Source organism: Tinamus guttatus, unplaced genomic scaffold, assembly GCF_059628265.1.
Source record: "Tinamus guttatus ecotype Peru unplaced genomic scaffold, ASM5962826v1 Tinamus_guttatus_pri_ptg000098l, whole genome shotgun sequence".
Taxonomy (NCBI): domain Eukaryota; kingdom Metazoa; phylum Chordata; class Aves; order Tinamiformes; family Tinamidae; genus Tinamus; species Tinamus guttatus.
This window is the reverse complement of record NW_028288632.1, coordinates 72,886-316,678: the sequence shown is the minus strand read 5'-3', so window position 1 is coordinate 316,678 and position 243,793 is coordinate 72,886. Positions and strand designations below refer to the sequence as shown.

The window sequence follows — 243,793 nt, the reverse complement described above, 5'->3', positions numbered from 1 at the left end:
CCCGCTCAGCTGAGCACATGGGGATTCCCTTTCTAAAGAACTTGGGGATAGATTTTTGAGAGAGAGAGGTGATCTCACTCCTTTTACTTGTGAGAATAATTGCCAGGAAACTCTGTGGGACTCATTTTGAGACTGGCCTATGATTTCTGTATCTTGTCCCCCCAAATTCAATGTATAATAAGTGCAAAGTGAAGAGTAAATTTCTGAGGGAACACAAGAGTTTTGTATCTGGTATTTTTACCAGTTTAATTAGCTCTATTTTACTTGTCACTTCTTGGATATATAGTAATAGTTCCTTGAGAGACAGTGTGTCAGGTGTGTACTCTTAAACTCCTAATTTCTTTCAGTGTTCTTTTTCTTTCAAAACACACTCCTTAAGGGTGTCTAGGAACATGTACTTAGTTTATTTTTGTATCAGATACTTGTCTTCTATCACCCATCTTTCACCATGAACTCAAATCAAAACTATCCACTAAACTAGTAATCCTCTCTTCTGAATTTTCTAGAGTAGGGTATTTTCTAAAATTTCCACACTAGCTATCACTGATTAGCTTCACTAGTCATATTGGGAGTCTCCTGGAGAGAGGATAGTTATGGTTAAGACCCTGCTACCAGTGCATCGTGAAAAGTATTCCAGAGCTTTCTAAACAACTTTATGCTAAAAATGTGTTCCTCAGACTTTAAACACTCAGCATCACTCATCCTGTAAACACTTGTTGAGTTGAACAGGTGTTATCAAAGGAGAGAACATCTTAAGGAAAATCCCTAACATAGCATGGCCAGAGTTAAGATACTCTCCAACCAAACACTCAACCATGCATTCACATAAACATCCAACAAGCAGTATATTTTAAAACATACCATTATCCAAGCAACTGCTTTTTCCCCATGTGTTTCTCCAGTTAGAAAATGCCATTGTCCTAATCATTTGCTAAACTCTTTCTAACACTCATTCTCCTTCAAAAAAATTCAAATTCAGGTTACATTTTAAAATTCTGTTGGCTGATTAATTATGCTGTTGCATTAAAAAAAATCTCTTTCCCTGATGCTCTCTTTTCCCTCTCCCTGTCCCTTCTTTCGGTACCATCATTTTGTTATATCCAAGAATTTTCAGATATCCAGTCTTAAGAGAACTTATCACTTTCTTTTTGATTCTGCGATTGTTTTCCTCTAATATCTAGAATCTGCTCTTTTAGTAACAATTAAGCAAAATCAATTATTTAAATAATACCTTTGTTCCGAAGATCATGGAGCATTCCCACTGCCTCTGCAAGCTTTGTCCAAAACTAAAGGGCGAATACCTCTGAAAGTGAGCACAGCAAGTGCCTAGTAATGCAGTCTCACAACACAAATCATAGGATGTGAACTATGTTATTCCACATAACTTAAACTGTGGGGGAAATCTGGAGGGGAGGAATGTCAACCAGAGCGAGACACTCATTAGAATTAGCCATGGTGTTCTGAGTTCCACCTACAGGACAGGTCAGCTTGACATATTTTTTCACATCCTAGGCTATATCCCAGGCTATCCCCAGCCACAGAATTGACAGGTCATTTGAATCACTTTTTTCTGCATCATCAGGCACTGCTTGTTTTTTTCTCCCATGTATTGCACTTGCCTTGAGGTTAGGCAGTCAAGCATACTTCTTGGTTGGGAAGAAGGAAGTGCCAGCAGATCTTCATCGGTTCACGCTAACCTGATTGACTTTACAACAGAACAGAGAAGGACCACACTCTTGTGCTCACACAGGCACAATTTAGAGAGGGCAGCTGAGGAATAGAGCACTCAACTGCTGGAGTTACCTTAAGAGGCAGTGTACAGAGGAGGGAATTCACGTACATGTTCCCCAGCTTTGTGTCTTCTTAACCTTCCACTTCTACAGGGGACAATTTGCCTGAACACAACAGGTTAAGGGACTGGTGTTAGAGTTAAAGTTTTCAGCTCAAGAGAAGGCTACACAGTGCAGCACAATCACAGCCCCAAATAGCTGTTTGAAAAGGGACCTCTAATGGCAGACATGTACTTTACACAAAAGGAAGAATTCATAATTCATTTCCAATATGTGCCCAATTGCATATAACAAGAATTAGCAGCCATACAACATACCATATGTCTAGTCCTTAGATACAACATTCTTAATTTTCAAGAAGAGTCATAACCAGCTGGGTATGTGGTATCAACTCACAGGACTTCTTAAACAGGAACACTATTGAACAGGAGCCACTTCTTTCTTCTTGCGATAAATTAATCTCAATTACTAAATGAAGATGTGAGAAATCAGAAGTGCAGTTATATGCAAGCCTGGCTACTCTCAATTCTAGTGCAGAAATCACTCTGGGGACATATACTTATTTTCTCACAGTACTACTTCTGCCATATTAGCTGATTTTCAAAGGCAAAGCAAAAGGCTTCACCTTTTGGTCTTGCATTTTTGCCCACAACCCCTAACACCAGTAAGGCAGTAGTTGGGAAGAAAGGACCTGAATCACCTTCACACTGGTGCAAACTAAGATTTCCATGTTTATGATGTGTGCGATCAGAATATGCCTTGCAGATCCACCTAGGTATTTCTGCAGTTTTTCATTGGAATTCAGCAGGTAATTCAACTACTGCCACTGCAGAACAGACTTGGTGTCGTTTTTTCATAGATTGGTCAGCTCTACAGCAAAGGGAGTACAAATATGGGTATTTATACTATCAGCAACTGTGACTCAGGGTAGCAGCTGTGGAATCACTTTACTAATAGCAGTTACATTTTCACAAATGTATTTCCTATCTGTTCATAGGAGCATTATAAAGGTTTGCCTGATTAACAGCAGAAATGGTCTCTATAATGGGCAGAAGGATTCAAATTCAAATCTGTCAGATTTGGAAATCAGTAGATTTTCTCTTTTGTTCAGAGACTCTTAGACTCTATGGCCAGAAGAGACCTCCATTTTCACCTAGGTTGACCTTTTTGTGAAGAGCCTGGATAACTTTTTTCAGAACTGGATCAAAGAATGTCCTTTAAAAAGAGATCTAATCTTGTCGTTAGGATTCAAAGTGATGGTGACCTAACCTTTTTCCACAAAAGGCTGGTAAGATGCCAGTTCTATAACATAAAAGCCAGACAACATGAGCTAAATATTTTGGCCTTTATTACAAGGAATAAGGATGAAAGTCGCTGTACTGGAAGTCGCTGGTTGCCTAGAGACTAGTGTTCATGACCTAACTATATTTAGCAGGGGCAAGCACAAGAAAGTCCCAAACATGCAAAGCTTCAAAAGCATTAGTTTATTAAATCCCAGGAAAGTGATAATCTGGATCAACTGGGGAAATATATCTGGGTAGAAAAAAATGAATGGAAATTGTGAGCACTTGAAGAGAGTTAATCAGTTGACAAAAAGCCACCATCAAGGAAAAGAACATCGGCCCATGCTGGTTTCAGTTGCTAAGAAAAAAACGTGAATAAAAACAAACAAGCAATTCATAACAAATGGAAGATTTGGAAACAGATCATAAAAAAGAGACCTATTGCTGGAAGGTTTGAGGACAATGTCAAGCTTTTTTAGATCACTAAGAATATTGGCATTAAAATAAAAAAGTAGGTCTAGAAATGTTGGGCCACACTTAGATGCACCTGATCAGATTGCTTATAATGGTATAGAAAAGACAGAATAAACATTTCCTTACTATATTTGGAAGAAAGCAAGGTGAAACCTGTACACCAAGTGGGACCGATGAACTATTTTCTAACCCAATAATTATTGAGATGTTATACAATAGCTGCAAGATTCTTTCAGTCTTCTTTGTATCTAAATTTTATAAAAAGAATTGGCTCAGGTGACTCCTGCATCCCTATTAATTTTTAATAAATCTTGGGATTTAAGCACTGGAAAATCAAGTGAGTGAAAATATTGTGATATTCACTATTCAATAAGAATGAGGAGAATGGCACAGATAATTGTAAGTTAGTTAGCCTGATTCAGTCTTGGTAAGATAATGAAAAGGTTGCTATAGGATTTAGCTGAAAAAGACTTGAAGGGTAAGATTATAATAAGTGTCAGTCAGCATATTTTTAGAGAAATTAGTCAGACCAAAGAAATCTATTGAGAAGACTGCAAGTTAAATTGATGAAGACAATATTGATATAATATATATGGAATTTTATAAGGTAGTTGACTTAGTACCGCATGACACTAATCTCAAAAAAATAGTGCAGTGCAGTAAGAGCAGAACACTCATTAAATGGATCAAAAACTAGCTAAATGACAGTTATCAATATCTGTTTGCCGAATAGAAGCTGTCACTGGGTGATACAGCTTCTTGACTCAGAAAAGTATCAGCTGGCAATGGGATTTTCCATGGCATACAATGTTGTATTGGAGATGGAAATTTCTATGATATGTAGAGCCATAAATAAGCATTGTGTAAAACAAAATCCAGAGCTTGGAGGGAAAACACTGAATCTTGATAATGCTTAGCAGAGGCCACTAACAAAGGAACGTTTTAATACTCGGATCCCTGAAGAAGAACGAAAAGCAACATGTTATCTAAACCAACAAAGTTAGTTCAGAAGCAGCAAGAACTGCTGCTCAGGCTGGTTTGCAGCCAGCCTGACTACAAACTGCTGTCTAAGGAAGTTTGAAGGCCAAAGGCATTGTGAGAACAAGAAGGATAAGGGAAGTGAGACCACCAAATTGAGGGATGAGACTCCCTTCTGGAATTTGCGCAGGCGCAGTCCTAGAAGGATGATATAACAGAAAGGCGGAGATTTACCCGCCCCGGGTGGCCTCCTGGCACGTGCTGGCCCTACGTGGCCCCAGGGGATAAAATACGAAGGGCAGTTTTGGGGGACGGAGACTCCCAATATCGAGGCCAATGTTGTCTCCCACGGGGGCGCCCGCTATGATTGAGAGCCTGCCGGCCCCTCCAGCCCACTACCTTGGAGAGATGCGTGGTCTCGTAATTCTGCTGGCAAGTATTATTCAGTAAGTAACTTTTTTGTGTTCACACGTACTAACCAATTCGTTTTCGTTTGTACTTGTATCTATTTTGTGTTAATTAAAGGCATCATTGTTATTAAGTCTATTTCTTGTCCATCGATTGCCGAATCCTGAGCCCATCTGGCACAGATGTGGTCTTCTTTGAATCCACTTTGTGGGCAGCAAATGTGTGGGTATGTATTCAAAATGAACCATGTTCTGCTGTTGCTCCATGTGCAATGGGAGGAACCATAGAGCACTCAAGGATTATACATCTGATAACTCTAGGTCAAAATTGGTGGTAGAATAGACCACAACTTCAGTTAGACTTTTTTTAAAGAAAATACCAGCTTTCTTGGCAAAAGAATGGAAGCTTTTGACTAACAGTCCATGCTCACATACCAGCAGTTCTACACAGCTCAGAGCAAATCAGGACAGAAGGGCTGAGAAATACGGGCTGGCATGTCATGGATCTGAAACCCATATTGCGTCTTCCCCGAGTGGCACAACCATGTTGACTCCACAAATGTAACAAGATATTTTCAAAGTATGATCACTTAATTAAATCAAATCCTTTTTTTCTTGAGATCATTCCTCAAGTTTGACCTATTTTGGAGATATGGGTGTGATAAAATCGAGTTAGATATTAGGAAAAATTTCTGCACAGAAAGAGTGATGAAGCATTGGAACAGGCTGCCTAGGGAAGCAATGTAGTCATCGGCCCTGGCAGTGTTCAAAAAAATGTGTAGATGAGGCACTTAGGACATGGACCAGCAGGCATGGTGGTGATGCAGTCGGATTTGGTGATCATAGAATCATAGAATCATAGAATGCTTAGGGTTGGAAGGGACCTCTAGAGATCATCTAGTCCAACCCCCCTGCATACGCAGGGACACCTAAAGCACGTGGCACAGGACTGCATCCAAGCGGGTTTTGAAGATCTCCAGAGAAGGAGACTCCACAACCTCTCTGGGCAGCCTGTTCCAGTGCTCTGTCACCCTCACTGTTAAGAAATTTTTCCTTAAGTTCCTATGGAATTTTTGATGTTTCAGTTTCCGGCCATTTCCTCTAGTCCTATCAGTGGCCACCACTGAAAAGAGACCATGACCGTCCTCTGCACTCCCTCCCTTGAGGTACTTATATACACTGATTAGATCCCCTCTCAGCCTTCTCTTCTCCAGGCTGAACAGGCCCAGCTCCCTCAGCCTCTCCTCATAGGGCAGATGTTCCAGGCCCCTGATCATCCTTGTGGCCCTGCGCTGGACTCTCTCCAGCAGCTCCACATCCCTCTTGTACTGTGGAGCCCAGAACTGGACACAGTACTCCAGATGCGGCCTCACCAGGGCTGAGTAGAGGGGCAGGATGATTTTGAAGGTCTTTTCCAACTGTAATTATTCTATGACAATGGAAAATCTCTTCTGGTTTCCTGATGAAAGAGTCACTAAATATTTTCACTTAAAATGAAGAAATGAAAATCTGCCTTCTTGGTAAACCAGGTATGGGAGATTTTTCCAAGAGAAGATTTAATTAAATTATCGGTAATTGAAAACAAAGGATTAGGATTTAAAGCCTTATGCAGTCTATACAAATAACCAGAATTGATTGTACTTAAAATATTGGATTAAATTATTGCATCTCTTTTTGATCTCAATTTTTCAATCTCCATTTTTTCTCAGTTAGTAACAGAAGGGTTTCACATAGTCATATATTTCCTCTGCTTCCTACAGCCCATATCCTGGAGCACTGAGCAAAGGCAGAATAAAAGGTAATTCTGAAGGATTTTTCAGAATGAATTTTAGGCGCTTTATTTGTAGGTGCATTTCTCTTTTAGTAATGATAAGGTAGTCCAGCACTGGGACATTCATTCCACAGTGTTATCTGGAAATGTGTTGTGATTTGTTTCTTGCTTGAAGACAGATGAAGCTACTATCATGTGAAATGCTAGTCACTGGCCCTGCTGACAGAAAGCGATTTGCCATTTTTAAAAACTGCCATTAATCTTACCTTGAGTCAGAGGGTGAAGAGTTCAGCAGCACCAACACAGTTCTAAGAAAAGAAAGTGACAAAAAAGGAAATTGGTCTAAAGGATCCTCTGCGTCTGACTAACTATGTGGTGCTGTGCTCTTGAGAGTAGCCTGGTGAGACAGGTAAGGGGATCCTCCACACAACTAAAGATGAAAAGCTCACCTGCACAGGCCAAGGTGAAGAATCACTCTTGCAATGTATGTGCCTTTGGGAGAGGCGCAGGTAGTGTGGCTTGGCCTAAATTTTCATTCTTTGCTTTCCAGGATCCATATCAAGACCATTATGAGATATCCCTGAACAATGGATTGTTGAACTGATATGGAGAAAATTTCAGTCATAGCTAATTTCAAACTCTTCCTAAAAACAAATTCAGAAAAATGAAATGATAATGCTGGTACTTTAAGGATAATATCAGAGCAAGAATGAGTGGCTATAAATTAGTCATTAGAGATATAAACAAGAAATTATGTTTTAGCCACTGAAGTTTCTGGGACATCCTTCCAAACTAAAACGTAAGTATAGCTCAGAATGAGTCAGATGCACACACAGAAGTCTGAAAATGTGAGTATGGGATACAATAAAGTAATAAAAATTGAATTCATTAGTTAGGAAGTTGACAGAACTAAGTGAAATGAGAAGGAAGGGTTTGAGGATAATGTCAGCTTGGCCAAAACTCCCAAAACTGCTACTCCACACAAGAGTAGATCGAGCAAGTATCAAGAGAAAACAAGACCTGTAGATAGCTACCTGGGACTTGTATCTGGATAAAATGTGAGGACTATAGCGCATATTCAGAAAGACGGTTTCTTGAGACAATGTACACCAAACAAACTGAAAGAACAAGTCTTTCGTACTGTAAAAAAATCTCCAAGTTATCATGGTCTCTATTCTTTTGTCACTGAAAAACATCCCTTTCCTGTGAGTACAGCTTTATATTTTACATCTTTTTCAAATCTGGGTCAGGTTTGTTACAGGAAGATGATTTTCTGTACTTTACTTTAGGCCAAGCATGTAGACGCCCCATGAGATTACGACCAAAACTAGCTTCTTGCCCAGGTAAATTCCCACTCCCACATTTCACTGTTTTGCCTTTTCACCTAACTGACGCTGCTCAGTTACTCAGGCCTGGAATTTCTCCCTCGGGATGGGATTTTCCTCTTGAAATTTTAAGTATTTTTCTTATGTGAATTATTTTATTTCAGTTATTTCTATTTCTGCTTTCACTTTTCCTCATGGTGTTGTGTCTGTTTTATATCAATCATATCAATCAAACTATCAATCATTTGTGCCTGTTTTTATTAGCTGTTCTTAGAAATTGCACCTTATTCCTTTATCCTGTCTAGGAAGTGTTTTTTCCTCTTTATTCTGTCTTTAAACCAAATACTTTCCTGGTTTGTATGCATATCTTTGTGAACTCATTGGGCTCATTTCAATTGCTGGGCTATTGCTTTGTGTTTGGACATTTTCTATTGCACGTTCCAGCTGCTGTTTCTATGACATTGTAACTTTTTTTTTCAGTTTCTTTAGCTGTCACTGAAAGAATTTTAAATGGGCTGCTTAGTATCATATAATCTGCGTAATCCTTTGGGATTTTGATTCAATGGTCTTTCAGGCATCCATTTCTATGAATTTCCAATTTCTTGGTATTTCACAGAGTCCTTATTAAAAAAAGAGTGGAACTTTAAGGTGGGAACCCCCCTCCCTGCTTCTTTTTCTTTTCTGAATTCTTACTGAGAAAATGCAAAGCATTTCTTCTTTCTCAGCATTTTGAAGCATTTTTTTAATTCATCTTTGCATACAAACTGCAGCCAGTACTCTCAGAAATAGTGCCTTTTAAAAATCATTTTCCATTTTGCTAGACATCATGGTTTTCATTTACAACAGAAAATGCTAGTTGAAGCTGAATCTTCTCCAGATTTCTTCAGCAGATCTCATAATTTTTAAAACTGCTGGGTTTTACACATGGTGCAGTCACAGAGATTTTAGATCTTTATTTTTCTTGTAACTTTTTCTGTAGTGAGGCTAGTAATTTTCATCAATCATCTTCAAGTGACTTTTTTTTTTCTAGATTTCCTGTTACTTGCAATTACTATATTAAGGCCTCAGTAGTATTTCAGCCCCATTAGGGGCCAGTTTTAGGTAACAAAAACATACACAGTGTACACAGCACTCATTCTGCTGTCATTCAGCTTGGTTTTAGTCTCTGTCTCTATCCATGAAGGAGTATATGAAAATCTAATTATGGTGCAACACAGCAACCTGCCATTACTCTAAACTATCAGATAGAACATAAACTCCCATAGCACCATTTGTGGGGAGGTTGAACAGTCTCTCTGAGGCATAAAAGGACTAACTTTAGTAGAGCACTAAGATCAGCAGAGTTTTTATATATGCTAGTGATATAGAGACGAAGCTGGCTTCATTCTTCCTGAAGAGTGATGGCCCATTTTTTTTTTTTATTTGTCAGTATGGGTGCACGTGTATTTGTGTGTTTGTGTGTTCTGGAAGGAGAAGGACAATGCATAATCACAAGGGTATGTAATCATAGATACATTAGAGGAGAAATTTCCAGGCTAATTTGTGCAGGTATCTCCGTCAGCAGTGACAATGGCAGTCCCACAATTAGTAAAGGCAGCAGCAGAAGCAGCAGAAAGCAGCTTTTTTCCTGCCATGTTATTGTATGCCTAGATTTCTCTGGAGAAGTCTTGATTTGGCACCTAGAATTTCAGTTTTGTTGGAACTGGAGAATTTCAAGTGCATCTAGTAGTTTCAGGTAGTTGTAATCTGGCAATGAATCCTGCACAGTTTTTCACTCTAGGCTGCTACATGGCTAGAAGTCCTGGTGGTTTTGAACACACAAGTGGCACAGTTGCTGTGTTCTTGTCAAGTAAAGTTGATACCGTGAGGATACACTGGGCTCAATTACAATGTGTCTACTATTCATCTGTTTGCACCTGGCCAACAATTCCTGGCTTCACTGTATATGCACAGCACTGATTTGTACCTACATAAATGCAGTGTGAGCCACATGTAAGCGCATCTGGGAAATTCCAGAGCAGCAGTGAGAGCCTACTCAGTCTCACATGTCACAGCTGGAAGGCAGGCAACGGGTGAGATCTCTGCCCCCAAAACCAGTGCAAGACTGATGAAGTTTGTGCCCACAAGCCTCACTTACTTGGAATGGAGAGGCTGTTAGAGGTGCATAAAGCCTGTCCTAGCTGCTGCAGGGTGGTACTTGGGAGGCAAATTTCCATTGAAGCTCCCTGGTGGAAGCCCTGCAATGCTATCCTGATTTCAGGGTATGTGTCATTACATCCCCAATGTAAGGTCAGCTCAGAAACTGCGGGAAGGAAGAATGGGAAGCACCTGAAAGACATGTGGTTTTAGGAAACTTGGAGAGACTGACGACACAGAGGGGGAAGGTGTTAGATGAGTGATGAGCAGTATCATGGGAAAGTGTAAGGGACAGTGTCGTGTTTGAGGAATATGATCTTCCATGAGAAGCAGCTCCTACAGCTTGTCTTTTAATCTGTGCACATGCAGATGGGAAATTCATGTCTCACTGTCTCCAGTCCTGATAAGCTCCCTGCTAATCTCAAAAGGTGGCAAGGATGAGCACGGTGCTTGTGCTACTAACATACAGCTTTCTCTGCAGCACATGCCAGCTTGCAGTTAGCTAGACAAATGCAGGCTAGGCCTCAGTATGACAAGAATTTGCTGCTTGAGCACAGCATCATGCATTTGTCCAATGTTCATGATAATAATAATAACAGATGATAGTGCCAATGATCTGGCTTCTTCAGTTCATTTAGGTCTTTAGAAGAAGGAATCATTGGTACATGAAACCTGTATTCTCCACAGAATATCATGTAAAATTACAGTGGCACGGATATGCCGGGGATGGCTGAAAGAAGGGACAGAAAGACTATGCCTAGTAGTGAAGGACCTGGAGGTGGAAGTCTGTGTGATTTGGGCCCAAAAGGCAACAGTAACCTCCTTCGGCACAGGGAGGAGGCCTGAAGGCGTATGCTATTCCTCCAAGTTTGATCCCAGTAGCTCCTGCTCGAGGACACCAAACATAGCATTTTGCTGCACCCAGTGCTGGCTGCCCCAGGTCTTGAGGATAATCCAGACACAGTAGCAGGTTTTGAACTTATCCACAAAGGTTGCTCCACTGAGATGCCATAACCTCTGCAAATCTGCAAACAACAACCCAGCCAAGATGCCTGCATCTGTTCATGATAGCAGAGTAAGTCTGGGAATTGCTGGTCCCCAGCACAGGGACCTTTAGCTTGGCCTTCTGTTCCTCGTCATGATTATAGTCTGATTTCATGTCATCCACAGCTGCAATCACCATGCTTGTACAGTAAGTTTAGTGTGGATGCTGAGGAGACATGGCAAGCAGGGCCACAGATACAGTACATGCCAGGAGAGTAGTTAGGAGGTGAATATAATGTCAGACAAATTGATGGCAGGTTTAAGGTACTTATCAGAACACAGAGGTGTTGACAAGGTGATGCTATATACATATGCATGCATATATATATGCATAGGAATATATTTGCCAAGTCCGAATGCTCTCTTAAAGTGCAGAGGGACAAAACTGACATGAGCTTGACATAAGCTTGACTATGGCTTGCAGTGTGGATGTTACTGTCAGAGCCCTGAGGACACTAGTAGGCCTCAGTTGCCCTGACCAGCTATCCCTGGGGTCTCCTGCTCATGGGCTCAGGAACCCATTTCAGCTCAGGCCTGCACCTTGGGCCCCAGTTCTAGGTCTGTTCTTAAGAGTTCTGGTCATGTGCTCAGTCACAGCTATGCCCCTGGCTGGCTATGGACCTTGTTAATCTGGATCCTGACCTGCAGACTGAGTGCCTATTTAGACCTCAGGTCTGCTTCATCACTATGGAGCTGCCTGTCAGTCACCAGGCTGTGTCTGACTCTGGCTACCATCACCGGACCTCACCCTGGACTGCAGGCTGACTTCTTGTCTTGACCTCAGACATGCCTCATCACCAAGAACTTGCCAGATTATCTAGACTCTTGTGACCCTGACTGCCATTCCTCATTGGGGCACTGTGGGATGAGGCCCTTGCTGGTGAGACTCCTGCCTGCTGACCCTATGAAAACACTTGACTTCCCATTTTTTAGGGAGCTGCTACTGTGTCTGTTCAATTGGCTTGATACCTTCAAATCCAACCTCAGGCTTGGCATAGCCTAGGAGATCCAAGGCATAAAAGTAGAATCATAGAATCACAGAATCATAGAATGCTTAAGGTTGGAAGGGACCACTAGAGGTCATGTAGTCCAACTCCCCTGCACACCCAACATCACCAAGAGGTCGTATTTGTCCAGGATCCTGCACAAGAGACCTTCTTCTCTCCAGACTTGTGGCTGAGGTAAGAAAGGGAGAGAGAGAATAAGAGTTCTCTAATGAGAGAACTGATCCTATCATTTTTACATCAAATGCTAGGTCCTCCTTTGGCAGCAGAGGCAGAATTTCTCATTGTCTGTCCACAGATGGAGTCTAATTTAGTTGCACTAGTTCAATAAGAACATTTTATCTGACTATCTGATTTTCAGAAAATTGATTTTTAAGGTTGTTGCAGTTCTAAGACCATCCATTTTTTAAATGTATAGATACAGAATAAAACCACTTGAAAGCAAAGAGTGGGTGAAATTGGATTCTATTAAAATGTGGAATTAGTGGAATGGTGACAAACAGGCCCTGCCGGGCAGGAGATCATTGCACAAGACTGGGCCATGGTAGTGAGTTTACAATTGTAAACCATGTGGCTTTTGTAATTTCTAACCCCTAGTTCTTCAAAGTAATCTGTACAGTTGGGCCCATCTGTCTGTAGGGTGGCTTATTGAGACAGGCATGATCAGTGTAGAGGATTAGGGACATGCAGATATTCCAGAAAAGCAGATGTAAGGACAAGAATCTCTCTCTTTCCTAGCCAAATTTTAATCTGCCTTCTCCAGAATGGAAGAAAGATTCACTACAAAATATGAAGCTGATTTTCATGATCCCTACAGTTGTTACCATATCCATGTGACAAATGTGAGCCTTTTGAACATTGTGTGATTGATCTGACACTGTATGTGTTTTCCATTTAAGTATGCCTGTGGCAGTGGGAGAGAGATTTTTAATTATCATCTTAAGAGGAACCTGAGTTATTTCTTATACTGCTGAAAATCTTAATCTTGATTCATTTATGTAATAAACCTTTGGGAAGAGGAAATTAAAACTTACTTAAATTCCTCATCTTCATTAACATAATGATGTCTTAGCAGTTCTATTTTTAGGATTGCAAAAATGGGGCACAAATCATGTTTTTTTTTCAAGATCTGTGTCCCTCTCAATGATCAGCATAGGTCTTACTTTCAAGAACAACCTCTGTAATTAAGCCCCATCATCTGTAACCGCAGATGTCAGGGAGTAAAATGCACCTCCCTTCTAGGGGTACTAAGCTTGAGTTTAGCTGGCTAAGTCCAAGGTCAGCTCCTTTACTGAGAAGAACTGTTGTAAAGACAGCTAGAAACGAGGACCTGCTCCTCCTTCCCTAGGGAATTGCTTTTAAGCTGAGACTTTACCACTAGCCCCTACATGTGCTATATCATAGCTGTGCAGCAGCTACTTCTGAACTTGGTCTTCTACCTCTGTGAACCTGACCCTGAGCTGGACTGCTGGCTTGGCTTCCTGGCTTTATCTCTGACCTACCTTGTCACTACAGACTTGATGGGTGATCACTGAGCTGCATCTGACCTTAAAAACTGTGTCTGACCCTGATCCAGACCCAGACTTCCACTTCACATCACAGCTTCTTGTTCACTGCTCTTGATCACCGCTCACACCTGCCTTATTACTGTGCTCCGCTTCTCCTCCTTGCAGAGTAGTGAGCCCTTCTTTCTCCCTCACCAAACCACCATGCAGTGGTTACATTTAACTCATTATACAACCTCTGCCATATGTTTAACAAGCTCTAGTCATTTAGGAATAGTTCTCCCAATGGAAACTACAGGGAGTCACTTGGTCTCAAGGTCTTGGAGCCATGCAGCTTCCAAACCTTGTTTCTAAGCAATCACAGAGAGTTTGTTTTCACTTCATCAGCTATCACAATGCTGCTGTTGATCCTAACACTAGACTTTGCATTTTCTATTACAGTCTGATATTTATGCCTATTCTGTATCATGGTACAAAGGTTTTTTTAAGTGAGTTCAGTTTTCATAGTTGCAAATATATTCGCTTAGTCCTGTAAACCACTCCTTAGTGGTTCCAAAATTCCTTTTTGACGTGCAAGTCTCACTGTGCCCTAGGGAAGCACAGGGAAGAGCATGAAAGTAGCTGCTGGAGACTCATGTCATAGGTCAGCTATAGCTATAGGTAAGCTGATTGATGGGAAAGGCCCTATCTTTGATATGTTACATAGAAGAAAACCGAACAAAGCATGATTCAGGAGTTTGGAGGTGAGCAGCATGGAGAATTCAGAGCAGAAGACTGGCATGGGTTATGGATCTGAGCTAGGAAGAGACTATGTTCTCTACCTTGATAAAGAGAAAAGATAGGAGAATATGATTGGAGCATTATTAGTCATTATAACCATGTTGAGAATGAGCAAAGGCAACTCTTCCTTGTGAAGAACTGAGGGTGAGGGTTGTTTGGAACAAAATGGAATCTGGACTGCAAAAGTTAATTTGTGAGGTGTCCCATAATAAAATGTATGTTTCCATAAGAGACAAGACAGGGAGGAGAAGTAGAGGAAGATGAAAAATAGGTCAAATACAGAATCTTATGGCGTAGCTAGGTTGTAGCTGAGAAGTATCTTGCAAAGATGTGATGATTGAAGGGATAAGATGATAAACATGACAGCTGCAGGAGCCATGAAGGACTAGATTTCAGAGAACGCTCAGCAGTACCCAGTCGCTGTCCTGTCAGAGAAAATGCGCATGTTGTGAAGTTGTGCGAGTTGTATTATAGAGACTTTCCACAGAGTTTGGAGATCAGAAAAAAAAAAAAAAAGACCGAACAGTGCTTAGGATAAAACTGAAGAAGACACTTCCAAATAACGACTACAGACTGTATACTCAGGATTGTTTCAGAGATTGTGATGCTAGAAGGGATGATTATGATCATTTCAAGAAGAAATAAAGAATAGGCAGGTATGGTACTAACCATCTTTATTTCCACAGGAAAATCATACATAATTTTGTCCGGCTTTTAAAAATGTGAAACACAGTAATAACTTCCCAGAAATGCTGTCTTTTTTTTTTCCAGTACTGATGACTTTTGCACCTCAGTTTCATGGTTACATAGAGACATATGACTATTCCTTGTTCTTGTGAAAAGCTTCTGGTTTGGGGACAAGACATTTCTGAGAATGTTCTGAGCATCTCTGAGAAAATGCTAAGAGATGCAGAATCTACACATTGTAGCACATGCTCAAAGTCCAAGTAATTCAAGAGAAGTTCTGTATATGATATTATTCAGCTACAGGACGACGCTACTGCAGCATGGAAAATCACTAGCAGACTAACAGAGATAAATGTATTACCCAGTATGACAGAAGGATGAAAAACGACTTTAAAATTTCAGTAAGATTAGGGGAGACAAAACAGCCACAACATTACTGAAGTACAAGGCTTTATGAGGGTTTAAAAACAGATGCTTTAGAATTTGGAAAGGTCATCATAAGCTACAAAACCTAAAGAAAAGGCTCTTCTTTCTGATGAGCTAAAAATGGAGATATATTAAATAAGGAAAGTCTAAGTTTCTTCTCAGTCTTTCAAAGAACACAAAGCTAAAAGAAAACAGCTTTGTGTTCTTTGCAGAGAAGAAGAAAGCAAACAATAACAAAAGTCTTCCGGACTGACCTTTTTTTCAGGATCCATGAGAACAATTTAGCAAGTGAAGACACAAACATACTTGAAAATACCTTAACTTACTTTACAGATGAAAACTGGAAGATTGTTGAAATGGCATAAAGACTAGTCAAAATCTGGTGATTATGAACTAGCAATGTGAATAAAAGTTCTAATAACTGTACTGTTTGGAATCCATATTATCACTGGTAACACAGCTCTATACATTACCATCTTTCTTTGGTCTCTCTAGCCCACGCTGCCTTTCTGGTTTCTATCACTTCATGGAATTGTTCACATTTCCTTCCTTTTTTGACTAATGCAAGACTAGTGACCAGTGTCCACCTGTGTAGCTCATAGCACTACTGCAGGTCTGGCTTAAAAAAAAAAAAAAAAAAAAGAGAGAATAAAAAGCATAAATAAATAAATAAATAAAGCAGCTGAAAAAAATCAGGTATTGGGAAGTACCCTCAGTCTGATACGCTAAACAGAGAGATCCAGCAAGGTGTCACTCAGAACTTGGATGTAAAGATGGATAAGAAGTATTCAGAGCACCAAATTAGTTTTAGTTAGAAGATTTCCTCCTTCCTCATGATCAAGAAGGTGAGGCAAGTCACTGGGCTCTGAGTGCACTGATTACCCTTAATGGCTCTGACCTGCCTCACCTACAGTCGCACACTCTGCCCGTGGCCCCCAGGAGAGGCTGGTCAGGGCCATTAAAGTCTATTAGTGCAGTCAGCCTCTGAGAGTAGTAGGATCAGAACCACCTACCTGACTTTCAGGTATTTAGCCTTCTGTGCTTCAGTTTCTTTATAAGTGGTGATAGTGATAGTTTCCTTACAAAGGAAGAAATGAGGAAAGCCTTAGGGTTATCATATCTGAGAATAACTGTCAGTATAGGAAGTTAACTTCAGATACACTGATTAATGCTAAATATTTAACAGTCTGGTTAAAAAAAAAAAAAGAGTCCATGATGATTCATAAGAGTTTTTGGCTTTGCTGAGGTGCTTTCTGGAGTCCTCCCAAGTCTGTGGGGGTTAATTTCCATAAGATATCCACACTTGAAGCACCGACTTTCTTCACTTCACTGTGTCCATCTGGGATATTTTTTCACAGTCCATGATAACTCCACACAGATTTAAAGCATTCAGAGCAAAGCGTAAGAATAGGAAAAAAAAACCTCAGTGCTCTCAGACTTGCTTTGCTTGGACACCTGCAGCTGCTATGACTGTGACCAAGAGTGCCACAGAGGGGTATTGGCAACACTAGTTGCCGGGGAAGCCGCTCTTGGCTCTATGCCTGGTCTGTCCCTGTGCAGGATGCCTTTCTCCAGGCCTCTCTCTCCTGCTTTCCTAACATGTTGCTCTCACACTTGCAAACTAGACTCTTGTGGAGCTCAGCTACACAAAAGGAGCTCAGCTCCTACAAAGAGCTGCTGCCCATGGTTGCAGTTCACTTCTCCTACTGCCAGTTCTCCTGCAGTTTGGGAGCTCTGCCTTACACTCCAGAAGCCCTCTCCAGCTACACTATCTGCATTTTGGCAGACCGAACCAACCTACCCTCACCCTTGCATTTGTGTTTCCTTGGCTGTGATTCAGCCTAGTCTGCCAGTTCCATCAAAGACACTCTGCTCCCTACAACCTTTGAGTGTTCAAGGCTCCAGTGATCTTGTTAAATCTTGGAAAAGTTTAGAAGTTTTTTTTTTTTTTTTTTTCACTTTAAAGGGCTTTTTCCAAGCCCTTTTTTAACTTGTCATTTTATATGAAACTATTTACAGACCAAAACCTTTGACTTGTTATGGGCACAGGCAGGCAACAAGGCATAACCGAGCAGGGAGAAAGGGTCACAGAAAATATTCACAAAAGATAATTCCAGGATGTTCTCTGATGATCCCTGCATTCCCTCTCATAGTCCTTCTGGCTGAACATTCCCACCTGTTGGGCACTGAATGGGGGGTCTTGGTAGAGCCAATGAAGTGGCTAAATTTGGTAGTGTCTCTTGCAGGTCCTTAATGCTCAGCCACCAGCACATCCATCACCTGTCCTTATGCTCTGCTACCCAGGTTGATCGCCAGCATAAATTAAAATAACCACCTCTGAGCACAGGCACACTGACGACTTACAGGCACACAGGGCACCTGTAGGCATCTGGTGAGCACATTTATGGTAGATCTTTGGGTGGCTCTTTGGGGATGCGGAATGCCACGTCTCTGGCTGACTGCTGTCCAACGTTACTACTCCTCCACCAGACGATCCTATCTTCAAGGTTCCCAGGATGATTATTTCTGCTGCCTTGTTGTGATTATTAAGTGGTTTCAGCCGCTTCCTGCCCAAACAAGGCCTACGCTCCATTTTCCAAAACTACTCCCGGTTCTTTTTTTATTATTGTTTTCCTTTTTTCACGCGCACCCCCACTGGCGCCGCAGGCCATTCCGGAACGCAGGAGCGCCGCGGCCAGCGCTGCGCAAGGACACGCCGCGGCCAATGGGCCAGGATCGTGCGCCGCACTCGGCCCGCCCGCCGCGGGGCGGGGCTCTCTGGGCAGCGGCTTCCTACAGACCTCGCTTTGCACAGCGCGCCTGCGTTGCCTGCCATCGCGCAGGCGCAGAGGGGCCGCGGAGAGGGTCCGGAGTGCAATTGCGGTGGCCGCTGCCCGCTCCGCGCGCCGTTGCCCGCGGCGCGGCGGGGATGCGCTTCGGCGCGGCCCCTACCCGCGTATACGGCTGGGGAGGCGCCGCGCGCCGCGCCGCGGCCCCGGGAGCCCGCTCGCCGCTGCCCTCGGCACCCCGCAGGCGGGACGCCGCGGGGCTCGCTGAGCGCCGCTGAGCGCCCCGGGACCGCCCGCTTGGGCCCTGCGCGCGGCGGGGCGCGCGAGGAGGCGGGCGGCGCCGCCGGGCCGGAGCCCTCTGGGGGGGGCGGGGGTCCTTTGGGGCGGCCTGGCCTGCCCCCCCACCCCTCCGTGCGCGCGTCGCGACGGTTGGGCGCGCGCCAGGGAACGCGGCCCGGCGCCTGCGGGGAGGATGGTGAAGCCGCCCCGGGTTCCCGCGCCGCGCCGGGAGGCGGCCGAGGCGAGCGGAGAAGGCGCTGGGAGCGCCAGGCTCCGCACGGGCTGAGGGGCGGCGCGCCGGGCGATGCGCCGAGCCCCAGCGAGTGGTCGCTAGAGGAAGGATGACCACTCCCGCCCTGCTGCCGCTGTCCGGGCGGAGACTGCCCGCCCTCAACCTGGGTACCTCCTCCTTCCCGCACCATAGGGCTACCTTGAGACTCTCCGAGAAATTTATCCTCCTCCTTATTCTTAGTGCCTTCATCACGCTGTGCTTCGGGGCGTTCTTCTTTCTGCCTGATTCGTCGAAGCACAAACGCTTTGACCTGGGTTTGGAGGATGTGCTGATTCCTCACGTGGATACCAGCAAAGGGGGCAAAAGCCTTGGAAGCTTCCTGATCCATGGGCAAGGGCACGACGAGCACCGGCACAGGTAAGTGCTTTGGTTTTCAGTAAGGATGTGGTGTGTCACTTTTGCTGCTGTGTGGCAGCATGAGCAGCATCCCGGGGTGGGGTGGGACTGGGCTTGAGAGAGACCCTTCAAAAGGGCTTCTAGCTGGCATAGGCAATGTAGTTTTCAGGTGTTTTATCCCCCTTTCCTCCCCTTGTCCTTTGCAGCCTATCTGTTTCTAAAGGTAATTTTATGGTGTTTTTTTTTTTTAAAAAAAAAAAACCTCTCTGGCAAGCATAAAAATTATGAAGTTATGTTATCATCTCTGTAAAGAGGGTCCTGTATAGAAGTGTTTCAGTGTTTGGACAGGCCCATGAAAAGTGATAGTCCATCACATCCTGCTGCTGCTACTCTCTGCAGCAGCATTATGGCTTCCCAATGCATTCCAGCTTCTGAGTTGTGCATGTCCAAGCATCCTTCAGCTGCTGTGGTAGCTGTGTCCCCTTGTCTTCTTTTCAAAGAGGAATTGAATTTTGGCCTTCTTAAGTAGCCAGGACTGTAAGGTTAAGGCTGAGCTCTCATCTAGTGCGTAGATGATTGTTTTCTGTGCTAGGCAATACCCTTACAGTTACGGGGCGGGGGGAGGGGGGGGGGGAGGAAAGGCTATCAGAACATCTATGGGAATACTATAAGTAGTTGAGAAACTGCTAAATCCTTTTTCTGGGTTTTGCCTCCTGACTCAAAGCACTTCTTTGAAGGAGAATAGTATACACAGAACAGTTATCTGATATAGATTTCTTGCAGTGTCCCAGACACTATTAGCCCGTGATGTGCAGGAGACAAAATTAGTGTAGATGGCATAATTGCTATTTCTGGCTCTTAAAATCTGTTCTTTTAATGTTGTTCCAGAGAATTGGAGGTGTCAGTGATTAGGCTTATTTCATTGTGTATGCCAGTATAAAAACAAACCTGAAGTTTAATGGTGTAAATATCATGCTGCTGAAAGTTTGTTGAGGCCACATAATGCTTTGTGCAACACAAGCTCTAAGTGTTCAAGACTGGGTCAGGTGAAATTAAATCTCAAACTGTGATTCAGAAACTTATATGAGGGTTTTGCAGTATATTTGCTTCTAATATGATTAATTACTTAAATCACACGCTAGTGCCAAGACCATAGATAAGTGAAGCTGACTAATCTCCCTCCAGTGTCAAAGATATGGAAAATGGAATGATGGTGAATGATAAATGTAATGTGCTCTTCAGTACTCATGTAATGAAACTTAAAGAAATCTTACTTATGCTGATAAGTGTTCCTTCAGTAATAATCTGAAATATATCTTTTGGACATACTGTAAGATTCATTTAAAGGTTATTTATGTTAGATTAAAAGGGGGAGATAATTGCCTCTCTCTACTGCTGTTGTGAGTTATAAAGACTGCCTGAACAGTGTGGTATTTTTTTTTAAGGCATCTTTGCTGTTTGTCTTGAAACACCTATCAGGAGCATTCTCTCCTGTCTCCCTAACTGAAAGGGATGGATGCTTAATATTTAACACAGACTTACCTGTCAATAATGTTAATTTGCTGGTGCAGTTATATGTTGCACAAATTTAAGTTTAGACATGCTGACTAGTATGCGTTTGGAGTTCTCATATTCAACTTCTTGTTGTTTCTTTCTCGTCTTGTTATGTGTGAATTTAACCAGTAACTGTGGTCTCATGCGGTCAAAATCAGATTCTAAAATAAGAGGCAAATGAAACAAACGCAGAAAATTTCAGACCTTCAGCTCTGGATGTATTTTGTGTTGCTGACTAGATGGGACATTATAAAAAGAACAAACAAACAAACAAAAAAAAAACATTTGTCAATACTGAGAGCTCTGAGCAGATGTTCTTGTTTCTTATAACTTACCTACTTGTTTCCTTGTCAGGTTTCCTGTAGTTCCTGAGGCTACAGCTTCAGGAATGTTATTAAGAAGTATGTATGGCTTTTATCCTTCATTTGTAGATGAAGAGTTACTTATTAACTCTTGAAGCTAAATGTGTTTTTTTTTTTTTTTTTGGGCTCTGCCCTTGAAAGAAGTGGTTATCACTTAACTCTTTTATTGTTCCTATGAAACCAGTAAAATATATGCCCATGCCATGCACATACTCCAAATAGATCCTGTCATGTTGAAATTTTATGACTGTCTTTTGGTTTGTAGTTGAAGAAGACTAAATATTATTACTATTGCTTGAGTCCTGTAGATTGGTGGATTATCCCAAGCTTGTTTTAGCTAAAAAGGCCTACCTGCTTGGAAGACCTCTCTGTGATTGCACCAGGATTCACTGTGAGGATTCTGTTTTACTTTTGGAGGAACTTTCTTGACTTGTCACCAAATAGTCTTATCATTAGGCTAATTGCTGTTTTGAAAATGATGTGGTCAATATGCAGGAAGAAGAGGCTCTCCCTTGTCGGGGTGGGTACTCGGTTATTGTTACTGGTTACAGAAGTATTGACTGAGCTAAACCTGGTCTTCAGTAGAGAATTCGAGATCACTTGTGATCTCAGCTTGGGATGAAAAACTTGTTCAATTTGCCATCAAGGAGCAAAATCAAGTGGCAGCTAGCCTACTGGTTGTATTATTTATTTATTTATTTATTTTGAATAAAATTGATGAGCTATGAAAAAACATCAAGAGAAAATAAGCTACTCTTATCCAGAAGAGAATGTGGTCTTGAATGTGAAGCAGACTAACAAATTTGCAAGATATTCTCCCAAGCACTGCAGGACTTCAGAAGATGATGGAGGCAAGGTCATTCCTATGAGGAATACACTTAATGATGAAATAAGTATGTTGATTTAGTGACCAAGGGAAATTGTGTCTTCTGTGAATTATAGTATTGACTTTTCTAAATAGACTTAGAAACTGCCTATCTTTGTTATGCTGGTTTCTATGTATCTAGGATATACCATTTTAATCCTCACTTTCCCCTGTCCCTTAAATCTTGAGCTTGATAGGCTAGTAGAGGATATGCATATTTCTGTCTTCTAGCAAAATACAGCAAGGATGTAGGTAGAGGGCTATCATGTAAGTGGCTTGCTTTTGCATTGAGTATGCAACCAATGATTCTTGGTAGAAATTCTATTTTCTGACACTGCTTTCTTATATATCCTCTGGACCCCATTGACGCTCTTGAGCATTTTTATTAAGCTATTTATAGTGGTTATCTCTTGGAGACTTTATCCTTACTTTTTCCATTAACTTATTTTTTCTTCTCTTTCTGCCTTTCCTCCCTTCTGCCCTGCCTTGCAGAAAAAGAGGGGGAATCCCCACCCCTTTGCTAAGAGTCTTAAGAATTTGCTCAGGAGTTAGTGTCCTTGCCTGTCATCCAAAGAGAAACAACTTTCTTACAAGGAAATATTTGAAATCTGAAACAAGGCTGTGATTGATATTTTGGGGAGCAAATAAGCTGTTGTGTGAGCTGATATTTATTTTTTGCTTTTCATTTTGGGGTAATTCCTCCATATATACTTCAAGGATAGTCTATCAAGAATGGATTGGTAATTTGAAAGCTCAAATCTTCCTTCCAGGAGGAAGGAGAGTGGAAGAGACTAGTCTGGGAACTTCTGAAGAAATATGCATGCATACCCTTCTTAAAAATCCACTTCACTTTTCAAATATGAATTTCTGTGTTTCAAATAGGGCATCGCAGGGACTTTGGAATAAGAGAAGCAAAGCTCGAGACAGACCTTGACCTACAAACTTGTCTCAAGTCTTGGAAAACTTGAAGATAGTTGCCCCAAATCCTCCAACAAATTTCTATTTCTTTCCTGCTATACTAGACCACTTAACCTGTTTATCTCTCACCATTTTCTTTAAGCTATATTAGGTACTTTATTCTTCTGTACTCGTTCCGAAAGATAGATTCGGAGCCAAAAAAAAATGTTCATGTGGTTTTTAGCCACCTAGTGTGTGAAAATGCAGATGCCATGTAGTCGCCTTGATTTATCAGATTTCTTTAAATCTGATTATTATGAAAATTGAACAGATGTGTTTCCTTAATGATGTGTTAAGTAACTGCTGTTTTTATTACTTTACAAAAATTGAAGTCACTTCTTTGGTAAAAGTGTATTAATCACAGAAGCAATAAATGTTATTAGCTCAAACTTTGCAAATCTCCTTCCTGATAGCACTTGGACTATTTTTGTGTCAACAATCCAGTTCTTAAAAAATTGCAGGACTCCATCTTCAGCTGCTTATTGTGCATTACCTCAAATTGTAAGTCCTCTGTATGCTTAAAAAGAGACAAAAAACTCTTGCCAGCAGATTCACTGCAGATGCTCCCAATACAACTAACCACCTCAACTGCCTACTCACTGTGCGAGTAGGTATAGATCAGTGCAGATTCTGCCTTTGAGTTTGCTCCTTTGGCTTCTGTATTATGCTGAAATGGCAAGCCTAGCAGTTTGTTAGTATGTTAGTAACTGCATGGCAATAATCTGAGCGCACTCTTCTGTGGCTCCTTATAATTATCTTTGACAGTAGCAGGTAAGTGTCTCTATTCTTAAAAATAAAAGTGATAAACTGAGTTCTTCAGAATTATATTTTCCTTTACCTGCTTTAATTTTCGAAAGCAATGTGAAGGGCTTAATATATTTCTTCTGAATCCTTTTATCTTCTGTAGCCTATATAGTTTAATCAGCCATAGCAGAAGCGAGCAGAGGAAAATAACTTCAACTGCTGTTACTCAGTTGAATCGGGGTCTTCTATTTCCTCTGGCCAAACTGTCAAGAATAAAATTACATAAGGCCATTCTCTACACCCTAATTCTTTTTCCCCGTCTCCCCATTTACTTTAGTCATACTTCATTGAGTGCAATGTTGAGTATTTGCTATTGTGATATAGTTAAAATTGAGATCTCACCTTTTCCATCGAAAACCCAGTAGCCACTGTGGCATTTGGTGCTGAACTCAGTACTTGTTCAAATTTTTGCTGTATGAAATTGAGTCTGTCTTCAGATCTGTGTTCAGATCTTACAATCTCTATGGTAATGGAGGCAGCAAATACAAGCTGAGGTGCTTGGCTTAGAAGTTAAGGGGCTTCTATCGCATGCAGGAGATGTAGGTCTTCACAGGGACATCCATGGAGCTGAAGAGAGCAGGACTAATACATTTCAGGTTAGGGTTCAAAACAACTGGTGTGTCTACCAAAGAGAATCAACTGTCTGGTCTCAGTCTCCAGCTATCCACGCCATTACAAGAGCACTCTCCTTTATCTTTCCTAATTGGGAGACACTTTTTCAGTTGGAGTTTTCAAAAAACCTTTGCCATTCTTTGCTTGGAGCTTCATTTGGAGAGAGGACTGAAAAATAATGCTGGTACTTAAAGATTTATGGAAGCTTGAAAGTTTGTCCTTCTGCAGCCCCAAAACCACACTTCATTAAAACTTCATCTGAGCTTCTCCTGAAATTATATTGGACTATGGGAGAGGTTCCCCTGTGTATTATTTCACAAAGTTCTGTTGAAAATAGTGCCTTATGGAAAAGGCTGAGAAATGCTTTTGTCCTTGGTTTACAAAATACAAATTTGAGACCATTTGTCTAAATGCTCTCCATGCTTTCTCTGCCGGTCTGCTACTTAATACTATATGCATCACATGTAGAGTGTTGCTTTCTTCTGCTGTATACCATTTTAATAAAGTATTTAATGTGGATTTCCTGTAGTATGAAAGTGAGGGAGACTAGAGTTGGTGTTCTTCAGGCTTGAGTCTTTTTGGTTTAAGGAAAAATTGAACATAATTTTCTGCCTGATCTACAGTTTGGGTGTGGGAAAACAGCAGAATGTCTGCTTGTTGGATTGAGGCCAGGGAGAGGGTGGGCAGCTGTAGTATTTTGGTTCATTTTGAGTATTGTAGATTAGGATCTCAAAAGAACTTCAGCATAAATGTGGTTTATTTGATGATGTTAACAGCGTAAGTAACATGGGTAACTATGGGCATGCTGTAGTATGAGTTCTTCAGCCTTCTGATGTTACCAATGTATTTTAGTAGACAAAAACATCTTGGCCCTCTTCAGTTTGGAGTTTCAGGTCTTTGTGTTTCCTTATAGCAAATGTATGCAAAACTAATAAAGTTTGGCAATATGATATGTTTTTTGTGTATCTTTCCATAGGAATTGAACTGAAAGTAACCATGGGCAAAAGGAACAAAAGTCTGTAGAGATTTGTTGTTCCCTTAAGTTAGCAGTTTCCATCCCCTTGCCTAAGGGAAACTTTGATACTAATTTGCAAATGATATTTTTGAGTGTTATAGCATTGTATTCTCAGATTAGGTTTGGTTGTGAGAAGTATTATGGCATTGAATCTTTTACCTATATTTTCTTATAATAGCACATGTTTTCCACCAGGGATATTTTGAAAAAAAACATTAATTTGCCTCACATGTCCTTCCCCTCCCTTAAGAAACCTGTGAAATCCAAACCATGATCAGTGCAACAATGAAAGTTGAGGATGATGAAATAAAGGCAATTCTGAATGTTCAGAAATGTTTGGTCTAATGGTAGACAGTTATTTACCAGTGCAGTTATTATATGCAGTGGAACTTTAGTGTGTTTTGATGCAGCTTGTGGGGTTTATTCTTTTGCTTTCATTTCCAGTTGTGGACTCAAGTGCTGTAATCTGTCTTAATTTGATAACTAGAATGTCATTTTATTACTCAGATACCTAGAGTTCTGTTGCAGGTTAATTGCTTGTGGCGAGGGGGAAGCAGTGTTCAACAAGGTAAAAATAATGAGGCCAAAGCAAGGAGAGTGAAATTAAGGAAAAATCTTCTATAAAGCCCTAAGGGGGAAAACTGATTGGCTGTAAATGTCCTCTCTGATTATAATTTCTCCAAGTAGAATTTTTCAATATACATATTTACCTCTATTTAATAGTTTCTGTTGTTATTCTGTGATTTTAAGAATTCAACAAAAGTATTCAAGCAATAAAAGGGTCTTTTTCTAATTTTCTTCTGTTTTCTTCTTTTTTCGTAATAATGAAAATATAATGTTTATGTATTTTTATTTTTACATTTTACTATCTAGCTCTATTGAGAGTGAATGCACCGATCCATAGCTGGAAAATAGGGTTGCAAATTAAGACTTCAGCAGGAGGGACAGGAGTTTTAAGAGATATAAGTAGGAATAGGATGCATTACTAAGGTTATAGCAAACATTGGGACAGAAAAAGCTCAGGGGCACTAGTGTATCTGGGCTTCATTAACTCTGCTGCTCATAGGATAGATTTGCCCAGACCTTAAATCGTTTTTGTGGTTCCTTCTCGTTGTCTCTCTATTTATTTATTTATTTTGGATGTTTAAGATGCAAACCAATGAACTCGATTATGTGCTTTCTTGTTAAAGCACATCTTTGCATCTTAAAATTTAGGAAGATTTTGTAAAAGCTAGCCCAACTCTTTGCTGTAGTGTCCTTGTTGAGACTCACAGTGGACAAATAGGCATTTAAGGATTTATGCTTTTCTTTTGTTTTAAAAACTACATAATTTGATCAATGTTATATGAGCAAAATTATTTACAGAATTAAGGGAACGTGTGTGATAAAAGTAGTTGCTCTGTAGTGTCTAAAGAGCTCTTAAATGAGATTGAATGTAAACACTGACATTGGTATTTACTGCATGAACATGTGTGCCTCTTGCATTTTAGAAGATGTGTGTAAGATGACATTCATCTCCATTGAGGTTAAGCACTGCTTACTAGGCCTGTGAGGCATTTGAAGTTTGTACAGACAGGTACCTCAAGTTTCTCCTCTTCAGTAATTTGTCATCACTTTTCTCCTGGAGCTGCTGACATGTTTTAGCTGTGCAAGTGTACAGTTAAGCCACTTCATGGGCAGATGGCTCTTGGTGGTAAATCAAACTAATCCATTTTACTTTTTATTGAATCAGTCTTAATGTGCTCGCAAATGTCAAGAAAAAAATCTCTGTAGGATTGGCATCTTCCTTACAGCCTGCGGGTGGAAGTGGACCATCTTTTCCATGATCTTGCTCTGTGTGCACCTTGAGATCTGAACTTATGCTGAGTCTGCTTGTTTCAGCTGCAGTTGATGCAGTTTTATTTTGTCAGCTGGGAAAAATAACTAAAGTTACCATGCAAGATACCTTGCTTTCTCTTGTGCTTTGATATCTATGAACTGCTCTGTGAAGTGGAAAGCAGTTATTTGTCATTTTAACATGTGTGTGAGACTTTTTATGTGAAACTTTAAAACAAATGGCTAATGAAGTCACTAGAATTTGTACTGAATTTTTTTTTGCAAATAAATGCCTTTATTATATTGTTGCGGCTCTTTCCTGTAGTTGTGTTGCAAAACCATGATGGAGAATAATTCAGAATCGTAACCAAGAGAAGTCTTAATAAAACAGAACCCACCTGCAGGTTTGGCATTACTTGACACAAACAAAGTGATGGAAGACAACCATTGGATCCTTCTGACCGTCTTTTACTCAGTCGTATGTTGGTACAGCAACATTTGGTAGCTGTTGGTTGGCAAGAGGAGGCTGTGGGAACAGTTAATCTGATCATTCAGTAAAATACCTAAACTAACAGAATGTTGTGATTGTGCTACTAACAGTACACGTGAACTCTAGGTCCTTGGTTTGGTCTGTTTTTTATAGTTTTCTGATTATTCTGGTTTCTATAAATCTCTTGGGAGCACTAATTTGATTCAGATGGATATGCTATTTCAGTTATGCAGAGTGGCTTGCTTGACTTCTCCCCCCTCCGCTATGTAGACATTATTTACTCAGAATAGTATCTTGCAGTGGGACTGGTGCATGCAATCTGCTGCTATTACAAAGGAAAATGGGGCTTGACATATTGATGTCAATTTAGTGAGGTGCCCAAATCATTATGGTCAATGAAATAGGTGATGTTTCAAGGAGTAAAGTAACCTGCAGGAATACTTGCAGGAGGAACTCTAAGGCACTGCAAAGAAACTTCTACATTTATTCATTCTTGAAGGTTCAGGTATCCACACAACTCATCTGATCAGCTGATGAAGTCATCAGCAGTTTTTTTAGTCCATGAGGTATATAATTTTATTCAAAATTTTCATACTCTGGGATTTGCTGGTGATGGTCTTGAGAATTTAAAATGGTATTGGATTTAAAAGACCCCTCTTACCCTCTCCTTCCATAAATGCCTGTGGAGCTTCCTTTCATATGATAACAAGCAAGCAAACCAGCAGTCTCCAAAACCCCCAACTCCAAATGGTGGGTATAAATTTCGAAAAACTCATAATCATCTGCTATTCTTAGGTTCCTTAGCATTTTTTAAGCTATGTTATGCTCTTACTCCACTAACTAGGAAAATACATAGAAACATAACATTTAAGGAATATTTTGTTTTTTTTTATGTTTAGCCAAAAATCATTTTTCCATCTGTTTTGTTTGCGTTTTCACTGCAACGTATGAAGCAAACCATCTTAAAGTGCTTCAGCCCTAACCTTCCTGCTTACCAATTTTCAGATGTGTTCCATAACACCTAAACCTTTTGGGTTTAGAAAGCTGTATACTTCCATGGAGCTATTCAACAACAACAAAGTGGCAGCAAGATTTTTTTTTTTTTTTTTTTCAATATGCTCTATCTCCTTATGCCCAATGTTTGAAATAAGGCAGAGGTAAGGATGTGCTAAGTATTATTCAATGGCTGAGTAAAGGGAGACATCTAAAGCTAAAACATACATTTACGGCATGACTGCTGCCTCTGCCACTTTTAGCTGAGACATTGGTGGGGGGTGGGTAGGAGGAGTTGGATGGAAGTGTGCCTCTCAGAAGTTTTTCTTGGTGCTTTATACCATATTGTGTTTGAGATCAGATATCCTTTGCCCAAACCTGTCTCAACTTTTTTTTTCACCTCCTGCAAAGGCTTTTGCTGTGTGTTGACAGGTGGCTTGTACTGTCTCATCTTTTAAAACGTGAAGAATAAGCTTTAACCCCTGAGAAGCAAAGGAAGTAAAAAGCTTCCATAAACTTCAGAAGCTCTAAAGGATAAAAGCTAAATTGGATGTCAAAGCCCATCTCCAATATTATGTTTTGTGTACTTTATCTTTTTCTTCTTTCCCTTCTCTGTGGAATCCAAAATTATAATGACTGAAAGCGGGAGGCAGGGAGCAGGAGGAGATTAAATAATCTCCTCCTTAATTATGCACTATTATGAATAGTAATTTGTTAGGGAAATAACTAACAATTTCATGAAAAAGGTAGGGCAGTTACTATAATCAGCTGAAATAATAAAAACTAATTTATTTATTTTTGGAGAAATAAAATACTTGACTATACCTGTCTTTACATTTCATGACTTGGTGCTGGAAATTTAGAAAATAGATTTTGGAGGAGAAAATAAAGTCTGACTATACACTGGATCTATATGTGCTTGTATTTGGCATCATTAGCAAAGATAGTTTCAAAAACAATTCTCAGTGTGTACTATAATGATGAAAACAAGTGAACAATAAATTGTGCAATTTTATGTCCCTGACTCTTCTTTCATTTTAGGCGTGTGTTCTGAACTACAGTACTTAAGTGTGTTTTCTGTCTTGGTAGTGTCAAGTATATTTTGTGTCAATCTCATCTGCTGTTGCGTACATCATAAAGTCTGCAGTCCATTAAATGTTTTAATATGGTGTATTTCACAATTGTGTATATTCCTAGTTGTACTGATAGCTGTTAAATCAGTGCCTTAGTGCATTAATTTATTACAACTCTCATGTGTATCTGGAAAAACATATTTGTGATATTATATGTGTACTGCTGATACACTGCTGTTACGTCGTAGTTTGCTGTATGCTGACATATTCTATAATAGAGATATAAGAATGAAGATCTATCTAGCAATTCCCAACAAATACCAAGTTGTCTTCAGGTGATGACTTCATTGTAATATGTAGGGTAGTTCACACATCACAATTTCCTCTTGCATGCTTTTTCTTGCACGCACTCGGCTGTGCTTGTGACTCACTGTCAGTCTATGCTGGACTTTGCTAACCTAGGTACCTTTGTCAACAACATTGTTTACCTGATAGGGAACACGTTGTGATGGAAAAGTGTCTTTTTCAGGGTGCGGCTTATCGCACTTCTTGCAGTTTGCCCATATATGGGAAACCTTGTTGCTGAATATGGAGTGATGGTAGGGACTGTTTGTGTTCTCTCACAACAAAAAAATTAATGGCTTCTGATATTCATACTGCGCAGTATGGGCCTTACATTGTCATATTTGGGGCTGGGGAAGGAATTGCACCATCATTTTTTTTCTGGACTTGTTTTAAAGAAAAAAAATCTGATAATCTTTTCTTCAGTCATAAAGTAACCAAGTTTCTATATTTTAAAAAAATGCACCTCACTAATAAAGTGCTTTAAAGGTTAAATAATTGGTCACATAGTTGTCGTGCATCTTCTGCTTTATGGACAAGGTTGAAGAACTCTGGGAATAATGAGATACAATTTGCTTTGTGGAATGATGGGGATTAGATTGTAGATTATGGTTTCCAGGTGTTTTGTTTATCTTGTTGTTTTTGACTAATTTACCAAGTAAAGTTATAAAACTTTACTATTCTTTTAACTACTCTTAGCAGCACTCTATGAGAGAATTTTGTAAAATATTTCCATTTTATTATTATTGCAGTGTATCTGTACACTGGGTCTGTATCTGTGCCTGGGTCTTTTTACACTTATAGTTTGTCCTTAGAATACTTTTATTTTCCTTTAAAATCACAATGTATAATCAACATTAAACATGCATATATAAACATTTTTTCCTTAATAAAAAAAAAAAGGACTGTCTTTATAGTCTTCAATAATCATGTCATCCCCATTGCCACGCCCACCTCCACATCACACCCATTATGTATAATATTGTATTATTATCCCTATTTGAAGATATTCAAGACCTGCCTGGATGTGATGCTGTGCCACATGAACTAGGTGTCCCTGTGCGGAGGGGTTGGGGCGAGATGATCTCTAGACGTCCCTTCCAACCTTAACCCTTCTGTGATTCTGTGTGAACGGAGCATTACCTGCAGCTTCTGTCCTCAGGATCTTCGTGTGTTACGTAATGAGTATCTTCTGAGAGCTATTGAAATTCTGAGACTGAGATCAAGTTAAACATGTTTTACTGTGGTCCTGTGTGTGTGTTTTTTGTTAGTTTGTATTTTTTCCTCTCCGGTTTCTGTAGAGGGCTACTTTCTGAACTGCTGCCACACAGGGCCAAGGGATTGCTGGCGACAGTTGTGATTCTACCAGTCCTACAGGGAGCTGATCTGTGGTGTTCAGGCCGATTAAATGTTGCTGCCAAGCCAGAGGATTAATTGACCAGTAATGAATCTGTCTTGGCCAAGAGGTTTGTGTATAACAGATTCCTGTGGCGAGAGGAAGCAGGTGAACAGAAGTTGCTGAGACGGGTCTTTTGTTCCACTTTGGACAGAGCCACACACATAATAATCTTGTGCCCAATTAATGAAGAGCTATTATCCATCATGTCTGTGGTTAACTTCTGGGAATTCGTTCTCCTCCTTGTGCTCTTTGCTATGTAAAATTTTAAGTGCGTGGCTTGTGAGGCCGGGAATGTTTGCTGCTGTTCTAATTCTAAGGATTGATATACATGAAACTGGATGGTGGTGCTAAAAGGAGGGGGATAAATCTGAGCACTATTTATGAACTGTCACTAGAGTACTTAAACGTCACAGACTAACAGTGTTTTAAAGCAGCTCTGGGCAAGTGAAACAGCATCATACATACAGATGTTACATCTGTATGTGAGTGGTAACTTCTTGAGGGCTGTGCAGAACCTGCCAGAGGAAGTTCTGTGCAAAGAAACTTAGTGCCACCTGCTTACCTGGACCCTTGCCACCTCTGAGCCTACGTCATACAATATTTGCTGCACTCCCTTTGGAATAGCTTTTCTCTTTTATGTATCTACTTGCTAGCTGCCAAATTATTTCATATTTGAACACCTGAGAATTTAGAGCTAGGACCATCTATATCTTGTGGCTATTGCTCTGAATTACTAACTTTCTCTGGCTGTTTTTGCTTCAGTTAAGTTTCTTAAGTTTAGGGTCTTAAGTTTACTTCTGAAATTCAGATTCACAAGAGGACTCATGATACAGAATGAGGGAGGTGTCATATATTGTGGTACCCCCTATGAAAACATACATAGGGATAAGTGCATTATTTCTGCTGTATAGGGAGGGAAAATGGGAATAAGTAACTGGTTAAGAGCAGGAATGTAAAGGAAGAACATGATTCAGAGCTAGCAGAGGGCCCTGGTGTGTACTGGAGCCTGAGAAGGAGTAAATAATTAATTAGTTAGTAGTAATTATTCTCTGGAAGCTGGAGATGGAAACTGCACACTGACCAAGATAAAAGAAGCTGTGAAATAGGGAGGAAGGGGAAAAAAGCAAAAGGCACCAAGTAGAAGATGAACAGAGTGTGAGGCATAGGAAGTGGCTGGTGCTGATATTGACTGAGTATGATATGCAAGAATGATGTGCAAGAACAGTGGAGAGAGGTAATATTAAAGCAAGCTGCTGCTCAATAATGCAAAGACTAAAATTTAGGATGATGAGGAATGACCCTAGCTGATGGAGGAAGCAATATCTTTGGGAGAAACTGCAGGAGTGGAAGCTGCTCGGCTGAGTGAGGAGACGGATTGTAGGAGGGAATGACTGGCAGTAATGACGATGAGAATTTGTATGCAGAAGACATCCTCCCTATAGTTTGGGCTCTAATTTAAAATTCCTGAGCATACAGTTCCATAACACTTGAACTTCATGTCCTGCTTTGTGTTCAGTCTTGCTCAAACCTTTGCCTCAACAGCAGTGCTTGGGCAATCAGCCAGATGGGAAGGCTGATTTGGCCAGAAATGGTCAGAGATTCTCAGCTGGCTCCTCATCCCTCGCTGGCTTGCTGCCTGCTCTCCTGAGTACCAGAGGGCAGAGTAAGAGAGCTGGTTTTCATAGGGCAGCTAAAGCTCTGAAGCTATAAGAATTCTTTGCACAGGGCTGATGGCAAAATAAGGAATATGGAGTTATAGTAACTTTTTTTGCCAAGAGCAATATTCGCACTATTATTGTTGATCTTATTACTGATGCTTCAGTTATACACATACAATATAAAACCTAACAAACCAGCATTGCCTTTGGTCATACAAAATTCATGCTGCCTTATTCATATTGACTTGTTGTAGAGCCACTACCCTTCTAGCTATTTTAACTTACTGCACCAACAAAAGGGAAGTTGTCTTCCTGCTCATTGGCTAGCAACTGGGAGAGGATGCTCATGGTGATGGTAAGCAACTTTCACCAATCCAAGGATACTCATATGAATCCAAGTCCAGTGTTACCATGTAGTTTCTCTGCCTTAGGCATGCTGTGAAGGCAGCGTCCTCCTCCCATTTGGAAATTGAATCTGCAGAGTTTTCTCCTGAGTCGTCAGAATAAGTTTCCAAAACTTAACCTGCTGTAGTTAATGTCATGGTCATTGATGATCAGTAGTCCACGCTGTTGTGTGGGTTGTCCAGTCACATAGTTCATTTACTTTGCCATGATTTTACCCAGTAGTCCTCTGTTTCCAGCAGACACATGTCTTTTTATGGTTGGTTTTTGCTATTCATCGCAAAGGTCAACAGTTAGTTCCTGTTTTGATATATGAGTCACGTTAAAGCTACATTTATAATTTTCTCTGGCAGACTATTAGAAGAGAAGGCTGTATGGACTTGCCCACAGCTGTAAGGTTGCTCCTACTGTTCCTTTCCCAATGTCAGCTTTGGCAGTCAGTCGTTCATACCATCAGCTAGCTCAGGCAGTTGAACCCGTGCGAAAAACCTCTGATCCAGGCAATAGCCAGGAGAGCCCTACCAAGCCCCCAGTGGTCTGCTGCCTTGAGATCCTCAATTTGTTCAGCAGGCACTGGCGTTCAGTGTGACCTTCCACTTGGCAGTAGCCAGGTATTAAATCAGCTTAAATACGATGTTAAATGGTAGCCTGAGTCTCTGTTTTTCTACTCCCACACTGATACATGTGAAACCCTGTCAAGGTATTTTTTCTTCCACTGTCCTACATAGTAACTGATAGCAGGAGGTTGTCATCCTTTATTTGCTCAAATCATAGGGCTTGTCATGGATTTAAAGCTTCAGCCTTCCTCTTGTGGATCACAGGGATGTTAAGGTAATTGTCATCCTTTTTAGCATTTGTTGCTGCTTCCTTTGCTTAGGAAATACAGTTTTATGGACAGTAAATGTCTTTTGGTGCCTTCTTTCTCCTTTCTTGTGCTTTTTCTTTCTTTAACCTCTCTACAAAAGGTTAATTATTTTGCACTTCCAATGTTATTTTACGCTATCTCTTATTGGCTGTAAGGAGTAACAGCATTTTTTTTTCTGGTTGTCTTTGCATATTTGAAACTCAATACATACTCAATACTTTCAAAATCTATACTTCTGTCCATGTAATTTTGTTAATGGATGTTCCCTTTTTAATTGTGTTGCTTGGAAAATTCTCGAGTTCTGTTTTTTTTTTCTATTTTTTCATTCTTTTTCATTCTTTTTCATTCTTTTTTTTTCTTTTTTTTCTTTTTTCTCCAAACAGGAGTAGAGCAGTAATGGTTTATCCGCTTTCTATTATTGTTCTTCTTGAACTCGTGTATTTAGTGGCATTTCTGGACAAGTTCTTTGAAATATCCCCCTGTCTGTTGATAAAGAAGTTTTGCTTATGGAAAGCTTGTAATGTCCATGCAATGTGTTACATGGAATCATAGAATCATTATGGTTGGAAAAGACCTTCGAGATCATTGAGTCCAACTGTAAGCCCCTCAATACCATACCTGCTAAGCCTTGACCTCATGTACCCTATCATGTGTAGATAATGAGGATATCCTTAGATATTATGTATTTAATATCTTGATATCAAGTGCTTCCCATTGTATGGAATTTGTGAAACTTTCTTTGTGGTATTTGTATCCATCGCTTTCAGTCAGCCTCTGATACTTCCTGGTGGATTGTTTTCAAGCTAAATCCTGTGAAGGTAAACAGGTAAAATCATGTTCCTCTTTTACTTAAATAATATAGATTATACGGTGCTGTCTCTATATGCTCACACTTGATGCAAGTGGTAGTATATTAATTAAACTAATATCAAGCGTTCAGCTACTGGGCTAAACTATAATCCATAGACATGCTAAGAGATTTCCCTTTTCCTATCTGGGAGTACAGAACGGAAGGAGATGCCTCAGCTGAGTGAGGCCACTGCGTACAGATTTAATTAATTTCTGGGGGCTGTTTGGGTCCTTTCCATCATTCCTGAAGATTGTCTCCAGAATTTTTTTTCCTGGAGCTCCTTTTGGGAACATCATGTGAGAAATGGGGAATTTGTAACACTTGGAGCGAAGGAGATCAGGAAAGAAAGATCAAGGACTCTGATACATATGTGCGTGGAGCTCTTTGTTGTTGCTTTGTTATTGTTTCTGTCCCCATCTCTTCCCAAAACTCCCCCACAGAACTAGGCTATGAACCTAGCACCCTATTTTGGCACAACTCTCAGACAACGCAGCTGGTACACAGAGTGAAGGAGTAGCAGTCAGTGCTATAGTGCTGAAGCTGTAGTACAAGCCTTCATAGGACCTATACTGAAACAGTTATTGGTGCTGTTCAAAAACTTTTTAAATATATATATATATATTTAAAATATATACATAAAAATATGTTTTAAAAATGTTATCTAAATAAAAATCCATTTCACTCCAAACATAAATGGGTTTGGAAGTGCTAGTTATGCACTTGCATATGGAACTTCAGTGTGCCTCTTTATGTGTGGTCTTGAATTCATGATTAGCTAAACTTGTTTCATTCATTGTGCGCGATGATTCAAAAGGGTGGAAATTGAGGCGTAATGGACATCTGTAAGCTGATAGCTTCTTGTTTTTCAGGTGTTTGAACTAGTCATCTAAGTTTGACTAATCTGGTGTCAAGTTGCTTAAATAGGACTGTGCTTTTGCTGAGGAAAAGCTGTCTTCAAAGCAGGTTTGTTTTTATTGTGAAAAATGAGAATAATTTGCAGTTCATACTGTGCAGAGTGAAGAAAAATAAACATCTTTAGAAAGACTGTAGCTTATTGACTTCTGAAAAAGATCAGCTTTCTGTGATACAGAAAATACAGTAATGCATCAGTCTTTTCAGCAACTTATATGTGCCAAATTATAGTAGTAAGTACTGCTTTTATTTTTCTTCTTGGCTTTGGGAAGTTGGCTTTGTTGCTTTACTTTTTCCCCTGTGTATATCCCCCCTGGATATAAAATAATGTTTGAGAGTTTGGTTCTGCCTTTTGGGAGAGCTTTGCTTTCCTTTATTTGTACTTACTTGTACCAAGAACATTCAGAGGGAATGTTTTGTCCCACACAGATGTTCTTCCTTATTTCTAAAGATGCCTCCTTTAAAAGGAGGCAGAAATGATGCTCTGCCTCTGTGTGAGGACATAGTTCTATGTAATTGCTTCCTCCGTATTAGAGGACCAGCTATCTTATTCCACCCTGATCAAACTCTAGGTTTTTTAGTTCAAGAAAGAGTATCACATGTAAGGATGTTTGCCCATAGCATTTGAACTGACATGGATGATTAGAGTCAAACACCCTGACATGGCTATATATGTATCTAAACTCATACAATAGCAGCTTCTAACTAGAATGGTTAAGAGTAGAAACTGTCTTACAAATTTTAAGAGGCTTCTGCAGTTTTGAAAACCAAATTAAGAGTGACCTGCTAGTATTTTGCTGGTATCGGAATGTCAGTCAAAATAAATCCTTGATTTCCAAGTCTAGTTTGTTCTTACTCTTGAGAGCTTGTTTCCTTTTATTTCTCATTCCTATAACCTATGACTTCTTCACACTTGCTTCTTGTGAACCTCTGCATCTTTTTAATTTTTTTTCTATATTTTAATTTCTGTCTCATAGAAGTTTCAGTAGAAAGACTTCTAAGTCCATTTTTCAGAGTAAGATTGTTGGTTTTTAAAGAAGTACAGTAAAAGTTTTCTCTATACTTGCATTGAAAGTGGTTCGACAATGCATATAAGACCTCACTCTACGTAGACCTAATGTTCTGCACATTAGCTGCAACCATTAAATGGAGTTTCTTTAATCAGCAAAAGATTCTGAAATAACATCTGTTTTTAATTATATGGTTGTGCCTTGGGACAGGTCTAATTGTTTTCTTTTGTATTTTACAAGCAAAAAGGATGTAAAAAAGAAGCATTTGTTAGAGTTGCAGTGATTGAAAGCTCTAAATTCTTGTTTTACTTTGGGGATTCTTTGCTTTTCCTAGTGAAATATTTTATAACTGAGTGACACTAAGACACTGTACGCTTGAAAGTAAATGAGTTCGTTTTTATATATTGATAATCTCTATAAAACACTCTGTAATTTCTATTATTTGTTCACCATTGAAGTTTTTTTAATTATTTGCTGTTAAAGTTGAGGGAAAAAAAAGCATCATATTTCTCCCTGAAATAGCTGGTTCTTTTGAAAATCTATGCAAGAACTGATGCTGTAATTACAAAGTTGCAAAAAGTTCTTGTAAGCTTAAAGTACTTCTATGGTCTCTAATGACCCTTCTCAACACTGATAAATGCTTGACTGCTAGTATGAATGCAGCTGTTGCAATGTTTGTAGAAACCTCTGCCTGTCTTTATGAAGCAGAACTAAGCCAAGACTGCAGGCTGTGATGAGGCTTTTGGGTCCTAAGAAAGCCATTGACTGGTGTGATGTCCTCTTCTTTTTTGAACTGATGCTTGGAGTTATACGAATAGCTGCTGTAGGGGAAAGTGGGAAACAAATGCCCTTGGAAAGGATGACTGCACTGGACAGAATCTTCAGATGATTTTCCTAATTATTCTCTTCATTATAACATTTACAATATGGAGCAAAGGTTGCCTCCATGCTGCTTTTTTCTTAGAATAGTTTCATCTGTGGAGTCCGTACTTTCTTACTCTTAACTGGAAGGTATGTTTTGCTATTTTTGAATATTCATTGTACAATAAAATACAAGAGCATTTATTAATGTACTTATACCATAAATGTACCATTTATTAATATACTTATTCATAAAATATTTGAATATATTGCACTATCATGATTTATGAAGATTCTGGTTATGTTCCACAATGCTTTTTTAAAAAAAGGTATCTAGCAGCACTAATGAGTTTCTTAGCTTTTAGCCTTGCAGTAGGTTTTCCTATTCATGCATAAAGGATGTGCTTCAACTCTTTGTCCCTCTGTGCAAGCTCTCTCTGTGCCCATTCAATCTGTGTTTTCAGAGTTCTCTCTGCTTGTGTTCCTCAAGGGTTTTGTTTGTCCTCATTCCAAGGCTTTTTTTTCAGGAGCTCTAGCTGAGTAATGTCCTGTTATACCAGGTAATAATACAAAACGAAAAGATTGCCCAGGAGTAGTGTCCCTGCCTAAATTACAAAACAAAAGAAAACGACTGGGTACAGATAGATATGGGAGCAGAAATAGTGTTCTTTACAGATCAACATGAAAATTAGTAAATTTAACATATTCATAACCTGAAAGTGGCCACACTTTATTTCCACTGTGCATACAGATATGTATAATGACTTACAGTTTTGCAGAACAGTCAGAAAGGGAATGTAGCGAAGCAACTGATTGTCTTCTCAGTAGCATTGCTGAGTGGGTATGAACAGAGCAAGATTGTAAAAACATAATGTAGTCAAATTCTGGTAATAAGACAGTGTGGGAGAGAACACTTGGGCAGCAGGCAATCTAGGCAATGTCTTTTATTGGACAAGAGATGGGGGGAAGACTAAAAGTCAATTTTTACAGTCCATTTGACTTGAAGAAGAATTTAAGCAGGGGAATTGAGGATTAAGAGACTCCCTGTGTCAGTGACTTCTGTGGTCTCTCCTTCCAAAGAGATTTAATGCTAAAAGTGAGAAGGATTGCTGTTTGGAGTGCAGCTGTGTCATTTTAGAACACCATGAAAGCAAGTTAGCAGAGCATAAGTTGGTAAGAAGAACAATGAAAGAAGAAAAGAGACTGAAGCATAAGAAAGATCAAAAGAAAGTGAAATGGCAAGAAGAGGAGAAAATTCTAAACCTGGAGGGAGAAAGAGAAGAGAGCACTTGAGTTAAGAGTCGGTCTCTAGTGGTCCCTATTTCTGTAGAAGAAGCAGCATTCATGTCCTTTGCAAATAATATCACCCACTAGAAATACCCTGCTAGCAAGTTCTAAAAGAAAGCACTGAAGGAATTTGTAGTTCTGGTTAATTTTATGGGCAATAAAGGGGCAGCAGATATTTTCCAGTGTGCTTACATTGTATGAACACATTTCCGTCTATGGGGTTGTTTCTGGATGATGGACTTGTCAAAATATTTATGTGTTTTAACAGTTCTTGCCTAACCATCTGCAGAAAATCATATAGTAATAAACTAGTTGTTGCCTTGCTTGACCTAGTGCTACATTTTAAGTGTGGGAGAACACGCTAGGCTAGATTTCTTTTCTTAGCTCAGTTTTTATACTTGTTTCCACTTTTCATCATGTTCTATCTAATGAACAAGTTCTATGGAAAGTGTTATTTTTATATTTATTTTTATTTTTTTGGCAGTTCTGTTTCACCAGAGACTAATGCTAAAAATCATTGCCCTGGCAAGAGAAGCTTTAGTAACTCTTCTTAAATTTTGAAGAGTCTTTACCTCATGCATAATTGTAGCATGTTAGATTTCAGTTAGTGATTCTGCTAACAAGCCTTACAATTTGTTCTCTTTTTCTGAACTACATCCGGACTGCTTGGAGAGATTTTGAGTGCCAAATGTTCTTGCGCAGGTAGCTGCAATAGTTAATTTCAGTGGCTTAGAAAACTGTTTCTAGTTTGCATTTGTCTAGTTTCAAATACTAATTATTGCATCTTTTTATGCTTCTTGCTGACAAAAACAGTCTAATCACAGATTCTTTTAATAATACTGCTTGTTTTAAAATAGCTAGTGTTGTTAACTCTTGGTACCTGCATCTCAGTTTTCTCTTGAGACTGTAGAATAAGGTGCTGGGGTGGTATGAATGGAGCAGCAGTTTTGCTTTAGTTGAGGTTTTTGAAGATTTGCTCAAACTGCTCTATAATGTGTCTGATTGTATTACCTATAAAGTAGGGACAGTTGAATAGAAAAACAGCATATCTGGCATGTTTTGATGTATGTGTTTATGTTGGGATTGTTACCAGTATCTGGTCTTAGATTTCTCTTTTCTGTGGTCCCTTTTCTTTCATTCTATCTATGGATATCCAAATGTAGTCATAACATATGAGGTTTAATCCATATGGAGATTGCCTACATGCTGTTCCTGACCCTACTTCTGAAAGATGTAGAATTTAATTCGGTATTCCAATGTGGACTTGAGTGGAATTTTTTTGGTCTCAGTTGGTCACAAATTAGTCTTTTTATTTGCTTAAAAAGTATGCTTATGTGGTAGTACTTGAGTGTGGGTGCTTAGGAACTCATCTGACTCATCTGAGAAATGTGTGGTATTGATATCATTCCTTTAGGAGTATAGATTTTTTTCTTTTTTTTTTTTTTTTTAAACCATCTAGTCAGGCGGTAGAGGCTTGGCTTCTCTGGAAATTGAGTTTTGAAATGAGAGGCATAATACCAGAATCTGATATCCCAAAACTGAAGTGTTTTTTACATATTCCATAATGCATCCTATTTTCCATTCTCTATAAACTATCTCTTTGGCTTTTGTACAGCGTATCTGTTTTGGTGAGAACATGACTGAGAAACGATGTCTAATTCTGGGTACCTTGTTCTCATTCTGTCTAGCAATCTATTCTGCAAAGCTCTGTACAAGCTTTGGAAAAAGTCTCCAGACTACTGATCTGTGGTTTCAGATTTTTCTGAAAAAAAAATTCATCTACCTTTCTTACTGAAACCAGTGCATTGTTGCTGCCTTACAATGTAAACAACTTTTACAGGAATACAACACATTTAACCTCTCCTCAGTAGGTCATGGTAGCAACAGAAAATTTCTTAAGTAGTGTTACTTCATTTCTTTTTATAATACTATTTTCATGATTAAAAAAGGTTTCATTGCTTTACCCTTGAGGGAAAGGAGGACTGCTGCTATTCTGCAGTCCTAATGAGCTTGTATTTCATATATTATATACTTGTTTTGGAGAAATGTGAATCTGAAGAAAGTCCGTTTGAAAGCCTTTAGTCAGTACACCATAAAAAACTTTGCATTGTATTTCTGGTGCTGAAATATCAATGGGTAGTGGCATTACTCTAATTTTTGAAGTCAAGTGTGCAGTCCCAGCATCATGATCTCATTGGAACCGCAGAGACGTGGTAGAAGGCTGTGTGCTCTTTAGGAAGGACAGACTGGGAAGGTGAGGTGGTGGAGTTGCTCTTTATGTGAGAGAGCAGCTGGAATGCATGGAGCTCAACCTGGGGGTAGATGATTGAGTTGAGAGCTTGTGGGTAAGGGTTAAAGGGCAGGCTAATGTGAGAGACACTGTGGTAGGTGTCTGCTACAGCCACCTGACCAGCATGAGGAAGTCGATGAGGCCTTCTATAGTCAGCTGGATGTTGCCTCACGATCAGAGGCCCTGCTTCCCTTGGGGGACGTCAACTACCCTGACATCAACTGGAAGGACAACACAGCCAGACACAAACAGTCCTGGAGGTTCCTGCAGTGCGTTGATGATAACTTTTTGACGCAGGTTGTGGAGGAGCCGACGAGGAGAGGTGGGCTACTGGACCTTGTGCTAACAAATAGAGAGGGACTTGTAGGAGATGTGAAGGTGGATGGTAGCCTTGGCTGCAGTGACCATGAGTTGGTGGAGTTCAGGATCCAACGAGGAGGAGGCAAGGGCTGCAAGTAGCCTTGCAACAATGGACTTCAGGAGGGCCAACATTAGCCTCTTCAGAGACCTCCTCGGTAGAATTCCATGGGCTAGTGCTCTAGAAGGAAGAGGGGCCCAAGAGAGCTGGTTAGTCTTCAAGCAGCACTTCCTCCACACCCAGCAACAGAGCATCCCTGTGTGTAAGAAGTCAGGCAGAGGGGGCAGGAGACCTGTGTGGATGAGCCGGGAGCTTGTGGCAATGCTCAAGCGGGAGGCGATATACAGAATGTGGAAAAAAGGACAGGCCCCCTGGGGAAAATACAGGAACGTTGTCAGGGAATGCAGAGATGCGACAAGGAAAGCGAAGGCATGTTTGGAACTCAATCTGGCAAGGGATGTTAAAAATAACAAGAAAAACTTCTTCAAATATATTAACAGCAAAAGGAAGATCAGGGAAAACGTAGGTCTGCTGGTGAATGGGGTGGGTACCCTGGTTACAAATAACACAGAAAAAGCAGAACTGCCGAATGCCTTCTTTGCTTCGGTGTTTACCAAGGGCTGAGATATAATCTAAAATAAACTTTAAACAATTTTTCTTGCTATACCGTTGCTTACGTGTACACGGTTCTTCTGCTGGGACTCGTGGAAAAAAGTAGTATTGTGTATATGTGTACTAGCATGTTTCCATAAACTTGTTTGAATCATTACAATTACTTAGAATAAACCAAATCAGAATGGACCTTCTGTTTTCAAGCTTGTGTTTGTTGTGTTATAATCAATGCATTTTAAGAAATGAGACTCTGACTAGTGTTTGTTTCTTTAGAGAAGAGGAGGAGCGCCTGAGAAATAAGATCCGAGCAGATCATGAAAAAGCCCTGGAAGAGGCTAAAGAGAAGTTGAAGAAATCCCGTGATGAGATTCAAGCTGAGATTCAGACAGAAAAGAGCAAAGTAGTCCAAGAGTTGAAAAAGAAAGACAGCAGACCACTGCCCCCAGTTCCTTTACCAAATCTAATAGGGATAAACAGTGGAGAACCAGCAGACCCAGACATCCGAGAAAAAAGGAATAAAATTAAAGAGGTAAGTTGAGGATGTGGTTCTGTCCCCTTCTGTGTCTGATAGCATTTACCTGTATGCCCCCTAGTTGCAAGTCTGATTAGCATTTAATAAAAGATTAAAAGAAATGCAGATATCTTTAGTAAATGTTAAGGTGAAGTTTGCATATCATATTAATGAACATCAACATCATGCTGCATGTTTTTCCTTGTGTTGTGATGTTAATATTTCCTAAGCATTGTTTTTTTTTTTTTAAACAGATTCTTTTAATGGTAGTGTGAAGGCCAAATCGTGATTGGCATTTACACACGAAAGAGCAAAAGCACATCTTTAAAACAGAGCCTTATCTTTGTCAGATTCTATTCAAAGAATGGGATATATTGGTGTATCACAGTTTTATTATTATTATTATTATTATTTTAAGTGGAGTGAAAAGACAGAGGAAAAAAGATTGGTCTGCTTTTTTTTTTTTTTTTTTTTTTTAAATAGCCTAATTAGCCTCATGGCCAATAATCAGTTTAGTAAACAGACATGATTCAGGCCAGAAACAGATAAGCAAAGGCTCTGTCATTAAAAGCAGCCAGAACTGCAGCAGATAGTGGTTATATCAGCTGAATCTGCTTTGAATTTGCAATTAGAGTTTAGTAAGCTTGAAGAAAAATAATAAAGTTAGTCACCCATCTGTGCTAGTAATAGCGAATTGCAACAGCTGCAGTATGTGTTATGATGTGGATAAATAATTCAAGTTGAAATATTACTTTGAATATTATTGATGAAGAGAGCAAATCGACTTGTATCAAGTAGTAAACAAATAGTTTATGCCTGTAAACATGGCAATAAATCATAGTTTGGACCAGGCACTTCCCTGAAGGTGCATGTCTTACCTTACTGACTGCTGTATAAACACTTTTGACTGCGAAGTTGTGTGTGGATTATCAGACCCCCTTGATCCTGCTTTGTTAGGGCTGTTTCCCAGAGGACAGCCTTGAATTGTGGACTTCAAAGGACCGTACTGCTTTCCAAAACTGAGGAATGTTTGAACGCTTTTAGCAAGAACACACAGAGCAACCTGCTTCGCAAAATGTCTTCTGTGCAATGAACATGAGTGGTGAAGAGTGTGGTCGGGGAGCTGTCAATACTTTTTAGTTGAACTACACATTACTATATTTAAGTACCTTTGAGTTTGCCACTGTTGAATTTAATGAGTGAGTTAGTTGACCAAGTGACATGAAGGTGCTTAGCAAAGGTAGCAGTGATAAATAGCTGAAGAAAGCATCAGCTAAATATCATATAGCTCAACCATGAGTTGAAATGAAAATCAGTACTTGCATTTCTAAGATTAGTTTGTTGTCATGTAAACCTGAGAAGAGATGAGAAACTATAGGTTAACACAAATGGCTATTTTGCTTAAATAAATAGTGAAGCTTGGACAGTTCACATAGGTGCACACCTGAAGGTATACAAATTTGTGTATAGTTAGTGTAATTAAATACCCAGGCATTGTTTAAGTAATACTGCTGGCAATCCCCGCAGTTGCCACAAATCTTGTGCTGTAGAAGAATTACCTTGTATTCATTTTTATATTTTTTGAACACAACCTAAATGGGAACCACTTCAGAAAAAATTAAAAGTTATGTAGTAAAAGACAGCTTGCTGCAGTGTGTATCTGATCAAAGCCAGGCCAAAAACTTTATGGGATTATTTTTTTGCTGAGTAAAAGATTCAGTGAGAATATCATACCTTTGTACTGTGCAGCCTTCAAGAGTGTGGCTTTAACAGTCTGGGATCATTTTAGCATGACTGAAGTATCCTGCACTGTGTCAATTGCACTCACTGAGTCTTATTAATACTGTGGCTATCAGATGATTTCTAGAATTAAGTTCTTAAATGCAGGGTAGCAGCAGATAATTACTACTTTGACTAGATGAATAAAAGGCTAGAATATGGCAGTGGAAGACATGCTAATGAGAACTGTAAAACTGTAATGCTGGAGACCACATTGCTGCTACAGTGACATTCTCGTGCAGCCTCTGATCTACTGACTTTCGGCATCTGTTACATTGCAAAGCAGTTAGCACAGGTGCGAGAAAACATATTTCAGTCATGTCCGATAAGTAATACTTTGTTTGAAACCTGCTTTTAAGATGTCAGCTGTATGTATCAGACTACAGCAGAGGTTCTGGAAATGCAATGTGTGTTTTGAAATACCTTAGTAAATGGTAAAACTCTAGCTTTGCTTCTTGTTTCTCTAGGAGTTTGTGGATTGCATAAGAGGTCACTTTGAAAATGCTATGGTTACAAAGCATATAATACCTAATGCACTCCAATAACTAACTGCTTAATGGAAACTTGAATGCAGTTGCCTGCAACAATGAGCTGAGCAATCAAAGCTGTTTTTTCTCTCTAGGTACTGGTATAGAGCAGTTATTACTGCTTGCACCATCTGAATCTACAGAATTGCCCTCGTATCTTGATGCTAAATAATCAGATAGATAATTTTGATAATTGATAATTTGTCTTGGGTTCTTTACAGCTATGAATGAGTCTCTGGACAGACAAGATGGTTCACATCTTCCAGTGTTACTGCTTTTTTTTTTTTTTCTTCCTCTGAGTTTTAACACCAAAATCCACAAGTATAGGGGGACATTACCAAAGCCTCCCATCAATCTTGAGCATCCCCTTCCCCCTTCAGCTGCAAGGGTAAGAGGGAAAGGGAAGTAAAGTCTACTGCATGCTGCTAGAGGGAGTGTGTCTTATGGAAAGGATATAATATTGGCTGCTCTTGATTCTTTGCGGGGAGTATCTTCATCTTTTTCTTAAGAACTCAGCTGGTTTAGGCTATGATATAAAAGATAGCCTTGGTCTTATGCACCTTCTGATAATCAGCAGTAACTTCAAATCTCTGTGTATAACAAGTAAAACAAGAATTGGGAAAAGACAGCATGCAATCTCTGTGGCAGCATTACTGTTAAGGAGAAACTTATCACTGTGTTCTTTTCTTGCCATTCTTAGCCAGTATAGATCAGTACAAATAGTAAATGAGATACAAACTTACCAAAGAGAGTAATTTCCAGGAGACAATATCGCTAATACAGGTCTGCAACCAGAATACACAGCATTTCTGACATGCAATGCCTTTTGGTTGTTTGGAACAAAATCAAAAAATGTTCAGGGAAGTTCCTGGCTCTCTGGAGGCTGCACATCTGATTTTAAAATTCCAAAAGGTCCTGAGAAGGCAATTGGCCTTGTTTGCTTAGATGCCTCGAGATGCAAATTATAGAAATTCCGCTCTTGTAGAGCAGCTTCAAATTTTGTAAATTTACAAAATGAACAAATAAATACAGCCTATTTCACTTTGCATCAACTGTTTCAAAACTGATCCATTGGGGCAATTTAGGGGCAGTATTAGACATGAATTGGAACATGCACATAGCTCTCCACACTCAGGAGAAGGGTAGAAAAGTTCCATATAGGGACCCAGTTACTGTCATTTTTACAGAGATTCATTATTTCTTTCCAAAGAAAACTTCAGTTAAATTATTCTAAGAGTTTCTATAACAAGTGGCTTAAAGGGGTAGTACTTAAGTGTTTTAAATATATTTTTATTTAAAACATAAAAGTATTTTAAACTTGTGTAATGCTTTTACTTTTGAAAAACATTCTTGTCCACCAGGATTCCTTCTCTGCAGTACTGCAATCCAGCAGGTCAGCTTCAACCTGTACTGGTGCCTGGGGTTATTCCTCCCTAGGTGCAGGACCCTGCACTTGCCGTTATTGAACCTTCATGAGGTTCCTCTCTGCCCATCTCTCCAGCCTGTCCAGGTCTCTCTGAATGGCAGTGCAGCCCTCTAGTGTGTCGGTGACTCCGCGCAGTTTGGTATCATCGACAAACCTGCTAAGTGTGTAGTCTGTCCCTTCATCCAAGTCACCGATGAATAAATTGAACAATATTGGCCTCAATATTGACCCCAAGTCACCAGTAGCTACAGGCCTCCAATTAGACTGTGTGCTGCTGATCACAATCCTCTGAGCTCTGCTGTTCAGCCAGTTCTCAATCCACCTCAGTTGTCTGTCATCTATCCCGTGCTTACCGAGCTTTCCTATGAGGAGGTTATGGGAGACAGTGTCAAAAGCCTTCCTGAAGTCAGGGCAGACAACGTCCACGGCTCCCCTCATCTACTCAGGCAGCTATCCTAGTACAGAAGGATGTTAGGTTGTGTAAGCATGTTTTTACCCTTTGTGAATCCATGCTCACTGCTCCTCATTACCACTTCATGCTTCATATGCAGGGACATCCAGGATGAGCTGCTCCATCGCTTTTCCAGGAGCAGAAGGGAGGCTGACTGGCCCTAGGTACTCCTTGCACTTTTTGTTCTTTGGCAAGATGTGCATTAAATAATGATGTTAATTTTGATTGTCATCTCTTGTAATTGTTGATTTTTGTAGTGTCATTTTTAGGCAATGTAAATGAGTCGTTTCCTAAAATATGTTCCATTTAGACAGGGGCTTATATGGGTAGGTACATTTCCAGCTGTAATACTGCAATATCTGTGATTTGCAATGTTGCAATGGTTAGTTGTTACTCACTTCGTGCTGAGATTTGAGTTTTTTGTTTGCGTTGCTGACATCTGTCCTTATTCTCTGCTTTGTTACCAGAGAATGAGAAGGTGGATAATGAAATAAATTTTTGAAAAGATTCAAGAGGAGATGAAAGAACTTCAGACTGATGTGCTGAATGAATGAGCTGGACAAAGTAATAGAAACTAGAATCAAGACTAGTATTAGTGTATGCACAGATAAAAACAATATGTAAAATCTTGAATTATATGTGTATATATATGTGTGTATATATATTTTAAACAAAATGCACAAATTTACACACAGACATGTGGACAAGCAATATTTGGTGGTTGTATACAAGAATTTTCCAAAAAGTTTGGCAGTGTTAATTGCTAACAGCTGTTGAGCTAGGCAACCTTGGGATGTGGTCCTATATCCCCATCTTTTCCTGGAAAAACACGAGCAAAACCTTTATGCTACTATACACAGTTAAGGTACTCCTGCACCTTGCATACCGCATGTAGTTCTAACCTCTCAGTTTCTGAAAGGATTTGGCAAAATGCTATAAAGAGAGAATAGGATGATAAAGCTGATCAGACTGACGCTCGTAATGTCAAGAGGTGGATAGTGAAGGGAGAAGCAGTTCTGTTGATATTTGAAGATGGCCTGGGAAGTCCCTGCTTCTCTGAGCACAGGACAAGTCAAACTTGTGACTCTGTTAATTTCTCTGCAAATAGTAAAACGCACAAGGTTGATTCACCACACTTTAAAAAAATAGTGTGTGGGAGCTTTCTTATATAACTTTAAGTAGTCAGTTTGCTGCTGTAAGGTCTCCAGGTTCAGACCGTTTACTTCCACTTCAGTTTTCATAAAGGGGAAATATTTATAAGAAATATATGAAATATTTCTTAGTTCCATCAGACCTCTTTGTCTTTTGTGCATACCAAAAAAGGTTTTCCATTTGTATTAACCTGATATACATTTTACTTTTTAGCAATGGATTTGTTAATAAATTCATTAAGAAAACTTAGCTTCCTAGGTCTATTTGGAACATATCTCCAACAAACTTTGGAAATAGAAAATTTAGGAAAAACTGTCAGAGGAAAAGATGTAAAGCTATGTGAAATAATTTCTGTTTAGGTAGAAATCTGTAGCTCCTAGAGGAATAAAATAATATCTAAGAGTTTTCTAAGTTTCTGTAAAAGGCTATATAAGGAAAAGATCATTCCTTAGTCTCCAAAAAGCATTATCTGCAGGCGATAGGAAAGCACTTATACATTTTTTTAATCTGCCAATTAAGCAGTAATCTTGTCTAGCAAGTCCTAGGTTAATTTAAAAACAGAAATTGAAGGAAGTTTACATGATCTCTTAGTCAGAATAGTTTCCTGTGAAAACAGAAGCTATTTGCAATCTTGCTGTCTGTTATACACATTTGAAATGAATAGCAAGAAAGGAATACTCCTAGGTTGCAGCCATGTTTTGGCTGTTTGGCTAGAAATTTACTTTGCTGACTGTGCAGGACCCTGATTTTCTGTTTACTTGCTGATGGTTTTCTGGATGGTATTCCTACAAAAGCAATTTCTTTATAAGGACATACCCTGCATTCTAGCTCTATCACAGCAGACTTCAGATTTGTTTTTTCTAGGGTTATTACACTGCCCATGCATCTTGCTGCCTTGTATTTTTGGGCACATCCCATAATAAACATTCTCCAGAGTGATGCTTAGTGAAACTATTTCACCTAAACCATTTTCCTGTCAAAAGCAAGATTTACCATCTGGAATTAACAGAAAGCAAAAGAAGTCTGTTGGTAAAAAGGAGCATGCTGTGGTGGGCAAACAAAGTTCTTCATATGATGCTGTCAAACTCCCAGGCAGCCAAGTGGCAAATTGCTTTAAGGCAGGCAGTTCAGCCAGGGAAATCTCTGCCCTGCCCTTTTCAGATTTACTGATTTCTGTTTCGACCAAATTATTATTTTCACATTATTAGGCTTTAATTGGCTCTATGGTGGCTGCATTAAGTGTGTGACTGGTTTGTTTGTTGTTTTCCTTTTGTGGCTATTCTCACCTTCCTCCTGTTGCTCTCAGCGCTGGGATTGCAGTCAGAGCCTGAGACTTAACTTGCCTTTTAAAATTTGTAACTTTTTTTCCTACAACTGCAACTGTATCTAGACTAGAGGACTTGCTTTTCAATTCAGGAGTTCATGTTATTGATGCTTCCTGAACCAAAGTGATATCCTCTGATAGATTTTTATCTGGCAGAGTATTTTCTTCTTTTAAGTGTGTACAACTGTTCACAATAGTATAGCTATTGTATCTATGGCATGTCCTGCTACCGCTTCCAGCACTAACCTTCCAGTCTCCTGTTGTTACAAGAGCTTTTGGCATATCACCCTCACACAGTATAATACTGTATATGAGCGTGGTTGGCTTTCTCACTTGCATGTAATGGGCAGTTATCTGCTAACATAATATCTTGAAGTCTTTGTTCCCCTAGTGTAGCTGCGTGCTAGAATTGAAATTTAACATTCATCTAAAAAAGAGAGTCATTATTATAATAAACGCACCCTGTTTTTCTTTGAAGTTAGGGGAAAAGGAGAAAGTTAATGTTCCTCCTCCTACTATGAAAGTAGCTTAATACCCTTAAAGTATAAATTCCTATCTAAAAACCTTAGGAGATGGAGGCAACTGTTTCCTGCTTTTGTCAGTTTCTGGTTTTGGTAGCATTTTTTTTTTGAAGTTACTTCTACATTAATTAATGAATCTGGTAAAATCAATTCTTTTTTTTTTTTTCCCCTATAATCTCCAGATTTCATCTTGGGATTTTATATCTATAAGAACTCTTGGGGCAATGGTTTATGCTATTTCAGCCCTTCTGTAAATTTCAACATTTTCTTGGATTTTCTGTGCTAAATATTATGTAATTAAATCTGCACCTACTTCACTCCCCACTCTGCCACGGTACAGCAAACTGAACATTGAAATAGTCTATGGTTAACATTCTGCCATAAGAGCAATAATTATTGCTCTTAAATCTTTTGGGCTGTCATAAACATCATTATAGATCAGAAATTGTGTACACTTTGAGACTTATAAGAAGCCAAAATGTCTATTGTCATTTGATTCTTCTCATGAAATATTGTATTGATGCATTCCAAAAAAAAACCTTAGAGGCTCCGTTTCCTGTGCAGAAGCAGATTGATTAGATTTGCTCTGTCATGGTCATCTTGCTATTTAGGTCTCCATCTGTTTATTACACTAAGATATAGTGAGCAACTTTTTAGGTTCATTTTCATGTGCCTTTTAAAAGTACAGGTCTGTTTTTCCGGGATAGAATTTGTAGACTTTTGTGAACGTAAAGGTGGACCTGCATGCTGGGGTTTGGAGGGGACTGCCCCAGGAAGCCCTTGACTGCCCTCATGGTGAGTGAATGGAGCTGATGACTCTCCCTGCTTTGAGCAAGCAATTGGCTAGAGACCCCCTGAGGTCCTTTCTGGCAGAAGGGTGCTTTGGTTCTTGATTCTATGATTTCAAATTATAATAAACAGTTTTATATAAACTACAGAAGAGCTTGGTTATTTGTGGGTTGAGTCTGGGTGGCTTTAGTAAGAGCTCTCCAAGGAAGTGCTGTACTAATTGTGATCAGGATTCTACTGCTTTTGCCAGGCTGCATTTTTTATCTGTCAAGAGAGGATCGCTGTGCTTCACTGTTGTCTTGTCCTCTTACTTAAGATTCTCATGGTGATTAGGTGGTCCACTGATGTATGCTTGACAAGCAGTAAGGAAGTTACAACTGCTAATGAAATGGTTCTTCTCTATTCTTTTAGTAGAATACACGCGTGTGTTTCTCTTACATTTTAGGTTCATGATACTAAAGAAAGTTTTACAGTATTATTGCCTAATGAGATGTGCAATTTTTTGGCATAGCTCCCAAAAGCAGCATGTGGGCTGCCTCTGGGAGGCACATGGTATGAGTGGGAAACAGCATCTCAGAGGGACACCTGGGGCTAGGCTGATGTAAGTTTAACACAGGACCACTTCCAGCTTTCGGGTCTGCATGCGTAGGTTGATTGTGTGTAAAGTTGTCATCTAGCCACGAGTTCTAACTTCCTCCAAACTTGCCATGCCTCAGCTAACGTTTGAAGGAATTACAGCTGTGCAGGATGCACAAGGAGTTCTTGTTTGTGTTGCATGCCTCAGTAGGCAGCTTGTGTGCGGCTTGAAAGATTTGAAGATGTGGGGTGACATACTCCTGGCTTCTACTAAATCCTGAGCTGAGTAAGAGAAGAGAGCTTCTGTTTCACTCTTATGCTAGGCCTTGCTAGGAAGGTAATAGGCTGCCTTAGGCTTTGTAGCCGGCATCTGCTTGTTTCCTCATGGTTTCTGGGAGTACAATGACACACTGACTAAAGTAAGAAAACTACAAGCCTGCAAACTGTCAGGAAGCATTTGCTTGCTCTGATGTAATCAAGTTTCTTAAAGGGTTAATCTAGGTCTCTGAAATTTCATTTGCATATCTTGCTCATGATTTGAGTTCCATGTGCCTTCTGGAGTTTTTTTTTTTTTTTTTTGATATTAACAATATTTTAATACCATTTTCTAATATGAAATGGGAAAATAAAATATGCATAATATTATGGATGCAGCTACATGTCTGTTGTTTTAGAATTCTTGTTTGAAATATGCTTTTTCCTAGCTTTTCCTTATGCTTGGAGCAGTGCTTTCTAGAATCAAATTTCTTTCTGTTACTAACTTTGATCTCTTTAGGTAACTAACCTTGCTTGACTTTTAAAGGGGAATTGTGTACTTACAGCATGGCACACCCTGCAATTTGAGCACTGCTGAATTTCAACCACATGCAAACAATCAAGGAACTTAAAAAGCTTTAACAAATGCGTAAAAGGTTAGCCTAAAGGCTGACATGTACAAGTCATCCTAGTGAGACAACAGGACCTTTTGTTTTTCAGAAGTACTACATTTACTATGCGGTAGAAACATCTATTAGATTAGATGAGTGTTTTGTGGAACAAATAGTACATTTATACTAGACTGTGAATGAGCTTTCTAGAGCTTTGTGACACTTTTCAAAGAAGAAAACTTTCAAGATTTTTGCTGGTAGGGACTGTTCCACAGTGCAGTTTTGTCAGGTAGTTGTTGCTCATAAAAACTTGTTATGCCTTTCACAAGTTTCTTTGTCATATTTTAATATATCAGTGTATAAAAAAACTTTTATATTTAAGAGTGGTAGATTTTCTTTTGGGTAGCACCTCAGGCTTTAGCCAGTGATTCCTGTGCCTAAATGTCTGTGTACCTGTTGAAGTTAAAACAAACCAACTCGCTTGTCTAAATTTGAGAAATGCGGAGCATGCTACAACACAAGTCAAATAGACTCGATGTTATTGATTTAATTCATACTAAATCTTACTCCTATACTGTATGGAAATAGTGGGAAAGCAATTAATGGTTTGCTGGGATGAACATGAGAAACAAAGTCTCAAAAAAGGAATAAAATGTTTTATTTGTACAATGCAATTTGTAAGATAATTAAATATTACTTTTTCCGTCTCTTAGATGATGAAGCATGCCTGGGACAATTATAGGCAATATGGATGGGGACATAATGAGCTCAAACCAATTGCCAGGAAAGGACATTCCACCAACATATTTGGTAGGTTGTATGTTCTATTTCAAGTATTTCTGCCTGTACCCTCTGCACAAGCTTCATAGTAAACTTTGCTTCACATTTCAAAATAATTACATTAGAACAAAAAAATGTATCAGTTGTTTGGTGATAATTTAATAAATTGCTGAACTGTTCTTTGTGGAAAGTATGTTCTTAAAGTTGTGAAGCTTAAACTGAGTCTGTGCTACACACACTACATTTTGATACACAGGTAAATATTGCCACCGTATTCCATTAGGGATGCTATAAACTTTTAAAAAAAGACTTCTCTATATTTTCCTGTTTAATCTCTTGAAAATATGATACAAGGCAAAAAGGATGTGCAAGATACCAAAAAGCAGCAAGGAACAAGATCAATTTTGATGTAAGTTGCTTTAGAAAAATCGGGTATGATAAAGTGATGTTGTTACTTATTGTGTGAATTAAGGATCCTAAATATATAGATTGGAGTGAAAGAAAGAGATGCAAAACTCAAAATGTAGAGTTTTGTGAATGGTGAAGGTTCCAAAGAAATTCGATAAGTGAGAATGTTTGAGCAATGGAATGTGAATATGATCGTTGTAAATGACTTTGAATAGAAAGGAGGTAAATCAAGGAGTAAATAGCCTGTGTTTGTATACATATGATCAGATTAGATAATTGAATAGGCTTTTCTTCCTTAAAATGAGGGTGATCTGGAGCTGTACTGCTTTTGTTAGTTGGCAAGGTAGATGCACTGGAGTAGAACAAATAGAGTTGCAGCTGGTGCATGGCCTTGCACTGTATGTGCTCCTTGAGCTAGAAAAGAATCCATGATTTTTTTTTTTCCCCCACTTCTGTAAGACTGACAGTCTGAAAAAACTGGTTGTAGCTGTTGGAAGACTAAGCCCTGAAGGTTCCTTATGCTCATCCTCTTACATTAAAAAAAAAAAAAAGCCTCAATTACTAACATCAAAGTTTAGCCTGGATTGATCCTAAGTGCCCAGCACCTCAGAAAACTTAGCCATAGAGTTCATGAGGGTGTTTTTTGAAATGTACATAGCACAACTGTTCTGTGACTCTTTTTTTTTTATATATGTGTGGGGAACAGGAGGCATTTTTATTTCTCTTCAGGTTTTCATACTGTATTCATCATCTTTGTGGTGTTTGAGCAAGGCACAAATTTGTCATAACCACTTTTTATATCAAAAATGTCTGTGACTTTACTGTGTATACCCTAAATATGTTAATAGTGATTATGAAAGTCTTCATTTGAAGCAAACAGTATTACTTGTATCTTCTCAGGTAGTTAATGATCTGTGAGGTTGGCTGTCATTGTGATTAGTATTTACTTTCTTTGTTTTGCTTTAAATCTTGAACCTCTTTCATTTGGATAGCAAAAGTAGAGAAGTGTCTTTTTTTCTGCTAGGTGGTTGAACCTAGAATAAATTATTTTGATTCAAATGAAAATGTTAACCTTTCGTTTTCATGTGTAGGGAAAAGGTGAACTTTTAGTGGGAATTCATTCCAAAAAAAGAGCTGAAGTACTTGCTTTAAAAGTATCTTAGAGAAGTTTTGATTTTTTTTTTAATCTGTCACTTCCCTGTTGCCCTTAAATTTTATCTTTAAACCATTCTCGTATCTTTCCAAATTAACAAGGATGCCCCCTGAGCAGAATGCTCGTTTGTGTATTTACAAATAAGGGGACTCCCACACAGTCTGGTTGAAGAGCAGGACAAAGGGAGCAGGGAGACGAGCTAAGCCATGAGTGAGTGAGACAAAAGAGTATATGCCAAGAGTTGGGGCCCTTTACAAATAAGGGAAATAGGGCAATTCCCCCACATTCTTCAGCAAGGGGGACAAAGGAGTCAGGTGACCTTAGGTGAGAACAGATGGTGGGAGGCAGGAGTTCGGTGTAGGTGGGCCAGGAAGGCTGTAACTTCTGAGTACCTTGGCCAATGGGGAAAAGGAGAGGGCGTCCCTTGGTCGGGAAATTAGGATAAAAGGGGGGCTGCGTCCCCCAGCAATTCAAGACACCCCACAGGGATATGCCCAGTGGACTCTCGCTTTATATGAATAAAGTTTTAGGACTCCTCTCATTCCTTTTTGGACATTCAGTTCTCGACATTGAGATTTTCTGCACACCCCCAACTATATTTTTCAGCAAAGACTTTATTGCATGGTGACTGTCAACCTTTTAAAAATAAATAAAGTACCTGTTGGACCTGAGGTAGAGAGGAGAACTTAAACCAGGTTCCTACCGCTGCTCTAGAGAAGGAGTGAGATCCTCTAAGAAGATTAAAATTTTCTGTGATATTTTTAAAAGGAAATGATCTCCTGCTGCAAGGACACCTGTTTAAATTCTTCAGAGAGTAATTTCATCTCTTCCACTGCCCTATCTGCAACAAGCACTGCACCTTTGCTGCAAACAGACCCTTCTGAATCTGGCATTATGTTTGCTTTTGTTCATGCCTTTTATTTTATGATTACTTTAGTTCTAGAACTTGCCTTGTTACTCTTTAGCGTGGTGTGAAAGATGGTTTTTGTCTTACTTCTTCATGTTCCCTTCTAAAGAGATTGGTGGGTCGGGTGGTGTCAGGACAAGGCAGGAAAAGGAGCAAGTCAGCATGCTCAGGAGAAAGAGGGTTCCAGGATAGAGGAGGAATTGGAAGAGTAAAATACAAGAGTGGGAAGGATGCTGCCAACATTGTGTTGTTCAAGGAAATAGTGTGAGATGTCTGAGCAGAACAGGGAGCCACAGGCTTTTGCTTGGCAGACAGGAAGGCGCTTCATAGAGTTCTCTGTGTAGCTTGCAACCCGGAAAGCCTCTGAGTTGCTGAGCTGCAACAAAAAAAAAAAATACTGAGATGTGTCTGTTTATAAACTCTCTTTGTTTCTAGTCTGTTATGTTCACTTTACATAGTAATTTTTTTTTGGAAAGGTGAAATTTGTTCTAATATGCAGAATTTTAAAAGCCTGAGGAGCAGAGGGAGATGCTATAACACAGAGAACTGGATCTCCCTCAGAAGCTCTGACAAACTTCGGTCCCTTTACACCGGGATGTGTGCAAGTACAGCACTATTATCAGTCACGTTTCTAGCAAGTGTTAATAAAAACTCGAGGGCTCTAATTTTTAGATAGATGTATTTTGGGGGAGTGCTAGGGAACACTACAAAGTACAGATGCCACATATGATTTCTTCCCAGTGCTGATGAGATGATGTCCCTGTTTTTTAATCAAGGAAATGCTTTCTGAATCAATTAAGTTATGTTATGTGTTGGCACAGAGACATGTAAAATGGCTGGTGTAGTAGTCTTTTAATCAGAATTAGTGATACCTGCATACTATAAAACACTAATGATAGTAAATTTAGGGAAGATTTCAACACTAGATTACAGCAATTTTTAAAATGTATAAGACAGAGACCTTTCATTCTGTTCCTTTTGAACACCAATACACCCATAGTTGTACATTATGTAGTTGGAAAATTGCTATGGGGTCCACCCCTTTTTTGAGACTGCGGTTTGACTTGAGACTTTGATTTGTACAAAATCTAGATTACAAGAGTGGAAGAGACTTTCCAGGTCAGTTCTAGTTTCTGTTTCAAATATTGTTAGATTGTATAATCCCTTCCTTCTCCGTTCCTGCTGTGAGATTTTGAAATAGCTTTGCAAGTGTAACATTGATAAAACTGGTACAGTTTAAATGAATTGATCGACTGTGTGTGTGTGTATATAATGTATATATTGTGTATATGTGAGTATATATAATGTATAAAATACATACATACACATCTATAAACAAAATTGTTCTCATATAAGTATGGTCCTGCATCCTAAATACTTTTTTCTTTCTGCTGTTAATGATTAATTGTAAGGAATCGTATTGCCTTTCAGTTTTGGATTTGCATAGTTGAAACAAACCGTGGTTATATTTCTCCTATTCTTTGATAAGATAGGCTTTCTGTTCCTATGATCATTCTAATTTCTCTGTCTTGTTTTCCATCTTAATTTGTTGCTCTGGGGAATGGGTGAGCAGAACTCTTCCTAGATGATTCTTCCTTATTATTTTGCCTATTGGCACTGCTTACAGTTCTATTGGAAACACCTCTTTAGTGGGATTCAGTGCTGGTGTTTTTGTTCTATTGGAAACACCTCTTTAGTGGGATTCAGTGCTGGTGTTTTTGTTTTCTCTAGCTTTGTGTCATTCGAAATTTGTGGCCTCCCTTTATCTTTATCCTTGGGTCCTATTATTTCTGTTTTCTTTGAGATATTGAATTTAGGTCTTACAGTGAAAATCTTTAATGTTCACCTGTGTTGTCTTGTCGTTTTTGCTAAGACATTATGCTGCTTAATTAGCCAAGAATAATCTTAGATTAGCCTTGGTCCGTAACCCAGATTCATGCTGAAATTAGAATTTTCCATTATATGGAAGGAAAGCATTTTTCTAATGTTTGTTTTCAATGTGCCTGATGCAGTGCTTTTAAGTAATTTTCAGTTACAACTCTCATCTACTTAGTCTCTCTGCCCTGCCTGCTTGTTTTTAATATGTCTCCTAATGCATTTAGATCTGGAGAAATCCGGAGGACCTTCTACTTCTTCGTCCTTGTTTAGCATGCTTATCCTTCGTAGCTTTAGCATTTCTGACTGAGTGAAATTGCAGACTTTCTCCCAGTTCAAGTGTCTGATCATATTTCAGCAGCTCTGTTGGCCAGTTCCCTCAGTGTTTGTCCTATTAAAATCCAGACATTATATTGTGTCATTTAATTATTAACAAAATCATGTTATGTTTCCTCTGTTCAAGGCTGTTTTGTAGGAACAACTTTTCCATTATGTCCTCCCTATTTACTGAGTCTAAAATAGAACCCAGTGAGTGTTGATTTGGTGGCTAGTTGTTTGTTGCTGGGAGGGGAGTGGGAGAAGAAATGGTTGCTCTTGGACCAAGGGTTATCTCTACTGCATTGTTATTCCTAGGACTTTACAAGTCCATGTTTGCCTGAGTTTGCACTACTCCCGGTGGTATTGTCTTTACAGAAGCATTACAGAGTTTTCTTTTTGCAAAACTGATGCTCTTTTTCTAAAAAAGCTGCTCAGCAGAATCTGTTTTTGTTGTTCATCTCAAAGATTCTTTCTACTGTTAATGTGCAGTCTCTTGTACTTCTATTTCATGTGATTCAACAAGGAGAAGGTACTGCTATTGACAGTGCATCTTTTTGGCTGCATGAATCTTCTGGAAACTAGGTTACAGCTAATTCTCAAGTGAAGAAAACATGATTAAATGCAGAAGGCAAATAAGCTGTTAATCTTCACTGTGAGGCTCCATTTTCGCCTACCAAATAGAGTATATCCATATTTATGCTAAGAAGATCAGTGTTCCCAGCATGGTAAGGTTTAGCAGTGTTCAGGCTGGGGGAAGAAAAGGGGAGAGAGGTGGTCTCTGCTGCTCTCCAAAGTCTTAAAAACATGTCCTTTAAATCTAAGGCAAGGGGGTAGACTTTGAAGCAAGGTGCTCTGCATCTTGCTGCTGCATGCTAGCAAGAACACTGGTGGCCTAACCCAGTCTGTAGCTTGACTTCTGTTACAAAACCTGGTGAGGTTACCTTAATGGACGTGCAGCTTCGTTTGTAAACTCTTGCCAGACTTTTACAGAGATGTTTGATGTGGTGGATCTAAATTGTGAAGTAGAGCCTGCTAAGAGCATTGCCTGTCAAACCATGTAGTCAGTCTTTGGATATAATCTGGAGTAATACCTCTCCCAATGCTTGGCCAAGGCATTTGTAGTATGGTGCTGCTTTGGAAAAGTATGTGGGAATTTATGGGTTTTAAAGATATTCACTTATAAAGGTTCATACTGTATGTCACCTATAGCTTCAGGCTTCTGCCCCTCTTCCCCCCACCAAACACACGCACACCTTTTTGTGGCAGTGAGACAAAGGTCTGTGTTAATGAAGCAGGGTAATAACTTGCTTCTGCTGATTTTGAAAGCTGCCTGTTTTTGAAAGTGCTGCTGTTATTAAGATAGGTTGTTTATTCCTGTCTTTTAAGATAAAATAAATTTTCCAAAGGGGAGGAGAAAGAATAGCAGAGAGAGAAGGTACAACTTTCTATTTACTTTTAACATTGATAGCTGCTGCAAACATCAGAGCTGCATAAGCTAAGAAGAAAGAAGAACAAACAAACTCTGGACTATTTAAGTTGCTGGAACTGTTTGATTGCTTCAAGTCATTATTACAGAAGTGGAGTTGGGTGGGGGTCTAGGTCAGGTCCTCATTAGAATACAAAAAGTGAAAAGACAAGTCTGCTGGCAAGTGGTTTGTGTAAGATAATGAGCAAGTATGAGAAACACAGAGGTTACATAGAAAGTTTCCAAGGTTTAACTAAAGCCAGAGTAGCTGATGATATTGCCAGCTTCCCTTGCTGTAATCCGATCCAGCTGGGATCACTTTCGAGGATCAGAATGACCAAGTCTGTCTGTCCCTGCCGCTGTTTGATGACTGCCTATGTGAACAGCTTCTTACGGAAACACCCTTAAAATTAATCAGTCCAGATATGCTTGGAGATTATCCAAGGACTTGGATAGTCCAAGGACTCTCCACCATGTGTATTTGTGACAGCTTTAAATTCAGTATCTTAAGAACTCCTCAATGTGGCAAATGTGGAGCACAGCAATGATGGAGACGTAGTGACACAGAGCTACTTAACTCAGTGGTTGGAGAGAGCTAGAAGAGGTAAAAGGCAGAGACACTGGAGATGACAAGACAGAGTTGTGTAGGATGAGTCAGCTGTTGGACCCTGCTCAAAGACCAGAAGTTGCTCACCCCAGCTAGGAAAAGATATACGAGTCCAGATGTAGATGGGCTAGACACAGTGTCGTCTGCCATAAGGAAAATTCCTTAACAGTGAGGGTGACGGAGCACTAGAACAGGTTGCCCAGAGAGCTTATGGAATCTTCTTCTCTGGAGATCTTCAAAACCTGCTTGGATGCAGTCCTGTGCCACGTGCTTTAGGTGACCCTGCCTGTGCAGGGGTGTTGGACTGGATGATCTCTAGAGGTCCCTTCCAACCTTAATGAATCTGTGGTTCTGTGTGGTTCTGTAGTAGCGCATGATCCCTTATTGTGAGTTAAACTGAGCATTTTTTTTTCTGAAATTTTTTTTTTCTGAAACTGTTTATTGGAGAGGGTGATTGACTTTAATAAAACAGAAAGATAAAACACAACCTCAGGCAACTCAGAACATGGGCCTCTGCAAAAACTAGAATACATTGCCTTGAATCTTACCTGATGCCTTCTGAAATTGTGTTCTGAAATGTAATTCATAATTCATCCCTCTCTTTTTTTTTTTTCTTTGTTTGGTAATCTTAAACCACCTAAAAATACTAGAGAAGGAGTTTGCAAATGAATCTCTCTCTCAAGTAATTTAAAGATTCTTAAAATGTTTGGAGGTCGTTTTCCCAGAGTATTTGGAAAACAGTTCACTACTATGAAAAAAGCTTTGTCAGGAGAAGTGAACCAAAGTAATGCAACAAATAGTTGCAAAATTACATGCCTGCCTGTAGTACTAGCAGTAGTTTGTGTCCAGACTTTGGATGCATTCTGTCTAGAGATGAGCTGCATTATGTGATGATGATCTGATATACGAATACATGTGTAAACGAACAGGCATGTCTATGTGTGTTTCTGGTGATGAGAAGATCCCCCCTGTGAAGTAATGGCCCAGGCTTCCAGTTGTTATAGCGCATGCAGACATGTCCATTCTTATGGACAGAGATTTAACAAATCAGCTATTACCTAATATTCTGTCATTCTAGGCTGCATGGGCAGTGCATCCAGGCCTCTCCTTTTCCTCTATCTTGCATGCCATGCAAATGGCCTGGTCTCCCATGCTGACGTGGGAGTAGTCGTTCTCTGAAGTCCCACAGAGCAAATGTGTCCATTAGGCTGTAAGGGCAGGTGGCTGCTGTGAGATGAGCTGAGGCACAGTTTATTTTTACAGCCACCTTTGGCAAATATCATACAACTTGGGGGTGTAATGCTATTTCTTTATCAGGTTTGTTATCTGTAAAGAAAGCGAGTATTTCCCTGCATATGCTACAAGAAACTGTTTTTGTAGCTGTTTTTAAAATTACCCTGCAAAAATACTCGTTAGTTCAGTAGATGACTTTTGTCATGTTTTGTTGTAACAGTTACTGGTCTGCTTGAACTGTGTCATCTGAGTACCTGTGAACTTGAAAAGTCAAAGGACATAACTGAGTATCAAGGTGTAGAGTTTCATCATTTTTCTTGTTTGTTTTGGACTGCCCAATAACCCACACATTTGCAAATGAGATGGAGATAAATAGTGTGTCTTTACTGGGGAGAATTTAGATACTGTACTCAAAAGTAAAGATTCGGGGGTTCACTTTTGAAAATATGGTTAAAAGTTTCTGATGTTATGTTACTGTAAAATCCTAATGAAGAAAGGGCCAAAGGAAACAACTTCTCATCAGGCATTTTTTCCATGTCCGTGTTTTCAGCCTCTGAGTCTACATAGAACATAAATGAAAGGGAGAAAGGAATGAGAGGTATGTGTATAAACAAATATGCTCTTGATTCCACTGACCTTTTTGGTGAAAGAAATATTTCGTGGACAGAAATTCTGTCTGAACTGTATACTTGCAAATGACCTGCATGATTGTCTTTTTTTTTTTTTTCCCTGGCAAATGAAAGGAAGAAGAAAATCCATCCACACTAGCTAGGAAGGAAATGTAATTTCATAATGCAAGTTGAAGCTCAGTTTTGGGTTTAGTTGTTTCAATAGTAAATTAAACTGGCCTTAGGAATAGACATATAGTTGGGCATATACAGCTATCTACATTGCAAAATCAGTAACAAGTAGCTATATTGAGAAAATTGTGAACATTTTATGTATATTGAATGTGCAAGTGTGTATTTGCTTTCCTCCAGCAACAAATTTTGGAAAGACAGCTGTCATTAAGTATGCAATTCTAAATAATTGAAGCCTTATTTGATAGTGCAAGAAAAGTTGCGTCAAGTCAAAGGAAAGATCAAGATAGAATCATTACTGTATCCAGAAATTGCTAAAAGTGGGAGCCGAGAGAGCAGACAAAAAGAACAGGACACACAACGTAACCGAGTTTTTCTCAGAATACTCAGGCTTACAAAAGTGTGTGCAGCATTGGTGCTTCTGGAGCGAGACACAGTAGGGTTTAGGCAATAACATTCAGTTTGTCTTTCCATGATTTTGTCCAGTCTGTTCTTGACTCTTGAGATAATCCACAATATCCTGTTACAAAGGATTCACAGCTTGATGATCATATTGTGTGGAGAGCAGTTTTTGTCTGTTTTAAATGGAAAAGGTCTTGGTCAATAAATCACTTCTCTCTCTCTCTCTCTCTATTTTTTCTCACACATCGTTTCTACCCTTCTATTTATCTTTCACATGCTTCTACTGCTTTTATTGCTTTGGGAGGAAAACTAGAAGCTTGTTTTCTGTTTTGCTATGGTTCTTTTTTGAGTAAGTGGGTTTGGGGTCTCTCTTGGCTGCTTATGCTGTCTAGAAACTTGCTATGAAGTGGCTCTTCTGCGTTTGGTAATTACCCTTCTTTTTCAAAGTGCAGATGCTGTAGTGCATACAGCATTTTCAGATGATTTATAAAGGTGTGGAATAGCATGTGCCTAAGCATCCATCTCTATAGGATTCCTCTAGTGATTTCCCTTATCAATGACAGTTGGCTATTTATACTTACCCCCTTTCTGTCTTTTAACCATTTTTTCATCTCTATGAGAATGGCTGCTTCTTATCCTCAGGCAGCTTGGTTTTCTCATTCTTTTTTTTTTTTTGAGGCAAGTTCTCATGTACTCTCGGGATGTGTTGTCTGTCCATATGCTTATTGTCTCCTTCAGAAGACACTAACACTGAAGCTACAACATGACTTCCCTTTCAAGTGGTTTGACTTTTCCTCAGTTCATCTGATTTAAAACTGTCTTCTGATTTATTCTGCTAGTTGGCAAGCAGTATTTTGCAAACACCAGTGCTTTGCCTCATTGAAGTTGGTGTTTATTCAGCGTGTAGTTCTCTAAAACTCTCAGAAGAATGGGTGAAGAACAGAACTAAGCACTCAACATAATATTGTGTTCTGCTTTTTTAACTGGTCTAAGATGTTGCTTTTTTATGGATACTTAAAGACTAACTTGTATTTTTTAGCTGGGCAAATAATTTTGAGCTGCTTATTTTCACAGTGGAATTAAACTACTCATAGCTTAATTCATTTTCTTAAATATTATCTTGATCCTTTTAGGCCATTAAGTTATTTTATAGGGGATATCCTTCAAAATTGAAAACTTTATTTATAGATCCTCATTACAGATAAAGAATACTGCACTGATATTATTTTGCTATCAGTTTTCATGTTGTGTATTTTTCTACCAGGGCAGTAATTGTGGATCACATTAAGAAATTCTCTTGCTGCATAAGAAAACTTCAATTCTTTGTATCTTTTTAGGTAGAAATTCCTCTATTTTCTTTAGAACAGTAAGGTTATGCTCAGTCTGCATGTTTCAGCCACTCATAAGCTGGTCAGGCCAGAATGTCAGTAATAAGAATATTCATTTATTAAACTGCAAATTTACTCTCAGGCAGAGTTTAGTAACTTCATTGCCGGATTAAAACAGTTGAAGGTGTGAAAAATAATAACTCTTAATTATGGATCTTGGGCACATACCCATCATCAGATTACTCTGGCAGGAGTGGTAGTCCTCTGTCAGATGCTTCAAATGGTCTGACTGAGCAGAAACTTAACTGCAGTCTTGAGTTGGCTCCTCCAGACTTCAGTCCTCTTAGGTTCTCTTTGAAGAGCAATTCCCATACCTGGATGTATTGGTAATCAAAGTCTGCAGTTTGGCTTCAGTAGAAGCTGTTTGTGGTAGCTGTTGGCCTATCCAGAGCTCTGCAAAAACAAAACTACAATACCTGTACTATTTTTGCTATGCAAAAGCTGTTTGAATCTTTACAATGTTGTCTGTTAGTAGGATCTTTCCAGCAGTAGGATTGCTTTTTTGAAAGTAAAGGCACTTTCCTTTCATCCAGATATCAGGTCCCTACACATAGAATCATAGAATCATTATGGTTGGAAAGACCTTAAGAATCGAGTCCAGCCATAAGCCCTTCAACATCCTGCCTGTTAAACCATGTCCCTAAGTGCCTGATTTACATGTTTGTTGAGCACTGCCAGAAATGGTAACTCCACCACTTCTTTGGGCAGCCTGCTCCAATGCTTGACTGCTCTTTTCCTGCAGAATTTTTTCCTAATATCTACCCTGAATGGTCTCTGGTGCAGCTTGAGGCCATTTCCTCTTGTCCTATTTTTGGTAGTTCTTTTGGAGAAGAGACTGACCCGTGCCTCACTACAACCTCCTTTCAGGTAGTTGCAGAGAGTGATAAGGTCTCCCCTGAGCCTCCTCTTCTCCAGACTAAATAATCCCAGCTCCTTCAGCTGTTCTTTTTAAGGTCTGTGCTCCCGCCCCTTCACCAGCCTCGTTGCCCTTCTTTGGACACACTCCAGCACCTCCGTGTCTTTCTTGTAGTGAGGGGCTCAAAACTGAACACAGTATTCGAGGTGCAGCCTCTGCAGTGCCAAGTACAGGGGACCGATTACTTCGCTGGTCCTGCTGGCTACACTGTTCCTGACACAAGCCAGGAAACTGTAGGCCTTCTTGGCCACCTGGGCACACTGCTGGCTCATGTTCAGCCAGCCCCAGATCATTTTCTGTCACACAGCTCTCCAGACACCCTGCCCCAAGCCTGTAGTACTGTGTGGGGTTGTTGTGACTGAAGTCACAACAGGTGCAGTACTTGGCCTTGTTGAACCCCATATATTTGGTCTCAGCCCACATATCCAGCCTGTCCAGATCCCTCTGTAGAGCCTTCTACGCTCAAGCAGATCAACTCTTCCTCCCATCTTGCCATCATCTGCAAACTTGTTGAGGGGGCACTCCATCCCCTCATCCAGATCATCGATAAAGATATTAGAGGACTTTCCCCAGCACTGATCCCTGGGGAACACTGCTTGTGACCAGTCATCAGATGGATTTAACTCCTTTCACCACGACTCTCTGGACCTGGCCATCCAGCCAGTCTTTGACCCAGCAAAGTGTCCACCTGTGTAAGGCGTGAAGTGACAGCTTCTCCAGGAGAAGGCAGTGGGAGACTGCATCAAAGGGCTTTACAAAGTCTCAGTAGACCATGTCCACAGCCTTTCCGTCATCCACTAGACAGGTCACCTGGTCATAGAAGGAGATCAGGTTCAGGCCTGTAGTTCCCCGGATCCTCCATCTGACCCTTCTTGTAGATGGGCATCATGTTGGCCAGTCTCCAGTCATCTGGGACCTCCCCTGTTGACCAGGACAGCTGATAGATGATGGAGAGCAGCTTGGCGAGCACTTCTGCCAGCTCCCTCAGAACCCTGGGGTAGATTCCATGTGGCCCCATAGACGTGTGAGTGTCCAGGTGGAGTAGCAGGTCACTGAGTGTTTCTTCCTGAATTATGGGGCCTTCTTCTGCTCTCCATAGGTGTCTTCTCCCAGCTCAGGGGGTCACGTACCTTGAGGAGAACTGTTCTGGGTGTTAAAGACTGAGGCAAAGAAGGCATTAAGTATCTCAGCCTTATCCTCATCCTTGGTGACAATGTTCTCTGTCACTTCCTATAAAGGATGGAGATTCTCCTTGGCCCTCCTTTTCTTGCTAATGTATTTGTAGAAACATGTTTTGTATTCTTTTATAGCAGTGGCCAGACTGAGTTCCAACCAAGCTTTCGCCTTTCTCATTTTCTCCCTACATGCCCTAGCAACTTCCTTGTACTCTTCCTGATTTGCCTGCCCCTTCTTCCAAAGGTGGTAAACTTTCTTTGTTTCCCCAAGTCTCAGCAAAAGTTCCCTATTCAGTCAGGGTGGTCTTCTTCCTCTCCAGCTCATCTTTTGGCGCACGGGAACGGCCTGCTCCTGCACCTTTAAGATTTCCCTCTTGAGAAAAGTCCAGCCTTCCTGGACCCCTTTGCTTTTCAGGACCTAGAGTTCTAACTGTTTAATGCTTATGAATAGAAATTAACTTTCTATGGTAAAAATAGATTGTTTCCATAGCAGGGCTGCCTTGGTATGGAAATATTTCCTATCTGTATGATACAAAAACATTTTTATTTAATAGCAGCAAAAATGCTCTTACTATACCCAACTAACCTTTCTTCCTTAAGTAGTCTTTCCAGTTTTTATAGCTCTCAGGGAGGCATAGTTAGTCATGGTGTCTGTACGTTCTTGGTATGATTGTAAAGGGACTCACGAGCGTCCCACTTTTGGGGCTTTCATATTCTCTCTTTTCAACCAGCTAATAAAACATTTCCTTTAGGTCACAGTGTAATACAGATGGGTAGAAAGATTGTATGTATAGTATGTATCCACTATTGTGTAAGACTTTTCCCAGAGGTTGAGTGACCTCATGTAAATATTTCTGCTTGGCTGGTTGTCTTGGCTTGTGTTGTTGCAGTTGCAATTTGACCTACAGGTGCATTTTGAAAATGAGGTATCTGCCCTTCAAGTCTGGGCAACTGTGTTCTAACTAACTGAAGATTTTTGTGTAAAGAGTTGTAAAAAAGGCATCATGTGGATCCACACCTTGCGTTTCATCAGTCCTTGGGATCAGAAGCAAATATCGATAGGAAACTCCTTTATCAGTCTTCTTGTGTTAGAGTACAGGGAAACAGAGGCTGAAAGGCAAAGAAAACGATTGCTTTCTATAGTTGTAGTTATTTGAAATCCATTGGCCTAATAATTTATATTTTTGCCTTCTCTTCTGAGCTTTATCTTCGGCTCAGCCCTCAGCTGGGGTAATGAGACCCTGAAGGAAGCGTTATTCAGAAGTAGTAATGAGATTTGTGCATGGTACACAGCTATTGAAGGAAAGGAGTCTGTATCGATAACAACTTGAATAAACGAAGTGTCTGCGAAGTGTACCTATTTAGTGATTGCTCTTCAACTTAGAGTGCAAGACTTAACTGACATGCAATTTAATTTGTCATCTTGTTTTTTATTTCTCATGTGTCTCATCTTTGCAGTCTTTTCTGATCTTATTTGGTTAAATTACTTCACATATTTTCTTTAGTACCTCACTACTCTGTCACTCTGTTTTCACAGAATAAATGCCAAAAACAATCTTGTAGCTGGTATCATACTTTGTGAATCTGAATTTTTAACTTTATATTATAATGGAAAGGGGCTATTTCTTCTTGTCATACTCCTTTTTGTCGTGGAACATATGACAAAAATTTTAATGCCCCCCTTTTCCCCCTTATACCTTAGTCGTATTCGGGATTTTTTTTTGAAGCTATAAGTCATTCAGTTCTTCATGTAGCACTTTGATATATTTAAAAAATTGTAGATAGACCATTTTTCATTCAGTGATCTTGCTGATAACATATATTGATAAGATTTGTTAGATAATCCAGACAGCAAAGAGAATGTATTTGCTATCAAATGAGGAAATTATTTGACTATTTTTGCGAAACTGAAGTCTGCCTAAATATCAGTCTACCACTTAATATTTTGCAGTCCTTTGGAATGATACTTTTGCTTAGTGAGCAAATCCATGATTTTGTTAATCGTGTAGCTATTTCACACTTAAATTTCTTCTAGTAGCTCATGATGGATATTCTGTTTTATTTGGAAAAATGAGTATTACACTCATTAGGCAAACTTCGTTTAGTTTGGAACTCAGTCAACCAGAACTGTAATTAAGTGGAGGAGAAACTTCCTAGCCTGACATTTGCAAAAGGGAGCCCTGTTGGAATTGGTCATTATCTTCTGCAACATGCCCAGCTGAGCCTTTGCAGTGAATAGAGGCAGCCCCTGGGAGGAGTGCTTTGAGCCAGAAGGTTATTTTCTTTTGTAATTTAATTGTTGCATAGCCTTTTTCTTTTTTAATACAGTGAGAGATCTGTTCTCCTCTGTGTTCTGAGAAATAATAGTTTAGATTGGTTGAGGAGCTAGTAAGCTGTGTTTACTCTTGCTAGCTAGTATGTCATTGTTTATAGTTAGTTTATTACCTTTCAGAGGACACCTTAAGTGCTTTAAGTCCATGAAGACTACCCTCTTTAAGACAAAATTTATAGATCTTAGCACGGCTGTGAAATGAAAACGCTCTTTATCGATAGCAAATCATTTCGCTGTGATCCAAATCATTCAGTCTAAAGTTATGATGACAGGAGGGAGAAATATTAACTGTCTGTCCAAGTGTTAGTGTAGGCCAGTGACCTTATACATGTAAGGTATCTTTCATATTTCATTTTACATGTTGCCTAAATGGCTGTTCAGTTCATTTTAAGATGGAGGAAAGCAGCTATAACAGCTTTATTGACTCTTCTGGTAAGGTTGTGAACTTCTGAAGACAGTTCAGCAGATGTTGTGCATATTTAGGGACAAATTAAGAATAACTTTCTCTCCATACAAACACCTAGAGTCCTGCAAGAAAGAAGCTGAGAGCAAGTAATAAAGGTGAATGAGATGGATACTTTTTGAGCATGGTCTTGGAAGCAACATGGCAGCATGTTCTAGGTGACCCTGCCTGTGCAGGAGGGTTGGACCAGATGATCTCCAAAGGTCCCTTCCAACCTTAAGCATTCTGTGATGCTGTGAAGTAATGCCCTTTGAAACTCTCACCCAACTTAGTGTAATCATGCCTCCCTCGAAACATGGGGCAGCCATTGTTTTCTCTCATCCTCTAAGTTGTTCTGTGTCCAACTCTACTGTTTATTCTTGGACCTGTATTGTTTCATCACCTTGGAATACATCAGGAAACCATAGTGTTTTTGGTAGATTCTGTGAAGATCTCCAAATTCGAGCTACTGTGACTCTTTGTGTTTCAGTCTCTGATTGTGTGTGCCTGTTGGAGTCATGACACAACAAATCATCATTGGCATTTGTGTTTTTGTTTCTCTTCTTTCGTGTTTCTTCGCAAAGAGTGCATAAAGACATTGCATAAATTTTTATTTTCCAAGTGATTCTTGCAGAGCTGGAAAATAGATATTCCCATGCCCAATATGTTGCTGAATTCACTGATGGGCGCTTTAATGTTTGCTTCTGCGATCTAGAAAAGCATGTATGCTAGCACAGTGGTGACTGAACTTTTTGTCTTTTCATGAGAGGGGAATGAACCCACCCCTGTACAATGTCCTTTTCTCCCTCTCTGCACATTACAGAATATGAGAGCTTTGTAGTTTTGGCTGGGCTTAAGCTTAAATGTTCTTGTTTTTTTGAAACTGTTAAGACACAGGACAGCCACCACACTTCTCAGAATCTCTGAAGCTCCCTGTTTATTGATCCAAACACCTTGTGTTTTGGTCTGCTTTCCATGTTTTTTAAGTGGCAAATTACTGACATATCATAGATGTGAAAAGGTAGGAAGTAGCTGGCTATTTTAGTTCTAATTCAAGTGTGATCTGCTTTTGTACAAATGATGGGATGGGACTAATCTATGTAAGTTTTAGTATGTACTTCCCAACCTTACAGTACTTATGTTGTGCAATGAATCCATTTTTCGAGAATTATAAATATGCCTGGTGGCCAGTTTGCTAACAAATATGTGTTCTAATTAATCTTAACAAATATATCATGCCCTGACATGTACTTTTGAATATTTTTAATGAACAAAATGGACTTACGGCTTTTCATATCCAATTCAAATCCATTAAGAACAAAAGCATACCTCTTTTTGAGGAAATTGTTTAATTTGTTGCAAAAAACGTTGTATTTAATTCTTATTATTCAGGGAATTAATCCCTGAAAATGGAATTAAGTTTCCATGTAAGTATCAGTAATTTAAGGGCTTAATAACAGTTGGAGTGGTAAAATAATTCAGTTATTATTCTTGAGGTGAAAAAAAAAACTCTAAACATGTAAAACTTGCATTTGAATAAATAGAAGGAACCTAAGCAGCAAGACTGTCTCTCTTGTACAAACCAGTGAGGTAATCATCAGTCAGCTAAATTGCTGCTGTTTCAAGTGAATGCCATTTTATGGTCATGCATCACTTGTTTTTACTTGGCTTAAGATGCTGCACTTCATATTATGATAGGTATTTATGAGCGCCTTCTCATTTTGGGACTGTGACTTTGTTAATGAGGCCAAGCCAGGGCATCCCTGCTCATTAGCTTCTGTAGTAAATGTTAGGAGATACTAGGCATTACTGCAAATATTGATCATTTTATTTTGTGTATATTACACTTTTTTGTTCCTAAATATCTAATAGCCTCTTGAAACTAGATGTGTTTGCCTTTTTTTTTCTTTTCTTTTTTTTTTTTTCCTGTTGTCCTAAAGTGGAGTTGCTTATGTTCGATAGGTGAGCAGATGACGAGAACTTTTCCATCTTTAGTTTCTTTCTCTGCCGGGAATCTAACTGGTAGCAGCGTCTGAAGCTTTAAAAAAGAAGTGAGATCCTCTTTTGGAGCTTCTAATTCATTGCTCATTTTGGCTATTGCTTGTACTGTTTGTCTCTGTAGCAGCTTTGCTTTGTTTTTCTTGGTTTATTTGCTTTTGATGTTTAAGAAAGATAATGAAATGGTCACTTGTAATAGAAATACTTTTTCTCCCCCTACTCCCTGCCATCCCTTTTAGGTAACTCACAGATGGGTGCTACCATAGTAGATGCATTAGATACTCTTTATATCATGGGGCTTCATGATGAATTCAGAGAAGGACAAGAGTGGATTGACAAAAATCTTGATTTCAGTGTGGTGAGTAGAACCTGTCCTGATATTTTTCCTAGTCCTTTCCACTGTGTTCCTCCTGAGGAGAGCTGGAAGAAGGCTCTCAGATGGAGAGAAAACTTATTCAAAATATCAGAAGTTCTTTCAGTAAACTTGCCATTTACAGAAGTTCTCTGTGTTTAGAACTTTCTGTACTTTGAAAAAGAACGCTTTTAATTAAGATATGGATTATTATTGGATAAGGAAAGAAAAGTGGTCCATGAGAAACAACAGTGCCTCTGCAGAAGAAATGAAGGTAAAGTCTAATAAAAAGATCAGACTTCAGGAGCTGATAGTAGCAGCAAGTTTTATTCCCATTTTTCCCAAACCATGATATATACATTTTTTAACATTGTAAGCTACGTGTTTTCTTCCACTGTGTTACTAAGATGCCTTAATAGTAAGGCAGAATGCCATTTGAGTGTCCTTTGTTTGTCCGTGGCTTCAAAGTCAATCAGAAGAATTTTCTAGTTGGTTGTATGGTGTCTGGTACCAGGACATTTTTTCTTGTCTACAGAGTTCATTAATGTTAAATAGGAGAAATGACTCTGTTTTGTTCTTATGAGGGGTCCTGGTTCTAATGTGGGGATTATTTCATAAACTGTGTGACAGAATTTATATCTCAATCCTTGGCCTTGTCCTATGGCTCCAAAAAGACTTTTACATTCAGTAATGCACAACATTGGGGTTGAACAGATGCTAATTTTTTTCTTATTTTAAATCCTACATTTCAGAAAGGATTTGTCTTGTTTCGTACATAGACTATCTCACAAACACTACCAAATTTCTCCTTTCTCCTTCCCCATGCTCCCCCTTGATACCACCAGATACAGCCTAAAACTGAAGACTCTGCCTATGTCAGAGGCAGCGTAGGCATAAAGGAAAAAATGTAACTATGGACTGGTTTGCTTCCTTGTTTTGTTTTGAACTAAAGCAATCTCAATATGAATATGTAGGGTTAATCCTGTGCACGTGGAAAAAAAAATTTGCTTGGCCCACTGGGTTTGAATTGTAGCTTCCTGTGTATAAGAAAATATTCCTGGAAGTTAATGAGTTCTGTCATTAATATGAACCTTATATTAAGTAGAAACAAATTCTTCTTAAAAATTGTTCTTACTGTTCCTTTGGGATGATTTTTACTGAGAAATAGAAGTCATTGGTTTCATTATATATTTTTGCTCATGTTATTTATGGCTTTAATAGGTATTAAATGGAATCACATATTGCGTTGTTATTTTCCATATGTATTTTTCACTAAAATCGTATTTTTTAGTTATTTCAAACTTTAGACTTCCAAGCATAAAGAGTATTTAACATTTAAAATGTTCATCTAGTTGCTGAGATAGGTAGTACATTGTTCTGGGATATGTGCCTGATACTACTATAAGTGCCAAAGAAAATATAGTGTGGAAGGGAAAATACTGGTAAGTATCATGTTAACTGCATGCTAACTGCTAGAACAGCTTGTCCAGTGTAACTGCAGGTCTCTTTTCTCGATAAAAGGAAAGCAGCATGCCTTATCTTTGAGTCTTTATTAAAATACATATTTCAGTGTTTATTGGATTGAATAATTTGAAGTTTGTGGGAGAGACACGGAGTATACACAGGCGAAGAAATGAATGGGGGTCAGCAGGGCACTATTTAGCACTATATAAAACTATATATATCTTCTCTTAATTTTTCAAAACAGGTAAACCCAAAAATACACTAGTGAATTTAGCCCAAGTATATTAAAATGGAGGGAGGCAGTAATACCTTTTAAGCTTTTGAGTTTCTCAGTGGTTTGTGTTGCATATTGTCATAATATTAAATATATGAAGGCTTTTCTTTCTTTAAAAAGAAAGAATTAAAATGGAGCTGAATTTTGGATTATACAGGGGTAAATCAGGGGAAGAAAGCACATCACAAGAATTCTCTAATTATGCTTCTACTCTACATTTAAACCCAGAAAATTCACAGGAATGCTTAAATATATATATAAAAATAAGGTATGCTCAATTACGGGTGTATGGTCTTTGTCCATACACCAAAGAACTGGCAGTTTGTGATAGTAATATAATTGGAGAGCAGGAGAAAAACTAATTTGATTGGGTCTACTTGCTTCTCTAGACGTTCTCCTTGCTGTCATGAACATGTACACAGGAATACCAGTATGTGTCTAGATAGTGGCACAGGGCAAACCCCTGCATGCTTATTTGCTGTGGATATTTACTTTCTTCTACTACCTTGTGATTTGTTTTTTGTTGCTGGACTAGGGATCTTGCTAAATATTTACTATTTTTTTTTAAGCTTTATTATGTATTTATTTATTTTCCCCTCTTACAGAATTCTGAAGTGTCTGTTTTTGAGGTCAATATTCGCTTCATTGGTGGTCTTCTGGCAGCATACTACCTTTCAGGACAGGAGGTAAGGAAGCTGGAAAGTATCAGTGAGGTTTCGTGTTGTCTAGCAGATAAAGGTTGCATGTGCAATCTTTTTTAGAATCATGGTTTCTCCACAGCTGCAAACTAATTTTACAAGCTTGTTTCTGTGCAGCTCTAAGCTAATTAGAAACCCTTTATAAGAACACTGAAAAACTTCTTAAAGTGTATTCATAGGATGCCCCCTTTAGTCTGAAATATTAAGTCCCTAGATTTTAGTGCCAACAATAACTCATTTTATCTACAACAGTAGAAATAATAGTTTTGTCACTTGTCCTGCAAGGCTGTGGGTTTGCCTCACAAAAGTCTTAGAAAATATTCTTGATTTCTTATTGACAATTTGAAAAATAACAGGTCAAATTAATCCCACTTTTGAAATGCCTATTAAAGGATCTTGAGATTTAATACTTCAGAGTGCTTACCCAAATGCATGCCTATATTAAAAGGGTGCATATACCCAAACACTTGTGATCATTGACTACTTTAGTCTAGTAGTATCATTGCTGTGATCTTGTTTCCCATTGCCCCTTATACTTTAGTAAGGATGGAACCCAACACAGCCTGCAGATTAAGTCAAGGTTTTTCTCATGTTTTAACAGCTAGTTGTCTTTTGGTTGATATATTGATATATTGCCATTGATATATTGGCTGGACTCAGCCATATATCATGGGTTTGATTCTTTTAAAGGTGTTCATGCTTCTCGCCTCCCTTGGTTTAAGGGAGGATTGTGCGTCTGCCACAAGTTCAGTGGTTATACCACAATCCTAAAAGGAACCAGGAGAAATTCCACATTTCATATCTTCGTAATTCTTTGGAATCATCCTGGGACCCATGAATTTTCTCTTGCATTAATGTCTTATATTTGGAAGTAAATACACTGTGGCAGTGTGAATCCATTGCTTATCTTAAAATTAATTCAATTTTCATCAAGTATTGCTGCTTATCCTTCTTTACTGCCCACACTCTCTCCACCCTGTCTGTATTAAGATCACCTGCAATTTTGATGATATGAACTGTTCTAAGAGGTGAACTTTTGAAAGGAAAGGAACAGATTTTTGCTACTCCTTCTCCTTTGTAACAGTCTGAGTTCTGAGCTTGTGTTAATGGCAATAAGTCTGTCAGGCTTGATCTTGTTCCAGAGTTTCTTGGGAGCTCGGTAAGGATTTTACCCTCAGAGTGGCCCTGTTCCCACTGCTAAAGAGTCAACCTTTTAACTCTGATCACATTAAGTACTGTTTTAAGTACTGGAGTGTGCCCCTTGAAGTTAGCTACTGTGAATGTGAAAACATGATCAATACTATACCAGTGCACAAGCACAATATCAAGAACTTCTTTGTGCTAGTAAATTCTTGGAGGCAGTCTTCTCCTAGTTCAGGTGTTGGGTCTATTTGAGATGTGGTGTTTCCAGTCTGGTGGTCTTTGTGTGCTTCCCCCAGAAGGAAAGGTATTCATTGGCTCTGGGTTGGAGAATGTATCATTCATTTTCCACTGCACTCAGACATGTAGGGAGGAACTTCACAGCCGGAGTGAAAACAAGCAAGTCGGATCTCAAGCATTTGAATATTTTGCCCATGCAGGTCAGGATTGTGCACGTGACGCTGTGCATCTGAGGATATCCCTGCATATTGGTTAGATATCTTTCCTTTGTTCAATTACTCATTTTCTCTTCCCACCCCTCCACGATGTTCCATGCACATCTCCCTTCCTCCAGACATTGGTTTCTCTATAATTTGCTAGATCTTGGTTTAGGAGACTGTTGCATTTCTTTATGTATTTTTTGTAGAGCTTGTTTGGTATTTTGAAAAATAGGTCAGGTACATAAAATATGCCTCTAGAAAATAATGATGGTGGAGTTTTTTTGCCTTTAGCTTGCATTAAATCTGCTTAGGTCAGCAGTGGGGAGTTACTGCTGCTTGACTGTTACAAAATCAATTCTTATTTCCTTTTGATTCCTATCACTTGCTGCTAATACACATACTGAATTGACAGCCTTAAATGAAAATTACCACATTTAAGTGACCATTTTTGGAGAACTTGTTAATCAACATGGTTTACCGTATGTTAGTAATTTGTATGGAGAAGATAATTATGCTTGAAAGGGTTTTGTCTAATTATGATTCATCATGCTAGATATTAATTGCGATTTAGAAAACACCTAACTATTAGTGTAGGTTGAAATGTCCTACTTATTGCCATTTTTAGAAATGTTATTTTTTCAATTATTTATTTTCTCAGAATAGCATGACTGTATCAATGGCATATTTTACTTATCATATTATTTGTATTTCCTAGATAAGTATCAGCTATATCAGGTTTTCAATAATGAGAGAGCTGGTTAAAGAGCCCAGTAGAATTTAACAACCTTCACAGTAAGATTGTACTGCTGTCCCTTCTTTCAGAAAGAGTTCTCTTGTGCGTGTTCACTACAGTGGATGGGAAAATAATAAAGTATACTTCCTTTACAACAAGAAATACTGCTATTGTAGCAACAGGCGGCTTGTTTAAAAATACCTTAGGCTTGGCCAGTCCATTGTATAGCACAAACCTTCCTTTATTTGGCATGTGACATTTCTAGAGACTCGAGCAGTCCATCCTATTACATTTGGGAATTTCTATTGGACTTCTCTGAGCAAGAAACATGCTAAACCATAGTTTGAGTGTGTGTTTTCATGCCCCTTAGATCTGTTGGCTAGGTTTGTATTGCCTTACTATAACAATTTGTTGATGTTGAGGGACAAAGTTGTTTCTCTGTCTAGCCATCTTCCTCCAGAGTGCTTTATGAGCCAAAGAAAAATAAAACATGACTATAAAACTCGTCACAGTAGGAAATTTGCCCATGCATTTTATTTCAGTCACCTTAAGCTGAATGAAAACTGAAGGCTGCTGGGGCCAAGATAGTAGATCTGAAACCTGAGAGGCTCTAGTTTAAATCCTTTGTGCAACAAGAAATTCTGTCTGATTACGGACAAGCAATCAGATGTATATTATCTAATCTTAAGGGACTGAAATTAAGAGACTGGAGCATCTGTCGTATGAGGAACGACTAAGTGAGCTGGGTCTGTTTAGCCTAGAGAAGAGAAAATTGAGAGGAGATCTGATCAACATGTACAAGTACCCTAGGGGTGAATGTAGGGAGAATGAAGCCAAGCTCGTCTCCGTGGTGGCCAGTGATAGGACAAGGGGCACTGGGTGCAAGTTGAAACACAGGAAGTTCCACCTCCATGTGAGGTATAATTTCTTTACTGTGAGGGTGACAGAGCAGAAGAACAGGCTGCCCAGAGAGACTGTGGAGTCTCCTTCTCTGGAGATTTTCAAAACCCACCTGGATGCCACCCTGTGCCACGTGCTCTAGGTGTCCCTGCTGGAGCAGAAGGGTTGGACTAGATGATCTCTAGAGGTACCTTCCAACCTCAACCACTCTGTGATTCTGTAATCTGGCTAGATACAAATCATCAAATCCAAGAGTGTGCCTTTATTGACCCTGCTTCTAAATAGGGATAAGATCCAGCTCTGTTATTGCTCTTGAGATTTTCAGTACAAAGTTTGTGTCTGTTCTCTCCAAGATATTTTAATGAAATAAGTAATGATTATTAAAATATATAATGGTTATGTGCTAAAGTAGAGAAATCTATACTTTCTTTTTAATTATGCTGTCAAGCCAAAGAGAGAAAGTGACTTGTTAAAAAGCATAAGAAAAAGGTGTGACAAGCTCCTTAGGATACTTTAAATCTGGGCAGCTCTTTGATATTTTGCTCTGTGCCAGGTGTTCCTTCTCATTTGCCACTGATAAAATAGCTACTAATATGAACTGTTTACTCCACTGATTCTTAAACTTCATTCAACTGTATGTAAACAGGCATACATTGCAACAAATTTTCTCTTGAGAAATGGGGTGCTGTATTTGTTGTACCTAGTCTGACTTAGGAGCTTGCTTATTAAGTGGAAGTTTCAAGATTCAGGAGCACTGGTTGGTAGGAAGTGGCTGAGAGTCATATTTACAATGAACCAGGCACTCTCTTTCTCCATCCTAGATTGTAATAGAATGGATAGAATGCTAGCAGTTTGTGTTTGATCAACAAGGAAGCATGATCTTACAGTTAAATTGTTACGTTTTCCACTTCTGAGCTCCCAGGTACCACTGTGCTTCTTCACTAGCTGTCAAGGTCGAGGGAAGTGATCCTGCCCCTCTACTCAGCCCTAGTGAGGCCGCATCTGGAGTATTGTGTCCAGTTCTGGTCTCCACAGTACAAGAGAGATGTGGAGCTGCTGGAGAGAGTCCAGCGCAGGGCCACAAGGATGATCAGGGGCCTGGAACATCTGCCCTATGAGGAGAGGCTGAGGGAGCTGGGCCTGTTCAGCCTGGAGAAGAGAAGGCTGAGAGGGGATCTAATCAGTGTATATAAATACCTCAAGGGAGGGAGTGCAGTCTCTTTTCAGTGGTGGCCACTGATAGGACTAGAGGAAATGGCCGGAAACTGAAGCACCAAAAATTCCATAGGAACTTAAGGAAAAATTTCTTAACAGTGAGGGTGGCAGAGCACTGGAACAGGCTGCCCAGAGAGGTTGTGGAGTCTCCTTCTCTGGAGATCTTCAAAACCCGCTTGGACGCAGTCCTGTGCCACGGGCTTTAGGTGACCCTGCATATGCAGGGGGGTTGGACTAGATGATCTCTAGAGGTCCCTTCCAACCCTAAGCATTCTATGATTCTATGATTCTATGAAATGGCCTAATTAAGATACCAGGGGGAAATACCTGATGGTCTCTTATACAGCCTGAGCCAGGATTTTCTCAGTAATTTCTGTAACAATTTCACAGAATCTCAGGAATGGTTGAGGTTGGAAGAGACCTCTAGAGATCATCTAGTCCAGCCCCCCTCCTCCAGCAGGGAGACCAGGAGCAGGTGGCACAGGGTCACAGCCAGGTGGGTTTTGAAGATCTCCTGTAGGGTACGGCGCTCGGAAGATCTCGCGATGTACGGGAAGAATAGGGAACTAAGGCATATGCCATATTAGGTAAAGAGCAACGCTTATTGGCTATATAGGCATGCTTCCGCCTTCGCTACCTTTATAAGATCCAGCCTGCGTATATTAAACGCCATTTGCAGCATCCTCATATTGGTGTCTGTGCTCTCTGGCCCGGGCACGGGTTGGACGTGCCTGGCCGCCTCGGCGGACGGAGTTGATTGCCGATGTCAGGCAACAATCTCCAGAGAAGGAGACTCTACAACCTGTCAGGGCACCAGGCAAGGTGTTCGTTATGTTTGATGGAGGATTATGATAATAACTAGAGAAAAAAAGTTCCCTATGCCTGCTTTGTAGTAAACATAGAATATCGTAGCCTAGGATCAAAATCAGTCTACTTGGTTTAAAAATCAAAGCAATTATTTTGTTCACAGTATTAAAGCTGCAATATTTTTCCTTTCTTTTACATTATCCTAGCAAATAGTTTTGCCTGTAGTTTATGCATTCCTCCTCCCCTTTTTTTTTTATAGTTGCGAATGATGCTCAAGTTGTTATTTAGCTAGAACATTGTGTTCCTCTATTCCAGGACTATTCTCTAGACTTAGGGTCTAAGAATGTTTTCTGTTTCTTTATGGTTATCTTTAACTTCTAATCTCCTAATAATAAAATATATCTTGATAAAAATAAAAAATATCTCTCAATTCTATTGTGAGTATTAATGTAAGGATAGAAATGCTTAATGGAACAGTTTATACAGAGATTGAAACAAGACACAGCACTACCTTCTCACAAGAAAAAGGTGCTTTTACAAGTCATACTTTTATTGCTGGATTGGAATTGCCTGTCCATGTAGTTTTAAAAATCCTCCTACTTCCTTTGTTGTCTGGAAATCAGCCATGTTAAATAACTATTTAACTATCAGCCATGTTAAATAACTGAGTGCTATTTGGAGATTTTGTCTCTCATAGTGCCTGGCTGGTTATCTGGTTTGAGACTGGCTTGCTTCAGATCACGCTTAAGTTGGTTGCTTATTACTTCTCTCAATAATACAAAGCTTTTCTTTTCACTATGTATATTGGAGTCAGTAAATTCTTCTTTTAAAACAAATGAATTATCTGGTTGGTCTTTATTGGATATGTGACTGACCATTTTTCCTTCCCCTTCTTCAAGCCACATTTCTGTCTTTGGATCCTTTTGGCTATCAGGGTAGCTGATACTGATCTCCAAGTGTTGCCTTGTAAAATCACTGCCTGTCCAAAAGGCTGTAAACTCCTGACGCAAAAAAGCAACAAGCAGGCAAGCAGCAAGAGTGAAGGTCACCAAGTAGAGAAGAGCCGGCTGACCTTTCTGTGTTAATGCTGAAGCCATGAAACTTGCCACAAGACCATAGCTGTATGCTATAGTAGAAGTTAAAAAATAGATCCGCGAAGAGTGTGCCCGAATATCAAATCTATGAGAGTAGGCTATCAGGAAACCAGGAATTAAAATGTTCCCAAGGTCTAGGACAGTAAAAGAGCTGTTGTCAAAAGCTGATGTAGGGTACCACACTGGAATCTTCAGCAGAAAAGGGGTTTTCTCATGGTATGTTGAATTGGATGGTCCAAGAGCTACCATTTTCATTATGTTGTCCCCGCACTTGGTTAGGAAAGGAGTGATAAACACAAAAAAGACATCGTAGGCCACAAGAGCAAGTAGAAACAAGCTGCAGTTCTTCATCTTGGGCATGCGAACTGTTTTTAGTTCGTAAAGGCAGATAGAGATTCCTAGAACATCTTGCAGGATCCAGGCCCATCGATCTTCATTTCTGAAGACCATCCAAAAGATGACAGTGAAGATGCTGAACGCTGCTAAGAGCAGTTTTTTCACTTCTAAGCCTTTCTGCAAATGCCGTGAGTAAACTTTCTGCTCTCCAAATGGGAGTTTGTTCAAGGAAGGAGAGACACAGCTGTAGAGGCTGAGAGATGCATATAGGCAGAATAATCCTATCATTAAATGCACTACATGATCATAAAAGCAATAAAGCATGACTAACAAAAAGGAGGATGTTGCTATGATTCCACAGCCAAAGAGGATATCAGGGTTAATGGTTACATGTTCAAAATACTCTGTTTTTTTACAATTGCATTTGATGTATTGCCGTCTCTTCTTCTCTATGGCTCCTGCCCAGTAGCCTCCAGTGCTGACTGTACCCACTGCCAGAGTGAACACAATACCCATGTTATACCCCAAATCTCTGCCCAGCTTCTTGAAAATTAGATAGATGAAATCCATATTACTCAGCAAATCTACAGGAATAGTAAGCTCTTCACAGTGATCCCAGTCATGGGCTTGCTTGCAGCCTCCTGGAAAGGTTACTAAGGTATCTCCCCTCAGGGTTAGTAACCCTCGAGTCCCATTTATTCCCTGGAGTCTGCAGTTCTCAAAGAAGCTACAGTCACCATCTCTCCCTGAGGCAACTCCAGTAGTGACGTCCTCTCCAAAAGAAGGAGGAGGACAGCACAAGGCTGCAAAGGCGAAGCTCTGATCCAGCTGGAGCCAGTGAGGTTGGTTATCCTTGGGCTGAAGGAAGGGTAGCCAGTGTGAAGGGGCTAGGAAGCAGTAGTCTCCTCCCTTCATGGGGAATACTTTGACGAGTCTAATTTGCTGAGCCAGCATTTGCAGAAAAAAGAGGAAGAGCAGGTGGGGTAGAAGCAGTGCCACTATCTTCCGGGTGTTCTGCATACTATATGATCTTTTCTTGGCCATTCCTTTATCTGAGAAGGCTGCTGTCTTTTTAGGATGACTCACCTTACTTGCTTGTTACATTGCAAGTCCTAGTTTAGCAGAAGCCAATCCCATTCACTGATTGTTATTACTTTTTCTTTCTTTCTTTCTTTTTTTTTTCTTTATGGAGTTAGCTGTGTATTTGCCATCTGGAAATAGTGTCCTTCCTGTTCAGTGGCAAGCCTGTCCCTTCCCTGGCTGCAGCCCCACCCTTGTCTGTGACACCGCCTGGCTCACCATGGTGACCAGCTGCTGCCTTCCTTGGCCTTCTGTATTTCTGGGTACATTCTGAGTCTTGGCTCAGCCCAGTAAATTCTTCGACAGCAGCTTTTTTCCTTCTTTTTACATAGTCCTACCTTCAGCCTTGTGGCTGTGTGAACAGGGAGATGGTAGCTCTAATGATAACTTCTCAAGTCATCTGAGGTTAGATAAAAATATCTTCCATTATTAATCTTGCTTTTGGGACTAGCAGGAATGTTATGGTCCTGCCAGAACCTTACAGAGTGCACCCGAGTACAATGATCGTTAGAAGATAATCTAGCCGATGTCGTCTAGGTATTCCCATTCATACAATTCTGAATTGTCTTGACCTTTCTATTGAAGGTGTTTTTCCCATGAATTCTTTTGACTATAAGGTTACTTTACATACTTTTTTTGTTGGTCTTTGACTTCCAATTTCTTCATGCAAAATCAGATTGTATATACTCTGCAGAGTAAATAGGAAGCACAAGTCAAGTAGTGCCCTTAATATGAATATATCCTATCAACAGGTTTAATTTAAAAGAAGTCATTTCTCAGTTCTGAGTTGGGTGCTTGTAGTTTGTTGAGGTCTGCATTTTATGAAATGTAGATATGTTTTTCTGTTTGTTCTGATAGAATGACTGTTGATATGAATGATATTTTTTACTTTTTGTTCCCTTAAAAAGTTTCACTTTCTCAAAGTGAAATATATAAACCTGAAATACAGAGTTAGTGTTACTTTATCTAAGCCCTTTCAATCATCTTAGTCATAATAAAATGCATATATCCTTTCCAAAGTACAGAACTGGCAATGATGGAATTCTGGTAACTTCCACGTGAGCCATTTTCCTGTGCTCAGTAGCTTGTTGCATCATTTTTTTGGCAGTTAGTTTGCATGTTGACATAACATATTTTAAAGCATTAAAAAATAAGCTTTGTAGACAATATTAATACAGTAGCTATGCAGTAATAGCTGCTCTTAAAGCAATTTCTCTGGTCATGTTCCTTTATAGAGGCTTATAAAAGATTTTTAAAAAATAGGTCGTGTCTGCTTGCATCACATATATCTCCTGTTGACAGCATCTATTTTTATCTCCCTCTTCAGTAGTTTAATAGTCATATTGGTGTCAATCAGCATTAATAGTAACAAGCACCATGTCTTACCTTTTATTTTACCAGACGTTCATCCACTGGCATTACTGTTGGCACTGTGAAATGGCAATTCCTACCCACAGAGTTTTCCTGTGTTCTTTGTTCTTGCGTTAACTTCTGTGCTGGAGTTTTTCAAGCTTAGTCTTACTCTGACAAGAAGTATGGTGCTGTTTTGACAGCTTAAACACAATTTCTGCGCTTGAGTTTTAAGGTGCCATCTTTTTAACCTAAAACAAAAAAACAACTGTAGACATGAGCACATTTTAAGACAGTGCAGCTGCCTTTTGAAACCTGTTTTGACTCAGTGCCAACTATTAGGTTTCTCTCAAAGGACTTGAATAGTAAAAACTGTTGTCCCTTAATGGTTACTTATCGGATTCCAGCGGTTTAGACAAGAACACTGTATTCAGTACTGTGAGAGAAAAAGTAAATACCATGAATGCTACTGAAGCCTGCTAAGCAGGGTCACTAAAAATAGCCAGCTTGCCTCCAAGGGTAGGTATACAGACAGAAATGGTGAACTCTCCTAGTCTGTTAGGAACCTAGGAGATGCTAATTGAATAAATTTGCAATGGTACTGAATTACCATTTATGGTTGGAAAAATTGACAGACAGGTATCTTTAAAGAAATGACCGAGATGATCTCTGGCCTGCTGATGTCTTTTTGTTTCCTACAAAATACAAACCACCAGATAAATGCCTGAACCAAAACAACACAAATATTATGTTCGTATTTAAAAAGGGTAATATAAGGTGACCTAGTTGATCTATGAGTCATTTGGTCTGCTATCAGTCCTGTCAGTGCCTGCTTCTGCCTGATGTGTATGTTAATCGTATGTAAGCTAAAATATGTCTGTAGATGTTTGATGAGTGGCCAGTTTGCTTCAGTTGTCTTAAAAAAAACCATCAGATATAGTGCCTTTTGTCAGAGGTAATGTATAGAAATATTTTACACCTGACACTGTGTTTAAAAAAAAAAAAAAAAAAAGTTATGATGTTGAAATTGTAAACATTGTAATTTCCTTGAGTATTTTACTTCTAATAGTGCCTGTGATTTTTTTATTTTGATCTGTCATATATTCCTTTCTAAACCAACCTGTTTACTTCCTGCGTGAAGCTCATGGGCAAGCATCTAAGCCAGAGGTGAGACATTCTCCATGTTCTTATACCTGACTTTCTCAGTAAGGAGAAATCGACTGAAAGGAGAGTCTCTTTTAAAGCCCACTTACATCCTTGCAGCATTCTTAGGCATGAGTAATTCTCAGTGGTATGTTATTTGTATTCAACATTATTGCTTCTTATCCTGACAGTGTTTATGTAGGTGACTAAACTGGCAGTGTAATACTGTTTGTGCATGTAAATGTATATTGGAAGAATTCAGAGATACCCAAAAGAAGGAAAGATACAGTGCAATAATTGGGATAAGAAACAGTGTGTTATATCTTCCTAGAATGATCAGATGTAGGAGACGTTGATCCTTGTGTCATTTATTTTGAATTTAAATGATCTATGATGTTGACTGTGTGGTATGAAGTACCTCAGTATTTAAAGATGCTTTGAAAATGGGGCAGATGCATCTTTTTCTGATATGATTATCAAAGTGAATGGAACTTATGCATTTTATTTGAGATAGCATTTGCTAAATTCTTGCTAAATTCTTAAATCAATTTACTGATTGCTTAGTACATGCTGAATTTTCACATGTAGATATTCTAGAGTAAAATTCTCAAGTATTTTTAAAGGTAACATATGCAGTAGGTATCTTACGTGAGTATTTTAATTTAATTAGCATGAAACCTCGTGAATGTTTTATTATATTCTAAGACTCCTCGGTCAGCCGTAACTAGATTCCTTATGTCTGTTGTCCAGGAAAGCCTGTGGAAAACTTAAGCAACAGGTAGGATAGTATCACTCAATTCTGTTTACAAATCCTTTTCTGCTTGTGGTAGAAAACTATCATAGTATTGTGTTATATTTAGAAAGCAGAATTGGGTTGCACAAGTTTAATTTTATAAAACAAAAGGAGGAAAAGTAGCATTTAACCAGAAAAGGTTGCCTTTAAGGAATATATGGGCTTAACTGATGCAGTCAAAATATTTATCCGCATTAATTTCTACTTATTTGTAGATTTAAGGTAAAAGGGAAATGTTAAATTACCTAGTTTCATGCATTATCTAAAACTGAGGACAGTCCTTCTTGCCTTTCTATCATAGTTTTGAGTTGTCAGCAAAAACACATCTTTCAGAAAAGTATCTTGCCCAAACTGTCATAAAAGTATTTGTAGAAATTCCTTATGCAAGGTCACTGGCTAAACAAAATGTGGAGCTAATCCATACGTTGCGAAAATCATGAATATTTCCAAAAGCTTCATCATAAGAGCATTTTTTTGAGTTTAGAGAAGATCATGAGGGTAAAAGGAAAAGAGAAATATGGATTAGAATGGAAACAGGAGTTTCCACAGCAACAGCAGTTGCAGTACATTCATAAATGTTGGCTTTTTCTGAGCTTGCGGAATTGGTAGTAATGCTGGGCGAGTTTTTTTGTTTGTTTGAAAGAGGGAACATTCCTTGGAGCATTCTTTGGTTCTTGGAGCCAGTAAATCAGCAATTTTATACAGTATTTATGAATAAAGTTTTTGCTTATTCTCATTGTTCTGGAGAGTAAAATTCTCATAACATAGCAGAACTTTGCAGCAATAGTTTCATGAACATAAGTAATTGAACCCAGGCTTTCATCTGGATGAATCTGGTTTTTTGTTTTAAAATTTGGGAGAGTGTTAAGATTAAAGACTTAAACTTTCTGTCTGCATAAATTTTCCTAATGTAAGTATACCTGCCCTTACTCCAGTGCAATAGTATAAAAGGGTAAGGCTTAAATTAGTTTTTTTGGGGCACCAAAGCTTTTTTTTTTTAAAAAGAAAGCATTACACTTGAACTTTCATTTCATTGCTCAGATTCTGCGAATATTTGCGTAATATAATAAAACTTACTAGTGCTGGTAAGCGCTCAAAACTAATGGAGGAGAATGAAATTGAATGCTCACAACATAGTTACTTATATGTGACCAAGTTTGTGACCTGGTGTAGATACTCCACTTAGGTTGGTGGAAGCTGTTTTTTTCCCCCCCAAAAATGGGCTATTGATAAAGCTCAGTGGTAAGTGATCACAATACATCATAGTAACAGGCTTGTTGAGAGGACTCTGCAGTGGGAGATGCAAAAGACCTGAAACAGGAGACTTCAGAATTCAGAGCAGAGAGACTTTCTTGGTCCCTGAAGGAGGAGAAACTGTGAGTTTTAGGCTTGAGGTTCATTGCCTTGTGCAGGTTCAAGCTGATTCCTTTTGTTTTGACTCTGTTCTTAGACTGCTGAGATTGGTTTGGCTTTTTCATTTGCATATTATTTTTTCTGTCATACTGAAAATAACATGTGTTCTGAAAACGTCCCTTTGCAAGTCTTGCCTTGTCTAAAGACTTAATCTTTTAGAAATGCTAGAAGTGTTGTTCATCTAGTCCCTATTGCAAGTGTATCAAGACAGCAGAAGGATTTTAGCTATGGTAGTAACTTAGTTGTGATTCAGATACCTACAGTAATGAAAAGCTGTCCCTGTATTTACACAATTCTGCATCTTTTAACTACCCTAAGTAATGAAGCTGGTAGTTGCCATGCTAAGGCTTGCCATAAGGGTTTTTGCATTCTGCAAGACAAATTCCAGAAGTGTCAAGCCTCTTCAGTTATTACTGCAAGCATCTGTAATATAGCTGTAATATAGCAGTTCTTTATTGTTTAATAGCCAGATGCATGTAAGGATGCCTGTACTTGTAGGGGAATATTGGAATATTGTAGGACCCAATTATTCAATTGGGAATTGCATCTTCTTGAAACTTAGGGCTATTCGCCTGGCATGCACAGGAAGCAGCACAGGAGTGGCGACACTAAACAATGTTTATCAAGATAGGCTTGTTGTTTTTGTTGTTAACCAAAATGCTTTCAGCGATAAATCACATAAGTAGCCTCTGTCTCTATCCATTCCAAAAGTCATGCCTGGCAAGGTGAATACTGAATGGGTAGTGAGCCATAAAAGGCCTGTGAAGAGTTCTGTAATGCAGTTATTACTCTGAAGGTAGAAATAGCTATTTTAAATTAGGTCAAGAAATATCAGACCTTTTTTTCAAGGTGTTGTCAGAAGCTCTATCCTTTACCTGCATTCAGCAGTTAGACAAGCCTGCCTTTTGATCCTATGTCCTGCTCTATGTTCAAAGGAAGTGTATATAGCATTTAATAGTAATGGTAGCACTGACGGTGAAAGCACTAGCTTGTCATAAAATTGTGCAATGTATCTATTTTGCTTAATGTGATTTCCAGGATCAAAAGCCATCTTACCTACAGAACCTACGTTACCTACCTTACCTACATTACACCATGACCTTAATGCTCACTAGGTAATTATCAAATTAAGCAGAAGTCTGGCATATATTGATATCTAACGTAATGACTTAAAGCCTGATTTATGCACCTACATGAAAGAGACTTTTAAATTTATGTAAAATCTTTTAATTAATGTCTCTTGGAAGCAGAAATTGAGGCAGTTTGATGCTATTTTTGATGCTATTTGCCATCCATAGCAACAGCTATATTAGCACAGTATAGTTTTCCTAAAAGTTAGTGTTGCACTTTTAGTTCAGCCACTGGATATATTGATAAGGCTTTTAAAGAGTCGTCTTAGTCTTTGAGGATTTCTGCTGAATATTTTGGCCTTAATTGGATTAACGTTTTCGGAAACATGCTCTCCATGTTATGAGGTGACAACTTCAGCATCAGCTAAGGGCTGAAGAAGATTTATTCCCTTCCAATTGATGTGCTGTACATGCTAGTCTGTAGATATTGATTCAGGTTTTGATCTTAGTATGTGATCCACTTCTCTGATTTGGATTTTAGGTTTTTCCTCTCTCTTCAAATACACCCTCCTAGTCACTCTGAACTGACAAAACCTTAAGTGACTGTCTCTGTTCTCACCAAAGTCTTTATAGAAAAACATGGTATCAATAATTAAGCTATTTTGTTATTCAGAAGCAGTTGTGTGCTATTTGTAGGATTCTGAGATGACAGGTAGGTAGGGTGGTTCCTTGATAGAAAGAAAATCTTCAGCTGTTCAAAGTGTTTCCTTGGATTTCCACCTTGAGAGAGATATAGAGGGGTACAATTTTACCTCTTATATACTAAAGCAGGAGAATCTAGAGACCTTAGCCCAACAGAGGTGATCACGGCATGGTTTTGCAAGTATTGTTAAATTAAAACACAGGAAGTTCCAACTCCATATGGGGAAGAACTTTACTGTGAGGGTGACAGAGCCCTGGAACAGGCTGCCCAGGGAGGCTGTGAAGTCTCCTTCTCTGGAGATCTTCAAAACCTGCCTGGATGTGACCCTGTGCCACATTTTCTAGGTGTCCCTGGTTGAGCAGGAGGGTTGGACTAGATGATCTCTAGAGGTCCCTTCCAACCTCAAGCATTCTGTGATTCTGTGAACAGTGCTGTCTGAACTAATAGTTATTGCTATCTCACTGTCTTCCTCCTTCATCTTCTGGCTTACTCATATTCTGAAATGACCGGCACAATGATCACATAGCTTTAATTGTTCTAGTTTAGTTTCATGCTCAGACTTTACACATAATTAGAAGCTTCCAATACTATAGTTTGTTCCACAAAACAGTGTCACATTGAGTTGTTTAAAGGCTGGATAGCAGTACAGAAAGATGTAGCTATTAGGAATATTCTTCTAGTGCAGATGTTTTTGGGGGCATTCTTCAATTGAGTATTTCCTACCAATGTTTCAGTTTAATAGTAGTGCAAACAAGTAATCATACATGTAAGGTTTTCGGATGCTGCAGAATCCAAAAGCTGTAGTTAACAATTCAATCTACAGAGCTTTCTGAACTGTATATAAATTTAACTAGAAGTCATAATTGAAGTATTATCTCTGCACAGCAGTAATTCATGTTTGACTGTGATGGTTCTATCGATCTCCAAACTTTTAGATCTATTCCTCATTCTTGATGCATCTACTACTTCCCAACTGAAAATTTCAGCAAGAAGTTTTAGAATGTATTTATGGTTGTGAAGCAGGTAATTTCATGCAAATGAGCCAAGCAGTTAGCATTTCCCTTACCTCCAGTCACCAAAAACACCACCTGTATTATTCCTCTTACTTGTAGAACCATAGAGTCATTATGCTTGGAAAAGACCTTCAAAATCATCAAGTCCAACCATAAACCCATCACCACCATTCCTACCAAACCGTATCCCTAAGTGCCTCATATACGTGCTTCATGAACACTGCCATAGATGGTGTCTCCACTACTTCCCTGAGCAGCCTCTTTTACTGCTCTTTCTATGTAGAAATTTTTCCTAATATCTAACCTAAACCTCCTCTGGTGCCACTTGAAGCCATTTCCTGTTGTCCTTTTGGCACTTATTTTGCAGAAGAGACTGACCCCCAGCTGACTACAACCTCCTTTCAGGTAGAGAGAGGTAAGGTCTTCCCTGAGCCTTCTCTTTTCCAGACTAAATAATCCCAGCTCCTTCAGCTGTTCTTTTTAAGGTCTGTGCTCCCGCCCTTTCACCAGCCTCGTTGCCCTTCTTTGGACACACTCCAGCACCTCCGTGTCTTTCTTGTAGTGAGGGGCTCAAAACTGAACACAGTATTCAAGGTGCGGCCTCAGCAGTGTCAAGTACAGAGGAAGGATCACTTCCCTGGTCCTGCTGGCTACACTGTTCCTGATACAAGCCAAGAGGCCGCTGGCCTTCTTGGCCACCTGGGCACATGCTGGCTCATGTTCACACGCTGTCCCAAGGCTGCAGCACTGCTTGGGGTTGTTGTGACCGAAGTGCAGGGCCCAGCAGTTGGCCTTGTTGAACTTCATACATTTGGTCTCAGCCCTTCCATCCAGGCTGTCCAGATCCCTCTGTAGAGCTCAAGCTATGCTCGAGCAGATCAACTCTTCCTCCCATCTTGCTGTCATCTGCAAACTTGTTGAGGGTGCACTCAGTCCCCTCATCAAGATCATCGATAAAGATATTGAAGAGGACCAACCCCAACACTGACCCCTGGGGAACACTACTTGTGACCGGTCGCCAACTGGATTTAACTCCATTCATCACAACTCTCTGGACCTGACCATACAGCCAGTTTTTGACCCAGCAAAGTGTCCACCAGTGGGAGACCTAAGTAGACCATACTCACAGCCGTTCCCTCATCCACTACATTGGCTCGATCTGATTCCTTGGTTGTCACGCACATGCTGTGTGATGGCTCTCAGGATGATATGCTCTGTAACTTTCCCCCATGCTGTGGTCCAGTGTAGGGCTACGAAGATGACTGGGGGACTTGGGATCTCTTGTGAGGTAAGGCTGAGAGAGTTGGGTCTGTTTAGCCTATAGAATAGAAGACTGAGGGGATCTTACCACTGTATACAAATAACTTGAGAGAGAGTCAGTGCCTTAAGGCACTGGAGTCGGACAATTTTCAGTGTTGGCCAGTGACAAGACTAGAGGCCGTAGCCACAAACTGAAACAAAGGCAGGTCCATCTGGATGTGAGAAAAAACTTCCTCACAATGACAAAGCACTGGAACAGTTTGGTCAGAGAGCTTGTGGAGTCTCCTTTTCTGGAGACATTCAAAAACCATCTGGATGCAATCCTGTGCAGTGTGCTCTAGGTGACCCCGTGTGATCAGCGAGTTTGAGCTAGATAATCTCCAAATGTCCCTTCCAACCTCTACCGCTGTGTGATTCTTACTACACTTTCATTCCTTTTTTATGCCTTACCAGACATCTCCAAAAGATGTTAAGATATTGAACTTTTTCTGCCTTCGTACCATAAGTGAAGATGGTATGCGTCTTCCTTGCTCATTTTTCTCCAACAAACATCTTTTCTCTTTTCCCAATCTAGACTTACAAAACAGAGAAACCCTTTTTTATATACGAACAAGGCTTTCTCATCGTCCTCATTATTTTCTTTGATTGGTGAATGTTGGTCAAATAGCTGCTAATAATACTTCTCTAGCATGTCCATATTGCAACACTTTACACTTAGAGTGTGTTTTATTTGGAGAGCGTGGTAGCTCTCTTAGTTACTTTTATGTGCAGTCCTCAACCTGAGAAATGATATTATCTCCAAATAATGAGACCCTTTTGCAGAAATTTAGCAAGTAATGATAATGACATAGCTAAAACGCTAGCAACTAATTGGTAAAAAACAGTTTCCATGTATCAAATGCACCTTTTGGAAAGATGCTTCTTATGGGTTTAGAAGGATCTGTCTCTCAGTTGCTGATTTAACTAATTAGTGATAGACTCTGAATATGAATATTACAGATTTATGTTCCAAAAGTACACTAGTAATTTTGTTGGGAGTAGAGGAGAAATATTATGGTGTTTCAACTTGAGAGATTAGGCTGCCCCTTCTCCCTCCTTTATCAATGCATTGTCAGTGATGGAAAAGCTACAAGAAACTCAGCATATCTGTGTGTTTGCATATACAATATGACTGAAAAGACAGAGCCTCTGTTTATGTTTGTGTTTATATATTAAAAAAGTGTATCTATAAAATGAAAGAGATTGGAAGTTTGTAAAAGTTCCAATAATTATGTATGTGGGTGGAGGAAAGTTTGCTGTTGCTTTTAGCTCCTAAATATAAAGTATAGTTTAAAGACTGCTTTAGAAATTGCTAGAAATCCAGAAACTTCTGGTATGGTTGGGGGAGGCTGCTGGAAAGATTGATGATATTCTTTAATAGGAGCCTAAATACCAAAACTGGGGAGTTAGTTAAATGACAGGTTTTCTTTTTATGTTCATATCTTAGTGAAGTTCATGAAGTGAACAAATGAAAAATAAATGAGAACTTAATGTATATATTTTACAGTGCAATTTTCTTTTTCTAAAATAAATGGCTGGGTAGATCAAGGAAATTTCACACTCTTTATAGTTCTTGAAGATAAATCAGAATTTATAACTGTCTGCCATTGATTCTACTGTCTTAGATATTCAAGATCAAAGCAGTGCAGCTGGCAGGAAAACTTCTTCCAGCCTTCAACACACCCACAGGTATACCATGGGCAATGGTGAATCTGAAAAGGTAATGGATTTTCTTTTGCGGGGAAGGGGAAAAGTGTGGAGAGGGGGAATTGTGTATGTGTTCTTTTTTTCTTTTCTCTCTTCCCTCTACCCTCAACTTATAACTGGTATTGGCAGATGAACATTTTCTGAAGTAGTGAAAGTGTAGAATTTAAAGAGAAGTTGATATTCCTGGCACTTGAAAATAATTTCAGCAGAGTTCAGACCATTCTAGCTCATTAACTGTAATGAATTGCATCCATGATTTTTTCCTCATTCTGCAATAAGAATTCAGTGCAGAGGAGAACCTACACAGCATATTATGCCATCGGTTACTCTAGGACTTAATCACTGATTCTTAAGCCGTTCTCAATCAGACATTCATATTAAAACCAAAAATGTTTGCAGGAAATGGTTAAACTTCCTGGAGTTATGCAAAGTATGAGCCGTGTGTTACATTTGTGAGATTCATGATGTTTGAGAAGGTGAGGACCCTTGGAGGATGTTGCTCATTTTATTCTTCAGCGTAGATAAAATTGCTAGCATTTGTCTTTCCTCTGGTCAGTGGGAGAAGTAGTAGCTCTAGGTAGCTGCTCAAGTCAGTAGGCCTAACCAAGGTGACCTGACTTGCCTTGTGGAAGAATCTGCCTCTTCACTGATGATGTTAAAATGCCAGGATTTGGTTATGGCAAATACCTGATTGACTCTTTTGATAGTAACTTTTAGTCAAGTCCTTAACTTTCTTAGAGATGCTTTTGCTGAGAGAAAGGGATATGATCAGAGTGTTGTTTTGGGCAGTTAACTATCAAATTTAAAATTCTACACTTATTAGCTAATTTATCTTGTACTGCTTCTGGAGATTTGCTTAATTTTTGAGAGAATATTTTTAATTTTAATTATGTTTTAAACAACTGAATTAGGATGCAGCTTAGTTTTGTGAGTACACCTATACAATTTGGAATAATAAATAGTGGAGTTTTGAATATTCAAAAATCAAATTATAAATACAGGAAGTTTGAAGTTGAGATGAAATTTATAAAAAGCATCACCAAAATAAAATAATTCTTCCCTAACTTTGGTATTGTGCATCCATTTCTTGTTAAATGTGTTAGTTAATTCTCTTGCATATTGTGGTGGTTTTCCGTTTGGGTGTCATTTTCAAGACAGTTAAGCAGTTCAGTTCTCCTAACTATGTTTTTTTTAGGTCTTAACATTTTGAGTTTGTGCAATCTTTAATTTTGACTTTCCTAGATTACATGTGCTGTTGCCCCCTTCCCCTCCCCAACCCTGAGGGTAAAACCCCCCCCAACATTCATTTTCTATATTTAACTAAACGAAAATAGGAGTGAAAAAAAAGTAGGAATGTTAAAACATACCCAAAAATGTTTAAAATGTGTTAAAAATTATTATCATTTTAGGCGAAATGTGTGTTGGCCTTTGCTAGAATATGAAGAGTTTTGGGATTATTTTGAGAGCATTAATCTCATGTGCCTTTTTGTGGTCAGGGAACAATTTACATCTTTCTTACATCTTTCTTTCAGTTCTTTCATGGAGAGTTGCCCTTTTCCTGACACAGGGCCTCCTCATCCTTACCCACACTTTTTCTGCATCATGTGTGTTGCACTTTTATATCTGAGGCCATTTTTTGTCTGCACTGTGCTGCCAGTGTGTGTGAATAGGCAGGCAGTCATGCTGCATCAGCAGCATTTGATTCCCTGCTTCAATCCTAGTTGACAAGGCCTAAGAAGTTGCAAATGGATATCGAGCAGGAACGTATGGACATAGATCCTGTAGGTTATTCACCAGAGCAGTACCAGGAAGGCAGTAGCAGCGCTCAATTCCCAGTAAACTAATGGGCAGGGATTGGAATGCTAGAATCTCCTTACGTGCTTAAAAGTTGTCTGCCTATACTGTGTTAATGTCTTAGTAATATACAGAACCAGTTGACATAACAGGAGAAAATGCTGTGATTGGCATGCAGGGAGGCAGTGATAACAGCACATGTGCATCTGAATGTATGTTGTTTTGCTGATGTGCAGTAAAGACAAGACTTGAAAGAGCTAGAAAATGGCAGCTTTTGCTTTTTTAATTATTTATTGTATTAATTATGAAACACTTTTCCATTTTTATGATAGCTATACTAAAAAAACTGAGACAGGCTATGCTTTCCTCTGTATTTTTGGTAAACAATGATTATTGTGTTTTATAATGGAAAGAGTTCTTTTGTCTCAGCGGAGGGCTACAAATACTGCTTGATTACCACCATTCTTTTTTTCTTACTTTTTTTTTTTCCTTTTTCTAATAAACAATTTAGGAAATTAATAAGGTGTTCCTCGGTGGTTGAAGTGTTATTCATAACCTCCAAGTGAGTTCTGGTATAAGAAGATATAAGAGTCTTCTTAAGGAAAATGTAATCTAACATGGTAGATTAAAAGACCTTATCCTAAAAGGTAGTGAATACTCCCAAATTAGATAAAACCAGGGATAATTTAGGAGTTAAATAATTTTGCAAGGTGATATGTCATAGTGTGTGAATCATATATCATACCTTCACTTGTTGCTATATCATGAGCCTCAAAAACTCATTAGGCCTGCAATAAAAATACAGCTTTTGTGTGTAGCTATAGATCTACAAGTAAGGCCAACTCTCATCTAGCTTGAGTGTTTAACACTGACTTCAGCATGTCCCACATGAGGAAACGGAGTCCAGCAAGTGTTTGACAGAATGAGAAAGCTAGAGCTACTGCATCTGGAAGTATTGTTTTATCATGAGATATCAATTTTGATGCTTAATCTTAGGAATGTGCTATCAATAAAAGCATAGATTAGACCTAGTGTTAAAAAGGTAACATAAAAATGTTATATCTTTTAGTCTTTTAGTCATAGGAGTTTATTTTTATTTCTTTCTTAAAAAAAAAAAAGCACCCAATCAAAAAAACAGTAAAACCAGAACTCTTGTCATCTTAAGTGTGGATTAATGTCTTGCTATATATTGCCTCGTTAATTTGACTTATTATTGTTGCCCAGTAAGTCTGCTCTTTTCATTCTTTCCTCCCCTTTTATACATGCGTGTTGGAACTCAGTGGTGTTGGTCGAAACTGGGGCTGGGCTTCTGCGGGCAGCAGCATCCTTGCGGAGTTTGGTACTCTGCATATGGAATTTGTCCATCTTAGCTACTTGACAGGGGACCCTGTATACTACAACAAGGTGAGTCTCAAATTCATTTTTTCTGTCACATGAGGCTCTTTTATATTGTCTTATCATAAATTGCATTATATGAAAACGCTTTTTGTATTGCATTTTCTAATGTATTAGTTTCTATTTACATTTTGATAGTAGGTAATAAATAAATAAATCTATCTTATTTATTTCAATGTATATTTAAAAAAAAACACGGAATTTAAAACACATTTTTGTGAGTAATCTTTGAAAATCAAAAAGTACTAATCTCTAGGAAGCCATCAAAAAAGCTTCTGTGGTCAGACTAAGAAAATTAGCTATTGTAAAGAAATTAGATTTAATTAAGGGCAGAGATCAGATGAAAGTTGTTAGTGTTGATCCTGATTCTTGATTTAATTTAGGTTATGCACATTCGGAAGTTGCTTCAAAAAATGGATCGTCCTAATGGACTTTATCCAAATTATTTGAATCCAAGAACAGGCCGATGGGGTCAGCGTAAGTATTTGTTATTTTCTTTATTTATAATTAAAACTCTGTTTCTTACTGTGTTGCCGAATTGAAATCAGAAAATATATCCTGTAGAGAAGGAGCAGCGTTGCTTGAAAGCATCATATTTAAAAAGATTGTTTAAGCTTGAGATTTCCTGAAACCATTTTTGACAATCAGCTCTCTCAGAAGTCTATCAACTCATTTTTATGGTACTTTTTAAAAGCACCTTTCTACCAAATCTGGGGTCTGTCTTTCATTTGTATCAGTCAATAAAATCTTCACTAATAAAAAATGATACTGAAAAAGCAGGGTTTTTTTTTCTTTTTTTTTGTCCCTGTTTCTTTTTCATCTGCAAGCTATCTGGAAAGTGAATTGCAGCTTATACAAATACTTTTTACAGGTAATTAGGAACAGTGCATGTTTTTGGTGATGAAATTTGAGGGCTTGCACCAGAGGCCCTCAGTTCTTCATTAGGGACTAAACTTAGTAAACACCATGCTTTTACTCACTGGTACGTGAAATGACATGATGTGGTCCCTGCTTGTATCAATGCATGCTCATAAAATGCAGGTTTAGAATGGAAATAAGCAATTGATTTTGATAGCAGTGAAAGTGGAGAGATATAACACAAACATTTTTCCTTTTCTTGGTGTGATTCCTACAAGAATATTTTAGTGCTTTCGTAGTGGTTGTGGGGAATTCTTTTTTTTCTGAAGACATATTTCATTTTATTTTATAAATGCAAATGTATTTAAGGAAAATATACAAGATGGTTAATCTCTGTACTGTGTGACACAATGGCAGGTTTTGTCGATTTCATTGGTTGGCTGTAAATATCGACCACTACATGTTCTGAACTTGCAGATTGAGAATTTACTTTTGATTTTGAGTTTGGTATATGAGGGAAATTAATATGGGGGAAATTTGTGGCTGTCAGAAGTCAATATAAGTGCTCATCTATTTGCTCAAAAGGCAGCCTGACATTTTTGTTCATAGAATCATTAAGTGCAACCCCTCCACACACACAGGGTCACCTAGTCACCTAGAGTACGTGGCACAGGATTGCGTCCAAGCAGGTTTTGAAGATCTTCAGAGGAGACTCCACAACCTCTCTTGGCAACCTGTTCTAGTGCTCTGTCACCTTTACTGTTGAGAAATATTGCTCTGAAATATTTTTTTCTGCTCTATCTAGATATCTAGAGAAAGTAGCTTGTAAAAAATAAGATGTACCAAAGTCAAGATCACGGCAGACATGAAAATAGCAGTTTTTCCAGAAGCTGAAAGGAAAAAAGTTGTAATTTGCTACTTTACCGTCTCAGTCTATCCTGTACTAAAGCATAAAACAAGCCAATGCTTTTTGAAATTATCTTCTAAAGAAGGTGGAAAAGCCTGTCCTGTCCTATCAACAATATGAGTAAAATTAGTAGCAATATTTATAGACTTTGACACGTTTTGAAAATTTTTTCCGAACTGTTCATTTGTCTAGGTGCATATAACCTTATGACCATAACCTTTCTGAGGGTTCTTTATTTTTTTTCTCCTCTTGGCAGATAGATTTTTTTTTTCTCCATATCAGAACTTTCGGGCTCATATCTGGTTAGGGTTTTCATTCCATCTGTACAATCTTCTGATTAATTCATGAGAGATATGAAATAGATGAAATAAGCCTGTCACACATAGAGGTAAACTTTTGAAGACCTATGGGAGTCAGCTGAAATATAACATTCTGTTCCTGGCTATTGTATTCAAAGTAATCAAAACAACATCTGTGATGTGCATATAATTAAATAGAAAAACTAAAGTTATTGCTACCAGTTGATCATTTAAAGATTATTATACAAAATATATAACGGAAGAGTCCATTTAGGTAATGTCTTAATCCTACTTTGTCTTTACAATTAGCTTTTACATTATTTGGGGAAAAAAAAAAGAAAAAAAAAACCCTAATATATGTGATTTGAATTGGGGGGGGAATATAAAAAAAGAGATATGCTTCCATTATTTCTCTTCAATTTTGTTCTAACAAGATGTTAGTAAACCTAAAAACTCAGAGCCATTTCCTTTTTCAGGACATATTTATGGGAACAAAGAAAAGCCCTCAGTGCTTTTTGTGGTCCTGGTGTGGGCATGTAGGATCAGGAACTACATATATCTTGACTTGCAATAGGCGACCTCGACTGATAGGCTCTGTTCTGTGGCCTCTTCTCCATTTGCTAGCATTTAGACCTTGCTGCACTCGCACATAAAGTACACTATAGGTGGGTTAAAGTACACTCTTTAGTTTAGTGTGTTGAGAACTAATTAAAATAAAAGGTAATTTTTAGACTTCCAGAAATAGACATGCATGTGCTTGCTGCAGATGAGCATGTTTGGTCTTGGTTATATAATTTTTTTTTTACTATCTTAGTGGATTTCCTTAGTTTCCTCTTCCTCCCCTCTCTCCCCACCCCAAATGTGCTCTTGTCTTGTTCCATTAGGAAGCAATATGTGTTTTGAATATCAAATAATCTGTCTAATCTCAGATGGGGAATTCCCCTCCCACTTTGATTTTACACCTGTGTGCAAATGTAATTATCTATGTTCCAAGAAAAGTTTGCATTCCCATTTGATTATTCATTAGAAGGCAAGAGTGAGTTAATCTGATAAAACTTTGTTTTAATGAAATATAGCAGAGCTGTGCTTTGTGGGGGATGTGTTTTTGTAAGCCTACAAGGTTAACACATTTTGCTGGTCTGCTGAGCAAGATGCTGAAAAATAATCAAAAGCTTTGTTTAGTGTGTTTAAAGATTCAAATATTATTGGAAAGTTAAACATCATTGGCAATTATGTATTTCAAAGGCTGTATAAATAAATTTTTAAATATAGTATTTGGGCAAGGTTTAACTGGGTTCTGAAGGTATTTCTGTATACTTCTGTGGAAAACTATTTTTAGAGGCAGATATGCTGATCTTGATAAAACATGGTTTTAGTTGAGGGACAGATTTCAAATTTTAGATATTGATGCTTTCCCAACAGCTTTAAAATTTGTTTTAATCATTTAAATCTAGTAAATTTATCTTTCATAATAGAATCCAAAATATCTTTGAGTTTAAGATGTTGACCTTGAGGACAGATAATTTAAAATGATTAGGGACTAAAAGTGTATCTTTCAACACATATTTTGTGAGATTTTAGACTATGGACTGCTGTTGACTCTCAGATTTCTTTAATAATTGATTTTATTTTTAGTAGTAGAGTTCCCAGATGCCTTATTATTTGAACCATTTTTAATTCATTCATTTCCCGAGTCTATAAAAGCCTTATTCCAAGCTTGTTATGGGCTTACTATTGTTACTTGCTTTGATTTTTTTTTCCTTGCGTATTACTTAGCTGTTTGCCCAGCTTCCAATTTATTTTTATGATTATATAGACTTTGCTCCCTAAATCACTAATAAAATTGAGATGGTACGTAAGATAGTATCGCTCCACCTTCATCATGTGAGGCTTCATTTTTTGAGTCGTACATGGAGATGCATCTTTTGGTGGTCCTATGAGATGTGTTTCAGATTTGGGGGCATAAAGGTGGAGAGTATATGTTTTCGTGTTTTTTTTTTTTTCTTTTTTTTTTTTTCCTGTGGATGGATGATGCATCTTCCTGATGGTTCCTTTCATTGTGACATTCCATTGGAAGCTGCACTGTCCTTTGCCAGTGAGGTAAAATCCATTCCCTTCCCATCTTGGAAAGTTCAGTGAGGACATAACTGGATCTTTGGTTGCAGATATGCTATGTAACTGGCCTTTGTGCTGAAAAAGTGAGAGCAAAACTGTTGTGAATGCAGTGCAAATGGAGTGTGCTCCATAGCTCTCTCTCAGTTCATGCTCCACTGCTGGGCAAATATTTAACCCTTGAGAACTGGGAGATCTGGAGAAACCCTAGTTAAAGGTAACCTTTCTTGAAAGTGATGCAGCTCTGTGGTGTGTACCAGAAAATGCAACCTGAGCATTTTCATTCTTACACGTAGAATCCCCTTGTACTTATAATTCATTACACCTTGTTTTATTGTGTCATGCACTAAAAAAAAAAACAAATGTAGTTCAGGTAATATTGATGTGAATAATTTACTCTCTTAAAATAGGCTGTGCTAGTGGTAAGGCATTGCTTATGTAAAATTGTATAGATTGCTTGTATAGATAATAGCAAGAATATTTTGAAGTTTTAGTGAAATATGAATTTGAGAGAAAGTGTTTGCTCCAGCTGTGAACTCCTGAATGTGAAAGAAAAGTTTGTTGTAAGTTACTAAATTAGGGTAATCCTTTGACATTACAGAATCATAATTATATCCAATTTGAAGATGCATTTTGTTGCTTGAACCTTTCATGGTACCAGGCATTTGAACTGGAAGGCCATTCAGCTGTCTGCTCACTTCCAAATGTTTGGCTTTGCAAGTTTAAATGCTCTTTTTTTTTTTTTTTAAATGTGACAACCTGAGTGTTTTCAGGAAAAAAAAAAAGAAGAAAAAAAACTTTTGTTGGTAATGTATTCTTTAGTGATAATTCATGCCTGTTTAAAAGTTGTACCTGAAACTCTTTTTATCAGAGTTGACTTTGCTTCAGTTAATTTACAAATGTTGGCACTTTTAAACAATCTACACTACTTTATGACATCCTTCAATTTCTACAGAATTGCAGCAGCTGCAATTTTCAGGGTTTCAGATTTCTGGATTAAGGAACTAAAAAGGGAGCTTGCACCTATTTAGAGCAGCTGAGGACCCTAAGCCCAACTGTGTGAAGCGAAGATTGAACTGCAATTTAACTGGAGTCACTCTGAAGGCAAACAGAAAAGCAATTCTTCAAAAGTTATGTGCACAGCAGAAATGGGCTCCTGCAGGTTGAGTTGCGTAAGCCAGCTGGTGCTAAGGAAAACTGATGGTGAAAGGATTTGGATTTCTTAATAGAAGTTAATATTAGTGTAATCACTTCTACTCCGTCCCGGTCCCTTAGCTTTTCTTCTCTTGAGCTTGTTTGCTCTAGTATTAGCACTTTGTCAAAGGAGGATTGTTTGTGGTGCTTAGGGGAGATCTGCCTCCCTCTTTACTACTTCAGGCTTTAGTTACAATGTAGTTCACTGAAATGGGTCGGTAGGTTTTTTTTTATCCTTGGTTTTAAGATTGAAGTTAGTCTTTCTTTGCTTGAGACTCATAGCTAACATTTATGGTTTTAAGATGTGTAATTTTTATGTGTTATTCCAGAATTTCTAATTTTTGCTTGATTTTTCCTTAATGTATGCAACCTACCTATACTTAAAAATCCTAAAGCAGTGTTAGAGGTGCAAATTCATGAAAGAAAAGCGCTGTTGTTATAGTCCATTCTCAGTTCTAACCATATGTGGATATGTACTATGTTATAATCTTAGGAGTGTTTCATAACTCTAGTGTATTCATTTTAGTATTTCTAAGAAATTAGGATATGTTATTATTGTATTCGACATAATGTGACTGGAGCAGAAGTTAAATTTTAATATGTCCCATACATTTTATAATATCTAAAGTTTGATAGTATGTGCATTGATACTACAACTGTAATCAATAGCAGGAAAGTTATCTCTAACAGGAAAGCATTTTTGGCTGAGTTACTGAAATAAATTCTCAAGTATTAGAATAAATATCTGCTATAATATGATTGTTTGGTGCTTTGTTTCTTTCAAAATAAGATACAACATTCCAAGTAATTTCTAACATTTTGGATTGCTGTAGATTTTGTTATTGTTGAAGACTTCATATGGCTGTTTAGAGAATGCTTTCAGACAAGTTTTATTTTTTTCTATTTAATTCTTTAAATTTTGATTGATATATTGCTTATCTGCTGGTATGCAGATTACTTTGTTTTCTGACATGGGTTTATTATCTGGAAGCAAACCAGAGGCCTGAAAAAAACGGTGTCCTGAAAAAGTATCTACTCCTACAAGAGGGACCCAAATTATTTGAAACTAAGCAAATAAATAAGCCTTGAATTGCATTTGGAAAGCAGTGCAGTCTCTGACAAAGAGTGTTTAGGTTCCTTGTGACTAAAAACTGAATAGGTGTGGCGGGGTAGATTATAATGACCTTTTGTGAAACTGGTACAAGATCTCTTTGATAATCAGGCTGGAAGAAAAAAAATCTCCCTTGCCATGTGCGTGTTTATTGATAATCTTTGGGAAATTCATATCTCTGGAAGTCCAGAGAAGCCTCTAGGCACTGGGAGAGATTAGCACCCTCAGTCATATATAAATATATATACTGTGCATTTTCAAGGAACCATTTGTATTTGTTCAGTTGCACTGATTCTTTTATATTCTTTTATGCATTCAGAAACAGCACAAGATATAATAAATAAAAGTTAAAACAAAGAAGAAAGATGTAGTATACTGGTCAGTCCATCTAATCGTTAGGTTTTTGGGACCAGCACCCTCAGCTTACTCCATAATTGGAAACTCATCGTACAGACAACTCGCTGTCTTCTGTTTCTGCTATGTGATGTTCTTTAGTAGTCACAGTGCTTTATTCTGTGGGGTTAGTTCCTCAGGAAGAACTCCAGAGTATGCATCAGATTCAAGAAGCTAGTGATTGCAAAATTTAGTATTCACTACAAGTGTGTTTTTCAAATGTGTATTTTAACCATCTTTTAATTACTTTCCTTGCATGTAAACTCTGATTTAGTATACTTTGCTTGAATGGCAATCTGAAGCTTTTGCAAAATACTAGCTTTTCTTATTACTCACTGCACATCTGGCACTGTGCATAGATCTCATATGAACCAAACGTCACCAGGATTGTTTACCAGCTTGCATAATTAGCTCATAGAAAAAGAATAATGAGATATAATTTTTATGTAGTCTTCCAAAACTGACTCAATATTACGCTCTGTCCCCATGTCCTCAGGAGAAAAAAAAAAGTTCTGAACAGTATTATAAAGGTGAATGTGCATCACCATATATTCAGATTGAATTTTTAACTAGTTATTTAAGTTTAAGATGATTCATGTTTGTGAAGGCCAATGCAACCTCAGAAGTATCTGAGAGAGCATTTTTGAATGCACTAGCAAATATGTAAATGTACCTACAGATATAATTCACCTACAGAAATGATTTTGTGCTTTCAATTATTTTAAAGTCATTTTTAGTTCCCACTTTAAGAAAAATAAGCCAATCATCAACAGTCTTTTATTCAGAGCTGGAGATTCTGGGTTACAACTTACTTAATGTTAGGGCCATGGAGTTAAGTAAGCCTTCTTCATAGGTATTAGCAACCATGTTCTCTCTGCATCTGCCTTTATCATATTAATGGCCTTTTGCTAGACTTGTCCAGTATGTCCATGATTATCTCTCATTGGGGAGCACAGAGGCAGACACAGTGCTTCAAAAATGGTCCAACCAGTGCTGAGCAGAGGGGAAAGATCTCTTCCTTTGACTTATTGGTGGTGCTTTTAATGCAAGGGTGAAAAATAAAACTTGTCAGTTACTTCTTGGAAGTTCAGGTAGGCTGTGCTGTCCAGATTTCTGTTCACCCCAGATTTGAGTTCTTTGGAGGATTTCAGTGGATTCCTCAGATGTTACGTCTATATAAAACGCCCCCTGGCTTCATCTATGTGTGGTATTTATCCATGTATTCACTGAATACTGTCCATGCCATAGTTTTTACTGATTTTTCTCTGTACAGGCATCAGGTTTGTGGTCTGTATTTCCAGCTTTCTTGAAACATTTGAGGCTGTTTTAAGCAAGAGATCGCAGTTCATCAATTCCCCCTTTTTTAAGGAAGACGTGGGGGAAGGGGTCAATGCTCTCTGACCCCTGATTTTTTAATTTTTTTTTCCACTGTTCTCTCTGCTTACGTTTTGCAGCTCAGTTTGAGACTTAAACTTTATCTCACATAAAGATTCTGGCATGTGAACATCTCCAGGCCCAGTGGCAAGCTAGAACACACAAAACAAATCATTTTGCTTTTCTTCTCTAATTTCATTTCTCTATATGCTCCTTTTGTACTTTATCTGCTGACTTTTCAGTTTTCTAGCATGAGATATCCTATTTTCAAAGGTTGTCCAGGTTTTCGTGCTGTTCACAAGTTGTTCTCAAACTTGCTTGGTTGCCTTATTGTACTTTCTATGTGACCTCCTGGAGTTTTATCATCCTATTTATCCTAACTTGGACACATCAGGGTTTTTTGAAAGATCCTTTCCTCTTACTAATAATCTCCCTTATTTTCCTGAGCTGTTTATTGCTTCGTTTTACTCTCTTCCTAATCTTTATTTGGTGAGTAATACCCTTACAAACTGTGTGTATACTGTGTGGGTATTTTGGGGATCCATTAGGCTGTTTTTAAATTGTCTGATACCTACAAAGACATAATTCTCTTAGCTGATTCTTTTAGATTCTTTTAACTGGTTTTGCCTACTTCTCTGTAGTTCTCCTTTAAGGAAATTTTAGCAGAACTGTAGAAGATCCTGGGAAAGGGGGATGATTACTCTGTTAACGACACTGTCCCTAAAAACACCACTGTTATTAGTAAAGGAAGTCTTCCATTAGTCATGTTTTTGAACAAGGTTCTGCTTGGTACTCTGCTTCCAAGGAAGCTGTTTCATAACTGAGCAGAATTAGTGTGTGCAGAACACCACCAGAATGTACGCTGAAGAGGAAAAATACCTTAATCTCTTTTTCACAGAGAAATACAATCTACTTTATATAGTGGCATTTAACTTCCTGTGGGCCTCTCAAACGCAGTAGTAATCACTGTTCATAAAAGAGCTGTGATATAAGCTTTGATATACAGTTTACATTGATTTCACATTGTTTTGAACTAGTAGCTGTAGATTATCAATGGGGTTTTAAAAAGCCAAGTATCAAATGATATCCTTAAGATTAGAAGGTATTTGGTAAGTGAAACATCAACTACAGAATGTGGGAGGAAATTATTTGACAGCTTTGCACTACTTACCTATGCTTACATGTACAGCAGAAGTTAGGTAATGCTTATGTCTTGTGTGAGCACAAACACAAATTTTATGCTGTATCCACAGCCTCAAAGAACGAGTTGTATGAAGCTCTGCTGGAGCTGCGGCAGAAGAAAGAAATTTTATATTCTATAAATACACTATATACTATGCTATATACTTTTGCATAGGAAGCAACTATATATGCAAAATGAATTTTTTTTCTTTAACCATGTCAAACTTCTCCCTCCAAACTAGCACACAGGTGACATTGTTTTTCTATTTAAAGCAATAGTTGCTTCCTTTCCCTCCCAGTCTTCTACAGAATAGTTGAAAAATGTTGCTGTTGGAAAAAAAGAAGTGCTTTAAAATGTTAGTGCAAACAGATGTTTAATGTATGTATGTGCAAACTGGCTGGATGCCAAGGAAGTAGAATAGCACATGATACAGGTTGGGAAGGGGAAGTGGCTCCTGTCAGATCCGATGGCTGTGACTGCAGTGTCAGCTCTGAGGCAGTGTGTTGCTTTTCAACAATGCTTGGCTTCTTTCTTTATTCCTGCTCATTGCCAAGAAAGACAGTGGTACAATTAAGGAACAAAGGGGAGAGGTCTAACAAGTAATGAACTGCTTTTAATTTGCCTCACTAAGCTGCTGTTAACTACCTAAGGCCATCTGTTTAAATATAATTTCTGCACCTTAAGTTTGCTTCAGAGAGCATGTAGACTTTCATTAGAACAGGTTTTATTATTAACATTATCTTTAGGGGCTTTAAGTTGTGCAAAATATTTTATTGCTTACTGAACCAAAGTTTCCCTGTAAAGAAAAGGAGGTGACACATGTTTTTAAAGTGCTGGCTGCTGTCGTAACTGTTCTTGGGAACCGCTGCTACTCACTTAGAATAAGACTTGTTGGAAAGTGTTTGGAGCCATTATGTACATCAAGGTATGAGAAAGGAGAAGGAACTATGGGAATGCCTAAAGTCTGTGTTACCTACTCAGACTAAAGCTGCTGTCCTCCAAAATAGCAGAGCCGTTGTGCCTCAGCCATAACTGAGGAGTGGGCATCCTAATGTCTGGGCCCTGAGGAGCTAGCTCAGAAAGAGCAAGTTTATTTATCTGTCAGATTTGTAAAGAAACAACTCCGCTTACAAAGAGTGAATCCTCAGAAGCCACAAATTTTCTCTCCTATATCAAACTGTGATTCATTGTCATTTCAGCAAGGCACCATGTACTTGCTCAATTTCTTTCTGACCTGCTATATGTTACTAGGTTTGCTCTTACATAGTTGTTGTGGTCTTCTTCAGAGAAGGCAGCTTTTCGCCTGTGAGATAATTGATTGCTAATAGGAAAAAAATTATTTGGAGTGAGAACTAGCTTTAGAAGTCTTAGATAATGATAATGATAGAATTTAAAAGAAGGGCTCTCTGCTGCAGCTTGTGGGAAAGAGGTGAACATGATTTTTGGATTTTCTCAATTATGTGTTTGTTAGGTAATCTTTAAAAAAACATTTGATATTTCTGCTCTAGGTGGGAGCAAGCTATTGTGTGGAAAATCTCGCTGTCAAGAACTGAATGTCCAAAAAGGAATGAGAGGAGTCCTAAAACTTTATTCATATAAAGGGAGAGTCCACTGAGCATATCCCTGTGAGGTGTCTCAAAGTGCTGGAGGACGCAGCCCCCCTTTTATCCTAATTTCCTGACTGAGGGATGCCCTCTCCTTTTCCCCATTGACCAAGGTACTCAGAAGTTACAGCCTTCCTGGCCCAGCTGCACCAAACTCCCTGCCTCCTTCCATCTGCCCTCTCTTCCTCACTGCTGAAGAAGGGGAGCAGTTTCCTTCTTGGCATATGCTCTTTTTTTTCCCACTCACTCATGGCTCCGCTCAGTTTCCCCCCCTCCTTTTGTCCTGCTCTTCTGCCAGACTGGGGGAATCCCCTTATTTGTGAATATACAAACTTGTCTATTCTGCTCACTATCAAAATCCTGCAAGCTGTTACTAAAAGTATTTACATTTCAGTTACTTGTGACTGTAGTCCCTAAACAGATTGCAACAAATCCTGCTTTAGCAACATGTCCTGGACCTAGAACACCTGAAGAAGGTACTGCCAGAGATGTAGTTAATACAGCTGCAGGAGTTGGAAACTTGCCATGCTTAAGCCTCAGTTCAGCTTCTGCTGTCACCTCATTATGGCCTGACTTCTTTCTTCTGGGAAAGTAGTCAGGGAGTGAAAAAGGATGCATCTGGATCAGAGCATAAATGCACTAAGGTCCATTGAAATACTGTCTCCTTCTGGTGTGAACAGTCTTGGTCCATGATGTCTGTGTTCTCCCAGAATTGTGGCCACCCTCTCCTCCCCTCCCCGCAAAAAAAAAGTTTCATCATTTCCTTTTCTGCTACTAAAGAGAATGACCTGAATCAGTTTCCCCTGACATGTCTACCCTGTGCTCTGTCTGTGGAGGGTAGCAACTGAAGAGTGGGGTGCTCAGTGTTTAATGATTGAGGAGACATGAGACCTCCCAGTAGTTCAGGAGGTGGAAGAAGGCAGGTGAAATAGAGAGAAAAAAAAAAAAAAAAAAGACATGATGCAGCCAACACCTGCAAGGACTTCAGAAGCCCTCGAGCACTGTCATGTTTGCTTCTTGCTTGCTGAATGGGAAGAGAATATGCACCTCTGAAAGGCTTGCACATGTAGGTACAGAAAAGGCTGTCAAGAGGATGCATCTGAGTCATGTGTGTCTCAGTGCTACTAGTTCCTTTTTTTCCGTGTACTTTCATCTAAAACAGAAAGGAATGTAGGGGAGGAAAAGAGCTGCCGACAGGTGAGAAATGCAGTTTTTGAATGACTGAAGAAGTGCAATAGTTTTTCTAATAATTGACTTTAGAAATTCACCTGAAGCATGGATGACTTATTTTAATAAATGTGCCTTTTTCACTCATTCTTCTGCTCTTCCATGTTCTGAAGCAAGCTGGAGCCGCTGCAAGCATGCAGCTTAGCAACTCCATCCTGGTTGGGAACTGGATGTACCTTTGAAAGGCCTCTTGCATTTCAGTGTAATGCTGATAGTAGTCTCTGCCTAAAGTGACAGAATGCAATTAGGGAGGAGACAGCAGCTTAACAGAAAAAGTTTAAACTGTATCTGTTGTGAAGACTTTTAGTGTTGACATGAGTTGTAGTCTTGTTGTGCGGAAAATCTTGCTGTCAAGAACTGAATGTCCAAAAAGGAGACAGAGGATTTTCCACACAATAGCTTGCTCCCACCTGAGGTCACCTGATTCCTTTGTCCCCCTTGCTGAAGAATGTGGGGGAATTCCCTTATTTCCCTTGTTTGTAAAGGCCCCCAACTCTTGGCATATGCTCTTTTGTCCCACTCATTCATGGCTTTGCTCAGTCTCCCTCCTCCCTTTGTCCTGCTCTTCAGCCAGGCTGTGGGGGAATCCCCTTATTTGTAAATACACAAACTTGTGTATTCTGCTCATTGTGATGATTTTTTCCCCAAAAAAATATGGACTCAGTTCATGTGTTTATGTGAGAATGTGATTGTTCATTGAAAGAATAACTTCTAGCTCTAGCAGTTGTAAAAGGAAATGACTCGAGACCTGAGTGCCCTCTCGCAGGTAAAAATCAGAACATACTTGAAAGCTCCTTACATGGACTTAAATCACTGACTACCTGCGTTTGACAAGGCTGTCTAAGAGATTCTGGGGGTGTAGGAAGAGGATATGAGCGTTATTTCCTCCAAATTTGCGACCTGGAAACAATGGCAAAGCTAAAGGCTTTCCACTGCTCCTGCTCTGTGCTTAGAAATCCTTTGGCATTCTCCCTTTTACACCTTCATCACAGAAAGGCTATGGATAATATCACTTTTTTGAGGAACCTTGAAAAAGGAAGTATCATACCTTTTTTTCCACCAGAAAATAAAATGAAGTTTTATGACTAACCACTATGCTTGGGGCAATGAATTTCTGGACATTTTCACAGAATTGATCTTAACCATTTCCTTTGCCTGCATTCAGCAGGCTGATTGTTCTGGTGCCAGTGCTTTGGGCTGTAATTCTAGGAAGGTTGATGTGCTTTCATGGTCAGAGAGACCAGTAAGTTTAAGAGACTATAGTACATTTTGAAAGAAGTGTGTGCTGAAGGAGCGCTTACCTTTAGTTGGAAGAGGGGCGCTAGGACTGCATCAGGCATCAGTAGTAGGTTTTGGATGTGAATGTATCAGTCACCCAAACAGAAAACACAGATAGTTCTCTTGTCTGTCAGTACAGGGTAACAACGACACTACTTGCAAAAGGTGACTTTTGGAAGGAAAAAAAAAAAAAAAGCCAAAAAGGAAACGATGTATTGAATGATGTAGTTCATTTGGAGCTGGAATCTAGTGCAAAACAAAAACCCAGAAAACAGCAGCAAAAAAAAAAAAATCTGTGACATGAAGTAAATGCATAGCTTAAATCAAATTTATGATGTGAGAGACATCCTTATTGTACAAACAAAGCAGAATGACAAATAATGAAAATGTGCAGCAGGAAAATGGGCCTGCCTGCTGGGGTACAGGTTCCAAGCATGTGAAGTAAGTTTGGAGGGCACACGGTACAGCTTTGTCATACTAAACAGGCTTAGAAGACAGATATTTTTACAATGGTGAATCTTAAAACTGTCAAATTATTGAATTACATTAAATTACAAATTATGTAATAACTTCAGTATTTTTTCCGCTCTTTCTCTTCTGCAGATCACACGTCTGTGGGTGGACTGGGAGACAGTTTTTATGAATATTTATTGAAAGCCTGGCTTATGTCAGAGAAGACGGACACGGAGGCAAGAAAAATGTATGATGACGCAATTGAGGTGATTATAATTCATTGGGTTTTCCAACATAGTGGAACTTAAAAAAACATCTTTGATGAGTGGGGGGGGAAAAAAGACACAGGACTTGTTTTGATTATGTAAGTTTCAAGAAATCAAGTGATGAACATGGCTAGTTTAACTTGAGTACTTTAAAAAGTGTTATTGTGATGCAGATTATTGTGCTAAAAATAACTTCTCCAAATGGATATAACATAGAGATACAAAGATATGCCGAACTGTCCATTCATTTTTAGCCAGTGTTCAGAATTATTCTAGGAGTGGAGTTTTTGAAATGTCTTATTCTTTAAATTATTCTAACACATTCAGATGTTTTATACCACATTTGGCCAAGTGCCTATCTGAGTTTTATGCTGCCCACTGTTGATTTCTTAGTTCCTCGCCCCATTCCCAACCCTCCCTGGCCATCCTCTGTCCTCAGGATCCCTTGCACCCATATGTCTATGCTACAGTTAAGACTTTAGCATATGAGAAGAGTAATAAGCTAGTTTTAGTCTAGTCTAGTACCAACAGCAGTAGGGCAGAGATTGTGTAATTCTGTCTGAATGCAGATGCACACTTGGTTCCACCTGGTTCCATGCTATATTCATGCCTGTTTCTCTGAAAGCAAACTTCTAAAGCTTAATTTTGGTGCAAGTTTATATCAGTCTCCTAAAGCAAAAATGCCTGTTCTTGGAGGTCTCAAAATATGTATATACTATATATATATAAAAAGAAATTTCTAGACCATAATGTTTTGAAACTGTGATAGATCTTATTTGTGACTGAATTTGAATGGCTTTGGCTTCCAGATGATTGGATTTTTCCTTTTCCGCATTAAAGAGCTGTTGCTTTTAAGAGGTTACTGCATCATATAGATAGTTACTAACAGAGGTCTGATAAGCAGCTAACGTACTTTTTCCGAAACAGAAATAGATTATTTCTTTTGTGTCACAGTATAAAATGATTCTTTCAGATTTTGAATTATTTTTAAGCTGTTCTTAAATTCTTCCCTATATCTTCAATGTGAAGACAAGGCTTGAATACTTTGTTTCTCTAATGGTTCTGTTAATGCTGTAATGTGTCATCTCCTGATTGCTCTCAGTATGTTCCTCCCTTCACACTCAGGAGTTGTATTTGCACTTTTTACCTTGGCATTGCACTATCATCTATTTTTTAGTTATCCTCTGAAGTCATAATCTTTTTGATTTACCACTGTCTGACTACTATGACTTATATTCCTGATTCCTTGCTGTATGACCTTGACTTATCTCTATTAAAAGACAATTGTTCATGTAAAACACATTTTATAACTTGTTCTGAGTGATTTTACAGGACTGACTTTTCCTTTATCATTATCAATAGCTCCATCAATTTTTGTCACTTACAAAATTTATTAGCATTTTTTTCTTGCAGATCATTGATAGAAATGCTGCGTAGCACAGAATAAAAATGTCTTTGCAAAATCTTCATGGAATGGGGATTTTTCACATTTTTTTATTTTACTTCCAACTCTTACAGTGAGCCAGCTTTTAATCCACTTCATGTGAACTTGCTTTACGACAAATATTTTGTTATAGTACAATAGGAAGGAAATTCCTTATAGAAATATAAGCATACAGAGTACCCTTGTCACTCATATTTAATTTTAAATTCGCTTATTTAATTTTGATTGTTCCAGTAACCTTTTAAAATACTGTTACAGCATCAACTGTTTCACAGTCATTTTGCACTTCCTTAGTTTTCCAGGCTTTGTTAGAAGTCAACAACACTATTTGGAGAGCTATAGTCTTTGATACAATTTATTGGGTATTATGGGTTTTTAAAATGTTTATATAGCAGTTATTTAACATACTTTATATTTATTGTTGAAATATTCTGTCTAGTTCTTAAATTGTGAGCACTTAAATGTTAGAGAATATAAAGTTTTGCTTTCTTTCCGCGCCTTGCAAGCCTAGTCTTGCAAACAATTTTGAGTGGGTAAATCTCTGCCTTTAAATGGGACCAGAAGGAGACACTGTGTGGATATGAGGGAGAAGGGAGCTGAGTTACTCCCATTCTCAATAGGATAAGACATGGAGTGCAAGCATCGGATGGTCTCTTCTTTGGCTTTCTCCCACCTAAACCCTCCATGGACATATCAGCCTACATGAGCCATGCTGATTTACACATTCTAGAACATCCTTCTGCCCCCGAATGTTTTTTTTTTATCCCAAATCCTACTTGACATTGGAAGATACGTGTAAAACAATAAGTAAGATTTGCTTATATTTAATTGCATTCTAAATTTTTGAATTGAAAACCCCAAATATTTTTAAAAGCCCATTTTTGTACTGTTCTTTTAGTGTGCTCGTAACTTGGGTCTCCCTTTACAGCTGATATTCTTTGTTTTTGAGAACTTTGAGCAAAAGCTCTTTATGTTATTTATGCAAGCAGAAGGGAAAGGCGGTAAATACACTTTCTTCCCTCTCATAGCACAGAACTGGAAATGTTCTCAGCATACACCAATCTAAAAATATTATCTGTTCAGCCACACCTCATTCCTGTAGCTTTTACCAGGGGAAGAGCGGAAGATACCACTATCACACTCTCACTCTTAAGTCTTGCAGTAGGTTGTGATATCCCATCCCTTGGAAATTTTAAGAGGAGGGAAGAGGACAGCATCTATTTCTCAGATGTCCTAATTTCCAACCTATGTCATACAAGTCTTAGCCAGGCCACTATCTACTTCAACAAGAATACAAACATATTCTACATCCACAACCTCAAAATGCTCCTATGACATTAGTGTAGTGATCTGCTGTGAAGTGCATTTCTCTTCCATGTCTCAATATGTAGACTTACCGCTGCAGCTAAGAGCCAGATATAAAACTTGTTGAGATTTTTTTATGTAGTGGTTAATACTGAGGATGGGCCTCTTGCTTTGCTTCCGGTGTTGTCATGCTGAACTCTTGTAGTGCTGTTTGGCCAGCCCTTTTTTTTGTGTCTTTTCTTCTCATATCAGCTGGAAGTGTGGATGTCTCCTTTATTCTTGTGGTTAAGTGACTCCTATGGCTTATTCCTCTCAAGTTCTTGGCTGCTACCTTGGTTTCTGAGAAGTCTAATCTGTCAGATTCACAAATTTATCTCCACTCTTTGCTTCTGCAGAGTATTAGATAGCTAATGGAAGGATTCAGCAGTGTATTTGACTATTACAACACAGCAAGTACTGCTACTGTTTGTTTTTGTTTGTTTGTTTTGGAGTCATAGAATCATGGAAAGTATGAAGGTCAGATAAAGAAGAACATGCTGTTTGCATGTCTCAGATTTGTTTCTGACATTCTGCAGGCTATCAGAGCTGTTGTTCCATCAATTAATTTCATTATTTGTTTTCATGATGAGAAATGATTGTTTTCTTTATGAGCTTAAGTATATGTGCCTACTTCAGTGTATATATATCTATGGTCAAGCTGAACGCCATTGCTTTATAGTACCTAATAGAGTGCTTTGTGACAGCATGGGTCAAGCCTAGGATACCAATGTCAGGTCTACTTCAACCTCCTTGAATTTTTCTTTTCTGCTAGGAACAGTATTCCCAGCAATGTCCAGCCATTCCCTCTTAATTGCTGTAAATATTAACTATCTGGTTTTATATAGTTAGCAAGCAATAGGTTATTAAATAATATAGTATTTTGAGGGGGTTACACTTGCTTTTTTTTTTGAGTATTCTACCTTTTCTCCTTTTTAAGATGGCACTTAGTTATTAACAAGCTGTTAGAACTTAATTTTCCAGATTTCAAAAACTATCCATATACAAGGCAGTGATGTTCAAGTGCAGAAGATATATTCTCTGTTCAGAAAAGGGGCACTGCAGCTAGACAGTATTGTCCAATAATATTCTGAAAGTACAGAGTAAAGGAATGGTGAAACAAATAAATTTGGCTTTTGCTGGTTTTACTAGTGTCAACCATAATTTTGCACACCTGAAACTGTTCCTGCAGCTATTTGATACTCAACAGTTATGAAATCACAGAAAGGCAGGCTATAATTCAAAAGAGAGGGGAGTTCTATACACCTTTCAGACAAAAAAAAAAAAGCTTTCCTTCAGTAAATAATCCAAACCTTTTTAAGTGCTTTTGCTCCTAATAATAAAAAGACACTTTGCTCTAAAAAGGGCTGCTCAAATTGTATCTGCCATGTGATAAAAAACTCATTTTTGTTATGTCAAATCTGTCATAGTCTAGGATAATTGAATCAAGAGAGCTCATGCTTCAGATTTCAGCGTCATCTTCAGTGGCATAATTTTCAGCAGTACCAATCTTTTCTACACAAGTACTTTCAGGACCAATGAGGCTTGTGCTGTTAGCCACCTTGGACTCCCGAGCAGCAAAGGCCATGATACCGTAGCAGACTTCAGTATCAATTTGCGTGATTATTACACAGCCACTTTGGCAGCTGTTAGAGATATCCTTGTTTCTGGTTTATCACTTATCTCTGCTCTCCTCAGTGGATCATGCAATAAACACAGACTTCAGCACTTTCCAAAACGGTGGAATTAGTGAGGAAGTAAACCCAATGACAATACAGACGAGCACTTCCCTGTCATACCCTTAGCATGCACAGACTCAACAGAGGATGGCAGAAAAACTTTACCATCAAAATGATGATGCAGTCTAGAGTAAAAGCAAAGCACAGGCTCCTGCTGATATCAGTACAGGCCTCTTCCTGTAATCCACTGCATTGGCTTCTAGTGGGTACAGTCACCTTGGTCTTACAGGCTCTACAAGCTTGTCCCTGGCTACGCAGCTGAGATCAATTCTTCTTGTTACAACCATTCAGAAAAATTTCTGCAAACACTGCAGTATGTAATGCAAACACTGCAGTATGTCAGTGACCTATTCAGAAAGCAAATTACACAGGAGAGTATTTAAAATTACAATTTATATTACCATCTTCCCTAGGTGAGTTTTCAGATCCTCAAAACTGTGCCTTTTCTAGCTATACTTCCAAGAATTTTGTTTGCTCAATAATAACTAAGGCAATATTGACTGTTCAAGAAAACTAGGGTAGGATGTCAGATGGTATCTCAGTATCTGGGTTAGAGGATTTTCCTGTTATCAAATGTGCCTGGATTCAATAAAGCTTTTTTTAACAGCCTTAGGTTACCACAGAACCAGCTTAAAAAGAAAAAAGCATTAACCTAGGCTGTCACAAAAACAAACTCTAAGGCATTCATTTGTCCATTTCATTGTCACAAAGACAAAAGATAGCCCCAATTTTTTACGTAGAAGGAAAAGCTATTTCACTGTCCATGTGAATTATAAGTTGCATACCAATTAACTTGTATATTACTTGAGTCTGTATTGTGGCCATCTGGGTAGATAGCAAAGGCCCAAAGGATGTGACCTCCCCATCTCAGGTTGTGCGAGATTCTCTGGCTGGGTGTTCTCAGTATATCTACGTTAGTACCGTTAGTGCAAAATACAGTTGTGCTCCTTCTGTTCTGGGGTGCAATTTGTTGTTGACACCTGAAAAATAATGGAGAGGAGAAGTAATTCACTTCTCTAATAGATCCTGTGGATGGGAAAAAGAGCAATAAATGCTATTTATCCCTTTTTCATACTCAGTTTCAGTCAGTGTTGGAGTACTCTGACCAGTAATAGGTGCTGCACTTTAAGGAAAATGGGAACCCCTTAAATAGTTATGTGCTGAAGTACAAAAAAAGATTTCTAGGAGGAAGATGGGAATAATGTCTTTGTGATAAATATGATAATCATAATGGACTCTGACTGTAACAGGAAAGATTCTAGGTACACAATAAGAGAAACTATCTAATGCTCAATAGGTATGGGGAGGTTGTGACCCTCTCTGGAAGAGGCTAATATAAATGTGCTTCTTCATGTGGTTTGCAAACTTTGGGAGGATAGGTCAGCTGCTTTCTTTTCCACTGCTGGAAGAATACCAGTTACACATCCCAAGCAGCAGATATATCACCACAATTGTGCAAAGGAAAAGTAGCAGTTAGCCTATAAAGTAATGGTGCTTTTTTTGCGCGGTTGCCCTGACCCTTAGCTCTCCTTTGAGAGTTTATAAAGCTGCTGCGGCGCTGGAGCATTTCTCTCTTGTTCTGCTAAAGGCTGAGCACACAGGTGTTGCCTTAACATATGTTGCTGACTGAAATGGGTATACTTTTTGAGTACGCAGAAATAGTACAGTAGAACAAATAGATACTTCTCAGACTTAGCATGTAGGCAAACAGCCGTTTAATTCATATAGTGTGTGCTTTGTAGCTAAATTCTTAGATAAAATTGCAATGTTATTTATGTTGTGACTTTAGTATAAAGGATCTAATTAGCACAATTAAGCATTTAGGATATTTTGTGGAGTACATTGAAATTATTGTAATGTAGCTGTTTGTTCCTGTGCCGCTCAGAAATAAATATGGGAGAAGAATAAAATTTTGGTTTTGAAGACAGTACTTTATTCTTTGAGGAAGAGTTAACGTGTAAGATTTATGTTTCAAACACTATTTGAAAGTTCTCTCAATCTTCTTGTAGGCCATAGAAAAACATCTCATCAGGAAGTCCAATGGAGGACTGACTTTCATTGGAGAATGGAAGAATGGGCACCTTGAAAGAAAGATGGGCCATTTGACCTGTTTTGCAGGAGGAATGTTTGCCCTTGGAGCAGATGGTTCCAGAGATGATAAAGCTGGACATTATTTGCAACTTGGAGCTGAAATTGCACATACATGTCATGAATCATATGATAGGACAAGTAAGACACTTTGCTAATCTGGCTGTTTCAGTAGTTGAAATATAGAAATTGATGGAATTATTTAAAAGGTTTGTAATGGACCGATTTCTTGTCTCCCCTGCCCTGTTTTTATATAAGCACAATTTTCCTCACTTCCAAGTATTCACTTCTGATTTACGTTACGGTGAGTAGTTGAAGAACCAGACTTTACATAGTTCCTTCCCTGGTGTTTATCCTTACGACTGCATCTGTCAACTGAAATACACTGTGGGTACAGGAAGGAGAGAACCGTATACTCTTGTCTTTCCAGATAAACATGTCAATTTTTCATTTCAGCTGTTCAACTGACATATACTGTTCTTACAGTTATGTGGGGTGAGAGATTTGTAAACACAATTTATACTCTTTTTAGTAGTAGTGTATTCTGGGTGAATACAATGTGCAATTAAACTAGGAAAAGACAGAAATTAGTATGTGAATTGCGAATTGGCCAAAGACCTGATTAAGAAAGAAGCAATGTCAGGCTTTACTCCTGGGCTGCAAATTTCTCAAGTTCACGGTTTTTTGGACAAGGCCTATTTTGTATCTTTAGTGTTGACCTTGGTACATAAAGTTTGAGTGTGCTGAGTACGCTTACTTTGGCTGCAAAGTCAGAAGGCATTATTAAATCAGATCACTCTGTGAATAGTAAGCAGGAAGACCTTGCGACCTTGACTGTCAGAAATAATGTTTTTAACAGAGAAAAAGGCAAGTCTCTTTTCTTTAAACTGCACGTTTGTTAGTTGGAGAACGGAGGAAGAAAAAGATCTGAGAATATACTTTGCTTTTGGGATGATGAAGCAATTTCACATGGCTTTTAAAAATGTCAGTGCAGTCCTAATCTATATCAGCTGGGTATTTTCAATAGAGATAAGAGAATATTAACACTACCATAGGAGACACATATAATTTGTCATCCAGGATGTTGTGTGTGCTAATCTGAATTCCAAACAAAAAAAAAATACAGAAAAGAACCAAAAAAATGATTAAAGTAATGAGCTTTTATCTTATAGTGGGAAATTAAGAGAGGTTGGCCTGCTCAGACTAGAAGTATAGTGTTGAAGAAGGGGGTAAATTTGCTATTCATGTCAGAGGATAAGCACTGAAGAAGAAACAGGCTGTTTTAAGATAATAAACAGCAAAGTTGTACTAAGGGCAAGAATTTGTAAGCTAGCTGTGAATAACTGTAGATTGGAAAATAGAAGGGCTTTGTGTAGCCATTAGAGAAATGAGCTTCTGAAATAACTTTCTAGTAGAGGTACTGAGAGCTAAAACTCAAAGTAGCTTTAGGTCTCAAGGACAGAGGATTCCTGTGTTTATGCAAGGATTGTATAATAACAGTGTAACATTGCCTCTAATTCCAAAGAATTAGTTTCTTGGTTTTTGAGGTATACCTTCACCTGTTTAGCAGCATCATAAAAAGGAAGCAAAAGTAATATTAGGATGCTTTATGGAAAAGATCAAAATTTAGTTCAGACATTTAAGAAATACTGTATTTACTGTTGTTTATGCAGGAGTAATTTTATTTCTTTGTGTTTATTCTGTACCCTAAAAAAGTCAAAAGCCAGGGAGATAAAAATTTCAATTTCATACTTAATGACTGTATAATAATGCACATGCCAGAAAGAGATTGAAAGTTGTACAGACAGCTCTAAATTGGGAGCGTCCTAGTTGTCTTTTGCTCAGTCATGCAGTCTCAGTAATGTGATTGTTTTTATCTGGACTGTTTTTTTCAAAGAAAATAAATATGCAAATATCGACCTCTCGTTGTACATTAGCAGCAGGATTCCATGCAGAGTTTCATGCTTATGTGAGAGAACTAGCTAATTGTAGAAAAAGGCTCTCTTTCTGGTGCAAATAGTCATCCTGGTTTAGCTGTTAGATTTATGTTTCGGTCAACAGAAAGAGAGAATCTGGTCTTCTCGCTCTCCTATAGACTTAGGAGAACTTCTGCCCTGTGTAGTGTCCCCAGAGGAGACAGTCGTATGCTTAGACTTTATCTTCAGGAAAGAGAACATTCTTCGGGTAAAACAATCAGAGCTTATTTTTCCCCTGTTCTTTCAAGGGTTAGTCATAATAAATATTAGTACAGTCTTATTGTATTTTAATGTGAAATTATTACTTTATGAATATTTCCTATCCAAATATTCTTAAGGGCGGAACATGAGAAAAGAAAAAATTGCTTTTTTAAGAGGTCGAGGGCCAGCAAAATTGAAATGAAATTTCACAGAACATTTCTGGAAAAGGAAGGCATTATATTGCCAAATGTAGGCAACCTATTGCAAATATTGAGGTATGAAAACCTGTTTCAAAAAAAAAAATCTATAATATTGCAAGTATCAGGTAATCTAAATACTGGATTTGCTTCTATTTCTTCTTAGAACCCCATTAACATGTATATAATAGAATAACATTTCCTGAAATTCTGGTTTTAAATCTTGCTTTCCAGTGTGAGAAGTTCTTGCAATCTATTTTAGGGCCAAGATATCTGGACTGTGTTATTTTAGATACATTCTACTTGAGTACTTTTGCTCTGGGCATTTTTTACCAGTGTACCAGCAAAATGCTCTAGCATGCAGTGAGAATTGACACATCTGTTCAACATTTAGGTGATTTTATGCCATGATCTTTGTGACTGAAGGCTTTACGTATATGTTTAAAGTAGTAACAGCATCTGCTCAGTTGCTTCCCTCTCTCATACATGACCCTATGTCTTTAAGCAAATTCAGTCACTCTGTATGCAACAGAGCATTTGTGGTGGCTTCATGTTTCTTCAGCAAAACAAGACTTTTCTTTGGTCTTTTTTCTTTGCTTACATTTTGGACTGCCGTTATCACAATCAATGTGAGAAGTCATCTGTTGAAATACGATTACCCAGACTGTCATCAAATCTAAGACCATCTCTATGGCCTGCTGGATGTCATTGCTTTGCTGATGGCCTCAAAAATTTTTGAGATGAGACAGACAGGTTATATGAATCCTTGTCCCCTCTCTGATTTCTGTCAAGTATTCTGTTGCCATCTGTTTTTTTTTTTTTTTTTTTTTTCCCCCTGCAGTTAGACCCTTCTTCCCCAGCTGTGATAGGTGGAAAGCTTTAAAAAACTTATTGGTGAAAAATGGTCCTACACTTCCATCTTCTTTCCTTACTTATTAGCAAATCAGCCATTTTTTCCATTTAATGACCAAAAGTTGCCACTTGGTCACAGATTTAAAAAAGTGATGTTATACACTGACATTATTTGTTGTAGTATGGGCACTATTCAAACATCTGCTTTCTCCTCATATTTGGAGTACTCCTTCATCCTCTGGAAGATGTATCCATATGTCCTTGTCATCTCTTTGAAAGCTTATAGTGCTTCCTTGGGATTTGCTGAATATTTTTGGACATTTCTCAACACAGTTGAAAGTGTGGCACAAATTAAAACATGCCATCACCTTTTGCAAAGTTTGTTGTTGGCATGACCCTATGTCACGCCTCCCAACATATGAATCTCAGATCTGTGAGGCTGCCTTAGAGATGCCAAAGCTTTCTGCACCTGCATGTCTTGCAGATCAAACAAAGATATTCTGTCTCCACCTACAATACTCAATTTTTGTTTCATGACTCAGCACCATTATCACTGGCAGTTGCTTGTTGCCTTAGTCAGGACCAGTCAGCATTAGGATGTAATTTTTTTATCACAAGCGCAAATGTGGGAAAGGATGATAACCCATTTTGGACTTACAGGGTTTATATGTGTTTATACATAAGCTCAGTTCAGGTTAGTGATGTTGGAGATCATCCCTACTCTTCAAAGAGGAGAAAGACTTTGGTGTCTGGAATTTAAGAGTACTTCATTCAACATGTCAGTCAAAACATCAGACAGTAAATACTTACGTTCTGTGGTAGACATGTAGCAATTTAAAATACAGTTTCTTGACTTCTGTACAGATTGTTTGATAAGAAACTTGACAATGATCACCTTTTAGATTGACTTTGGCTTCTTTATCTAGGGATGTCTAAACTAAGTCTAGACCCTTCAATTTGCTCGGAACAAATCACTTCCAGACTTAACCCTTTGAGTGGTATGTCTGATATTGCTGAGGCTTTGCTGTCCTATGAATGTTATTTTTAAAGGAACCCAAGTTGCATGGCCTGAATATAAGGTAGTCTCTCTCTGCATGGCAGCTGCCACCTACATGGCTGACTAAAAGTTTTCTTAATCCCTCTAGATGTTGCTATATCTTTTCTATTGTCTTTCCCTCCAAATAGCAGTCTCTCAATGCTAAAGTTAGTCATCTTGTCTCTCAAGAGGCTGTCCGCTCAACAGTGATGATCACTTCTCAGAAGTGGTGTGGTCATTGTGACCATTTCCTCTCTATTTCCATAAACATTATGTCTCAGTGACAATTAGTATCCGTTCTACATAATCAGTTAGAGGCTTATGCAGGGACGCTGAAACCACTTTATTGATCATCTGATTAATAGCAACATTCTCCAGGAATTGGAAGCTCAGGATATGGAAATGCCCATAGATTTTTTTTTTCCAAGGAGGAGATAAGCCTTGGATTCCTGGTGGAGTGAATCCATTGATTGAAAGAAGATGGTCTTCTGGGGAAGGAGAAGGCAGTGGGGGCAGGCATGATTTTGAACTAGCTATCTGCACGAAGGAGTTTTGGTTCCAGGATCTGTAGAACTGATTGGCATGAGACCTCAAAACTCTTTCCCTTTCCATGCGGTTGGGAATGCACATAACACTACTTGGAATCACCCAGGATTTGAGTGGGCGTGTTGACCATCAAAGACAGAAAGTTTACCTGGAACCAGAAAATTGTGGCATGTCATTTCCATACATTATTGCTTTCCATGCTGCATTTTTTTCTCTGTACTCTAACCTGTTGATTAGACCATTACTGCAGTTATCCTAAGGTCCCAATCTTATGATAGAAGATTTCGAGATTTATGTGTAGTCCAACATACTGTGTTATATGGAGAGGAAACTGAGGTAACTAAAGATATGGGGCATGCTTTGGTGTGCATGCCCCAGTACTGGCATAGGACAAAAAGTCATATTGCTGGCACTGGGAAGGGCAAAAGATTCTACTTTTGTGTACTTACAGTGCAAGGTTTATCAAAGTTTAAACTTGCATGTCGAGTGCAAATCTTGGACTGGTCTAGTTACTAGGATACTAGTTTTCTCTTTTATATCCTTAATGTGCATCAGTAAGAAACATGGGAAAGGCATAAAATAAAAAGTAATGTGAAATTCATGAACGGTAATGAAAAAATGGTGATGAAAAAAAGATGTTCAGTGAAACTGAGCCAGAAATACCAGTAATAAATTAATCTGAAAAACTGGCTTTCATAGGAATCATAGAAGTTAGATTAATAGCAATAATTATTCTGATTTACAGCACATAGGTTTTTTAGTAAAATATGCAAACCCTTATACATAAGAATTTTTCCAGTCATTAGATGATAGTATGTAAAATAAGTGTCATCCACAGGCAAATTATTTTATAATAGAAATTCCTTGCAAATCTTTAAAGCTTCTGACAAGAAGTGTCATCAGAATCTGGGTACAATGTTAGCTGGTTTTATACATGAGGCAATTCCAGTGCAGAAAAAAACAGATGAATGAGCTTTCAGCTGAGGCATTGTCAAAGTGTGAGTAGATGCTGTCATGGTGTGAGTAGAGCACAGTAAGCAGTTTAAATGGGCACATATGATAGACATACTACTTGTTTTCTTAGGAAATATAAAATGACTTTGTACGTTGATGGAGTGGTTTAGGGAGCCTCAAACCTCCTCCCTCCAGATATTTTGAAAGGTCTCTTCCTCAAGTTTTATATGAGCTTAGCTAGACCATCTCTGTAATAATGACATGCTGTGATAATTTTGCAGGCCTGGTTTCAGTGAGATGATTGTCATACTGCAGGGCTCACACGTCCTCTGATTATACCATGGTGTAATCTCTTGGTGTGCCCACCACACAGTGTTCTATCTACATTAGAAGTAGATAGAAGTAGATGAGAAGTTAAAGATTTAATGCACCATCATGCTTCATAGAATCACAGAATCGTTAAAGTTGGAAGGAACCTCTAGAGATCATCTAGTCCAACCGTCCTGCACATGCAGGGTCACTTACAGCACATGGCACAGGACTGCGTCCAAGTGCATTCTTCAAAGCAAAAGGCATAGCAGTTTCTGTATGTGAGGCATCACTAGACTAGACTGCCTGAAATAGAACTATTGTGGGGAAGAAGAGCGATCCAACCGATATGGATTACTTGATGTCCAAAAGGTTTTTTCAGAAGTTCTTTATGAAAGACTTTTAGGGGAATTACACATAGTGTAGTATTTTAAAATACTTGCATAGATTTTTTTGAAGAATTTGTAGTTTAACAAATAGAGTAGGGATAGATAGTTTTCGCAATGGAAGGTTTAGCAGTGGTGATAGTGGTGATCTGCTTAGTATATTCGTAAGTGACCAGAAAAAGGGCGTGAAGGTACCCTTCCCCAAAGGTGAGTGTGCTGATGATGATAGTAATGAGAAAAAAATATTCAGGGTAGCAAAGATGAAAGAAAAATAAAAAAAAATGCAGAAGGACCTTACAAGGCTGAGTAATTGAGCAATACATTAGAAAATTAAATTAGGTTTAGTTAAATATAAAGTGAGGCACCTAGAGAAAAAATATGCCTAACCTGACATATAAAATGATGAGCTCTTAACTGACCATTACAACTGAGGAAAGAGCTCTTGAGATTATGAAAATATCAGCTCAGTAGCAGTCAGAAAAAAACAAAGGGATAGAGATCAAAATAGAAGGCATGATTATATCGCTATTAATCCATGGCTTGCCCACACCTTCAGGGCTATGTTCAGACTGGTCCTCATTTTTCAAAAAGAATATAGCAGAATTGGAAGAGGTGCAGAGGAGGGCCTTAAGGAACTGCTTCCATGCAAGGAACAACTGATGTGGCTAGTGTTCTGCAGGCTGAAAAAGAGTTGATTTAGGTAGGATACAGCAGAGGTTTGCAAAGATATAAAAGGGTTGGAAAGGTTGAGTGGGAATCACTTGTTCACGCTCTTCAACATAGAGCTGGAGGCTACTAGTCTAGTATGAATCAAACAGAAAATAACCAAAAAAAAAAAAAGTTCTACACAGAAGAGGTAGTAAAGATGTGAAAAGTTTTAAGTTGGATGCTTAAATTTTGCACAAGTAAGGGAATGCCAAATTAAGTACTTGGAAAAGAAATCCATTAAGAATTACTGACTGCGTAAAAAACATACTTTAGTTTTAGAGAACCCTTCAGTTGATGAGAGTGATAGAACAGCTGGAAAGAGGAGCTTATCTGCTTCTTCCTCTTCCCTAAACTTATTTTGACTGCTGTTGAAGAAATTATATTGGACTAGATAGAACTTCCAGTCAACCCAATATGACTATTCTTATGTTCTTAGTTTTAGATAGGTGGAAATCTGGATCTGATCTCATTGATTTTGCCAAATCTTCTGGGAAATATTTCCCAGAAGATATAAATGGGTAATATAATACATGTTCAAATACACATCATAGACATTTCCTGATAGGGTTTTCGTTACCAAGTGTGTGTCTAAAGCATATTCTTTTGTTTCTCTGTTTTTCTGTTTATGTACAGAACCACTCTCTCTTGGAACGAAAAGAAAAAATAGTGTTTTTGGAGGTTTTCTTCTGGGGCAGACAATAGGTGGTGCTTATATTTTCCATTATAATATTCTAACGTTCCCCTTTCAGATTTATGAGACCATGGTTAATTTGAGCCTCTAGCCCATAGGAATTGCATGATTAATCTGTTCGATACTTTTCAAAGATTAAGCAAATCTTGAAAGTTCAACCTCTTAGAAATCTTCTGCTAAAGCAGTGGTTTGGGTGCAGCTGTAATTAGAATGCATGATTTATGTGAAATCTGAGGAATTATGGGCATCTGTGTGATTAAAGACAGAAGTAAACTGTCTCCATGCTCTGCTTCTTCATATTATAGACAGTATTTCTACAGATGCCTTCTTTTTTCATACAGTCTTCCAGAGACGGGCGTAGGACCAGAAGGCAGAAATGGTCAATCTCCTAGTTCAAAGATTTTCAGGCCTGGCCAAGTTTTTGTTGCCTACATTCATTTGAGGATCACATTACAAAGTGCTCCAGTTGTTGTAACCTAACTTAATTTTCTTAAACCAAGAGAGTTTGCGTGAGATGCAGGTTATTTGGCATGGCACTGTTCTTGTTCTAAGATTTTTTTTCCATTGAACTAGGTGGAATCCAAGGACATTAAAACATTAAAACCTGTGACTCTTTTTTTTGGTTGGTTTGTTCATATAATGAACTAATGCCAATCACTTTAATTTTACCATATAATTGAATATATTTGTATGTGTTTGTATTATTAGTATTTTGTTATTTTTCAAGAGGATTACTGTATTTCTGGCAAGGATTACTATATTTCTGTGTTGTTTTCTCACAAGAATTGGATTGATTATGCATAAGAAAAAATATAAGCCTCAACAATGGGGAATATTTATGAGACAGCTTCAATAAAAGGTGGTTAAATAAAAGCTAGTTTCTGCTTTCCTCACATACTTAAGGTACAACTGTGTTGCACCTCCTCTCTTCTCTTCCTGCAAAAATTTTGTAAGAATTTTTTTTTTCTTTTTTTTGTGTGTGTCTTTCCTCTGCAGCATTAAAGCTGGGTCCAGAAGCATTCAAATTTGATGGTGGCGTTGAAGCAGTGGCAGTACGACAGAATGAAAAGTATTACATCCTAAGACCAGAGGTGATTGAGACTTACTGGTATATGTGGAGATTCACACATGATCCCAAGTACAGGCAGTGGGGCTGGGAGGCAACACAGGTAATTATCGATGAGCCATCAGCAAATGAATTTTATTTTTCTTTCCTTCTGTAGCCACTTCAAGCTAGTGGTACTGAAAAACTTTAAATAATAATTGATTTTCTTCATCCCTGTAAACTAGGGTGTGAGTGGGGCTGAGGGCTCTTACTGCTGTTTTGCAGCTGCTGAAACAGATGCACAGATCAATGATGTGTTCAATATTACATAGCTGAGAAGTTCTGGCCTAAAAATAGCCACTAGTTGTGGCTTCTACTGTAATCAGTAGTCCTCAGCCTCCAGGAGAGGCAACTTACCTTGGGAAATGAAAGGGAATTATAATTAGTTTTCAGTAAATGATGTGTTTTGGCACTCAGTGTAGGTTAAAAGACCTTGCCCGACTAGGTTTTCACTTGTTAAGACACACTTGCTTATATGTGCTGGTATGATCACTTTTGCTTATCCTAGTGCTTTCACTGGAAGGAAAAGTTTGCCAGTCAGTTTAGACTCAGTTTATTCTAATGAAAAAAAAAAAATAGCAGCTCAGGAATTAGACTGTAAAAGGCATAAAGGGAAGTAAATAAATAACAGCACATAGAACAGAATTTAAAAATTGTGACTAAAATGTCCTCATTTTAAAATCTGTTGCCCCTCGTGTATAGTTGCTCTGGAGGGTTTATATCTGGTCACTGCATATTTGAATCAGATTTGCAAGTATAAAAAAGCGCTTGGGTTTTTCTTCTTGGAGATGCTTGTCCTAATCCGCAAAAACCCAGATTTTTGGCAGACTCAGAACACAAATCTGTGTTCTTAGCCTTCCTTCCTTAATCCTTTGTACATAGTTGGATAGCTCCTTTGCCTGATATTTATAAATTATACTCCACACGAATAAGTAGGCTTCATTTTCACATGACAATATGCTATTCTAATTGTAATTATATGTAATTCCCCAAAGATTATCCATTTTGAACACTTTCTAGAGCTGAGCTGTGAGCCGTCTGTGGTCTCAGGAATCTCACTGCTTCAACCTGCTGGTCTGGCTCAAGGTCATGCAAAACTGATTTGCCAGTCAAGCAGTCTTCTGGCCCTCTTCAAGACCTTATGGTCAAGGGATGACTACAACTCAGAATCACAGAATGCTTAAGGTTGGAAGGGACCTCTAGAGGTCAACTCTTCCACTTCCCTGCTGTAGATGTAGCATTTTTTCCACAATGTGACTCCAAGGACTTGGAGCTGAGAATAATCATTAAAGATAATAAGACACTAATGCAATTTTTTTACTACAGCCAGGTATATGAGATGAGGGCAAGAGGAGAACAAGAGCTTTGAGGAAATTTGCAGGCCAACACCAGGGTGTTTTGTTTTGTTTAGATCCAGAGGCAAGAGACCCAGAAAAAGTACTTGGAGCCAGAAGAGGTCTGTTGAGAGATCTCTATTAATTACAGTGAAGATAATTAAGGCTGGCTTCCTGTTCCACGTTCAGAACATTTAGGTGATCTCATTCCACGCTTTCCATAGGGTAGTTACAATTGCATAGAAAAGTCCAAGTGTTACAAAATAGTGTCTTAGTCTTGGTTAAGATTTTGCCTTATAGGTTATACAAGATTATCACAATGAATTGTTATTTCGCAGAGAGGTTCCCTCTCTCATAATTTTATTCCATAATCCATTATTGCTATCTTGAAAGCATTGTGAAAAGTAGTGGATTAGTAACCATTGGTTGCCACCATTTGTGCTACAAATGCTTGCTAATCTACCAGCTCTTGATGGCGCTCGTTAGATGATACAAGTTGAGATGAGGGATGTTTGTACTAGGTTAAAGAATGCACAAATTATACTGCAAAGTATGTTTTTTGAACTGTATTTTTTTCATTTTTCTCTACCTGTCTTTATATCTTGGTCTCCCTTAATGCTTTCAAATGAAATGTCTCTTACATTTTAAAAATTTGTGCTTTATTTTCCATTTGAATTTGTTTATTTTCAGTTGACAACCACTATTTTGCTATGACTTTATATACTAGATTAAAATGTCTTTTTTTATACAATGTAATAACCTTACAGCTTTTTACTGTATCTGATACTTTTTACTGATAAACAAATTGTACTGTATCTCCACTATAAAAGATTTTCTCCAAATGTCTGCACCCACCTCAGATCTTCATCATCCTTTTTGAAAAATAATTTTTAGAACTGTGCATTCCAGTTTTGACATTTCCCACAGCCCTGTGCAAAAGTAAAAATACATCCCTACCTCTGTTCACTATTCCTATGCATGTACCAGCATTCGAGTAGGAACTCAGCTAGAGTGAGTTCCTATACTGAGTTATTTCTTGTGGCTGTTGAATTTTTAAGCGTCTTTCATGGTTACATCAAAGTCATGTTCTTTGCGCTTCAGTTCAGAGCCTACTGACCAGTGTGATTACGCCTTCACCTGATGATGATTTTGTATCATTTAGTGCATATCATTGCAGTGGTTAATAAAACTTCGAATGCACTCTGAGTGAATCTCTGTGGGGAGCAGCCATATTCAGCGATGATTTTACATTGCCAGCTCCTTTTTAGAACTCTGGTGGTTTTAAATTGAAGTAGTGATACTGATATGGTTTACTGTCTTTTTTTTTTTCTTATCGAATTGTCTTTTGGTACTGTGTCAGTTGCTTTAGAAACTTTGAAGTTTATTACATCTCTTCAATTATCTTTACCAGTTTGTATGTGCTCTCAAAGAATGAAATCCTTGCTTGCTATCATTTTTGTTTTATATGAAACTATGCTGTTTGGTATTAACTTCTTACTGTCCTGTATTCTTTTTACATGTAAATGTTTCCATGGCTGTACAGTACTGATATCAGGCATGCCAGCCTAACATTATCCAATCAGCCTGCTAGTGCTTTTTAACATTAATACCATCCTAGTTTTCTTCCAGTCCTCTAGGATTTTCTGTATTCTGTGGTAGAATAAAAATGAGCATCTTTTAGTCAAGGAAACAAGCACTGAGCTCTTGATTTAGAGAGTAGCCAGGTGGTGAATCAAATGCCCCTATGTCAAGTATTTTGAACATTCCACAGAATGTTTGAGATTGGAAGGGATCTCTAGGGATCATATGGTAGTCCCTACCAACCTCAGCCATTCTGTTCAAAATTTGTGTGCAGATAAAATACTGCAAGTTCCAAACAGTTTTAAATAGTTTGTCTATAGCACCAAACTTTTCAGACAGTGTCTAAATTTCTGTACAGCTCTGAAATAAGGGCATATTTATTTATCCATATTTGCATGAGCAGCTATGCAGCAATCAGTGGGGTTTTTCCTCTCCAGTTCATTACCACCTGGAGCATGTAGATTTTTCATCAATTAGGATAAATCCTCTGCCTGTCTTGAGCTCTGGTCTGGGCTTAGCCTGTATCCCCATGGAGAAATTTCTCAAAATTTCTCATAGTGTAACTGTAGCTTACACCAGTGAGATTTGTGAAAAGATTTCACCTAGACTCTGCTTTCTTCTAGACTTTGGTTTCAGCAAAGAAGGGAGTGTTTCCATCCAAACTTGGAGAAAGCTCTACTTAAGGAAATAGGGAATTAGACTTTACCCAAGACTACCTTTCGTGGCTCTGGCTGCCTTTCAGCTCTGGCCCCACAGCCACAGGCATTTCAGTAAAGTGATTTTGCCTGTTTCCCCTCTTCCTTATTTAAAGATCTCTACCTTCAGAAATTTAAATGAACTCTGTACACTTAACGTGTTATTCTTTAGTCTGTGCACTTCCCTACATTTGCACAGACTAAAAGTATATACATGGAGGAAGACACTACCTGGTATGTTGTGACTTAGTGTTCCAGCTATCTTGCTCATTTGCAGTTTTACTTTTTTTTTTTTCCCCTAATTTCACCGAAAGTATCTGCCAGTATGCTTCATGCATGTGTCCAATGGGAAATTGTCTTTTGTTTCTCTGTATTTCTAGTATAAAAAGACTTCAGCGAGGAGTTAATTGATGAGTTAATTTTGGCTAAATTTGTTTCTCTGCATAAAAATTCCATTTTATGAGAGCCTTTAAAATTCCATTTTCTGTCCTGCTTTCACTCCCCTCACCTTCTGTTGAGTATAGCTAGCAGGAATCAGAATTAACAGAAATTTAGGCCAAAAGCACCATGCAGAGAGAAACTTCATACTGACTAATGGGCCAAATCATAGATTACTGAACTACAGGTAGCTTTGTTCAGTGGTTGATAATGACAGATATCTTGAGCCACTTTCCTTTATTACTGTCTCTTTTGTGTCCCTGAGTGAATCTATTAAAAGAGTTACTGTCTGCTGAGGAGGAACTGCCAAAGCAACAGGGAACCACAAATAACCTGTGCATCATTTCAGGGTCATTGCAGGGAGACTGTTTCTGATGGCTGATTCCTTGTGTGCTGTAAGATTGTGCATGTGGATGGAATGGTGAAAGCCCAGACAAGAGATGCTCTGAGTTACTAATATGTTCTTTCCAGCCTCCTCTTCCATTGTGCTTTTTGCACTAGTATGTTGGATCTGACTAGCTCCTGGCCTTTGGGCATTATGGGTGGTTTGGAAATACAAGGCCCATTGGCCCCTTTCAGCATAGAAAGGGTCAAAAGGGAGCAGGTCAGTTGGCCTGCTTTCTCCATGGTTTATGGATTTAGGCTGCATGCTTTAAAGATAAAGAGTTCCTCTGCAGTCCATCATACAAGCTGATTTGAATTTCAACTGGGAAAGGGAAAACAGAGATGAGCACAGGTAGGGGATGGAAATATGGGGAGAAAGCAACTAGAAGAGTTTATGAGAAAATCAACAACCGTCAAAGATGAATACAGCATTTTATCCCTCCTTTTATTAAGTCCCCATGACAGACTACTAGTCACATGTTCCTGCAACTCCTCAGACTTTCAGCTGCAAAATCCAGGGATATGTTTGTCATTTCCTCTACTTCTCGCAGTATGTTTCATTGGTTGACTGATTGATCAGTGTTACCTATGAGCAGCCTTCTCAACTTAGACCACAAGTCAGTGGAGTCTGTGTGCAGTCATCAGTATCAGTCAATTGCGAATAGCTTGGAATTTAGCCTCTAGCAAATGTGGTATCTTTAATAACCTCTAAGAGGTTTTACATCTGTGTTTGTTGAGTCCCTTCACCTTTTTTCCTTTTTTTTTTTTTTTTTTGGTCAATATAAACATTTATCATCCCCAGCTTCCTCTTCTAAACAGCTATGCATCATGGAAAGAGTTACCTTCTTTTGTTTCTTATGAGCCTGTGCTGATTGAGCATGGCCCTTCCAAGTTCTCAAATTTTGTTCTATGAATAAGCTATTTATCTTTTTTTCCTCTTTACAGGCCATTGACAAGTATTGCCGAGTCAGCGGCGGCTTTTCTGGGGTCAAAGATGTCTATTCATCATCTCCTGCATATGACGATGTACAGCAGAGTTTTTTCCTTGCTGAAACTTTGAAGTAAGCTGTCTGTACTCTTGAGTCTTCCTGTAAAAGCAAACATCTAAAATCTAGAAGAATACATAGGCTTAACAAATCATTTGTTGTCTATCACAGTCTGTCTTCCAGCCTCTGGTCAGCCCATTTACCAGCACAAATTATAAGTAGGTTCTCCCATCTTATGGGAGGGAGGAGTATCTTATGTTGAGGGAGCTTTAGTTTTTAAGACCTCCATTTGATATTTGGCATTACAACAAAAGAAGTTTTATCTTCTTCCAAAAAATTCCCTTTGCAAAAGACAATATTTTAAGTTCACTGACTTGGCGTGTTTATGAGTTACTATATACTATGCTGCCACTGTATGTGTTGCCATTCAGAAGGATCTAGATGGGTTGGAGAGTTGGGCAGAGAGGAATCTCATGAGGTTCAACAAGGACAAGTGCAGGGTCCTGCACCTGCAGAAGAATAACCCCAGGCACCAGTACAAATTCGGAGTTCACTTGCTGGAAAGCACCTCCATGGAGAGGGATTTGGGAGCCCTGGTTGACAAGAAGTTACCCATGAGTCAGCACTGTGCCCTCGTAGCCAACAAGGCCAATGGGATCCTGGCCTGCATTAGGAGTGCTGTCAGCAGGTCGAGGGAGAGGATCCTGCCCCTCTACTCAGCTCTGGTGAGGCCGCACTTGAAGTATTGGGTGCAGTTCTGGGCTCCCCAGCACAAAAGGGACATGAAGCTTCTAGAGATGGTCCAGTGGTAGAGCAACGAAATTGATTAAGGGACTAGAGAATCTATTGTATGCGGAAAGACTAAATAAGCTGGGCCTGTTTAGCCTGGAGGGGAAAAGACTGAGAGGGGATCTTATCAACATGTACAAATACCTGAGAGGAGAATGTAGGGAACTTCTTTACTGTGAGGATGACAGAGCCCTGGAACAGGCTGCCCAGAGAGGTTGTAGAGTCTCCTTCTCTGGAGATCTTCCAGACCCACCTGGATGCCACCCTGTGCCATGTGCTCTAGGTGTCACATGTCCTGCTTGAGCAGTGGGGTTGGACTAGATGGTTCTAGTCGTCCCTCCCAGCCTCAACCATTGTGTGCTTCTGTGATGCTTTGGTGTTGTAGAGCCTATTTCTCCTGTGTGCGTGCCATTAAAAAGCAGTACATAGGGGAAAATGGCATGGAACAAAAGCCCTCTGTGCCCTTGGATGATTTCTTTGTGTTCATCCCACAATTTATTTTTTGATTTTTTAAAAATATTTTTTAATGTAGACCAGTATATCAGACCTTTTTACAGTTATTTTAAAATATTTATTATTATTATTGTTATGCAACATATGTTAAATTTACTTGTACTACTTTTATAATTTTATATGTTTCAGATTTTTAAAAACTTTTTAATATTTCTAGTTCAGTCAAACCTGCAGGACTTACCTAGTCTGCAATTCGGAGACTATTGCACTCTGTTGTACATTTTGTTTAAAGCGAAGCATTACAGGCATTTTGTCTTGCACATTTCTTCCTTTGTCAGTTGTCCACTTCTAGAAGAAAAATATTTGAACTGGCTATATTCCCAAGCCTTTTTTTCTCTCTCTTTATTGTATTTTGGAGAATGTTTTGTAAGTTACTGCCATGGACAGAAGCCACTGTTGAAGTGTGAGTGAGGCTAAAAGGCTGCTGTTGGGAGTCTTGAACTTTGCTTCTGCTTGCATATCTGTGTACTTTCTGTCAGCATGTGATGGAAGAGGTGATATATATATGTTTTTGGACAAAACTGTCAGCTATTAAGAATCATTAACCTGCTCTTTCTGTCATTCCAACCTTATGATATGAAGAAGAAACAGTTGTAATCATTTGGTAGTTTAACACTGTGTGCAGGTTTTGAAGAAGAGCTGATTTTGAGGTTTCAGTTGCAACTGATTTCCGAAGATTGATTTTGGCTGTTGGGAGTTCAAATTATAGAGGAGAGAAAAATGGTTCAGACAGCAGCAGCACTGCTGCCTACTCTAGGCCACTCAACCTATTTTACTGACAAGAAGGGTCTCTTGAGTTCATCATGTATAAAGGGAGCATTTTGGTAATTCTGTCCTTCTATTGCTCCCTTTATAAACTCCTCTAAGTAGTCACAATACCTTGTTTTTCAATATTCCTATTAAACCAAAGAAGGTCAGACTCTGCTGCCAGTTCTCTGCCATCTTCGTTAACTGTATTTTATTTATTCCTTTGAATTTGCTTTCTGGAGCTGAAAAGATATACTCCCAAAGAGAGAGGGAGCAGTTTCAAACAGGTCTAGTCAGAGAAGCATTACCTGTCAGGGAGCTGATTTTATATGATTCATTTGCCTATAAATGCAAAATCAGAGAATGAAAGCTGTTCCTATGGGACTTCTGTGGTGACAGGTTGACTGTTAAAATATTGCCAGAATCCTGTCTAGAACTTAATTGGTCACAAGGTGATCTTAAATTTCACTGATTCATTAGATGGTATTTGGATATATTGTAGTGCAAACATTATAAGAGAAGGAAATTCTGAGGAAGAGCTCCAAAATGTTTTACTGGCAGTAGGTTTGGATCATTTTCTACTTGTGGAGCAAAATGAAGTTTTGTTGAAGAGCTAGAGATTAGATCTTTGAATGCAGTGGGCATAGCCAAGCCAGGAACAGATATCACCTTGAGATAAAATAAAGGACATGACAGCAAGATAGTTCAGAGGGCTGTGAAAATAGAGTGAGGAAGGCCGGGTTTGTTGCTAAGAAAAAGATGGAGATATCCTGTAGAAGAAGAATGTAAAAGGTTTGTTACAGAACTTCTACTGTTATCTTTTGCTATACTGATCATAAATTCTGCATCCTTATCCCTCTCACATTCAAAGTTTATGCCTCCCCTAAGTATGTATTGTTGCTGCTCAGACACTGATTAATCAAAGATAAGATACCTAAAGCAAATTATGAGAGTTTAGGCAGTTACCTCTCTGATTTTTATCTACAAGCAGTTACTTGGTAAATAAATGAAGAAAAAGTAGAACTATGCAGACTCAGCTTTGCATCTGACTTGGAGAGAGCTAAGCAACATCAGCAGAGTGAAGACAGAGCAATGCGTGTGCACATTACAGGCCACTACTGGGAATGTCACCCCTTGTCGTGTGCTTTCCTAGACAGCAAAAACCCAGCTGAAAGAGGAGCTCAGAGGTTTTGTAGATCCCTAATGTCAAGCCTGCAGACCCACAGTCAGGTTTTCTGGTGAGGGAAATGCCTTTTGAATTCTAGCTATTGAGATTCTGCCTGTCAATATCACCCTTCAAAGTCTAGCACAAACACATTCAAAAGCGTATTCAGAAATAAGACCCAAGAAATACTCATTTTCTACGTACGTCCAGAACCTTAACTTTGTTACATGCTTCATTTCTTCTATAATGAGTAATAGGTTCAAATCCTCTCTGCTGCTGCTCTCTGTACAATACATTGGTCCATTTTCTCCCACGGAAACTGAACCAATTTCCAGCATGTCGTTGATAAACTATGTGTCTGCCAAGGTTAGTGGCTTCTCTCATTCTTGCTCTGAATCTTTGATCTGGAATAAAAAGGATTGGCTGCTTTCAAGTGAGTTCTCTCATTCAAACACCTGTTTGAATGAAACAGGTGTTTGAACGAGTGGCCGACTCCTCTGCACTCCCCTGCCCGCAGAATCTTTGTGCTTAGTTTCTGTCACACTAGTTCTTTGAACGGAGTCTTGAAAAAACAGAATAAATTACTTGGAAAGGTTAACATGCTGTCTGCATAGCACCTTTTCATTGAAAGGCTTGATCATGATAAAAATGACTCTTCAGATCATTTTAACTGGAAGGCAGTGTGTTTTTCTGGGGGGAAGTGCTGTAAAAAGATTGAAAGTAAGTAGCTTATTTATAGCTTTAGCTGTTGAGAGTTGGAGCCTGAAGTTGCTATGTTGCACCTGTCTGTTGCTCTCCTTTAATACCTATCATATTTCATCTCTGTCTTGATATCCAGGTATTTGTATCTGCTTTTCTCCAGTGATGACCTTCTACCTTTAGACAACTGGGTTTTTAACACAGAAGCTCATCCTCTGCCAGTTTTACACTTAGCCAACACCACACTGTCAGGAAATCCTGCTTATCGATAAAAACAGCTCTAAGAAGAGGAAGACAGACTTTCAGCTGTTTTGTTTACATGGACCACTTGAGATTTCAAGCCAGAGAGGAGACAGACAGTTAATAAATCTTGACTGTTGAGTGAAGTACTGGCGTGAGAAACAAAGCTCTTCAACATATAGATAAGCAAAAATGAAAAACAAAAGTTCCATTTTATACATGACCAAAACACTCTAGTGTGGTATTTGCAGGACAGAGACCTGCACTTTGAACTCTAACAAGAACTGGAGTCTACTGTTTCATATAAATGCAGCAGCCTAAGGAAGAAGAGGCTTTCCTGTCCAGGGAAAGGAACTAACCACTGCTGCAGTTGGCTAGTGCAAGGAACAACGCACCAGTCACCCCTGCAGATGGGGAGGGTTCCAAATGCTTTTATTTCTTTGTTATTTTTGTTTGAGGATGACATGAAAAAAGGAACAGCAAAAAGCAGCATCACTGCACCAGCAGCATCAGGATTTCTTCCTTTTTTTTTTTCCCCCTGTGCCTGCCTGAATTTTCAAATCAGCATCATTTTACTCAGACTGGCAGCCATTCTTGGGGACTCTAAAATTGTTGCCTCCTCATTTTCCCTTTTAAAATGCATGCTAAAAAATCTGCATGCATGCTCACACCCAGAAAACAACTAATAAGCATTTGGTTTGTTGTTCACAGGCAGCATGGTGGGTTTTAGGTCATTTGACAAGCTACAGTTTGGAGTGTGGAGTGTATCGCAGGGGTACAAAAAAGCTTAAGCCTCCTTTCCTCACAGATTTTTTCACAGAGAAGTCTTATTTTATTTCTTTTATTTGTCCTGTCTGTTATATTTGACAGAATATAGCATATTGCAATTAGAAATGCATCCTTTGGGGTAGTGAACAGGAGTGTTTTGTTGCTTTATGTTAGTGCATACAAACGGGATTTTTCCTAAATTATCTTTTTTTTCTTTGGATATTATCCAGAGAGGGTTCTTTGCAGATTTGAAATCTTGACTTTTTTTACTTCTGTGTATGACAGAAACTTAAAACAACATTTGATTTTTATTTACAAAACTCTTTTTCATCTGGGTCACCATCTGCTTCAGTATAAAGCAAGTCCATTTTCTTTGGAAACAATATAACATCTCTTACTTATGAGTGAAAAAAGAAGCTATCAAATCCCTTTTTCCATTAGCTTATGAGCAATGAGATACTGTGTTACCTGCAATTGCTTTCTCTGGGTATTATGAGGCTGGGATAGTCCAGATAGTTTGAGATTAGGCCAGACAGTTAAGTGGCAAACTGCTTCAATCTTCAGTTAAAATTTTTATTTATTAAAGGGAGTTTATTTTTTTTCAAGCCCATTTTCATTTCTTTCTTTTTTAATCATTGTTCCAGAATCCTTACTGCTCAAATGATTCTTTTTATTTCGGTTTACAGTTTCTAGATCCCTTCACCATGGTGCCTCCCCCTTACTGAAAGAGAACTGAGGTGCCTCTCTCCCTCCTAATTTGTGCACGGGTCAAGTCTTTTAAAAATTCTGATTGTATTTTCATACTAAAAGTTAGTGGAATAACCCCCTTGAATGAACTTGCAGCACTATAGCGTCACCTCCAAAGGTACCGAGTGCTGTAACAAATTCCTCCTCTCCATGTTTATATGGGAAGTTTTATACATAAATGTTATTTTCATCTTCAAATATAATTTGTGTGGGTGTAAATTACATGCACAACTGAGAAAATCTGTCTCTGTATTAAAGTGGGATTTCCTGAATTCCTATCTTCAGTCCTCTTGGGTATTTAGACATAAAAATGGCGTGGCATGTCACTTCAGATATACATGCTCTAAGAAAAAAGTGTTATTAGATGCATCTTCTCCAGATTGTCACCTCACATTAACAGTAGGAAGACAGAAAGTTTGGAAAACACTCCAGTGTCAGCATTTTTACCTTAACATTAATTACTCAGTTACTGTAATTTACAGCAGTAGTTTCCAACTAATTCGAGAATTGTTAAAGTAGTTGATATAGTAGATGATCACAATTCAAGTAATTATTTACTTAGAAATAAAAATAAATGGTCCCACAATGGTCTTACTGGTCCCACATTAATTTATTTTTCTAATTAGCATTCAATGACTTGCTGAAGAGCTAATCATTTTCCATTTTAATGTTCAGAAACATACTGTTTTCATACTGATTTTTTCCCATCCTCTGAGAATTGTTATTAGTTTTAAAATGCACTTGATTGCCTTAATTCTACTGAATCTCTATGGGTATAAAGGAGAATAAGGAAAAACAGACTCTTCATTAGAGAGAGGTGGAAGAAAAAAAAATCACCTTCTACCCCTTTTACCCCAAACCATCCACACACTTTCAATATATGCAAGTCAGAATGGCTGCCAGTCTGTTCAGAAAAAGGTGAAGGATGGAGTTCGGGAGTCCCAGAAAGAGAAATGGCAAACTTCTGCTCATCATTGCCTCTCAGTCACTTGTTTTGAAGTACAGAAAAAAAAATGAAACTTCTCCATGAATTCCAGTGGATTAACTCACTGCCACAAGAATGCTTGAATTGAGGACCTAAGCCATTTCGTGGTGTTTTTCTCAGTGCAGATGTACAGTACTGCAGTTTCTTCTTTGTGTAGACGTGCAGCAGGTACCAAATAAAGGACACTTGTTTCACATTACCAAGTTACCAAATGTTTGTCAATCTCTACTCTGTCACTATTTAAAATGCAAACCATACTTTCCCTCCAGCAGCTACTGATATGTAAAGTCTGTATCAAAAATAATGCATTCTGTGGACTAATTGCTGTGTCATTCATGAATGTCAGTATCCTGAGATATCCTAGAGAAAGCTGAGTTTGGAGGCAATGGGTTCTGAGCAAGGTGTTCATGGTAGCCAGGTGTGGATATTGAAGCTTTTGACTGCAGTAAAATGCACTCTTTCTCAGCCCTTCACAAAGTAGATCCTAATCTGCAGAAAGCAGTTATGTGCAAGCCGAAGTCCAGACCACTTTCCCTCTGAGTACATAAGGTACAGTTTTGCATTCTGTTGCTGCTGTCTTGCATACTTTTATGAAGATAAGAGTGTAAATTTAAGCTCAAAATGACTTTTTAGTCTTAGTTGTTTCCAAGTCTTGCACTATGTTCTCTAACAAAACAGTCCTCAAATTCTTTAGGTAGCTGTTGCATTCTAGCAATTTCTACATTACTCTTTCTTATTACAGGATGAAATAAAGAACAGAAAATCATGTACATTTTTGACACCCTGGATTCGTGCAAGGGTCTGGATATCCCAGTGTTGTCTGTTTTCTTTTTGCATGCATTCAAAACAAGGATATTTTTTCTTAATCCAAGCCTCAAACTTGCCTGTGCGACAGGATCTGCTAACAGCAAAGTTTTTTTCTAACACTTACAGCTTGACTTTTCAAAGAAGCCAAATTTCTGCAGTTTCCATCAACCAACTTGGAGCTGCGTGCATCCTGCAGACAAGAAGTCATCTTCTTAACTTTGTCCTCTATTTGGCCACAAAACCTTTGAATAGTATTCTGAGTGTTCGTTTTGCTGCACAACATGATCCTTAAATTCTTTAAAAGAACATGCAAGATTGTAAACACCCTGGAATACTGGGAAAACCAAATAGCGCAGTTCCCTGAGTCATTCACATGTTGGAGGCTGCTTTGGCTTCCTACTCCAGATTTGTCAGTGTCCCTTCTACTTCCTGTTTATTGACATATTCTCACCCAATATTTTACAGGACTTGAATATTGAGTCTCCAGAGCTCGAAAAGTAAAATCAGGCACTCTCTCCTTGCAGTACCTTCCTGTAAGACTAAATACCTACCTTGTCTTGATTTGTAGCTAAGCAGAACTCTGACTGTCCTTTAGGATCCCCTCTGCCACTGAGGAAATGATACTATGAACCATAATGTCAGTCTTCCTAGTTTGAATGGAGAAGTGGTTAATAGTATTAACACTGAAAGGATCAACAATATCATCTGGCATGCACAGAAAACAGTGAGGCAGTTTACATCTCAGGGCTGTAGTAACAGATTCATATTAAATTGACTTTGTTATCTACACTATTAAGTATATTGTGTTTTTAAAGGGAGAAGTTAAAAACAGGCTCATTACTAGAGAAAAAAATGAAAACACGCTGTTGATACACATGGTAGTTCAGAGATCTGTTTATGATCCCTGATACGGCACCCTTCTTTCAGTCTTTGAATTTTGAGAAACGCTATTCTGATTTAGTAAAGTTTGAGTTGCCACATGAAGAGGGAACCCAGGCTCTTTTGCAAGTTCATGTACGTACAAGTGTAGCAAAGATGATGAGCATCAGCTGTGCCCACTCTAAGGCCATTCTAACAAACTGCTCTGTAATGGTCCAGAAAAGTTGGGAACCACCAAACTAGGAGGCAGCCTGACTTGTTACACTCAGCTTGTTGCCTTTAATCCTATTTGCTTTGTGGAAGCTGGTTTTGTGTTCTGCCTTTATTCTTCCTTTGTCTAAAATGGACACATTATTTTTCCTCCAAATTAATAAAAGGGCAAGAGTCTATCTTCTGACATGGGAACCTGCTGGCTGTCTCTGACTTGGGAATCCTGCATATGTACTTTTTACAGATTAAAAATAATATTGTATATAAAAAAGATTGAATAAAGAATGTCTTTAAGTGAGGAATGTATCTTTTGTGTCCTTTGTCGCCAACAGCAACCCCCAGACTATGAAGCTGATCCTATTTCACAGCTGGTTCTACAGCTTTTCATTCCCATTAAGCTCTACCAGGAACTCTTTTCTGTCACCTTAAGCATTTATCAGGACTCACTCTTGCAAAATTAACCCCCCTATTCCCGATGGCTTCTATTGACTGATTGCTGCAGTGCTCCGTGCTCAATTTTTTAACATGTGACTGAATGTACAACAACCTGAGACTTTGTGTGCCATTGTGAAAGCCACAAATATTCACAAAATTATAAAATTTGGTTGAAATTGGCTGAAAAGTTTAAAGGGCAAAGATGAGGACAAAGAAGATAGGCAGATAAGCAGAGCTACTAAATAAACTTAATGTTCCTTAGACACCATGTTAAAAATCTTAGGTTTTTATGACACTAAATAACACGCAAATTAGCAACTAAATCTGTCCAGCCATTTCTCTGCCCTCTTTTTAAATTATTTTTTTAAATGTTCATGGGGAAAGTGTTATGATAAAATCTGCTTTAAGGGAGATTATTTCCTCCCTGCATTTTCAAATTTACTGGAACTTTTGCTGATCTCTGCAGCAGATCTATGTTTTGCAATAGAGCTAATGAATAACCAGGTTTGCTTTCTGGTTCATGTTAACTGTACATAATTCTCACTCTCTGGCATTAGCCCATATTGCTTGTATGCAGTACCTCACTTCCATGGTGTACATGTCTCTGCAATGTATTTTCACAGCTCTATCCTGTGCATCTAAGTGCTTTATACCCTGTACCAGACTACACAGCACGCTTCTGCTCTGCTCCCTCCTTCAGTACAACTTTCTAAAATAAAATTATGCCAAATTACTATAACTCAGTGAAGTACATAGCATGTGATGCACATCTGTGTGCACTCCACCTTGGGATCCTGCCCTGCATTCAGCTGTTGCGTGTTCACATGGCACCCAGTTTCCTTACTCCTACACCTCCGGCTGCTCTACCATTCAGCACTACATCTTTGTCTGCAGCATTCTGACTGAAGACTTCATTTGTCCATCCTCACTGCTCTTCAAGCAGTACTGTGTGCTTTGTGGTTCAACTCTATTGCCCGTGTTTGGTTGAAAATGAAATATTTCACCTTCCTCCAAAGCACACTTCGCAAACTTTTCCATTTTATGTCTCTATTGGCACTCTGCCTGTATGTCCTTCCTCACCGAATGTGTGATTATTTGTGCTCTTTCTACGTGCCTTTACTCAAGCATAGTGGGTGTTATTATCTCCCATTGCCATGTATATTAATTAGCAATATTTTAAAATTTTGAAATAAATCCCTCCTGAAAGCCCATGAGGTATTTTTAGCCTTTATATTGTTGCTATTGTAGGGAGATACCTTCTCTCAGTGCAAAGCCATAGACACTTTGTGTGCCTTGGGAAGAAATGGTTACTCGATTTGTGCCAATCAACAAGTGGAATATGTGAAGATGGCACTGTTAGCTTTAAGATTTGTGTGTGTGTGAGAGAGAGAGAGCAAACTCCCATATGAACGGGTTTGAAGGGAGCAGTCACTCATATGGCTAAACTACTTGCAGGTTAAAATTCATGGAGGGAATGGCGAGAGAAAAAAAAGCACTATGTGTCCACATGTACCAACACTTTCATCACCTTTCTGTGTGTGTGTACATATATATATATGTAGATATACTTATATATATAAAGTCCTTACTGACTGCGATCCTACTGTCAGTGGAATTCCCTTGATAACCACTAGTTTGCTTTATTGATTGCCAGCAAACTCATGAGTATTACTGGCCAGCTAACTTAAGAAATACTAAAGTACTTACTGGTCAGGTATATTCTGTAGCCACTTTGCTAGTGTGCCAGGCATAGAAGTATATAGGCAACTTTCTGCAAAGCTGAATGAAGGATACCCCTTGAAATATCCTGACTGCTGCGTGTATGACTGATGCACAGCAGCAGTGATCCTGAAGAGGCATGGTAACTTCTACCCATTCCCTGAGACTTTCCAGCACTTGAAAGATGCTGCTTTCCTACTGCAGACACTATGTGGACCGGTTATTTTGGGTAGGTATCTGAACCTAGTGGCAACTCAGGTGAAAATTTATGAGTGCTCACAAAGGCTCATACTCTGAAGGCTCAACACCTTTTCCTGTTGCCTCCTCCATAATTATTACTCACTGAAAGAGAAAGGCTAGAGCTCCTTGCTGCCTCTTTCCCTATTCCTGCAGCCTTTAACACACAAATGTGTACCTTCTAGATGCAACTTTCTCCCCTGCCCACTGCTTGCAGGAAGGGAGCAAAACCAAGACTAGGGATGAAACCATGAGGTAAGGGTTGTCCACTCTGGTTAAATTCGATTTTTACACTGAAAGCTTATGTATGAGCTATGGGGCTTCAGCTCTGCCACAGGCTCTGCTGATCTGGACCCTAACCTGCCAACCCTGGCACCATGGTCCTGCCTGGCTTAAAAATCACACCCGCATGACACAAAGAGGATTTAAAAGAGGTAGCAGAGGTCTACTGCTTCCCCGTGTTCATGCTCGGTCACGGTGAGCACCAGCTGCCACCTTGACCTCTTCTTGTCTGCCGCCCAGAGCTCCCCGGAGACCCGCAGGGCTCCCATCTACTCGCTCCCTTCTCCCTTCTTCCCGCCCCTCTCTCTCCCCTCTGCCTGGTCCCCGCACCCCTCTTCCCGCCCCTCGCTCCCGCCGGGGACTCGGGGCGACACCGCCCCCGCGCGGCAACGCGCGAGGCCGCCGCGGCGCCGGCAGGAGCGGGAGGGCGGCACGAGGCGCCCACAGGCCCAGGCCGCCGCGTGCGGTGGGGCCGCGGCCCGGGTCGCCCGGCGGGAGCGGGGGCCCGAGTGGGTGGCCGCCCCCAGGAGCGCCCTCCTGGTCAGGGGGCAGCAGCCGATCCAGCCACTGCCCTCTGGCACCAGCTCCTTTCCAAACCTTCCCCTTTCCCGTGGAGGCAGGACAGGCCCTGTCCTGGCTGGCGGCAGCTGCCAGGAGGCCGCCCCGCATCCCACCCCACTGCCTTTTGCCCTTGCCCAGGAAGCGGTTCCTTCCCCTGGCCTGCTGCTGTGCCTACCCGGAGCCTTGCTAAGGCTCTGGTTCAGCATTTCTCAGCCCAACTTTAGCACATGGTGGCATGAGGGAGAGGGCCAGGTTCACTCACATGATTCCTGGACAGGAAGAAAGGTAAAAAGAGTAAGGTAATCTGCAGGAAGGACAGGGAGCCTTCCCTTCCCAAGCAACAGGGCAGGTGGTGATTACTGGTGCTTTGCTGTCTTGTTCACTGGCACAGGCAGGACCTGTGCCAGTGGCCATCTCTGCATGGATCAAGAGGAAGTGCTGTGCGTGCCGGCTGTCCCAGAGATGCCAGAGAGGGATCTTCTCAGTGAGATCTCTGCAGGTGAGGGGTTCGCGAAGTTAATTCCTCATCTCAGTAAAGTAAACCCTCTGCATTCAGTTTACAGCCAGTGGTTCTCCCACCAAGAAGGCACACTCGCAGTTTTCCACCACTCCCATCTTCTGGATCTTTTCCTCATCTGTCTTTATTCTTCAGACACTAAGGAAGGGAATGATCTTATATCAGGGGATGTGGAAGGGATTTTTACTTTCTGATTTCAACCATTAACTAGGATTTAGTAAAGGCTCACCTTCCGTAATTATGTTTCTCTCTCTCTTCTCTTGCTGAGCATTAATTAATCCCTGCTTCTTGGTCACCAAGACGATGAGATCATTAGTGAGAATGAAGAGGACAGCCCTTCAGGAGATGACCCTGAACATGTAGAACAATATGAGACATTACTGGAGATATTTGAAGAGAGTGTATTCCAGAAATGTGGCAAGGAAGAGGCCTACCAGAGACAGCACATATTAAAAATGCACAAGAGAGACTCCCTTGGGGAGACAAAGGATAACAGTGTTCATCTAGAATTAGATTTTGGAAAATCTCACAGCATCCTTGATCAAGAAGATTCTATAGGGGATGATCTCTATGAATACAGTGAGTTTGAGGTAGTCTTCACTCAGATGTCAGATGTTTTGCAACATGAAATATCCCAGATAGGTGAGAAACCTCACAAATGTACTGAATGTAACAAAGGCTTTTGCTGGCATTCTGATTTACTTAAACACCAGAGAACTCACACAGGTGAGAAGCCCTTCATATGCAGTGAGTGTGGAGAAAACTTCAGTGTGAGCTCCCACCTTACCACCCACAGAAGAATACACACAGGAGAGAGACCCTACTGTTGCCCTGATTGTGGGAAAGCCTTCAGCCGCAACTCCCACCTTAGAAACCACCAGCGAACCCACACTGGCGAAAGGCCTTTTGAATGTATGGCATGCGGAAAAGCCTTCAGTGATTCCTCAACGCTTGCTCAGCATCAAAGAACCCACACAGGTGAGAAACCCTATACTTGTTCCAGATGTGGGAAATGCTTCAGCCGGAGTTCTCACCTCAGCAGACACCAGAGAGTTCACAACGGGAGAAAGATCCTTTCTGTGTGCTGAGTGCGGGAAGAGCTTCCAAAATAAGGTTCACCTCACCCAGCACTGTAAGCTGCACCTGAGATAGACAAAAAGACACCTTGTCCCTTGGCCTGTGAGCATTGCTGTCCTGCATTAAAAAAAAAAATCGCATGCATACATTTCATGGGTGATTGAAAGAATGAAGAAGCGCCTTTAGAGGGGGCCATAGTGCAAGAACATTGTAGAACTGATGAGGTGGTAGGGGTAAGAAGTGGGAATAAGCTTGCTGTCAGGAGGGCTGGGTTGATATGGAGATTTAAGGAATGGCTGGGTAGCAAGAAATAGAAACTTCAGTGAAGAAGGAATTTGGGGATAAGAAAAACTGTTCTCTGGGAGTGTAGCCACTGAAGAGAGAAGATCTCACTGTCTTACTAAGAGGCAAAAAGTAAGCTCGAACAACTGGAGTCTGTTCTGAGAAATGAGTCATGGACATGTGGAAGAAAAAAGGTCCTTTATTCTCTCTTGACAGCATCTGTACATATTTTAGGAGCTTAGTTAAATCTAGTCAAGAATGTCCCAGTTCTCTAATGCATTTGTAATGTTCAAGCTCTGGTGTGTTAAGGGTCTTTCTATTAAATATAGACTCTTCTTTGGTCATTCTCCTCCTGTCTTCTCTGTGTACTTGGACTGTCCTTTATATTGTAGTGACAGAGCAGACATGATTTTCCTCATCATCAGTTTCAATGAAGAAAAGAATGAAGTCTTCCTTGCCTAGAAAAATAATGGATGCTAGTGTCCCTGTTGGTTAAACACCTCTTTAGCTTTTCTAAGCAGAGTTGGATAACCATCTTCAGTAGTATTTTTTTTATATTCATTCATTCTGAGAGTCTTATTCAACCCTGGAGGCAATCAAGATAACCGTGAATATGTAAATATTCATGAGCTGATCTGGAATTTTACTAGCAGCTCTCAGAGTGCTGCAAATATTTAATATTTTGGAGCCTTTTGGAGGCTTACAACATGCACAAACAGCTCTTCCTTAGAGTGCAATGAAAATAGGCAACTGAAGGGGAACAGAATATGGATGGGGATGACTGGAAGCAAACAGCCTGCAAGTGAAGGGCTTTGGAAGGAAATGGAGTGAATGGTGGAGATTGTAGGGGAACAGTGTAAACAGCTCTGGAGAGGAACAAGATTTGAGTGGAGGGAACTGAAAGATGGGCTGTGTGAATATAGGAAACTCACCATGATGACAGTCTGAATAGAGGAATGTGAGGAGGGCCAGGGTGCGAATGAAAGAACCTGGTGGGGAAAAGAGCAGGAATCAGTGGTCCTAGAGAAGAGTAAAGCACAAAGGTAGTAAAGAGAAGGTAAGAGTGTCTGAAAAAAAAAAAAGACTGATGGGGCATAGAGTAAGAGTGGAGGTAACTGAGAGAAATTAGAAGTCTGGAAGGGAACAGAAGGCAAACAAGGCAATGGAAGGGAGCAAACTGTGAAGAGAGGTAATAGGTGTAGAGCAAAGTTCTGTTGGAGTAGTCTGGTGAAAAAACTTCCCCAAATTCAGGAGATTGCAGGGGTAAAGACCGTGAATGGTGAGGGCTGGAGAGGAAGCAGGCATGAACAGATCTTCATCACAGAGATCCAGACAGAGAACATGAAGAAAAGGAAGAGTGCATAGATCTGGTGGACAGGAGGTGAACAGAGCTCCATCAGAGGCATCTGCCAGGGAGTAGAATGGGAAAGTGGGGAGTGGATGGAAACAGAAGACAGGCATGACTTCATGATGGGAGGAGAACAAAGCATGAACAAAGGGGGGTTATTGTCATCTGTCCTAACCTTAGCGATGATTTTGAGACACTGAATCCCCTAGTATTCTTGGATACAAGATAGGATGTTACAGTCTGGATAGATGGACAAGATGAGCAAAAAGCCTGTGTAGATGATAGGGCTTAGAGCAGTTAGTGGTTAGCAGGTCATACTGTATTAGGAGGCTGGTACTGTTCTGGGATCTGTTCTGTTCAGCAGAACTGGTAGGAGGCAATGGAGCACACTTTTGGCAGGTCTGCGGATGACACGAAACTGGGGGGAACAGCCAATACATTTGGGGGCAAGCCTGTCATTCAGAGGTCCCTAGTCTATTTGGAGGAATAGACAACAGCATCCTTAAGAAATGCAACAAGGACAAACACAAAGTCATACATCTGGGAAGGGAGAAGCCTGCAAAAACAGGCTGGGAGCAGGCTGGCTGGAGGTAGCTCTGCTGAAAAGAACCTGGGAACTTGGTAGATACTAATCTGAGCATGAGTGCTCAGCTTTGCTGCCCTGGCAACATAGGGAGCCTGGGCTTTATTAATAGCTCTCCTTCAAAATAAGATAGATCTATGTGCCTACTAATAAGGGTTTCACAGAGGAAGCCTTCACCATCCTGAAGAGAACAGAGAAAGTCCTACCCTTTAGGGCTCTTTTCAGCAAGTAGATGTAAACAGCAAATGCTGGATCACATCTAAAAGAGTATGAACTCAGACAAGTTCTGCATTTTTTTTTGCTGTGAAATAAAGCTATACTTTCTGTTGAAACTTACAGGACCATTAGAAAAGCATGAGAGTAGCCCATGTGTCTCTTATCTGCTAATGTTAACCTTTTTCCCCAGCTGAGAGCTGGAAATAGCATGAAATTGTTTTCCAGTACTGTTTGTTTCCCCAGTGTCCATGAATGTCTTGATTCTGCAGTGGAAACTTTTTGGTGACCATGACTGTCCTGGAATATTTTTGTTTTTCATTTTGGTAAAGCTATTGTTCTGTTGGGCAGCCACCACATTTATTGCAAAATCAGTAACTAGGAAAATGAGAATGAATGAGGAACAGCCTTAAGCTGGCCCAAAGCCTCCTTCTCTTCCCGCCCTCCTCCCCAGTTAGTAAGGATAGTAATCTATCCTTATCCTGCTTGCTATGTTGCACTTAACTTAGATAGTGCTTTATGTCTCACATTTACTATGCCCAAATTTGTTCTCAAGAGTGACAGGTGAATGATAGACAAAGCTGGACACTGTTCTTGAAAAGCTGTAACACCATTTCCAATAATGTGGCTTCTACCTGCTGAATGTTCAGTAAGGCTGATAAGAGCTCAGTGACTTAAGAGTAAGCAAGCTTATTTGTACTTATTTATGCAGTACAGTCATAGTTCTAGGACAGAAATGTGCCCTGATTGCTTTTCCAGAAGTCTTAAAAGTGGAGTGAAGTAAAAAGAAGGGTTGATGTGTTTAAATTGCGGAGTCTTACTAAAATAATGTATTTGTGCCATGCAAGATGTCAATGTGGGTGTGAGCTATACAGTAATGTGAACTCGATTAGCCCGTTCTCCACAAAAATGTGAACATTTCACCTTTATTTTATTTTGAGGTGGGTATGGTGGAATGTTATACAAATTCTCCATTTAAATGCTTTGCAGTTTGCTGCTGCTGCTGTTCTCCTAGCTCTCCTCTAGCTTGTCGGCCTGCTTGTTTAGTCAGGTCTCAACTCCAACCAAGAGCTAGGCAGCCTTGCTTTTCAAGTACTCTCTTCTCTGTGGGACCATGGCAGCAATCCACTGACTGGTGCACTGCTTGGCCTCTTCCCATGTGTAGCGGGGCATGTAGCCAAAATCCTTCTGTGCCTTGCTGTAAGAGAAAGTGAATGGGGTGTTCAGCAGCGTAACCAGGTGGCGGTTGGTAGACGGGATGTATTTGACAAAGGGCCTGAGCAAGAAGCTCACTGTCTCCAGCAGCAGTGAGAAGTAATATAGCATTGTCAGCGGCATGGGGAGCCGGGGTTCAATTCCAAATCCCAGGTTCTTAGTCAGCTCATAGTTTAGATCAGCGTAGCTCATATGAGGAGTGTCATCAGAGATGTAGTAGAACTGCCCCCTGATGTGCTTGGCTTTCTGCGGGACCTGCAGGGCTTTGGCTGCCTGTACATGTGCCCAGGCGATGTTTCCCACGTACACGGGGTTCACCAAAGCCTCCTTCCTGGAGAAACGTAGGTAGACATTTTTGTTCAGTAGACTCTTATCCAGATGACCCCGAAGAAATGGGCATCCTTCTCCAAAAATGTACATGGATCTCAGGGCACATGTCAGCAGGATGCCACCATCCTTTAATGCCTGGCCATCTGCCTTCAGCACAGAATCTTCTGCCAGTTTCTTACTTTGGGCATAAGGAGATTTTGATATACTCTCATAAACTGTATCTTCATTACCGTTGAAAACTGGGTCACCTCTGCAGTTTGGGCCTGTTACTTCTATGGTACTGGTGTATATGAAGTGCTGGACATTACAACGGGTACACGCCTCCAGCAGTAGCTGAGTACCTTCAAAAGAGAAACATGTGAGTCACATTGCATGTAGCTGGGTTGGCTGACAGAGGTGCCAGCTGAGAGCTCTCTAGGCAGGGCTGGTTATGTAGGTAGCAACATCTTCAGCTTGAGCTCTGCCATATGCTGCCCTCTACAGCTCTCATATATAGTCCTAATTACGTATGTTATTTTTATACAAAGGGTCAAACTTTACTCTTGCTTACAGTAGCATGGACACAAAGTACCTTCACTTATTACAGATGCTCTCTTTTTGTGTCATTAGTTCAAGAGACATGGCTTAAGGCAGAGAACCTCAGAACCTGTCCCTTTCATTAAGTACTATCCATATTGTATATCAAAGTCCTAATTTTCCATACTGAAGCATGCTCTTAAGTGTTTTGCTAAGCAGGGATGGAAATAGTTTGGGACCAGAAGGTTTGGTCCAAACTCAGCTTTACCCAATCCAGACTTTACCCATCTGGATTGAATGGGAATACCCATTCAATTGGCTTTGGAGGAAGGCTTTAAAACAATGATTTTTGTCAGAGCAATGCATCATACCATGTGGTCAAATCTCATTGAGCAATATGCAGTGAACAGTTTGTTGCTTGTGTATATATCTATCTCTCATTTTTTGCATATTCTGTCTTTTACTTTTGACAGCACCACAGCGTTAATGCTCTTGGTGTGACTTGCTGTGTGAACAACATATCACATTAAAAATACAAGATTTCCTAGTCTTAAAATCCTAATGCTTTCAATAACAAGAGCAGAGATAAACCAACAACTCTGTGTTCTCTCAAATAGCCAAGGATGTTAAGGCTAAGAAAGTACACCCAAAGGGGAAATAAATATTTTAATATCATTTTTTTACTTGCAAATAGACTTTTTTCACTTGCAAATAGACTCTTTTTCTGCTGAGATTTGAGGCAGAATTACCTTATTTGATATTCACAATGTAATTAAGAGAGATAATGTGTAATAGAGTCGATGACTTTGGAACAAAAGATACAAGTGAGACCACAGTATCTTTGAAAAGGGAATGGTATGAAATGGCTGATACGAAATGGCTCCAGAAGGGTATGGTCTAAAATCTAGGGGATAAAATTAAATACTAGCAGTGAGGCCCATAAATGTTCTAACAAGTCTTCTCATTCTCTTATGATGCTAAGTAAAGGCAGTAATGCAATGTTGGCTAGTATGCCTAAAGAGAATATTATGAATCAAAGGGATTCAAAGGCCTAAGAAATACGGTCAGCAAAATATGGATCCACTAATGAGTGAGGAGTGGGAAGAATTATTGAGCTGAATATTGTTAGGACACCAAGATTCTTCTTTTCAAACTTGAACAAGAAAAAAGTAAGTCGTTAGGACAAATGGAAAGTCAGTCTAAACAAGGCTTTGAAAAACACTAATGTAATGCAAAGTAACAATAGTTACACAGCCAAAAATAAATTAATGTGAAAAATGAATACATGCAACAGTATGACACAGAAGCCATGCTCTTTTGGAAAATGCTTAGCTATTCTTGACATCAATGCTATTTTAAAGGTGAAAAAACTATTAAGTGCAGAAGGGTTGGATAAAATCAAATGGGATAGTAAATTCTGGCAAAGCAAGCATAAAATAATATTGGCAGTTGGTATCTATTCAGGTTAATTTTTGCCCAAGTTATTTGAAAATCACAGTTGTTTGATAAAAAAATCAAAAGGTTCTGTCATGGGGTTATGAACATTTTTTCACATAGCATGTAATAAAGCAAATCTTTAGTGGATCAGTTCTGTGAATTTTACTGAAGACCTGATGGACAGAGGATATTTTTGTTTGGATTTTTTTATTATTATTATTTTAGTTTTTTAGTTTTCTTCCTCAACCTGCATCTAAAAGGATGCCATACTACTGGGGGATTCGCTGCGGAATGTGAGACAGAAAAAAGAAAACTTGCATCACAGCAAGTTTAAATTGTAGTTCACTCAGGTTCTCTCACTCTTCCAGCTGAATCTGGGATTCAGAGATCTTACATGACTTGCTTTTCTGCATCACTTTTTTGAGATCACCCTGAAAGGCCCAAAATACAGAGATCCTCAAGTGCAGGATGGGGTTGTTAAAGGAAGTGCAGACTCTGAGGTATTAGCCCAGCCACTGTCATAGTCACATGGGCTTTGCTGCAAGGCCAGCAGCCACGAGGCAGGTGAGGTTCTGCTTATATCCAGGCTGTTCCTGAATGGGGAAGCTGAAAGCAGCTGTGTATGTTTCCCTTTTATGGCTCTTGTTTTTATAGATCCAGATTTGAAACCAGGTGGATTTTCACTATATATATATAAAGGTGGATTTGTCGCTGCTGTAGATTGTGAGCATTCATGTCTGGTTCCTTGTCACATCTGTATTGCCAGAATTTTGTTTTCAAACAGAAACACAACTTCCACCCCGCCTGTCAATGAGGGATGTAGCAGTGCCTTTAGGGGCTCAGAAAGCCAAGAGAGCAACAGGGTGGAAAAAGAGGGAAACAGGGAGGTGGACTCCCATATTTCTGGGCTGATCTCAGGGTCAGTTTACTCTAGAAGCAGGACTGTGCTTTCATCCTACCAGATGTTATCAGGTGTTGTCTGTGGAAGATTCTGAATGATTTATGAAAGCCTGGGTGGTTTTTGCTTAGTTCTGCACATGCCTGAAGAATGGACTGGTCAGACTGAAACTCACTAACTCCCATCTCCTTTCTGCTTTTGGGATGTTTATATACATATATATTTGCAGGGGTTTGGGCAACACTTTCTGCTGTGAAAAACAGATGGTAGCAGAAAAAAAAAAGCTTTATAAATGCCCTTTCCAAATTACCACTGCTGTGTCTTTATTTTTCCTAATTCTCAATGCACAGGTTGGTGCCTTTTTGCCCTTCCCTTCTGGAAGCGAGTTCAGAAGCTGCCTTCTGGACTGTAATCTTTGCTCGCTTTCTATTTTTGGTTTTGACTGAACCAAAATGAAGAGGTCTGGATGTTGGGGAGTAGCCAATATTTTTGCAAGTAGTAGAACACAGAAGTATATTACTTATTTGGTGAAAAACCTCATGAAATTCAGCAAGGCCAAGTGCAAGGTTCTGCACCTGCAGAAGGATAACCCCAGACACCAGTACAGGCTGGGGACTGACCTTCTGGAGAGCAGCTCTGCAGAGAGGGACCTGGGTGTCATGGTGGACGACAAGTTGACCATGAGGCAGCAGTGTGCCCTCGTGGCCAAGAAGGCCAATGGGATCCTGGGGTGCATTAAGAAGAGCGTCTCCAGCAGGTCGAGGGAGGTGACCCTGCCCCTCTACTCAGCCCTGGTGAGGCCACATCTGGAGTATTGTGTCCAGTTCTGGGCCCCACAGTGCAAGAGGGATGTGGAGCTGCTGGAGAGAGTCCAGTGCAGGGCCACAAGGATGATCAGGGGCCTGGAACATCTGCCCTATGAGGAGAGGCTGAGGGAGCTGGGCCTGTTCAGCCTGGAGAAGAGAAGGCTGAGAGGGGATCTAATCAGTGTCCATAAGTACCTCAAGGGAGGGAGTGAAGAGGATGGTGCTGGTCTCTTTTCAGTGGTGGCCTCTAGTTCGGTCGAACTAGAGGTAATGGCCACAAACTGAAGCACCAAAAGTTCCACAGGAACGTAAGGAAAAATTTCTTAAGAGTGAGGGTGACAGAGCACTGGAACAGGCTGCCCAGAGAGGTTGTGGAGTCTCCTTCTCTGGAGATCTTCAAAACCCGCTTGGATGCAGTCCTGAGCCACGTGCTCTAGGTGACCCTGCGTGTGCAGGGGGGTTGGACTAGATGATCTCTAGAGGTCGCTTCCAACCTTAAGCATTCTATGATTCTATGATTCTATGATTTGTCTGTGATGAAGCCCTTATCTGTGTAATAATCCTCATCAAAGAGCTGAGGCAATGCAGCCAGGGAGGCCAATGTGCATGGAGGTTAAGCATTATAAGGAGCTGACTGAAAGGCAGGACAAGAAACATGAGGTTATTGTTTGGGGAAATAAATTGAAATTTCCTGATTGCTGATGTCACATACACCATTCCAAAGACAAATCACCCGTCCTTCATTTAATCTTTTCATGAGGAACGGAGACTCTTTAGTAAAAAGGGAGATCTCATCACCAAATGACAGCTCTTCAGAAGGGACAAGCAAGGAAGAAAAGGAGGTGGGATAGCGATGTATGTTAGGAGTGCTTCATCTGCATGGAGCTCCAGGTGGGTGTTGAAAAAGCCCAGTGTTTGTGGGTCAGGATCAGGGGGAAGACCAACAAGGATGATATCCTGGAGGGAGTCTGTTATACATCACCCAACCAGGATGAAGAGACAGACGTGGCATTCTACAAGGAGCTAGCAGAAGTCTCATGATCAGCAGCCCCTGTTCTCATTGAGGACTTCAACCTACCAGATGTTTGTTGGAAATACAGTACAGCAGATAGATAGAAAATAGTCTAGGAGGTTCATGGAATGAGTGGAAGGTAATTTCCTGTCAAAGCTGGTAAGTGAGCCTACCAGGGGTGGAGGCCTGCTGGACCTGCTCTTTGCCAACAGAGAAGGACTGGTGGGAGATGTGGTGGTCAGAGGCTGTTGTGGGCTTATGACCATGAAATTATAGGTTTTTCAATTGTTAGTGAAGTCAGGAGGGGCGTCAGCAAAACTACTACGTTGAATTTCCGGAGGACAGACTTCGGACTATTTAAGAGACAGCCCTGAAGAGCAAAGGGGTCCAGGAAGGCTGGACTTTTCTCAAGAAGGAAATCTTAAAGGTGCAGGAGCAGGCCGTCCCTGTGCAACAACGACGAGCCGAAGGAGAAGAAGACCAGCCTGACTGAAAGGGAACTATTGCTGAGACTCGAGGAAAGAAAGTTTACCACCTTTGGAAGAAGGGGCAGGCAAATCAGGAAGAGTACAAGGAAGTTGCTAGGGCATGTAGGGAGAAAATGAGAAAGGCGAAAGCTTGGTTGGAACTCAGTCTGGCCACTGCTGTAAAAGAATACAAAACATGTTTCTACAAATACATTAGCAAGAAAAGGAGGGCCAAGGAGAATCTCCATGCTTTATAGGATGTGACAGAGAACATTGTCACCAAGGATGAGGATAAGGCTGAGATACTTAATGCCTTCTTTGCCTCAGTCTTTAACACCCAGAACAGTTCTCCTCAAGGTACATGACCCCCTGAGCTGGGGGAAGACACCTATGGAGAGCAGAAGAAGGCCCCATAATTCAGGAAGAAACACTCAGTGATCCACTACTCCACCTGGACACTCACACGTCTATGGGGCCACATGGAATCTACCCCAGGGTTCTGAGGGAGCTGGCAGAAGTGCTTGCCGAGCTGCTCTCCATCATCTATCAGCTGTCCTGGTCAACAGGGGAGGTCCCAGATGTCTGGAGACTGGCCAACATGATGCCCATCTACAAGAAGGGTCAGATGGAGGATTCGGGGAACTACAGGCCTGAACCTGATCTCCTTCTATGACCAGGTGACCTGCCTAGTGGATGACGGAAAGGCTGTGGACATGGTCTACTGAGACTTTGTAAAGCCCTTTGATGCAGTCTCCCACTGCCTTCTCCTGGAGAAGCTGTCACTTCACGCCTTACACAGGTGGACACTTTGCTGGGTCAAAGACTGGCTGGATGGCCAGGTCCAGAGAGTCGTGGTGAATGGAGTTAAATCCATCTGATGACTGGTCACAAGCAGTGTTCCCCAGGGATCAGTGCTGGGGAAAGTCCTCTAATATCTTTATCGATGATCTGGATGAGGGGATGGAGTGCACCCTCAACAAGTTTGCAGATGACGGCAAGATGGGAGGAAGAGTTGATCTGCTTGAGCGTAGAAGGCTCTACAGAGGGATCTGGACAGGCTGGATATGTGGGCTGAGACCAAATATATGAGGTTCAACAAGGCCAAGTACTGGGTCCTGCACCTGTTGTGACTTCAGTCACAACAACCCCACACAGTACTACAGGCTTGGGGCAGGGTGTCTGGAGAGCTGTGTGACAGAAAATGATCTGGGGCTGGCTGAACATGAGCCAGCAGTGTGCCCAGGTGGCCAAGAAGGCCTACAGTTTCCTGGCTTGTGTCAGGAACAGTGTAGCCAGCAGGACCAGGGAAGTAATCGGTCCCCTGTACTTGGCACTGCAGAGGCTGCACCTCGAATACTGTGTTCAGTTTTGAGCCCCTCATTATAAGAAAGACACGGAGGTGCTGGAGCATGTCCAAAGAAGGGCAGCAAATCTGGTGAAGGGGCGGGAGCACAGACCTTAAAAAGAACAGCTGAAGGAGCTGGGATTATTTAGTCTGGAGAAGAGGAGGCTCAGGGGAGACCTTATCACTCTCTGCAACTACCTGAAAGGAGGTTGTAGTGAGGCACGGGTCAGTCTCTTCTCCAAAAGAACTACCAAAAATAGGACAAGAGGAAATGGCCTCAAGCTGCATCAGAGACCATTCAGGGTAGATATTAGGAAAAAATTCTGCAGGAAAAGAGCAGTCAAGCATTGGAGCAGGCTGCCCAAAGAAGTGGTGGAGTTACCATTTCTGGCAGTGCTCAACAAACATGTAGATCAGGCACTTAGGGACATGGTTGAACAGGCAGGATGTTGAAGGGCTTATGGCTGGACTCAATGATTCTGAAGGTCTTTCCAAAAGGAAATGGCCTCAAGTTGCACCAGGGGAGGTTTGGTTAGACATTAGGGAGAATTTCTGCATGGAAAGAATGGTGAAGCATTGGAGCAGTGGTGGAGTCACCGTCTATGGCAGTGTTCAAGAAAAGTGTAGATGTGGCACTTAGGGACATCGTTTAACAGGCATGGTGTTGAGAGCTTACAGTTGAACTTGATGATCTTAAAGGTCTTTTGCAACCATTATGATTCTATGATTCTGTGGTAAGTGAGAACTGAGCACTGATAACTTTGAATAATCCTGCAGTTCCCTGCAGTACAGGACTGGTGCATGCTCAGCGTGAAGAGGGGCTTGCATGTGCATATTTTGCACTCATATGAATGGTTGTGCAAGATGCAGAACACAACCTGTGAATCTGTCTCAAAAAATCTGGTCAAGTGTTCTTGAGCAGCTGATAATCAGCACTTAAGAGACACAATCATGGAAAAGGTGTTCCACCCACTCACCTATGACATTGACTTCCCAGAGCAGCTGCTTCTCTATGAGACCCAAGGTGTCAATGATGGAGGCTGTGTGGATGATAAGGGAGACCCCCTGGCAGGCACAGTGCAGGAATGTCACATCTCGGATATCTCCTTCCAGGATTTTCACCTCTGTCTTGCCCTGGAACTCTGTAAGAGCAGCAGAAAACAAAGAAAAGGACCTTACTGGCATCCTAATCTGTACTAAAAGGAGTGGTATAGGTTTCTGTGGATGCCAAAGCCGCAACTGAGAAGTGTTAACTGCCTAAGCACAGGATGGATATTTTAAGGCTGCCAAAGAGAAGGTGTTTTTCAGTGACAGTGCTCTGAAGTCTATGTTGCATTACCTACCATATTTTTGGAGCCAAAATTCAGCCAATGTTCAACATAGTCATGTTTTTTGTGTGTGTGTGTGTTTTTTTTTTTTTTTTTTTTTTTTTTAGAAAAAGCCTTTTTCTCTGCAATCAAGGGTCTGAAGGTGCTTTTTAAAGTTCATGGATGGGTGAGGTGGGAAAGAGATAACTTCAGCTGGTGATTGTCTGTTTATAAAAGTGTTAACCCAGATGCCAAATAGATGGGCATTGCATGTGCTTGTCTTCGAGGTGATGAATTGTCTCTCTCCACCCACAGCCTGTGCACCCAAATCTGTGTTCATACCTATTTCCTGCCACATGACCATGCCCATATTGCAGCTTTTCCTTTGCTCCTCTTCTAATACATTCCATATGGTCTCACACATTTCTATTATGCAGCTCAGCCATGAAGTACTGCACCTCTTGTTACTCCAACCCTAGCTCCATCTCAGTTTATGTAATATGGGGCCATTTTTAGGATGCACATCCTTCTGGTCCACATCTAAGCTCTCAAGGCTGCTCTCCTGAGGTAATTCAGTCCTGACTTTAACTGCTGCTCTCTCCCCAGCAGCTAATATGTGTGACACCTAATATAATTCTAGCTTCAGGATCCACAAAGTTTTGCCAGACAGAAGCTGCCTTATACAGCCTAGAACTACACTACAAAATTCAGCCAGCCCAGCCATGTTAAATGATTGCATGCAAAAATGTATAGTCCAAGGTGATGCTGCTGTCCTAGGAAACCTGCTGGTGTAGCTGCAGCTGCATGCCATGGGAGAGGACTTGCTCAGCATGACTTACAGCATTCAAGGAAGGGAGAAAAAAAAAAAAAAGCGAGCAAGAAATCCTGTTGTAGGCCTCTGCTGTGCCTGCACTAGAGGGCTCCCCAGGCACAGCTATTGTGAAGGGACTCTGAAGCCCAGGCAAACGCTGTCCCTTCTCACAGTCCTCAAAGGGACTTCTAAGGGAAAAGCACTCAGGCATATAGCTGCTGAGATTTGGAACCAAATGTGGGTTTTTTGTTGTTTACATTAAGTTAATCCTGTATTAATTTGACTTTAATTTGATTAATTTGAATTAATCCTGTTTAATTTGACATGCAAGAGGCTTGATGGCCTCTTCTCATTCTGTTGGCCAGAAATGCAGAATGAGAGCTTAAATGCTCAGTATTTCAGAAGCTGTCACTAATGTAGAGCTAGTGCCCTCCTACCCCAGTCACTGACAAATGGTATCTTGTGCTAATTTATTTTACAGAGCACAATTATTTTCCTAGGACTTTTTTTGCATGTAGTTCACACTGACCTCTACTTATATGATACAAAGGTGCTAGAATATGTGGATGGTCACATAATCTAGGCACTTGCTAGGCAATTTCTGTTAGGCAGAATTTGCTCTGATAGGCATTAGTTTTTGCACAGCACTTAGCCTCTCAGTATTCTCCATGAGTAGGGTTACAGTAATTTAAAGCATTGAGATACATGGCTTTCAGGATGCAAATTCTGATATTCAAACATGCCTGTGCTAGAGCATGCCTGGACAGGACTTGGAGGTTTTTTACACATGCAAATGAAAGCTTTTAAAAAATAAAAAGAAAACTGGCCCTTTTGAGACTGATCACCAGGATAGTTGGTATCAGTTACTGGGAAGCTGCTGTCTAGCCTCTGTGCCTTATTTGGGTTTGCAGATTATTGAAGTTGTATGTGATAGGAAGCAAAAAGCTGCTCCTGAAGTGCAGGAAAGTGCTAAAATGGGCTTTTGGTAGGTGTTCATCTGTGTTCCTGTGTGGTCAGCAGAAGTTGCCCTGGTGAGTACAGTATGTGCCTTTCCACTTTACTGACGTCAGCTAGTTTTCAGGCCTGGTGTATTGACCATATTTTGCACTAGAAAAAGAATACCTTCTTTTTGAATGGATGAGCTTGGAAGCAGAGAGAGATAAAACTGAATGACTGACAGGTGACATCTGCAGTCTGAGATGGAGAGCAAAGACAGAAACTTGACTTGCATGTGCACAAATCATTGCGCAGGCACCAAAAAAACATCTGGATCAGGTGAGTGGGGAGGAGGAGAATAAATACAGCCCAGCTCTCTGTTTTTGCATACTATGATTGCAAGAAAGCAGCTAACCACAGAGAAAGCTTTCCCTATGTCACCTTTCACAGCCTCTGAGCTTTAGGGAGCCTGCTTCTTGTAGGGTAGTGTCTTCTTGGAAATGTAATGATTACTCAATAAGATTCAATGTCCTTTTGTGAGCACTGTAATCCAATTCGCTCCAAACTGTCTTTCTCTTCTCTATCTGTTGTTTACAGGTAAAGCAAAAGGAATGTCTGTATGACTAGAGTAGCTTCAATTAATTGGTGCTCTTTTATCAAGTTTCTAGTTATTGTGGGATAGATGGTAGGGAAAGACATTCCTCTCAAGAGAACTCTCAATTTTTCTGGGTACATAGAAGGCTCATTAAATGATCCACTTTGTGTATTCATAAGAAAAAGTTTGAAAATGTGTCTTATGAAAATGTATCTTACTTTCACTTCTACAGGATAATGCAATTTATTAGCTTCTTTAGCTCTGAGAAGCTAATATGTTTATGCTGGTCCCATTTCAGGTACTAGGTTGTTCTGCTGCTACACTATCTATTTTGAATGCATTTTGAATTTGAATGCTCTGCATTTTGAATGCAAGGATGAAGGCAAATGAATCTGACTGCAAGTTTGAGCTAAAAAGACAGGATTAAATTTGCCACAGTAGGAACTTTCCCCAGCTGTACTCCTATACTTTCCTTCTGCTTTGGAGCAGTCTTGGGTTACCAGTGCCCATTTTAAAAGCCTGATATTAAATGGTGAAGCATCACCTGGTCTGTAAGTTTCAGGCTTGGAAAAATTACATGAAACAAAGTTAGGATGGGGAGGAATATTGCAGAGGGAAGAAACAGAAGGGAGTCAATGCTTTGAAATGCTGAGAAGCTCACTGGAGAGCAAACTAGAAGCTTCTAAATTTTGAAGAAGGTGTCAGTAAAATGGTGGGCAAAAATAATTGTATAAATGGAGAGACAGGAATGGTATGAGGATAAGTTGGAGGTAGAGCTGGGAGAGAAGCCAAAGCATCTAACCCCATGACAAATTCATTCTCAATGGCACAGTTCAACTGGACAGAATCTAGGCTCAAGATCACAGCACTTTGTATTGATTGGAGCATCCTGGACTCACTGGGAATGTGCAAGACAGAAAATGCCTCTATCTTAGGCAGACAGAGCCTGATGGCCAGGGTCTCAGCAGGACAAAGGGGGCGTCCTGGATAGAAACGGGCACCCAGCCGAGCTGTAACTGACACTTGCTCCCGCAACACTGGCACTGCAGGGACATTGTGAATAAAAGGTGCTGAAGAGTTTAATAAGAAAGAAAATGACTGGGCTCTGCTCCAGGCTATCAAGAAATCCAAACATGTGCCAGCAAGTAGAGGAGTTTCAGTTCCTCTGAAGAGTTAGTCGTCACAGTAAAAATAACATATGTGGGGATACTCCAGCCCCATGGGTTTTGTAGCAGCCCTGTGTTTAGAAAAGGAGTCACTGTGTCAGAGAAGGACTTGAAAGTGAATGGGAGAAAAATCTTTCAGGTAGTCCCAAGCAGAGGCACTAGCAGAGCACTTAACGAGATGTGACTATAGAGGCTGATGCAGACAGGACTGCCAGCCATGGTGCAGCGCCTCAGGGCAGTCCAAACACATCTGAAATGCCAGCCTGGGGTTCCTACTATCTGCTCCTAGCAGTTAGCGCTGGTAATTCATTTGTCCCTTCCTCCTCAGCTGGTCAGATAGGCAGCCGGAATGGGGCTAGAGTTGGGAAGGAAAAATGCATCTGGTAGAGCTTAGGGGAGGAAAGGGAAAACATAAGAAAAGAGAGCATAGAGCTTTCTTTTTAACAAAAAGAAGCAGCAAAACTTTTGCTGCAGTCCAGCCAGGACTGCACTCACCCAAACAGTTCCCAGGAAGCTCGAAAGAGCAAAGAGCAGAGATGCTTCTGACACTGCCTAGCTGCATCAGTGCTAAGCCCACACATTCCTAGCACCGCTCCTTTTGTCACTGTGGGAACTGCCTGGAAATCAGGAGAGGAAGGGCTGCTGCAGTGCCTGTGGGGATCTAGCAAATCCTCCCTGACACAGCACATGAGTTTTAATGAGGAGGAAGTCAGCAAACAAATAAAACCATCCTAAAGGCTTGTGTAATTTGCACCAAGGTTATGGCACACTGTTACTATTATTTGATGCCACTTAACCACTTTATAGCAAAATTGCAGTTCGTTAGCAAATTGTATAGGGTTGTTCCATAAGAATTCCCATACGTAATGCAGGTATGCAGGAAGATTAATTTTGCAGTTAAGACATTTGATGCAGGAAAGCATTGTCAAATAAAAGTCAATGATGTACGCATTTAGGTACTTGATTGAATTTAGGTTCCTGTGTGCCTTTTTATAGACATGTTTAGGATCCCAGAAATGTGGGACATTTAAAACATAGCACTCTGTGCTCCTGCTTTGCCACAGAATGTGCCCATCACTCCATTTTGCTCTCTCCAGTCCCTTCAAGAAGCCAGAGTACTGACATAGCCTTTGCAAATGGGGCCTGTCTCCTCTTTGCACAGCAAACCAGGTCTCTGCTCTCCAGGAAACTATGATAATAATAATAACCATTTTTTAAGATGTGTCCTTACAACCCTCAGCCAGGGCAGGTCAAGCCTGCAGAAAGTCTGACTAATCCAGGCTTGAAGAGAACCACAAACACCTGCACCCACAATCTGGTCCCTGCCGTTAGACTTTCACATCAGAAGCCAAGTCTGCATTGCCTGGCTACACTGCCCCTCAGCAGACATGCCTTTCCTTTTCTTCCTCCAGCAGAAGTGTGAGGGTTTTCATTGATTTTTATCTGTGGACTTTCATCCAATTGGTCAGGCTGAAGGCAACCTCTTCACTGCAGTGACAGTAACTAGCTCACTCTTTTGATGTAGTGAAGCCTCAGGTTTTGGCAAAGGAACTGTTCATTTTAGATTTACCTCCAATTTCTGTGATAAAGGGAGGGGGACAGATAGGACATTACTTGGTTGAGATAAAACTTGCATCTGCAAAGCTGGGGTGGAAGATGTGAGGTAAAAACCTCCAGCCTAAGATAACATCACATATACCCACAACACATAGACTAGGACCAGATGGTACTTACTTTCAAAGCTCTTGAGGGCTTCAGTACTAAAAGCTTTGTCCAGCAGTCGGATCTCAGCCAGTGACTCCTCTTCTTCCAGCAGTAAGCGGACAATCCTCCGTCCAAGAAATCCTCCTGCTCCTGTCACCAGACAGCTCACACCGGCCAGTGACATTGCTCAGGGGTTGCTCCTCAGCTGCAAACTGTCTCTCCCGTCAGTTTGGAACAGCTCTTTCACCTCCTGCCTGAAAAAAATGAACAGATGATATTACAATCTCCAAGGTTTTTATAAATTAAGGAGTGTTACCAGAAGCAAACACTAATGCAAAAGCAATCTCTAAATTCTATACTAAACACTAAGCCAACAATTTTTTAAACAGTTCTTACTTTTGCTTTCTGTTTCTATTCAGAGATATCCTAGATATTTTTTCCATGCAAAGAAAAAAATATTTACAAAAGCTTATAAACAGAAGAAATTAGCAAATGTGAGAAGGCACAAAACCAATTTCAATGCTATTCACAAACCCCACAACTGTCTGTCCCAGTCCTTAGGTTCCACCTTTCTAGCATTCAGAAGACTGGAGAGGAGGTTTGCCTGTATTTATACACTGAACAGCACCACCTCAATTCCCTTGCTTCCTCCTCCCTCTGTTATGTCTCTGATGTTACAAATGACTGCAGTGCTTCCACCCGTCCCTCCCATGCAAGAGCATTCATGCTGTAGCTAAGGTCCAAATGCCTGGTTTAATGTGGTGCTGTGTGTCTAAATTACAGGAGGGTAAATCATTGTGCTGCTCATTCTCTGTAGGTGTACTTGCTTGTTTTGCAATGTTACTATGAATGAAGAGAAAATTAAATGTAAATAGCAGGAGTAGCCATTCACACTGCTCATGTCACAGTGTTTGTGAAGTGGCTTTTACTACTCTAGTTTCTTGCCTCCTGGGCTTGCCTACCATAGCACAGGTTTCTCATGCTCTCTGCAAGACCAAAAATGCACTTCTGGGATTTTGTATTTGTTCAACATACCTTACTTGAGCTTCAAAGTGTTGAAATGGTCTAATCTATAGAGCATTTCTGTGGGAGTATCTAGTTAAAGTAAGACTATAAAGCCCATTTGTGCTTCCACAGCAGACTCAATACTTTTTACATCTCCAAAATGCATAGAACATGCCCAGGTATCTCTCACTAGGGCTTTGTGCCAGATTTAATGAAGCTCTTTTCCAGTGTGAGATGGGGGTAGGATTTTGATCCGAAGTTCAGATGACCCATTCTGCCTTCCCAGTGTTTTTGATACTGTCAGGAGACCCTGACTTTAGCTCTTTCTAGTTCTCTCAGGCAGGGTTAATCAGGTTTCCTTACTGAATCAGGATGTTAAATAGATGACTTAAACAGGGAACACTGCCACGGGCCAAAAAGAGGCTGCAAAACACAACTGACTACATTGAAAACACTGGAAAGAGGACTCCTGATTTCAGGCATAGCTGTATAGATCTCTGAAAATGACTTACTTGTGTTTATGTTAGTTAGCAACTAACTCCTAAACTCCATTTTATACTCACTAAAAAGAGCCCCCAACAAAAGCTATAGAAGCAGCACCCCCACATCATTACCTTTTAGAGCAAGATTGGGCCTCCAAGTAGCAGTAAGAAAGCAGAAATGTTTTGAGTCCAAGGAGCAGGCGAGAGCTCCCAGCTGACACAGATGATAAGTTTTGGCAACTGTTTCAGTGACAGTGTCCTTGAAAAACCTTCCCTTATACGAACAAAGCCTTGTAAAAATTGTTATCTGTGCTTCTTTCCGTGGCTGCTCACAGAGAGGGCCTTGACATTGTATGTTCTTATCAGAAGCTGGTGCAAAGGAATTTTATGCCGTGCATGCGTTTTGCAAGGAGAAACAGCCCATGAAACCCTGCTGCTGTAGCTAGGGTTCTCTGTGCATGCACCTTAGCTTCGATACTTCCATTTTACATTTAGAAAGGAAATTAAATGCCTTAAAGAGGCCCTAGAAAAGCAGCCAATACAACAGAGCATCTTAGGAAACCTTTTTTTCCTGCACTGACCTTCCTCGTTAGAACTCCCAAGTTTAGTACTGGGAGCAGTGCTTTATATGAGAATATGAGTATTGCATAACTATAGACAATTGTAAGGAGATTTGTTGCTGCATGTTCAACATATTTATAACCGGCATTGGGCAATCTCTGTCTGCCTTGAGAAATTTCCACTGCAGCAATTGGTTTGACTAGATGATTACCTGTAGAGGTCCCTTCCAACCTTAAGCATACTGTGATTCTGATTCTGTGATTCTGCTGTACTTTAGTGCTCCTAGGTACTACTAAGCCAAATGCTTGAGGCAGTTGGAAGGAATTTTCCACACTGCTGAACAACATCCTTCATTAGAAGTGCCATTTGCAGATGTCAGAAATCAGCACAGGAGCAGTGCACTAAATTCCAGTACAGATGCACATATTTGCCAGGCTCTCATGCTTCATGCAGTTTCCACTGGAATTTTTTTTTTTTTTTCGCTATTTCCCTTCAAAATTTTTGTGTGCTGTCACTGTGTGGGGTGACAGCTCACCTGTCCTGTGAACAAAATGATCAAACTCTACTATTTCCCCAAGTAGACCAAGGCGGGTGCCTCAGTCTGTAAGCCGCAGAGAGTTTTTACAGAATATTTTCAATGAGCAGGAAGGCCAGTGCATACCTCACCCCAACCTCCATCAACAACTTCATCAAGTTCAAGGTTATAGCATGGGTCTGGGATTTGAAGTCTAAAACACAGCTTAGCATCATCTAAAAAGTTAACAAATGTGACATTCTATCTGTGTCAAGGCACGATCATTTTTTAACTGGCTTCTCCTCCTTGACTTTATCATAAAACAAGGCCCTTCACAATATGTTGTTTTCCCAAGTACACAGTTGGATGCTAGAATTGATTGCATGTCTAAGAGTATCATTTTAGAACATCAGATCTTCCATTTTTTTGCTTGTTTTGGAGAATTCCTCTACATGGATTAAGTGGACAGTTTGGTCCATGTGGAATTCACCATGTGCCCTCACTGTGTCACTGATCCGCCAGCCCAGGGACAGTGCTGGTCTTCCAGCTTTATTGGTGGCTTACTCTGACAGAATGGGTGGCAGGTATTCAAAGAACAAATTTTCTTCAGCATAAGGAAAAAAGAGATGGAGAAGTGGGAGTGTAGTAGAAGCAAGAAGACAGCAAGAGAAAAACAGTGAAGAAAAATTTCACAGCAGCAATGTGTATGTACATAATGTGATGGAGTTTAATTCTGCAGAAGATAACAAGGAGTGAGAAGAGGGCAGAGTCCTTTGTCTAGAAAAGAAATATGGTTATAAGGCATGCCTGGAATCTGTCCTGTTGTCCAGACTGATGAGAACTGAAGCAGGGAAAAGCAAAAAAAGAATGCTTATTACTAGATCTTTTCCGTCTAAGTTTAGATTGTGACTTGAAAGCCTTGAAAAATCCATGTGTTCCTCACATGAGAAATGGATGTATTTTTTAGCTCAAAATGCCAGCAACTCTGGGAGGAATGAGCTCTGAGATGTGATTTCTCTAGGGAAAACCTTCTCCCATAGAAGATCGGAGGCACCATCCACTGCAAACATCTTCTTGCCTCTAGCAAATACAAATTGACATGAGACAGTAAGATTTAAAACTTTTGGAGAGCTAGTCAACAGAGCTGAAACAAACTCTGAATAAAAACAAGTTGTAATAGTTGGCAACAGTTTTAAGACACTTCAATCTAGGTATGAAGATAACCACCTTAAGAGGCCTCAAACTTTCTGTGCATTCAAGTCTGACACAGAATATACCTGCTATTTCAGTTGTATCAAAATTCTTGTAGTGTATGGGAAAAAAAGCAATGAAAAGCTTTTCTTTCATGACCTTCAGGGCCAGAAATATTTACCTGTAGCATTCTTTCCTGTACTATTTAACATATGATTTGGGCAATTCATTGCAAATGAGCATTTAGTCTCATTTTCTATTCAGCTTTAGGTAGAATTATATTTCCTAGCTTTTGCCCATATTTGCCTCCCGCAGACATGTTTACAACACCTTCAGGCCAAGATGTTTGTAATAGATTTAACCCTGCTTGAAATTACATTGGTGATATTCACAATGATCAAATAATGGAGAGCAGCAAGAGAGAGTGTAGAAAGGGGACATGAGATTTTGGCATTCATTGGCAAAGGCTTAATTCAAATCATAGAAAACTTTGAAAGGCTTGGAAAAATTGCAGATTTGCAGCCTTTAGGTTCTGTTTTTAAGCTCACCCACCAAATAGCTTTTTATTCTTTTCTCCTTAAAAATATTCTTCTCCTAACTTGTAATCATGATTTTCATCATTGCAGCTTGTGCCCCTTTGTCTTTCATCTTTTCCTGTTCTGAATTCTCCAAGAAGTCTGACTATATACTCTCCATTGCCTCCAATTAGGCAGTTAAAGATAACATATGGCTTGCTCAAGACTGAACCAACATGGTTCTCTCATTTTTCTTGCAAATCCTTGAAGTCCTTCAAAATGTGTGATGTGGTGTTATTCCTTGGGCTTATCTGAAGGACGTCTGCCAGCAAGGTTTGTTATTACTGGAGCACAGAGAAAGGCCTCCATGTGAAGGCCTCTGTAAGATCATTGTAGACACATTAATATCTGGGAGAAATTCAGGTCTAAACAGAGTAAACTGACAGTGTTAATACCGCAAAAATTTCTCTCTTTTGACACTGATTACTGGGGCACTAACTTACTAGAAAAATCTTCTCTTCCCCTCACTCTTCTATTTGTACATTAAGAAAATAAGAACAATATTACAGTAATGCTTGATGATCCTTCTCAATTCTCAGATCCCCTTGGCAAAGAGGGGATGGGACAGGACAGTACACACACAGGCTTGAAGTCTCCCTGGTATCTAAATCAAGACAAGTGCACAAAGATGAAGCAACAGCATGTTACAAGGCACAGTGCTTGCTCACTGCTCCTTGTTTTTGCTCATTGGTTGCACAATTGCACAAAAAAAGAATCTGGAAAAAGGTTAGCTGAAAACAAATAGAAATGCCAATGCCCTTGAGTTCCAGACCAGGATAGTAACGTGAATTCTGTTCACTCTTCCAAATCTTCGAATTTTAACAATATTAATTTGAAATGCATATAATTTGTGTTTTAGCTTGCTTTTATACTGCATCAAGAAAAATAATTACGTTTGGACTATTTTGTTGGTAAAAAAATGTGCTGTAAATTAAAGATGGGAGCAGAGAGGAAATCAAATTCAATTTAATTATACTGATGAGTGAAACATTTAAAAGGATTGGAAATGTTGGAGTTAAAAGTTGTACATTCTTTTACCTATTGTGCACCATGAGGGTCTTTAAATCCAGAATCTGCTTCTGCTTTGCCATCAGCAGTCAGTGCACAGCAAGAAGAATGACTGGGAACAGGTCAGAGTAATCCAAAGAACAGGCATCATTACTTCAATCTTATAATACATGACAATCATGACAATACATGACAAGGCAGAAGGGATGGGGGTGGGGTCAGGGTGGGAGGGGTGGTAAGGGATGTTTTAGGTCACTATATAGTTTGGAAAATTAGATAGAAAAATAGAATGACTGCAAATGGCCAATAGCAAGACACAGAACTGGACGACAAGAGAGCACAGCTCCACCAATGCTGCTCATTCAGGATAGCCTACAGTCCCAAACATCTTCAGCTGGCCATCTTCTCACTTGCAAGTGCCCCATGTCTCTTCAAGTCTGGCTAGAGGTGTACTGCAGTAGACATCCAGGTCCTGAGAGCTGCAAATCAGTGGCCTCTAAATAATTTTGGTTTAAGAAATTTATGCTGTCTCATGTGTCAAATCTACAGAATGGCTTTAGCAGAGGATGCAATTTTTCCGGTTCTCCTTTGGAAGGGGTCACATGGCCTTCAGCTCCATCTGCCTTTTTACTCACCATTCCCCAACTTCAGTGCCATGGGAAAAACAGAAAAGATGAGTTACAAGCTGTTCCTTCTCAAATCACAGAATAAACCATTGTACTTATTTTCATTGTATGAAATTACCTTTCCTTCATAACAGGTTTAGTTCTCATGGTACTCAACAACAGTGTCAATGAAGCTACAATAAATGAGTCCAGCAGTGCAGAGAATTTCCATCATGATTGTTTCAGTTCCAGCAGATGTTGTTTCAGTTCCAGGAGATGTCTCTGGGTTTCTTAGTGTGGCTTTTCTCCCTGAAGGTTTTTATTCACATTTGTAACAATTACATACATTCAATTCTACTACAGAGACAGAGGACCCTGTTTCCATAGAAACAGAGCTTAAGTGCAGATGTCCAAGTTCCCCACCATCTACTTTCCTATTTTACAGCATCAGCTCCACAAGACAGCAACAACATTCACCGAAAATTCTCTGCTACAGACATCTGTTCAATCTCACTTCCAGCTAGCAACAACTGAAGCAGCAGGCTGCCCCATGGAAAAACATTAAGGTCTTGAGCCATGGAAGTGCCTCACTGCCTCAAGTTGGTCACTGGCAATGACTCACTTTTTGTGAGTTGTTTTTCTCTTTGAGAATTAAAGCCTGATGGAGTAAGACAAGTCAGAACTAGGTCTAAAACAATGAAAACGCTTAATGTGAAGCCACCTGGAGGTGTCAGGGATAGCATGCTGGAGCTCCTCTCCAGAGGTCAGCCAATTGATTCAGGTGTGCCAGTAAGCACCTTCATCTAATTCCACTGCATATGCTGGAAGCTTCACATCTAGTAAGTCTAAGGCTGAACAAGCTTCATTTTAGTCTCCTAATTAATTATCACAACAGGAGGCGGTGCAGGGCTGCCACTTGTACACTGGGAGCCTATGGGTAGCATGTTCAGCAGGAAGGGAGGGCACACATGCCCTTTGCTCCTAAGGGAAAGTCATGTTTCCTGTGTGCCAGGAGCGCATCTTGACCAGAAAAGCTGTTTCATGGGAGGAGAACTGGCATTTTGTTGTTGAAACTCTGCCACTTAACAATTACAGATCCACTGAACCAACATTTGGAAACTTGCATAGCTCTGTGCTCCAAGGGCTCCTTTTACACCTTCCTCCAAGTAATTACTGGTTGAATTATTGCCCTTCTTGCAGAGTCAGGTGATTTGGGAGAGCAGAACCATAAAAAGAGCTGTGAGTGTACAAGAATGGGAGCTCTGTGTGCATGCAAACACCGGGAGGGGCAGTAAGCAGGGCAGGTGCCCAGAAAATTGGGACTCCTTTGGTACAAAGGGACATTTGATATCATGTTGTTGCCCAGTATCTTTTAGCCATTTTGCTGCCCTAAAAGTGCAGTATATAAACAGTGCCTATTCCAGGGGTTGCATACGGCCTAAAAATGATTAACAAGAAGACAATAACTCAGGACCCTTAACAGGTATTTTTAAGATCACATTGCACTTTTAAAGATGAGATACAGAAGTGGGTTTCATGTCTATACAATTCTAGTTTACCAGTCTTTAAATACCAGGGGATTTAAATAAGATAAACCCTATGTAGAGATTCTTTACTAAACACACCATTTCTCTTGGCCACTTCCCCACTGATTTACACTGCAAATTCATAACGAAGAGCAACTGTCCGCACAGGTTCTTTGACCATTTAGATGAGTTCTACTTACACATTTATTGGGCAGCATTGCATAAAAACTACAAATGAACAAACTGTTGTTAAACACCTCCTTGCTAGAGCTGCTTAAAGTAAATGCATCTCTAGTAACCAGCAGCAACAATGCTGCAACCTGAATTCACAGCAATCACAAAGTGAAGCAAAGGAACATCCATCTAAATATGCGGAAAAAAATCTTGACTTGTGAGGATAACAGAGCACAGGAACAGATTGTCCCTGAGAGGTTGTAGAGTTTCCTTTGCTTATTGAAAACCAGGCAGATGTGACCCTGTGCCACATGCTCTAGGTGACCTGCTTGTGCAGGGAGGGTTGGACTAGATGATCTCCAAAGGTCCTTTTTAACCTCAATCATTATGTGATTCTGTGATTTTGTGATTTAGATAAGCAAAAATGATTAAAAGCATCTTCTAAGTACACGGGGGGCCAAGGCTAATCACAAACAGCACAAAAAGAGTGAGCTGAAAAATTTGATTGTAGCCTTTGTTCTGATATGTTCTTTTTTAGGTTCTATGGCTACATCCAAAAAGGAAGCAGGCAATACCACCTCCACCACCGCACTGTGCGAACACATCAATAAGACTACAGAGCCTAGGAGCGCATAACCCTGGTAACACTGAAGCAGCATCAGCGCAAAGGACAGCTTGCCAGAAACTGCTGCTGTGCTTACAAGAGGAGCCCTATGTTTCTAGTCCCCAGGCAATTCCTGGGCATTCCTGTGCCATATTGCAGCCTATGACATAGACAAACCCTAAACAACCTCAACCCTCACTAAAACAACATCTTTTTAGACAGGAATTTATAAACATAATGGCCTATGGGAGGACTGAAGAAAAACGACAGGGAAAAGGATTAGCAAGAAAGAGAGAGGAGAAACAATGAAAAGAGAAGAAACAGGAAAAGAGAGACTAGATGGAGTAGTCCATGGCTGTGCTGTAGGGAGTGCCACAGAAAAGGAAACATCCAGGTGAAAGAAGATTAGAGGAAAGAAAGCAACAAAAATCTCCAAATTACAATTATGGATTCATCACTCTCCACTGAAGACGGATGGGTGGCGAAGCCCAACTGTGCTTCCTTATAAGGAGGAAAGACCAGTGTCTCAGGTAGAAACTTGGAAAGGGGACTGATGATTGCATTTCTTTTACCTCAGAGAGCAAGAGTTTACAGCAGCCACTATGCCCAATGACAAATGTAACATGCTGGTCTCATGTTACAGGTATCTCTGCTATTAGCTTGCACTGCAGCTGCTCTCCTCCACGCGCAAAGAGCGCAGAGTATCATGTGAGTTATTCATGCACTACCACAACTTTATGCTGTGCTCTGTAGATAGACAGGGCCTGAGTGTCCTGTTGAGGATGCTCTGAATTAACTGTGAGGTGAAGGACATGCAGGAGTGCTGTGAGGGTATTTCTTGGGTCACTATTGATTTCATCTCTCTTTTTATACGCAGTGCAAAAGATGACACTACTGTAAAGGAGAGCCAGGGAACCTGTTAGCTGGCTGATCTAATTTTCCAATCTGCTATAAGTATGTCCATAGCTGGACATAAGTATGTCCACAGCTATGTCCAGTATAGCAGCACTTATACTGCTATAAGTATCTCCATCCAAACTGTTTGAGATAGCTGTACAGGACTTCCTCAAAGGCAGACCTGTAGCTGGACTGGCAGCCAAACTAGGTAGAAAGATCAGGCAGAAGAAGCAAAGGACATAGTTTCCAGAATGTCTGACTGCCAGGCATAATAGAATTTGGGAGCCAGGCACAACACAGGTAATGCCAGGGAACAGACAGTTTTAAGTAAATGTATTTAAGCGAATAGAAATTATCTGCAGTGTTAAAGAACTTATTGGCCTCAATGAAAGCAAAGAATGATCTTTGATAACATGAGATCTTCCTAGTCTCCTTGGGTGCTTTTTAAAGATTTTATCAGCTGTATGTTATAGGTTGAACATTTGCACTTCATTTTTCTCTCTTCAGTCTGTTTTGGGACCTCAGCTGTTGGTGTGAGCTGCTTCTGTTCAGAGGGTGTTGCAGGAGGCTTTTTACAGCTTTGAATATTGAACTAGGTGCGAGCCGATTTCTGAGACATTAGAACAACCTGAAATAAAATAGAGAATTCAGACTTGTTAGTGACAGAATGAAACGTGGAGGAAACCTGGAAGATTTTCTCACAGAATCTCACATTACAAACTAATCCTGTACAAGCCATGGAGGGATAGGTTGGCATTCCAACAGCTTACTCACAGAAGTCCTGCTAGTCTGTGGCATCTTCTGCTTAGGCACCAGACTTCCCATACAAGGATGGTTAGACATTAGAAAAAAAACGGATCCTTGTAACAGGCTGTGCAGGCAATGATCTGATGCAGCCAGAAGTGAAAGGTAGACAGTAAAGAAACAGAGCTGAAAGACCTTTATGCCTAAACTGTCCAGAGATGGAAACTTGCAGTAACTTTTCCTTTGGCTAAATCCAAGGGGAATTTCAGAGCCTCACCCAAAAGGCACTAACCTGCTACTCTTTCTGACTTCAGTGCCCTCTTGCAAGCTTTCCTCTTAAAAAAAATGCTTTTAAGAATCTTTACTAGTTGCAGAAGTAACCCAAACAAAAAGTAACATGAATTACTCCAATGGACTCTAGATGCCCTGCCTCTTAGGCAGGGTTGCTACCTACTTGGGTTTGCAATTACGGCAGTATAAATTTCTTTAAAGCATGATCTGAACTGGGATAGGACCATTTGTTGATGCCTAAATTCTTCTACATTGGACGTGAAGAGTAAACCATTGTATGTTTTTGGGGTGCAATTGGAGGCCAAACTGCACAGATTTGCTATTCCACGAGGGAGTCAAATGTCAGTTATAGGTGAGGGCAGAAGTGAAAGACCCAGATGTAGGGATAACAGTGAAAGTCTGGAGAGACTTTCTGGAGAGTTTTTTAGCACGTTGGCATCTCTCACACTTAGAGAAAAATCCTGAATCCAGTCTTTCTGAACTTTTCATACTGAAAAAAAAAAAAAAGGCTGCATTTTACTCCAGTATAGATTGTCAAATACTGGAAAACATGCTATTCCTGGCAGAACAGAATCTGCAACTTTTGCTTGGGTCTCCTTAGCAATTTTGCTTTTCTTTAATTCAAATCAGATCAGAAAGCTCCTCGCTTACGCCCTCCTTATAAGCTTCATTGCTGTGGCACATGAAATGCAAAATGGTTTCACAGGAAGAAAAGAATATCCCAGCTAGTACCAGCACAATTCACATAGTTTCTTTCTGATTCATTAAGTCTGCTTGGATGTAAAGCTACTATTGCATGTACCCCCTCTGCATCACCAGTTGAAAACAACCTGCAAAATGCTTACCAGTTAAAGCCATTGACAAACGAAACTCATCACACAAAATCCTCAAAACATCTTGAAGACCTTCTTCACCCTGCTCCAACAGAGAAAGCAGTCAGGGTGAAAGGAGCACTGGCCCACAACAATGCAGCTGGATGCTTTCATTGTGAGAGCTGGGACAGACCCTTAAATCAGGGCCAGTTCTAGTCACTCACGCCGATGAACACTTAAAATGATATGATGGATATGCTTGGTTCATGATAAATTAATTTAGATGCTTTTCCTTTCATAATATATCTGAACAGGGAAAGAAAGCAAAACTTCTGACATTTTCTAGCTGCTTTTTTTTTTTAGCTTTCAGATAACTTAGGCCATTTGGCTTGTTTTAAAATGTCAATCTTGGCAATGCTGAGAGCATTTTATGAAGTACTGAGAGTTTTATAAATGGCAAAGCTTTAAAAACTTTAGTTTACTCAGATACAGGGATGAAATAGTACAGTGTGCATTTTCTTCTGAACAAATGGCTTCAACAAGCTCAAACCGCATAAGATGTATGTGTTTTTTTTATCTTACTGTAAAATATTGGAGGAATTCTTCCTTTTCCTATATTCTTTTTTTTCTCTTTATTTCTTATAATGCAGAATGCTTTGAGTGCAGAAAATGCCACTGCTTGTCCTTGCCCTTCCTTTGTTGTATGTTGAAGGAATGCCACAGAGGTACATCTCTAGAAATTCTTCTGGAATAGGATACCAAGATACTGTTGAACTCAAAAAATACTGTCTGCTGTCTGTTCCCACAAGGGAAAATTTGAAAGCAACTCAGCAACTGCTGGATCTCTCACTTCAAAGATAGAAAATACTTCTGTACCATAAAACTATCTTTTTCTATAGCAGATCTTTAAACATACCAATCCAGAGACTAAAAAGCAAAAGCTTTGCAAAGTAAAACAAAATATATAGTTATATTTACTTTTCAATATGGCATGCTAATCTTCTGCATCAGAAGCCTGATTTATGATTTGGGATCAAACAAATGTGCTAATACTTAAGAAGCATCAAAGGTCAAATGGTAGAAGGTGGAATGGATGGTAGCAGCTCACTTAGGTACCCACAAGGCTTGTGCTCAGTCCGGCCAGAAGAAAAAAAAAGTAATCAGGGGATGGAGATCTCTATATATTTCTAAAGAATTCATAACACCACTCTTAAGCTGCTGTACTAAAACCATATATTGTTTCCTAGTAAAATGAAAGCAGATAAAATTTTCACAAACATCTTTGCAACAAGATCACTTCCTATTTTTTTTTAAAGACCCTGATCCTACAGTATTTTAGCACCAAATGGCAACACTAAGAAATCATGCCCACAAAGCAATGTTTTCAACTTCAAAAGCACATTTTAAAACAGAAAATTTCCTGCTATTTTTAATCACACAGAATGTCTGGTTTTGATTCAACTGTGGGCATTCTCACTCAAAATTCAGCGAAAGTAAAAAATGCTTCAGATTCCTCACTGATGAAAACTGTCTCTATGAGATTGAAGTAACTCAGAGTATTGGAGAGTGTGAGGAGTAGACATACAAATCTCAAACTTCCTTACCTTGTAAGCAAGCCCCCACAAAGCTGGTCTTCCAATAAAGACACATCTGGCTCCCAGTGCCAGTGCCTTTAATACATCACTGCCTTTTCGTATTCCACCATCTAAGTAAACCTCAACTCTGCCTTGTACAGCCTCCACAACTTCAACCAGAGCATCAATCTGCAAAGAAGGAGGAGCTTTCACACTGAAAGTCAGCTTTTGATCCTCACACGAAAGTGAGAAATGTGAACCAGGCAGACAATACGGAATAATTTACTAGCATATGTTCTCAAAATGATATGTAAAAATGCATCTCAAATAGCACTAAAAGCTGTAAAATAAAGTGCAGTTCCATTTTAAATTTGCCAGATACTTTCCTTTTTCCAGTACTTTGCCTATGCTAGAATTCTTTGATAGCATTCTGGTAAGTCAGTAACATTTTCAAAGCACAGTGACAATCCTTTGCTGCTAGGCCTGATGCCAGGGGACTGTTAAGGTTGTGGTTTTTCTGGATTTTCTGTCTATGAAAAAAAAAAACGTTTAAGGTAGAAGAGCAGTTTAATATGGATGTAATGTATATTATTATGTCTTCATCATTTATAACAAAATTTTATTTATTACTGCCCTCCTTGACCTAGCAGAGAATTCCCTGGTGCATACTTTTATTTTACAGAGGAAAAAAAAGAGACTAAGTCAGTAAGAATGGGATGCTCTCCAATTCAAAAATGTAAAACAAACAGTCAGAAAAACTGACCATTTACTGTGAGTAAAGCATAGGGAGAAAAATGAAGCCAAATTAAAGCAGTGAAATACACATATGTCATAACAACCTATTTTTTTGGATGGATAAACAAATAGGGAATTTTTCTCCAAGTGTGTTAGCCTTACGTTGACTCATACAAGTGCTGAGTCTCTAAATACACATGCAGATCTCTAATTAAGTCTAGCCGTATTGTTTATGCATGTTTTGGCAGAGATGGATAATGAGAATACATTATACTCTCATTTTTACATATTCAACTCCAGAGCTTCATTTTTTCCTGCTGGATTGCACAAAGAATATATGTGCGCTGTACCAGCTGATGAAGAATAGGCAAACCAACTTTTACTATGTTAGACTGGATACTGACAGTGGTTTATCTGCATTAACATGGGCTCAGAGAAAATACTTGCATGGGTAGCACATGCCAAGACTTGCAGCTTACCAATTTAAAGCTAAAGGACATCTTCACATGCTCACAGACATACAACAAGCACCAAATCCACCAAAAGTTTGTATACAGCCACCCGCATACAGACACCCACCTTAGCACAAGCATGCATACAACAAACAGACATCAACAGTACCACTTACCGTGGCAGGTCCTCCATCCAGTTGCCTTCCACCATGATTGGACACAATAATACCCTGAGCTCCATGTCTTACTGCCAGCTCTGCATCTTCTTTGGTCAAGATGCCTTTAATGATGATAGGCAGGTGAGTAAGGCTCTGCAGCCAGTGGATATCATTCCAGGTAACTGAAGGATCCAAGCTGTTCGGTGGGAGTCCATACTCAGAACAGTCATCTCCCTATAGCCATGAAGCATAAGGAAGTCTCATTTTAAGTTGTAATGATAGATATACTCCTTAAAGTCTTTCCCTGCTCTAAAAAAGACTAATTAAACTTTCTTAAAAACTTGTCCATGACCTCTGTGAAGAGTGTGTTATTGGGGGAGAATCACAGAATCATTATGGTTGGAAAAGACCTTCAAAATCATCAAGTCCAACCATAAGCCCTTTACCACCATGCCTGCTAAAACCATATCCCTAAGTGCCTCATCTACATGTTTCTCGAACACTGCCACAGATGGTGACTCCACCACTTCCCTGGGCAGCCTGCTCCAATGCTTCACCACTCTTTTCATGTAGAAATTTCTCCTAATATCTAACCTGAACCTCCCCTGGTTCAATTTGAGGCCATTTCCTCTTGACCTTTTCATAGTTATTTTGGAGAAGAGACCGACTTGCGCCTCACTGCAACCTCCTTTCAGGTAGTTGTAGAGAGCAATATAGTGTCCCCTGAGCCTCTTTTCCAGACTAAATAATCCCCTCTGTTGCTCCTCCTAAAGACTGTGCTCCAGCCCCTTCACCAGCCTCGTTGCCCTTCTTTGGACACGCTCCAGGACCTCCATGTCTTTCTTGTAGTGAGGGACTCAAAACTGAACACAGTATTCAAGGTGTGGCCTCAGCAGCACCAAGTACAGAGGAAGGATCACTTCCCTGGTCCTGCTGGCTACACTGTTCCTGATACAAGCCGAGAGGCCATTGGCCTTCTTGGCCACCTGGGCACACTGCTGGCTCATGTTCAGCCACCTGTCGATCAACACCCCCAGATCCTTTTCTGCTGCACAGCTCTCCAGCCACACTGCCCCAAGCCTGTAGCGCTGAATGGGGTTGTTGTGACCGAAGTGTAGGGCCCAGCACTTGGCCTTGTTGAATCTCATACGTTTGGTCTCAACCCATTGGTCCAGCCTGTCCAGATTCCTCTGCAGAGCCTTCCTACGCTCAAGCAGATGAACTCTTGCTCCCAGCTTGGCGGTGTCTGCAAACTTGTTGAGGGTGCACTCAATCCCCTCATCCGGACCATCCATAAAGATATTAAAGAGGCCTGTCCACCGCACTGACCCCTGGAGAACACCACTTGTGACTGGTCACCAGCTGGTTTTAGCTCCATCTGCCACCACTTTTTGGGCCTAGCCATTCAGACAGTTTCTCACCCCGCAAAGAGTCCACATGGGTAAGCCATGAGGTGCCAGCTTCTCCAGGAGAAGGCAGTGGGAGACTGGTATCAAAGGCCTTCCTGAAGTCTAAGCAGACCATGACCACAGGCTTTCCCTCATCCACTAGGTGGGTCACCCAGTCACAGAAAGAGAAGGTCCTTCTATGGAAAGTCATAGATGGCTGGTGAAGCAGGACCTGCCTTTCATGAACCCATGTTGGCTGGGCCTGATTCCCTGGTTGTCACGCACATGCTGTGTGATGCCCCTCAAGATGATCTGCTTCATAACTTTCCCTGATTCCGAGGTCAGGCTGAGAGGCCCATAGTTCCCTGAATCCTCCACATTAGCAAGCCTCCAGGGACCTCCCCTGTTGACCAGGACTGCTGATATATGATGGCGAATGGCTTGGTGAGCACTTCCACCAGCTCCCTCAGAACCCTTGGGTAGATCCCATGTGGCCCCATAGACCTGTGTCCAAGTGGAGTAGCAGGTCACTGAGTGTTCCCTCCTGCATTATGGGGCTTTTTTTCTGCTCACCATAGATGTCTTCCCCCAGCTCAGGGAACCAAGCATCTTAAGGATAATTGATCTGGGTGTTAAAGACTGAGGGAAAGAAGCATGAAGTACTTCTGCCTTATCCTCATCCTTATATTTTAAACAGAGTTGGAAATAAGTTTCTCTAAAGTCAGAATCCTGGTCAGCCAGAGATCAAACTGGAACACTATAGAACCAGATTGGGCAAAAAAAAAAGCCTTGGTTTCAGCAGATGTCAAGGTAGCAGTTACTCAATGTTTCTTTCTCATGTGGTATTTACCAGAATGGTGAATGAGAGAACCTCATCATTTTACAAACCTCAAAGGCTCCTTCCAAATTCTTCAGGCTCATGTATGGAGGAAGCCGGAAGCCATTACGGACATCATCCCGTCTTTTGCCAGTGTAGGGCAGGTCAGCTGTGAGGACTAGGCCTTGGAAACCCAAGGCCTCTGCCTGTTGGACCAGCTGCTTAGAAACCGCCCTGTTGCGGTGGATATAGAGCTGAAACCATTGGAAGCTGCTGGGGGCAGCCGCAGAGATCTCTTCCAGGCTGCTGGTGGAGTATGTGCTGGCAATGTAACAAACGTTCATGGCTTTGGCTGCTTCAGGATGTATTAAAAGAGTCAGAATCAATGTTATTTGAATAGTCCTATCAGGTACCCTGCTACAGGATTTTTCATATATGGGTAAGAGAGAACACTTGAACTGCTGTTTTATGTATATTCTACCAAACATGGCACTCAACCAGCTGGCATATACATCTCAGGGTTTAAAAATGGCAACTTTTACCATGCAGTATTGTAGGATGATGATTAAGAATACAGGAAAGCAAGAAGTAATTCACTGAGTGTTGTTTCATTTTGAAACTGATTTTGAAAACAGCAGATTCATCTTTATGATTACTACCTCACAGGAATGTGTTAGCAAATGCAATCTGAAACTCACTTCAGGAGTTCTTTCCCACAAGAAATTTACAGGCCGAGATCGATCCATCACACTACAAATCATCCTAAGAGCTCCTTACATTTTCTACTGAGTTTTCATAGAATCATAAAGCTTGGAAGGGACCTTTAGAGATCATCTAGTCCGACCCTCCCCTGCATGCAGGGTCATCTACAGCATGTTACACAGGATTGCGTCCAAGTGGGTTTTGAATATCTCCAGAGAAGGAGATTCCACAACCTCTCTTGGCAACCTGTTCTAGTGCTCAGTCACCCTCACTGTTAAGAAACTTTTCCTTAAGTTTCTGTGGAAATTTTGATGCTTCAAAAGCATTTCCACAAATCCATTTTTGCTAGACAGCAACAGAATGGAGTACCTCTCGCTGTGCTTTTCTCTCCATCAGGACACGCAAGCTGGTGGAAGCCTGTCGGGGCAATTCCAACAGGAAAGCTGATTTCAGTTCCCAGGAGCTTGGTCCTAACATCCATCACAGATACATCTCGCAATACACGTGGCCGAAAACGAATTCTGTAAAGCAATAGCAATAAAACACTCTTCAATGATGTAGCTGCCCAATGGCTTTTCTGATTTTGATGTTGTATGGAAAAGAGATCTTCATTTACCCATCATAATTCAGGAATCTGAGCTGATAAAGAAAGCATAGTCATGTGAAACTGATTCTTCCGTTTGCTTTCACAGGACATTTCAGCCAGCTACAGCTATATTTAATCCCATATTCCCACTCATGGGTCACAATACATCATTCCTGCACATCCCACTTCTACTCACCAATCTTTATATCTCTTGTTCTCCCTGTGCTCCCTCCAAACAAATTATCCCAGGTCTCTGTCTTCCACTACATCATTCTAGGTTCACTGCACAGTACCTGCCCTCACTGTCTGCAGCATAGTCCCCAGATCCCACAGTATTCACACTTGGGATTCCTGCAGCCAACCATATGCTCTCCATTGCATCTTAGTCTATTATAGTCACTTATCCTCTTTTACATCGAACCATACCATACCATTTGCCTGTATCCTCAATGTCCATTATGCCTCACACAATCTGCTTCTTATTTTGGCTAATATCAGAGGGTGTAGTGAATGTCATACAGAAAAGTGCATTCTGCTTGGGGATCAGTCAGAGAGGACAAGATGTTAGGATTCTTTGCTTGTGAAAGTTGAGCACAAATGCCAAACACGCTTGCACACAGACATAATTTAACAGATTCCAGTATAATAACCCTCACTTCCCCTTCACATTACCTTTTATATGCCAGGATATTGTCATCCCGAGTGGTCCCATCATCTGCTCCTGCTGCAAAAAAATCCCAAGTAGTCTTAGGTAAATACTTTTTAGCATAAACTTCAAAGTCTGACAGACACACCATAGCCATTTCAGAGAGATGCTCTGAGAACTCTGGAAGAAAAAAAGAGATAATATGGAGCAGAAATTAAATGCTGACCTGTCATTCTCTCTTCTGTGCACTCTTATGTCATTTGACTTCTTGGTCTTGTAGTGGAGTTGTTGAGAAGGATCCTCCAGTTTGTTGGGCCATTCAGTCTCTGAGACTATTGTGCTCCTATGATCACCTTGAGATGATCACCTAATTTCACACTGCCTCCTGAACAAATGTAGGTCATATATCTTATTGCCTAAATGCCCTGTGCCTGAGTTTTGAAATAGTGACAAGACTGGCCTTCATACAGGTTCACCGTCTAAGGGGAGTGACAAGAGCTTGCTACAATCAGAAACGTAAATCTAGATTTCAATTCCTGATTAGCTGTCACAAAATCATAAAAAAATTTAGCAAAATAAAGGAACTTTGGAGGTTAATCCATCCTAAAAGAATCTGGAAAAATGTTTCAAAGTCAGCATGGTATAGCTGCTTGCTGAACTTGGTCTGGGGAATACTGTGTCACACACACAAGTCTAAGCCACATAGGTGACACATTTCCTAAACTTTCAAGTCCTGATCTTGACTTTTTAAGTGATAACTCCAAGAAGTGCAATCAGATTTAAAGGAATTACAGGAAGAATCTGTCCTTTTATTTCTTACGATCCCTCTGGAATCAGAATTTCTTTCTCACTTTTAATTATTGCTTTACTGAACTATGATTACTCTCTGTCCACAATTATTTAATCTGATCTTGATTAAATCTTGCCATTTATCTTCTGCTCTAGTATGAGAAAAACTTGCTGATGCAGAAAATAAGAGGAAACTTGTATATCTGTGTCTCCATTCTGCCTTAGTGAACAGAAGTCTGAGGATACTTTGGGTCTTCTGCTTCAGCAGTCATACAATTCTATCATAAATTCCTTCAAAAAAATGGATTATTTGTTTCACTAATTTTCCTGGAAGATTGTTTTAGAACTTCATTCTTTGTATTCTTTCTCCTCTCTAATCAAACTCTTAATTACTGAGTGCATTGGCTAAACCCAAGCTCATAAAATTCAGAAGCAAGTAAATACAGAGTCTACGTGTAACCTGCTCCAGGATAAAGGCACTGTAAAGCTATGTGCAGTCTCTGAGTGGGACTCAAGGCTAGAGTTGTCGAAAAAACACAAAATATTTTGTAAGAATATTCATATTTCTTGGGCAATAAATAAATAAATATCCCTTTGGTGTTTACTTCCCACACTGCAGCATTCATGCCTGGTAAGGAAAGAACATACAAAATTTGGAGAAACCATGGGAGAATATGAACAACAAGCAAATTTCACAACATGAAACATGATTCAAAGAACAACTCTCAGTCTGTCCAGGAACAGAAGTGATGTTGTATGACTCAAATTTTCAGTCAAATTAATATAAATCTTTTATTCTTGTGAACCAGCCAGGACAAAATAACTATGCAAGTTGATATCTTAACAAATCATTTCTGGGTGTAAGGAACATGGTATACTACACTGTATAAAACATAGGGAAGATCATTTTGCTAAACAGTTTCTTATAATTACTTTTTGCATTTTTTATTAAGATAGGTGTTTTGCAGTATGGAGTTTTAAAACAGCTGTGGTTTTAATGTAATCTTTCTAAAAATGTCCAGGAAGAAGTAAATATTCTGACTGTCAAGACTAGCCTTTCACAGCAGATTAGCAGAGGTTTCAAGTTTCACCAGAATGAGTCCAATGTTTCTGATATTGTGTACTTTTGACACAGAAAAACACATAGGCGATTTACACAAATCCAGTTCATCAAATTGCAAACATGGATGTCTTACTGATAGAGATCACTGTGTAAATACACTTGAAAATCAGTAACCATAATTCTATGCTAGCAAAGAGCTGAAATAATAAAATCAAATGTAAGACAAAGAAGAAATTTGACTGATATCTTAATTAGTGTTTTGTCTCATCTAACGACAATTCAGTATCAGGATGGTAAAAATATCCTAAGACCTGTCTGAATATCTTCATCAACCACTGTTGATAGCACAAGTCTTTGTATATCCAAATATACCATATACAACATATCATGAGTTTCCCTTTCCTTGATGAAAGAAAGATCAAAGTCAGTAAGCACAAAAAAATAAACCAAATCCTTTCATGGCAGAATAAATAGTAATCATAAATGACCCAGGCCCAAGCCTCATTGTCCCTCAATTAAGACTTACTTTGCGTTTCAGGGTGAGCAGCAGAAGACAAGATCTTCTGTTTCAAGCTAGCCTACAAACAGCCTGTGTGATGACTTTTTGCTAAGTAGCTGCTGTTTTTTTCTGGAGTCAATAAGCAACCACAAGCGATTAAAGCTCAATCCTGCAGCAAACTTTGCACTGCTTGTGTAACGCTGACTTTGTTTTGCTACCAGTCCACTAAAAGGCCCTTCCAAAAATGTCTACCTTGTCAATAAGGTCATTACTTGGAAAACAGCAATGGAACTGTGCTGTTTGGCAGTGACTGAAGGCTATGTTTGCACTCATGGAAAGAACAGCATTTCTGGGGTTTTGACTAAAATCCTAAATTGTCCCTGAGGATGGCAGGAGGTATGGAAGCTGGTGCAGCCCTGTTCAGATATGGGCTGGCAGTGCTCCCTGCTCCTTGCTCCAAGCAGGAGAAGGAATAGAGGTGAAGCACCATTTCCATGTGAGGACATGTGAGAACATCAAGAAACCCAAGGTTCACACTGAAGGTGCACTGAAATTATATAGGATTTCAATAGAGTGAAATAGTAGAGTATATATGTGAGATGCTTGTGCTTTAGCAAAGAAGTGCTCTTTAATGAAATAGAAAGAATTTGCAGGAAGGAATTGACCATTCCCACATAAGAAGAGGACCACATCTCGTTTAGCCCCAGTGTCATTTTGGTATTTGATGGTTTTGGTTTTGTGGGTCTGGTGAAAATCTATTAGTTTTATCAAGCAAACTGCATTCTACTGCATCTTCTTGCAGGTCTGTGAGGAAAGCTAATGCATCTACAAAAAAAAATCTTTGGGATTTATTGCCTTCTTCCAGTTCCTGACCAACCAAAGTTGTTCCTTAAGCCTATTGGTAATTTGCTTATAAATATGCTACAAAGCCCTCCAAAATGTGGATCCGCAGGCAACGTTCATTGTTACAGCCCTCAGCTACAGAGCTTGAATCTTACACATTGTGTGTGGAAAAAAGACTTTTTTATTTCCTGCAGTATATGAACCTTTTGTAAAATAAAGCATTCTTTGTGCTCCACCATTTTTAAATGGATGTAGTCGCTCCCATGATGCACATGCTCTCCACCTGCACTTGCAGATTTTCACCTTTGATTGCTTATCCAGTTATCTCCCAGGAGCACTTGTTTATCCTTTCTTTTCCTGCTGCTTGGGAATGGGTGAGATTTTACTGTGCTCCCTTCCTTCCCCTCACTAAATCATAGAATCATAGAATCATAGAATCCTTAGGGTTGGAAGGGACCTCTAGAGATCATCTAGTCCAACCCCCCTGCCATTACAAAGCAGGATGGAGGGACCAACAGATTTATGATATTGACTTAAATTGAAAGATATGAAAATTAAATACTGGACAGTTTTATTTGTCCTCTGGTTTTAAGACTATTTTCTACCTACAAGCATGAGAGCTTGGAACTTAGATTTTTACTAAATGATTTTTTTTTTCAAAACCTGTGATACCAGGTGCAGAAGCTGAAGTGAAAATTTGCAAAAACATTTCCGACGTTCTGCCAGCATCATCCTCCCAACCCAAAGAGTGCAGCTGAGGCACTGGGTAAGCCAAAGACCCAAGGAAGAACTGAAAGCTGAACAGCATTACAGCCTGGGATCCCAAAGGCTGTCCTGCTGCAGGAATGCAGACCTTATGTTCCTGACAGCAGAAATTCTAGGTCACTGATACCATTTTTTTCACCTGTAGCAAACTTCAGCAAACTGCAGCTACAGTTTTCCATGTGATTTATTCATAAGACTTGGTCCAGGCACTACCTGGCCATCTCTACCATCATTTTTTGATTTTTTTAAAATTCTGCCTTCAAAGCTTATTATCTGCTGGCAGCACTGCAAAGCTAGTTTCTGGCATTCAGATATTGGTATTGTATGCACACCTAGCTATAGTGGGTTCTCTTTCCTGCCCAGGAAAATTGTTTTGGTTTAGCAATCACTTGGAAGTGGTAGGATCAGCAAAATACCGTCTCCTCCTGCACTAAACAGGAGACAGTGCAGCCTTGAAAAGAAATTCTGGGTTCATTCTCCCCCACTAGATGTCAGCTTCGTGTCACATATAGCAATTTAGGCTGCTAATAGAAGGAAACAAAAATCAGTCCTTACTGGGCTTCAAGGCACTATGGCCTTAAACTGGTATGCTCCTATCCCTACAGTGCCTGTTCTTATTTTTGGAAAGCTTCTTTCTCTGAGTTTTATTCATAACATGTTCTGATACACAGCATAGCAATAAACATAGCTACATCTAGCATAGCCTGATCTTTGTTTCAGCCTACAAGTTATCTACAGGGTTCTCCATAATGTTTCTCACTCTTGTTGATCTTACTACTCCCTTACTTCAGGGGTGCACACAGCAGCCAGCTCACTGAACTTTTGTTTCTTGGTTATCATCATTTCACATTAATTTAAAAAGGCTGTGACAACTGTATTTTGGATTGGGAGAGAGAGGAAAAATCTCTGCTTTCCTACCATGGATCGCAGGAGACTAGTTTACATCTGGAGATTTTATCTTCTTACAGTAATGGACTAAATTCTAAGAAGCAATGGCTTCTTGTTCCATAAGTAGCATTTTCTCTGGTGTTAGTAATACTTCTGAGTTAGCTGTGAAGTTCTTTATTTCTAAGGGAATCAAAATTATGCAGAAAGCATCTTTTCTTTCTTTCTTTCTTCCTTCCTTTCTTTCTTCCTTCCTTTCTTTCTTTTTCTCTTTCTTTCTTTCTTTCTTTCTTTCTTTCTTTCTTTCTTTCTTTCTTTCTTTCTTTCTTTCTTTCTTTCTTTCTTTCTTTCTTTCTTTCTTTCTTTCTTTCTTTCTTTCTTTCTTTCTTTCTTTCTTTCTTTCTTTCTTTCTTCTCTCTCTCTCTCTCTCCTCCCTCCCTCCCTCCCTCCCTCCCTCCCTCCCTCCCTTCCTTCCTTCCTTCCTTCCTTCCTTCCTTCCTTCCTTCCTTCCTTCCTTCCTTCCTTCCTTCCTTCCTTCCTTTCTTGCTTTTTTGCTTTCTTTCTTTCTCTCTTTCTTTTTACAGCCTATATTATATACTCAAATGGACATATTTTAAAAGTTCTGGAGCCTGGAACCACTGAAGATCAGTAAAAATATATATTTCTATAAATTTCACTGCAAATCTTGTTGCTTTCTTTTGAGAACTGAGGAAAATTAAATGGGAAATACTGATACATCTGGTTCAGCCTTCCAGGTAGAGTGTCAGGCAGCTAGTGGCCAAAACTTGATTTCTGCACAGTTCTGTACAGATTTCCAGAGCTGGAGCTTTTTAGCTGCTCTTCATACTAACATATTTGAAGACTCATGAATCCGAGCACAAAGATCATGTTCCTGTTACAACCACAACAATCATTACTCCAGTTGGTTATATTTGTTTATTTTTCATAGCTGGCAAATCACCATGGCTCAAGCTGATCTCTCACTAATGCATCCACTAGTAGCAGGTTCATTTGGGGACTTTTGAAAACTCGGGTGAAGGATAAAGGCGTAACTCTGTGTGATGTAAACCAGATGGCGTAACTATGCAGTCCAACTGATTTTTGCTTATCAGATGTGTTTCTTGAGCATATGCCCCATGCTTGGAAGGAAATATTTTTATCCTTGTATGTTATTCATGCAAGAAAGTTCTCCCAAAATTAAATACCTACTCACCCCTCTATTATTGGTGGAGATGGCAACAAGTCTTATATTTAAAGTTGCCTAATATTTTTGATTATAAGATCTAGTTTTCAGTTGCTTTTAATTTAGTCGTATATTAATCGTTCAAGGTTGAAATTTCCTATCCCTGGTGTCTGTGTTTGGCTGAATCTGGGGGGGAATGTTTCACTAAAAGCAGGTCAGCAACTTCCAAGAATGAGGACAGAGGAAAACATAGCGGTTGAACCATGCTGGAAATGCCTTACAGTGGTTTAACTGTAAGAGCTTACGCAGTTCAGTGTATGATGTAGGGGTTTGAAAATGGCAGGGGCTGATCCCTGGGGGCATTAGCTCCTCCTTGCTGGCCATATGAAAAAGCCAACTGAGCTGTAAATCACTGCAGCACTCTGCTTGCACATGCTCAGCAGAGATTGTCTGAAATCCAGATGTTATCTTTATTGAAGGTTTGTCTCTGAGCGTGCCTCTGCTCACGGCTACACGAACTCAAAAAGCTCCAAATCCTAGCAGAAGGCAGGGAGCTGCTTCTCCTGTGTCACCTATGCTTGGATTCAGTAAGCTACTTAGGGCTGGTGGGGAGAAGAAAGAGAAACAAAATGACTCAAAAAAAGGAGTTGCAGGACAGCACCTATCACCTCAATATGAGTTTTACCAGAAGGTAGCTGAATTTCACTTTGCCAGAGGCATCAGCATTAAAGAATGGGTCTAAAGTAGGTCAGGTGTAACTAGCATGCACGAGGATAGGCCATATTTCTGTGTACCAGGGAGCATCATTCATAGAACTGCTAACCAGTGACAACTGGAGAAATCACTCTGAAATACTAGGAAGAGAAGATAGATTGGGTCTGGAAATAAATACTTAGGCTAGTAATCAAAACCCAATTAATTGCTAGTTCGCCTCCCATCTTCCAAGATGGAGAAAAATTTCTGGTCCACTAGATGTGAATGTCTTTATGTCATAATAATATATTGCATGGTATGGACTTACCATATCCCTCACCTAAATTTCACCACTGATCTGCCTGAAAAGATAAATGTGAACAGGACACTGATACCTTTGGGAGTGCCTGAGTTAAGTCACCATGAAGCTGATCATGCAGAAATGCTGATCATTCAGAACAGTTTGAGATTATCAGCACACTGGTCCTAACCTCTTTGTGCTCTGGCTCCTTGATTGTAAAATAGAGACGATTTTTTTCTATGTACAGCACCAGTTCAGGACCATTCTTTCTTTGTTGGGCTCCACAGGTGCTAATAGACCTTGATCTCCTGAAACAAGGCATTCTAAATCCATAGACCTCTTAAGAAAACTGTGCATAATGGGGCCCTATCTCGGTTGCCTCATATTGTCACAGTGGCACTGTACCTGGAAGGTCATTTTCCTCTAGAGAGTTCACATCAGAAAATATCATGATCCTTTCTGTGTACAAGGCATGTGGAATTCTTCTTTCCTCTAATAAGGGGAATAGAAACAAGCATAGCCGGCTTTCCAAACCATGGACTGAATTTCCTGTTTCATCCCAAGCCAAGCCATGGCAGCATCTTACAGCTGAAAATTGCTTTGATGTGAGGAAGTTACCACCCTCTGCATCACATCGGTCCTGACCTCCTTGGACATGGCAGCGCATACGTGCAGTGCGGTGTGACCTGACTATTCTGCACTCCAGCTCTCCCAAGCTGGAGTAGCAACCTCAGGCATAGCCAGTGGCTGTTCTAATTTACACTGAGACTGGAAACAGCACTGTAATTCAGGGGCTACAGGCTTTTCCTTCCCCTGACGGTCAGCCAGTCTCCTCTCCTACTCTGAGCTACTTTCAGTAAAGGTGGAATCTGGATCCATGTTATTTTACCTTTCTATTCCAAGCACACAGGTGCAATCATTGCTTTGAAAAAAACCCAAAACAAGGTACCCCTTTCTTTAATCTCATCCTTATCCTTTTTTTCTTCATTTTTCCTTCAGAAAAACCAGGATAAATCAGGAGCATGCTCTTGTGTCCTACCATGAAAATCTGGTCCCCTGCATCTGTCCAAGAAGGGAAGGTCTGGAAAGTTTTGTGGCAGCTAAAGAGAAGTAATACAGTCCTTTCACCAAGTATACATTTCAGTAAAGATACTACAGCTACAGACTGTGAGAAACTTCTTAACCAGCCATGGCGAGATCAAGTCAATAGGACATGTGGTTAGGAGAAAAGATCCCATCAGACGAGGTTCAGTGCAAGGTCACCACTCACCACTGTGTGAGGACTCAGTGGCTGCAGGCAGCAGGGAGGCAGTGCACAAGCCAGATCAAGGACTAAAAAAGGCATGGAAAAAGGTTTGAAAAAGCAGTTTCAGAGTGACTTAGTAATTGCTGGGAATTGCTGATGGAGGAAAGACAGTGACTGTCTAGTCTCTGTAGGAACATGTGAAGCACTGCTCATCTCAGACATAGCTAAAGCTACATTCAAGACTGATAAAATGAAACCTGCGGTTTTTATGTGAATTAGGGTAAGAATATGAGATGAGCAAGAGGACAGTTTGGGAGTAAGAGCCACAGATTTTGTGTTTCCCAGTATACGGTTTCATCCTCAATATCTGCTACCAAAACTGCTTCCAAAGATACCTGAGCTCACACAAGGTGAGGTAGCAGAGGAGCATTGATGTTACTCAGCTTTGAGCTTTCCTCTTGATGTAGTTGAGTGACTGTTGTTCTTGAAACCGAGCTTATATAACTATCTATATCTAACTTTTCTCTCTTTGCCTTTTTTTTTTTTAATACCACGGGATTGGCAGCAAAAGAAGAAACCAGCTCAAATTCCTATACCACAATAAAAACTGAAACAAAAGGTACACAGAATTGCACTCACCTGAGAAGGAAGAGCACTCTGAGGTTCATGTCCCACTTCCATTTCATAAGCTGGGCAAACTTCTGGCAACTTCCACTTGCAGCAGGAGCAAGGCTGCCATCTGATCATATTGTGGGAATCATTGAGGACCAGGTCTTTACCTGTCATTGCATAACCATCATAGAAGAATAAAAAATAAGTTTGAGAGGAGCTGGGAAAGGCCATCTACTCTGTTCCTCCTCCTGAAATCAGAATTATCTCTACCTATGCTAGTCTCCACTGATGGAGACTCCAGATCCTCTGTTTCAGTGCTTTTCTACCCCTAACACAAGGAAAATGATGTTTCACCTGGCTCTCCCTGTTGTAATCTATTATCTACTCATAGCATAATGAAGAAAGATTTACTCATTTTCACTATATATGGCTATCTTTAAAATATTTAAAGATCATTGCTGGGCTTCCCTCTCACTTTTTTCTAGACCTACCTAAATTTTTCAGCCTCTTCTCATAAGCTATGTTTTCTAGACTTCAGCCATTTCACTTCTGTCCTCTGGACTCCCCAGCTATTCCATGTCTTCCCTTAATTAGAGCACTAGAAACTGGACACAACCCTCCAGCTGAGTGTCATGTAGCTTTGCTAATAGTCCTCTTTTTTCAACTGTGATGAATTCAACTTTCAGACAAAGCAGTAGTCTCATCTCTTTTCCAAGTAGGATAGGAATCAGGCTAAGATAACAAAAATCTCTAACTCCAGAGATGAATTACCTAACAAAAAACTTTTTACTTTTTCTTTTTTAGAAGTATTGAAAGAAAACAGATGTGATTACAAGCTTCCATTCCACGTACATACTAGAGATAACTGGATAAAACCATATGTGTTCCTCGAGAAAGAGGAACAGGAAAAAACATGATAGAAAGGAAGATTTTCAACAACAGTATGAAGAACAAGCTGCATCCTGAAAGATGATCCTTGAGATTCTGTAGTGAATCTCTGATAGCTGGGAAGCAGCTGACTTGAAGCAGCGATGCCCTGTTTGCACATTGATCTGTGGAAACTTTCCATTGAGAGTTTTCTCTGTTTTGTAGCAGCATTGCACGTGGTTTTCAGCTTGCCACACATGACAGCCTCTGCATCTTTTCTACAATACTGCTGTCTAGTTTATATGCAGCTGATGATTCCTACCTAAAGACAGAGTATGGTTTTATCCTAAAGGAACTGCATCCTAGTTTTTGTAGATTAATTGTCCAGTTTGTCAAGGTCATCTTGATAAACTTGCAAGTAATTGCAGTCCCATGCCATCTGGAAATAACAGTAAAAAAAATTCTTCCTTCTGTCACACATTTGATTAACAAAAAAGTTAGCATGGCAACCTTATTCAACATACAGCTCCAGGTCAATCATGAGCTATTGAGAACTCCTCCCCGAGTACAATTTTTCAACCAATGTTGCCCTAATCTGCTAAAAATTGTACCCAGTCAATATTTCCTTAGCTTGCTTCTGCTAAACTCACAAGGGACAATGTTCAAAGCCTTATTAAAGTTAGGATGCATCTTTCTGCTGCTTCTTCCTCATCAGAATCCCTGTCAGAGAAGCATATTATATTCGTTTGATGTAATTTGTTTTTTATTAAATCCTATGGATTGCCACTTACCTTTTAGTTAACTTTTGGAGACTCATGGATTGCTTCCCTTACCCCTTTGTTACTTAAAAAAACAGTAAGAGGCAATGCATTTGTCTCTGTACTCCATGATTCCTCAAAGATAATAGCTAGTTATTCTGGCATTGCTTCAGACAGTTCTTTCTGTATCCTAGGAGGAATTTCATCAAGTGCAGCTGATCTGAATACATCTAACTTATCTAACTTTCTACCATGATATTGATTGGTCTTGCAGCAAATTAAAAACACTCACAGACATTCTTAGCAAAATGAAGGCCCTAGACAGTCATTTTGAAATGAAAATATTCCTTTTCCAGATAGAAAAGCTAACTAGTTGGGGAAAACCGACAGGTCTGGAAAAGTTTCAGCTTGCATATCCCTATGATGAAGAAGATGTGAAAGTTCTGAATCCTCAAGAAAAGCATAGCCTGGAAGACATAAGTAATCAAGCAGGGAATGGATAACAAATATAGCTTTTCATGCAAGGTGCTAATAAAAGAATGAAGCAGTGGTACACTGCATTTTACGTAATGTTTGAAATGTAAGAAAGAAGATGAAGAACCAGAATGTGTGGACCAAAATAGTGACACTCATGTACCAGTCAGATACCTTGGGAAAGGAAGATGGTCACTGGGACATTACTATCACGGTACAAAGCACAGGTTGAGTTAACTGTGCCACTTGCAGAATTGCATTCGGTGGTAATGAAAGCTTAGCATTTAATGAAAAGTACAAGTCAAACAAGTAACACAGAGTCTATATAGGTTGAAATTTCAAGCCAATATAGGGGAGAATTTAGTACAGTGTTTATGGTACTGACAAAGGATGGCAAAATACTCTGATTTGGATAAGCTGAAAAAGATCAGAGGGTCAAAGTCGGCAGGAAATATAGTGGTAATGGGAGATTTCAACTGCTGTTCTGAGGATTGACAAATATCATGCTGGGACATGAAACAGAGACATCATTTTTAGACTCTGTCAGTAATGATTACATGAAACAGCTGGTTAGATAGCCCACAGGAGGAAATACAGTTCTTGAAATGGTACTGAGAAATGTGCATGATCCAGTTCAAACCCTTTCAGTAGGAGCACCACTCTGTGACTGTCTCCACAGTGCACTTAAATTCACCAGCTGTGCAGGAGCACCACAGGCAAAATGCTCTACTACCGTTGTGCTTAACTTCAAGAGAAGCTACGCAAAAAAAGAGAAAGCTTATTAAAAAGAAGCTTAAAAGGTCAGCTAAGAGAATCAAATCCTAACAGGCAGCATGGAAACTACTGAAGAACAGCAGACTGAAAGCACAGCATGGCTGTGGATGACCTTTTGAGAAAGGCTGGTGAACGGATTAAAGGAGGCCAGCATACACAAACAGCCAAATAAGCAAGTTTATAAGAAATAATAAGGCATTTTTCACAAAGATGTCTATTGAATTCAAATAAAATGAAATGAATCATTTCATGAAGCAAAAACCTAATTAGACAAGCTAAATAGAATTTGAGGAGACCTAGCTAAGGGAGTCAAAAGTGGTACTAAGTCCTTCATCAAAAACATCAGGAGCAAAAACAACTGTGAGGGACTCTGGCCAGCTGGTAATGAGGAAGGCCATTGCACAGAAGCTAAGTTAACTATTTGCACTGCTATTCACTGGGAAGAAATGGAGGAAGTTTTCATACAGGAGGAAAATGAAGAAGATGTATCTGAAATTAAAGTAAGTATGGATGAGATTTTGTTACAAATAGACAACATGAACACTAATAAATTGCTGGAGCCAGATGTTATTTTGCAGAAGTCAAGGATGAAAACATTGAATTACTAATCATAGTATACAAGATCCCACTTCAAACTTCCTTGGAACCTGAAGACTGTATCTTTAAAATCTTCCAGGTAATGATAGGTCTTGCATTTTATATTATTTTTAAGTCTGGAAAGGTAAGCAATACAGCTCCAGGAGGCAAGGGTGTATATGTGTGAGGGGAAAAATCTGTACTAACCAAAATATTACTGCTCAGTAGAGAATTCGTTGATGTATGAAGAAATACAATAGACTTAACAAAAAAACAAAATGGCTTCTGTAAAACGAGGCTCTGTCTTACAGGCTTCCTTTGCATTCTCTAAAATTATCATTAGCTGAAGATCACGCCAGTGAGAGAATCTGCTTGAATTTTGTAAAGGCTTTTACAAAGTTCTTCACTGAAGGTTGTTAAGTAGATTAAGCGGTAAAGAATAAGAAGAATAGTTCCTGACAAAGAATGGATTGAAATAAAGGAAATAAAGAGTTCTTATAATGGAAGGAAGTCATCAGTAGAGCTGCACAACAGGCCATGCTGGGGCCTATGTTCAATGTATTTGTATATTCAATATAGTGAGGATATGAAGAACTTACTGTGAATAACAGCAGATGGATTTTAGAGGAATGTATGATGACCCTAGCTCAGGGCTCAGGAGCAATTAGAAAGGAAATCAAAAGTCGAGAAATATCAGGAAAAGAACTGAAAACAAAACAAAGAATATTATCATGCCCCTGCGCAAGGCAGTGGTTTGCCCACACTCAGAATATATACCCTTCCTATTTCAAAAATGATAGAATAGAACCCAAATGCCTTTGAAGAACAGCTACATGGACACTCAAAACTATGAAAGGATTTCTGTAGGAGGAATAACTCAGTAGACTGGGACTTTTCTGCCCAGAAAAGACATATGAGAAAGGGCTACAGAAGCATGAGCAAAGTGGAGATGATGCATTATGGTAGATAATGGTCTCTTGCATCCAAGAGCTGTGAAGTAAAGCTAGCCAGCCAGGGGCCAGGCTCAAAACCAACAAAAGGAAATGTTCTGTCATACAACTAATAGATCTGTGGAGTACTTTGCCTAAGGCTATTATGGATTCAAAAAAACATACATAGGCCCAGTGACAGACCAGACAAACTTTTGGAAGAGGACTAAATTTATTTGGAAGTTAGAAGGATATCATTTTTGCTACAACTGTCCTTTACTCTTCTAAAGGCATCTGCTATGGCTGTTGTTGCAGAAGAATTACTAGGCTAGATGGACCCTTGATCTAAACCAGTACAGCATGTTAGCAGTTTTCATGTACCTCGTCCTTATATGAAACTTTGAATGACCAGTCTAGATTGTGAGTCTTAGTTGCTTTTAGGTCTGGCAGAGCAAACAGTACAAGAGTCATTTCCTACCTTACCTATGCATTATCAAAGGCTTGCTTGCATTTAGCCCTTACAGCATGCCTTCACAGTCTTAGTATACATTAAAAGGTGCTGAGCTTCCTTTTCTCAAAATAGACTTTAAAACTTCCTTCTTTCCAAATTTTGAGATAACAAGAAGCATAAGGATTCTTAGAAACATGAGCTGCAAAAACAGCTGGTTTTCTATCTAGTTTCTTAAATAATGACAAATGTGACATTCTTGTAACAGTTTAACCTCTACAGCTATCTAGGCATAGTCACAATTTAAGTCTGGATCATGGTCAACTCTACTTTTCAGCTAACCTTTCTAATTCATTTCCATCAGATTATACAAGGATGTCACCAACGCAGTTCTATGCTCCCTTATACTTTACCATCCACCTCCTCTTGATCCTTCTCTAAATCTCCCTTTTGAGTTCATATTTCTGCATAGTTTATGTGGGTGATGTGGTAAATTATCCTAAAATCTGTCCAATAAATTGAGTGTGAAATATGCATAGCTTTACACCATCCCAAAATGTTAAATTATCAGTCCTGAAAGAACAGAATAAATTCCTCATTTTTAGCTTGATTGCTTGAATTGAATTGCTCCATTGAAATAGTCCTTAATTGCTCCATTTGACTGATTTTTCTACTATATTGCTAAAGAACTTTTTAAAATGTATCTTCTAGCACAATAAGAAATTTGACTGAGTGTAAGGTTTGCTTTTTCTTCTATGCATCATTTATTTCTCATCATTTTGTTTTAGCGTAAACAAAGGCCTAGGGCAAAGAGGGTAAGCAATCAGCCTTCCATAATTTAAAGGATATCATTTCCTCTGGTGAATTTGTGGAGAGAAGGAATTGAATGAATTTCTTTTCATTTTCTCACTGGGAATATTAAATGAAATTCAGCTAATTTGTATGAAAATTAAACCTCTAGCTTTTTTTCCAGCTTTTTCAGTGTTCCTCATTCCTTTTATTTTCATGTAGCAGTGGAGATGTTGTAAAAAGCTAGGTATAGTGGAAGGAAAAAGTCTTGCATTCTGTTTTTTTCTTCTAGCATTATATTTCTCTCACAAAAACACATATATAGAAAATTATAAAGAGAGCTGCTGTAGGAAACAATATCTAATTAGTCTATTAAAAAAATGGATTCTCCTCTAGACTGCCAAATTTAACATGAAGTTGCTTGGCAAGACCCTACATATTTCTGATGCTGGGCTCTTCTATTTACTATATAACTCAAATAACAGTCATTCCATTTCTGCAGGATCCTGTCAATTAGAAGGGTCTACAACAGTAACTTTGAAACCAAACTCTCTGAGTGCATTTCCACTCAGTTCTGGAAGCTTGGAATCCCTCTGTGTGAGGGGGTAACTGGGGAAAATGTAAGTGATAGTGAAAGGGAAAGTCACGGTAGACTGAAGGTCACCATGACTTCTTTGCTCGGTCTAGATTTTCTCTAGAATCTCAAATTCTCTTTCTTCCAGAAGTAATGGCAGTACTATCCAGAAATCAGGCAACTGCTTTGACTGAAATCATTATTTATTTAGAGCAAAAACCTTAAAGATACTAATCTAACAAAACAACCTATCTGCCTACATATTAGAACTTGGTGACAGTCCTGTGGATTCATCTTCTCTCCCTTTCTCTGCTCAGAGGACTGTTTGTTCAATGTCTTTTCCATCTGTGTCACTTTTTGAAGAATTTTTGCCCCTGTTAGTTTGGGAATTGATTGGAAATGTTGTTTACTTCTTGTCTACTGCATTGCTCTCCTGCTTGCTCTCCCTCCAGCAAGGTCAACCCTTTTCCCAGTGAAAGCATTATACCCTCGACTATATTAAATCGCATCGCTAATAATGTCACCATAAAATTATCATGTTGCCATAAAATTATTATATCTCAGGATTCTTAAATATCTTGCAGTGTTTCTACATCTTCCCCAAGCTCTGTGCTGCAAAAGAGGAGGATCTGCAGCCTTTTTTATCAGCAGAATTAAGGATGTCTTTCAAGGAAGACCTTAGGATAAACTTTAGTTTGAATCAAGGCCCAATAGTGTCCCTACATTCCTAGTCTGGGCTGCATTCAGCATATGCATAGGCTGAGCATAGGCTAGAAATTTAACATGTTTACCCTAAGTTTAACAACTCCCTGACCATTACTGAGCACAAGACTGAACACAAGCAAGACTGAACACATTTGCTACATTTACATGTTATCATTTTTTTTAAATTGCCCTTTTTATGATAGAGCTCAATAAAAACTACCTTTAAAAGGAATTTTGTTGTATTCTCCTGGTATTCTATAGCAGCCATTCCATGACCTGCTGTTCCACTTTCCCATTATATCCCTATCTACTTATACTTAACCAGTTAATCAAAAAGACTATGACAACAATTAGTTATGCATTTATTCTTTTATGTTTTTAGTTCTGTTTGAGCTACAGTTCTTATTCATAAGCTTTCTTAAATATCTGAGGACAGCAAGGACTTTGCAGACAAGAGAGGCCTGAGCTCTATACTGTCCTCCAGCAACAGCATTCTAGGTGACCTCTAGCAATTCACTTTTCAGACTGTCCTTTTACCTGGGGCTTCTATTTTTTTATCATGGTACAATGTCCTGCAGGATGTGCTGTTTGTGTCATCAGAAGAAAGCTGTAGGATATTTGATGGAATGAGGTTGCCATGTATTGGCCAGGAGTTGCTTGTTATGTTACATTTCCATTTTCTCTCCTTATCTCTAAAAATTGTTACATAAAACCAAGGTATCATTTTCTACAGCACCATTTTGAGAATTCATAGAAGTCATAATTGCTGCTGCTGATAAATGCCTGAACTCATAGACAGAATATATCTATGCATCTTCAGCAAGACCATGATTTGGAAAAGAATATAGTCCATCAGGACATTAGACAATCTATAAAAGGACTTCATATAGAAGGACAATTTTAATAAAGTGAGCAGAGAAGAGATGGGGAGGAAGGAATTAGCAACTTGCCAAAATAAGTAGGACTGTATATGTGCCATCAGAGAATTTCCACAGGTAATGGCTACAAGACCTGAACATACTGTCTCTAATGGGCACTTATGCTCTGCTCAGGCACAGATAAGGCCCCACCTGAGTAGATGATCTGGGGTAAAGCACGCTTTTGCTTCTTAGCAAGGTGCATGCACATTTTGCCTCTCCAGAAGGTAAGGAGCTGGTCTTCATCCTTTACTCCTTTACAGAATCACAGAATGGTTAAGGTTGGAAGGGACCTCTAGAGATCATCTAGTTCAACCCCCCTGCATAAGCAGGAATAAAGTGATAAAGTGATATAAAGTGATAAATAAAGTCAATAAAGTGATAAAATAAAGTGAATAAAGTGATAAATAAATTTAGTCACTTTATTGACTTTCAATGAAGTGATTACAATATATACATAAAACACCATTCCCTACAAAATCTAAGCACTCCTTTCCTCACACACAGTTCTTCTGCAACAGCCATGATGGTACTTCCATCAAGTGTTTAGAAATCACTTTGATGTTGTGTGTGTATGAGTAAAATAGCCCCTAGAGCCTTAGCCTAAATGAGGAAAAAAAGACAAAAACGAAGACAGAGTGAAAGGTAAGGCCAGTCAGAAGTGTCCTGTTTTGGAGGAACTGGCAACAGAAATTTGAATATATCTTGTGCAGCTTAACATTTGGTTGAAGGAAAAGCTAGCAGACAGCTTTGGATTCAAAAATAAATAATAATAGTAATAATAAATCCTATGTGTTTGGGTCAAATGTTCCTGGTAGGCCCCAAGACAAAACAACTCAGACCAGAGTAAGGAACAATAAATAAACAAACAAACAAATAAATAAATAAATAAGAGGAGTCTGCAGAGTCTGTGTCTGTCTTCTGATATGTTCACACACTTAAAGTAACTGTCCTATCTTTCTAAGAAAAACATAGACATTTAGAGTCCTTTTGTCCACATAACTGTTCTTCAAAGAGGCAGGACCTGAGTTTATCATTTTCTTCTATATGTAGGCCTATGACACAAGAAAAGGGGCTCAGAAATTTGATTCAGAAAATAAAAACACTTCAAGCAGTCTACCCTGCACTGATTACATGGAACATGTATGGTGTGAGATACAAGGCCCGGATCTTCTGTTTTCTAACCAGTAAAGTTTCACACAGAGGAGGAGCACAGTAAACCGTTTAAATATAGTGAACACAGAATCTGACTCTTAGAGGTAGGAGGCATGCTGGCAACTTTGGTCAGTAAGAGCCCTAAGCCTCTTTCATGAGAACACATTTGAACAACATCAAGGTTATGGCAGAGCCACTAATTCTGGCATTACACAGCAAAAGCCTACACTACATCCTTTCCATTTGCACAGCATGATAGTATGTGGGCAACTGGTGATGGAAGAATATGGGCTCGGTATGTCATTCCAGCAAAAACACATGAATAAGTATCATACAGATGGTGTGTGCTTAGTGTAGAGGACAGGATGAAGACACCCTCCCTATAGCTGGCCCAAAATTTAATCATCTGTGCACCTGGCTTCAGACAAAGTCAGAAGACCAGAAGACAGACCAGAGATGTGGTTTTAGTTAGAGATGTAAGCTGCATCACAAAGGCAGAATGTCTATTAGTTAATGGCTAGTATCAGTTTTCGTGCCTTTTAAGGCTATAAATATTTTAAATATCAAGGCATTTTTCTTTCATGTGTGTATCTATTTCTCGTAAGTGCATTCCACTGTTGTCTGTCCCCTTCTCCCCTGTTCTACTCTGCAAAAGATTAGGCATGATGTTTTCTGATGGCCATCTCCAAGCCCCCATCCATGGAAGGTGTTCCAGACTATTGTAGGTCATTTTACGGTATTTCCCAACTATTTCAAAATTCCTGTTGTCATTGAGAGAGGATTTAAGAGAGATATCAAGCACTGCTCTAAAAGATTGAAGTAGCATAAAGCTGTGACATAAGCTTGCCTATAGGTGCCTGGCAGAAGCAGAAGCATAAAACCAGGCTAACAGTCAAAGCAGAGAGTCTCCTAAATGTAGGGTGCCGGCTGACAGCACTATTGATATGGAGAGTTACTGTTTGATTTGCCAGATGTGCTCCCCCCACTCCACTCACCCATCAAATCATTTCCTCTCCAAAAGTGATTATGGCATTTGGAGTGTGTTTCTACATATGAAGGCTTTCTTAGTTTGTTCTATGTGTTCTTTTCATTAGTAAAGCATTCTGTTTCTTTACCCCTGTGGTGGAGAATACACAGGCTTTGCTCTGTCTTGCTTAACTTTGTTCTTTTTCCTCCCCCCAGCTAGCTGGCAGGACAAAGTTAAATGGTCTTGCGTCCTCATCTATGTAATTTATTCCATTTCAGTGAAAGTGTCCATTACTTGAACAATCACATTCATTAGGCATTCATTAGGCATCAGTATTAGTTACTGTTTTTTTTTCTTTTTCTGCTGCTCTATACAGATCTCCAAGAGAGGAGGCTGATAGCACAGGTGAATAACACAGTGATGCAGAGAGAGAGCGGCTGTGAATTTACTCTTTGAGGAAACTGTCTATAGTGTAGGAGAACTCCAAGGATATGTCAGCAGAATCCCCTGAAATCCACTGAGAAACACTCACGTAATTATGTTGGACTTGGCTCCTCCATTTTTTGTTTGAAAAATGCTGGGTCTTATTAAAACTAGTTGACTTCTTGGTTCCAGAAGTAAGAATGGGATCTGCTCTGGATAGCTAAATCCTGCTAGTATCAGACAGACTGAATAATTTTAGGAATGGCAGAGCGGTAGCTGCAGTACTTGTGACATATAAAGATTAATTAACTTGTGACATATAAAGATTAATGGATTAATTAATCCCTTTTTAATCTCTGGCATCATCTAGTGGCAACAGAATATGACAAGGTTTCAGGGTTTTCACCATATGAAGCTCATCTGTCTTTAGTGGACATTTTTGAGTGTACATTTTATATTTTTGCCATGTCCTGGAATTAAAGCCTCCTTGCCCAACTGGTCATATATTCACATTCATCTTCATATGTGTTGTAGGTTATCTTGGTCTCTGATAGTTAAGTGCTCTGAATGCTGCTTTAGGCACTTCAGCATTGACACTTTATTGCATGATGATCAATATCATCAAGAAAATCAAACGTAATGATTCAGGTAAGTTTGTAATCACTTGGCCGCTGCTCAGACTTGTGTCCTAATACAGATCAACTGTGTAACTTTCATAGTCATAGTTCAAAGGTGCTTAGATAAACTGACTTCTTTAGATACATTAATTGTTGCTATCACACTGTCCTTTAAGAATGACCTGTTAGAGCTCAACCAGCTGGGGTCCAGATTGGAAAGAAGATGCCTGCAGCAACTGAATACGCCATTTAAAATAATAAGCTTTACAGAAGGTGTTAAAGGAAACTGGCATGCCAGCTATGCAGTGGACATAGGGATTCAATCACCAACTCTACAATTCCAGACAACTGAATTGGAAAGAAAGAAGTGAAATTTGTGCTAATATCTAGGAATGATCCAAAACACTTTGAAGTCAATGGAAAGATTTTAATTGACTTCCAAGGGCTCTGGATCAGGACCTGGATAGTCTTAAATAAAATGACAGGGAACTCTCATCTTCCAGAATTCCTTTCAAAGCAGATTGCATTAAATGACTTTAGTTGTCAGAGTCAGTGCATCTTTAAATAATGAAATGGAAAATGTTTGGATTTTCACTGCATCTTCAGCTGCCCTCTGCTAAATGATTCAAATCTAGGCACCAATACTGAGAACTATAATCTATAGAATCATAGAATCATAGAATCATAGAATGCTTAGGGTTGGAAGGGACCTCTAGAGATCATCTAGTCCAACCCCCCTGCATACACAGGGACACCTAGAGCACGTGGCACAGGACTGCATCCAAGCGGGTTTTGAAGATCTCCAGAGAAGGAGACTCCACAACCTCTCTGGCAGCCTGTTCCAGTGCTCTGTCACCCTCACTCTTAAGAAATTTTTCCTTAAGTTCCTACGGAATTTTTGATGTTTCAGTTTCCGGCCATTTCCTCTAGTCCTATCAGTGGCCACCACTGAAAAGAGACTATCACCGTCCTCTGCACTCCCTCCCTTGAGGTATTTATATACACTGATTAGATCCCCTCTCAGCCTTCTCTTCTCCAGGCTGAACAGGCCCAGCTCCCTCAGCCTCTCCTCATAGGGCAGATGTTCCAGGCCCCTGATCATCCTTGTGGCCCTGCACTGGACTCTCTCCAGCAGCTCCACATCCCTCTTGTACTGTGGAGCCCAGAACTGGACACAATACTCCAGATGCGGCCTCACTAGGGCTGAGTAGAGGGGCAGGATCACCTCCCTCGACCTGCTGGAGACGCTCTTCTTAATGCACCCCAGGATTCCATTGGCCTTCTTGGCCACGAGGGCACACTGCTGCCTCATGGTCAACTTATCATCCACCATGACACCCAGGTCTTTCTCCGCAGAGCCGCTCTCCAGAGGATCAGTCCCCAGCCTGTACTGGTGTCTGGGGTTATTCCTCCCCAGGTGCAGAACCTTGCACTTGGCCTTGTTGAATTGCATGAGGTTTTTCACCGCCCAGTTGTCCAGTCTGTCCAGGTCCCTCTGGATGGCAGCGCAGCCCTCTGGGGTATCGGCCACTCCTCCCAGTTTCATATCATCAGCAAACTTGCTGAGGGAGCACTCTGTGCCTTCATCCAGGTCATTGATGAACAAATTGAACAGGACCGGACCAAGGACTGACCCCTGGGGGACCCCGCTAGCTACAGGCCTCCAACTAGACTCGGCACTGCTGATCACCACTCTCTGGGCCCTGCCATCCAGCCAGTTCCTAATCCACCTCAGTGTCCACTCATCTATCCCACACTTCCGGAGCTTGCCCAGGAGGATGTTGTGAGGGATGGTGTCAAAAGCCTTGGTGAAGTCGAGATAGACGACATCCACCGCTCTCCCCTCGTCTATCCAGCCGGTCATTTCATCATAGAAGGCTATCAGGTTAGTCAGGCAAGATTTCCCCTTGGTAAATCCATGCTGACTACTCTTGAGCACCTTCTTGTCCTCTATGTGCCTGGAGACAACGGCCAGTATGAGCCGTTCCATCACTTTTCCGGGGACGGAGGTGAGGCTGACTGGCCTGTAGTTGCCTGGGTCCTCCTTCTTGCCTTTTTTGAAGACTGGCGTGACATTGGCCTTTTTCCAGTCTTCCGGCACCTCCCCCGTTCTCCAGGATCTTTCAAAGATGATGGAGAGCGGCTTAGCTATGGCATCTGCCAGCTCCCGCAGCACTCTGGGGTGCATCCCATCAGGGCCCATGGATTTGTGGGTATCGAGGTTCCTTAGGTGCTCTCTGACCCAATCTTCCTCTACCCAGGGCAAGTCTTCCTCTCCACCAGCTTCTTCTCTTGTCCCTAGGGCCTGGGGCTCTAATGGGCTGCCCTTGGTAAACACCGAAGCAAAGAAGGCATTGAGCAACTCTGCTTTTTCTGTGTTATTTGTAACCAGGGTGCCCATCCCGTCCGCCAGCGGACCCACGTTTTCCCTGATTTGCCTTTTGCTGTTAATGTATTTGAAGAAATTTTTTTTGTTATTTTTAACGTCCCTTGCCAGCTTGCCTTCCAGACGTGCCTTAGCTTTCCTTGTCACATCTCTGCATTCCCTGACTACGTTCCTGTATTTCTCCCATGGGACCTGTCCTTTTTTCCACATTCTGTATACCGCTGCCTTCTGCTTGAGCATTGCCACAAGCTCCCGGCTCATCCATGCAGGTTGCCTGCCCCCTCTGCCTGCCTTCCTACACACAGGGATGCACTGTTGCTGGGCGTGGAGGAAGTGCCGCTTGAAAACTAACCAGCTCTCTTGGGCCCCCCTGCCTTCTAGAGCACTAGCCCATGGGATTCTACTGAGGAGGTCTCTGAAGAGGCTAAAGTTGGCCCTCCTGAAGTCCATCGTCGCATGGCTACTTATAGCCATGCCTCCTCCTCGTTGAATCCTGAACTCCACCAACTCATGGTCACTGCAGCCGAGGCTACCCCCCACCTTAACATCTCCTACTAGGCCCTCCCTATTTGATAGCATGAGGTCCAGTAGCCCACCTCTCCTCATCGGCTCCTCCACAACCTGCGTCAAAAAGTTATCGTCGACGCTCTGCAGGAACCTCCAGGACTGCTTGTGCCTGGCTGTGTTGTCCTCCCAATTGATGTCGGGGTAGTTGAAGTCCCCCATGAGAACCAGGGCCTGTGACTGTGAGGCAATATCCAGCTGCCTATAGAAGGCCTCATCAAACTCCTCGTCTTGGTCAGGTGGCCTGTAGCAGACACCCACCACAGTGTCTCCCACATTAGCCTGCCCTCTAATCCTTACCCACAAGCTCTCAACTCGCTCATCCTCCACTCCCAGGTTGAGCTCCATGCATTCCAGTTGCTCTCTCACATAAAGAGCAACTCCACCACCTCGCCTTCCCAGCCTGTCCTTCCTAAAGAGCACATAGCCTTCCATGGCACCGCTCCAGTCGTGCGAGCTATCCCACCACGTCTCTGTGATTCCAATGAGATCATGATGCTGGGACCGCACACAGATCTCCAGTTCATCCTGCTTATTCCCCATGCTTCGCGCATTGGTATACAGGCATTTCAGGGAAGCAACAGAGGCCACAGGTTTCCCAGGAGGGGTGAAAGAGGACCCTCCGTGATCATTTCCTACCCTCACTTCCGCACTAGCATACTCCCGCTGGACGCCATCTGACCTGGGCTGTGCGGTACTGCTTGCTGTGTCAGTGTGCCACTCCCCTTCCCCCTTCTTGCCTAGTTTAAAGCCCTCCTAACCAGGTTGGCCAGCCTTTTGGCAAAGAGATGTGTGCCCCTCTTGCTGAGATGGGTCCCATCATTCCCCACTAGCTGGTGGTCATCAAACAGAGTCCCATGGTCATAGAAGCCAAAACCCTGTTGCCAAGCCCAGCGGCGCAGGCAGTTGTTAAGCTGCCATATCCGCCTTCTCCTCCTTGAGTCCATTCCCCTCGTAGGCAGAATAGAGGAGAACACTACCTGGGCACCTGTACCTTTGATGGCCATCCCTAGGGCTCTGAAGTCTTGCTTGACGTCCCTCATTTTCCCCATGGCATCATTAGCGCCCACATGAAACAATACTAGAGGATAATAGTCAGACTCTTGAACAATTCTTGGGAGCCTTTCTGTAACATCCTTTATTTTGGCCCCTGGCAAGCAGCAGACCTCTCTGGATGAGGGGTCCGGTCTACATATCGGTGCCTCCGTGCCCTGCAGCGTGGAGTCACCCACGACGATCACCCGCCGCTTCTTCCGGGTGCTCCTTTTCACTTGCAGCATGGATTAGACTGCCTCTCTGGAGAGAGCCCCCTAGACGATAGGAGAGAGCCCCCTCTGGAGAGAGCCCCCTAGCCCCCCCCCCCCATATTTAACATCTATTTAAGTGAGGTCAGACAGGCAGAGAGGACAAATTCCTAGAACTTACTGCTGAAGCTCATGACAACCATCTAAAAATCTGAATTCCCACTGAGATGCCTAAATATAGATTAACCTAAGGTATACAACCTGGAAAAGACTGTGTAACTCACATTTGTTCAAGGACACACCTATGTTCTTATTCCTACAATGTCTGCAACCATACAAAGAAAAACTGTTCTGCAAACATCTTTAGGGACTATATACTAAAGGGGCACGGCTAAAGCCAAACCAGTCAGCTGTTTAGAATTTGGATAAATGGCATTTTCCCAGTATTTGAATATCTCTCATGCAATGTTCACTTAAATCATTTATATATATGCACACATATGTATTATGTGTGTGTGTGTACATGAATAAATATGTGCGTGTACATACATATACACACATGTGTTAGTCTTATTATCATCCTCTTTTTTTTTGTTCCTTTGCACTGATTTTTTTCAATTTGCCAATAATTGTCTCATAATAAGACAACTTAAACCAGACACAACAGGCAGTTGCTCAGCTGGTGTTAATTGGCATAGCTCCACTGACTTCAAAGTCCCTTAAGCTTTCAGGTGTGGTCGCGCCAGGCATGTAGAGAGGGTTTATTAACGTGTTCTCTGATGTGGTGCCCTTTGTGTATGCAACCCAAACTGCATTGCTGACACATTGCAAACTCATGTCTAATTTACTGTCCACTCTCAAACTTAAGTCTCTTTCAGCATTACCTATTTCCATGGCTCCCTTAGTGAAAAATCTGTTTTAGATAATTTCCGCCATATGTGTTAGTTTATATTTTCTCCAAGTAGGATTTCGTTTTGTCACCACGTGACCTACTTTCTGATTTCTTGACTTGTCTAGTTTTGCTCTATTCACATTATTCGGAGGTAACACTCTATCCTCTAGCATTGCCTGCAGACACAATGAAGTTGTGGCTTATCATTTTTTCCATTACTGAAAATAGTAGAAAACAAGAAAATTTGTACTCAATGTGCAACATGTTCTTCTCCAAGCTGCTGGAGAAATATTGATTATAAATCATTTTCTAGACAGTTCTCAGTTTGCCTGTTACTGGCAAAAAATAAGACATGGTCCTAAAATCAAGGACCCAAGCAAAGAGCTCTAACTGTGCTATGGTTGACAGAGCTACAAAAGTAAGATGGAGAAAGATATCCTAGCACTATGACACTGTAGCAACAAAGCATTCTTAATGCTTCCAAATCTGGCTGCCAGGCCAGTGGCTCTAAAATTTACAACTGCTTGAAGGCTGCTCTGATTTACCTCACTGATCTCAAGCAGTTGGAAGACAGGTGGGGGACAAAGAAACTCACAGTGACTTATCTGGCCTGACACCTGAAGATGAGATAGAAATGGAGGCATCAGAACCAGCTTGTTGCAATGCAGAATGGGAAGAGCATTGTTTAAGGGGCTGCATAAGATACACTTGAGGATGGTTCTGAAATGAAACATACAAGGCATTTTCTTTGCTTTTAATAACACTGCAATTGTTTTCCTCCAATTTTCCAGAATCTTCTCTGCTGTTACTAAGCATGCACACAGCAAAAGAAACTTACACTTACAACTTAAATGGACACTTGCCTGCTAAAACGCATGTCCTACATCTACCCTAATAATTACTCTAAAAATGAATAAATAAATAAATAGATAAATAAAGCACAGGAAACAAACTGGGAAGTTAAAGCAGATAAAGCTGAGATAGATTAGAACCTATGGTTCCTTTAAACTGCACAAGGACCCAGAGAGTAAATGATGGCAATAGCATGCTTGGAAGTTTAACACTCTTTGTCCTTGCTTTTATACCCATTAGAGATCTGGATCAAATGCCTCCTGTTTTTTTGCAAAGAAATCCCTTTGTACTAACACATGCTACATTGCTCTCTACATTGCATTCCCGCAGGACTGCATTTCCTGGTGAGTCCATGTGCCACATCCATTCAAAGTAAGGGTATCCATATTTCCCTATAGTTTCAGGCAATTCCTACTGCTATACAGATAAGTGGCTTCTGCTGCAATTACAGTCACTGCTTTCATGATTTTACTTCTGTCTACTTCAGACCCAGGAACCTCTTTGATGATTGACTGAACGGCCTTTTTAAAATGTTGCAAGCAGCAAAGTCCAACCCCGGAAGCACAGTGCCCTCCCAAGGGTTTCAGGTGCCTACATATCTGAGTCAATAATTTTTCATGCCATTTCTCCTTCCCTGTGGTTTTACCAGATGCTCATGTTTGGTTTTGCTTTTATTGCATCCTGAAGTACATGGCCACTCTCCTTGAGCAGTGCAGCAGTTAGAATGGTGCTGTTTTCTTTCTCTACCCAGCTAGCCAAGTCATCATAGAAGGATATCAGATTGATTGAGCATAGTTTCCACTTTGTCAATCCAGCTTTGTGAATGCGACTACTCCTGATTGAAGACAATTACAAAATAGAAGAGAGAGGAAGAGCAGGTAGAGCTTGATGAACTGTACCTCGAAGAGCAGCCAGGTATGGAAGATCCCAGTCTTTACTGATGATGACGGGCTCACAGGACACAGAAGATCAGCAGATTGTTGTGGGAGACTGTGGTCCTCAGGGAGCTTTAAAACGTGAGGATCATTGAAAGGGAATAGGAACTCCTGAAGGAAGAAAAAGTGGTGGAGAACACAGGGTACAGGATGGACATGGGTTAGAGGAACGAGATGAAAGAGGGTGGAGGATTTGAATAGCTTGAATGGGATTTATGGACTGGGCAAGTGAAATGGAAACAAGTGACCAGGAAGACAAAGGGGTAAGAGAAAACTGGAGGTGGAAGAAAGATTTATAAGTGCTGTGTTGGCAAAAAAAAAGAATAGGACAGAATGGGAGAGAGGAGAAAGAATAAGAATTAACATGGAGGAAGCTGTAAGAGGCAGCAGAGAAGGGGAAGCAGAGATTACAAATAGCAGAGGTTTGTTATCACAGGTCCATTTAGAAAACACAGTATTAGTTAGGGAAATACATAAATCTGACAGATTTAAAAACAAAGCTGAAGACAGCAAGGATGAATGTGAGATATTCACCTGGACAGGCTATACTTGAGCAGGGTGAAAATTAACCTCTTGCTTTCACACCTCTCAGGTTTCTAAATAAACTAGTGGAATAAAGAAGTATTCTTCATTCAAACCAAATAGTCCCTTAATCTAATTGATTTTAGGATGCAGTCCTAGGCAATGTGGGCTACGAGTCCCTGCTTGAGCAGGGAGGTTGGAGTAGAAGATCTTTAGAGGTCCCTTCCAGCCTCAACCATTCTGTGATTCTGTGATTTAGTGACAGCGGCTTTACAAGTACCCTCTTTCTCTTGCTCTTGTTCTCTATTCAGTTTATCATATACTCACCTTATTGATGCTTAATCATCTGTTCAGCCCTCTAATCTCTGTGTTCTTTCAAATACATATTAAATGAATTGCTTTTAAGGATGGGGAATTGGCAAGCAGCGCTTTGATTATGAAGCCAAGCCCTTCCAGTAAAGAGTGTAAAAAAGAACAGAAAGGTCCAAATGACCTGATTAAATACATAGATCCCATCACAAGTCATATTCTAAAATGCAATTCCTAAGATTAGACTGGTAGCACAAAGAATATAAGCTACATGTACCATGAGAAAAAGAAGGGTGAAATGAAAAATATGACCGTAGGGAAATTTTGAGGGAAACATTTAGGGAAGATCCTGGGATCGGCTGTCTTGAAGATAAAGAAACTCTGTTATGGCCACACTGGGCCTGGAAAGCTGTCCTGGGGGAGCTCTAAATTACAGAGCGTCTTGCAACCCAGATCCCTGTGTCTCTGTCACTCTTTGTGGACAGCTAGCCCTCATCCTGAACTTAGGCTGCATACAGATTGTTTCCATTCCATGCCAGAAATGACTAAATCCTTATAAGAGTGATTTCAGGATCATTGTTCCAAGTAAGCTTCATTTGCTGAACACTATCACCACAAGGGAATATGAGGTGGCAGTAAGGTGCACAGATTGCCAGAAGTACAGCAGGTAGTCATGGTATGCAAGACCCTTCAAATGCCAGCACTGCCTGAGGTCCCTCCCTTTCCCACACCAGAAATAATGCCACAACTGGTCAAACGTGTGCTCCTGCAGACAAGGAATTTTAGGATATTTTCAGATCCGGGAAGCTCTGGGAGACCTACACAACCAATTTGACCTGGAATATACAAGCAAGGCTTATCTGCCTGGAACATAGGAGATCTTTCAGCATCTTTAGGACTACTAGCTATAAAGGAAAAGTACAGGGGTGTTCACATTTCTTAATGCAGGCTTTTAGCCTGAGCTGAAATGTCAGCAAATTTTTTGTCTGAATCTGAAATATTCTCCTATCTGGATTCACAATATGGCATTATTGTTCATGGGCAGACGAGTCATCTGTGGTTAGAGGATCTACCTTTAAAAATGTAAAAAAAAATCATAGGTATATGCTTCCACTCTTGTATCTCAATTGCAACATCAGTGGCATTGTTCTACTGCTGCTCATTGCCATTGTGCACAATGACACTAAAAAAGTTCAGAGAAGATAAATGCAAAACATCCAGCTACCCCCCTGAGCTCAGGGTAGCTTACTTATCTGCTTTCCCAGATCTCTGAGTGCTAGATTTCCTTGAAATGCAATACCAAAGGCAAAAGGCAATTGGTCTATTTGATTCTTATTGGCAGAACCCCCATCTGCAGATTGGAATTCCTGCATAAATGGCAAAACAGATTTCTTGGCAAAGCACAGAGAGATTGACTTAGCAATAGGGAGTTAAGAAAGAGGGAAAGAGACTTCCTCTTCAGGGAAGAAAACTGGGAAACAAATCTAAAAGTACAATAGAAAATTGTTCTCCACAGGTACCTAAACTAAAATCAGTCATATGCCCAATTACTTCCTTTGTCTCCCTCCTCTCCTTAAGGACTTGGAGGCAGGTATACTCACAGCAATTAGACTTAAACCAAACAAATTGGAAAGGTCATGAGTGTGTTACCCAACTGTAAAGAACAGGCCTCTGGCATCAGCATTTAGTTAAACAGAATGTGAGAATGAAGGATTGAGAGTCTGAAGGAAAGGAGATAAGGAAGTGTCCTTGCTGTTGAAGCTTCAGTGAGTTCAACTGGAATATGTGAGCAGGAGACTTGCAAGGAATATGGAGCTGATAATCAAAAACATGACAGGGGAACAGATGTTGCCTGCTTTAAAGACTCTCCTTGCACATTCAACACAATGGAAAGGGCTCAGATAATAAAACAGAGAGGATCCCATCAAGAAATATAGTGTGCTGACACTTTTACGACCTGAGATGCTTACAAAATACAGAAATGGCGTTTTGTTTGCTTTCCATGTGCAGCTTGATATCACATGCTCGGCTCTCTCTGCTGCCACTTGGAGTCAGAAAGGACGATATATTTTCCTTTCCAGATAAACCTAGTGATTCTAGTCAGGTGCAGAAAGCAAATAAATTACATAAGAAGACTTTTTGTATCTATTAATCAAGAAGCTTGTCATTTTCCAGGCCTTGATCCACATGAAAGTAAGTGAAGAGGGGGAAGGTGGGGGGGATCTAGAAATAAGTAAGGATGTGTAAGGGAGCAGAAAAAAAGTTCTTAATGGAGCTGCTTGAGAAGTTTCTCACACCATGCAGGTCCACAGCTTGGACAAACACACTGCAACCAAATCCCTACCCTCTCCCTTCGGAGCTTTTTTTGCGCAAGCCAAGAGGAGACACTCCAAATGCAGGAATGTATGAAGTAGGAATATTCCATTATGCTTGCTGGGCAATAATTCTCACATTTCCTTTTTTCTCATGAATTACAGAATTGCATAATCACAGAATGGTTGAGGTTGGAAGGGACCTCTAGCGACCATCTAGCCCAAACCCCCTGTCTAAGCAGGGACACTAGAGCACGCAGCACAGGATTGCATCCAGGTGGGTTTTGAATATTGAGGAGAAAAAAAAAAGTTTTATTCAACACCTTTTCTTCAAGTATATCCCAACAACCTAAGTCACAGACTTAGGACTTCTTTTTCAGGAACATGCCTAGGTATTTGCAGAGCAAGGGAGTTAGGAAGCAACACGGCTGGTTACATGAATAGGCAAAGCAGCAAACAAATTTCAGTGGAGAATGGCAATCGATCTTGTAGAGATTGATATGATAGACTCAGCAGTTTGATGAGAAACTGGCTCTATTCCACTCTGCAATTGACTTAACATAGTGTTAAAGCAAGACTAATAATAATTTTATTAAGGCCATCATATTTACTTTCTTCATTGGATTGTTGTGAATACAAGTCAATGAATATTTATGACATTTTTGAGATCTTCAAAAAAAATAGAAAGGCATATAATTGCTATACAGAAGGACTGAATAATTGCTACAAACCAATTACAAATCAAAATAATATTGCACATGCAACACGGTCAGAAAAGTTTTGGAACAAGAAAACATGGTTCATGGCCAAGGAATAAATCTGTTTCTCTCTTAATCAACTGCCTGAGAAAATCTGACTCCCTATTGGTAGATAAGCACTTAAAGATAATATAAGTACAGGAATTTTCTCTCTTCTAATTAGGGAAACTAATCTCTTTAAGTTCCTTCTATAATCTGTGACAAGCGAGTGGCTTTTCCAAGACGCACCTCGGAGCACTGGTGCTTATGCTCTTCTGAATCGCTGTACAAGTGTGACTCTCATCTTCCTTGTTTCCATACAAAAAGAGGAAATCAAACTGTTCACATAAACAGGTGAAGTATTACTATGACTGGAGTGGTGGTTCTAGTCCACACCCACAAGAGCATGCTAGCAACTGAAAAGGGTTCAGAAAATAGTTTTATGACTAACATGAGGTTGGAAAAAATCTGCTATAGAGTGAGGAAGAAAGATCAGCCTATTAATTAACCAAGAGTTACTTGAGAGATGATTTGATCCTTATCTACAAATACCTATGTGGGAAAGAGATATCTAATAGGAAATAGGTCTTAAATTTAATAAGAAAAATAGTTCTGGAGCAACAAATGTGAGCTAGAAAGGATTTCTAGTTAAGCATTGAAGTTACTGAGAGACATGAGGGATTTGCCATTGTAAAAAAGCTTTAAATTAAAACTGAATAGATTTGCAAAAGATATGCTGTAACTCAAACAAAGACTACTAAAGTCACTGAAAAAAATCCCAAACCTTTTGTTTTATAATTTTGATCCTAAATCCTTTAGAAGCCTACATTTTTTGCAGCTTTTCCAGTAACATCTGTAACTTGTGGTCAGTCTCTATGCTAGGTAATATTACCAATATATTCTAGATCAACAAAGATGATTCAGTAATTTTTATTCCTGCTTTAGCATCTGTTATCAGATAGCCAACCAGGACCCTGCAAATGCTGTCTAACAAGCATTTCTCTGGCGTATCCCTGTTGAATGCAAGTCCATAAGATAACTATTAAGTCTTTCATAATTAATGACAATGTGGTAAATTTCTTAACTGAATACCTTAACTCCTTAGACAGGAGATTCATCTCTATGATTTATACTGTGATTTGCTATGTTTAGCCATTCTGAAGGTTCTAATACCTATAACAAAATATCACTACAAAAACTTTCTTTTCATCTGGGTTTTTGTAGTGATTTTCTGTTTTTAGAAACTTTTAATTAAGAAGAGGTTCACTCACTTTCACTGCATTCCCTGTTCTGAATGTCTAGTTATTTGTTAATGAACTTCTCCTTTATTATTCTCTTGTGCTACTGAAAGATTTCTCTAAAGCACTCATTAATCAAACAATTTTAAGCTTTAAAGAATATTCTCCAAATTCCTCCTCAGTCGCAGCTCAGATCATTTTATCAAGAGGGAAGCTGAAAAACAGTTAATCACTTCTATGCTCTGCTTTTTAAGTCCTTAGCAAATAGCTGCAGGGGCAGCACGTTGCAGGGGTAGCCAGCAGCCAGGCACTCCGAAGAGTTGATTCACTACTCAAGTCAGCACATTGTGAAACTAGCCATATGGATGGCATTCTGCTTTGCTGACTGTGACCAAGGTATGGACTGTGTGTAATCTACACTCAGACAAACTGGGGAAGAGTGAGCAGTCTTTCTCCCGGCACTTTTAACATGGTTTCATGCATGCAGCATTCCTATTCTTCATTAAAATTACCAATAGGTCTTGAAGTGTTCTTTCTAAAGTGGCAACTAGAATATAAATGTGTCCGCTCTGTGGGACACAACAAGAACCACAATCTGCAGATCGGTATCTTTCCCAGTAAGCCCTGCTTCTCACTTAAATCAACTTCCATTTTATGAGTAGATTCCTTTTTTTCTAACTATTTGTAAAATAACTTGAGGTCACTGGGATGGGCGGCTGCATGATTTTCAGATGTAACTTTAAAAATTCACCTTGTAAACGGGTGTGAAGAATTTAGAAGTGAAATATAAGATAAATTGGCAAAATAAGATTTTCAACACAAATATATGTGATTCTTACAGATTTTTAAATTAACTTTATCAGCCCACAGTTGTGCTACCATACTTGAGAACTGGATATTTAATAATGAAAATTCACACAGGCCATGATCCCAACACCTTCTTCAATGCCAAAACCAGAACTCCAATAAGAATATTCTCCTTTCACAAACAAACAAAAAAGCAGCTTAGATAAGTTTGCCCTGTTTTCAGAGGCAAACTCATATCTATGGCAACGCCACTTTGAGCAGGGGGCATTTGAGCAGGCTGAGAGGGGATCTAATCAGTATCTATAACTACCTGAAGGGAGGGAGTGAGGAGGATGGTGCTGGCCCATTTTCAGTGGTGGCCACTGACCGAACTAGAGGTAATGGCCACAAACTGAAGCATCAAAAGTTCCACAGGAAGTTAAGGAAAAATTTCTTAAGAGTGAGGGTGACAGGCTGCCCAGAGAGGTTGTGGAGTCTGCTTCTTTGGAGATCTTCAAAACCCGCTTGGATGCAGCCCTGTGCCACGTGCTCTAGGTGACCCTGCGTGTGCAGGGGTGTTGGACTAGATGACCTCTAGAGGCCCCCTCCAACCTTAAGCATTCTATGATTCTATGATTCCATGATTCATTCTGAGCAGCAGGCAGTTCTGGGTGTGAGAGGTTGCCTGTGTTGTTTTATATAATTTAAAACCCCTTAATTCCAAGAACTTCAGGAGAAAGAGCTCCAAAATTTATATACCATGCTGGCCTTGACCTTGGCTTGGGAGAGAGAGAGGGCAGCCTCTATCATTTCTTGGCTTCAGTATGTTCTGGGTGGTGCAAAGAGAGATAGAAAGAGAATTAAATAACAGCATCAGCATAGCATAGATGTGTATAGACCATTTTGACCACAGATGATTTGGAATGGACCACTTGAGATCGTGTAGTCCAACCTCCCTGCTCAAGCAGGATCAGCTAAATCTTGCCCAGGACCATGTCCAGTCAGGTTTTGAGGATCTCTGAGTTGCAGAGTCAAAAACTTGTCTGAGCAACCTGTTCCAGGGTTTAACTGTCCTCACAGGAAAAAAAGTGTTTCAAATGAAATTTCCTGCGATTCAGGTTGTGCCTGTTGCCTCTCATCCTGCCACTGGTTACCAATGAGAAGAGTCTGGTGCTGTCTGCTTTACATCCTCCCAGGAGATATTATGAAAGTTGACAAGATCCACCCCCTAAGCCTTTTCTTCTCTAGGCTACCAAACACTCATACTTACAATATTTTTTCCTTCAAAACCTTAGGCTTTGCTCTCACTGTCATTAACACCCATATCTGTGTGCTCTAGGATCAGTTGGAAATACCAGTTCTAGTGAAGGTCAGATGTGGACACAAAAGATATATTTCCATTAAATTTGCCAGAGAATATTATGAAGAGTTTATGCAGCTTTCAGCTTATGGGCCAACTGTATGAACAGGAAGTCATAAGGTGCCTGGTCTGGAATTAAGTTTCCTGGTACAGTATTAATCCTTTAACTTTCTTGTAAGAGACCTGAAAAGAGACCACCGTTGCACTGTAGGACCAGAGCACTTTCTCTCTGCTATCAGAACACCAGAGACAAATTTACTACAGGATCTAGCCTCAGCCTGAGTGATCAGTTGCCGAGAAACTTCATCATCAGATCCTATGCAGACCAACTGCCATATGATTGCCATATGATACAAGGCTCCAGAACTTACAGGGATTTAGAGCAAGCACAAAGGCTTGGGCTTCCCCCACCTCCTACAGACATGCTGCTTGACTTGGCTTGCATCTCCTAGTGCTTTGCATAGGAAGATCCCATAGCACATGGTGCTCCTTGGACAGTTATCTCCTCTCCTCTAATCAAATTTTGTGTGGTACGCTGTGTCTGCTCAACGCAGTCTTGATGGAAACACTTCCACCAAGTCACACAGCCTGCCAGAGAAGTAGCTTAAGGTAAATATATCAGTATAGTTTTTAACAGTGAGGATCAGCTTTCAAAGTTGAGCCCACATCCTGAGAATACCTTTTGTTTTAGATGGTACTATAGCATCACTGTTCATCATCACTGGTTTGCAACAAAAGATGGCATTGAGAGTGGTTATGCATGATCATCTTCTGTTTCTGTGTCATCTTCTTGGTCATAATGGAATCATCACACATCTGTGCTGCGTGAGTGATGGGCTGGGAGATGCCGCCTCAGCTGTGTGTACTTAAAATGGATGGAAGTTCTGCTGGAAAATTAGGCCCAGATGGGAACTCTGTTAGAACCTATGGATAATTATCAGGCAGCTGGGCTTTCGGTGCTGCACCCTGGTGAGACCACATATCTATTCAAGCTCTGAAACTGATGCAACCACCTGACAGAGAAAGTTACATTGCAGAATATTAACTATAATCGCCCCACAGGTTCATCTCATCTTTTTCACTTGTAGGTTTGGTAGTTAGCCTGTCCTCTGAAAGATAATCTAATTATCCAAAACATATATCCCTATGCCAGTCCAGATACTCACCCCAGCCATATAGATAAAGGCTTAATTTTAATTTTTCAAATACTTGAAAATCTGCAATGTTCCTAGACAAATTGCTTCAACAGCTAACTAACTCCAGGCACGAATATTCTTCATATCCATTGACTTGACTACATTCAGCTTTCAAACACTGTGTCTTACATGCCTCTACCAATGAAACTGAAGAATTGTATTTTTTCATAAAACAAACAGTTTGTACTCTATTGATTTTTAAAACCTAAATGGCATTCCTCTTGGAATATTTAGCATTTCCACTATAGTTAAGAAAGCTGATGCCTTATTAAAAAAGAACAAGTTTGACATTGAAATTTCTACAGAAAACTTTTTTTTTTCTACAAAAAAGGTTCATAAATTTGAAATGTGATTAGATTGGTGCAGTTTTTTTTTCTGGCAGATGCATCATGAACTGCCTAGAAGTCTTTGTGCAGTTCCAAAGAAAACTAGCAGTCAAAATTGCTGCTGATTCTGAAATTATCTTGGCTAACATATGGACACCTAGCATTGAGGAAACTTAAATTTGTTTTTCTTTTGTGACATATGTTTTGCCATAATTGCAGGTGATTGTAACCAGTGTGTTGCAGCAGTAAATGGATTAATGAATTCCCATTAGACATAAAGAAGCAAGGTCCGGAAGAGCACCAGATTCCAAGACAAAGGACATGCAAAAGACTATGAGATATACAAAACCTTATGCCTCCAACAGACAGAATTCACACATTTCCTCTCACCTCATCCAAATGAATATTTCCAGATCAACATCTTTCTCCTTTCAAGAAAATTAGTCAAATCTGTACCCAGGTTTTCTGCGGGACAACTACCTGGGCTGGAGGCAATTCTGACATCTCATTCTGATTACAGCACAGTCTGATTATAGCATGGTCGAACTATGTTTTCAGAAGTGCTTAGTTCCTATTTATTCCTAGGTTATGAAAACATGTTACAGTTGATGTTTAGAATACATTTTAGAAAGGCATTCCAACATTTTAGAGTGACAGTCCCTCTTGTCAAAAAGATTTCAACTGATGTACAGTCCACGAAAGAAACGTAGAAAGTTACAGCTGGAAAGGACCTCACAGTGTTCACATAACATTTCATATGAAACTTGATAACATGGCCTTCCTTACAATGAGACAGTATCATCCTATGTAGTTTATATAAATGGAAGTTAAGTGTAATGTGATCCTTACAGGTACTTTCATGACAAAGAGATTTCTGGCAGAAAGCATTTCTACAGTAAAGCAGACAAAAGAAAAATGAAGTTCAGTGTCTGGACACTGAAAGAATATTTCAGAGTACAAGTAAGATAAACATTTTTTTTTGCTCATGAAAATAGCCACTTAAAATGCTTTCCCAAGGAATTCTTACTCACCAACTAAAAAAAAAATGCATTTCTAAAAGATAATTCAGAGAGAAAGCAGAAGTCCTTGTTCCAATGATGAAACCACTGATCTGTGTTAGGAAAAAGCCTACACTATAGTATTGTAATGGCCCCTTTGGGCTTTAAGATCTCTGGAAACATCATCAATGCCTTGTGTTTACAGGGCTTTAGTCTTTGTTTTACCTCTTCTGTTTTTAATAGGCTGATTTTCAGCTTTTAGCCACATGCGGCTTCTTTATGTCCATAAGTGTCTCTGTTTCTATGTTGAGCAGTCTCCTTCCTTCTGCATGCAGACATCATCAATGGAAAATCTTGATGTTTTGAAAAAATAATGATATAGACAGAGAACAAAATGTGGTTCCACTTAGCTCACTGACATGATGACGTTTTTGTCTCACATAGCTTTCTCGGTAAATGATGTTCCAACATCCTCCCTTGACAGAAGAGAGAAAACAAACTTCCAAGAGAACCTGCCTCTCAGCAGCTGGCAGATCCCCACTGGAAAAAAAAAATGGGTTGGAAAGCTCACTGTGGCTTCCTTGAGTCACACAAGAATTGGAGGATGCAGCTGGGGTTGAGCAGCCAAGGGTGTATATGTTGTGTGATCAAAAATGTCTTTCTCATAGCATCTGAGATATGCCAAATGGGCAGGGTGTGGAAGAGCCTAAATGCTGAATGGTTTAGACATTAAAAACCAAGAGATATAACCAGCAGTACCATGAGATCAAGATGTGGAATGTGGGAAGTGTAAATGAAGATCAGGAAGGACTTCTGTATTGGGGGCTTTTTTTTATTTATTTAATGTGACCTTGTAGCTTTGTTTGTAAGCTCAAGACAGGCTACTGCCCCATTTATTCAGATTCTTATTCCCTGTGTCATGCTCCACTGTACAGTTATTTCCACTGTTCAAAACCTTGTGAAACAAATGTAGAATGCGATCACTCAGATTTGACAGAATTTGACACATTTGGCTTTACAAACCAGCTGCAAGGTAGCAACAGATGGTCTTCCATAGTGCTATCAGTTAAGCGCTTTAACTATCTCCTCCATTAGTAATCTCCACCTAGATTCAAATGGCAAACATGCGAGTAAAACAGTTTTTCTGAATGGATGAGAAACATGAATCCCAGTTTTGTTCCATTACTGTCAATGACTACAGCTTATTTAGATAGCTTGCTGTTACCCAGCCAACACCTCTGGGAAACTTGAGCTAAAGCGGCATATGTTGCCTGTAATTTAGGAAGTTAATAGAAATATAGATAATGTTGTTAAAATAAAATATATCTGAATTGTAAGAAATAGGAGATAAGACTACAGATAAAAATATGCTTTTTAAAGGACAGAAATGTAGAACTAGCAGGGAATGTAAAGTTCTCAAGAGTATATCTTTGAATACTGTGTATCTATGCAGGAGATCATAGCACCTGCTGAATTTAATACATATTAAATCTTGTCATATCATATATCTGGACAAACATAACACACCTTTGTATTTTGCTGGCAGCTTACAATTCACAGATTTCAGTTTATGCTACAGAAAGCACATAGTCAATTCGCAGTGAAAAGCTGACCTAAAAGGCACCACTGAGGATTGTAAGATTAAATTAATATTTTCACTATATGGAATGGGGAATTTAATGGGAAGCTGGGGAATCTTTGTTCCTTATGTGAAATATAAAATCTATATAAAATATAGATATGAGCTGGAAAATATTGAGGTATCACTCATCAGTGAGGTCACCAGGAAAAAAAAACAATGTAACAGTTGCGAAAAATAATGGTGTTAAGTAATCAATATATTTGCTCCCCAGAAGTAATCTGAGATTAATCAAAACTGTTCACAAACTCTGAATTCAGCAAATCTACAGAGACTTGAGAGAAGAGAAAAAAGCACCATTTTGACATTTTTCTCTGTTTTCTCTAAAATATTTTATTTTAGCAAGTTTGATTTATTTTTAAATTTGTCATATTTTTAAGGGATTTTTTAAAATAATTTGTTTCTTTGGTGTTAAGGAACAAAGTCACCTTTATTTTTTTTTTCTCAGAGGAAAAAAATCAATTTGTATTGGCCAAAAAAAGTTTTTACAATATTTGAACTTACAATGCAAGCTGAAAGTCAGCTATTGATAAAGTGCTAATACAATGTTTCAACATTCAACAACCAGCTTTCAGTAACCATAAAAAGTCAATGTTGAAAGTGCATAAATTTGGCTTAATTTGTTCAAAATCATTTTCTAGGTGGTATCTGCCAAGGTCACATTCACAGCGCACTTATTCTCCCTTCAGCTATCATCAGAATCCCTTATATTTGTCAGCCATTATGCCTTTCATCAACATATCTCCTTATTTTCTCCAACTCTTTGCTCTTTAGTAATATGCACACACACACTTTTTAAAATTCTGCTTGTACGCAAACCTTTTCATGAACAGCTTACTGAACACTGGTTATGGTTCCATGACAGCACATTGTGTCCCTGGAGTTCAGTTGTATACTGACAATGGGGATAGAAACAGTACTTCGTCTTTTCTCCCACACTCCTTCAAGTTTTTCCCAAGAATGTCTATTCACTAAAGACTAGAGAAATGGAGAAAGGCAGCCAAGTAACTTCTCAAAAGTAGGATGGGGTCTTTTCCTGCTGAAAGACTCCTACACTATATGGCAACTGTGATCTAAAGATTAGCTGAAAGAGAAAAGCAGTTGAGCAGTGACAAGGCACAAGCCTTGAAAGTGGGGCAGGATTATTTATATATGAAGCCAATAGCATAGTGGTTTGATGCAGCTGGATTCTAAATCAATAAGGTACAGTGGCAAAGAGAGTGGCTGGACGTGGGGAGGGCCAGGATCCAGCAAGAATGTGAGGCTTCCAGGATCCTTGTTTCTCTGACCTGAATTTGGTATGGAGAGCTCTGGAGTAGCACACAGGCTACATTAGCATGTTTCTTTAATTGCTGGCCCCTAACATGGAGTAACAAGACAGCTGAAGAGACAGTAGCTTCTCATCCTCTTCACAATCCAGCTAAGCTCTTCCCCGGGGCTAGAGCCTTCTGCTTATGCAATTGAGAGGTAAGGGTAATTACACAGGTGGTTGTTCTTCAGTGCACATAGTGGGTCCAATTGGCTCTCCTTTACCATTCAGTAAAGAACAGAGAAAGCAAAACAATCAAAGGGGATTGCCCCTTTTATTAATTTTACTCTGTACATGCCTGGAAGGACCTGAAAACCTAGAGTCTATGGATTGAAAAAACATGGTCTTGGCAAATCTGGAATTTTCCTGCCCATGTTATTTTTGAGTCATGACAAGCCAAAAAAATTATGTATATGTATATATAAATCTGTTAAAAAAGAAAAAGTTTCTATATGAATCCAAAAATGCCTCATCCAATTTGTCTCAGATTTTCCAGAAAACTTCTGCTCTGATGTGAGATCATATATATGAAGTATAAGACAGATTGATTAGTAGTTTTGGCAAAGATGAGAGAGAAGACATCGGATCGTATTTTTAAAAATGAATTATGGCTTCATCTTTGAATTGATTATCACCTATTTAAGGAAGTCTTGCCACTCTTGATGCTTCTGTCACTAAAGGCAAAAAAAAAGAAGAGCAGTAAATGTGTTATTGGGAAGTACTTTGCGCTAGTGAAGAGATAATAAAGTATGGAGGAGAAGGGAGAGACAAAAGAAAAACAAGACTGTGTGAAGAAACCACAGAGAACGAAGAATAAGGAGTTACAAAAACTTATGAAGAATCTGTATAAAAGGAAGAGATAATAGGCACCTCAAGGAATTACATGGGTTAGTAGAATATTACAGAGATATAGGAATGTAAAATACAGAAGACAGTGCTAAAAGAGTTCTTGGCATAGAAGAAATCTTCCAAGAAAAGAGGGAAAAATGCAGTTTTGATTCAGAGATTGAATAAAATAATTGAGTCCTCTCAAATCAGAGAGAAGGGAAAACCAGTTTATGCCACTGCTGGTAAGACTGATTTTTAAGTGGATTAGTTAATCATTTGAGTCAGCTTGGGACACCTACCTTCCCAATATCTGTACTGCAGGACAACTCCAGTGCACCACCACCCATCTTCACATTCATTCTTTCTGCCACCCGCTGCATAACCACAAGGAAAGTTACCATGTCTTTCCCAGATTGCACTCCTGTAGACACTGTTAATTATAAAAAGGGAAAATAAAATTTAATTAGTTATCTCTGTTCTTAAAATACCTTAGAGGCTCCTTAACTGCTTCTACATGCATAATGGTAACTGAATTACAGAAAATTGGGTAAAAACATAGTGTTATCCTTGGAAGGATAGCTAATAGTCTAGAAAAATAAAACATTTCAAAATATAATGCGTCATAGTAAGCTAAAACACACATTAAGGATCTCAAACAAAATAATTCTGACCTAGGAACCCCTCAACTTCAGTCTTAAACCCCTTCTAATGCCTTAGGATAATGACCTTTATTGCTTTTTGTCATTATTTCATTTTTGCTTTGCAAGGAAGAAAATCTCTGTTACTCTTGGAAAGACAAGGGAGGGATCCTGAGGTGTCATGCAGCTCACTGCCAGAAACACATATGAATGCAGCCTACTTGGCAAGAAGAAAATGACTGGCCCTGTCTGTCAGCCACATGTGTTTCCTGGTCTTTATTCTCTTAGTGTTACCACATGTCACAAAGTAAGTTACAAAGCATTAACTATTATTGCAGGCTTCCCATCCAAATAAAAACACAGTAAACAACTCTGCAATTAAGTATTTGCAGCAAATTATGGACCATGAAGATGGCTCATGGCTCCTGAGTTAAAAAACGTAATTCTTTAGTACTCCTAGTTTTTTTGGTTAGTTTTTGCACTTTTTTTTGGCAGAGGGGAGGAAAAAGCGAAGTGGTTTATTTTTTTCCCTAAAGCCAGGAATACAGGCATTTAGATGATGTCATGTGCAAAACAGCACTCCAGAGCCAAAGGGAGAACACAAAATGGAAGTTTTCTACCCAAATGCTGTGGAGAGAGTCTATGTGACTAAAACCAGACAGAAATATCCCACAGAGACACAACAGGTCTAATCACCATCCTGCAAAAGGTTCAGATGAACCACTGCAACAAACTGTGTAATTGACCTCTAAGCAGACTTTTCATCCTTGTGCCCTGAATACAGAACTGGAATTAAGGATTTAACACAAGAGCTATTCAGAGATTTTTCTTAGGTGTCAATTGCTGATTACAGCAAACACCAATCTTTCCACAGAAAATTTTGATTTTGCCAGAAGCATCCTTTTTTTTCTGTAGAGAAGAGCATGAAGAACTAGTTCACTTTGGATTAATCTAAGGAACAAATGGTAAATAAATAAATTTATATTTGACAAAACATTACAAATTTCAAAACAATTGAAACACAAATCCTTACATAACTTGTTTTTACTCATGCCTGACAGAAACTTTATTTTAGCTCTCTTCTTTTCTAAGGGCTGGTATGCAGTGAAGAACTCTATTCTCTAAAACGCAGCACAGGACTGTAACAAACCTCCAGAGTCACCAAATCAGGCAATCGCATTATGTAGTCCTTTTCACACACTTACCAAGTCCATGCTAAAGCGTGTTCAGCTTTCAGTTTCTATTATTCCTACCAATGCTTTCCCTCACTCTTCTAACTCCCAGCACAAGCTTACTCAGAACCATTTGTTCTTATGTCAGGGTGCTTGCTTAGCTCTTACTTACCCTGGCCGCTTGGCCCCAGAATAGCTATAGAGAACATTAGTATCTTACTCCCAGTCTTCTCTTGGCTGAGTTAAACTAGATAAATTGTCCAATCACTCCAGCAGGTGTTCTCTGTACTTTTACTTCCAGTTTATCTTCCACGAGTGCAAACTGTCTTCTCATTGAAATCTCACACAATGATATTAAATTCAATCTCTCTTAGAAATACTTTGATACAGTGTAGGATCATATTTTTTTTCCCCACAGTCTTAGCGCATTGGCAAATCACAGACATCCTGCAATCTACCGAAAGACAAAAAAAAATCACAACTCCAGTTCTCTGCTCCTTGTTCTAAACGAAACAACATCATCCTCCCTTTCTATATATGAATATTCAAGGCCATCTGCTATTTCCTGTGGGAATCCTGATCCTTCCTGTATCAATGATGTTCCCAACTCCATTCCATCAGCAAAACATGTCAGCACTTTCTCACTTTCTGCATTATTGGAACCAATAGAGAGATTCATCTCAGTGCTCTTATTCTAGAAAAGTTTCTCCTGGGAACCACAAAACATTGGGTACAATATGCAAAGATGTTCTCCATCCAGCGACCCTTGCTCCCAGGAAAGAACAGGAACTATAACTACAGATACCATATTGTAATACAGAAACTTATTTTAATAACAAAATATAGTTCAAAATAATCAAAGGAAAACATGTGTAATTCAGGGACATTGAAATGTTGCGTTTCAGATGAAGATACCCGGTTACATCAATCTGGGTGGGAATCAGCCAGAGTTTCATCTTCAATTTATAATAAGAAAATAAAAGTGAGTATATAAAATCATAGACTCATTGGAAAAAATTGTAAGTATATTTTTGTCACTTTAAAAAAATTCAGGCTTTTAATCAAACATTTCCAATCTTACTTTGCAGAAGAATCATACTATGCAAAATATATCAGATAGACTTCTGCAAAACAAAAGCAAAATGTCTTTCAAATGAGCAAGTTGGCTTCCTTGTTTTGCTTTTTCTTTGGAAGACCATGTCAAAGTGAAAACACAGTATAAATTATAGACATGATCTATGATGCAGAATATTTATAACATGCCTCTAAAAGTATGTAATGCTGAGAACAGAAATGCAATTGGAGAGGAGAGGAGAGGAGAGGAGAGGAGAGGAGAGGAGAGGAGAGGAGAGGAGAGGAGAGGAGAGGAGAGGAGAGGAGAGGAGAGGAGAGGAGAGGAGAGGAAAGTTCTGCATTCTGCAGAGCATGCTGTCTCAGCCTTTAAACAATACAGCATGATGGAAACCAATGAGTGTTTCTGCAAAGGTGACTGGTTTCTCATATGATGTATTGACATTGGAGGGGTTGATCTCAAAGATGAATTATTTTCAAAAAACAATGACATTTTCTTTTGCTTTGTATGAAAAGTATGTGTTATCTTCCCCATATGTTCTCAGAAGAGTGCTCCTCCCCATATGTTCTCAGAAGAGTGCTGGCAAAAGAGGGCATTTGGAAGTTATTTTCTAGTTTGTGTTAAACTATTTCACATATGTCAAAAATAAAAAATCATGCTTATATACATGGCTATATTTTATATAGACAGCTTTTCAGAAATACAAACCCAAGATGACAATTACATTAGGGCTATATTCAAGATATCAACTGTTATCACCTCTGTTTTCCACAGCCAACCCAGGTATAGGTAATATCTCTACCATAAGAGGTATTATTTTTATTCATCTGCTTTTTGTGTAGCAACGTAAAAGCTTATCTCTTGGTAGTTCCCATCTGTCACGTTCTGCTCTGTGTAATTGTTTGTTTGTGACTGATATGTGCCAGAATCTCAGCAAATATTCACACCATGTGACTAGAGGACATCAGGTATCAGACACATTCACTTTCTGCAAAATGTTTTCAGTATGGTGAATGTATTCCAGGCCAGTATTGTGCCACAGAAGTTCCTACTGATAGAGTTACTCATAGGGATATCTTTTTCTCCTAAGGCTCCAAACACAGAATATTGAGCACAGGAGCTGACACCACACTGCCACATAACTATTACTGCATGGCATGGTCTGAACAGCAAGTGGCATTTGTGTAGGAGAAAGGGAGACTGCGACACCAGATGGTCATCGACAAGACTCGTTTATTAGTCGTTTTAGCTTGCTTTTTATACATTTCTTAATTAACCTCATGCATATTACAAAGCTTGAGCTCACGATTGGTTGCTAACGGTATTTGACGTATTTGGTTGTTTATTCGAAAGATAACTTCTGTCTGGTCAGCCCAGATTACAGTAGAGAAGCAAGCAGCTTCTTCATTCTTCCGGTATCAAACCGGTTCCTGTTTGCCTTTGTTTTGTGCAGCTGCATCAACTTCTTTATCTCAAGGAAACTCTGTCCTTTGTCTTACTTAAGCCCTCCGTATCAGCTCTGCCTGGCTATGTCCTTTTTCCATTAACCAGGTTTGAACAATGCTCTCTACACATTTGATCTAAGAAGCCCATCATGCATCAAGAACCCAGTGCATTAGGCTTCGTGCAACAAGTTGCATTCATGACATATGAGGTGTGTAGTAGGTTTGGGAAATCAGAGTCTTCACAATAAAGCTATCACTACCAGGAAAATACAACATCACTCAAAATAAGACTAACTACATTGGTCCTGCCAGATTTTATACTTTACAAACCAATTTTCAGAGATTCCAAAAACCATGTAGACCAAACTCATTTACACTGGAAGTATTCTAGACACACGCACTTTCTGGGGATACATTGAATTTTCACCAAAAAAATCCAAATTCCCTGTGAAACTGATCAAATTGAATAAAGTTCACATTTTCCAACCAGTTTTAGCAAATAAACAGAAAGAGAGAGCAAAACTAAGAATCAGACATGTAACTACTGTAATTTGAAAGCATTTCATGCTCACTATTATCCTGCACAAATCCACTTCACAGAGAAGCAGCTTTACAGATCATCCTCTTTCGCATTAGACAGCAAGGATTCTGAAGGAACCTAGCCTGAACTGGAAGATGAAACAGAAATATCCTATGTATTCTGATCTGTTTACCAGAATGAAGATTACTGCTTGTCACAAATTCAGTGGTGAGAGATCAGCTCCTCACACAGATAATATCTGATTCTTTTTTTCCATCAAGACACTCAGATCTTATTCCTCAAAACTGACCTTATGTCACTCAATTGAAGTTTTTTACCATATTCAGGCAGTCCTCAATTGCTACATTGTGTTTCTCCCTTACCAAATTACCCAAATTGGACAGACTAGGGATCCTTCAACATCAACTTTAGAAATGCAGAAATTTCTAAGGAAGAAATTTGACAGGAAGGCTAAATTAAGGATTTTAGTGTCAAACAAACCTCAGATGATCTCAGAAATGAATAAAAATAATTCAAATAGAGAACTAATTGTGGTAGGTTAATTGTAATGAAAATCTGTTTGGCTATTCACAATTATACTTTGATTTTGAATGCTTATCTCATGAATTCTGTCCTATTCCCTCTCCAGGAAAGGCTATGCCACATTTAGAATTGGTATCAGGCCTTTTTTTTTAAGGCTATGACTAATTATTTAAGCAGAAAATGTAAATGGATTGCGAGAGGGGAAAAAAAAAGTATGCTTCTGATTCTTCTGACCAAGAAGGCCTCCAGGGCCCAGCAGTTGCAGAGTGAAGACTGAGCCATGTAGCTACCTCATTGTAGACTATTCCCAAACAGGAGAGTATTAGGGTAAATTTTATTACTCTTCCAGAATTCTGAGGATAAGCCAGCACCAGCAAACTTCAGGCAGAGAAAGAAGAGCTGCATTTTAAAGAACTGAGCTTATCCAGCCATGCTGTGCAAGTTTCAAGTAACTCTACACTAGCAGATGCTGTAGATGAGGGTCCACTGTCTTAGCCCTGCATCATTAAGTCTGTATTGGGAAAGAGAAGGATGTATACAATGTTTTTAACCTTTCCATTTAAAATGCCTAGAACATAGAAAAACAAAACAAAACAAAAAAGACATTTTTGGACAAGTGTTTGGACAAGCTAACAATCCTGGCCCTAAAGCATTTAAGCCCAGAAATGACACTCCAAAATTTTAGGCTTAGGTTTTTAGATGAGTAGGCAATCAACCCAAAGAAAAGCAGATTATTTCTGAGCAACATTCCATTTTCAATAAGATCTTTTTATTTTTTGGTCAAAATAAAGTTTGGCTGGAAATATTTTATATTTACTGCAATATAGCAATATATAGTATACATGTCACTGCTCTGAAAACATCCTTGTAGACTAATTTTGTGAGGACTCTGGTAAAATATAAGCTCTTCTGTGACTTCATAATTACAAAACTAAGCCAACTTAGATTTTTTCCTCCTATTGTTATTCAGGACAAGTGAAGAGTTCTGAAGAATTAGCTGAACTACAAGCAAACATCCTAGAAAACTAGATATGCAATAGGGAATTGTAGGTTATTATATTCTAAAATATCTCTCAGAAAATTTCAAAAAGAGAGTCAAGTAAAGGTAATTTGAATAGAACACTTCATTTTCTGTGTTGCTCTCCTCTTGTTTAAAGAAATAGGAATATTTGCATAGAAGCTCATTTCCTTTGGTCTTTTTTTATTTTTTTTAAGATTCACTTTTCTGCCTGTTTGTTTCTCACTAGAGGAATCACAAATTTCTTCAGAGTAGTGAATTGTGATGTGATAATCTTGGACTGGAGTCATGACACTTGGTCAAAGATCAAAACAAAAAGACTATTTTCTTACAAGCGCTCTGAGAAGTGTAAAAATAGAAGCCTGAGGCAGATCACAGGTTAGTCCAGACTATGGACTAAGTCCTTCCATCCTGATAAATTTACATTTGTTACAGTTGCTTTAGGCACAGTCCAAACAGACTGGGGGCCAGTTATGCCAAATAAGAGGAAATAACAGACCGCTCCCAAAGTTTATGCTACAAATGCCACTGACATCACTGAAATGTCAGCCATTGTTCAGACTAAAACAACTGTCTCTACCTACAGAAGATCTTTTATTACTAAGAATCTTAGAAACTGCCTGCATTCAGTATGCTACTTAAACTTAAGCCTTATGGATGTCACCAGAATAATCCCTTTCCTCTGCTCACATACTCCAAGCCACACATTTATGTATGATCCAAAATGGAATCTAGACCATCACACTCATGTTTAATTTTCACTCCAGAATAGCATAAGTTCTTCCTACACAATGAAATCCCTACTCTGTAACTCGGCTGTGTTTGTTTAACACATACAAAATCTTAATAAAACATCATAAAAGATATTTTACAGACTGCAAAACTGGCTGCAGGAGTGGTTCAACACTTGGGTAAATCAGGTGCCACTGTCTGCTTTACAGAAAGAACACTAATGCAAATCAAAGTTAATATTGTAAATGTGTTTAAAAATAGAACCAAGCTACAAAACTCACACGAAACTCTTATCCAGTTCTGCATCGGGGGATAGTGAAACAAGAATAGGATCTTATTCCTTTTCTATGTCAGTTCTTCCAAATATTTTCCTAATATTTTCCTAATATTCCTAATATTTCCTAATATTTTCCTTGAGGTCATTTTCAAATTCTGAGTTCATTTAGAGATGGTTCCCAGATGACCTCCCAGCCATGCAGGCTGCAGTTTGCTGTTTATTCTCTAGAGGGTAGACACAGCACCACCAGCTGCAGCATGGGTTTCACCATATATTCACAGTGGGAGTCTGGACACTGGACTGTATAGACAAGAGTCTAACAAATCCATCAATTCCCACTTACCTATACCTCAAATGGATTAAGAGGAGTTCAACTGCCTGGTGTTTTTCCTTCTTCACCCCTTTCTGCTGAGATTTGTTAACAGTTGATAACTTCAGTAGCTTTCACCCACAAATGTCAAAGTACTGTACACCATTTGTGTCATAATATTAGAATATTACCAGATTAGAAATGAACATCAAGAGCTGAAATGACTTTTGTTCAAGATCACATAGTAGGTAAGCAAAAGAATTAAGAACAGAACCCAATGTGCTACCAGAACTTCTTTCAGCCATAACTTCCAGCCATACTGCATTTTCTAGTAAGTCTACCATGACTCTGCCCAGTATAGACTGGCATTCAGTTTGTTGTTTTCTTCTAACCAGACTCTGGCGTCTTGCATTGGGAATGTGGCAGGCTCTGCTTTGAAATGGGATGCTTGAAAATGGTTGACACCTGTAGTCCTCTGGCTCTCAGGAAAATTTGTTAACCCTCAAGAAAAGTCTTGGAGAGCAGGGACTTTCAAGTTTTACAAAATGGTGAAGTTCGCTTTGGTTTCTTTAAAAAGCATTAGCAAAGGTCAGATTAACAAGTCAACACTGAAACTAGATATGAGCAAGACTCCCAAAATTTATGCAGAAAAGAGGTGGGTGGGGCCTGGGTGTGGGGAAGAAGGGCCCATAACACAACATTGGCTCTGATCCTTTCCTCCTTGTTGGGCTCAGGGCACACTTGATAAGGTGAAGGGAAATTGTAAAATTAGACCTGGCAACCTACACAGAGAGGCCCAGTGCAAGGCCCTTGGCCTGAGGCAAGCTGAGAAAGTTGAGGAATTGTGGGGGAAAGGGGACTTGGCAGGCCAACTTCCTGTGGCTGTATCCAAGGCTAATTAGTTTTCAGTGTTCTGTGTGTGCTTGAATGGAAACAAGCCAGCACTGAGAGGCACGGGGTGAGGAAATCAAAAACATATGGGCTCAGAAAAAAAGAAAAAAATGTCCTTTCTAGCTACATTTTCTTTTTCAGGAGGGGATCTCATCATTTTGTTTCATGAGCACTAAATCACCCCAGCTCCCCTGTCTATCACATCTCACATCTGCTTCAGAACTCATTAAACATCAAAAGGCCTGCCCTATCAGTTCTGCTTAGTTAGAAGTCTGAGTTACTAGAATTCTAACCAGGAAAGATTTTGTATGTTTTTAATAATAGCTTAAGGAACTTCTTAGCACCCTATAAATTACTTAATGCAACAAACTCTTCCTGTGGACGAGCAAATGTTTTACAGAGAAGCTGAATGCTGCCTTAACATGGTTGTGGTCAGTCCAGAGTTACATAGCAACCTGCTTAAATGAACTTCTAATACACGCTTCAGTTTTGGAATTGTTTTCTCTCCTGCTGCCAGCTCACTCTTATTTTTATTGCTTCTCTAATTTTATATAACTACATTATAACCCATATTTCTCTAGCATTTTGATCCTCAAGGATGCCAAGCCAATTTTAAAACAGCAATGATAGTGCTATAACACCAATGAAATGTACTCACTTCTGTCATACCTTTTCAACTACTTTAAGTACATGGGTACAGTGCCCTACACTATGGCATATGTCAGACAAACAGTTCATGAAAATAATTTATGTACAGGAAGCACATGAACATAGTAAAGGCTCCAGTGGGTGTTTGTTATTAAGTAAACCACTAGAGCTCCTTAAAATGAACCTAGCCTAGATCAAGTGTTATTTCTGAGTGCTCATTATTCAAACAAAAGCAAATCAGATTTCATCTGAACACTCACTGGCTTTTGTCCTTAGTGAGGAAGATTTCTCTGCATAATTTGAAGTTGCTGCCTTCAGCTGTTTTATCACTAGAACATTTCCAATTATTTTATAGAATGAGAAAGCATATATATTTTCACTAGAATGGCTAACTCCCTTTTGCTCACTCTTTTTAAAAAATCTAAACAGAGGTCAGACTTGAAAATGGGTGTTCCACAGGTGAGAATTTCAGGTGAAAATGGGCAAATGAAAGAGAGTTTTCAAATTGAAATTCTGCAATGCTAGCTTCAGTTATTATTCTCATTAGACTAATACTTACAATATTTTCCAGTTTTCCAGTCTGGTTTCAGTTTTTCCTCCTATCTGCAGACCAGAAGATAGCTACACTTCAGAAAGACTCAGGATCAGAAGCATCCTTGTCTTCTCATTGTCTCATGTATTGCATCTTGGTAGAGCCTTAAAACTCAGAATCTCTTCCCTCTCAGTTCTGGAAGTCAGAGAGTAACATCTACTGTAAAAAAACAGGAGACAAAGAACTAGAAAAGGGTCTACAAAAATATGGTGGTCAAAAATATTTTTATGGTGTTCATCTCATGCACTCTTCATGGTGCTTGGGTGGAGATATGCGTTAGCACAGCCATTACCAGGTCCTGTGCCTCCAGTGGCTCACCTTTGTGCAGGTGAAATAGCCTTGGACACCAAAGCTGTTAAAAGGCAAGGGGACAAGGAAAGGAAGTTAACACCAAGTTATTAACCTTTTCCATTGCTCTTTCGTGACAATAGTCTCTGGCTGTTACTTACCAAGAGACTTCTCTTTCCAAATGGCATGTCCGATTCCTAGCAGTTAAGTGGAGGATTGGGACTCTTAAACCTGCAGTGGGTGTTCATGGGTTAAGCTAAATTTTTAGGTTATCCATGGCCTGTGTTCCCTACCTCTCCAAGGAAGGACCTTTATCTGGCATAAGCCAGATTTCTTACAAAAGAAATCCCCAACTCAGTAGAGACCCTGTTCAGTGTGCTTGTACCTCTAGGGACTGTCTACAAGCCTTCATCTTGTCAAGCAATGTAATTAAGACATTAGCTTATATGTGTACATGAATGAAATGCAATCAGACACAGCATTAATCTTCTTTAAACTGTGCGCTTACCGAATGAACTCCAAGAAAGACAGTAAACAACCCACCTTGTACAAGCCAACATTGACACTCCCTGCCAAACATGATTTGGGGATGAAATTCAGGTCTTGAGAGCTCACGTATGTTTGAGTATAGAGATATTCCATGACATATGACTCCAAAACTACTTGCTGCGCAAAACCTTCAATGATAGAAAGGAATCCAGCTTATTACTAGGTTTAAACAGAGACTGTGCACATCAGGAAACAATGACTGCTTGAAGGCAATGATGTTTAGATGTATTTGGGAACTCTCCAGTTCTGGGAACTCCAGAATAATTGAAAGTCTATGAATAACACTAAAATCAAATGTACTTGAAAGCATTAGCAAGTCTATCAAAGAGATGGGCCATGTAGTCTGTTCTGAAGACAACCAGGTTCTGGTTGCCCTTAGCTAATGTCTTGTAAGGTGTTCAACAACTGAAATCTTCCTATAAATGTTTTTGCCCTCTGCATTCAAGATTATCCTTACCAGTTTACCAGTTTAAATTAAGCACCCTATGGATTGTCCTTCTTCCTATGGAGGAAATGATAGGTTCTGAGAGAAAGAAGCTCTAGGGAATATGTGCACTTTCCCACTCTTTGATTTTCTCCTTCATATGGAACGCACACTGCCTTGGGATGATATTTACTCTTAACTTAGAGTCAAAGAATATACCTGTGTTCTGTTTTTCATTAAATACAGTGAGTTTAATAAAAGAGGCCATTTTTCATCAAAAATTATTTTCAAGTGAAAAATATCTACCAGTTCTACCCCTGATCTAAACAATTCCTAGACTAGGAGCATGTGATGTGACTTTACATCTCATACTGTGTGACTTTACAACTCATACTGTTGACTTTACAGTGTAACTCAAGAAATGAGAAAAATGTTTCCAAAAATTTATCTTAAAAATTTAGAAATGCCCAACTATATCACAGCTAACAGTTCAGCTCGTAGCCTGTATGCCATTTGAGAGCACCACAGCTGTCTTAAATGCATTTACTAGCATCCATATTCTTCCCTTTCCTGATGATCAGTTCTACATTTGCTTTTACTCAGCCTCCTGCTTCTTCCCTCATTTTCTATTACTTTCTAATAGTCAACAGTATGATGTAAGTTGAAGTCTCTTTAGCATTCGGTCTTACTAGTCCTCCTGTATTTAAAAATGTCCTAGAGCAAAGGCGACTGGACAGACTTGAAGGAGATATTTAAACAGGGGAACCTGAAAGAGAACAAAGTCATAAATTCAAGGTGCTTAATGCATTGAGACTAAAGTACTGCATAGGGCATGAGTGCCTGCTCTTTGTTAATGCTTTAAGAGGTGAAGTATGTCTTACTTGGGTTCTAAATACTTTCATAAGATATTCTTCATATGTGCTCAAATTCTTTGCGGCTTCATCAAAGCAAAATCTAGCCTGTGTTCAAACAGGCAATTTTCTTTTTTATTTTCTTTTTTATTTTTCTTTCTTTTCACCAGAAGCTTCCTGTGTATCAGTTTTCTAAAATGACATACATTCCCCTCTCGTCAGACCAATGTATACATCAAATCTGGAGGCAACTTATACAAACAAAATAAAAACGACTTAATTGGCAGAATTCATTTCACTTGATTGGAGTCCTACAGAATATACTAGTTATGCCTATGGAAACCAATAGCAAAAATTCCCCTATAGCTTCAGACTAAAATGTTGCTATCATAGACTTCAGAAATCATTAATCAAATGCAGGTAAATCATTAGAGTTGTGATATATACTTTAGAATAAAAAAGGTCATTTTATTTCTGTATTTTCAGCCTAAGGAAATATGTTACTTTTATAAATGAACAATGATTTTTCTGCCTAAAAAGTAAACCAAAATGTTTTCTATTTTAAGATCTATAGATAAATGGCATGAATTAGTAGCATGCAGTGAGGTGAGAAAACACAGTGGTAGTTCAGTCTAGTCATAGAAAAACACCAGTGTTCCTTTTTCCCAAGTTCTGAAGTAGTACATAAGAGAACAAAACTAAAACTGCCTCTATATGCAGAATTGATAATGCATTCCATATTGGCAGAACACTGTAAGCTAGCTACCACATGCCAACAATGCAGCCAAAGAAGGCATCACTTCCTAGGAAGAGCCTACCTGAAGTCATCAGAGATGTGCTAACAATACAACCATCCAGTTGCAACTGTGCATTATTATTACAGAATCACAAAATCACAGAATGGTTAAGGTTGGAAGAGGCCTCTAGAGATCATGTAGTCCAACCCCCCTGCATAAGCACATAGCACCTCCTCATGGCACTCTCCTCTAGAGAGCCAAGCAGAAGATAAAAATTGCTGCCTTCTTCTATGGAGTACATCCAAAGAATGCAGAAGCAATGCAAATAGCTAGAGTGAGTCCATCCAGTGAGCAAGACACTGGATATAGAAAGCAGGTGTGATTTTTTTAACATCTCTGCAACATCTGTCTATCTAAATATCTATGCATTAGTCACATACATCATAATTACATACAAATATCTCAGATTATTAACCCCCCAAACAAAAAGGCATACTCTTGCAGCTAAGGGATTTTTTTATTTTACTTTTTATCCTCCTCATATACCATTTTCTTCTTTGCCTTCATTGTTCTTTCTTTGCTCTCTTAAGCTTCAGAGAGGACAAAGATTTTTAGATTTTATTCATAAATGCCATAGTCCCATCTCCCCTGGAAAGCAAGCCAACTGCTGGGAAAAATTCATGTCCTGCTGTCATGCCATTGTAAAGTCTGACAGTTCCACAATACTTCTTGTAAAACACAGAAAGTATACAATTCTCACATTGATCCATCTTCCCTGAAAGCAGAAAATTTCACCTTTGTTTGTCTCTGAATTTATTTCTTCATATAGATATCATTGTTCTTGCAAAGGATTTGGCAGGCCATACTGTCACTCGGTTGGGAAGCAGGCCAGTTTCACCGAAGAGCTGAATGGTATGGAATATACTTGACTGCAAATATTTTGAGGTTTGGTCTTCCCTGGACCAGATCTATTAAAACAAATTTCCTGCAAAACAGAGCACTTGTTTTTGGCCAGAACAATGTGTTCTGCATGATGGTGTTTTCTAGAGTAGTGTGTCTGACTCAGATATATTCACTTTGGCTTTGCAGATTAATGTGTTTGGCTTCTGAATTCTGTTGTTCTGTCTAGTGGTTCTTCTTCTGATAGTATTAATTAAGTCCCTGTCTTTCGTCCCACAGCATAAACACAGAGTGTTTCCTTTTTCTTACCTAGAAAATAGTCATGACGCAATAAATAAAGTAAAAAGATAAGATGTTACATATTATTTGAAATCATCTATATTCTAGGGCAGCCATCTGTCAAAGGGCTAGACGTTTTGAGTCTAGCCCTTTATTATTGTATATTGTTCAATAATTAATAATCCCCTAATGGTTTGGCCTCATTCCTTCCTTGCCCTTTGGAAGAGAGATTTTAAGGAATCCGGACTGAATCAACCATCACTGATTTTAGATACCTCTTTATATCTAAATAGACATATGGTCTTTACAACATTTTGTCCTACTCCTGATGTATTTATATAAAAAATATATTATTCCCCTGTGCTTTTTGGCCGCATTAACTCATTCTTTTTCCTTTGCTGCCCTTCTTTCCTTTGAGTGTCAGCTAACTCTTGCTTTGTTGCCATGTATCTCAACATTTTAATTTAAAGATCGGTTTAATTAAACCCTCTGATCTCAGAACATCCTTCATATATATTTGCTGCCTAATTTTTGTTCCCTGAAAATCTTTTCTTCATTGATGAATGTTAGTGCTTTTTGCTGTAATTACAGTGGGTCTGCAAGAGACAGCTCAGGGAAAAGGCAAACTCTCCAAAAATGCCTTCATGGTGATTTCTTAGGAGGGCTATGGGAAGGGCACAGCTGTCCCAGGAAGGAAAATGATTCCTCTCCCAGAGCACATGAATCCTTAGGGATATACTGAAGATGAACCTATCTGTGATCAAGCTCTGGATCTCCCTGCTCCCACACATTTAACACCACTAGGGAGGTGAAAAGCAAAGACACTGACAGGAAGCATTTTTGTCAGCTTTATTACATACATACAGAAAAAGATGATGTGAATCCACATGGCTGCCATTCTTCCTGCACTGAGGATCTCTTCTTTTTTTTTTTTTTCACATTGGGGAGTTTTAGGGTTGTTCTCTTCATCTTTCATCCACTAAAAGCAAAATTGCAGTGCCCCAGTTCTTCTTTACCATGGCTTTATTAATATAAATTCCCGCGATAGTCAAACGGAGCCAAATGAGTAAAAAGTAAGTAAACGATGAAAAAAGGATTGAGGGTTTGGTCTGAGATTTCCTAATCTTTTTTTTTTTTCTTTTTTTCTTCACTTTGTATGCACACACCAATGAATTCAGTAATTCACTCCATGTCCTTTGCCCACAGAAATCTCTTTGGTCCTGAGGCCAAACTACTTGGGGTAGAGCTTCTCCCCAGCTCTCCCACATGGTAAAGCAGATATAAGGCGGTTATCTTAACTGACTAGAGTCCTTGTGTTCTGAACAATAGTTCTTTTCTCCATACAGTTCAGGAAAATATTCGGTGCTTATTTGACTAAACTGAATTTCTGACAGTTATCAGCATGCATAACACTTACAGACCTCCCTAATCTTGGCATTTTGTGGCATTAATTGGTTTGGGAACATTTTGTTCTTATTCTCTTCAGTCTCGGTGGTTAGCAGCAAATGTAAATTTTCATTTCTTTGTTCCCTTTTCTTATATCCTCATTAAAAGGAAAAAAAGAGAATCAGTACACTTTTCATTGTTAAGTTGTAGTCAGCAAACTGTTGCCTCTTACCCCTCTCCTGTATCTTGTACTTCTCCTGCTAATCTTCTAGTTGTATCACTTCACTAAATTGGAAGGTATTGTTATGGCATCATAATATCCACGCATTATCATCTCATCTTCAGAACTACTATTTTTTTCCCCACAAGCTCCTTACGTTAGTACATTCATGTGATCTTTTTTATTGCTTAAAATAACAAAAATTTTCAGCCCTTATTGAGCTCCTGATGTTAGGAGGACACACCAAATTATTTGTGTTAAGCAAAAACTTGTGCTTTTTAATGGGTTTAAAAATACATCAGAGGAGCAAGCTCATCCATCATTAGTCCTTACACCTGTACATGTTACCAGCTCATGATCATTTGCAGCACTTTGGTAACATATGCACATAATGCCAAAGCAAGACAATGTCTCACATGTTGTTTTCATGTATGTGAAGTGCCTACAAAAAAAAAAAAAAAAAAAGAGAGAGAGAGAAAAAGAAAAAAAAAGAGAGAAAAAGAAACAATTAGTTGAACTGCAATTTTGGAAAATTGAACTAACAGGACTTAGACTAGCCTGACAGTCAACCCCAAATCTTCTCTTTGAATCATCACTGACAGGAATATTTTGTTGAAATCCCCAAAGTCAAAGCTCAGCTATACAAATAAATACTGTAGCAGATCCTGACAGGAAGACGTTCAGCCCAATCTTTTCCAGATGGCAGTGATGGATGGCTATGTGCTTATATTTATTTGGTTTCCCAGGCAATGGTGTCCTGCTTTCACTGGTCATCACTTGAAGCACTTTGGCTTACAAACTGACACAACATCTTGTTCAGTGCCAGACAGGTATTTTGGCAGGTTTACTCATTGTTTGGGTATCATGACTGCAGAAAAGAAGCTATGACTGCAGAAAAGAAGCTAAATTTTACCACTTGGTTGTGATTATTTTTCCAGAAACTGCACTCATCCTAAATCTGTGACAAACTCTTAGCACAAGGATTCAAGCGTTTGAGCCCCCAGGTAAAACACAGACTAATCATATGCAACTTTCTGATTGCTGAGATGTGCCAGTTCAGAAAATATACAGTGACCAAAAGACATCCAAATCTCAAAGCATATTGACTGAAAATATGGCTTTCACTATTGTTCTGTTCTGTAAAACATATGGTACTTTACATATAGCTATAGAACAAATGTCCACAGATCAGTGTCTTATGCTATAATATAATGTCAAGGGAAGAGTGGAGGTGGGATAAAATACATTCTGAATCCACATCATTCACCTTGCTTGGTCAAACTTGAATAATGAACCAAGTAGACATTTGGTGTCTAAGTAGAAAAAGTCATTGCTTCCAGATGATGATCATTTTGCCGGCATCCATAGCAAGGAATAAAATGAGATGAGAAAAGTTTGCTGCAGGAGTATGAGTTATCTGGCTCAAGGACATTTTAAGCAATTTTAAGCAATTTTAAGCAAATTTCCTGTTCAATTTATTCATCAATGACCTGGATGAAGGCACAGAGTGCTCCCTCAGCAAGTTTGCTGATGACACGAAACTGGGAGGAGTAGCCGATAGCCCAGAGGGCTGCGCTGCCATCCAGAGGGACCTGGACAGACTGGACAACTGGGCGGTGAAAATCCTCATGGAGATCTTCAAAACCCGCTTGGATGCAGTCCTGTGCCACGTGCTCTAGGTGACCCTGCATGTGCAGGGGGGTTGGACTAGATGATCTCTAGAGGTCCCTTCCAACCCTAAGCATTCTATGATTCTATGATTCTATGGTGAAGAGACTCTATTTTCATGAGTTTATACAATGCCAAGAATAAGAGAGCTATATTTTTGGCTCTCATCTTTGATGCTACTGCTGAAATAATAATGGATAAATGAAAACTCTTAGTAGTAGAACTTCTTGGCAAGACCAGGTAAGACAGCTGAAGTTTGGAGATGCACAAGACTGAATGAATAATAGGAACAGACAGAAAAGAAATTCATTCTTCTCATTCCTCTCATTAAACAAATTGTTTTATACGGATTGCAGTAGGAGGGCAAATGCCCCTTTCTTGGTGCAGTAAATTATGTGCAATTATGATAAGGTTTCCTTGTAAATACAAACACACACAGTAAGTGGACAGATCAGGGAAGGTTTCTTAAAAAAAAACTTCTATCTGGAACCCAAAGACTGCAGGAAGCAAACGAAACTGGTTGAGGCTGTGGGGATGTGGTCATGCTTCTTTGTATATATGAACAGATGGGCAGCAGAATACTGCATGTGCTGTTTTGGACAGCTGAGCTTCAGGGAAACCATTGAAATGGAATGATAAGAGTAAGAGAAAATGAAGGCAGAGTGAGGATTTCAACAGAGGCTGAGTTGTAGCATCAATGTGCCCAAGCACAAGGCTTGCAAAATTCAATGAACACACACTAAACTGGAGCCTATGGCTACCAGACAGGCTGAAGCATACTATTCAACAAACAAGAAAATCTAGTTAAGATAACATTAATACCATTGCAATGTTAGGCCCTCTAAAGTCAGAAACACTCTAGTATGGCTGTTTATGTTATATGCTGCTTATATTAATTAGGTTCTCCAATGGCTTTACGTTCTGGTTCTGCCTTTAATTACATGATTGTATGCTATTTCTTTAAAACTTACACCTTCAAGTTTAAAAAACAGAACCACTCAAAATGTCACACATTAGTGACGCACATGTGGATCGCTAGCAGGATGAGATTTTTTCATCCAACACAGCCTTCTCTAATTTGTACTATCAGATACTTGACAGCAATATTAAACTGTCAATTTTCAAAATCCTAAATGTAGAGATGGATCCCTCTCACAGTATTATACACAGATAAATACTTACAGTAGTGAATAATGGAATTAATTAATGTCAGTTTTCATCCAGAGTCTGGAAAGGAACGAAGACTCTTCCTGTTCCTTCCACATTTGGCCATTTCTACCCATCTGACTACACGCCTTTGTCCTTCTTCCTTCTCACCTTCAGGTGCACGAACCTGCTCTCCTCATCTAGTTGTTGACAGCTGATCACGTCAGAAAAATTACCTTCATCCCACAGCATGAAAGAGCAAAATCTAGCCTCAATCTTTGAGAAAGCCTGTTCTTACTTCCCTCTACTTTCCTCTTGCTCTCATGTTCCAGTCCCAGTATTCCTGCTCAGTCCTGCTAGACCTCCTGGCAGTCAGGAATAGCTGACCTATATAAGGAGATGCCATAGAAAGTGATGATTTTTAAATGGTCATGGCAGTAATTTATTTTATATGGACTCTTGGCAATAAAGTCATTGCTTTTGCATACAATATGCTGCCGAGTCCCAGCTCATTATTTTACTAGCCACTCAGCACCAACACAACAGCTGCAGTTAGCCTGAAGAAACTGAGGAATGAGGTGAAGACACCACCAGCAGCAGGAGCAGTGAGATTCCACTTATTTTCCAAATGTGACATTTTCATACTACAGGAACAAAACTGAAAGAAGAATAGGCAAGTTTGTTTATGGGTAGAGTTTGAAAAACAATCCAAATAAATAACTTTAGTTTACTTATCGATTCTGGCTAGAAAACTATCTCAGTTTCCATAATCTTTTATATGACAGTTAGCAAAACACCACTGTGACTACCACAAAGCAGAATAAGCAGTCCCACATGCCAAGGAGTGGGATAAACACGTAAACACAGATTTTGTGGCTAAAAGATAACTGGGAATCTGTATCCTGAATTATGGCGATAAATATACAAATCTACACAAATCTTGAAAACTCTTTTCTGTCTTTTGAGGACATCTCAGAAGTGAACAGCCAGACACAATGTAAATTCATTGTCACTTCAAGTGAAGAGGATTAAATGAACTGCTGGCAAGTTTTTCCAGCAACACAGTAGCCCTTCCACTAATATCTGTCCTTGATTTTCAGTGTGAATTTACCTAGCTCTCAGTTTATCAACTTGAAACCTTAAGGTCATTTTTACTTTTCTCTGAGTCATTCAATTAAAATCTTCTGAAATTAAAATCTTCTGATTGCAGAGTTGCCTACAGATCGTGGCTGAGCTCTTGCTTACCTACTTTTGAGCTACTCTCTTGCTACAAAGACTCCCTTTGCAGTCATATTTGCAATTGTTTTCTAAACTCTTGTCATTTTTTCAGCACCTTTATGAAGTGTAGACAGCAGACCTGGACACACATCTAGCGTAGAAACCTATCAACAGTTCTGTTTGTAGAGGAAATATGATCTCTTTATTCAGTATTGCATGTTAATACATGCAGTGACCACCCAACCATCATTTACTGGGCTTGCTCAGCCATAGTGTTGCACCAAAAGATCATGTTCAGTCATTCACTATGAGCTGAACTCTTTCATCATTTCTCAACAATTAGACTCCATTCCACCACAGCTATTAATCTCCTTTGTATTACTAAAATATCTCATTTTATTAACTCTGAGCAGGTGAAAATGAGGACTTTATTCCATCAGGATAAGAATATGCTATGTCAGCCTCATGCAGAACTCCAGATCAATTTGGTGAATCACCTCAAGAGCATGGCACTAACTGTGAATTTAACAAGCTCAGTCTGTTCCTTTTCAGATCATACATCTGAGTTACATTTTGTGCTATCTAAGGAAAATTCTTTCTGTGACAACTCAAAAAGAATTCTGCAGGCTGCGCCATTTATAACCAGATACAGTCAGAAATTGGACTTAAAATTAAGAGGAAAAATCTAACAGGTAAGGAGAAGTTTAGGAGGAATCCCAATACAGGCTATTATTTTTTAAATGCAAAATCCCATTTGAGTTCTCAGCTACATGCAGAGAAAAATAAATTGATCATGTTCCAGTCTGATATGCTATTCATTGACTACATGTTACGGTTGTCATGGCAATTATGTTTATTCACCTGCCTTTTGGTAACTACACATTGAACATTTTTCACTGCCTAAGGATTTTCACTCCTCCTAAGCATTCCTGTTGGGACTGTGGAATTTCACTCAAAGAACCTACCACATAGACCATGATCTGTCAAAATAGGAATAAAAGCATAAAGAAACTGCTCTCTGAGTACCCTGTTTAACCTTGGTGTAAGGTAATACAATTCTTTTAAAGACAATGTGTTGCTGACTGATTTTAAGGTCAGTATTGTCTTTGACTGTCAATTCTCAGCGTATCTGAACAGGTCTGTAAGCACTAACTGAAAGCATATTGGGATTATAAGATTAATGTTCCACTATTTTTGCCAACAGGTTGTAGAAAAACAATTTTATGTAATTCAACTAAAGATGTTTTAATAGGAAAATATATTTTTTTAAAAAAGTCAAATACCTAGAGATTCAAATCAGCATTTCCAGGAATGGAGAATGAAGATCTCTTCATTTCAGAATTTATTGGACCAAAGAGGAGGGGCTCAAATTTGCACTAGCTTTGTGCAAAGGGACATAAACAGGGGGAATTCTGTGTTGCTGACACTCACAGCAGGGGCTGAAGTCCACTCTGATTTACAATGCTCAGCATCCTACCAAGAGAGCAACATATGTTATTCCTATTATTTTGCACTCTTTCCTTCCACTCACTTGTGGAGTATTTACTCCAACACTGCATTGCCTAGTGCTAGGAGAGATGATAGCCAGTAAGAAATGTCATTAAATTAATCTAATGGTTCAAAGACAAGACATAGAGAAATTTTTCAAGGACTTCACCTTCAGTGCTGCAGACACATTTTCTGGCAAGAACTGTGGATGTGAGTTTTACCAATGAAAATCTAATCACTAGAGATTCTTTCAAAATGCCACACTGCTAGTTTACAAAAACCCTATCACATATTCTTGGAGCATTGTTTACTAGAAAACAAACAAAGAAAACCACTTTTGACCAACCACTGAAGCCATTTAAAGGATGAGACAATGGAAACGGCACTTTTTAACCACACCTACACTAAAAATAGATTAGAAGATTTTGCTCTGACTTTAAAAGAGGAAACAAAGAGACAAGCTTTCTCTCTTTTGATTTCTCCTCTTGACAGGATTCCACCTCAAACACTCAAGTAGATTTCAAATAATAGAAAAAATAAATAAGTAAAATAGGTAGTAAAATACTTCATAGAATCATAGAATGCTTAAGGTTGGAAGGGACCTCTAGAGGTCATCTAGTTCAACCCCCCTGCACACGCAGGGTCACCTAGAGCATGTGGCACAGGACTGTGTCCAAGCAAGTTCTGAAGATCTCCAGAGAAGGAGACTCCACAAGCTCTCTTGGCAGCCTGTTCCAGTGCTCTGTCACCCTCACTCTTAAGAAATTTTTCCTTATCTTCCTGTGGAAATTTTGATGCTTCAGTTTCTGGCCGTTTCCTGTAGTTCTGTCGGTGGCCACCAGTGAAAAGAGACCAGCACCATCCTCCTCACTCCCTCCCTTGAGGTACTTATATACACTGATTAGATCCCCTCTCAGCCTTCTCTTCTCCAGGCTGAACAGGCCCAGCTCTCTCAGTCTCTCCTCATAGGGCAGATGTTCCAGGCCCCTGATCATCCTCCTTGTAGCCCTGTGGTGGACTCTCTCCAGCAGCTCCACATCCCTCTTGTACTGTGGAGCCCAGAACTGGACACAATACTCCAGATGCGGCCTCACCAGGGCTGAGTAGAGCAGCAGGATCACCTCCCTCAACCTGCTGGAGACGCTCTTCTTAATGCACCCCAGGATCCCATTGGCCTTCTTGGCCACGAGGGCACACTGCTGCCTCATGGTCAACTTGTCGTCCACCATGACACCCAGGTCTTTCTCCGCAGAGCTGCTCTCCAGAAGGTCGGTCCCCAGCCTGTACTGGTGTCTGGGGTTATTCCTCCCCAGGTGCAGGACTTTAGACTTGGCCTTGTTGAAATGCATGAGGTTTTTCACGGCCCAGTTGTCCAGTCTGTCCAGGTCCCTCTGGATGGCAGCGCAGCCCTCTGGGCTATCGGCTACTCCTCCCGGTTTGGTATCATCAGCAAACTTGCTGAGGGAGCACTCTGTGCCTTATCTAGGTCATTGATGAATAAATTGAACAGGACTGGACCAAGGACTGATCCCTGGGGGATCCCGCTAGCTACAGGCCTCCAACTAGACTCTGCACCACTGATCACCACTCTCTGGGCCCTGCCATCCAGCCAGTTCCTAATCCACCTCACTGTGCACTCATCTATCCCACACTTCTGGAGCTTGCCCAGGAGGATGTTGTGAGGGACGGTGTCAAAAGCCTTGGTGAAGTCGAGATAAACGACATCCACCGCTCTCCCCTCATCTATCCAGCCGGTCATTCCATCATAGAAGGCTATCAGACTAGTCAAGCATGATTTCCCCTTGGTAAATCCATGCTGACTACTCTTGAGCACCTTCTTGTCCTCCATGTGCCTGGAGACAATGGCCAGTATGAGCCGTTCCATCACTTTTCTGGGGACGGAGGTGAGGCTGACTGGCCTGTAATTGCCTGGGTCTTGCCTTTTTTGAAGACTGGCGTGACATTGGCTTTCTTCCAGTCCCCTGGTACCTCCCCCATTCTCCAGGATCTTTCAAAGATGATGGAGAGAGGCTTAGCTATGACATCTGCCAGCTCACATACAACTCTGGAGTGCATCCCATCAGGGCCTATGGATTTGTGGGTATTGAGTTTCCTTAGGTGCCCTCTGACCCAATCTTCCTCTACCCAGGGCGAGTCTTCCCCTCTCTAGCCTTCTTCTCTTGTCCCTAGGGGCTGGGACTAGGTCCTTTCCAACCTTAAGCATTCTGTGATTCTGTGTGCATTTGGAGAGTGCCCAATTCTGGGCTCCCCAGTACAAGAGGTACATGAAACTACTGGGGCAAGTCCAGTGAAAGGCTGGTGAGATGATGAAAGGACTGGAGCATCTCTCATATGAGGAAGGACCGAGAGAAGGGAAGTCTTCATCCTGGAGAAGGGGGTCCTATCAATATGTGTAAGTATCTGAAGGGAAGGAGTAGAGAGGATGGGGCTAAACTCTTTTCAGTGGTGCCTAGTGATAGCACAAGACGCAATAGGCACCAACTGTAACACAGGAAGTTCCATATGAACATAAGGGAAAACTCTGAGGGTGACTAATCACTGGAACAGGTTGCTAGCAGAAACTGTGAAGTCACCATTCTTGGAGATAGTCAAAAGCCAGCTCGACAACCTGCTGTAGATGAGGCTGAGTGAGCAAAGGGATTGGACTAGATGATCTCTGGAAATTCCTTCCAACCTCAATCATTCTGTGATTCTGTGATAACCTTATCTATAGGAGATCCTGGTTCCAATCAGATATTGAGTAACCTAGTCAGTCCCAGACAAGGTCTTGAACATTGATCTTGAACTTCACCTACATTATATGCAAGCGACCTGACACACAGATTGAGAAGTGGAATAGTTTTTTTTTTCTTTTTAGTGGGATCCCGTGCTGCTAAGTGAGTAAATCGCAAGATTCCAGTTACTGAGAAGTTGCTCAGAACAATCCTCAGCCTTACTTCTGGGTATAAATCAATGCAGTAAACCTTCTTGAAGATGATGACTGAATGATAGTCAAAATCTGTTAGAACAAGGCCCAATTTTCTACCTACTTCTAGCTAGGAAATGGAGTCTTTAGTATGTATGTTTTGGGGCTATTTGGGAAAAGAATCCAGAAGAACTGCACATTTAGCTGATAAGCATTCAACTTGATAATCTGAAGACAGATACCATTAGATGACGGACAGTGATCTGTTCTGGAAGGGATGAGTTTTTCAAGGCAGAAATTCCCCTGAAGATCTCTTCTGTCCTGCCAAACTCTGGTTAGCTGTTCTTTGTCCAGATAAGGTGCTGAAAAGATGTGCTATTTTCACATGAGATAAAAGAGATTTACACTTCTATCCTTGCTATTTAAGTCTTTGTCTGTTGTACCAAACACTCCACTGGCAGAGGGGGCAAAGACCAGAGAAAAGTCACTGTATTCTTCAGGTTAGCAGCACAAGGCGGAGATTTCTTGAACTTTTGAGTGTGGAGTTATCTCAATGTAATCTTCTCTAACTTCGCTTCTGACTATAATACAGCATCTGCTTTATGGGTACTCTATGACATATGGTCACCTTCTTCAATATCCTGTGTAAAATACATTTGTGTAAAAGAATGGACTACATCCTAGGCACCATCGGGATCTCTTGTTCAGCTCCAAAATTGTCTCGTTTATCTGGACTTTGTTGCCAATCAGGAGTGTTTTGGGGTCTGGGATTGTTTCTATTTTGGGTCTGGTTCAACATAGAGCACAGAGCATCCTTAATATGTAATAAAACAAATAGTAGCACTAAATGAAGAAAAAACATTGATCCCTGGAAATAATAGATGTCCAAACAATGTTTT

General features: G+C 39.7%; 4 protein-coding genes and 1 pseudogene across 6 annotated transcripts; 2 read left to right on the top strand and 3 right to left on the bottom strand.

Annotated features, from left to right (window-relative positions):
* Positions 1-18,919: 18,919 nt before the first annotated feature.
* LOC104576499 (mannosyl-oligosaccharide 1,2-alpha-mannosidase IB) lies at positions 18,920-134,879 on the top strand. Its single transcript, XM_010223881.2, has 13 exons — positions 18,920-19,327; positions 42,966-43,221; positions 53,328-53,424; positions 71,053-71,171; positions 73,509-73,589; positions 91,756-91,850; positions 94,912-95,035; positions 95,410-95,503; positions 109,170-109,285; positions 115,819-116,038; positions 124,750-124,922; positions 130,236-130,351; positions 134,329-134,879. The coding sequence occupies exons 1-13, from the start codon at positions 19,020-19,022 to the stop codon at positions 134,459-134,461; spliced, it is 1,932 nt and encodes a 643-aa protein (XP_010222183.1). The 5' UTR covers positions 18,920-19,019; the 3' UTR covers positions 134,462-134,879.
* Positions 79,508-81,181, bottom strand: LOC104576503 (signal peptide peptidase-like 2B pseudogene; annotated as a pseudogene).
* A 7,600-nt stretch (positions 134,880-142,479) lies between the features above and the next one.
* Positions 142,480-143,728, top strand: LOC104576504 (uncharacterized). Its single transcript, XM_010223885.2, is given in 3 exon segments — positions 142,480-142,558; positions 142,877-143,634; positions 143,636-143,728. Coding segments are annotated over 3 exon segments (930 nt in total).
* Positions 143,729-146,861: 3,133 nt separating this feature from the next.
* LOC104576502 (3 beta-hydroxysteroid dehydrogenase/Delta 5-->4-isomerase-like) lies at positions 146,862-160,825 on the bottom strand. Its single transcript, XM_010223884.2, has 3 exons — positions 160,655-160,825; positions 155,083-155,247; positions 146,862-147,965 (listed from the first exon to the last, which is right to left on the bottom strand). Exons 1-3 carry the CDS (start codon positions 160,806-160,808, stop codon positions 147,151-147,153), a joined length of 1,134 nt encoding a protein of 377 aa, XP_010222186.2. The 5' UTR covers positions 160,809-160,825; the 3' UTR covers positions 146,862-147,150.
* Positions 160,826-170,065: 9,240 nt separating this feature from the next.
* HAO2 (hydroxyacid oxidase 2) lies at positions 170,066-181,105 on the bottom strand. Of its 3 annotated transcripts, none has more exons than XM_010223882.2 (8): positions 181,050-181,105; positions 178,698-178,851; positions 177,809-177,960; positions 176,809-177,092; positions 174,551-174,766; positions 173,218-173,376; positions 171,647-171,716; positions 170,066-170,394 (listed from the first exon to the last, which is right to left on the bottom strand). In XM_010223882.2, the coding sequence occupies exons 2-8, from the start codon at positions 178,826-178,828 to the stop codon at positions 170,339-170,341; spliced, it is 1,068 nt and encodes a 355-aa protein (XP_010222184.2). In that variant the 5' UTR covers positions 178,829-178,851; positions 181,050-181,105; the 3' UTR covers positions 170,066-170,338. The 3 variants fall into 3 exon arrangements, with proteins under 3 accessions (XP_010222184.2, XP_010222185.2, XP_088376909.1); XM_010223883.2 differs by having other exon boundaries at positions 176,809-177,089; XM_088520783.1 differs by having other exon boundaries at positions 178,785-178,851.
* Positions 181,106-243,793: the final 62,688 nt, after the last annotated feature.

Coding starts and splice junctions, on each gene's coding strand:
- LOC104576499 (XM_010223881.2), top strand. CDS start 19,020: ATGACCACTCCCGCCCTGCTGCCGCTGTCCGGGCGGAGACTGCCCGCC. Junction 71,172..73,508: donor AAAATCTTGATTTCAGTGTG/GTGAGTAGAACC, acceptor CCCCTCTTACAG/AATTCTGAAGTGTCTGTTTT. Junction 116,039..124,749: donor TGAATCATATGATAGGACAA/GTAAGACACTTT, acceptor TTTCCTCTGCAG/CATTAAAGCTGGGTCCAGAA.
- LOC104576502 (XM_010223884.2), bottom strand. CDS start 160,808: ATGTCACTGGCCGGTGTGAGCTGTCTGGTGACAGGAGCAGGAGGATTT. Junction 155,248..160,654: donor AGCCCTCAAGAGCTTTGAAA/GTAAGTACCATC, acceptor CTGCTCTTACAG/AGTTCCAGGGCAAGACAGAG. Junction 147,966..155,082: donor CTGGGAAGTCAATGTCATAG/GTGAGTGGGTGG, acceptor TCTCTTTTGAAG/GTACTCAGCTACTGCTGGAG.
- HAO2 (XM_010223882.2), bottom strand. CDS start 178,828: ATGGCTATGGTGTGTCTGTCAGACTTTGAAGTTTATGCTAAAAAGTAT. Junction 171,717..173,217: donor TGTGGGGGCTTGCTTACAAG/GTAAGGAAGTTT, acceptor CTGTTGGAGCAG/GGTGAAGAAGGTCTTCAAGA. Junction 170,395..171,646: donor TTTGTCAATGGCTTTAACTG/GTAAGCATTTTG, acceptor ATTTTATTTCAG/GTTGTTCTAATGTCTCAGAA.